We start from the raw sequence: 219555 nt of genomic DNA, 5'->3' as shown, positions 1-219555 counted from the left end.
TTATTGTTATATACTGCTATAAAGCACTAAATATTAAGGTAGATTTCTTGTGGTGTCATTAATTGCCCAACTATGAAAAAAATTTAGACATAATTCCCATATGATTTTAGTGGGCACATAAGTGCCTCCATAATCCTGGCCGGAAAGATTGCTGAAGAAAGAGCTTTTAACTGTGAATGGTCTTACCTTAGGTAATGGAAAGCAGTCAGCAGCAAAGACAACTTCATTGATATCATTGCAGTACTCCATCCATATTCAGTACAGTACACTGCCAACAAAACTGTATCCTGCATTCAGCCTAATAAGTACTAACAAGCACACATCTGTTGTATAGGCACAGTACCTCCCTAAGCTGCACATTACCAGACTCAGAGGGAGAGAGCAGAGGAATAAATGGGCTCCTTCCAACATGACTGCAGCCAAAGCAGTGACTATTTGGGGTGATTTTTTTCCCCTGGCAGCCACAGTCAACAAACCCTGCAGAGCCACTGGCTGTCAGAGGACGAGCTGCTTCTGTGCACAGCTGATCAAGAAACACTGCCAGACCGACAGCGCTTTGCACAGCCGGCCCGCTGCCCCTTCAGAGCAGCCCAGGGCTGAGTCTGCTCACATCCACACCAACCACTGGCTTCACGAAGAAAGGCTACAGAAACTGCAGTGGAGGAGGGTGTAAGAGATTTCCGTTTTCTATATTGGCTATTTCTACATGGGCAAATGAAGGAATGGGGGAACCAAAACATAAAGAGGGAGACAGATGTGTCCAGCACAACACTCATACTGACAGAAATGTGGGTTGAATGCATGTGTGGGGACTTCTGAAATTCCTTAAGTTACCTCTGTGTCTTCAGGTGCTGCTGTGTCTGAAAACTGTGGCCTTTATTGTTTCCAATTCAGGTGTTTGTTTTTTCTTTGCAATTCAGCTTGGATAATTTGTGCTATAACATTTTAGGGTGATAAACAACTGTGCTGCATATATCTTCCCCGTTTTCCTTAAAAGAGTAAATAAATCTTAAAATGTTTTAAGATGAGTTTTATCCAAAAGAAGAAAAAAAAAAAAAGCATTGGCTGCATAAAATCAGATAGCGTAGATAATAGGTCACTGAGCTGAATACATTTTTCTGAGGCCCCTGATGCTATGACGAGCATGAATGTGCAATTTCTGCTGTACATGTTACAGATAATGGATTTTCAGCAGTCACTCAGAGGAATATCCTTTCAGATGCTGCATTTCATTTACAACAATAAATACCTTTAAATCTTTCATTAGAATACAGTTTGTGGCAATGTTTTAGTAGGTTTATTCTGTAAATGCTTTCCAAGCTTTACCAGAAAGGTGGCTAGATGGTAGCAATGAAAAATACGGTGGTACCATTGAGTTTTATAATGGTGGTGTTTTATCCATACTGCTGTTTCACAGCAAGAACCATAGGAAGTGTTATATTCAGCATTCATTGAAACTGCAAGAAATGCAGCTTCTTAACTAATCTAGGCCTGAAGTCCAGGGCAGATTATAAAAACATCTATTTGGGATTTTTTTTTGTGGTGCTCTAAGTTTCTATTATTGCGCAGCTCTCCCTTTTACCAGCATTTGCCAGAGAAGGAGAAAAAGTTGCTTCAAGGCATTGGGTGTTGCAGTGACAGTAGGGACCAGCAGCTGAAAAGCTTTGTGTGAGTCCTTGAAGTTCTCAGCCTGAGCTCACTTCATGAGACCACGTCTAGTTATTGTGGTCAGCTCTCATTTCTGCACCAGTTATGTGTCCAGCCTAGTCCACATATTGAATTTTTTCTCTTTTGGGGTTTCATGGATGAAATGGGTACAGAGAAGGATTGAAAAGACAGGTATCCTGACCAAAAACTCAAAATGTGCATTAAAGCCTCTGGTCCCTCATAGCATGATCCAAGGTGCACAGTGTCTCAGAGGACATTTGCAGACAACCTGCAGCTAATACACCAGAGATGGATCTTAACTCTTTAATACCATTTCTGTGGCCAGGACTGAAGTTTGCTTTGGTAAGGCAGGAGTTGACCAGATTAGCTTCCTGCAAAAGTAACTGTCTGTATGCAACCACTTTTAAAAGCTTCTGCTCTCAGCAAAGGGTGATAGAACCATAAAGAAAATGTCCTCACAAGAATACAACAAAGGCTTAGCTATTCCACGGATAGTTTTAGTTGTCTGTATTTTCCCTAGAAAATTGGTAGGAAGGTCTTTTAAAGACTCCTTTTCAGCTGTAAGAAGCTGCAAAGTTTGGATTTTGTGCAATGTCTTTGCACTGTTGTTGTATTCTTTCTATACACAAAATAATAATTGGGTAAGCATCATGCACACTTAACACACAGTCCAACATCTGCCAGAGTTCAAATGCAGATTAACTTGCATGTGTTTTATTGCATTTCTGCCTCCTGGAAAAGGAACACACAAAGTCAGTGCTTCATATTCCCAGATTTTTCTTGACTAAAATTTAAGTGCAAGATGGCCTGTTATTCCATATGTAAACACAAAGCTGTAATTAATACATAATGAATTTCAAACCTTGGACACAAGCTCAGTTTCCAGCAGGCAGGCAGAGCATATGAATTTATGTGTCAGATTTGTAACATGAATATTCCCGCAACACAGTCCTCTAGAGAAAAGTGCATGCTTGTTTTCACTCCTGTAAAATTTAAGCACGTCCAAAGTGATGTTTAGCGTGGAAACAACTCTGCAGTGTGCAGTGCTGCTGTGTAATTATGAAGCATTTTAGAAAGTAGTTAAAATAGCTATTTTCCAGATATAAATATCCATTCCCTCTCACAGCAGCAAAAGTAATTATTCTTCTTTTGAGTAATAAGTGCTTGCTAACTTCCCCATCACCCCTAGATAGAAGTTTTGGTTTAAGAACACAACAGGAGTGACATTGCTTGGCATTCTTTAATTTATTTCTAGGAAAAGATTTATAGCAATTTTTTATATTTCTCAAAAGGATATTCAAATGTTGGCTTCAGTGATAAATTAAACACCTTTAATGAGAGACATATTACTAGGCATGTGCATGTCTTACAAAATCTTACAAATATACTTAAGTATATGCATTGTACAGTAATTTCAATAAACTTCCTGTCCATTGTCAATACAAGTCTTCTTTTAAACAATTCAAGTCTTTGGAGATGTATAGATGTATGACCTTGAATAAGATATTGCTATCAGCCCACCCTCACATTGAAAAAAGGGGCAGATATAACACCAGGCAGCGAAGCTGAAAACTAGATTTGATAAATAATTTTCCCCAAAATGATTAAACTGAAGGCTAACTGCTTATTTTTCAAGGCTAGACTCTCTCATTTTTTTCTGAATTTATTTTCTGTGATTTAATTTTGTAATAACAACTCTGTGCTAAACATTCTAATTACTGTTTCTATATACAAAAGCATACTTTTAAGGAAAACTATTGTTTAAAGATAGTGGCCGTACGCTTAGGACTTTTGGATTATATCTCTACTAAAATTTGAGGCAGTAATAAATTAGTACAATAGCACACACAACTTACTGATTATCATCTTACTGATTCATACTGTTACCTTGAAAATAACCAGTGCTCTGACTTCGATGAATGAAATTCAAACATATTCATATTAATGAATTATACAAAAAATGATCTTATGTCTTGCAGTTATTCATAAATTGAAGTAAGAAATTATCTTCTGACCAAAATCTGTATTACTATAAAAGAGCAAACAAAGTCCAAGGCACTGAATGGAGTATCTGTCATCCTGGTGAGGGAGTTCAGCCACACCTTTGTGTACATCAGGTTTCTTTTACATCAATTTATCAATCTTCTTATTGACAATCAGTTGGAATGAAGCCTGACTTTAAATGGCTAGAGTTTATGCTGGCTTTAATCTCAACAGTTTAAAAAAAAAAAAAAAAAAAAAAAAAGCAATGACGACAGAAAAGAACCTGCTTAAAAAAATAAACCAACCATCTTAAAAACAAACAAACAAAAATGAATTTCAAGGTCACTGAGCAATTTTAGATAACTCTGGCATCTCAATTTAACCACCATTTTTTTAAGCTTATTGCATATACAGCTTTGATTTTAAACAGTAAATTGCAAGAGTTTATCTTGCTCCCTTGTTTCATAAAAAATCTGGACTTAAGGCTTCTGTCTCTAAATGTAAGATGGATATTCTGGTAGCACAAGTCTGGCAGTAGACCATGGGTAATGTTATGCATAGTGTAGTGTGGGCGGAAGATAGCTGCTAGGGGTAGCTATAGCCTGTTCTAGTCACCTGGACCAAATGAAGCCTGTAATGTGCCCAGCAATGTTACACTGGCATTCAAGCTGGCTGCAGAGGGGAAGTTAAAGGATGATGTTGACTTCTTAGTGCTGAAGCCATGGGCTAGCAGCTTTCTGGGAAAGACCAAAACCAATGCTGATCTTGTAAGTCCAGAGGGGTTTACTGCTGTCATCACTAGGGTAAGGCTGTGATGTCCTGTACCATACTAGCATCTAGTCATCTTTTACCTGCTATCCAGCTTGTCTAGCAATAGTATTTGATCTGAAATATGAAATCACCATGGAAACTAGTTAGTGTGTAAAGTATAGAGGTAATGTGTGTATTACAACTTTCTAGTTCATGCAGTTACAGAACAGGTTTCTGAATATGCAGAGTACCTCAGTTCTGTCATTTAGCAAAGTTATGTTTGATCAGCAAAGGATGTTATTTACTGAAGGTGACTTTTCATATGATACAGTGGTTAGTCAAGTGTGAGATGTGTTACCTTGGATCTCAGATAAGAAAGTGATGTATTAATCAAACTCAGAACATTGTCAAGTTTGGTCCTAGTCCCAACATGCTGAAGCAGGAAAAAATGATACAAACATGAATAAATTTAGAACAGAAATTAGGAGAAAATGTTTCTAAGTCTCATACTAGAGAGATTCTGGAAGAGCTTTCCACTAATACTAGGACTGTTTCAAATGTGGAACTCTGTTTCCGTAGGGCATTTATTTACAGTAAAGTTTATAGCTGGCCTTGATTAACTGAGAATTTCCTTTCAGTATTTCTGAGGCTGCAAACATGCAGGTGGACATGTAATTTCTCTCATCTGCACTACAACAATAATTCAGTGGGAACATTCACAGTACTGTTGTTAGCATGGTTAAAGCATTGGGAGGATCAGGGCTTTGGCTTTCCATAATTTAGTAAAAAGATTTTATGATTCTTAAATGATAAGTACTAGAAAAATAAAAACACAAAACAAAACAAAAACAAACAAACAAAACAGCTTGAAAAGTCTGCTGTTGTACATGCAGAGGTGGTTGTGGTCCTGCAATACAAATCAGAAATCTCAAGATTTCTTAGAGTGTATCTCAATACACTCTAAGTAATCTTAGAGTGTATTGGGCTTCTCTTATTTGTTTCATCTCCCAAAGGAATGAGTGATCTTGTGAGTCACAAAGTTAGGTGCACTTAGGATTACGTATTTCATTTGTGCACTTTCCATGTGATTGCTTGTATCCAGGAACACAGTGCATACCTAGTAAGTGTCTTCAGTCAAACTCAGATTTCACAAAGATGATTTAAAAGTACACCTCTAACTATAAACATGCATTACTTTATATTAACACAAGTTTTAAGTCTGAGTAGATTTTATAGTATAAAACAGCAGCTTCTTTATCTCTATATGAGTCAAGTGAATAATTCACCATGAATAATTTATAAGATGAATTGAGGTTCCTCTTTCATGTACCACCTACGTGAACTAATTTCATTTATTTTACTCTTTGCTTTTTTCATCTTTTTTATATATTATTATTTCCTTTAATTGCAAGGTAGCATGTACATCTGAAAGCTGAGCTTCCTTACCTATTGGTGCTTGGTCAAGTAAGAGCCATGTTTTTTTATTCTGAATGGATGAGCAGAATATAAATATGTTGTGGAAGCAAATGTTTTAATTACAGATCTAAAATCTGCTTATGACAAATGCTGCTTAATATGAAACATGCTCTGAGAAGTTATTACCAGGAGTAATGTGAATGGGATAAGATGATTACATAAATCAAATACATCAAGGCGATCAGAATAATCTCTCAGTTTGTGTGTATCTGCAGGTATTTTTATGGTGATTCCTCTGTTGGAATAGATATATAGGAGGTACGTTGCCTGTTTTAAAGGATCCACATTACCCCCGAGGAATACGACAGTAAGTGCAGGCAGAGAGCATGCTTTCTGGCTCTGTGGTGCCTTTTAGGAAGATCTCATTATATGACATTGGTACATCAAAGACTGTCTCCAGTATACAGGTTAGGGCAGTCTCAGTCCTTTTTTGATTTATGCCAACAGCTAAACCTATTCCAAACTGTCTCAAAATAAAGAAAGTAGGAGATGCCTCCCTTCTGTGTCTGTACTAAGCTCGCACCATCTCAGGATGAATCAGGCCTATGATATCTACTTTATAAAGAGTTTCAGACTCTTAATCCTATTTAAATTTTAATATGAAGGCTTGTTATAGTTTCTGTAATTTGAGGCATTAAAAGCAGATGAAGCATCTTTAATCATAAAAGCTTCATTGCTCTAATTTATGATACCTGCATTTTAAGCCTTACCATAAAGTGGATTGTGTTTGGGGGATGATAGTTCACAGTAAGGAAATGTGATCCATCAGGAAACCTGTTTACATTAAAACACTTTGACAGCGGCAGTAATTAAACCTGTTTCCCAGGTGCAGAGCAATATTTTAAATGCCCCTCTGGCTACAATACCATTCAGGTTTGTCTGTCTTTCTCTCTTACCATCTATTGCAAAAACAAGATAATGAGAAGAGGGCAAAATACAAGGAGGGCTGGACTAGCAATTAATAATCTAAGTATATAATCAGAACATTAAAATCTCATTTTTGATGTTTTGTGTACTACTTTGTATAACACAGAAACATTCTTTTGTGCCTTTCCACACACCTGAGAAACAGTAAATGGGAATTCATGGCACCAGTGCTTGCTGTTATGACAAGTTATAGCCTAACATGATCATTTCTGACTTTGAAACGTGAGTTGGCTTTAGAACACTGCTACACAAACCTTTTTATGCAGCATGTGATTTTCCTGTGAACCTTTCTTTAAGTAACACTGCATAAGGACTGGCAAATCCTAAAAACTTGATGAACTCATGAAAGCATAATTTGGACAAGTACATGCTTGTGCCACAAAGCCAAGGGTAAGATCTATTTAATTTACAGCACAGATCAAACGCTGCTCAGTGTCATCCTACTAAAACTCTTTTAAGACCCCACCCCCAGGCTAACTTGCTTCCGATCAGCCTCCTCCTTAAAATCCCCAAACTGACAGGTGAATGTGTACTTAACCACCCACTCATCGATACCCTTTGGGAGTAACCAGTCTGTCCTGCCACCACGACAGCTGGCCACAGTACTTGTTACCAAACCATCTGCCTGAAACCTCTGGAAGAAATCTTTGCCAGCAGGGTCCCAGGCATGGGTGAACTCTTGGTACAACAGCCAGCACACAATTTTCCTCTTTGGAAGGCTTGGCCCTGGGACACCTAGCTGTTTGACTCTTGCCTGCTTTGCACCACATAGTCGAGGTCACTGTATCAAAAGTGGACAGCTCAGTCTTGTAAATGTGGCTATGTTTGAAGGGAGGTGGTGATTCTGATGGCAGGAATAGCAGTCCGTCTGTGGGAAGTTTTGAGAGGCAGCAGGACAGTCACAGCAAGTCTGAGGAAGAAAGGCTTTAGTACCGCTGTATTTCATAGCCAAGACTGTCTGCCCTTTCTATTGCAATATCTTCTACAGCAGATGAATGGAGAATTATCACCATTTCTAAATGCCTGAGAGTCTACACACCATGTGTTTAACTGAGGTATTTATCATTTAAGAACAGCTTTAAAGATATCAGAAAGCCATAACTACTGAAATACTGAATGTAATTATTATTGTTCCTACACAGCTTATATATGAATACATGCCGCTCCCCAGAGCTTGAATTCACAGGAAATGAAATGGAACAGCTTTTTTCCTCTTTCATGTACTCTTTTCCATATTGCGAAATAAGGTATTGCACAAAACTGGCATGTCACTTGTACAATCTGTAGTAATCACAATAAAGCCTTCATTGCTGAATCAAACCCTGGGAACACCTTCGTATCCAGTGCTAATCCCGTGCTTTGCTGGGCTGCTCACCAGCTCTGCCTGCCCCGTGGCCAGGAAGCTCTGTAGAAATCTTAGTAGCATGGGGCTGTGCCTACTGCAAATGAGACCCACTTCGCAGTAAAAGGTTTTTTTGAGTGTTTATTGCTTTCCATAAATATATAAGAATATACAAATATTTGTTGAAAAAAAGCCACTGTTTGCCACCCATTGTATTGATAATGGAAGTGATCTGGTTTAGCATAGCTATAAAGATCATGCTTTTACATGTGTAGTCCAGAAACTACTCATTTAAAAACCACAACAAAGTATCTTAACAGAGATGTTAACCATAAAAAAGAAAATACAGTCATTATTCATATAGTTATCATCAGAGGGCATAAATGAGCATAGTGAGTAAAATTGTATTGCTCTCCTGGTCCTAATGCCTCTACATGCTGCTCTGTTGAAGCACTGCACACTTGCGTCTGCCTAGGTTTCTGGGGTGCCTGTAGCACCTGAGGGCTGGCCAGGACTGTCGGCTAAGAAGCCTAAGAGATACCTGTTACGAGTTGCTGTGAAACATGTGCAACAGGAAAGATCGTGGTTTGCAACAGTAAGTTGTTTAAGTCTTACAAAACATCAGCTCTGTGCCTCACTGTGTGCTGGTGCTGTGTCTGTTTAGTGTTTATATACCTACAGTCAAAGGACTTCTGTAACCACAGGACTGGGTGATGTCTTGTCTTGTTCATTGTGGAATTAATTGTACTTGTTTTAGAGTTAGCTGTTAAAGAGATTAGGAAGGTGAAGCATAGCAGGATAGCTGTGGTTGCATGGCAACTGAAAAGAACAGTAACATCTGGTAGTCTTAATTTTTTTCAAACCTACAGATCTTTGTGCCATCGTGTGACTATTATTATTCCTACCACCGTGCCTCGCTTTTCCTATTTCTTAGTCAATAGGTAATATCCTCCATGTTACCAGCTAACCCAAGGGCAAAATTAAATATAACGTCGGACGCTGTCATGCTAGTCAGTTTCCTAAGTCTCAGGTTTTGCTAGCCCCAGAGGATACTCTCAAGAAGCTGCATAAATGAAAAGGTCTATCCTTCATACAAAAGACCTGCTTTGAGGTTATTCGGCCAGTGCTGTTAGCTGCTTGTAAGTATGGTGTCTCTCCTGTCTGCTCAGACAAGTAGATCTATTTGAAATTTTGTTTATTTTCCTCCCCCAGGGCCATTTCCTTCCTGTTAGAAGAGCAGGAAGACCAGGCCATCTGTCACAAGAACAGGATCTATAAGAAAAGCTGTAGTAGTTGCACTTTAACTCATCTTCCTTGATAATTTCCCCAGTTGTGTCTCCTATTGCTTCGTGTTTTATTTCTGACAAACAAAAGAGCCTTATTAAAGCAGGGGTTTGCTTCGTTCAGCTTTGAGATAAAAACTCAGTAAGTGATGGGGTGTCAGGAACAGGCCAGGCTGATTTGTTCATCTGCCTTGAAGCACTGGTCATCACTCACCCTCCCCATGGTTTTCTTCACTGGTTATAATAAACGGAAACAAACAGGAGAGGAGTGCCCACGGAGCTTCCCCCTGGGGAGTGGTGGCTGTCGGGCAGGCTCGGCTGGTAGGGGGCTTTGGGCAGCCTCCCCAGCCACGCTGCTCAGAGACAGGAGCTGCTGTGACCTCGCCTCGCCTCTGCATGGTGGCTGTACTTGTAGGCGCCCGAACCATCCTGGGTCTAGAGCGAAGCTACTGATCCGAGACCAAAAGGCAGCGGGGCTTTGGAGCTGTGAGGGAGTGTGGACATGCTGCCCTTGCCTCTGAGCACCCTAGATCTCCTGACTCCTGATCTGCCTATTGCTGCACAGGGTGCCAAAGCACTTGGTGCAGTCTGAACACCTTGCTGGGATGATCAAGCAGGGACCTGAAGTTTATGAACATACTCAGGAATCATTTTCCTTTATTGATGATCTGCAGTGAACCCTGTGTATGCATTTGCTTGGCTCGTACAATTCTTACTGTCTCCCAAGCTGCTGATGAGAGCATTTTGAAATAGCTTAGCTCAACTGGTAGAGACAATTGTATAAATGTGGAAAATTAATTTCTTATATTTTAAAATCTTGAGTATGCTCGCAGACTGTATAGCCAACACATACATTTTTTCCTCTGCCTATTCTGCCTGTAAGACCTCCTTTTGTACAACCACCTTTGTAAATCCTCTTTTGCTACTTCCTATTCATCCTTTTGTTCAGATCTTTTTGAGAGTTAGCCCAGATTAAAATTCACCATCTCTAAAAAAAAAAAAAATGAGATGCTAAAGGTATTCTTTTTTCTGTGTGCATCTCCAGCCTTTCTTGACAGGCTGTCAAGAAATAATGTCTCTAAAGAGCCAGGTTAGATCTTCAGAGACAACCAGCGATGCAGTTCTTCATAATGTGCTAAAACCCAGTCAGAGTGCACCTTATTGTTGCTGCATGCAGTGATGTGACATCTGAGTTATTTGTTTGCTCTGCCATAAGATAGTATTAGTGGATATAATGTGAACAGATCACTCATTTGTGGGAATATTTATGGTGCTGCTTTCGAGAGATCATTCAATTCGGTAGCAGATGGCAAAGCATGGATATTCATGGACTACTTTAAAAGCTATCTTTGGTAAAAAAATGTTTCCATACAGAGCAGCTAATGCATGTAACAATCTGATATTCTAGAACACTTATTACTTAATATTTACATGTATTTACAGTAAATCTTCATGAATGCTGCTCAAGCAAGAATTTGCTAGTTCCAGTTTTTATTATGGTTTATCCCATGAGTTCTTTATAGCTCAAGCCTCTGATCCTGCAAATACCTATGAATGAGTTAAACAGCACTCACTTGTGTGGGCCTGAGTTCTGTGAGACTGAGCGCTTGCAGCACAGAAAACTCCAGCAACATATGCTGTGTGTGTCAAGGTTTTCAATTACCTGGGGATTTGGGGCCTCCAGTTTACAACAGCTAAAATAAATCCAGTAGTTTAGAAGTGAGGGGTTTGTCTGCTCAGAACCGCAGGACCCTTATGATATGTTACATTGGGAAGCTAGAAAATGAACCTTTTCTAAAGGTGATGTCTGCCCCGTCCTTTTGGGATCACTTGCATGCTCCTTTCATCCGGCGGTATTAAAGACCTGTATGTGTTCCTGCAGCAACATCCCATGTGTCCTATTATCCAGCCCACACACTTAAGTTTGATACAAAAGGAAAAAAAAAAAAAACACAAAAAAACCACCGCAGAATTGTTTTTAAAAACTACTTCCTCAGTAAAATTCACAATACAAGTATACAAGTCTACTTGGGGTTTTGATCTGCCTAGTTTGGCTCATGCTCACTTGCTGTTTTCTTACTCTTAGTTACCTGATGTTTAAGATTCATCCACATAACACTGATACACTTCTGCTGTCACTTACTGTGTCTGCCTTGTGTGGGGCTTGGGTGTGGGCTCCCAGCTGGAGCTGTCTGAGGTGTCCTTGCCTTTCAGCTGTTTGCTATGAGTGCTTGATATGGGAGAGGGATAGCTCAGGCTGGGTTTTTGCCTGTGGCTGCTGCTGTAGGCTAGACTGCAAGACAGGAGCTGTGGGGAGCGTAGGGGTTTTTGTCAGCTTTGCACAGACCCCTTTCTGCAGGAACTGGAGGTAAGTCTCAGAGGTTTTGTGTCGATGTGGCTGCCAGCGTCGGGAGGATGAGTAATTTCTGAGAGAAGGTAGGGAGTAAAGTGTGCTAAGCTACCACAACTGTCTCCCAAGCAAGTATTTTCAAGTGCTTCGTATTAAATTTGCTGATTCAATTTCTTGGAGCTGTATGAACACGAACAGCTCAGTGGGGGTTCAAGCTTTTAGCTGTAGTCTGTTCTGTTTCTGGAAGGCTGTTGGTTCTGGGAATTATCTAGTTTGAAGTCCACTGAGTTGAACGTACTGGGCCCTGTGCTGCAGGTCTATATTTAGATATCAAGGAGAGGGGTTCTTAGTGTTTGTGTATTGTTTCTTTAGTCTTGTTGTTAATTCTCATAGTGATAAAAGCAGCTATTAAGTGTCCTGCTGATTTTCTTTCCTTTATCCCCCCTGTCTGGAGTGCTGTTACTTCATGTTAAAATTTAAATAAAATCTGTGGCTGGATGGGACCTCTGCACCCACTGTGGGCTGTATTCATATACTGGTAATGCCCCTTGGAAGGGGACATCATGCAGATTTCCATCCATCCAACTCACTGTTTTATTTTTTCCATCTCAGTTTCTCTAAAGCCTCGCAACCTTGTTCTGTGTGCTCAGATGAGTCAGGGAGTCTCTCAGCTAGCAGTAAATGCGCTTGGTGGCATAGCAGGAACAGTAAATGCTCTGAGAAACATGTGAACAGCTTGAAGTCTGATGCAAGAGTATGTGTTTTTATGCATACGTACGTAGTGTTTATTAAAATGTATTTGAACAAGCATTAATAATGGCTACAATGCTAATGTTTACTACGAGCTTTCAAGTCATGGGGGAAGCTGAGTACAAAGTGTAACTTGAAATCAGTCCTGGTAAGAAACAGCTAGATTATAAGTACTGTGTTGTGCTTGCCTTCTAGGAAACCACTCAGTGAAATCTGATTAATGGCACAAACTGTCTGAAGAAGATATTCTTAATAGGTAAACTATTGCATCCAACCCTATTAGCAGCATAGCAGAGACTGAAGCTCTTCTTTCTGCTTCAGATACAAATAGCTCTGCTCTCTCTGTTTGTGGAGAAAGGTCAGGTTGGAGCAGACCTGGAATTCTCTGCCTTGAGTTGCGTTGACTTGATGCTGCTGAGTTTTGCAGAGCAATTTGGAGACCTGGATTCAGAGAGTTGGTGGTTGTTTTTTTTTTGGTTGAAGTCTAGTGCTGGTGGTTAAGGTGGTGTGCAGAGTTTGTGTGTATTAGGGTTAAATTATTTATGTCTAGTTTTCATCAAGTTAGTGTCGTTACCCTTGTGTAGTGGTTCACATTGTGAAAGCCTGAGAAGTATTGCAGCATGACTCTTTCAAATTCCTCATCTTGCCTGGAAGAAGGAATAATAAAGGGTAAAAACTAAACAAATGGGATTCGGCAAAACTTACTGACTCTGCACAATGTTCAGGCATGCAGTCTGTGGTTGACTTGAAATGAAACAAGAACACAGGGGACTACATTTAATTTAAACACCACTCATCCCAAAATAACTTAACCTGTGGAATGATTGCTGTGCAGACACTGTAATAATATAGCATAGCTGTCATTTCAGGCAGTATTTAATAGTCTCTGGCCAATTTCATTAACACTTGAAACACTTCTTGAAAAGCGATAAAAATACAGATACATAACCTTTACTGAACTCTGTGAGATCCCATGGAAGACGTTTGTAGCTACTGCCAGCTTCTTACTTTGATTGTGGAGTGGGCCACAGCAGATTCTTAATCTTTTTTTTTTTTTCCCTTCAGAAAAAAGTAGATACTTTTTTGTCAATAAGTAGATGAAATGGGCTTCTGACAGTTTTTGCTTTCATGTGTTCTGTGTGGAAGCCCAGTAAGAGGAGCAGTGTTTCCTCCTCCTAAAATAAATAAATAAATAAATAAAAGGTTGTAGAATAAGTATTAGTGGTCATGTTGTTAAATTTCTGGCTTTATTGCCATGTATTCCATGTTCTCACCATAACATGCAGGTCTTGATGATTGTGGAAAGACATGAAATTGCCACAATTCTTTTATTTTTTTGCGTGTATATAGATACTGCAGTTATGTGCATGTATAAGAGAGGATCACAAAACTCAGGCATGTTCCTCTGGCTTTACGAGGCTCTACAAATCCATGTGCTGCATGTGAGCAGCCCAAGCACCCAGCCTTACCCTGGGCTGTGTTTGCTTGCTGCTCCAAGTGGCAGTGGTTGGGTTGATGCTTAAAGGTGGCAACAGCTAGTGTGGGGCTTGCCCAAGGGTTTGTTCACTTGTCTGAAGGAGCTGAAATGGGCTCTCTTGAAGGCCTATGTATGGTTTTTGCTCCTGCTACAAGCTAGAGCAACAAGTCAACTTTCCCATGTTGAACTACAGCAGCTGGGAGGTTTGCATGCTTGTTGCATGTTTCCATTATTGACTGGAAATGCAGATGAAGTAGCCTTCATTCATTTCCCATGTTTCTGGGCTGCCTTGCTCAAGGTATAAAATAAAACTTGTGCAGGGTTGTTCATGCTAAGAAAGGGTTATGGGATCAGCACTTTACTGCATTAGCAGTATGTGCAACCTTGCTCTTGTGGCTCTCACTGAGGCAGAAGGAAAGTCTTGGTGCTCCAGAGCAGCAGAGGTGGGCCGGGTGCTGCATGTAGCAGAGGTTGGCTGGGAGCCTGGGGTGGGACGATGGTGGGGGCTGATGCCTGCTCTGCCCAGAGCGAGAGGCTGGCTTGTGCTGGGGCCTGCTGCTGGTATCACAATAACTAAAATGGCAAGCTGAATGGTATGTGGTATTGTGAAAGATGAGCTGTGCTAGGAAGGAAATGGCTGTCTGCTGTGGCAGAAGTAGCTTGGGAATTGCTCAGGGAAAATTTTTTCAAGGGTAGTGCATAGCTGTGGTCCATGCAGGTACGTCTGTTCCTTCTTGCTGGCATCAGGCTCTTCTGTACTCTGATGTCCATGCTAATGGTTGCAGCATCATTGGGCAAAAGCCTGGTATTAGAGGTTTGTTCCAGGGTAATAATAAGCCAAAACCTGAAACGGTTGGAAGAGCAGAGTCATGTAGAAAACCGTGAGTTTGCTGCAGAGTGGAAATATTGACCCTCTACTACTGTGACCAGTTCCAGGTTACTAAACAAAACTGAAATACTGCTTTCTAATAAACTGGATCCTTTCATCTTCCACTTGCTAGTATCTTTGCTCAGACCTGGAGCTGGTTAAAGTTGATAACTTGCCACATTAGAAGCTGGAACATCTTGTTAGGTTTTCCTTCTGTATTCAAACAAAAATATATATATTAGAATGTTTCCTGAAATTAAGCATTTTAGAAGGCATTTGAAGCTTCAAATTGACTTACAGACCTCTGTAATTTTAAAATGTACTGTGTTTATATATGGTTATTATATATACTTTTTGTATTATTTCTGGTTAGGTACTGAGTTATTGTAGTCCCTGACAGGCCCCATAGTCAAAAGGGGCTGTTTTATTTTAATACTTGAAGCTCAAAGATATTGAAAGCAGCTGCTCTTCTGTTTAGAAAATAGCTTAATACTTTGATCTGGAAAATAATGATGTGTCTCATTACAGGGGAAAAAAGGACATATTTTGATCTAGAAGATAATATAAGAAATTTCAAGTAGCAGCAGCCATCCTTTAAGATTCTAAAAATAGAATATTTCAGCTGTGCCTTAATCTGATGTGTCATGATGGAGCTAATAAAGCTGGTGGCATGACTTGGTACAATGATGTGTTATATTAAATGTTATCATGACCCGTGTCATGAAATAATGCATGGATAATAAATGTATTTTTCAGCATGAGATAGAACCTAAAAATACCATCCTGTTTCTGGAAAATGTGCAAATTTGTGTGAGTCTTGAGTGATGTAGGACACTGAATCTAAATGTATGTTCTAAATGAACATCTACATGTTCCTGCAGCCTGCAAATATCAGTGTGGTGGTGGAACTGAGTCAAAGGCTGTTTGCATTTCATAGCAGAGCGACGGGTGAGACATCCCAACAGGGGTCAGTGGTGCATTTCCCACTGAAGCCAGTGGGGCCAGCATCTTGGATAAAGCTTCAATAAGAGTTTCATTGCCCTCATGGAAGTGGGAATGTGGGAGTCACCAGAAAACCCTGTTGTGCCTTCCCTCTCTTCCTTCTGCAGCTCTCATCTTGATAAACAATCCATCTTGCTACTTAACATCGTCACAAGTGTGCTGCAGTGTGTATATCCAGTATTAGAATGCTTGACTTTATTTCTTGTCAGAAATACCTTTAATGAAAATGTCTTTCTGAATATTTGAGGCATAAATGCAGACCTTTGAAAGGGAGAGCAAGTTCTATGATTCTGTAAGTTAATGTCAGGGCCAGGAGTTAGCAGCCTCATTTTCCATTTAGCTTTCTCAGATCAAAGCACTGGGTTACTAGACCCTAATAAGGGCTTGATTATTGGCAAGTCTTTATTTGATCTCCTTCAAGGTATTAAACAGCTGCCTGTTAAATTGATTTTCCTTTTCCTGGTGGTAAAACAGTAGCAGGTTATCTATATATCTTGGGGTGTGTGAGGGGAGGTGGGGACAGACCAGGGGCAATATAATTATGACTGTTTTTAATTTGGGTATGGTATCATGACAGGCTTCTCTGTCTTGCATACTTGTTGCTGGTTCTGTTTAATGCTTGACTGCCTTAGAGTCAGTGGGTCTTTAAAATGCTTCTGTATAGTTATCCCTATTTTTGAAGAGGAGAAGCTGAGATTCAGACAAAGTGATGTGTCCATGGTCAAACAGGAAAACTAGGGGAAAGCAAACAGTCGTGTGTCCTTCTGTTGGCTTTGCATACTCAGTGCAAGCCTGCATTGCTTCAGGGAAAAGCCACAGCTCATCTTTTCTCAGACGTCTATTGCAGTGAGACAGGGTTTTTTGAACACACCTCATAGCAGCAGTCTGGATGGGCCTGGGCATCACTGCATGGACGGGTATTTTGCTGGTGGCCTTAACTGGTGCAGTTTATCACAAGGCTGTTTGCAAGGGTTGTTGCGATGACTTATCTTCCAGCATTGTTTGTTGTTTCCTTAACAAGCAGGGAGAAATAAACTTGATTATCACTGTTAAGTAGAGAAAGTGTCCCAGGTTTCAGGATAGATGTTAAAATAGCTGTGGATCAGCATCTTGCAGACTCTGTTAGGATATTTATTGTTTAAGAAGGATAATTAGTGTCAGTACGAGGTACAACAGTTGTCCTGTGTGATGTACACATCTTTGTCCGTGCTATGCTTGTGCCCAGACAGTCCTGCTGAGAAATCAAACCAGCTGTAATGCTAAGACTGGATATTTTCACTGGGGTCTCTCTCCCTCTGGATTAAGTATTCAGAGGGGCCAGTGGTACTTAAAGATACAGTTCTGGAATGATGTGCTTTTATCCATGGCCACAGCTGTTGCTTCAGAGTGTTTGCAACCATTTCCAAGGGCTCAGCCTTATTCTGCTCTGCAGGCCTGCTTGTTTCCTCAGGACAGGAGGGTGAAGATCAAATTTAATACCCTGTTCTGGTGAACAAATAGTTCATGCATGCAGTGACGTCTGAGTGTTCAGCAGCCTGAATTTATTGCATATCACATATTTTACTAGTTTCCATTGTATGTTTTATATGAGCAGGTAACAGTTGGATGATGATGCTTTCTGTTAATCTGTTTATCCACACTGCACACTAGTATGCCATGTGCTTGTGATGCATCTGCTAAATGCCATATCTAGACCTTCTTGTTTTCCTCCATGAGATGCTACAGGTGTCCTGTATTCTTCCATTAATACGTAAAATATCTGTAGTATCTTAAAAGATTAGTCTGTTATCTGACTGCTCTGTCTTGCTCAAGTTCTGAACATGTCCTGTTACAGCAATTGGGCTATATTCTTATCAGGTTAGTGTAGCGTTGTATTAGGGTAGCTATTGTTCTGAGCCTAAATAACATTTTCTCAGAAGAGTTGAGGATTGCTCTATGTGAAATGCAGTGGTGGTCTTACCTGACAAAGTTATAACAGTGCCGCACACTGCAAAACTTAATGGGTTACACCTAAAATAGTAGGAAAAAAGCAACCATCTGTATAGATGAAAAGTTTAAAGTGGGAGGGTGTTCAATGTGGATACCTTTGCCTTTATGTCAAGCTATAGAATTTCTTGTCTTGTTGAGAAGTGTGGACAATCTGCTACTATCAGGAGAAAAAGGGAAGCAAAGATCAATTTGATTGCCTGTGGTGAAGAGTGATACAGTCAAGTGCAAGGTAAAAGTAGCTATTGAAATAGGTCAGTGCAGTCAGAATTTTTCTGAGGACTCAGGGTGGAAAAGTCAGGCCAAGTAAAAAGCAAATGATCTGTATTGGCTCTTCCATATCTTAAATGCCTTTCAGTTTGAATTGGATTTTTCAGTTTCAGTCCCCACAGTGGTTCCTGGTGCTGCATGGCAAAATGAGAAACGTGTAGCCTGGCTGCCTTCTACATGATAAGTACAGAAGTAAGGAGGAGGCCACTTGAGCATCACCATCTCTGTTATTTGTAAGGTTGTCTACTGGTGGAAGCAGGGAGAAGCCATGGAAAGATGAAAGCTGAGAAAGGAAACTGCAAAAATGTCAGTGGGAAGGCTGTTTCTTTTCTGTCTAGAAATATTTTTACTAGTGTTGAACTGAATGCCATTGAGGGAGTAGGATATCACATTAAAGAAGTAAGGTAAAATAATTATTGGAGTGCTTAATGTTATAATAGGTGTAATAAGAGCAATAGAGAATTGCCATTACCGCCCTGCAAGGTAGCACATGAGGTGCCAGGTATCTTATCTGCCTTGCTGGGTGTTCTGCTTGCAGGGGGGAATATGTTTCCCTCTGGAAACAGAAAAAAAGGGGATGGTGGGAAGCTGCCATCCAGAAATCTGACACTAAGAAATTGCCTGCTCTGCTTCCTAACAATACAGTCAAAAGCAATTGATATGCAACAGCATAAATACTCCAAAGTATTTGTATAGCTTCAATGGTTTTGGTAAGCAGTCAATACTCATTTAGACACCTGAGATGTGGTAAGTCTAAAATGCCCAGCCCACTGTACTGAAGATCTCACTTATGGTGTGGTTGAATGAGCAAATGATGCAACCCAGAAACAGCTGTACTGAACTCTGCTTGGCATAGGGGATTAGGCAGAATGCCCATCTGTACTGATGAGTACAGCAATGGAAGCATTAATGTACATCTATGGTCTGACAGTGAGAATTAATCTGTACAGAGGCCTTCACATTCCCTGTATGTGCTCTGACCCTGACTCTGGGCTGCATCCTTTCTGCTCCTTCTGTTTTGCATGCTACTTTCCTTTTGGGGAGGAAGAATGTTTCTGTTTTGACACTGGCAGTACATGACAGCTGGTATACAGAAAGGAATGTAGTCAACCACTATGATGCATTTAGGTGTAATAATGGCTGACTTTAATTTTACTGATGTAGTAAAACAAAGTCTGTAGACAACAAAGTCTGGTCCAATGCTATCTGTAGCAAAAATCAGCTGTACTTATTTTGGGAGTATTATATCATTTAAGAAGAGGGTTGGTTAAGCCAGAGCTTAAGCTTTCTTCATTTAAATACTGGTTTTGATTCAACTGTTAAAGGATTTAATATTTTTCTTGAATTTGAATTTTGCAACTAACTGTTCCTTCAAAAATTGGAGCCCTCCATTAAAAGGGTTATTTTGTGTTATTGCTCTGTATGAGTTTCTCTCTTACAATGACTGATTTGTTTGCTCCTGAGTATTATATTCACTTTGTATGGTAGAATTAAATCTGATCCTTTCTGGCAGAAAAGTTTACTTAAATCTTGAAATAAGACCTAACAAATACTTCTTACTATTGGCAAAATTTTTTAATCAAATGAGTATACCAAGTGCATTTAATTTTTGAAGTTGAACTAACTTTCATGTTTAAAGGTTCAGGAAAATCTAAAGAATAGAAAAACTAATATTACCTTATTCTGAAGCTGTGTGTTGAAAAGTTACTGGATAAAGCAATTGGCTGCAGGAACAGAAAATAAAGGCATCTGTTTGTTTACTAACAGTTGTGGTATTTGCTTTACATAAAATTAAACAAACTGAAAATCTTCAGAAAATATCTTCAGAAAATGCTACAGGAAATTCAAAACCAATGTAATTTCTCCTTTCTATTTGCTTTGCAAAAATACTAGCAATATCTTCTGAATCAAAACTTGCATTCTCATGTTTAGCCTCTGCCTCTTTGAGCGGAGGCGTAGTGAAGTTCTTGCTCTGAGGCAGCCACCACAGGTCCCCAGTCTGGTTTTAAGCTGGATCCCCGCAGGAGCCTTTCAGCATATTCTGCAGTAGATATGTTAGCTGAATTGTACATAATGCATGGAGTGCGTTATTCTCCACCTCTTTTAAATAAAATCGAAGAACTATTCAGTGTGTGTTGGTTTTATAGATGACTCTAGTTTTTGGTCACTAGTGTCCTATTTGTAGACCATGAAAGACTTTTCAACTCCTGTAACTATATATTTATCAAGTGAGGTAGAGAGGAAGTCGAAGCTGTCCTCTGAAAAGCTATTAGTGCACCATATTGCTTTCAGTCCTTGCCCTACAGAGATGCTGCTTCTGTACTATTCAATCTAGTAATGGGGATATTTTCAGAGACCAAGATCCTTCTTTGACGAGTAGATCCAGTGCAAGACTGACCAATTTCAAGTAGGATGGGGAGCTCTTAAGCAGCTCCAGAGGAAAAAGGGAAACCATGGGACAGACCTTTTAAGCACAAAGCTCAGACCCAAATTTCTTTTTTTTTTGTTTTTGAAGTAAAAAAACCCCACCATCTACTTCTGCTAAGCTTCTGTTGTTAGGGATCATTTGGTACATGTACTAAACGTGATCGGATTGCATTATTTCTTTTCTTCTCTGTTTTAAGCAATACTCTGCTATTGTAGGTGTTTTCACAATATGCTTACCAAAACTGTCATAAAGCTAATTGGTTTCAAATTGTGCTCATTCACTATACTATGCATTATTGCTATTAGATTTTTCTCTGAGGCTGTGTTTTGTCTCTGCACAGGCTTCCCTAAGTAGCTGTTCTACAGTTTCAGGTTACACAACTAGGAGACTGACTCTTTTGCTAAATGTTACAGGTTACTTGAATCTTTCAGGCAAAGAAAACCCTTTGCATGGACAGGAGGGCTGTTCAGAAGTAGCAGAGCATGTAAAGTTAGTTGTTAAGCGTGCAATGAGGGTAACTTGAGTGCTCTTTTGTTATGTTTCCTTGTAATCTGCAAAGCTCCTTGGAGAAGCGCTCAGCAATGTTGAAATGGTGCTAACCAGGAAGCTAATTTATGAAATGGGGCGCAGTATGAATGCTTTGCTTTTGATGTATTTCCACACCTGGCTTTCAGAACTACAGACTGAGGGGTTTATAATTTTGAAGTGTGTCTTTTGTTAAAAGAATGCTAAAGCTGATGCTAAAGAAGTTCTTAGAAATCCTGTCAAGGCTGAAGACTCAAGGTCTGCCTGGAGAAAAATGTACGCTTAGCCCAGACTGGCTTTAACATACCCAGTTATCATGACTTCTGTGGATAAACTGAGGCAACTGAGACGGTCCAGTGCTTCTCAGAAACAATTTGTCTCAGTATCACCAAACTTAAGTAACACTTACTTTAAAACTGTATTAGGCTATTTGTACCACTTGAGTTTACTGCCGTTTTCACTGGAAAGAGGATATTGTCCCACTTCTGTGAATTTGTATAGGGTGTGGTTTAATGCATACTGTTTTTTTTTTTTCTTGCAGATATGGACTGTTCTGTATGTGACTGCTTATCCTGCAAGGGATCTCTAATACCCTGATGAGATCACTTCTTTGTCTTCCTCATTCAGAAAGCATGGGAGTAGAGCCAGTTTTGATCTGGGCTATATCCTCATCTGAAGTCAAGGGGATAGCTAGGTTTCAAATGAGGCCTTCAAATTTGGCCTGAGCTGTGTGTGTACTTTGGAGCAGAGGAAACCAAGAAGCGATCTCATAAGACGTAAAACTTATAAAACACTTGCAGAGTTCTTGAAAGCTGCCTTTGAAGAAAAGTATATAACTTAACCTTATGACCCTAGGATTTTATAGGTAGAGTCTGAGTAAGGTAATTAATAGGCTTTCATAGGGAGTATAGCTTAATATTTGTTTTTGGGTGGACTCTGAAAGAACTTGGGGATGTTGAGGCCTTTTATTTGTCACTGATTGGCACAGAAAACTCAGTAAGAGTGGAGATCAGAAATAATTTTATTTTGGCCTCTTCCTAGAGAGAGACAATGGTCCAGGTATGAAAGTGAAAAGTCTGAGTGCTAAAATCACAAGTATATCAACAAGTTCTTGATGCCTCCCCCTCTTTCACTTTCTTGACTAGAAAGAAAGAAACCATTGCTCTAGTACTGCTTTACCCCAGGATGCTCTGTCACTCAATACTGTCTAGACTGAAAGATTTCTTTCCTGAGCAAGCTAGTCGTCGTCTACCTTTTCGTACCTCAAAAAAGTCTGTTTCCACCCTCCAACAAAATCCATCTTGTTCCAGAAAGCATTTCATTGGACAAAGTGTGTGCTTAAAAAAAGTTCAACTGCTTTATTGTGTTGAGCATCAGTCTTTCTTCTATGAAGTCAAATAGGAGCATTGACAGAATTCTCCTAGGTTCTGCTGTTTCTGTCCTGGGACAGCAAAAGAAGCTGTATTTTGAGGTGATAGAGCTATACACTACTTATGTTTATAAGGCTCTCCACTTGAGTGTTTTGGTTTGGGGTTTTTGCCTTTCTGATTAACTTTTTTAAAAGTCATGCTGGCTTTGGCTGCTTTAAATGATGTGCTCATGGAAGCAATGCAACACTGATAACAAAATGAAGTGTTGAAATGTAACTCTGATGTCAAGTAGAGCTATTGCAGGGTTGGGTAAACCAGCATGTAAAACTGTTCCAGCGCAGCTCTCAGCTGGAACCAGTGGCTGTGAAGAGGACAGGACTGTGCCCCATCTGTGCATCAGCCAGCCACAGTGCTGGCAGCACACCAGTCCCTGCTCCCCCCTCCTTTCCCTGCCAGATAAGGAGAGCAATGGTAAATAGTGCCAGATGTGGAGACATCGTGCTGTGTGGTGGTGTCCAGGACCAGTGATCAGGCAGCCTCTTTGGACCCTTCTCAAACAACTAACTGCAGAGAAACTTGCCAAGCTGTGACAGACACAGCTTAGATAGTCCTGCAGACTCAGCCTAGGCTTTTTGGCTGCTTGGTGGAGGGTGGTTTCACACAGTGATTTTGTAATTTTAGCATGTGTTTTCAAACTTTCTAGACCCCAAACTTAGTGATTGGTGTAGTCTGTAGCTCAGGTTAGGAAGGGTGCTGCAGACAATAGCTATTCTGAGTGAAGAACTAATTTAATTCTCCCGTTCGCATTTTCCAACACCTGGAAGCTGCCACCAACACCCCAAATGTCAGGAGCAATTTGCAGAAATTTGAGCATCTTCCTAAAACACCAAGCCATCTCCCTTTCCAGCTTGTTTCTGGAGTGCTGGGCAGCACAAGGAAAAGAAATGAAAGATAAGAATGGGATTGCTCCTGCCTGGAGAAGCAAAGGGTATGGGGTGAGCACCCTAAGCACTCCTCTGGCTGTTCTTAGTTTGAGATTTCTCCTCCAGAAAGTGTTTTTCTTCACAAAATCTTATAACTTAGTCCAACATGCTGCTCCTGGCTTAAATGATGGTGAAATATCTTGCCTGGAGAACTGAAATTCCTGAGTTTCTGATGTATTTCTCATGCTGTAGGCTACCTTCCAGACCTTGAGGTATGTGGGAGTTTCACCATTAGACAATGCAATTTTTTTTCTTTCTTGGTGTCTTTGTTGCTGTCCTAAAAACAAATCTGTAACCGTACAGATGATTGGGTGTAACTTCCGTTGCCTGGCATTTTATGACCTTGAAGGTACCAAGCAATACTTGATATAATATGGCAATAAGCTTTAAAGCATCATAAAAGTATAAAAGATATAGGACTTGCCAAGATCCATCTAACTCTAGCATGTCCAGGATATGAAGATGCAAAAAAAACCCTATTTTTGTGAAGGTTGGGTGTTCCCGGGGAGTTTAACAATAATACTCTTGATAGAAAAAGCCTCGTTTCTCTCGCTAAAGTCTTTTTTTCCTGCAAGGCTGGTATTAGGTAGTTCCTTGAGCTTGGTGTCTCTTTCTGCTTGCCTGTGCCCCGTCTGAGCGCTCCTTTGAATGACATGTTGCTTGTATCCAGCTTGGTGAGTGTTGTTGCTCATTACAGCGCAGTGCCTGTCCACAGTTCTGTGAGTGCACTTCAGTAATTTCTGCTTCGTATCTTGGGTCAGAGTGTTCTTGTTAGAGGAGCAGTATTAAATTACATTCCCCCCTTGGCTTTCCAAGGTTTCTGTTTCTGGCAAGCAGCTGGTCTGTGCAGCCACCTTGGGGCTCATAGCCTTCAGCCTCCCAGAAAACAGCTTAGAGTGTAATCTCAGCACGGCTCTGCACAAGGCAGAGCAACCTAAATGCTGAACACTATCAGTGATTATGGCGAAGAGCAAAGCAAAGCCCCCAACAGCAAGGCAACCTTACTGCCTTCTTGTGATCTGCTTTGAGTTCCTCAAAACCTCACCAGAAGCGCTCTGGAGTGCTGCAAAATGAGGTAGCACAGTTGAAGCTTGCTGCGTGTTTTTGCAAGCCAGCAAGGTGAAGATACTGTCACAGTCCTCCTGTGCTGCAGCTGGGTCTCAGGGCAGCTGTCAGCCTGTGAGAGGGCAACCCTGTGCCCTGGTGCAGGGGTGCCTCTGTCCCCGGCAGTGTTAGCTTCTCTGTGAAAATGCATCTGGTAAGCAGCAGAGCAGGACAGCTGGCTGGCTGCCGTGGCCAGGGAGGAGGACCTCTGCTGATTGGGCAGAAGGTAACTGGCAGCCTCCTGATAGAAAGCTGCTTTGCCATTGCCAATCTGTATTTCTTTACCAGTCCTCTGTGTATTCTAGTCCCTGAATTGGGAAGTAAGGCCTGTGCAGTAAAAAGAAGTTGGGTGGAGTGGAATATGATTTTATGTGATACTTTATAGATCTTATGCCATATTAATTCAGGATATATTTTTTTTCCTGTGATTATTTTTAAATTGATTAGCATTTGATGTTTATCAATTTAACAAGATCGATGGCTAAAGCTGTTAAGACCAAATAAACCTGCCTCTGAAACACCAGATTGGCCTTTGTGATACATGCATTCCAACTCTGAATAGACAGGCAATGGATTTAGATATTAGATGATCTATTTTAACACAAATTGTTCTCTAATCTTGAGTTTACATTTCTAGAAGCAAAAATCCTTTCTGTTAGTATTGCCCTTGATTATAACAATTAACTCTTAGGGCCCTCTCTCTGCCTCTTGATCCTCATTTTAGTTGCATGTTTCAGCTTTGTTTGTAGTGTAAGACTGTGTTAAGTTAAAACTGTCTGTGTTAAGCAAAATCTACCTGCCTAGCAGTACTTTCTATCTTGAACTTTCTTTAGGCTGTGTGATTGGAGAGCGATGCCACTAATGGGAGCCTACTTGTACTTTGTCCAAAGGAAAGAGGTATGCTCAGTCTGTTTTGAAAGCCCTTTTTAATTTTGAGGCGCTTCACACTTCCCTTAGCTTTCTTTCGTATCCCTTCACCCTTGTCTTTGCCACCTATTAATGTGCAATTAAAATTAGGGGCAAAAATTTGTGTCAGAATTCATCCCCAGGCCAAGGCAAGACATTTTTTCCTTCTGAGGAGGAGGGCCGTGTTGGATTCTGTGCCATAAATATGCTTTCTATGAATTTTACTATCTAAGCAATGCATACAGAGAAGTGCTTTTTTTGATTAGTCATCTTTGTTTCAGATTGACTGTTTCACTAAACAAGAAGTGCTCACATCAGAGGTCTGCAGTTCAGCTCCTTTGCAGAGAGGATATTAATCCGAGTTGGAGTAGGTAGCTCTGACCCATCAGTCATCACATGGCACTAATAATTGAATCTTAGTCAAATGGCCTCTTCTGAATCTCACAGCTGCTTCCATTTAAGCTAGTGTTATGGCTGCTAGTAGCTATGCAGAGCCCACAGTTTGAAAGAAGGCAGCACATGATTTAACTCATCTGTGGGCAAGGGGGAGACCACTTCAGAGATAGGTGGACAAATAAACTGATACTGTACTATTTTTTTAGGGTTTTTGTTTCATTTTAGAACCATCCGGACTCATCTAAGAATGATGACATAGGTAACCAAATCTTAGCAGTTAGCTGATTTTCTTGTGTATTTAGGCAAAATATTTTCTCCTTACGTTTTACTCACCGATGCAGGTATATGTCACTTTCTGCCTTTGATTTTACTTGTCTTAATATCAGGTCTATCAGGAGTCTTTTTGTTTCACTTCCTACTTTTCCATCCTGGGGCTGTATTAATTCTACACTGATTTACTTTTCTTTTTGAAAACAAAAAAACAAACAAAAAAAAACCAACTAGGTTAAACTCCTCATGCTGTTGTAACCCATCTTTTTCTGGTGGTGAATAGTCATGCAGTCTTGATTAAACATAACTAATGGTTAACTGAATGCTCATGGGAGAAAAGTTTTACTCAAATATTTACCAACATCAAAGAAGAAACACTAGCCTAGTTAGAGCAATAAGTCATAGAAAAGAGAATAGATGGCAACAATAGAAATTCCTTCTTTTTTTCCCATGATTTGTGTGGCACTGCGTATTATGCATCTTTTTTAGTGGTGATTCATAACCAAGAATGTGCAAACAACTTATGTACAAATAGGTAGGTTTCTGGAATGTCCAAAACTTGCCTAGACTGTACATAGATCTTTTTCATTCTCTGAGGATCAAATATGAGTGCACAGAGGAAGTGTATATTGCTGCTCTCCCCACATTGTTATTTTTAGCCATGTAAGCCTGCCTATTTAAAAAAAAAAAAAAATGTTGCTGACTGTTGATGGCAGTGCATGTAGTGCTTAAGAAAGACAATCTTATTTTCAAAAATTGTGTAAGCATACTGTCCTCTGTATTGGTTGCATTGGAAGGGTGGGAAGAGAAGATCTGGTTGTAAAGTTACAAGTCTGGTGGTTAGAAAACTGCACCTCAATCACTCATTCTGTGATTTATTTCTAAATTGAGAAAACTAGAGAGGGAGTTGCTATAACGAATACTCAATGAACTACCATTTCTCTGGACCTGCTTTTTCAAGCAGAACTGTTTTGCACTCTTATATATAAAATCTTACAGGCCTGAAACTTTTTTGTTAATTTTGGTCTATGGTAAATAAAGTGGTATGTTCTCCCCATGCCAGAAATTGCACAGTATGAAACTTGATCACTATCTTAATAGAGGATAATGTTATTTAAATAAGTGGCACTTAAAAGCTATATGTAAGATGGTCTGTTGTCCATAACACCAAGGCAATTTCTATATTACTAACAACTGAAGGTCTTATAACTAAATATATTTCCTGCATTGGAGAAAGAACTGACATACAAAAAGGCTTTACATTTCTCTGACATGCAGAACAAATCATTGGAGTACAAAAAACCCACCTGTCTCAGTGTAGTATTGTTCTGCTGAGAAGCATATATTGTTTGCTGCTCCCTTTTGCAGCTGGTATTGCATCAGTAGATTTAACAGAGCGCTCCTACTGCTGTTCTAATGCTTATTGCAGGCAATGTTGCATTCTGTTTGAAGCTGATTCACAACAGTGTCTGTGTGTGTCTTGGCAGAGGGAGCCCAGCACTTGCAGATGGGCAGGACCTGGTAAAAATAACGAGGTAGGGGAAGGGTCTTAGAGACAGGATCCTCTGCTCCTGCAGCTCCAAATCGGGGGGGTGTCCTGGACACCACTGTTGGGGAAGGTCTCGCTAGCACCTGTGTTCTCAGGCCTGGGACTGACATGGGAAATGAAATAGAAGTTGATGCCAAGTCTGTGAAGGCTGATGCGCCATCCACAGGATGATCTTCAGCTTTTGTATAGCTCTGGGCCATGCAATTATTGTATAAATAATAATAATAAAAATAGTTTGCTGCTTTTCTCATTAAAATTGCTTATTGTTTCTCACCTTGTCAGCATCGTTCTTACTGAGATCACTTTGTGTATGGGAAACAAGCTTTCATGAGGATATTCTTGCCTCTGTCCTGAAGAAATACTGGCAGATTGTTCTAGTATGGAAATATGTAAGCTATGTATGCTAAGTGACAAATTATATGCTTCAAATACAAGGGCTGCTGTGAGCTCATTTCCAGACCTCTGTGCATGGAGATTTGGGGGGGGGGGGGGGGGGCGGGGGGACATGACACGGATGAACCAGATTAACATCACTTTTTTTTTTTTCTCTAATGGCTGTAGATTTGCATGGCAGGTTTCTTTCCAACAAACTCCATTATCTCTATTCTTTCTCAGCTCCTGGCTCTTCTCTCCCAAGCTGTATGCGCCCTTCTGGAACAAAACCCTGATCCTGTCCCTGCAAAATGCTGCACTACGCCTTTATTTTACAGCTCCATCAGGCACTGGGTAGAGGTTCATTAGTTAAGAGCTGGTGAATCCTCACTGGGGAGAGGGGCATCAGCTGAATCCACATCTCACCCAAGTGAAATTTAGCTTATGTTCAGCTGGGGTATGTGCATATCAGAAGAAACACACTGTCTGAAGTGATTTTTTTCCTTGCTGCAAGTGTGTAAGTATTCTGCATACAGCCTGTCCTTGAAATTGTCTCTGTGGGTGTAGTTTTGACAGCTTATTTCTATTTGCTCACTCGTTGTTTGGTAGAAACAATGTTTGTATTTGCAGATATGAACAATTAATCATTTTTGTTGGCTTTATTTTTATTTATTTTTTTTACTGATATCCCAATTTGAACTTAAAAATTTCTCTCAGCCTCTGGCTGTCCTACCACAAATACTGTTTGCTGAAGCTACTCTGTACATCAGGGCCTTGCACCTATGCATCCCGATGTCTGTCTTTTCTAGCAAGTTGCATGTGCCGCTTCAGTACAAGGAGACAGCACGTGTCTTCTCTACATCTGGTCTGCACACATGAATATTATTCATGTACTAGGAAAACTTTATCTTGCAATAGTGTACTTGGGCATTCTCTTTTTTCCAAAACAGCAGCTACTCTTTTGTGTTTGAACTTCTGGCTGGTTCTAGAGATGTGGACAAAAGGTTTTTTTCACTTCAGTAATGTTGTTTATGAGACCTTGCATGTATTGACCAAACAGAAAACCTGTTTGTTAGCTCATCTCACCTGACACCTCTTGCATCAGATGCAGTCACTGCAGTATATTGCCAAAGGATACATAAAAATTGAGACCCTGCTCAGTGATGGACTTTTTCTCCTACCCTGTGGGATTTGCAAACAAACTTTTCCTTCCTTAGTTATACAGGTCCTGAAGTGCACTCCATCTGTATTTTGTCAGATTAAGAGGTCAAGACAGATTTATTTGGCTTTCCTCCTTTTTAATAAGACGTGTGATCAAATTGCAAGTGCATACATATGAAAAGGAGAAATAAGCAAGTTTACTTACTTGTCCACAGAATCTTAACTCTGGGTAACTCTGGTTCCTGGGACTGCCCCAGTACATCTGCAAAATGTAGGTTTTTAACTTTTAAACTGCACAGAACTTCCCTCTAATTAAGTCCTTTATCCCATCACTAGAAGTAACACCACATCTGCTGAACTCTGTAAATCTTGTTCTTCTTTGCATCTTTGTCCGTCTCGTGTTCTCTGCTGCAAAATGCTGTGCTCTTACCTGTCATTAATCCTGGACATTGCATCCATCAGCCACTTGAGTTCTGGCAGTCTCTCTGATTTAAAACAAACAAACAAACAAAAACCCTTTCTGCAGTCTGTGACAGATATAGTTTATGCAATACAGTATTGCAATGAGATGTATATAGATTTCTGAAAATGTTAAAAAAAAAAAAATAATTTCTAATCATACACAGAGGGTTTTTCCCCTTCCTGTCTCTTCCCCATGAGATCGCTGTTCCACTGATGATACTTCACAGCACTGCTAAGCTTCCTCGTGTAATCGCCCTGCTGTTCTGCAGCTACATCTCTCCCCAGGAGTGCAGCTGAACTGTTTGTTTGTGGATAGTTACTTCTGGCTGTTACCCGCTTCAGTGTGGGTGCAGAGGGCTGCCCTGGGATGCTGTGTGCATCTTTACTCTGCATTTCCACACTTTCTGTCCAAGTTTCTCTGCATGTCTCTTCTGTAAGGAGAAGATATAGTTTCTTGAAAGTGTTGGTTTCTCTCCCTGTTGGAGCAACAACATATAGCAGTAAGAAAGCTTGACTACTATGTGTAGAGCAGTTCTATAGTTTGGTAAATAGTTCCTAACCCATTGGCTTAATTGAATGGGTAGCAGATGAAAATAACACTTTAAAGCCATCAGGGAGGAGGATTTCATAGATGAGACTAACAAGAACTAACCGTGCTCAATGGATTGGCTGAGTGAGTTACTCCTCACCTGTAAGAGATGTAAAAGGTTTTTAGTTTGGCTTGATATACTGAAGACATTGGCCTAAGCTGGCATTGTGCAGTGAAGGTAATGTCCAGAGTGAACCTGGCAACTCTGCATTGTTCCTTGTGTGGGTTGATGCTGCTGGGGTATGGCTGACGGGCTGCAAGAACAAGGTGTAATGTTACAGATATAATGCATCCGTAGCAGTCTTAGTAAATGTCTTACGAAAACCTTTCCAAAGCAGGGTGAGGGTGGCAAGAATTCTACTGAAATAATATAAGCACATGAATCTGGTCTGACTGCAAATTTCCCATCATAGTCCATTAACCCATTAATACATTCATTAACAAATATGCACACTAAATCCTTCACAATGTTTCTAACAGAAATAGATGTTGTTCAGAATATTCTTAAAATGGGAGATTAACCATTATTGCTCTCTAGGAGAATGTTGAAAACATTCAATCATAAAAAGTATAAATAGTAGATTCCCCTTTCCTGTCCCTCCCACAGCTGTCTGGGGTTGCCTCTTAAGTTATAGTTATTTTTGAGTCTCCTGTTCCCTTGTAATTTTTTAGGTTATGCTTCCTGGAGCAAAAATATTGTCTCACCTTGTTACTTTATAATACTCTATATTTTACTTTGCTTTGTTTCTCTAAATACAAAGTTTGATGGTGTCTGCTCAGGATGAAATATTATCAGCTAGGGAGACCTGGGTAAGCAGAACTCAAGAAAAAAGGCTTTTTGATGTATAAGTCACTGCCTTAAATTTTCAGACTAAAATTTTCATTTTTTTTTCTTTGAATGCCAGGAAATGGTATTGTACAAGACCTGAGAGAAAGACCTGACATACTATGGGTTCTTATTTTTGCTTTTCTTTTTAAACAGCTAATATTTACTCAATTCCTAAATGCTTTTCTCACCTTTGACTGAATCCAAACAATTTCTTACTGGAAAATATAAGCCTGTCATCAAATAGACTTAGACAATATTAAGCCACTGTCATTTCTATCTACTTTGCCTCTGTTTTTAATGGGTAACACAAAAATAGCATTACTCCACAGAAATATTTCATGCACTAGAAAAATGAGAATTATGGATTTATTATTAGTAATTGCCAAGTTTGAAATGCGTACTTTCAAATCTCAGGGAGAACTAGCACTTGGTCTAATTTTAATTACTTTAAGTTGTAACTCCATCAGGGGTGTTCATTCTGTTTATGAACTAAAGGAGTTCTGTTAGAAGTTACTGCAATAAGTGTTAAAAACAAACAGAAACTTGTGTTCAGGATTAGTGTTGTAACAAACCAAAACTAAACATGCATGAACTAATAATAGAAGTCCTAGAACCAGAAGCAGAATGATGTAGATTCGGCATTCCATGCAACAAAAACCTAGAGTCAAATTGGGCATCCAAAATGGTGTAAAACCACTGACTTCATAGACCTAAAACTGTGGTTCAGTTTGGGAGTGTTGCTGTGTATGTGCACATGAATTAAAAAGATGCCTGTCGGTGTGCTCCTTCTATAAAAACTATCTGCTCAGAATGATGTATTAAAATGTATAAAGCCTTTGTGACTTGAAGCATGCAATGGTGCAAAACTCCATACCAGAATGGAAGCTTTTCAGCTGCTCTGGGCAACTCTAGTTCACTACAGAGAAGAAACATACAGCTTTGAAGTAAACCTCCTCGGGTGTCCTGCTTGTGATTTGCTGTAGGTGATGGGACCCCACTGGATGTTGTGCTGCAGCTTGCTGGGCACTGCCTCAAGCCGCAGGCGGTGCTGCCACAGGCCGTGCAGGCATGCAGCTGCCCAGGTTGTGAGGGGCTGAGCCAGCCCTGGCAGTCAGTCGAGTGGGACCATGGGAAGGTCTGTGCAGTCTTTCTTGGAAACGGAAGGTTTCCTTTTTTGCAGTTTGTGACAAATGCATGCAGAGGAGATGCTTTATCAACCCTCAAATAAATTCAACAGGGAAACTGAAATGCCCTTAAAATCTCAGAGCATGATGGAATAATTGTTAATATTTCAGAAATGTATGTCTTATTAGTTCATACAAACTCAGACACTGTGTAATCATCCTATATGATAGAGAAAGCCAGGGCTTTCATCTGGATTTATTAATATGAACTACTTATGGAAGAATTCAAAAATCTGTCTCAATGTTTAAACATTTGAGCATAGAACTGAGGACAGACACCTAACAATTCGCAGCCTACTATAATCATCCTTGCACATCATAAAACATAAAACAGAATCATTTCTTTTAAAGTGGTTAAGTCTACATCAAAGGTAGAGGATTGTGCAGCATGCCCAGTTTAGGAAAATGTCACTCAAGAGGTTAATGTAAAACTGCAAACACTAACACTAAAGCTCAGTCTTATCTACCATCTTTCTACTATGTAGAAACATCTGTGAGTGCTTAGAGCCAGCCATGCCAAACTTGATTGAGCTCTGATGAAGGAAGAATAAAGGAACCCTTAAACTGCTTTTTGTGTTTTAAAGTGACTGCCCAGAGGTGGTACTGCTTTATTCTGCATTTCTGATCACTCTTGCATCACTCTGAACAGTCAAGTGTTACGTACACCTGTCAGCTCTGTGAATCTGACCCAGGTATTGAAGTGTGTACTGTCTTGGGGCCCAGGTGTCAACTGTGAAAGATGATCAGGTTTTAGTGAAGGCCAGCTGTCTGGTATTCTCTTCAAATCCTCACTGGTTCTGTGCTTCCTGTGGCTCCTGACCACAGGATTGAAAGGTGCATAAATGTGATATGACTTCATGTGCTTTTTTATTGATGTTTATGAAGATTTTTGCAGGTCAGAACCAGTTTGAATTTCAAGTTCCTTGGAGTTTGAAAGAGCAGTTAATAGAGCTGCTTTCCTGCTCCTGGAGCAATTTTGATGGCACTACTGAAATGTGGAGATCATGGAATGTAGCTTTGCCCTTTAAACAAAGTCACTCTTCACAGTACAAGTATATTAGGAGAAATTCCTTCTCTTCAGTTCTTTGATTCTCTGTAGTTCTGTACTACTTCAAGATTTATGGTGCCTTCTGTAATGAGAGGCAATCTTATATAATATATGCAGCCTTTGTACTTTATAGACTAGAGACCAATCCAGCTTTTAGTCCTTTGAAAAATGACTTCATGTCTGCATCTTTCAGATCTCGGGCTTTCAAAGCATGAAGACCTATATTCTAATAGTCTTTGGCTGTATTCTTTCTTGATGGAGATCCAGTAAAGTTTGATTTAATTGTGAATCAGATCCAGGCAGAAGACCTCGTGGGCTGAGTATATAAGTATACATTTTAAAAAAAAAAAAAAATTTAAATGATGGTATGGAAACTATGTAGGCAATCTATTAATACAGGACTGCATGAATAATACCTTTTAAGTTAGGGGTTATGACTGATTAGTACTACTGTCTGTGATGATTCATTATTATAAAGCCTAATCATTACAAGCTACTGTAGTGTCTCAGGCAACTTGGCATAATTACTGTGTTTTCTTCAAGAGAACATAAAGCTTGCCTTTGTCTGGCAATTGCCAAGTAATTGCTGAATAGCTACATGTTTGTGATATGAAATAGAAATGAAACCATAATGTTTTCTTTTCTGACTGCCCTCCCCAGTGATCAGTTTTTTTGTTTGTTTTTTCTGATTCACATGTGAAATGAGTCTCCTTTCACTGGTGCTTTATCGTACAATACTTAGTGCTGATGCTGTTAGTTTGCAGCCCCATATGGTTTAGCAATTAAGACCTAGACCTGAAACATGAAGTGCTTTTCTTCAGGATTCAGTGGCTACCCAGTTAACAGTGCATTGGGTTTAGATGTTATCAAGACTGGTGCTCACAGGACTGAAAACTTGAACCATTTCTGAAAGAAATCTTCATCTTTGTACTTAGATGTTTTCCTCACGAAACATCTGACAGTACGTGGTTGTGGTGTATGTTTTTGGAATTGGGGAAGACAGGAGATTGTTCTTGAGTGGGCGTAGAGATATTAATCCTAATCCCTAGGAAGCTTGGGAGCAGATGAGGCTTCTCCATATCTCAGTATCTTCTCAAATATATATGTTTTTTGTTGCTTTTCAGTTGCAGGAATGTCTTTGATGGAATGGGGTTCACTATTGTCTTGCATACATTTAAGTTATAAACCTATATTGAAATAAAACATTATAGAGCAGAAAAGGGTGGTATATTAAAATCCAATTGAAGCCACATGTTTTTCTTTCATACTTGCATAGTGTACTACATTAAAAAAAAAAGTAAAATATGGTGATATGTGCTCATTAGGAGGAATAGAAACTAAAGACAAGATTCAGAGTGCATCTGTGAGACTTCGTGAGGTATTGTGCAGACCAAGACACAACTCAAACGGGGGTTATGAGGAGACTGAACAGAGCACAGAAGCTGAAGTTGTAGCCACAGTATCAGGTGGGAGATAAATGCCCCTGAAAAGATGACTTAAGTATCTTGTCTCTCTGAGAGAGTATCCTCTTGTTCTGCTTCAGTTAACCTCCAAATTGGGAGAGCCATATGGCATGTTGCCTTAGAAGCTGATGATCCCTGCTATACGCAGCAGACTTTGGAAAATGATTTTCACTGTGAGAAACTAAGAAGACGAAATGGAGCAGTTCTTATTCCTGATACATCCAGCACTTAGAGAAATACATTGAGGCAGACAAACATCACTCAAACACAGTTTAGTGCTTACACAGTACCTTAATACCACCATCTGGTGAACTGAAATCATGTTACAGCTTATTTTATGTTCTTTCCTATAACTTAATGTGCTTGTCTGACAAGATGCAGTGTTTTGACGAGGGAGCTGAACCTCCTAAAATAGGATTGTGGTGTAATTGCTGAAATGCTGAGCACTTACCTTGTTTCCTGGTCCTAGGTAGGTGCGATACAAGGGCAATGTGAATGCTCTCTTCACAGATAGGATTTTGGTACCCAGTTTGGTCCATTGCATGTTGCTGAACTGCTGAAAGAAAAACACGTGGCTTCAATTGGATTTTAATAAACCTATTGCTGAATGACTTGTCATAAATCTGACTCATGAAGTACTTGAGGTCTAATTATGCCTAAAACGTCAGTCTCAGGATTCTTATCTAATCTGAACTTTCAAACCTTCTCAGACTCACCTTGCTAACCCATACTGTTCCTCTTCAGACCTGTGTATTTAAGGCCATGCCATCTACCATACCTTGATAAATGTCATTGTAATGTACACTTATGCAATGAGCGCTCATTGCACTTCATTCTAACCATTTCACACAGTGCCACAAATCCCTTTAAGTGTTTCTTCATCAGTTATTGATGAATAGGGTTCTTAAACTGTGAAATAGCTCTCTCCCAGACTGTCATTCTGGTTCTGTTCCAGCTCAAACATATTTTTGGTTTGGAATAAAATATGATGATCCAACATCTTTAAAACGAAATTGGACCTGACCTAAGCCTGGCATTAGTTGCTTTTTCTCCAGTCACGTTGAATTGCATCCAATTCAAAACCAAGAAACTATGGAGAACACTGGCAAATGCAGAAAAATAAATAAAAAAAAAATTAAAATCAAACAATTCAATGTTATGCTCAGTTTTTCCTAATTATAATGTTTCAAAATCCCGTAGTATAAGCTCTCAGACTAATGAGTAATTGTTCATAATTAGTAAACAGCCCAGTGGAAAAATGTTTCTTTTGCACTAACAGAATAAAGGGAAGAAAACCAACATTCCTGATCCTTATCCTGTGGGAAAGATTGTCTTTATGAACCAATTTATATAACATTTTATTAACAAAGACAAGTGTAACAGCAAGGATGAATGTTGATAGCCTTAGCCTGTATGTTTACTGTTTAGTAATTACATAATATTCTTTTGATAAATCCTCCTATGAACAGTAGTGACCATGTCCTTGTAGCAAGAAAGGCTTTGTAGCTAGGAGAAAATGGCAGTGTATCCTTGTACTGGGACTGGAGATAAAAGGCTAGTCTTAAACATCCATTCTCTAAAGGTGTTTATTACCTTACCTACCAGGGAAGAAAAGAAAAAAGAGTAGTGGAAAGGAAGATGACTCTTCTACCACCGACTGGAACATCTTTTTAGTGTTTATAGAACATAATGTGATAATTTCAAATTAAAGCGGAATTCATTTTTTATTAGGCATTGAGATGCACGAAAAAATTGAAGCTGCATTCAGCTCTGTCCAGCAAGTTACTTTTTGAACCTGCTCATTCACTATTCAGTCAAAATGAATAATAATCCCATTAATTTAAATGCATTGGAACAGCTGAGTTTATAGACACCTTATTCAATGGACTTGCAAAAGAGATTAGCTTCCTGATTTGTTTTTGTTTTAATATTAGCCTTATAGAAAGGGAGGGCTTTAGCTTAGCATTAAGCCACAGTCCAGTTGTAACGTGTGCATCCCTGTTCAGATATTTCTCCTTTTTTAAACCTTTTTCTTTGTCTTCGATTTGATAGTTTTCTAATTCATTTTCCTAAAACTTGTTTTCATATTTTTCTATTTGGACAAATGGGACTTGTAATTGCCAGGCTAACCATGTTTTCCGAGCTTTTCCTTTGCATTGCCCTTCCGAAATCCTTCCTAAATTACCATGAATTTGCAAATGTGTGTACGTTAACTAACTTCTACAGTAAACCATGTGTAATTGCTAGACAGTTACTTGGCTTTCATCGTTCTTTCTAACTTTGTGAATTGCACAACTGTCTGTTTCCTTCCAGTAAAAGGTGCTTTATTAAAAGATTGTTGAGTGCTTTCAGCTGAGGGATGTTCTTTGTTAACTTTCTCTTTGGTAATGTTGATCTGCACTTTTATGCTAAATGTAGTCTGAAGTGAAGTTATGTGACTACAGGGAAGTACTTCTCACTGGCGTATGACTCAATATGGCTGGTTGCAAGGGCCAAAGACTCTGTTCCATTTGTCCTTTTTTTTCTCTACTGATGTTGTAGGGAAGTGTCACGAGGTGTGGAGGCAATTTCAGTGGCACATGACACTTCCCATGACAAACGTAAATGTTTTTGTGGAAATAAAAGGGTCATTTCAGACATGGTGATATAAACATATGGTCTCTTTCCCCTGAGCATGGGCTTTCTGTTGCTGACATGGAACAAATACTTACTTTATTGAGGTGGATGTACTGTCATTCTGTTCATGTTCTTGCTGTCACTTGTCCTGTGAATCATTCAAGCCTATTGACATCTACTCCTGTATAGCAGGAACGAGGGTAGTGGGGTAGGGTAAGCACCTGACCTTGTTGCAGTAAGTCTTACTTCTGTTTCCAGTGGGACCAAGGTTTAAGCCAAGATATGTTTTCACTGCCCCTGTTATTTAGCATGGCTAAGATGAGCACCCATATTTTCCTTCCCTGGATAGTAGTAATAAATGGCTAAAGGCAGCTGAAAGCATAAGAAGGTCCCTGTTAGAGCTGGCACATCTACTGATATTATCCATAATACAGCCCATGACAGTGGCATAAGAAAAAATTCCTATAGGAAGAGTATATGACAGAGCTCAGGCTTCTGCCAGCCCTCCAGTATTTATCAAGCTTGATCAAATAATTAAGCTGTGACAGTGGGATTTATTCAACAGTGGGAGTTATTTAGTGTGTACTTTTTTTGGTGAGTTTGTACTCTTAAGTTTTAACTCTAATTTTACAGAAGGAACTATGCAGCTATGTGAACCAATACATGGAAAAACAGCTATAAAACAAGGATACCTCCCCCCCCTCAAATAAATAAAAAATAAATGTGGCACTTAAAAGCACTGAACATGCAAGTGTGAAAAAATCAACTTGTATAATGCAGTGACTATAAATTATTTAAGACATTTCATGTGCTAGAGTGAATATATCTAACTGATATAGCTGTATATAATTCTTTCAGGTTTGAACACCTGGTTTCAACCTTTAAGGGTTTTATGTACTGAATTTATGGAATACCAGAGGTATGTGTAGGCTCATTTACTCTGCGCAGTAAAAATATAAGCTGAACTTCCTCAATAGTTTAATGTTTTTAATAAGAGAAGCATTTTACAGGATCATTTCATATGCTGCATTTACTGTTAAATGGAAGTTAAATAAAAGCAATGCACAAGAATTGTGTGGTTTAGTTTCAGTCTGTTTTGGTGATATTTGTGAGGACTGACAGTACTAGCACAGCTCATCACTGTATTATGGTTGCTGGTAAATATAATAAGCAGTGCTTTGCCAGATTTTGAGTATTCAAACATAAAGATATACATCCAATCTATTTGATTGTATTGTATTTTTGTAGTGTCAATGATAAATGATAAATTTCAGGTTCCTCCTATTTGATAATAAAATACAACACTGCTTTGAAAAAGGCAAAATGAATACTATAAACAGCTGTTATGCAGTTACTTTTTAAAACTCTCAAAGACTTGCTGAAAACAAGTCAATAGAACAATCATGCATTTAATTGCTAATCTATTTTATGTATTATTAAATGCTCAGTGTTATTTTCCTAATTCCATTACGTGGTAATGGGTAATCAAGTAATGATCAGTGGCTTATAATCTAAAAATAGCTATGTAGAGAACCTTGAAAGTTGAACAGGATCTATCATCTGGATGGACAGAATATGAACTTCTTTTTAAGAAACCGCTATTACAGTGTTCATAGTTGTTTGGTGTAGTGTTATGCCAGACAATTTTTTCAGTCTGCTGTTCTCAGCACTTCTGAAAATTGACCCTGACAATTTCTGGGCTTGAACTCTATTTTAAAGATTTTTTTTTTCTTTGTATTATTCCTGTGGGTGTAAAACTTCATATGGGAGTATACTCCATGTGATTTCCAACTGTTTAGGAACTAAATGGTTATCTGAGCATGGATCCTGGGCATGGCCATGCTCTAGGCTTTGTTCACAAAAGTACATGGAGTGTCTCTCAGTAGTGGTGCAAAGGCACCATGGCTCATCTAAAAGGTCAGCATGGACTGGAGGAAATGGGATAAGACAGTAGTGAAAAGCAGTATGTGCTTGATGTAGCAACAGGAGTGGAAGACTACAGTGTTGGGTCTGTGCTAAAGTCTTTAAGTACAAGTTAACTCTTACAAGCATTGGGAAGCAGAGTTTTATTTCTGAATACGTGAATCTTCTATGTGCTGCTCTTAACAGGTGAGTTGAACCAGATGTATGTGACCACCTGATGGTATTTGGGTGGAGATGTTAAATATAAGTCAATATTTAGCAATAAAAAAGAACATGCACTGAAATAGCCCAGAGAATGGGTTAGTTTGTGAAGGCACTTGGGATAAAATCCAAGCTTTAAGAGTTAAAATTCCAGAATAATTTCCGCCTGATCTGCCAACAATGAGTGCTGAATGCTTTAAATGAGCAGCCTACAATCCATTTGCCTGGAAAAAGTTGAATGGGGAGTCTTCTGAAAACTGAAAAATTCAACAAGGTGTTATTTTATAGTTTACCAACTCCTCAGGTAGCTATTTATGTGAGCCAGTAAAGGAGATAATACACTGTAAATCAAAGCACAAATTTCACCTCTGGTCAGTCTAATTGTTTTATATTTTGCCTAAGATCAGAGCTCATCTACCTAGCTGGAAGCACTTGTATCCAAAGGTTCACCCTACATACCAAAATTTTAGCTCGCTTTGATAAGGATATTATTTCACAGTAGCATTGAAATACTTCATCACACAAAGGCATTGAGGACAGCTAAATACATCAGAGGTGTGGACTGACAATGTGCAGAAGCTTCTAAATGTCTGTGATGAAAAGCAGGCCCCTGGATGGTTGAATATGAAGATGTCACACTGTATTCAATCAACTAAAAAGAAAGTATATGCAGGTGTTTTTTTTTCTCCTCTGGGCATGTAGCATAGCCACTGCTGCAATGGCTAGAAACATAAAGGAAACTGGCTGCATAGCAGGTTGCTGGTAGCTGGGTTTTGGTGTGGGTGGCTGACTGCAGAAACAAGCAAAAGCGACCCAGTAAATTTTAGCACCTATCTATGGTTTTGAGTGATACATTTCATTTAAGGAGGCTTCAAAAGGCAGTGCTTCTCTCAGGTTGCTCTACAGCACTAGACATTGTGGAGCCAATGAAAGATCTCTAGAAATTACAGGGGATGAAACAGCAGTACGGATGAAGCCCTTAGCTTCAACTGAAACCTGCTGAAGTCCTTCAGCAGGCCTCACCTGCCTTGATTGTAAGGTGTTCAGAGACCCCTTTCTGTTCTCAGTAAAGGGCTTCAAATAATATTTGGGGAGCATAGATTTTTAAGTATGATGGCAACAGGTGCTTCTGGAGGTTATATTTAATACCAGAAATTGTCTTCAATGTCCAGGTGCTACCGCTTCCATCTTGGTGTAATAGGAGGAAAGAGCTATTTAACTTTCAAGTTCATCCTCTAGGGAAAAATAGTTCTCTGATAATTCAGAGGTACATAGAAGAAACCAGAAAATTAGTGATTATGACAGGAATGAGCTAGAGATATTTTCAGCTTCCTAAAGAATTTGTGCCTACATACTCTAAATACAAGGATTATAATACACAGACACTAAAATGCATTTTAAAAAGAAAATAAATGATTATAGTGAAGAAGGCAAAAAATCTTAAGCAGGCCACTGAAGGGGGAGGAGAGGAAGAGGGAGGGAGGATATCAAAATATGCTAGTGGCGTTAACAAATTCACAGAGTAATCTATCTTCTTTCCAGAGTTCAAGACCTTACTACAGAAGATGACAAAACACATTTAGCATGAAACCAAATGCAAACTGTAAAAGTCAGGGTACTCATTAGTCTGTGACCAAGTAACTCTATTCCTCCCAGCTGTAATACTAAATCATCTTTTACTTCACAATTAAGTAATCAACTCTGCTGAAGTCTCAGGTGCAGTGGAATATAGACAAACACAGAAGGGGTTATACAAGCTAGCAGCAGTTGATTTAAGTATGCGATATCTGGAAACAAATACGTGAGATTAGGTGGAATTGAATATTATTCAGTTTAGACACAACTTGGAGGTGGGGGTAGCAAAAACGTAGCTCTGGTACAAATGAGTGCATTTAAGGCAGTGAAAATTACAAAGGTGTATTCTAAAACTTTGAAATATGAATATTTTTTTTTTTAGATCAGATACGAGCAAAGGGTTTGGAGAGCATGCCTTCAAAAGCAATTTGAATCTACTGTCACTCAGAGGACTGCCCTTTGTGCTGTGCCCAAACATGTTCTTCACTAACCTGCCCTTGTTTTGAGCAGCAAGTGAAGATGGCCTTTCCCCTTTTCACGAGTCCACCCTGCTGATGAAACTCAGATCCAGTTCCCATGGTGCTTTCCTGGGGTATCTCTGTTTCAAATAGTTGCAGGTAGCTGGCATACCTATGCTTTACAGAATGGGGCACAAGGCTTCGGTGAACCTGGAAAGCCTTTGTTCAAGGGGTAAGCCTTAAGCTTCCTTTTTACGTGCATCTCTTAACTGATGTAGCTGTGGTTGTCCCATCAGATGCAGGAGCATAATCACAGGATAGGGCACCTTAGTGGAGCATTTGCAGTTGTGGCTGGTGCTGAAGAAAGCTGCTTAGGCATGAGGTGGGGGGAGAAGAGTTCAGAATGTGATGAGTAACAAAGTGCTTTTATAGGACAGTTTCCAGTAAACTGACTAAAACGCAGAGTGTGGCTTACACTGGAATTTTGGTTACTCTGGAAGGTTGGCTAAAACTAAAGCAAGTCTTTTATTGCTCTAACTAACGATGGAGTATATAAAAAAAAAGGGGGATATTATTCCACAATCAAGTTATTGATTCTGTGGAAGATGATAGAAACAGTTGAAAATTTGTCATGTCTTAATGTATCAACAAAGGATTAAGCTTCTGAAGCTTCCCTACTGCCTTGTTGCCTATTTTACTAAAATACAAGACTAATACTATTACATTTTCATGCAAGTATATAGTCTTATTCAGACTTGAACGAATAACAGTAATTCTACTATTGCTTGTGCTGTGGCTGGCAGTTAGGTGGAGTTTAAAGGGTTTGTGTGGCAGGGGATCATTGTTGTTCGCAACATGCCACAAAAGGCATTCATTTTGGTTTGTGGTACCTACAAACAGGTCTGACTATCTCTTGCTTTAAAAGATTTTGTGCTCTTTATTTTGCTGGAGTTGACTGCTCTTTTCAGTCTTGCAGGCTAAGGGAAAGTAAATGAAGAGTTCTGTATTTGAGCTGTCATTGTGGCTTAGGTTTGTTTTCTTTTAACCTACACCTTCAAAGGAAGGAAATACCAGAAGCCTTGCAATATAATATGCACAGCTGACCTTTTGTGTTCCGGATTGCATCAGGAAGGAGGATAAATACTTCAAGGTACATAAGCGGAAGGTTAAAACAAGGTTTAGTAATTCTTGCACTTTGACTCACTGGAAATAGAAATATTGCAGAGATAACTGTGCAGTGCTGCAAGCCAAGGTGGAATAAAAGCGCATATATACTGAACCATCAACATATGTTCAGCATCGCTTTTTTTCATTTGTATGAAATTCTGAAGCTGAGTGCACAGAAGTAAATATGAACAGTCACAAACTACATAAAACAAGGGAGGGAAATTAATACCAAATGGTGTGATTTAAAGCTATTAAATGGGAATCAAACAAAGCTACAGCATTCATTGTGTCTATTTCACTGCATGAACTAATTCTGATAAGCAATTTGGCAGCATCTCCCCTGTGCTGGACACGACAGAGTGATTAAAAAAATATCTTGTGGGTGTGATAGTGATTTGGAAGTTGTATGTAAAAAAAAAAAAAAAAAAAGGCAGGAATTGTCATCTGTCTCTTTTTTTTATCAGTAAGAATGAAATCCTGATTTTTCCAAAGTTTGTGACAAAACTCCAACTGATGATAGCTTCACTACTGTGCTAATATAGTAATGCCTCAGGATCCAGCAAGCTGGGGCTTATGCTGCCAGTACAAAACATAGAGGCAGATGCTACCCTGGGGAACTTGCAACTTAAATAGATTATGAAATAGTGTGCTAAAGAGATTTTGTGTAAATGGGGTCTTTATGGTGAGGCCTTCTAGGACTCAAGAATCCCAGGAAGTAGAAGGGGAGAGGCAGCAAGAGACTCCAGAACTTCACTGCAATGTGCCCGAGCATTGGGAGCATTAACAATGGGTTGGGAGCTGATGGCGTCTGGTTGGGTTAGAGACAGCTGCTTCCCTGCATCAGTAAGCCGTGTGACAAAATAAATGGGAATGCCAGTAATGGAGTCCAGAGGGGCCTGCTTGGCCAAATACTGAGTTTCATGGGGTGCATCCAGTGAGTCAGAATTATAAATTTTTGTGTCACTTGCTGGGTTCGCAGCACTGTCACTTCGTGAAACAGAAATTCCATTGTTTGTTATGCATAAGGGAAATACCATGCTCACTCACTAAGTTTTTACTTTTTGTGTTCTTGTTCTATAATTTTTTATCAAAAAACAAACTTGCTTAGGTGGAAAATATTATTATAAAAATGTTACACAATACTAAGTTCACTAGTCACTGTTAATAGTATTTTAACAGCACTTTGTCTTACTGCAAAACATGCTTCTGGTAGTGTGCGTATTACCTGTATCCACAGCTGTTGAGGTTCCAGTTACCTCCAGATGCTGTTGCAAACAGCACTCAATGAAATTTCCATACTTTGTGATGCTTACAGGTGCACTAATACTGCACTAAAGTGAGAGCTTGTAGCATGCTGGTAACATGCAGGCTAGCAAGCCATGAACTTTGCCCCATGTATTCCTGTAAGATACTGTACTGCTACAGGCATGCTTGAGGAAAACTAAAACTTGAGTATTTGGGATATCTCTATGGTGTTTTTATGCAACTTTGTTCTTAAGCTGAAAAATCACTCTGTCAGTGACAGCCTCCTTGTTATCGCCAGTCATACTTGCACGAGCAGTTTCCTTTCCCACGTTTTTCTGCAACTAAGATAGTGTCTTCTGAGTGCCTTTTTTTTTGTTTGTTTGTTTTGTTTTGTTTGGCTGCAAAGGCACTTGTTCCTAGAATTTGGAAATGCATGCGAAGTTGCCTGCAGTTAGACATACATCATGGATGATATAAGCTGTCTTGGTGCTGGTGGAGGTGGAAGCGTGGGCTGATGTGCTGCAGCAACCACAACAGTGCTGTGGGAACCCCCAACCAGTGCAAATCTGAGGATCCCACTCAAGCACCTCTACAGCAACACAAAATTGCTGTAAATGCTCTGTCCAGAGCTTCAGCTCCTATATCCTTTCTTTGGTATGTCCACATATATATCCTTAGTTTAGTTTAATGGTTCCTCGTTGATTTCTTCCCCCAGATGAACAGGCAGCAGCTGCCTGCAGATGGTCTGTTTGAAGAGTGAGCTGTGGCAGGTGGTTAACTGCTTATCTGAAATCTTTGTTTCTCTGATTGGAGAAATGTCAATAACTGCAGAGTTAGTGCTGAAACTTGTTATTACTGAAAACTAGCTGCTGCCTGCAGCATGTAATGCAATGTTAAATATTTTTTCTGCCCCCCTGCTAAAGGTCTGTTGAAGAATGCAATGTTTTTTAGTAGATGAAGAAGCACTTTTCTGTCTTTTTGGCTGCTCTCAGACAAAAATGAAAGCATGGTTCAGTGCCTAGCACTTAATGACCCCTGGGGAGAGGAGTCTTCATTTTAGCACAGCTGGAAGAACTGTATTAACTCGTGCTGTAGGACCCCCTTTGCTTCCTATCTTCCACACTGGGAATGTCTGCCAACAACTCCTTAGTCTGTGGTGAAAATGAATGATGTCTCAATGATCAAGTTACCAATACACTCAAAAAAGTTTTATGCTGCTTTTATGCTTTTTTTTTAAAAAAAAAAAAAAAGAAAAAGTGGAAGATGCAAAAAAAGACTAGCTGTGGATCTCATGCTGCTGTTGGTGGTTGACCATGACAGTTGAACTGAAAGTCTGAAAGTGTCTTAATATCTAGTATATTGAGCTGGACTAGGATAGCTGACTTTAGTTCACTAGTTTAACAGTTGTCACTTAGTCTTAAAACAGTGAATTTTATTCTTTAATAAATAAAACTATCTAGGGTAGAAGAAATTCTTGTGGTTGAAACTTTCAGGACCCTAAATCTGCACATGCTAGAAGAGAGGAGATTATGTAGAAAATGAGATCTTGCACTCAGTGAACTGCACAACAAATATGTTTGCAAAAATACAGGGTTTGTATGCTCAGACTTTCTAGCCTGGACTCTGGAGATGGTCCTCATCCAAGGACTGTAAAATTAATCATAACTTTGTATTTCTTAGCTCAGTTTAGATAAACTTGATGTTGCAGAGTATGCATTGTACCGTAAGGCTGGAGCTTGCTGTCATTGAGATGAAATACTGTTCTTCTGTTCCTTCCAAGTAATATATTATTTAAAATGCTTGGCAAATGCTTGTCTTTTTCCCCTTCAGGTATTCTTGATACTAACTGCAGAAAACTTCTGCATTAACAGTTGATCACTGAAATTTGTGTTACTGATTTAAGATATTGCCCCCAAATGTTTGCTGCCTACCTTTACTGAAGATGGTTGTCTCATTGAAGCTTGCAGATGTAATATACCCCGTGCTGTAGTCAACCCACCACAGAACCTGGCATTATAATTGGAAGATCTGTTCTCCAGCAATTATAGGGGCAGGACTGATGGCTTGGGCAGTGAATCTGAAATTACTGTAGGCAGTTTGCGAGGACTTTGCCTGTCCAGGTAAAGCAGTTAACTTCTCTTCATCAGACAAGTTTTTTGGTTCAGTAGGGGTGACTTAAAGATTTCCTTTCTACAGGGTTAGGAGCAGCTGGAAATGACTTCATTAAAGCCTGCTAGATTCTGTATCCAAGGGGGGAAAAAAATGATGGTTCAAAAAACTTGGGAGCTAAGATACTAGGATCAGAGGGTTACATTTCTGTCCATTCTTGACTAGTAATATCCCTGTTTCCCTCTGGTTAAAAGAGCAGTAAGAAGTTGAACTTGTGGAGGGGAGTGAGGCCAGGTGGGGGTGAGAAGTCATCTTACACAAAGTTGAGCTGGATGCTGTGGTGTTGCTCTGGATGTGTAATGGCTGTTTCATTTGTCAGCCTGTGTGTACTCCTGAGCAGTACGAACTGTACAAGTGTTGGTAGCAGAAATAAAGTATTTTGTGTAGCTTAAAGAAATTACTTTTGTCACCAAACAGTGCTTACTACAGAATATTAGTTCTGTTCACTGCATCAATATAATTAGTTCAGTCTGTTAACCAGTGTATTTCATCTAATACTTCTGTCTGCGTTTGCTGACAATACAATTAGAAAAAATTACAAACCAACTGAAAGAACAATGCAAATACATTTGTCTGTTTGCTGTTTCTTCTACAGTGGCAGTTTGCCAGAGATGACATGCTTCACTAAATGTCACTAAATATTATGTGCTTAGGACTTAATTACGCCTTTAAGGCATTGGCCCTTTCAGAGAAGAGAGTGGATAAAATTGCTTCCTTGAGAGCTCTGAGCCATGCTCAGCCTGAGAAAATGTGACTGCTGGCAGCATGGTGGGAAACCAAAAGGCAAGCTGATGATCTATTTGAGAGGACAGCGTATGTGCTTGCACAACACCTTCTCAGCTCTGCTGATGGGCGAGCTATCTCACTGCTCTAGGCATTAAATAAACCTCTGTTAAAGTTATGACTACATCTTGCAGCCTAAAATGTTCTTCATGTCCCATTGTCTGAGGTCTAGAATAGGAAAGTAATTCTCGGGCTACAAAGCCATAAATAATTATAGATTTTTCTGCACCAAAACGTAATATGAAGGGTTAATTTAAAAAAGAAAATCCACTTCACAGGCTTTGTCCAACAACATCCATGAGCTGAGAGGACTGAAAAAAAGAGTCTAGACTGACTGAGGACTCACCGACTTCACTAAAGAGGAGGGCAGGCCCAGGATATGAACTGAGCAGAGGAGACGGACAACTTTGTCTTAACAATAAAGTAAACAGCACATAAGATGCATCTAGCTCTTGCCTTTCATTTTGTCCTTCCTTTCAATGCTCAGGGCTTCATGTCCCCTCATACTTCTGGTCAGCCCACGCTTTCAGCTGGGGTGCTCACTGTGGCACCACAGGCAGTGGGCCATATACCATAATCATGCAACCCTTCTTCGAAGCAGGAAGGGCGTGTTGAGAGGATGAGTGAACAAGAAGTGGGGAGGAGAAATGGGGATGAGGGAAGGTGAGAGGAACAGTCACAGTAGTGGGCTCTCTGGCCAAAGGATCATACTTGATCCTTGTGCCAGACTTTGGCACTTAAGTAGCATGCTTTCTCTTGTCTATTTTCATTCACACTTTTGATTTTAAAAATGGAAACAAATCTTCAACTTTGGAAGAAAAGCAGTAATCCAGTTATCATGATGCATAAGGGCTGAAGGCATAAAGGTACAGTGTATGTTCACAGATGCTCAGCGTGTGATTAGACCTGCACCAGTGCGGAAAAATGCTTATGAATTTTTCTGATGCTTGCCAGGTATGAAAATGATAAATGCTAACTCTTAATAATAGTGATTAAGATGTGATTTTCTTCAGTGGAAATTGCTGGCAGCTTCCAATTCTTGAAAAGAATGCATTTCAAAGCATATCTATAAATTTCAGAATATATACATTTGGAGGTAACCCATGGGAACACAACTAAACACAGATTATATTGTGCTGTGGAAATATGTGGGATATAGCTGTTAAATAATTTCATGCTGCTTTTTTCTTCTGTCAATTTACTATTTTATAGTAGCCATTATCCATTTAGTCCATTTTTAAAGGTTCCCTTTTTTACAAAGATCTTCCTAAAGTCAAACCATCACAGGTGTGAGTCAGTAAGTGCTGTTAGTACTGGATTTCTCAACATCTGTATCATGTCAAGTGACTTTGTTTAGACTTTTGGCTCTTTGCAGATTATGAAATTCAAATACTGTATATAATATCCAGGTTACAAGTGCAACTGCCTAGGCTGGACAACTTCTTCAGTATCAAAATTTCCTCTTCCAGTGCTTCCTATCAGTTCACAAAATCCCTGTGCTAAGTAATGGTTTATAAGTTCAGGAACCAGTCCTGGCAGTCACCTTTCCTCTGCCAGCTCTAATGTCAGCTTTCTCCAGCTCACCTCTCCTGTAGGTCTTCACTCAACTTCTAGTCATGGTCTGAAGCTTTGAAGAAATGAAAATTACATTTGTCCTTAACAGTGGTTGGTTTGTGGCCCCAGTCAATGATTTGGCCTCCTCACTGATTTGAGACACTTCTGAGTTTGAGAATTTAACTCTGCTATCCATATGTGTATAAAACAGAGATTGCAGCAAATCCTTTCATCTCCTTTGCTATGTGTTTTCTCAAGTGCATCTAGGCTAAAATGCTATAGCATAGAAGACATGCTCAAGTCACAAGCACTGTCTTGCAAACAAAAAACAGCAGAGTGAGTTCTAATAAGTGGGACATTGAGATTTGCTGTTTGTGGTTTTCTTTGACTTTACTTTTGACTTCCGTAAAGCCATAAAGGAAATGTCCTAGAACAGTAATGTACCTTGCTGTAATATATACAAAACACAAATGCATTCGAACTCGCTGTTGTCAGTGATATTCATAAAAAAACACTAGGCTTACAATGATGCTTAATTTTTGTATTGAAACAAAACTTAAACCATATTAAAATATTTTAAAATTCACTTAAAATATTAGAGTGAATAATATTTTAGTTCAGTTTTCTTATTTGATTGGAAATGTCTTTTAGCATGCTCCCTGCTTACAGCTGGAATACTGAATGGTTCCATTCTGGGGGTTACCTGTGGAGTACCAGAAATGGATTTTCTGTCAGTACGAAGACATTTTATGAACTTGCTACGGCATTGGTATACACTGCTTCCTTTTTTTCTTGCAGAGTAAGTAGCATCTAAGGTTTAAAGGTTTTACAGAAGCTTATGTTGAAACTAGAAGAATACTGTGGGAAGATGTCAAGTGATCTCTTTGCCAAAGATGTTAGTTTTAATGATGATTAGTATTTATCCTTCACTAAATAAGACCTTCAAATGTGTACCTTATGCTTATGGCCTTTTTTTCATTGTTCTTGTTCTTGGGATAGAGAAAGAAGTCTGTTTTCAAGTTTATTGGTATGAAACAGTGCAGTGGAATTAGTAGTAGAGAACAGAATATTTATGGTATAATGGTCCTTGTGAAAAATATTGAAAATGTGACAATTGTAGCAGGATATATTCTCCCAGTACTTCTGTGAAATACAAGATAATACTCATGCTAAGAGATTTTCAATTTCCTAGTAGTATTTTTTTCTTTGTAGTTTACAGAATATATTAAACGCTACACAGCATCTTAAAACCAAGTTACTAAAAATCCCACTTAAAATACTGAGACTCCAAAGTGGAATATACAAAAACAAAGATTCCAGAGTTCAAGTCTGATACCTTAACTTGGTGTCCTAGTGTGTCATGTGATAGTTGCTTTCTTTCCTCCTTTTTCTACTTTCCCAATTTCTGCATTATTTCATATTTTCCATGGAAGATACTACTTTTCTTTGTATTTCAGTGTGCAGTCACATGCATTAACTACAACCGTAAAATAAAAACTAATGTACACCTTGGTTTCTGTATGGTACTGTCATCAGTTGTAGTACTGTGACAAGTATTAATGAATTTATCCTTAAATCTATTAGAGGATACAGTTTGTGGAAGAGAAATGTGTGATTAGATGCAGGTACTATCTCCATTTTGTATGAGAGGATCTAAGATAAAACATTAATAGTAAACGTAAACATTGAGGGCTCAGTTTGGAAGAGACCTCGCTCTTAAAGTGCTTCATATGTTAGGAGAATCCTTTTTAATTATAAGGTGAGTATATGACTACTTGTCACTTGCAAGTCAGTCTGTAGGTATCAGTGGAGTGTCTGTAGGTAGTCAGAATATGAAGAGCTGTTACAGGAAGTTAAAGATGGCTGTGTACTCTGGGGTCTGCTCCTGATGAGTTAATGCAGCGCGCAGGTATCAAGCTAGGACCCAGTAAACACTTTCAGAGGCAGTGCAGTGCTGTGCCCTGGCATACACACGCACACAGGCTGGGATGGAGATGCTCAGTGGTAAGGGCACAGTAACAATTGCACAAGCAACGTTATTCTGGCTGCTTTTAGCTTTCTCTGTGTGCTAGATTTATACACTCTTGGATTTAGCTTCTGAAGCTAGAAACACTTTTAAAGGATTTCCACCTGTGAATGAATCATTTCCTAAAAGTTACCAGGAATAAGTCAAATATTAAGACTTTCAGTGCAGAACAGTACAATTTGAAGTGATCGAACAACCTGATAATGGTAGTAAACTGATTATGATGAAACACTTTTGCCATTGATTTTGTGACAGGAATAATGAAAGTCAGGGCTACTGTTTTAATTCAAGATTGTGTTAGTACTGCAGGCTGCCATTGTAACTTTCTCTGCTTACATCTACTCTTGGTCCTCCAGCTTCCAGTGTGTCCTTTTTTTAGGACTGTTTCTCCTGTGCCTTTTGCCAAAACATCTGTATTTTCCATGGTGCCTGTCCTTTTCCCCAGACTTACTTCTCTGCCAAAGTGCTCTGGACATCTTTCCTCACTCACTATTTCTTGTTTGCCTTTCTGCTTTCCTCTTCCTTCTCTGCACTGCTCTGGAGTCAAGAGAGGAATCCAAGTATGCTGACTTTTCTCATCACTGTTGAGGCATTGGATCTGTTTCAAAATAAATTTCAGAAGGAAAATCAGACTCCACAGACAGTGGCATGGGCAATTTAATTCAATGTTAAGTCTGGAAGGGTCAGGCAAACAAAAGCAGACTATTAGAACAAAGTTTGGAGCAGGTTTAGTGGTAGACCTCATCTTTTCCTTTAGGATGTTTCCATCTTAAAGCAACATTTCCATCTTGAATTGTATGCCCGTAGTTAAAAATGGCTGGTTCTGTTTCTCTTATGCTTCCAGGCACTTTAAGAAGGCCTAGGCTTATATTGCTTCAGGAAAGGGAATGCACACTAAGCTGTTATTTCATACTCAGACTGTTTTTAAACAATTGTCATGACAGTATGACATATGACTTGTGCTAAGGATGCCCTAAATGAAATATAGGGTGAAATCCAATGCATTTCAATGTTAGACTTCTAGCTATAGTAACATATAGTGGGGTCAATCAGTTCCATCCATTCCTCCCTCACTTTCTCTGAACCTCATATTTAGACTTTTCACTGATCCTGTAATCTGTACCATCAGTTTTAGTAATGGCAATGTACAGAACTGAATTGCAAAATGACCTTTTGCTTTACTGAAATGGTTTATATTTGAATTTGTCTGCTGCTGATGGTGGCTGTTGACTTAAAACATTTTATTTTTTTGAGAATCTCCCCTTTTAATTCTTAAATTAAGTGGTGGAGACTGTCACTTCAATTTCTCTTCATCATTAACATTTATTATTATGACATTAATCTCACAACATATAATTTACAAAAATGTCATGATGGTCCACTAACATACAACATACTGGAATATAGTTCTCATTGAAGTTGTCAACTGAGCAATAAATTTTAATTTAACAAACTGACAAAAACTAGCTATTCAGAGCCACCATGAGATGCAGTATTAGTCTACACTGTCTCAATTTGTGCTAGCTGTAAATCTAGTTTTCGGTAGGAATATGCTAGAGATAAAGGTGGTGCATTGTGTCAGGTAGTGGAAAATGGAAGCTATTATCTTGTAGAAGCGATGGTGACAAAATCTGATAGCAAAAAGGAGCCCCAACAACATGATTAATAACATAAAAGGCCAGAAGAATCTGTTGTTAACATATACAAGCCAAAAAACTTCAGATAAATCCTAGTTTGAACTAAACCGCATTTTAATTTAAGAACTGGCAGTAATGCAAAATCTACCACGATTAATAGATCTGCCTAACAGTGCTCACATAAAACAGAGAACTGGAAATCATGCACAAGATTTGGAACCACGGCTAATTTGTTGGTGCTGAAGTGTAAGGTTTTTGTTACTATTCTTTATTCAGCTTTGTAGAATTAAGTTTTCTTCTACCATTCATGAAGATTTTGACAAAATATTGGTAGAACCTCTTGTGACTGAAATGGCTCTGCGCTGTGGTCAGATTACCTGCAGCTCCGTGCCTTGCAGCCTGACACGTGCAGTCTGACATTTCAAGTGGAGATAGCAACTTTTTTTTTTCAAGCAGAAATTGCTCTATTCACTGGAAGGTAATTAGGATTCAGAAGTAATTATTCAAAATACTTATTCTATAAATGGTCACCACTGAAACCTGCACTGATATGAGTTTTAAATACTTATACACAAGCACTGGTCAGCAAAAACTGAACACCTATAACTGCAAATAAGGCAAAGTATCTGCTGTTATATTGTAGTGTAACAGTTTCCAAAGTAAGGACAAGCCTGTAGAATGCATTGGAGGGATAGGGTCAGAGCAATAAGGAGGCTCTCTTCAGGGTTTTGAAAGCAAGAGGGATTTTATTAATTTATTGGGGGTGGGCAGGGGGGCAGCAGGGGGTGGCAGTGGCTGACTTTTTGAGGAAAGCATTTTTCCTTCACCTTCTTAAAACAGCATTTTTGTGCTAACGTATCAAACTGGCTTTTGACATTGGATGTCTTCTGTCATAAGACACGTATAAAGATCTGCATGTTAGAGGAAACAACTCGATTTTACTGAAACAGTGTTTTGAGCTGAAATGTGTTCCGGAAGCCTGTGGGATAGGAAATGGTAACCCCATGTGGTAATGGTTCTTGGAGCAGTGCTTGACTGAGGAAAAAAATATGCTTGGTGGCTGCTGCATTCATCCAGCAGGGATATGCTTTGGTCAGGAGGAAGGGGGGGGGGGGTTGCTTGTGCAGCTGGGGAGCAGGACAGTGTGGTATGAAATTTGCCTAATGAGTGCAGGTTCATTACCCCGGGCAGAGGCAGCTTTTCTGCCTCCTGAAGGCACTGATAGATGATTGGAGCAGGACTTCTTCTCTTGGCAGAACCAGTTCAGCACTGATCAGGGCAGGTTGTCTCTGTCACCGATACCTGCTAGACCACAGCTGATTGATTCAAGATGAGTTTTCAGCATTTCTACTCCAGCGTTGTGTTTTAGCAGTGTCTGTACAATGCTCAGCATTCTGGCTTAATACTGGCTGCACCCCCAGCCACTCACAAGGAAATGAAGAAGCTAAAATGATCCTACCTGTTTTAAAATAATGCAGAGTAGTGTAAAATGCAAAATCAAACATTCTGTTTCTGTCATGTTCTGTTAACTCAACCAAAATATGGGTAAGATGGAGTTTTTCCTCCCCCTTCTTTCATGCTATCTACCACCTTTGGCTTCTGATGTGCAGAACAATAACTTGTTGCTCTGTCACTTCCATGTCTTAGATGTGGCTGTGTCCTCACCCCATCTGATCTCTTGCAGAGCGCTTGAGATCTGGGCTCTCCTTCATGCCTATACCATTTCACATTTCTGTTGCTTAAACATCTTTGTCCATGACACCTGTGGAATTGTTCCTGATCATATCTATCATCAATTCTGATAAAAATAATTTTGAGCTTGCTGCATTGCCTAGTTTCCATTCACCTTCATTTTTCTGGCTCCCTTTCAACATTGCAACCATCATAACCCAATCCTCTCCTATATTTTTCACTACACATTCATTAAAGCTTGCCTCCCATCCTGATTTGCTTGACTTTGAGATGTGACAGTAGTGCAAATACTAAAGAGTAATATGCGGAGTGTGGATGGAACAAACCTGAGAGTGCAGCAGACCACTGTGAAGGATGGAAGAGGATCGAAGAGGCTATTTAGTCAGGGAGTGTTCTGGAAACCATGGAACTAAGGATCAAGGAATGGAGGATCAGGATCTACTTTCATGCTTGACTTAAACAAATCTAAGCTAATGCTGCTGTAAAAAGATGGTCATGTTTGCCTCCAAAGACTCTCCCACCTTTCCTGCATTGGCAGCATCTTTCACCTGGTCTGTGAATTGTCAGCTTGCTGATTCAGTAGTGAGTGGGCAGGGCAGGCATGAGGAAGGGATTATACTATTTCCTAGTACCTTGGTCTTAAATTGGTTTAAAACAGCCATAAAAGCATGCGTTCATAAAGGTGAGTTTAGGCTTCTTTGGAAAGTAGAGGAAGAAGAGTGCCTGGAGGAGGGCAACTCTTTGTATAGGAGGGAGCTGGGTCTTAATAGCTCTGGAAACATACTAAAGTAGGTGGGAAGGAGTAAATACTGTATCCTTTCTTCCCCTCCCCAAAACACTGGGGAAAGGGAATAATTGTGTTGGGTAGGCTATTCAATAAAGTAGTCAGGGAGTCTGAACCACTTGTCAGCCACAATCTGGCATATGACTTCAATCGAAGTCAGAAACAGTTTTAATGCTACTTTGATTACCGTTCTTCTCTGCTGTCTCTTGCCTCACGTCATCCATCTGTTGTGCCCTTTCATTCCTGAAGATCTCTTTCTGCTCTTAATAGTAGTGAACCTTTAGTGTATGATTACGAAATGCTGAATATAAGAGGACCTTCATCTTTGCCTGGGGCTTCTGCCTTCCTGCACTGACATTTTCAGTGAGACGCAGTCTGTCTAGGCAAAGATAATCTCTGCAAGGGGTGCGCAGTTAATGAAAGATATGAAAATAAACTACTTTCACTAAGGACCTACCTTAAGCTGAGCCAAGGCCGCTTCCAAACGAAAGCATACAGCCATATGGCTAATATGAACTCTTCTGAGTGTCCCCATTAGTTAAATAACAGGTTTGCTCTGCTTCAAGTAATAGGGCTTGATATATAAAATGATAGAAGAGAGAGGAAATCTAGTAGAAAGCATCAGAAAAAGTCTCCGTTTACATTTACATATAAAAAGTAAAGCCTTATCAGCAATGACATTTTAGAGTATATTTCAAGTTGAAAACTAATAGGTCTACACCAAATAAGAGTGTGTGTAAGTGATATCACATTCTGTAAAATGTGATATTAAAAAACATGGTGGAAAAAACGCTAGCTAGCAGATCGCTGAGGCAAGGCTTTCTTAACTCTGAACTTTAGAGTCCAGATCCAGTTCATGTCTTATATAGTAGGGTTATGTAGCAACTGATCTTTGTGTGTGTGTGTATCTTTAGCTTGTTATTTTACTTTGAATTCTAATTCTCTCATAATTAAATTTTCAGTCTTTCTCTCCACCCCAATAACTGTAATAGAGAACCTTTAAAACAATGACTAGATCTTACTGGCAAATGTCATATCTGGATCACTTAACTGAAATTCCCTGATGTCCTGTCTTAATTGACACTTGAACTGTGCTGTCAGCTGAGCTGATTTCCATAACCCAGTGTAGTTCCATGTGAGGGTTCAACTCTGACAGTGCTGAAGCCTTTTATACCTTGTATAGTTCTGGCTTGTAGCAGACTGGGTTGGTTTCTGTTCAAAAAGTCTTTTGTAATAAATCAAGACAGGTTGGTCATTGGAAGCAATGCTGGAAATCATGCTGGAAATCGTAACTCACCTTCAAGAGCAGGCTAGAGCCCTGGAAAAAACAAACAAACAAAAAAAACAGCATGACACTGATCCCCAGCTGTGGATCTGCTTTGTGCTGGGAGGTGGCATTGTCCTTGGCCAGCTGAAAGGGAGGGAGAATGCTCCTCCTCTTCCTAGCAGAGTCCCATTATTCACCCAGTGTGATTGTGGCTTCTGGATTTGGGGATAAAGCAGCACATTTACCTATGCGCATTTCCTCTAACAGATATCAGCAATCAAATAATTGCTATTTTTTCTTTATTTTTGACTTTTGAAAAACTTGAGGTTTCTGAGGAAGGACTGATTTCCTCAGAAATCTGAGGATTTCGCATATCCAGGAGAATTTGGGGGTAACAAATTAACCAGTTGCTGTTTTGTGCTACCAACAAATTGAAGCACGTCTCAGCATAATTCTGTTAGATGCTACAGATTATTTCTGTGGTGTGTGCTCATGACATTTGTTAGAGCTCTGGGCAGGTTTGGCCCCAATATGTCTGCATTTTTCTCTTGTCTGTTTGCTCATTGAAGTTAGGAGCAGAAGATGGTTTCTGTAGTTGTAATTGTCTTAGAAAAGACTCTTATCTAGTCAAATATGTTCACATAGTGGTGTGAGGGTAGGCTCAGCACACCGGTATGGTCCTGGCCTTCACTGTCCTGCTGGGTTTGCTCATGCAGTGCTGTGTAACAGCACAGTTCTTCCTTTTGTTGAATACCTTAAAATAGATCATCTATACATCACAGGTTGTCATGATTCAGTGTTTAAGTGTTTAATCTCCTTAAACATCATTCAAGGACTGTAAAATAACTTTAATAAACATATGATTTCATTAGGTAGCAATCTTGCAGAGAACATTCTTATTAAATTATGGCCAGCTATACATTCAGCTGCACCTTCTGTGTTCTGAGCTCCCGAATGGACCAGTGAACTGAATGGCAGTGGTACAGAAAAGACCTTGCTTGTAGTGGAGGGGAGAGCTCCATACGTGCTCTGTATTGGCATTGCGCTAATGAATATATGCTCAAAGCTGCATATTGCAAAGAGAAAAAAGTAGAGCTGGTTACTACAAAAAGGGAATTAGAAGTGTAGAAACATGATGATGATTTCTTACAAGTGAAAGTCAAATGAAGCTATGAATCTGCTGAGCAGGATGCATTCATTTCCCTCAGCCCTCTTTTGCATTCTTGATGCAACATTTGCAGTATGTTCTATAGCCTTCCTATGCAAAGATGTTTTAATTCTTTGTTTCTCTTGAAAGAGAGAAATATGATCAATTGGCAGAATGAAAAGCTAAACAACTGTCTCCTAAAGTGATTTTAATGCAGCAAGGAATCAAGCACGGTGGTATTTTAATGGTACTAAAATGTCTTGTTGGTATTACGTCTTGAAGTACAAAACTACACTGCTTGTGCCACGGTGTCCTTTGTTTTGGAACTGGGAGCTGGCAGTTCGAGACGATTTTGTCGTAAAAGTAATTATAAATAAAAATTGGGGTCCTTTTTTTCAAAAAAAAAAAAAAAAAAAGCCTGTCATGTCATGTACTTATCTGCTTGACAGGGTAAGGAAGTTGAGATTAATAATATCAATAAAATTCTTCAGGATGCATGTTACCTCTTCAAGCAGGTTTTGGTCCTGCAAGGGTAATAAAATTTTGAAGGAAAAACACATGATCTCTTTTATGGACTTATCTTTAATTGTCTGTTCTAAATGCAATCATTAAAAAGGTTGTAAATAAAACTACCATCCCAGAATGCAAAGTTTTAAGAAATTCTTTGACAAAACCACATCACCTAAACAATTATTTTTCAACAGAAAATTAAAGAATATTTCTAGAGGAAAACTAGAGAGAATACTAAATCCAACAGTTAATGGTCGTTCAGCGTGTTAACACAAACATACTGTCAGGTGAACCCAGGTACTGTGCAAGGTATTCCCTTCACATGTCATCAGCAAATGCGTGTCTCCCTTCACTGGGAAACAGAGGCACATGACCTTTATTCTTAACACACAAATTTGCTGCAGTAAACTGTAATTCTGTTGTGACTCTGTTTGGACCAGAAAAATAAGTATTAATAGCGTCTTATTGCACTGGGGAAAGTAGACACATAAAATTTGCATACTTCTTTCCATTTTTAATGTTGTTTCACAGGTAATTTTGTCTGTTTTCTGAGGACTTTACTGCAACTTCAGAGAATCTCAAGGCATCAGAAAAATACTTTTTTTGTGTGTGATCTTTTGTTTATTTATAAAAGATTACTTAATGGAATTCATTCTTTCCAACTTGCACAGTTATTTAAAAGTCGAAATCTAGCTGCCAAGCAAAATAAACACAGCAGGGTAAGCTGCTGTGGAAAAGCAAGGCATCAATATGTAATTTCATTGAGCTGACAAAGTGAAATCATAACATTAACCTAATAATAGCTTTGTGGAAAGCCAATCATAACAACATTATTTAAATATTGTAATAGATTTTGAATCACAATAAGCCTTATAAGATAAATTCCTTTCTTTACCACAGAGATGCATGTTTTCTTCACTTACAGACTTGTGATTTATAAATCAAACAGCCTGTAGTAAAGCAGGTACGGCAATTGGCTTTGTCCTAAATATTCTGTAGCATCCTTGGCTGCCTGGTGTGGTTGGATCAGATGGCAGTCTCAGATGCCTTGCTTGGGAGGTGCTGTTCTGCGGCTGTCCCTGGGTATGTTCCTCCTGGTCTCCAGGAGTCCCTCAATAGCTGTAGTCACAAATGGGGGTACTTTGATCTATCTGCACAAACGGTTTTATTCTTACAATGTTGTACCTGTAGGAGCACCATCAGCATTTCATACTGATCTCAATGCTGTTTTGGAAGTAAACCTGCCGTGGGGAGGTAGTCCAGCAAGATAAAACTCTGCGCTGCTGTGGACATAGCACTCCAACAAACCACTCTGAACATGGAAATAGCAAAACTTATTTTGCTAATTTAATTATTAGATGTTATTTCTTCTCCTTCTGATTCAATTTATAATGGCAAAAATGTTACAAGTTGATCTATCAAAACCTGGCAAATAAAAGTCCTGAGAAAGGAGTTTGATGCTTGAACTGGGAAGCTAATTAACAGTTCTTCCAATGTATGATGAATTAAGATGGTCTTCAGCAAAAGTAAATAGGATATGAAACCTTTACTCTCTTTTGGGAAGCCTGAGGAGTACTCACTTATGTTTTCATAAAGAAAGCAAAGTGTTTTTGCGTAATTAATCTCTTTCCTGTACACCAAAGGTGAGTGCTGGTCAATGAAACTTTATTGCTTCCCTCTCTGAAATATAACTGTATGTATTCTTCTCCAACATAAGAGTGGAGAAGCCACTTGTGTCTTCACATATACTTTCTGGGATTTACAGAACCTTAAGCAGCAGCAACTGCTGTGTCTGTAGCACAGATAAAACTTGGCTGTGTGCTGGGAGCTTTAACATGGGGCATGGAAACGTTTGGGTTAAAAGAATGACTAGAAACTGATACTTAAGAGGTTGTGCAGGTTCTTCTGCTAATCAAAGCACTAATGTCTTTCATATTATGCAAATCCTATTGTATTACATATGTATAAACTCTACAAATATTGTAATTCCCTAAATAATAGAAATGTGATTTAACAGGGAATAGGTCTTAAAATGATAAGGCAACTTATGTTTGAAATAACTTGTAGTGTAGTGGTTGACAACGAGGAGTAAAACTAGAACCCACTCTTTTATGATTTTTTTTTTTGATTCTGGAATAATAAAAATCTGCATTCTTTTTTCTGCCCTATCTTAATAATGTGCTGCTCCCTGAGATCTTCAGCTGCTGTGTGCTGTCAACCCTTTGTAAAGCCATGACACAACACAGCAGAAAAATTGAGCTTGCATACCTCAATGTTTCTTCATAGTTTTTTTCATAGTGGTGTAAGAAAGGTTGATGGAATCAAGCCTGTAGGCTTTATAGCAGCAGACACAATTTGCAGTTGAAACCACTCCCTTATTTTCATGAACTTTGAACTATGCCAGTGGAAAAAACATTATTTTTCTGTAACTCAATTTATTTATAAGTGACTCAAAATACATGTTTATTCATACTGCCTTTCAAATTACTGGTACCAGAGGAAGAACAGAATTTCTTATTGGAAAAATAGATGAGTTGTGAAACTAAAAAACGACTGAGTTATTCAAATATGAATACATGTTTGTCTCCTGCAGCTACTGTCTGAGCTCTTCACAAAGGGTTGGCAGTGCAAAATGTTCAGTAGAGATATCTCCCTTTCTCTCCCTGATCCCTCCTTACATGTCAGCTCCTCAGGGTTCAGACACTGGCATGCAGCAACACCAATAAACAGCTGTTTATGAGGCAGGAGGTAAGGCAGGTTACACCACAGGCACCAAATACGAAGTGCAGACTGTCGGGTGAATGACCTAGTGTCCAGGCACGTTTTATTTCCAACTATAGAAAATGGTGGGATTTTTTTGATCTTTCTTCCAGAATATGAAACAAGATATGAACAAAAAATGGCTCACAGTAATCTGTAGTCCTACTCCAGGACCTCAAAACTCTGCTCTCAAATGTATTTTTTTAAAATCTGTTAGCAGAACTGGATTATCCTGTGGGTCACACAGTGAAGAAGCACACTCACATGTGCTTGGTGATGAGTTTGGTCTCTGGTCTCCCTTCAGGTGAATTAGTGCTCTAGTTCTAGATGCAGTGATATTAGAAATAGTTAAAACTTGACTGTTATAAGAATATTATAACACCTTTGTTTTCAGTAGGGACAGGAAAAGAGACTCTTTGGACTGAATTTCTATCTTTTGTAGAAGTAAATTAAGATCACAGCAAATCACCTTTGCTAATGTACGTAGGCTGAGGAAGCCTATAAACCCTTATAATAGGGTCACTCTGTTAAGGAAGGAAAAGTTATTTTCCAATGAGAACAATTAAATCTTTTCTTCATATCCTGCTATATACCAAAGCAAGAAAGTCATCTATGCAAGAAGTAGCTAATTTGATTTTTAAAATTATTGCAGTTCACAAAACCCTTTTACTTTAAAATCACGAATTGCATGTGAGTTAAATTATCAAGTGTAATAAATCGGGAAAAAAGAAGCCTCAATAATTTTGTTGCTTTAGAGCCTGCGTCGTCTTCAAATTGACTCTTTCCAAAGACTTTCAGGGCAGTCACCAGCAATAGCACTGGCCGTTTCGCAACCTTAGTCCTTCATATCAAATTTACAACAAATGTTGAGTGTGTTTAGGCAGTTTACTCAGTAAACTAAAGCCATAAACTCCTTTCTTTCTCTGTCCCACTAGCCAGAGGAAGCATGCGACAATTCAATTTACTGTTGAAGTGTAAAGCAACTTGCCTCTGGAAATGACTAAAGTCTTTCCAGTTGTTTTCTTCTCGGCAGTGTCGTAGTTAGTTGCTCAGCATGTGTTAACTCGTGCAACTCAGGTTTCAGCCTTTGGCAGGAGAAATTTTACAAGCACTTGGCTGAAGCCTTGGAAAGGTTTTAAGGGAGATCTATGTGGAATATAAAGCTAAACAGCAGTAAATTGAAATTGTCCACTGCAAGCAAAATGCCATTTTGAGTTTCAGCAGCAAGTGTTACCTGCTCCTGTGTGGTCTGGCAACTGGCTTCTGTAGAGGGGTGAGGGAGAAGCAGGGAGTATTTACTAGCTAGCAACTCAGTTATAAACAATAAAATGGACAATTGAAATAGCATTTGGGTTTATGATGTTTAATATGCTAAGAAATTATAAGCTAATGTAAGGAAAAATGCAGCAGTGATTGCTGTGCCTGGGTAAACCATTAACGGCAGATAAGTTGTTCAAATTAGTTGCTACTACAGTGATACAGATCCTTATTTTATCTGAAGTGGCTCATTTTGGCAGCCCAAAAGGAGTGGGGAGTTACTTTTACACCCCCTTAAAAAGAGAAAAAATATGCAAGACTCCTTTATAGCTTTTACTATCAAACCGTCAAAAAGCTTTCTCTGTGAAGGAAAATTATTTCTTTAGGTTGCAATTATTTCAGTTTATCCTTTTTAAACAATTACCACCAAAAAGTCATGTACTGTCTCACAAATGATGTTAAATTTTGGGGTAGGTCAGTGAGTGTACTGGTCAGTTGCAGTCCGAGCAGATGTTTCCTGTGGGCCAGAAACTAGATGATATATATTTTTATTTTTTAGCTTAAACCTTTGCAGGTTTAATGATTTCAGTGTGAAATGTGGAGTACTGGGGACCCCACTTAAGTGTGATAGGCAAGGGAGGAACTTTGTGTTACCTAAACTTGGACTACTAAAGTTCCTTTCTAGTCAGTCAGCAGAAATTCAGAACAGGGCTCTAACTTAGGGCTTCTTGATCATTCCCTGGAGGAGACTGCTGTCATGGGCTGGAAGGAGTCAGGAGGCAAGAGCCACCTAGTTTACTGGCTTACTTTTCTGTTGTGAATTTTTCCAACTCCTGACTTTTTTCAGAGGGTATTAAAATGCATCTGAGGAGGTGCTAGGGTTTAGTCACCTGAGGGAAAACTATTGCTAACTGTAGTACTGGGTGAAAAGGAAAATGCAATCACATTAAAAACATGAAGACGAGTGGTAAATGGCCAGTCTTATGATATAAGCATGCTACAGTTTGTATTCCTTGCACATGTGCTGATTAGTAGCTGGATTTGTCTTGTCTACATCCTAAACATGAATTGTCTACTTGGGCAGCAGCGCGCTGCAAGTACATCGGGTGTTTATAGATTATAGAAATGATTATCCTGCCAGTCTTGGTTAGCCCTACCACTCCTAACTTTTCAACATAGTGACAGTTCGAAGTATAACAGCTTACTAGCAGCTTTGCTTTGTGCTAGGGTGGAGTTCAGTGGGGAAAGAAATGCAAGTCTTCATAAAAGCGAGACCTGGAGGAGAAGCTCCAATTTGTATTCAGAATATGTCCTTGATTTCTGTACCACACAGGGTAGCCCCAACTGATGTTTAAGACCGTAATGGACCTGTGTATTTAACCAGCTAAAAGAACTTCACTTTTCCAGGAGAGATATTGTGCTTTTTCATTACTTTTTAACCATTTCTGTCAATCTCTTGATTTAGGACTGTTAGAAAAAGATATGCCTATTGCCTTGGATTTGTGACTTATCTGCTATATTTATTTTGCAGCTTAAAACTGGCTTATTAGAAAATTAATAACTTAATAGTGACTTAATAGTAATTCTGTAACATTTACTCCTGGATTGATAGAAACAGTAGTTCAAGCTTAAGAGGTGGATATCTTGAATGTGGACATCTGTTCTATTATTGCTTGTGAGAAGTGACTCAAGGAAAACCAATAAATATTAACCCAGCTCTGTAAAAGCTGGGGGCTGGTGATACCCTTCTGGACACCCCATGATACAATATCATGCACCCTTGCATGTAGGAGAACACCAGCTCTGGTGCAAGCAATGCTGTGGCTTCTCTTCCTCAGCCCCTGGAGGTTTTTGCAAACGCTCCTTTCCTGGTTCTCAGCAGATGTGAGCTTGGTTTACTCAAAGTTTTGGTCCCTGTGCAAGGTCTTCAGTCAAACCATGCCCACTCTTAAATAAAGGAATTAATCAAGCTTGGGTTTCAAGGCATTCTTGGTTGCTAATATGTGAACATCTTTAAAGCAGATTTAGTGTTTTGCATGGTGTAGAGACTTTGGTGTTGCTGCTAGGTTTCTCACTTGGCTCTGAAGGGTGCTGCCCTGTGGGGTCTGCTGTCTTCTGCTCCACACCTTGCACATTTGTTAGGTACTTACCTAGGTACAAGTTGTACTCATCATTTGTAGATTAATTTACTGATGTGTAAGAGCAACAAAACCATCAAAGAAATTGATGTCCTGCATTCAGTGTCCTCAAAGTCAATTTCCACCAAATTCTTCAGTTCCCAGATGTGAAAATCCCATCTTGCTGAAGACTGAGGCTCTTGCTATTGACATTGTGTAGTCAGGATGGGATTTCCTTTCGAATGCTTTGCAGCTGATTCAAACAGGGTAGTGCTTATTGATTGCATCTCTGCAATACAGGCATTTGCATTTCCTCTTCCCGTTTTTCCTCTAGGAGAGTTTTATGTTTCATATATGAAAAGATCAACAGGAGTAAAAAGGAAGTATGAGACAGGGAATTCCTGTGGAAGATTAAAGTTTATTTATGCAGTTTAAATTAGACTTGTAATAAATTTGTACAGGAAATGAATTAGGATGGCTAGCTTTTATGGAAAAGGGATTGATTTTCATAGTGCTTTTTCATATTAATTTCACTCAGTTTTTTTCCTTTTTTTTTTTTTTAAACCCACATAGATTGATTAGTGATTTCTAATCTGTGGTCTCTCCTTCCCCTCTATCTGGAGCCTCACTAGCTGGTTTTAATTTGGGGGTGTAATTACTCAGAGGCAGTAGTATAAGCAATATTAAAATGTTTCTTTGCGGCTTCTCCAACTGTGCTTTCAAAATATCTCCTTGGGCTTTTGTTCATTCATTGCTGAAAAATGCTTCCCCTCTACCAGCACCAGGTAAATGCTTATACTATTGCTCTTGGTGGCAAAGCCCTTATTTATGGGTGTATGATACTGTTGTTAGATGGAGCACTGAATTACTTTGAGGAAGCAGCTTTATCAATTGCTCAAGGAGAAGGGCATCAATCACATTGAAACTACAGAACAATTGCCTTAGGACTGTAATAAGAGGGGCTGCCCAGAAAGGCTTTCTTGATGTTATTCCCTAATATTGCTGCCAAGCTGGTCCCAGTCATGCATGCAATGCCAGCACTGAGTGCTGCAAACCCTACAAGCCCCTTACCTGTTTGAGGCACTGCTGCTTGCACTGTTGCTCACTGCTTGCTTAGGTTCCCACCCTGCATGCTGTGGTGGGAGTGCAGACTGACCTCCTCCAATTCCAACTCCTGTCTCCTGAAGCTTTCTACCCAAGATCTTACCGAATTGCTTTAATTTAAGTAGCTGAACTTGACCACTATCTGTCATGAAAATGCTCTTATGTGGCTGAATGCAGAGTATTGTGTTGCTTTGTCCAAGATGTATTCAAAAGGTCAAATGTTTTTGGACAATTTCTGAACTACTTATCCTGTATGTATATGGCTATTGCCTGGCTTTCCAGTCAACCCAGAGACAGTGTGAGCATGAGTCTGCTGGAAGGAGAGGACAACCTAGAATAATCAGCCATCCTTCTGGATGACAATGCCCAGTGCCCTTTAATGTTCATTTTCTGTTTGTTATAGGACAACTTTGATACCTCAAGGAGCGGTTACATAATGTCTGTTTAACTCTGTTATTCCACATTATAGTTAATGTGCAACAGTGTGCGGTCTGGCTTATTCATCAGTCTTCGTTAAAAACAGTTTAAAAGAATATGCAGCTTACTGGCATTGTTTCAGCTACCACCAACCATGCCCCAGTATCTAACTTGAAATTACTGTGATCACTAAGTTTAGGTGCCTGCATAGTTTATAGCCAGCACGCCTGCGTGTAGCATAGCAACATGGAGTTGAATTTGGGCTCATCTACTAAATGGATTGGACAGAATATAATTCTGTGACAACACCATCAGCCAGGTCATCTAGGAAAAAATGACTAAGCAATGTATAATATTATGTATAATTATATATTATAATGTATAATAATGGCATGTATTTTTTCTCTAATTCTTTTCTTCCATGAACTCCCTTTTTAAAAAAAAAAAAACCTATTTGCGGCATCTTAGGATTCTTAATAGATTTTATATATATATATATATATGCTCACACATATACAGATTTGTTTTGAAACACAAAGAAAAGAAATGTAGAGCAGCTTTTGTAGAAGCAAAATATTGCAAATGTAATGCTAAGGGTTAATTTTTTCCTCTTTGAACACATGGCAAATCTCTTCAAAGTTATCCTGCTCTCTGTGAGTACGGCACCCCTATTGACATCAATTGGAGTTTAATACAAGCAGATATTGTAGAACAGACTTCAAGGGAACCTGTGTGATGATCAGAGGAGAGAATTTAACTCTTATTACATAGCAACTGAGAAAATAAATTATATATTGGAAACTCCACTTGTATTCACAGCTGGCAAAAGAGCAGTATGTAATAGAGGGTGAGAGGTACTCTATGGCCTGATTCTGCGTCCAGCAGAAAGAAGAGATGCAGCATTGAGCACAGACTATCACAATTTTAAATGGGGGCTCATAATATCAAAACTGCCCCAGTAAATGGCAGGAGTACAGAGGCTGGTTTGGCTATAGAGATGTGTAAAACAGATGTTTCAAGGTTATCCTGTAGGAAGAGGATCTAATTACCTCTTCTGGACAGGAGGAAGCACCGAAGTCTACATGTCTGCCCTTTTATTTGGTGCTTTAAAAGCCAGAAGGGGCCATATTACCTCAATATTATTTTTTAGCAGTCACTTTATCCCATCAGACCATATAGTAGTTGTGATATCATTTATCTGAGCTACTTAAACTTTATAAATGGTATATCATTAGTGGAAAGCCTGCAGAAATGAGTGCACGCCATGCCTAGTTGGGTAGAACTATATTGGTATTTCTACACCTGAATGGTACAGGTCAAATTGGTACCTCACTAGTGCTCTACAGCTATGCATTATTTGGGAACTAGTCACATGCTTTTTCCTGCAGATCAGTAGTGGAGGAAACAACATCATGGAAATTCATGCAAAACTTTAACTGCGTGCGCAAGTTTTTTGAAAGGTTAAACTTGCAGATGGCCCTATGCTGAAAATGTTAAATCAGGCAGGGTGTTACTTGACTACCAAGTTCATACAGCCTGCATATGTTGCTTAGGTAACTTTGGAAACTGCAATTTTGCATTGAAACCCTGTGGCTGCTGAGCTGCAGCAATCCTGCTGGGGTAGAGACATGCTTGTTCTCAATTCAGTAAGTGCTTTTAGTGATGGTGTTTGAAACGTGTGTTGCTCGTGTATTGCAAGTATGAAAATGGTAATTGCCCTGCAAGTGAATCATGGAAAATCATAGTGTGAGGGATATATATGATAGGTCTCAAGAGCTGACAGCTGGGCTAATTAGTGCTGATGAGGGGATTTGCCTTATCCCCTGCAAACTACAGGCTTGTGATTCTTATATTGGGTTGACAGTGGAAGGCAGGGGGGAAAAAAAAGCTACAAAACTTTTCAGGAATATAATCTTGGGAAATCCCAAAGGTTTTTTATCACTTGCTCTCAATGAGACTGACCCCACGTGCTGTCTACCTCCTGCTGTTGGCTGCCACTGCACTAAATGAAAAGGTGGTTGTATGTCTTTTTAACACTTCTTTAGCACTTAAATAATGAACAATAATGCAAGTTTCCTCTCAAAATAAGAGGGAAAACAGTGTCTCAGCTGTTGCTGGAGGTTATAGCCAAAACATTATTTCCTCTATCATTTGGAAGAAACAAAGCTGGCAAAATATTGATATGCAAGTTACTTTATATCTTTGACGCTATTCATAGCCACCTCTACTCATAGTGATAAATTTCGCCAACTGTCATCTGTCACTATCCTGTGGTTACAAAAATAAAAAATTAGAAATTAGTCACAAGATTATGTACAGCATCTGTGGGTTCAGTAGCTGGGATAAAACCATCCTTGCTATTAATTTTGATGGCAAAACTCCACAATGGGTAAAGAAAAACCATCTTCCCATCATGTAATGCTGGATAAATGGATGTGTGACAGCTGCGTATAAAATGCATGTCAATGTATATGGGTATTTAAGACCTGCTTTATCCTGGCAGCTTTTTGTGCTTCATCAGTACAGAGTAAAATGCAATAGGCTTTCATTAAGGCTGCAATTCAATGTCAAACTGACAAATTGACTTCCTGTAAGAAAAACTTAAGGATACCATGGGTTCATTGGCATTTTTAAAAGTGTGCCAAATGTAAGCTGAGTTAATTTTTGTATATTCATTTTTAAAATTCAAAGAGAAAATGGTTTGTTTAAATTGTTTCTTTTGCTGCTTATTTTAGTAGTATCTCACCTAGCTGGTTCAATAGTTCCTTTAAGACAGGGAGAAAAGACTTGAGACAAAAAATTCTTGATCAGAAAAAAACTCTGACAAAGCACATAGGATCCTTTAGTGCAGATCTTTACTTGCGCAAAAGGATCTGGCATGGAAACATAGCAGTTAAAGTACCATCTCTGACAATGCATGAATGCAAGCATGACTTGAGATTAGATTCAAATGATTTAAGTTATCAGTCAAATAGGGCAGATGCTTCTGAAGTGTAAATGTATCCTATGCTTCTCTAAGAAAAAAGATGTTGGGAATCTTCAGTGAAGAAGATAGTGTTTATAGATTTATTTCAGGCTTCTTGTAGTGGTCGATCTCATTAATAAATTTCAACTTGACGAAAATACTTTATCAAATGTCTTAGTTTAAAAATATTTTGAATTTGGAATGTTGCTGTTGGCTTTAAAAGCTTGTCTCTTTGGTTTCTGGTTGACTTGTGCTGTGTATGAAATAGGTGGCCATGCATAAAGGTATGCAAGCCTAACATTTTTGAATGTGGTTATAACCTGAAGTGCAACTACTGTTGCTCTAATAAAGCCTGTGATACAGAGTTCAGAATTAGTTGATATAAGAGTCAAGGCCATAAACATCACTGACGCTTTTATTACCTGATGGATCAAATCAAAAGACATAACTCGGAGCTCCTCTCGTTTTCAACTACGTTTTGTGGCTAAAGCCAACTGCTGTAACAAATGGCACTTTTTTCCCCTTAAATCATCTCAGGTTACTGGAAGAGATTTCCTGTATTGTGCAGAAACAACTTTCTACATTTGTAGTATGCATTTCTCCCATGAAATGTACAAAAATCAGGATAATTCCAGAATAGTTAGCATTGAATCTGGGGAAAAATCATGCGCTACTTACATGTTTAAGCATCTAAAAGTAACATAATAGTAGATGTGGGTAAACTCCAGCAAACATTAAGGTAGCTTTCTTTTGCAGGTCAGGAAGACGTTTTTAAAATGTAAAAGGTAAATTTAAATGAGTTCTGAAAAAGGTCAGTGTCCTTCAAATTGTGTTTCTTAGTCATAAAGCAACTTAGTCATAGTTTTAAACCTTCAATGTAGTCAATAGTGTGTGTCAAACTAAATATTTTAAAAAAACAACTATTAATTCTGCTTAATGGGATTTTAGTTCCAAGTGGTTTTTTGTTTTTTTTTTTTAAAGAAAAACTAGCTTTGGGGTAGCTCACTTGTTTATCCAACTCATGACTTCAGAAGAAATAGTGCTGCAGGTGCACTGATAGATCATTGTAGGTACACTCGTCTCTAATAGTTAAGCCCAAACCAAGCTTTCTAGGGAGAAACTGTTGGTGAGGACATTGCATCTGTAGGTGTCTCCACAACCAGGGTAATTCCAGCTTCAGCAGGTTGGAGTTGAGACATGTGATGGTATTTTGGGCTCCAGGGATATAGATTTCTACCTCTAGCCAGGAGAGGCTGACTAAATGAGTGGCTGGTGAATGTGTGGATGTCCACAGGAGAGGAGCTTTCATGGGAAGTAATGAACCACAGAGGGATCTGGGACTCCAGTTGGTTCAGTGATGTCAAACAGGCACAATAATGAGGTCAGACCTGGGCATGGAGGTACCTTTGTGTTTGCTGTTTGGAGCCCTTACTGGGCTGATGTTGGGGTGTGATGAAAAATGCTACTACTGTTGACTGTGGTCTCTTTTTTTTTTTCCCCCTTTTACTCTGAAGCCTCTTTAATTTCATCATTGTCCTTTGCCATCAGCTCAAATTTCTAAATTAGGTTCTCTGTGCTCTCTTGTTTGGGGATTGTGGTGGTGTGTGTGTTTTATTTTTTTTCCCACTGCATTATTATATGAAATAGGAAGGAATTTTCTCAGACCATCTTTACTTATGTAACTGAAATGCAGACTTGGTGAACAGAGGGAGTATGGGGTACTGAAAGGAGTGGAAAAAGACCAGAAACACGAACTTTCTTTAGAGCTAGAGACAAACTACTCTGAAGAGGGGAGAGATGAAAGCATCCTTCATTGTTATTAGGAACCTACAGAGACCTGACATCTCACAAGTAGCGGAAATGTTTATACAGTGTATTTGGGACAGTGCGAGCTTGCTCTGACCCTTGATCTAAGAAAGAAAAGAAAAACCTAAAAGAAAGGTTTTGATTCATCGAGTATCGTTTACCGAATTTTACTTATTCACAAAGGATAAAAAGACAATCATTTAAAATATCTGATTTCTTGAGCATGGTATGAATCAACAACAGGAGGCTGTTCCCTTGCTAACCATTTCACGGCCTCTTGAGAGGTTAGCAAGTAAGTACAAATCTTTTTTTCGTTAAAAAGCTACCAAGACTACTGTGTGGGTTTGTTTTTTGGTTTTGCCTTCTTTTGGTAGTGGAGGGGATGTGTGGAGAGGGATTTAAGTTAATTTTTAGGGGGTGGGATGAGTTGGTTTGGTTAATCTTGTTTGGTTATCTTCTGTGTATTTCATTTCTATCTTTTTATAAGCATGCTGTTCCCTTACACAATTTCACCAGTTGATGCTCCAGCAGTGTGCAAACCTTGACTGCTATACCAGGCTCCAGGAAAATACTGCCTTTTATAATCCTCTGCTTGCTACCTCTTACTGTTCCAGGAGGAAACTTAGTTTTTCTTTTTTTTCTATTTCTTTTTCTTTTGGCAGAGATTCCAAGCTAGGCACGTACACCACTAAGATAAGGAATCATACTGATGGAGGGGATCCACCAGTGCTCTGACTCTTATGAATGGAGTTGTATCTTACAACATGCAGGCCTTTGGATTTGTAGCGCCCTGTGCTGAGAAATGCTTAGAGTCCCTCATCTGGTGTCACATCTTAAGTTTATCTGCCTTGCTTCAAGTGCTGTTGTGTGAACAATGATCCCAGAGAGCCATGGGAGAAGTATGAACAGCTTTGTACTCAACATCTGTGGAGAGAAAAAAAAAACACAAACAACCTGACAGACTCTGAGAAATGGCTATTAACTTTTCAGCTATAAGCAGCATTTATTTTGACAAAAAGGGAGGGAGATGAAATTAGAAGTTCTTACTATTAGTGTAGAAATTTCACCATACACTAAGTTAAAAGGCTAGGAATATTGTACCTATTATGCTGTAAGGAAAATGTCACTGTGCTTCTTTAAAGAGCAAAACATAAATGCTATAGAAGTGCTACAGTACGGGTTAACAAGTGTTGCAGTTAATTTAAAAAGGAGAACAAGAGCAGTGGAAATAGCCCTCTACACTACAGAGGAGTACTGCTTTGACGTTCATGAGTAGTGTTTCTGCTATTACGTGTTGGGCCAGACTCCTGACCACATCTCAGGTAGTGCAGTTAATCGCATTAGAAATCCATTAGGGCTGAAGGAGGAGGAGGTTCTGCAGCCTCTTCGTCCTGTGGAGAGGTGTCAAGGAGGGGGAGAAGAAAGCGCGAGCAAGAGGCAAACTGGGAGGTCCTCTGTGGTTTTGACTCATCAGTCTGATCAAGTACGAGGCTAGCTCAAGTCTATGGAGAAAGTCCTATCTCCTGGAACAGCTTGGCCCCTGTAGCACTGGACTCCTCAGGGTGTTGTTGTCTTACTATGTGCTATGTAGTTTTTTTCCTCAGCTTTTGTCATTTAAATCAGACATAAAAATATAAAATAGCAGTTGGAAACGCTGCTTGTTGCCTGAAGGGCTGCACATCCATGCAGCATTGGATGGATTGTATCGAGGTATCACCACAGAGTTTCCATCTGCAATAGCTGTATTCACATTGCTCAGGATACACAAAATATCCATAGAGCCCCTCTGAACTGACATAGTGTTTTGTATAAATTGCCTCACTTCTCCATTTAGTAGGAAATTTTTACAGTTTTTAAAAACTACACAGCAGCAAATGCTTCCCGGTGCAAATTGCCTCAACACATGGACTTGGGCGACAGTATTCCCCCACCCTATACATCTGTGACACACCCTATGACTGTGACATACCCTGTGATACCTATATGGTGTCACAGGTACCTTGGACAGACAAAGCCTGTTTGTACGGGTCAGCACTGGGGTGCAGACTAATGCAGCTCTGTTGCAGCAGGTGGATGCAGCACGGTCTGGGACTGCTGTTTCTCGGTGACTGGTTCCATGCTTTGGGGGCAGTGAGTTATTGAGAGGGACAGAAAATGACCCTCTAACCTGATGGGTAGAGGACTTGCTTGTGAAAGTCTAATTTAAGAAGGGAAGAAAAATATAAATACTGAAATATTCATTGGATCAGAGTGGAGCAGCAGGGTGTCCCGGTGCTGATGGCCATGGCCTCTTCTGCAAAGTGAGGAGGTGTGCTTAGCTCCTGAAGAATGGGAACTTATATTTCAGTTTGTAAAGACAAAAATGAAAACTCATCATTTTAGTTCCATCTAAAAAGCTTCATTTTTCAAATCAAGCTCTGTGCTACCATTTTGATTACTGGCACACCCCTATTTGGATTACTTTAATTCACTGTTTATTCATTTTCAAAAACCTTGATAACTTCTAGTAACTTATTAGATCAATTAATGAAATTACTATGTATCTATATTGCTATGGTGGTGTTATTTTTATTTTTTAAGCAAACCTGTAAATGTGTGTGTGTTTTTTCCTGTAAAACTGTAAGGTGGATACATTCAATAGACTTATGTGGTCTGGGAATCTGAGTCCTAGAAGCTGATCCTTCCTCACTAGTTCTTTCACTTTCACTTGTCAACAAAGCTGAATCTTAGCATTAGTTTTCCTCCATGCATTTCTTGTCTTGTAAAGCTAGTAAAAAATAAAAACCAGCACTTACCTTCTGTGGTACATGCACAGAAGTGTCATCACACCTGTCTGTGCCAAGGGTTTGTTTCCACTGGATGACAACTGTGTGAAGAGCTCGCTGTTAATTAAAACTAGACTTACTGCCTTTAGAGTTTTTAATCAAACTCGGAACAAAAACATTGACTTTTTACATGGCAATCTCACTGTCAATAACTAGGAGGCAGAGGTGGGATCTCTGGGAAGGGAGCGGGTAGGGAAGCAGTTTTCTGCTGTCACTTACAATTAATGGAACAGTTCAAGGTCTCATTTTCACAAAGCACGTACTTGGTTATCCTCCCCTGCCCACATTGAGGAGCAGCAAGAAGTACAGATGGCATTTAACACTTTCACTCTGCACTGATTGTGTTTTCTCAAAAGAGACTCGCAGAAGGTCTGGCTGCATGCACACACAGAGCCTTCTGTGTTTTTGCAAGAAATTGTTTAGTGTTTGTCTGTCCTGTAATAGTAAATTTGAATCCTCTTGTTAGTAAGCATAGCTGCTCTATTCAGTATAGAAGTTCTTTAAAGGGTTTAACTTTGCTCCATATAGTGTAGAAAATCAGTTTTTGCCTCCTGATAATAGGTAACTGTATCAGAACATAAATTATGATGTTCGTGGCTTTTGAGTGGCACTGCATACAGATTAGCAGCTGCTCCTGCCGTGTATGGAAAACTAAAGAAAATATGAGCATTTCTGGTCAATCTACTGCCTTTTGCTTCATTTGTTATATTCATTTCTTCTGCTTTTAAGACTCTATATGGTTTTGCAAAAATTAAGGTTGGCTACAAAAAAAAGCTACACTGGTTCTGAGAGTAAAACTTCATCTTGATGAAGTTTTGCAGCATATAACATAGGGCTGGATTTGGGGAGAAAACAAGGTATTTATGTAGGAATTTGACCTTCTGAAAATTCTTAGGTTCGTTGAGGTTGGTAGAAGGAACAAGAGATCTGAAATTTTGCAGGTCCTTGCTGCTGCCCTGGGGCTTGTGCTTAGGGGTAGCAGTAAGGCCAGCACAGCAATAACTTAGTATTAGCTGGAGTAAACAGAAATTGAAGAAACTCATAAATCAGTCATTTGTGCTGTATATGCTAGTATATATTCAAGAAGGCACCATGTTAAAACACGCAGCTGATCATGTCTATTTACATTATTTCTATCTGCTAGCAGAATTGGAAAAAAAATCCTATTCCAATATAATTTAAAATATTTGCATTTCTGAAAGTGAAAGGCACTTCAGTAGTTAAAAACTGCAGTGACAATGAAGAACAATGGCTTTTCTGTGTCTAATGGGACAGGGATTGAACAACTCCTACCAGGACCTCCATCAGCTGGTGGCACAGGCAAAGCCCTGGTAGCAAACCAGCTCCTTCTGGAATGGGTGACTCTTACGGTGACCTCAGCTTCAGCAAGGATGAGATGTGAAATGTCTTGCAAAAATGCTTATTTTCAGAAGCATTATAAGGATGGTTGTAAGGATGCATCTCACAATGAGGGATTCTCCTTTCAAACAAGTTGGATTTTATGGTCGCATTTGAGTTCTGTCGATCTACATGTACGTGTGCTCACAGAGTTGCTTTTTCCTGGGAGTTTAGAGCACACTAAATTTACGAGAAAAACTGTCTGATTCTGACTTGAATAATTCTAGCATAAAAGTAATGCAGCTGTGTTTGAAAATAAGGCAGAAGAAGAGAGACTTTTCCCCCTCCCCCCCCCCTTTCCCCCCTTTTATTTTTTCCTTCCCAGTGCCTCTCCTAAGGCAGAACAGGTGACAGACCTCACTTGCAGTGGGCAACTTTGTGGTCTGAGGTCCTGTGGCATCAGGCTCTCCTTGCACCATGAGAAATCTTCATAATGTGTGATGGTATTAAAGAGGGGATCTTTGTTACAATCACTGTATTATATAGAGGGAAGCAGGCTTAGTAAATTTAGGAAAATTTAAAGAACTTTAAAAGTACTGATAAGACTTCACATGATTAATAGCAACAAAATAAATGTTTCACTGCTCAAAAAATTACTGCTTCAACTTCATATTTGACTGCCTTTGCACAAACCTAAAATCAGCTGTAAAACTTTTTAGTTAACAGTTCTAAGTGATTTAAGAGTAATTATTGACTATAGTAATAATTCATAACTACATAAAAGTACCCATTTTAAAATTAAAGATTACTGTTTCTGTGAAAAATCAATTATCTTTCTTATCTTTAAAACTTAAATTTAACACCTTTTAGGTTTTTTACTTTGTCTGATTTTGTAATTTAAACCAGCAGTGTGGGGCTTTAATGCTGGTTTGCTTTCAATGCCAGGTATATTTGTGAATTTAGGACCAAATGTAAATCAGAAATGTGATAGGGTGAATTGTCATGCAAGGGACAGATCTTGTAGTCTGTGAATGTGAGCACAACTGTGAAATGCAGGGACTGTTTTAGAATGTTTTATTTTTATTTGCAAAGAGTAGAAGCTGACACAGATCTGAGATGCTTTAGCAAGCATGCTATCTCTCGAGTGATTTCACTCCAGGAATAGCCCTGTTGCTTTCTTTTCCAAGCAAACCCACTCACATATGGGAGTGAAATCTATGTAACTACTACAATCGGTTTTGCTGGATCTCTCTCAAGACTGACATTTTCTCTCACCTTTTATTGTTTTAGACTGTTTTTTTTGTGTGTGTGTGTGTGTGTGTGTTTTAGAGCAGCATGTATTGAAGCAGCGTTGAATGCACTTCACATGCTCCTTCCAAACCTCACCTAGACGAGTGTGCAGGGAGCTGAGCTCTGTCACATGGAACAACCTGGCTCAGTTGGGTTGGTCTGTCTCCTCTGGAGCAGATGGAAATGTGTGTTCCCTGTTGGCATGAGTGTTATCCTGGGCTGCAGGAAAATGTATTGATTTCTGAGTTTTCCTAATGTTTGCTTCGATTCTTGTTATATTTCAACGTATGGCAAAGCCAGTTAACGTTTGTAATTGCTGATGTACTTTACAGCTTTGAACGTGGCTTGCATTCAGCGCATGCAGGCTCTGAGCTTGAGAGCAGGACAAGGCCCATTACTTTTAATGGTCCTCATCATGCCGGATGCTGGGAGGATGGCTCTGTGGGGAAGAGTTCCCTGTTTGGCAATGTAAAGGGCGTAAAGCAAGAATGGGATGCATTTCAGAGAGGCATTCTGCCTAATGTTTATTTGAAACCCACAGAGTGACTTAATCAAAGATGTAAGAGACATTGCAAAGAAGGAGAAGTGAATTGAATAGGTTCAGTGCACTTGGAGTAAGTAATTAACTATTGGTTTTCTGACAAGATCACACTTGATGGCCAAAGCCTTTAAATAGGAGCAGAAAAGAGAAACTGGCTTGATTAATCTGATTAAACCTCAGAATTGCCTTCCTCATCACCGTTGCTGTCAGGGCTTTGGGAATCAAGATGGTCTACACAAAGTGGGTTGGGTTGCTGTCCTGCTCCTCAAAGAGTAGGGACTTCATTTGAGGAGGCATTGAGTGCCCTCACTCCTAAAGAAGAAACGGACCTATGCAGAATGTTTTTCTGTGATGACTCTTCTGATGTTCAGTCATATTTTGTATTGAATAAAGCTGATAAATTGCACTGTAATTTGAAATAACACCAGGGCTTCGATGGCAGCCTGGGGCAGTAAGGGTTTGAGGCCAGGGTGCCTGGGCCAATGCATGGGGCTGAGGTGGCCACACTCTCCAAGGATACCCACCTGGCCTGTTCCTCAAACACCCACACAAACTCATGGTCTTATCTTGTTACACATGCTTCTCCCTTGTTTCCTCTGAAAGGACTATGCGAGAGAAGTGGTGTTTTACGTGTTATTTCAGACACATATTACTGGTGCTATGTAAAGGTAACTACATTTAGAAAAATAGGAATAAAGCATGCTGCATGCAGCCAAGTTAATGTTGCAATAGAATTTGAATACAATCTTGTTTTTTCTAATGCTTGAGCTGAAAATGTGATATCAAATTATTTATCTTTGTACTTAAAGTGTGTCTAAAAATTAAAAGCCACTGCTCTATAGAAGCAAATATCAGTCCACTTTATCTTCCTGATGTACTGTAAATTGCACGCACAGAGGAGGTTAGTGGCTGAATGGGGGATGATTATGAAGATGAATGGGTGGCCGGGAGACAGAGTCAGTTTAATGAGCTGAGCAGTAAGGAGGCTGTAATTTTTATAGATTAGCGCTGAACTTGTCACTTACCGTCTGATACGACAACTTAGTTTTGGAATTACAGTATGTCAGAAACAAGCTCAACAAGCTTAAAACCAGAGGCAATCTGATTATCTCCCACATCATCCAAATTATAAGTGTAGTTCTACTAGAAGTACATTGCCTCTTTGCAATGTTTTATGTCACAAGTAACGAGCAGAACCCAGAAAAGTGTCTGATTAGTCTTCTGTTGTGTTTTTTTTTTTTTAGTTACATTTTTCCTGCATTTTGCTGAGTTGGTGTTACCTCCCATCCCCAGGCTGTCTTGCTGGGTGCATCAGGACAAGCCTGCCCCAGAGGAAGAAGGCCAATATGGGGAAGGACACAGTGAATTTCCAGGACCACCAATTTTGTAGCGCAGTGGTTGAAGACAAAGTACTTCCTCTCGCTATCGTGGCTTTGTTCTTGTGTTAATCCCTAGCTACTTCCTGACGCATTTGCTCACCTCGTTTGTCACCTGGCCTCATGGGCTTCCCATGCTCAGTGATGGTTCCCAACCCAGCAGGACCCAGAGGCTGGAGGTGTGGCTTCCTCCAGCACGCTGGAGGCAGAGGAATGTTATCAACAACATCTTGTCACCAAGAAACCCATCTCCCAAGCACCAAATAACACCTTACCAGCCACACAGTTGACCTCAGGGATAGGCACTGCTCCCAGTGCAGGGCCAGGGTGTGCTGGGAGCCTGGTTTCTGTTAGGGAAAGCAGCAGAAGAACAAATGCCTAGACTGATTTTTATTTTTTCATTTTTTTTGCAAACTGAGTGAAAGCCATGAGCCCCCAGTCTGGCACTGTTCCCAGAAGTATTATTTTACAGGCATGATGCTTTTGATAATGGCATCGCTTCTGGAGTAGCATACAAGGGATAATTATTGTTCCACAAGCAGATGACAGTGTTGATTTCTCCCCCTCATAATTCACTCAGGCTGCAGGTTGACTTGTTGAAAGGAGACTTGGTTTCAGACAGCTCTGGGACTGGAAGGGTTAAGGCCAGATTTGTTTTTATTGAGACAATGAATATGTGTAATTCTTGAGATGGCTCTTGCAGCCAGCAGTAGGCTTTGCTGTGGCTTTGTCTGATTTGGGAGACCTGAGTTTAACTTTGAGCCAAATCCTGGGCAAGAAATGATGCTCTAGCCTTCTGTTCTGGCAGCATTTCCTTCAGAGAGTGCCTTATAAAAGGATGTATGTTAGCAGTGTGGGGTTTTTCATATACCATGGTAAGTTTTTGCTGCTAGTGTCTACTCAAACCCTTCTGCTGGTAGTTTACCTTTCCAGTGAGAACACACTTTGTTCCGAAAGCTTGGTTTTCTCCTGATGTTTACAGTGCACAACCTCAGCAAAGGTGCTAAAATTGAGATAATGTGCATCAGCTTTCCTTTCCTTAGCCGCTCAGTTGCCATTTCATTCTGGAAACTTTTACCCTCTGTCTCTTTCTCCACATGTAAAATAAGAATAGCAAAGTTGTCTACTTTCACTCAGCACTTGGAGTTTTCAGCTGCCACAGGGTATTAAATAGGCACTATTATTATGCATGTTATAAGCAAATAATTTCAGTTGTAGCAAGTAGCAGTAACTCAGCAAGGGCACTTTAAAAACAGGATTATTTACCCCCATATATGCTATATGAGCTTCTTGAACATGCAGTTTTGCCAGCAATTGCCAGTGAAAGCAGATCAGTGTCCTGCTGCACCTCATCCTGTACCGGCACAGCCTCTTCATCCCACCTGCTTGTGGTGATGCTCTCGGGAGCAGTGGGTCCCTGAACATGCTGATGTGACCATGTGGCTCTTGATAACTTCTGCCAGCACATGAAGGCAAAGCTTTTAAAAAATAATTTTCCCATGTGCTTTCTGAGCTTTAGTTAAATACAAATGTTACTCTGTCAAAACATGAACAGATGAGTCAGTGATTTTTGTTATGTGTAATCTTGTCTTTTTAAATGTGCCTATTTTTTAAATGACCCATTTAAAAAAAAAAACCAAACCAAAAAAAAAAAAATTTGACCTTTTAAAACCACTGTATGCCAGACCTTCTTAAGAGATTTGGCACTGACATTTTTGTCATAATGGAAGATTCATTAAGGTCAGTGATAAATTTGCTGCAATAAATACAGAAGAATTAAGAGCTCATCAGCATTACCACAGCGTAATGCTCAGTGGATTGAATTATGTACTTAGAAAGATGAATCTGTGGCAATTGGCAGGCTTCAAGAGGAAAGCTCTCTGTGTTCATGGACATGTGCATGCACGTGTGTGAGAAAAGGCAGGGGAAATGAAGAGAAGAAAAAAGAAATCGAAACATTTTTCACTCATATTTTCTAGTCAGTAATATTTAGAGTAGGCAGTACAAATCATCATGTGATTGTTCTCTCATTCGTTGCCCTGTAAATGACATTTCTTGTGGTAAGCGCTGCGGTATGGCTGGGTATCTGTCCTGCTCTCCTCCTCTCGCAGAGCACACGTAGTCTTTCAAGACATCCTTAGCGCAAACAAGGGTATTGATCATGATTGATGAAGCAACGTTAGAGGGTCAGCCCTTTACCTGCCCCCTGGAGTAATTGGGCTGCAGTTTGTTAAAGGGTAACAGAAGAGATATTAAAAATGAAGAAATGTACTAAGTGGCTGTGAGCTATGCTCCCAGCTGTTCAGAACATCTATTCTGTAATGTGGCGCATCAATCTCATTCTTTGCTCAGGTTAGGAGCGTGGCAAGTCAAAAGCCTCCAATAGGCAGTCCTCACCGGCAAGATACAACGTTCAATTTAAAGAAAGATTGAAGAACATCAGTCTTCTCTTAAAACAATTTGTACAGAATAAATTTGGCACTTGCCAGCTATTCCCACAGAGGAGAACTGATAATAGGAGAGAAAAAATCATGTAACGTGATTTAGGATTCCCAGAATGGGATTACTGTTGGTAATAAAATAGGAGGGAGGAGGGAGAGAGGAAGAGCTGACAGTAAGCCTGATGTTAATTCAGAACGGTCCCAAAGCCCTGAATATTTGTCAGGGCTGTGGGTACTAGGTACCTCTCAGCATCAGATCCTATCTGAATGAGTGTTCAGCATGCTGTCATGCTGGTTCCGACTGCCTCAGCTGGAGCGGCTCTGAAACACTGGCCCCCGGGGCCTGTGCATCCTACAGAACAATCCCCTGTTGAAAACTGGTGTCAGCTGCTGAACCAGTGTCTCACAGGGCTGGCTTTTGTTTTTCCTTTTGGTAAAATCATTGGCAGAACCAGTTCAGCTACATCCATCCTGACATCCTATATTGATAGTAACAAAAAATAAATCAGTGAAGCAGGTCACCCAGGTCAGCCCCTACGTACCACCTGGAGCAGCCCAGGATTCTCTTCTAAGGACGTCTCTACTGCTTATGCTGGATTGCACTTCATTTTGTTTATTTGCTTTGTAGCTAAAGGCAGAAATCACCCTATTCGATGCTGCTTGCTCCATGTTCTGAAAGTGCAAAACAAAGGAGAAAAAAAGTAACATGCTAAATGCATAAATTCAGCTCAGGATGTAGGTTGTCCTTATGCAATTAGTGGTATACAATGGAGTATATAATCCGTGTGCCCAAGTCTTTTTCTGGCATCTGAGTTTTATTGCGGTATAAATTGGAAGGATGCAGCCAATGGGGCTGGAAGGCATTTCACCCATAGAAAGCAGAACTTGTGCTCTAGCAAAACCTGGCATACAGTGGTTAGAGAACAGAGAGGGAAGTAGAAAGTACAGTCAACCCGAAGGTTCATGCTTACATTTAGATGATCTTGGTGGTATGTGCCTGCAGCCAAGCCTGAAGTCCTGCAGGGCAGGAGGTCAAACCCTTGCTTCTCTACCCTCCTCTTTCTCCTTGCAAAGTTGTATGTCATTACCAGGCATCTCTTAACCATGGCACTGAAAAAGAAAAGATGAAATTTGGTTTCCTCACCATAAAATCATTAGTGTCCACTTGATTCTAAGTCTCTGCTCACAAAGCAGAAGCTGTGCTCTATGCAGCTGAGGACCTGAGTCGTACTGTGCCTTATGATAACAAACCTTGACATATAGTTTTTAAAAGTCCTATTGTAACTAAAATCTTTGCTTCTAATTTTAGTATGGTTTTAATGAGTAAAACTGGAAATTTCCAAAAGCAGATCATCTCACCAAAATTGTTGTGCATATGCTGTCATTTATATGTCTGACAAACCTTACAATCTGTTGAGTACTATTAGAAGAGTAAACTTATTTAATTTTAAGTTGTCATGAAATTTGTTACAGTACCTGTATGTACATAAGTTGTACAAAACAAAACGTAACACTGTACAGAAGTGTTCTTAATCTGCAAGAACTTTCCCTATACGACCCCCAGTCATGCTTCCTCCTGTCCCAGCTGCTGACTGGGTGCCCCTGTGTCTCCTGTCACACACTGTCACTTGCTCATAACCTGTGCGTGATCTTGGTGTCTGCAAACTCTTTATGGAAGGAGCTGTCCTGTTTATTCGGCTCTTATCTGCTAGCCTTTGTGGTCGACTTTGTTAGGTCACTTGCACGAGGTGACTTCGAGTGTGCACAGGTGGCAGATCCTTGTGCTTAAAACCAGTAAGCTACTAGCAAAGGCTACTGGGATTCCCTAATGTTGCTGTTTAAGGCTGCTTGAAAAAGGACATCTGGAGTCCTGAAGCTGAGAAGAGGAAGCAGAGCATATGTGTTGTGATCATTTGTATTTATAGGCAGAACTTTCCTCACTGGTGCTGGAATGCAGGCTCTCCTTTGAGGCATGCTCATCCCAGGGCACCTGAACTACTAAGAGCGAGGGGTCTGGTCAGAATTAACACAACTTAGCCTTAAACCCAGGCATCAATCTAAGATCAGAGCCTGAAAAAGTAGTGAGGGGATGTGTTCAAGTTCAGTGTTTTAGTTCATTCTTCACCAGCTTTAAAACTCCAGCTTTGAATTAATGTGGTGGTTTTCAACGTGCAGTCCACAAATGCAGAAGGATCCCTGGACAGCTTCCGTGGGTCCAGGAAAGAAAATAAAGACTCTGTATGCCGTGCAATACATAAAGCTTATTCATATTCTGTGCAGCAGTCTGCAAGTGTGACATCTTCAGTGAATGCTTTTTAGGGGCCCTGTTGATCAAAAGAGCATGAAAGCAACAAAAAATAGTTCACTTAATAATAATGAACAAATGTGCTAGGTTTTAAGGAACAAATGATACACCTAAAGATCTCCTTTAGCTTTTTAGCAATATCTCTATTTTATAAATAAGGTACATTTTTAATACCTTCAGAAAAGAGATTTAGAGGGATAGCTGTTTGTCAAGCGCCACTTACTATTTGTCCTTGTGTTTTACAGTGCAAAGAAATATATACTTATATTTTTATGCTTTTTTTATTTCCTTTTTCCTAATATACTGAGATGAACTAGGCAGAAACAAAATTAGGGTCTTCCATTTAGTTGCATTAGTCACATAGTAAAACAATCAGCTAGTTAGAAATGACATCGTAAACTTGCTTCAGTGAAGCACATTTGCTTTTTCTTTTTTCCCAGCAGCCACCCTGTTGGAGTAAATGTTGGAGTCATGAGGGGAGTGGTGATACGCAGGATTTTAAATATTTAGGGTTTTTTAAATATTATGTAATTACTGCCTGGCTCAGATTACCTAGACAATGGTGATAGCAGGAGTATAGCTAAGGAAGAAAAAGTCTGAGGTAAACAAAACCAGACCATTCTCTACTGCCGAAAACAGTCAGGTGGGCTCCATTCCTGAGCGTGAATGACATGATGCTTTGCAGGAGGTGGTCACTTCGAGCAATGCCAGATGAGAGAAGCAAGGCAACCTGAGTTCCTTTGCTGAAGTCCTTCCAGTGTTGAGGTGCAGACAGGATGCCTGGTGCTGCCCAGAGGTGCCCGGCAGCTCAGTCCCAGTGCTGGGGACGTTCCCGTCACCTCCCTTGGGGAGGTGGCGGTGGCAGGCAGGGTGGAGCTGGCATCGGTGTGGGAGCTCTGCCAGTGACTTTGGGAAGTGTGGGAAGTGGGACAAGGTGCTGCTGCCCAGCAGGGGAAGGGACGGTCCTGTGCTTGAGACCTGTGCAAAAGACCCTAGCTATTTCTAATGAATGAGATGAGATTTTACATGGGCCTTTCAGCTGGTAATCAGCAGGAGGGTGGGTTATGAAACGTGGGTAAAAATTGCTAAGGCTAGCTCTGATGTCCGGAAAGGTTTTAAGTACAAGAATCATGAGCTTAGTGTGCTTTAAGATCACTGGGCAACTAAAAACCTAGTGTAGGTAGTGGTTAATTGCCCTCAATGGAATATAGAATTGAGCCAATGATAATGAACAAGCTGGCAAACCTTGCTACTAGGCAGAGAAAATGATGATAACTGTTCATATGAAGACTTACGTTTAATCTCTTGCTAATTTCCCACCTGCCTTCTCAAGCAGTTGGAGGCTTCTTGCCCAGTTAATTTATACTGAACTAGTCTTAAGTTTTTAATTTTATATTTTAACTATTTTCCTGTGGCTTCTTTTGATGACAAAGGGGCTGTGAATTATAGTAGTTACTTTGTAGTTGAGCACAAAATATTTTGAAGTACCTGTCCTATTTGTAATAAGTATGTGTCCGTAAGTTATGTGGCACTTTTCCATACTTTGATTTATTTGAGATGTGAAGTTCTGGATTTCAACGGTACTTGTTTGATACTTTCAAAGGTCTTCTGGGAATGTGCCTTTAGCAACTTTATTTCTGCAAGTGTCTTTAGACATATAAAAGGGGTTGGTAACTGTACCAATAACAGCTGATGTTTTTACCTCTCAGCAAGTGCCTGATAAACAAGAAGAGTAGAGGAGAAAGTTTGAACAGCCAGGAAGAAAAATGCAGTGAAAGGATTACGAGCAGTAAATGACATGAGTGAGAAATGCAAATGTTCTCCCCAGTTTCCACACGAGGTGGCTCAGGCTGCAGTTCTATGGCAGTTTGACATCCCCCTGACTGTGGATGGTACACACAACAAGTAGGTACCTACGACAGGTAGGGGAGTACAAAAAGGCGAATCAGACTTTCAGAAGAAAACGTCATCTAGTGTGCACATTCAACTCCTGACATGAGTACTGATGTTTTAACTTAATAGCAGTCTAGGCAAAATTTGTCTCATCCAGATAGGTTCATTTGTTGACCTGGTAAGTAATTATTGGCAAACGAAATTGTGTGTTTTGTACCCTACAAATCCATTTGTGCCTATATTAGGCAATGGGAGCTGTACAGTAAACAAGAGTAGAAGCAAACTTGTCCTGTTCTGAAAGAGCTGCAGGTTTCTAAATGTCCTCCATGGTTTTTTTTTTTTTTGCTCAGAACATGTTTCTTCTGACATAGAGGGCTACTTGCTGGGTAAAATATTATGGATATTGCACATGTCATGCAGAGGAATTACAAAACTTGGTAGAAAACAAGTAATAGCATGAGATTTTTTCTTAAGTAGAAGAAGATATGGTTTTATTAGAGGCAAAACAGGAAATAAGTTTTTCCCCCTACCAGAATAGAGGCCCCGTGGAGGTAAATCTGTATAGCTGACAATAAATGCAGTTCCCAATAACTAAGTTTCCTGGTATACAAACTTCCCTCAACTATCATTTGCTCTGCAATCAAAAGCATTTTGTAAAACGCTGAAGTGAGGAGCAACAAAATGACTTGGGAGAAGAGGAAGCTGTGGATGTGAAAGCATGGAAGTGCAGTCTCTGGCTGCGCATCTCTCTGTAGCAGGAAATCGTTTGTCTGCACTGGCAGCGTGTGCTGCAAACTGAGTCGGGAGCTTGGCTGCTCACATCCCCTCACCAGGCAGCAAAGCCAGAAGGCAGAGGTGCTCACCCAGAAATCCAGCACAGTCTGCCCTGGCTGTGTTACACAATCTTTCTCTTTTCAGTGAGCAATTCAGTCAAGTTATGTAGTTTTGGAAAATATTGATTACTCTATTACAGATTTTTTCATCAAGCTTATCTAAGTCTTTCAGATAGCGTAAGAATGATAAAAGACCTGAGCTTTGAAATTGGATACTTCTGCACCGAAAAGAAAAAGATAGATCTATCCTAAGAGGATTGTAACTTACGGGGATGAAGTTGTCCTTGTTATATCCTATTCTTTACACAAGCAGAGCTCCAGAGTTGAGGATAACATTTGAAAAATGCTGAAGTGACTTAGGACTCATGTTTGATTCTTGAAAGTGACTTGAACTACTAATGTCCTTATATGCTTCAGCCTTGCACCTAGAATTAAGTCTGGAAGTAGTAAGCAGTGGAAATAAAAGCTCTAAGGGTAGTGATTTACACCCCTGCCCCCCTCCCGCCCCCCCCCCCCCCCCCCCCCCCCCCCAGAAAAAAAAGTTGTTTCATTTCCACTGTTTTCTGCTTCTGGATTTGTTATCAGATGAATTCTCCAATGACATTTAAAACTGATTGCAAGTGTCTGGTGGCTTGCTTGTTTTTAAAATCAAGAATACAGTTTTTAATAGATTTTTTTTTTCTTACTGTTCTTAGAAAAAAACACCTAAATTTTAATTTAAAAAGCCAGGCATCCCTGGGCATTGTGTTATTTGAAATTTGGAAATGTAGATCCACAGTCTGTCTTGTAGCAGCATTTCATGTACAAGTAAGGAATTCTGTAACAGCAGTCCAAGGTATGATAAACGAATGTGTGCTGATGGCACCAAGAAAAATACACCTGCTGTCAAGGAACAGAAAGTAAAATTAAATTTGAGTTGTCCATTAGTCAAGTTAGTGGAATAGCTGAAAACTTCATCACAAATTCCAAAAGGAAAGGAGCTGTGTCCTGCAGCCTATGACATGCCAGGGTCAGGCGCTTTTTGTGGGAACTGATGAGTAAATATTGCTTAATTGGGTGACTTTCTGGACAATACAGGGATTGTTCATTTAATAGATGCTGTTTTTTAGGTGTGTGTTTTGATTTCTCATGCGTTAGGCAGACTTTTTTTTTTTTTAAGGCACTACAAATGCTTTCCTGGTTTTGGTCTTACAAAAAAGATGTAATCATAGGCAAAACTAGTAGGCAGGCTGTATACCTATTGCATGAGTGTACCAGGAACAACCTCGATGTCTACCTACTTACCTACTGGTCAGTGGCGTTAGTTTCTTTACTCTTTGCTCCCTTTTGTATCTGACTATTGCCTGCCAGCAACCATGCTGTTTTGTGCCATGTTCCCCTTTGCATAGCAGCAGGGTACAGCCACATCTCCCCTGGCCCTCTTCAGTGTGATTGTTTAGGAGAGAAGTGCCCAGCACACCTGAAAGCTGTGCTGTTCCCGTTCTGGGGCTCTCTCTTCTCCCAGCCCATGGAGTCTTCCTCCTGCCCATCTCCTAGCTGTCTCTGCCACCACAACTAAAGCTCTTTTTGTCCTTTCTAAGTCCTGGCATCACTAATGCTGTGGTAGATCTGCTAGAAGTGGCCATGCAGGGTACCTTTCTTTCCCTTCCTCCTCAGAGTGGAGGACAGATACCATCCCTTCATACCCAGGTGCCCACCTCTTTGGTCCAGGCAGAAGGGCAGGTACAACCTGATTTGGCTCCCACTGCTCTGAAGCTCTTATTGTTCAAATAAACTCATAAAATGCTTGTAAGCCCCTCCTTTAGCTTTAATAGGAGAAAAACACATTGAAGATGACAGCAGGATTATAGGGCTGCTGTTCCATAGGGACCGAGCTCAGCCTCGTCTCCAGTGGCTGCTCCTTTTGCACATGGTTTTCTATGTGGAGAGAAAGGGGCAGAGACCTACCCCAGGCCAAGAAGTTATGCTGAAGGTTTCTAATGCTGATGAAAGGACCACCCCAAGGGCCCAATTCAGAAAGGGACCACCTGCCAAAGCAAAGCTCCTGCCATTTAGTGTGTGAAATGGTTTGTCAAAAAACTTTTTTGCTAGAGCTGTAACAAGGCAATTTAATAAAATAAACATTGATTCATTTCAAATGCTATTATCCAGGAGAGACATTAAATCTCCCCAGGATCCTCTTGGACAAAGATCTAGCACATTTGCTATTACCTCATAGTGGTGTTGCCTGAAGCTCCTGTTTTCTCTGTGAAGATCCCCGTTTTATCATCTCTGAGACAGCTACCATGCAGCCTCCATCCGCTGTGTAATGTTGTTTAAACTACACAGACATTCCCAAAAGACTGAGGCTTGAGCTTTTACAGAGATTTGAATTCAAAGCAAACACAGGGGTAGTAATCTCTAAGCCATGACTTGATGCTGTTAAGTATGGTATAAAATGCAAAAATGTCATCTCTGTGCCTCTCCTTCCATTTAGAAGTACCAAAACACTTTTCTTTCAGCAATAAATGCCATTTAAAGAATTATTAAGGTTTTATATGTTCTGTTTGGCAAAGAGGATTAATTATTCTTCCTGCTTAGTTTCTACTCAGGCAATAAATCAAATGACATTAAGCTAGTTCTGCTCTTCCCTGTTTAGTTTAAAAGAAAAGAGAGAGAGATCTGTTTGTTTTTCACATACAATGCCCGGATGATTCATGTTAAAACAATTTGAAGTGATGTCAAATTAAGTATTTCAGTAGTTTGTTGTTCCATTAAAACCTGGCTTCTGTTCCTTTAATACCTGGCTTTTGCAAACCAATGCTTTTTTGATATCTCCCACTGTGCTTTATTTAACAAAAAGATGCTCTCAAAGTATTTCTAGAAGTACATGCACTTTCTTAAAAAATGATTACATTGTTGGTGCTGGGTCACAGCTGATGGTCAAAGTGCTCTCAGGGTGTTCACTAATACTGCAGGTCCAGCTGGCAGTGAGTCCAAAGTCTGAATTAATTCCCAATATCTGTGCCCACGAATGCTCTCCAGGCTGAGGGTGCTGGGGAGGGCAGCACACAGGAATGTGCCTTTGTACTGATGCCCTGTTGTTGTAGGGCTGTGGAAGGTGCAGGGGAGAACAAGAAAACATTGCAAGCTACTTCACCAGGGCCAGGAGAGCCCGACTTCATGCAAATTAAAGACAGTGGGAGAGTGAGCTATTTATGCCGTTATTTTGGGGGTTGCATTTGCTCAGGGGCTTTGCTGAGAAGCCACCCTACGGAGACAGAATCTAATACCCTGCTAGCTAAGCTCCAAGGGCCCATTAGATCTCCACAAGGGGCTCTCCTGAGAGGTCCCTGTTTCCAAACCCATTGATGAGCAAAGCAAGGTAGGTCACTGCTTGTCAATACCTTCCCTAAACATGTGGGGCAGCCCCGCATGCCGTACGCAGCTGGGGACCTGCTGTGCATGCTGCCTGCCGGGCTCGGTGCCCCCACAGCTCCCTTCCCAGGATGGGTGCCCTGTGGAGAAGAAGGTTCACAGCCAACCGTCTTACAGGGACTGCGCTCTGGGAGTTTTCTCTTGTTGTTTTTTCTTGTCTAAGCAAACATCATTCAGAATGAAGGGCCTGTTTGTCTCTTAGTATAGAAAAACAGGACAGACAGAGGTTATTTTGGCTCACCCATACATGTGAAATTTAGTGCCTTTATCAGGTTTTGATAGTTTAATCTGCTTCTTATCCCACTGGTCTTCCAAATAGAAAGACGCTAACAATATATCTTGCTTGAGCCTTTCAAGTGATCCTTGTGAAACACTTTCATTTGCAGTGTAATGAGAACTATCAGGTATTATTGTTAAGGGCTGCTTCAGTCCTAGCTGGATACCAATTCACCTCTCTGGGCTAGAAGAATAGTTTATTTCAATCCACATCATTTGTTCATATACGAAGAACAGACTTTGAAATACTCCTTTTCTCATCTCCTTTTTTGTTTAGCTGGAAGGATTGGCACTAGAAAAGCTCATTTCATGAAATAAGTAGTTCTTGAAGTGATGGGGGGACAAAGGATATGCTTTAAAAAGAACAGCAACACAATTCTCTAGTTATCCAGACCATGATGTTAGGTCTATTGGCAGAGTGCTAGAACTGCTGGAGTCAAACTCCCATGCAATCTCTTGCAGGCAGGCTGTGCTGACTCCAGTGTTCTCACCAAATAATTGTTAGGTAATTTGCAAGGAAAATATATATCGTTTAACCTCTCTATTTCTCGCTTTCTGCCTTCCGAAGTCAGGGAAATGATCTTTATCACAGTAAAATACCAATGTATGCTGGTCATTATGCATTTATAGTTGTACATAGGGCACAGTATCACCTCCGTCCTGTATGTTAGGAGGCTGTCTGGGGTCATGTTTCTTGCCGGGAAGGCATAATAGGGTGAGCAAGGATAGTTCACAGGGTAGCTGATACTGGCCAAAACATTAATTATGGTACTAATTTGAATGAGCAAGTTCTCAAGTTGTCCTAATCTCAATTACTTCATCTTCTGTTTTTTTTTTTTAAGTGCACAATAAACAGCACATCTGTTGATAACTTCTATGCTCAGTTTCTAGCTTTGCAAGCAGGTTTTGCACTCACCCAAAGAAGAATTGTAGCACCAGAAGTCAGCGTTGCTGCCCCATTACCCTCCTCTAGCTAGTGGTGCCATAGAAAGCAAGTGATGAGAGCCAGGTTGGGCAAGCTGTCATGGTGAAAAGGGGACAAAAATTAAAGCCGCCCTCCCCTGGCACTACCCCAACTGGAATGCAGCATTGCAAACACCATCTGCTTTCTCCTGCAAATAAGCCCTTGCAGGGTGCAGCGGGCCTGATTGGTAGCGGAGGAGAGAAATTCTGCCCACGTGCTCCCCAGCCGCTGCGGGTCTGGGTTCAGCGTTTGATAGCGACTGCAAACTGTTATCAACTCTAAGTCATGTAACCAAGTCTAGAACCTTGAGCCCAGTCAGTTTCTCTCTTGATTTGAGACGATAACATGATGTTAAAAAATATCTTTGCTTCTTTGCAAGTTTTTCAGTTTTATTTTTCAGCCATATGCCACTCAGATATTCACTGGGCGTTTTCAAACAAAAATACTCCATCCAAAATTGTATAGTCAGGGTTTCAACAAGATAAAAAAATTATTGCTGAACTTCTGTGAGCGTATAAGAAAGCATCTTTGGTGTCCCTGAAAGCTCCTCAATTCTCTGAGAAAGATTTTCATTACAGAAACATCCAAATCTTGGAATGTCTGCAAGGGACCACCAGAGCTTCCTGTTTTCATACTCATAAAGAAAAATAAATTCAAGGGTTAAAGTAAGCTTGACACTGGTGCTTTCTAAAGTATCGTGCAAGCCCAGCATTAGTATACATGTTGCCTAACTGAATGCTAAATGTAGTAAAGTGTGAACTAGCCCTGAGACTGTGCCACTGCTTCAAGGTGTAATGCATGTGGGCAACAGCTGCAGTGTGCGATTTCTTTCCATGTAATGAATTGGTGGCAATTGATAGTAATATGCTTGTTAGAAAACATGGTGTTAATGGCTTCTTGAAATTCATGTAGGGAATTGATGAAGCTGATCCTGTGCCATTTCAGTAAAGCATCTGAAATTGGTACAGCAGAAGCTGCTATAACCTTGAGGCTTGTATTTTAAGGCTTCTCCATGCAGGGTCCTGTCATACACGAGCTCAGTCCTGGAGGGATGCTGTATTTTGTGACTAGTTTCTTTTACATTTCTTCTCTGACCATCACTGAAATAACTGTGTGTTTTGGTTAACAAATCATACCTTTAGTTTCAATATCCACTCAAGCCTTTTTTCTTTCTAATTATGTATTGAAGAAACAACATCTTCCTAAGTAATTTAGTCAGTGACTAGGGATTCTCAAGCCCTTCTCTGATTTCCAAAAATCATATTAAGCTCTGTCTCTTGTGTAATGAATAAGTGCTTATCTCTCCTGCCTCATATTCTTCCAAACCTGAGAACAGGCTCTGCTCTTTTGTCCCTTCTAATCTCAGGCTATCAGGAGAGCTTCTATTACTTGAAGGCTGATATCACTTGAAGTACCTTGGCTTAATCCCATTTCCCTAAAGATTTAAAGGATTTTTTCTTCTTGGATCTGAAAAATATCATTATTTAAAAATTGGCATTAAAGCCCAGCTAAAAACTCTGCTCCATTTCTCTTCTTTAAAGCTAATGGATAAGAAGGGCTCACTTGGAGGAAAAAAAAGGTAGGAAAAAAAAAGTCCTAAACTGCAATTTCATTACATTTATATTTTGTTATGATTGTTATTAAAATTTAAAGGTCAGAAGATTTATCAAAACTAAAACAAAACAAAAAAACAACAGCTATATCTAGGCTTTTAATGTTTTTGGGTGGTGGAGGTAGAAATTAAAGATGTGAATGAAAAAGCTATTGGCATCAACAAAATTCCAAAAATAAAATAGGTCAATTCTAATAGATAATCAGAGATGGTACGTATTAGCTATTGTTATTAACTATTATGTTAGTAACTGAAAGGTAATTTGACATCTTTGTGGAATTCACAGTACATCTACATACTCATTTATCTAGCTCTTGTTTCTCAAGTTCAGTCACCTTTGTACTTTCAGTTCAAGACTTTTCTTAAAGTACTTCCACCTGTTCTCATTATTTTTCCTGGTTCAAGGAAATTCCTTTTTAAAATTTCACATGTTCATCTGAATCAGGTTCCATTATTCTTCAGAGTTGTATAATTTAACAAATGTTATTTTTAATCAAGATTTTTTATCATATTATGTTTTATAATGTACTTGAACAACCTTTTCTGTGGTATAATTGCCTATTCTACATGACAACTGAAAACTACTGCATGGTGTAAACTGTTCTGTGTAGGTTTCTTTATATGCTCCATCTTTCCCTTTATTCTTAAAGCACATGTGTCCTAGGTGCATGTACTTCTTCCACGCTGAAATTTAACAAAAGCCTGGTTCTTCTGAAGTGCTGCCATGTGCTTCATAGCCCCAGCCAAAGTTAATGGGAGCCGAATGAACTCTGTGCTTCTGATTCAGACCACAGACTTTGATACCCTGCTAAAAATAAATGGCACATGCACGGCACTTCTTAGCAAGCCAGTGGACACAATGCTGTGCCTCCAAAGAGCTGTACATCAGCAAAGCAGGAGATGGATACAGAAAAAGGTGGGCACGTCCATCATCCCACAAATGCTCACTCTTATCGTGATGAGCTTTACTCACCTGAGTGGTTTCATTGAAGCCCCCATGAGATTACTCACAAGTTAATGTTTAAACACAATCATATTTTTAGACAGGTGACTGACTTGAATTTCAAGATTGCCAAGGGTAACATAATGGGGAAAAAAGCTGCTATGAAGTCATGATGAAACTGTTGTGAAAGTTTCTTTTACTCTGCTTTCTTGGCCTTTAAAAATGGATGTTAGGAGAAAGTGCAGAACAGTCCCTTCTGAAGTAGAGGGCTGTTCTTAAAGATACTTCTCTATTTTAAAAATAACGGAAATGAAAAAATATGATGACGAAACTTCTAATAAGAAAAAAATCATTGTGGCAAGCTGAAATTTTGAAGTAAAAAGTTTTCTCTGATCTATATAGAGTCTACTACTCCAGAATTTTGATATGCCCTAGAAAAAGCAGAATTACTACTTATGTATGTTACTACTTCCAATTTAAACAATAATCATTTTACAGCTTGTATCTGAATGTTTAGTTTTGGTTTTATTTTTTTTACAGACCTGATATATACCAAAATACCTGTGAGAAAATACATATTTCCACGTGCTGAAACTTTTTTTAAATCAACAAGATTACTCATGACATCTGCTACTTATCACTTTGTAAATAACTGTTTCCAATATGTGGTAACTACATGGTTACATCCATCATTCTTAGGTCTTTTTGATCATACACAGCATTAGTCTTTTAAGGTTCTGGGTCAGTTCTCTGTGATTACTATATACATCCCGATTATTTTGTAAATGCATTTTGTCTGTCCAGCAGGTCCTTGCCATCAGCACAGTCACCGACGTGTAAATTATTCTAGCTAAAAACAGCCTTTGTGAAAGCTGCCTGCAGCTCGCTGAATGCCATTACCCTGATATTTAAGTCCTGCCTTGGAATGCTGCTTCCACTTCCCGTGGTAGATGGCATCTGTTACAGCCTTTTTTGTAGGTCTAGAGGAGAGCCACAGTTGGTGTTGAAAACGCATGGGAGATTTTATTTTTGCCTTTTTTTTTTTTTTGTTACTCTGGGTTTTCAGGCAGTAGTGTGAACCAGTTATCTTCTGAAGGAACCTCTTGGCATTTGAGTGTAATGTTCAGGAGAATGTATGTTTTCTATACATTTCTCAGCTGTATCAAAATGCTGCTAAGAGCACCACCAGCTGGCACTCGTGGCCAAGCACAGGGCACAGCAGAGCTTCCCCAGCCACAGCTCTGTGCCTGCTTCTGACCAACTCACGCAGAGCCTGCTGTCACTATGTTGCTTTATTCCCCATATTCAGATATGGACACTTCTCATTTCAGCACCTGAGTAGAAAAGGCTTCTGATATCCCATTTCTGTCTAATGGGGTGCAGTGCTCTTCAGCTGGTGGCTCAGCCCCATGGGTACATTTCTCTCACAAGCTCCATTAGGTTTCATTGCCTCCGTTTTGTCCCCACCAGTTCCCCACCAGTCTTTCCTTGTACAAGCTGCCTTTGAACACATGAAATGCTTTCCCCCCAGTTACATAGATTTCCATCCCTGAAAAGTTCCTGGTTTTCCCAGGCACCTGCTCTAAATCAGTCTGCCTTGGTGGCAATCAGAAGTGTTCATGAACAATATATTTGGCAGGAAAGTTCAAGCAGGTGCCCTATAGCATGAAGAAGGACAAGTTCCTGCTCTCTTGTAGTCCTTTGCATGGAAATAAATCAATGCTCTGTGAACCATAAAGTAGACATCAGACCCATATTGTGGATCAGTAATGCGTAGATGTTCGGGAGGTATTGGCAAGGCTAGATGGCAAGTTTGGAAAATAACAAGAAATAGTGTTTTATAGGTCTGTCAGGAAAGCCTGCGTTTCCTCACCTAGAGCCAGAAAAAAGCCCCAGGGAATCTGAACAAACCAATTTTCCTGTATGTGGCAGGGCAGTGCTGTGTGAAACTCAGAACTGGCTCCCCTGCCTTATTACAAGGCAATGATCCTCTTTCAGGGCTGAGTCCATGCAGAGATTCTGGCTCTGGTTATTGTATTGGCAACAGGGTTGCTCACAAGTGATGAGTGGCTCCATGAAAATAGCAGGAAGGCCCCCAAATGTATGAATTAGTGATCCAAATGGGGCATAATGCAGGCTGTGTGAGCATCTGACAGTCAAGGCAGGAGATAATGATTCATATCTTGGAGGTACTCCTAGAATTATTGCAGGGAAGCTTAACAGCGTAGTCTTGTGACTCTCAAAGCTCTGGAAAGGTGTGAAAACAAAGATCAGGAAATTTCTTGGAAAGGGGAAAAATAATGTTACTTTCACTGGAAAGCACCCGTGAAAACAGGCAGGACTTGAAAGGAAGGTCTATCCCTCTTAATACTTCTGTTTTGTCACCATCTTAAAAAAGATATTTAGTACCCTGACCTTAAACCAGGCACATGTTTTGTCAAGAGCTGATCCTGAGATCTCAGGAACAGGAATATCCCTGTGCAACCTCACTATATAGGATAAGACAGAGGAAACGTTTGTTGAGCATCAGAATATGTATTTACAAAGGAAAACACCACAGGGTTGCCCAATAAATATATTTATGGAAAAGTTAAAACAAGACTATGATTAACTCTTGTTTATATGCTATATTCACAATCTCTAGTCAATAGAAATAGTTATATTTCCTCTCTGGCTGGTGTTTCAGCACTGGCATGTGAGCAGCACCTCCTGCAGAAGCAGTGCTGCTTGCAGCGTTTTACAGGCTGGCCACCAATGTGTTACTGCTGGGCACCTGGCATTGCTCCCTCCTGACAGGTGGAGTTAACTTCCCTGGCCATGAGATCACGTACTCCATCTGTATCAAGTACTTGGGAGAAGATTCTCATCCGGGGTCATCCTAACTGTGGTCCATGATGAGTTTCTGCTGGTCCCTTTAGGAGATTGTGCCATCGCTAATCTGGTCCTACACTGGATTCATTTTCAAAAAAAAGTGGGAGTTTTCAGTCAGGTTTCTAATCTGAGAGCAGCATGCTGGCCAAAGAGCTGTTGCAACTGAATCGGGACCCAGGGACAGAAATGCTGCAGTTGGTGGGAGAGGAATTCCTTCCTCGGGGTGCTCGGGGCATTGCCCCTGCTTGCTGGCCCCAGCTCTGCAGGGGGAAATTAAGAAAGTCACCTCAGCAAATACCAGGGAGAATAAATACCAAGGAGAATAGGAGCTAGAAATCAGATTTGGCAGAGAAAGAATAAAGAGCTACAGACAAGTTCATAATTACTTGTTACTTTAATTTAGGCTTCTTTTTGGAAAAAGATATGTTGGGAGTCATTCTCAAGACTGTAGAAAAATGTGCAAAGTTTATTAATTGACAAAAATCAATATGGTCACAAGTATGGCAATTGGAGAATAGAGTGGCTCACATGATTTGCTTAAACCGTATTGTAAAACATAAATGATACTGCCAGAATACCAACTAACCATATGGTATTTATGATTTAAAAAAAAAAAAGCCTTAACACAGGAACTGAACTTGTTTGAGAAAGGGATGGGGGAAAAAAAAGGTTTATTCAATTTTTTTAAGCACTGTTTGTTTTTGTTTTTGCTAACAGTGTTTGCTATTTCATTTTTATTTGCCATTAAGACTTCATACAGACCTTATGGACATTGGGAGTTCTGCTGCTGACCACTAGTGGTGGAGATTTGGCTATTAGTAGCTTAACTGTCAGCAATGAACAGCAATGAACAAAATGAACAGCTGACCTTGGCATGTGATATTCTATGGGTCACAGAATAGAAGTGGAGTTGCACTGTTTTGTTTGTTTGTTTTTGTGGTTTTTTTTTTGAAGGAACCTGGACGTTTCCTCAAAATGTATTTTGTCAACAGCTTACAAATGTTTCATGAGAACTGGGCTACATAATGCACAGACTGTCAACTTATAAAACATTCACAGCACTTCTGTTGCACTCCCACCTGTGACACGATCATCAGAATTTGTTTAATTTTTAGACAAATAAAGCTGTTCTGGATGCACAAGGAAACCCCAGTTTCATGCAAAATTTGTGCTGAAATCAAAGCTGATATCTTCAATTCCAGCTGGCCTTCTGCTTCTAAGGCACAGGCTGCAGTGTTGTCTTCAGCTGTGTGCCCAAGTGCGTTGTTCCAAGGACCAACTGATTCTCATGTCTTTGTAGTATTTCTGCTTATTCAGCTTATTCTTTGTGCAATTTCTAGCCCATCAGGAAATAACAAAAACATCTTCTAGTATTCGTTTGCTGGAAGACTTACAGCCCCATTTTTTCAGTTTGATAGCTCAGTCCTACAGGAGCAACAACCACTGTTTTTTCCAATGTTTTTGTCTATAGTACAAGACCATTTCTGGGACTGCTTAAGCCCTCTGAACTTCTGAGCCTTCCCAGGTTTGCTCATTTGTAACATGGAAGAGTGTCTTGCTTAGTGAGATTCTAGGTCATTTGAGGGAGTTACAGCTAATGGAAATCTAATGCAGACTTCTAGTTATCACTGCCATATGTGCATAATTCGTAGTAAAACTGAAAAGAGTTAAAGATTTAAATGGCTGAAGGAATTTGGAGTGGGATTAGCTACCACATCTCTCTTTTTTCTTGGATGCAGAGGAGAGAGGTATATTATCTTCTGTCCTAAATCCTCAATCAGTTGAAAGTCACTAGAAAAACACAGTTTAGTATTGCTTTCACTGTGTATGCTTATGGTCTGATGGCATTGCATGCATTCATGTATAATTTAAAGGCAGAAAGAAATACATGTCCACCTCTGAAAATGTGTAAAGCCAAATCTGAGTTCTGCTAATACATGACATAATTTTTACATATTTGCCTGTAGAGCTTCACCTTTAAAAAAAAAAAGTTTGACATCGCTATGCTTCCATTTCTTAGACTGAGTGAGTTGTGTGTTTTGCTGGGGGTATTTGTTTCCCTCATTGGTTTAGCCCAGTTGAGTCTCAGACCCACCTTTTTTAATAAAGAATCAAAAGATAAATATTCCCTTGCAAACTGTGAATTTTGAAACTTTGATCCCCAAACTGGCACATTCCTCAAGTTGAAAACATAACCCAGAGGTTTTTTTGAGAGGAATTTTGATCATCCTCAACTGCAAGTCTGCATTATGATCTTACTTTGACATAAATGGGTATTGCAGGAGTTCTTTCATGAAATAATACAGCATTTCTCTCCAGAAATGAGATTAGAATCTCAGCCAGTCTGTCAAAGTAACAGTTATCTTAGTGCATGGTACTTAGCAGATACAACTTGATTTCTCAGTCATAGCTGCTGCTGTGCTACCTTCTGAGTATGGAAAAATAGCGCTGCACCTCAGATACTTGCTAAGCACAAATTATTGGAAAATACTGACTCTGCCTTCTCTTGACTGAAAGAAATGGAAAACATCTGTGCCCTATGTTAAAGCATACCCATAATATAATTATCTGTTCTCCTGTGAGTTTTTTTCAAGTGGAGGTTTGGCCATCGTCAGTCAATAATGTCATTTCTCCAGAAAGTCCAGTCTCGTATGAGCTCTGGCCTGTTGTAGCTCTACTCTGTTAAAGGCAGTCTTTGTGAATTTTATGCTTTTTAAAGATAGACAACTATGAACCCTTCTGGTGTCTTACAAAGCAAAATAACTGTTGGTTTGCAAACTCCCTTAGAAAGCTGCTATTTCTGCTCAAAAGGCAAAGATATCCAAGCCACTGGCAGGGCACAGTTCAGACACTATTTTCTTAGCCCAGGGACCACACTTGCAAATACCAGCTAGTTTCTGTCTCAGGAGCAGGGACTTAAGGAACCACGCTGGGCAGGACCCAGGCAGTCCCAGGTACAAGCTGCAGAGGGTGTGGACAGAGGCGATGTCTAACATACATTTGTGATGCCAAAGGGGATTTTACTGAACTGAACTGTTCCATCTATGTTGCATCCCTATCCGTTGACCATAAAGCCACCAACATTATTGCCAAATAGTTTTATGAATTTCTAAAATTTATGTGTATCAACCCTGAGGCTGATGTTCCAAATTGTGAGAATTTAGATGCTAACCAATTTCTAGTGATTTTTTTTTCTTTGAAGGAGACGGAATGATATGAACTATCAAGAAATGCTGAAGTATTGATGTTGAAATTAAAATGTTAAGAAATGTACTTAATTGAATTTCCAAAAGCCACGTTTTGTCATCCTTTGTGCTCTATGGAATATTTTTATCACAAATGGATTGTTTAGATGGTTATTTAATAAAATATAAATAAGAAAATACTTATTGGTATGTAACTTGAACAAAACCAGAAAAGATTATAAGAATATTAATATTGCTATTGCATTAATTTCTCTGATATTTAAATTTGATTTAATGTTAATTCAAAGTTGTCTTTCATTTCATTAGAAAAGCTGAGGTTTTGTGAGGAAGGAAATTTCTGTACACATGAAAGTGTGTGTGTGTGCTTCAGAGCACAATGTGTCCTTGAAATGTTCCTGATGCATTTTGCTGATCCAGTAATTTTGCACTGTATCTGGCTAATTGGGATAAGGTCTCATTATCAATACTTTCCACCCAATTACACAGATTCCTACACTGGACACAGGACACAGTCATCTTGCTGTTGCTAAATGTAATCACTAATAGGAAAGAACAGTCAGTATGAGAAATAAAACCTGTTTTGCGATGTTAGCTAATAGCATCTTCTTAAAATATGTTAGAGATGTTGTGGAGATTGTTTGGTGGGTTTAATTCTCATTTTTGTGGTCCTTTAAGAACATTTTATAAGATTTTTAGTTTGTCTCCTGGAACATGGAATACTTTGGTAGCTCATACACTGTCTTCCCCTTTTGCCATCTGGCTGCACCTTGATCAAACGACCTCAGGAAGTAACTATAGCTTTGGCTTCAATCCTTCAAGTCCAATCAGTAGTTTCTGCATTTGAAAGTGGTGGCAAAAATCTTAAGTGCTAAATTAAAGCAAATATACAGGAAAGTATATTTACAGAGACTGCTTCAAAAAAAGTTAATTCAGAGCTGGTATGAAATCCTCTGTTTCTGTAATAAAGAGGACTCTTAAAATTATTTAAGTAACATTACCCTTGGGGGTGGGGGGTGGGTGGGTTGGAGGAGTTTTGTGTTTTAATAGTGTTTTAATGCAATCTTAGTGCAAGGTGTTTTGGAAATACTGAATAAAAATAAAAAAAACAAGAGATTGGCAGATTAATTGGAGACTGCACTTACCATTTCCAAAAACACGCATGTTTTATGGCATCTCAATCAGTTGTCAGGAATCATGTCCAGAGGTGATAAGAGATGAGATTCCATTTTATTTAAAAAGAATATGGGCCCACATCTCTTACTGTCAGTATGTCCTTTATAATTACATCCATCCTACAAAATTAGTATCTTTGAGAGGCACCTGACTGTGCTGGAGTCTGTGTTTTGTTGTTGTTGTTTAATGCTTTTGTATTAATGCTTAAGTATATTTATTTATATGCATGTGAAATTAGCATGGAAGGCACAAAAATAACTGGTGGTGGCTTCTGATCATAGAATGAAGAAACTGCTTGATTAAAAAACATTGCAAACGGACTATTTCATCAAATATTTTTTTTTCTGATCTAAATTCCTAGGGGTGACTGTTCTCAATCTTGTTACACTATCTAATTATCTTTCAAATTCAAAAATCATTAAGCCAATATACAGTAAAGGTTTTATCAGCACTACTGCAGTCTGTCAAGACAGCACTAATGCCCTCAGAGCAGTAACAGTGCCTGTTAAAAGTTCATGGGAAATTTTCAGAAGGAACACAATTTTCCTGAGGAAATAGAAAAATGCATCTGTGCCTATAGAATACATGTAGTTAGTAGGAAAATGTCTTATATAAGGAAGCATATTTACAAGTTGTAGAAACACTGTAATGATACCACGACTACTTCAATATATTCTCTACATCCATACAGTCTAATCAGAGTTGTCATTAAAAAAAAAATAAATGAAAACTCTCTTCTGCTGAGACCAGATAAGTGATTTGCAGTACAAACTAATTCAAAAGACTTGTAGCCAAGTGAGAAAATCTTCAAAGAAATGGGATCAAAACATCTTTTGCGGCCATACAGAATGCTTGTGGTCTTTAGTGGTAAAAGTAAGCCATATTAAAAAAGCATATGTCATTTATTATTCATGTATTTTTAATTTATTTTCTTTAGTGAAGGAAATGCAGGAAGGGGAAGTCTTAAATTTTTTTTCATCACAAATTTGCTAGTTAGAATTTATTTCCTTTAAAGCATTTTATCACATATTCTTTCAAACAAACATAACCCATCTTTGCTTATGTGAGCCCTTTTGTGTGATGCTGTTGAGAGGCTAAGACAACATACTTTGTGAAAACTAGGAGAGCTTGTGAGGTCTCCTTTATGGGACAGCTGACGCCAGTGCCTTCTGAATTTACTATTAGGTATATTACTTTCTGGTCCTTGTGGCATTTTTTTTTTTTGCCTGACGTATTACATCTCACACCTCAGTAAGTAACTAATCCTATGCCTAGATGGACAAATGCTGAATTATAGAGAGTCTTTGCAGGGTAGGTGCCACTGTCATACTTCAGGACTGAGGAACAGAAAATAGTTGCTTTCTTTTTTAGACCATGTTTTTGAAGATTAAAGACATCTCTTCAATAGCGGTGGTCAAAATGGTAACTGGTGGCACAAAAGCAAAATGAGGAGAGACAGAGAAAATGTAAGAATAGACCTTTGCTTAGGTGTGGGGATGATGTCCTCTGCCTGGATCTGGATGGCAGGAATGGAACCTACAGCGCAGAGAATTATCGCTGTATTCTGATCTTAACTCTTTCCAGGGTCAAAAATCTGTATGTCTTCAAATTTGTCTCTGACTCATATTTGCAAAAAGACCGGGGGGGGTAAAAAAAAAAATAAAAAATAAAAAAATAAAATAGAAAAACACCAGTGAGGACAACAGATGTTATCCTTTTCCTTTGCAGCTTAACAGGTTGCTTTTAATGGAAGTAAGGGTGCAGTGGAGCTTCCTCTAGTGACAGATTTGGCTGCCACATGCATTATGTTATGCTTTCCATTGTATGCTAGGAGGCCAGTTAAAGTTCCCAAGATCACACTTTAATCTTCCAACTACATTTTCAATTGCGAGTTAAGCAAATTAATATAATACCATTTCATGAATATTTATTGGCTCTTGGGAGACACAGAAGAAAGATATCTATAAACCTAGAGCAATGTATGTTTTAGTTGATTTAAAAAAAATAAATAAAAACAACTTAGTACTTTGCTTGTATTGCTCCTTGTCAAGAGATCCAGGTCTATTCTCTCTTTTTTTTTTTTTTTTTTTCCCTTATGGAAATGAGATCTCTCAAAAGACAAGGTACAGTAGATTCAAAGTTCTGAATATTCAGGAATTACATTTTTCTCTTAAATCTAGTTTGCATTGTACTTGTCTGATCAACATTATATACATAACAAATAATACAAATAGGATGACATTTAATGTATTTGGGTTTTGTTTCATTTTATTTACAGATTTTTATTCTAAAATATATCTAATAACTATATTATTATAGCTAATAAAGAATTTGGATCTTTAGGTGATGAACAACAAAGAAGCTGCTCCTAAGTCCATAAAACTGGTATTGAGAATACTCTTGGGCCACTCCTCTTGTTTGTTTTCCCCTTTCGGGTGCGTAGGAGTTTTTATGAAGCTGGAGATGCACATACAACTGTGATAGTGGAGTAAACGCACACAAAGAAAGATAGTGACTAGCTCATCAGTTAGACTCTCGAGTGAAAATTTTCGGGGGGGGTTGGATTGTCAGTCAATTTAAGCCACAAAAGTGTGGATTTATTTAAAGAAAAGCAGGGATTAAAAAATGGATTTAAAAAAAATATCTTAGATGAATAGAAATGTTTTCACCACCAGAAAGTTTGCTGCACTTACCTTTGGTTATAGGTTTAAACAGTGTTCTGGAGTGCCATCTCAGTGGCACTATGTTAGTTGAAAAGGAGCAAAAAATAAGGAAAAAAAAATATTGAAATCTAAGATGAAGCAGAAAAGTGTAGTCTGTGTTCAAAATTCAAACTGAGTGAGGTGCAACAAGGAAATGCTGAAAATACAGGAGTACAAAACTCCTGCTGTTTCTCCTTGACAGTATCACTTTAATATACATGAAAATTATCTCAGTTCTTGACTGAGTAGTTTCTAAAATGCATCACTCATCGCAGCGACAAATTCTAATGAATTCAAGTATAAGCAAAGAACTGCAGAGTCTACCGCAGAGAAGTTATGGATGGTGTGTTTTTCTGTTACTAATTCCTTACTCTTAATGTTTCCTTACTGATTCTGCTAGAGGTATTTGAGTTGTTACCATCAAGGAAAACCCATATTTATACCTTTGAGAACCTGTATTTACAGGCAGGTGTGCAAGATCTCTTTGCCCCTTTTCCTTGCTCAAGGTTGAATATTTGTACATGTCATAATATCATAAATGTTATAATGTCAGAAATGTGATAACTCAGGTGTAAGTTTCACAATGCACTAGGACACATTTTAGTTCATACAACCACTAAGGAAATTATTATATGGAATAAATCTGTGTGACACGTGGACATAAGGACAAAACAGGTTTAAATCGAGTCATTTCATTTTAAGTTTTTTTCTGAGCAACGTGCTTTTTATCCAGTGGATAATAGGTCTTCAAAAAACAAACAAAAATACACCCATACCCTAACTGTCCCCTGAACCATGGGCATACTGTTGGCCTCTGTTACATTCTGAGCAATCCCATTGTCCTCAGATATCAAGAGGAGAAATTAGGTCAGTCTTTCCCTAACTGAACTGAAATGATACAGTGTTAGCAGTCTCAGAGCTTGTGGAAGGAAGTCTAGATATGCTGTGTAGAGAGGCAATAAGGAATGTAAAAGATCTGTTCTTCGTTTTTTCTTCCTTCAGTTTTTCTTCTACTTCCATTTTAAAATCTGGCACTGCACATGGATCTATTTGTTCGTCGCCTCAGTGAGTCAGGATGAAGTTGGGGGTTAGATGTGGTGACAGCCTTGTAGCACGGTCAGTGCAGACAGGTTAGTGGGGAGCACTGGTCACTTCTGTGAGGGACACAGCCTTAATTGGCAAGAAAAAAAAAAAGCTTCATTTTCAATAAGCAGGGCAAATTTCCATGTTTCTAGGAACTGAACTTTATGAGTGTCTGGCTGAATGTATTAACGAAGACATTTGGCAATTTTACTGGAATTATAAACTATGTATAAAACATTGATAACACTAATTGTTACTTGAGGGATTTATTAGCCAAAGTAGTTACTCTTCTCGGGTATCCCAAATTCGAAACTTACTGACAAATCTTGCTTGCACATAAACCTCAGGGGTTATGAAATCTTATTAATTGGGAAACTGTATGACACAGTTAAACCATGAACATAACGAAGATGTTTCTAGTAAGACACTCTTGGGATACAGATCTGTGCATCTCAATGAGCTGAAAACTTTCTCTAGCAAGTCCTTTCTGTGAGAATTACTATTTAATTCATACCATTGATTTTCCTCAATCAACAAATACAAGTGTGATGAGATCATGGGACAAATGAGTATATTAAAGATCAAGAGAAGATGCATAATTTTTCAAATGACTTTGAATTTGAGGGACATGGTGGAAAAGCTATTCCATATGTCAAGACTCAAGGCACGCACCGTTTTTTCAGCAGCTTAATGATTTAACTTTAGAAGTTTTCCAACATTCAAGTGAACACCTGTCAACGTGCAGGTGTGATATTCTGCTATTTTGTAGTATAAACTGTGAATCCCAGGTATAGCAATGCTGGCAGCCCTATCATCATTTAAATGCAATTGTGTGCTCTTCTCTGCTTGTGACCGATGAAGTCTGTGGTCACACCGAGATGCTGCACATCTTGGCAGGTCTGCTGCTGGCTTTCTTCACACTGGGATTATTGTAGATTGGCTGCAATGAATGTGTTATTTTCCATTTGTTAACACATGGGGACTTGTAGCTTTGACAACTGAGAAAAATACACTCATTTATATGATGATTACTCTTGTTTTCTCAGATGTGATCCAAAAACACTCTTATCCTTACCTTCTTCTGTGTGAATGCGTGGTCCTAAAATCAGCAACAATCACATTACTAATTATGTGATGCTTTCTTTGGCAACAAGCAAACCAAGTCACTAGAATTTTTATTACAGTAAATTCCAGATGTGAAAACTAAAATAATCCATACCCTTGTAGTAACAAAGAAGAAGAGCAGAATTATAGTGAAATATACTTTTTTTTTTCTTACTTTGATCAGAAAAGTCACCATTTCATAGCTGTTTGTGGCAATTATTACAATTGAACCCCGCTGGGATGGAGTTCATGAGTGTAATGATACATTGAGCTTCTCTAGAGAGCTGGTGCAGTGCCAACTGAACTACTCAACCAAAAGTGAGTTTTATACGTGTTGATCTGTCCCAGTACTTAAACCTTATGAGTAAGAACAATAAACGTCTGATAACAATTAATTGTTTATTGGATATGGCACAACAGAGGGGATGCTACTGATTTAATAAATTAAAATTAAGTTATAAAAAATGAACCCACATCTAAATCAATATCACCTCTTTGATTTCACAGTGCAATAATTCTGTTTAATATCCCTAAAGGCCCCTTTATAGTGAGGTCATTAATAAACCTTTTCTAAATAGCTCCTCCCAGGACTTTCCATCAGTTTGTTTTGCTAGGTGTCGGTCTATTACACCTGCCTTCACCACCCTGAGGTTTGACTGGTGCAGGGAGAGATCCAGCCCTGACCTCAGTGGAGAAGTGGCTGGCCACAGGACAGTAACAGAGTTCATGTGTTGCACTAGACAAGTGTTAATTGGAAAAATGAGGGTTGCAGTTCCACTAGCTCCATAATAGATTTGTTCTTGTCCTTCACTGTGCTTTTTTAAGCAAACACTTTCAATCTGAATTTTCTGTTCTTGCAAGATGGGCTGGGTCAATTATAAGGCACATTTCAGTGATGCCATTGAATTTCTGGATGGAATTGAAATTGCTTTTTTTTGAGCTTCTAATGACTAAGTGGCTTGGGCTATGATTTCACTACAAAAGCTTTCCTTTCTACATGGCACCATAACAATTATAATCACTGTAGATATTCAGGCTAGTTCCTCTGATAAGAAGGGGGAGGAGGGGTGTGAGGCTTAATGCAAGTCCCAGAGTAGAGGTTTGCTTGATTTTCCTTTGGTCTGTGAGAGCTTTAATTTGCTGACTCTTATCTTGTGCTGAAAGATTTCTCTTTTCAGCAGGCTCTGGGGGCAGAGGAGGATGACAGTTCTGAGGGAGTTGCCTGCAGGCATCATTTCTTAGAAGTTTCTGTGGTTGCAGTTTTACCTGTTGTTTTGGTGCCTATAACCAGGAGTTGAAAGAAACCCATGCCCCTTTGAAAGTGGAAAAAGTCTTCTCATGCCTCTCGCAGGTTTTATTTTGCTTCTGTATTCAATGTGCCAAACAGAAGTCTGTGTGAGTCCCTGAGCACAATTCCCTGCCTGGTTAACTCTTGCAGATTTTCTTGTTGATGACTTGCATTGTAAAAGCAAGATCCTGTGCAACCTCCAGTGCAGTTGCTCTGCCACTGTGGCAAGATCAGCTGTCTCTACTGCTTTCAGTATGTCTGCTGTTTTTCACATTTTTATGATCTTTTTGAGGATCACTTTGTGCTGTGTTGTGGTACGGTTTATGCCTTTCAACAGAATCAGGATGAAGTCACCAAACCAGAGTGTGAGAACTGAGCACAAGTAGTGGAGAACCAATGAAATTTTCTCATATGCCTTCTGTGTTTTTAATTGAATTCCCTGTAAATCACACATCCTCAATCCTTTTCTAGTAAGCCTTCTGCTATGCAGCAGCCTTCCAACGGCTAGCATCTCTCTTTGGCTCATGTTGAATGTGCTGGGTTACTTACATTAGCCCTTGAGCCAGAATCGCTAGGCCTAGGAAAAGTTAATTTTACTTGTGAAAGAAAGAAATTCAGTTCTCTGCCTGCAACACTGCTCAGGGAAAGGATTCCTGTGGCTGTTTCTAAAAGGGTCGTAGGGGTATTTACTGTCCAGAAAATGACAAACTTAGCAGTTAGACCTGTCCCAGCTTGCCATCTCAGGGTCAGGGAAAGTAGAATGATTTTTGTAGCTCACTCCTGTGGCATGTCATAATTCTCCTTTCTTAGCATCTGTGGGGCTTCCTTTTTGTTATAAATTGTATCCTTTCCCAGGATTTCAATTTATTCATACTTGGTATCTGTACTTCACTTAATGTCTCCAGAGCACCATGAAACTGTTGAAAAACACTGGAGCAGGCTTCCTAGTGAGGTGGTTGATGCCCCAAGCCTGTCAGGGTTAAAGAGGCATTTGGATAGTGCCTTCATTAAGATGCTTTAACGTTTGGTTAGCCCTAAAGTGGTTGCGCGGTTGGACTTGATCTTTGTAGGTCTATTCCAACTGAGTTATTCTATTCTAATTTGCCATGAAGGCTTTTACTGTCATTTTTCAGAATAGCTAGTGACAGACCTGGGGTATAGCATAAGAACTCTGATATGCTATGTTGCTCTCTAAGATAAATATGTGCATCATAAACTAACTGGTTTGGAGGAGTTGATGAGAAAATTAAGTCTTTACTCAGGTGCCTATGAGAAATGTTGCAAAAAGCTGTTTGATATTATGGTTCCCTTGCAATGTGCTCTTCTTCGTTCACTCTCTGTTAACAAAACTCATCTACTCTTGGTTTGCTTATGTCTCTGCATCAAACTGTTACATTTAATAAGGGTCCACGTCTCACAATGAACTTGACTGTTGATTCCAGGGTTTCGATTGGTTCTTTTCCTTGGAATGGCTTAGTTTTCCCGATGGTTTAAAAACAATGATTTTTTGTTACTGTTCATTTTCCATCACAAGCTAAACTTACCCATGCAACCCATCCCGTTGTTCAAAGTCTACTCAACATACTGATACCATATTTGTTCTCAGTACACCTAGTATTAGAGATTGTCCTCAGACATCATCCCAGTGCATCGCTCCCTTTACCTTGACAGTTTTTTTCCCAAGGGCTAACCTGAATCATTCATGTTTGATCACTTCTGATTCTAGGCACCATGCACATTAAGACTCGATCATTTCCTGCTCTGCAACTAGCTCTCATGTGTCTACTGACAGTTACTACCTCCCTTTCTAGCCCTAGCAGATATGCTTTTCCATTGCATTGTTTTTTCAGAGTTCGAGCAGTTGACTGTAACTAATTTTTCAGTCTGTGCTATTACTTTACAGCATTAAAAGTACACCCATTTATTTTCTAAGTAATTTTCTGTGGGTATATTAGAAGAAACAAAGCATTCTGTTCATAAGCACTGTTAACCAGCTGTGGAGGGAAAATCACTAGTGTACATGGGGAAAGAGAAACTCTGAGACTATGAGGTCGAACACCTGCTTCTTTCAAATGCAAGTGTGGTCAGCAGCTCGGGTAACCCTGGAATAGAAAGTCGCTTTTTGTACTCCCCCCTCCCCCTTTAACCAATGTAACACAATCTGTACCCAGCACACTCTGAAAGCAGGCACTGAACCCATAAAGAGGATCTTTGCAGCGGTGTTCGACTAGCTAATTTAAGTGGAAGATAACAAGCACCGCCGATGCAATTCAGTTGCTTCATATGTCCGCATCTCTGCTTCTGCAAGACTGGAATGCATGACTTCTTGGGCTTTATAGCTTCTCATATTTCCTCACCTTGTCATCTGGATTTGACTTCATTCATGTTTATTTCTCTGATATAAACTCCTGGTAATTTTGCATTTTGCAAGTTACAACAGCCACATCTTTAATTGTGCTCCAGAGCTTTCGCAAATAAATTTAGCCATCTGTGGTTGTAGACCAAATACATGCCTTTTCTACGGATGTTATCATCAATATTAATATGACTAATCTGTAGTGCGGGTTCATGCATAATTCTGAGTAAACAAAATAAAAGTAGTTGTAGCTTGTAGCTATCAAAATCCTTTGGTCAACTATGTAATAAGTCTTATGTCCTTGCTGGGCGGTAGTGTGGAGATAGGAGCACTGGAAGCCCCCCATGAACTCATATGTTATACAGATCTCTACTGTAATCTGTTACAAAATTCACCCAGGCATTTAATAACAGCTTTCATTTCCATGGCAGAACAAGAGATATATTTTTAATAAACTGATTGTTAAATGATGTAGTCTAAACTTATGCTTACATTCATCCATTGAGATCAGGGAAAATTGTACTTTTCAGCTATGTTGGAAGAATGTATTGGATGTGGTAAAATGGAACAGAGTTGATAATTGTTTATGGTTGATGATGTTTGTTGATTCAGCTAGGACATTGCTATAAGCAAATTCATCTTAATTGGTATTCAGTTAGGCAAGAGCTCTTAAAGCATTTTAATTTGCTGAAGGTACTTCTGGGCTTATTCTTATATTTAAAATGTTTACCTATCTCGGAGGCTAAATCATTTTTTACAGACTCTCAAACCCAGATATTTATTTATGGCCACAAATACAAAGCAGAATATAAGTAAGGCATTACGTGAAGATAAAGACACTGTGATTATAAAGATTTACATTCTTTATAGCTTGTAAGACCAAAGATAACATGTTCATAATGAAATTACTTCAAATCTAAAAATTAGGGTAATGACACAAAATGGTGTTTTTATTGTCCATCTGAGCAAAAATACATTCTCATGCATGAGATCCATTGTAGAAATATATTAAGACTTAGATAAATATCATCTAACAAACAAAGCAAGCTTAGAATAATCTTACTTTTAGAATATTAATTTGCCCGTAGACACATAGATCAGATGGAAAAATGCAAACTCCTGCTTGAGAGATGCCTTCTGTTTGAGACTTTATCAGAGATTAACATGTCATATTTTGGTCTGAGTGCAGAAACAGAAAGATTTTTGACTTCATCTGCCTTGAATATAATTTCATCCCAAATGTGAATTCATCTTTGCTGAGGTGGGCAATAAAAATATTGCAGAGGCAGCCACAGGCAGCACTGGTAATGGCAGGAGGAGCTCAGGGTGTGAGGGAGGAGGAGACCTTCATGGGAGTAGATCCCTCTTGGCAGTGTATCTGTGGGATCTCCTTCCCCAACAGCTGGTGGAGAAAGGAACAGTCAAAGGAGGTACCAGCCTGCATATCTGACCTCTTAAGGCTTTGTGCAGTTGCTGAAATGTGCAGATTCCCCCCAAGAAGAGCTTCCTCACAACCCAGTCACTCCTTCCTGCCTATCTCATCTGCCCAGGTTCCAGTCAGTTTAGCTCTCTTCAAAACCCATTAAATTGTCTCATTCTCTTTGATCTATTCTCAATCCTCCAGAGCTCCTTCTGACCCTTCTGTGGTTTCTCAAAAAAGCTAGCCAAGGCTCCTTCAGGCTTCTCACCAACACCCCAGGAATGCTACTTACCATTGCTGTCAAGTTGTTTCAGCTGTGTGCTAGAAAGAGGCCTCGAACTAACTCTGGAGGAGTATGGCAAGTTGTAGTCTTACCTGGGCTGCCTGCTTGCATGTTATCACATCAAACAAGCTCTTGTCCAGAGCTCTGGTGGACAAACAAGTGAAAGCTACAGGCTGATGACTTCAAGTGTGATGGACTTCTGTAGAGGAGAGTTTTAATGACCATTCTTTATAAACACAGATTAGTTAAAATGTGTTCAGGGCATTCTTACTGGCCAAGTAGTTGAGAGAAAATGAATGCGCTGATTCAAAGAGACCAAACACAGAGGAATAAAATAGAGGCAGGACAATCATATTCAGTATGTTTGTGTCAAGAAAGAAGAAATGCTATGTACATATGATGTACCTGACCTTCAAGATCAGGAAGACTTGATGTGGACTCTCATTTTTGAACAGTTTTCATAAAAAGCAAGGGAATTGGTGTGTAGAGGTGTTTTATGATGACACATCACAGTGCCACCATATCTTACAGTCACGGCTCTAATGGGGAAAGACAGAGAGGTGGTTTTCCTGTAGAAATCTGCATGTGTTTGCAGCCCAAGAGCAGGAACGTGTTAGGAGGTTGTTCCTTTGTCTCCCTTTCAGGCATTCACTGTATTTCTGTCACCTTGCCCTTCTGTAAACTGTGAGCAAAGACTTGTCTTTAATTTCAGCTAGGCTGCAACTGTATTATCTGAGGATGCCAGTAACTGACCCTCTAGTGAGAATCTGACGTCTTTTTCCTGGCAACGGTAAATGGGAGAGACTGGGCGAGTTAAGGGTGAAGGAGACAGCAGCCTCAGCTCCAGAGCCTGACAGCAAGCGTGGTACACCTTCCCAGCTTAGAAAGCATCTTGGGTAGCAACTTCTCACATAACTGGTAACCTCTGTAGTAATTCCAGGTCTGGTGGTGTGCATCAATAGCTTTTGGCTATCTTAGAGGATTCGTGTATGAGGATGTTGTATTGATGTACCAAATGGAAAGTCCCATAGACAAGCAGATGATATAACAGGGAAAATTAAGACTAATCAAGTACCAACTGTTTCTTAGTATACAATGTAATTTAAAAGGGAACAAAACTAGCTATCTCCCATAAGATACACTGTGAAACTTTTTAAATACAGATTGCATGCTTTTCCAAGGGCGAAGTACGACCTTCAGACTGTGTGAGAGTGGGAGCAATTTGATTTCCATCCAAGGGAATAGCAGGCATATCTAATGGCTTTAAACAGTGTTTGGATGCAAGAAGCAATATCTGGGTCTTTTCTGAATTAAGTTTGTATGTATTGACTGACATTCAAGATTTGATGTCTGACAAGCTGATGGCTCTGAAGCTGCTCTCTGCATGTCAGCTGAAATGAGAGCAGGAATTGGAGTTTCATTCCAATAGCCTGCAAAAAGGGGCACTGAATACTGTTACCTACTGTCACCACACTGATACTAAGTGTAATAATAAAGGTAGAGCTTTGGATCAAAGCCTCTTGTGCAGATATTGTGTCACAGGTGGTGTTGTCTAGCATGAAATGAGCTTTTGAGAAATACACTTGAAATGAGCTAAGTATCTTTTGCTTTGTCATTTAACACTGAGAATCCAGTAGTTACCCTCTCCAGCACTAAGATAAGTTAAAAGCTGACCTGATGTTATGATGGCTGCAAAATTCCCAGCACTTGGATGAGCCCAGGTCTGCAATACACAACTGTATCCTCCCTATACCAAAGTACTAGAGTGCATTCCCTCTACACATGCTGCTTTTACATGGAGTGTCCAGACACAGCACCTGAAGCAGGAGCTTCATTGATTAGTTTGGCCAGTTCTTATTTTAAGTAGTTGAAAGTGTTCTTGTTGTTGGTGGTGGTTGGTTGGTTTTGTTTTGTTTGTTTTAAAACTGATGAAGATCTAAATGAATCTGAACCTGAGAGAGTTGCTCTCAGTGTGATCCCGGTAGGGTTGTATCAGTAAGAACGTCTTCAGATGGTGAGATGGAGTTGTGAGAAGAGTGTAAACCCCGGAACATTTTTCTTCTAAGGAATTAGCTACTTTCTTTGTCAGTGCTAAGTACAATGACCTGCTAGCATTCAGATTCACAACTTTTCTTTTGTTCTGCATTAAAGGATATGAGAGATTTCATTTTCTCAGAGTTGGACTTAGTGTTGTTGTTTTACTGCCAAATGCTGAAGTCTGTATTTTTAGCGGATACGTTAAAGTGCATATCCTTTGGAATAGATTTGGATTGGAATTTGATGAACTGATCACTGTAATGCTTTTTTATTTTTAACATCTGGATTAATACTAAGTGTGCAATTCAGTTTCTAAATATGAAACCTGCTTTAGAGGGCTGCTGAAAACCTACAACTCCTGCTCATCTCAGTCTTTTGCATTTAATCAGTTTCCTAAAATTTGACCTCTTTCATTTGGGAACCTGACACTTGGCTCTCAACTTTCCAATGCCAGTCTGTGTTTCATTAGCATGTCAAAAAAAGCTTCTTATCAGTTCTTCCACTGAGATGTAATACTTTTTCCAAAACTCATAAGCAGATTTTTGAACTAATATTTTAAATCTGGGCATGTTTATAGTTGCTGACTACTTTTTATCTATTTAGAAGCTAATGTATATCAATATTTCCTAAATATTCTCACCTGGTGACACTGGATCTTTAAGCAGTGTAATAGTCATTGTAGACTACTGATTTTCTCACAACAACAACAAAAAACAACAGTAACTTGATGAGCACCATGCAGCATTAGGAAATAATATATCTGGATGTATGATAAGCTTTTTGTTCTTTCTTTGTGGCATGAACAATACATTTTTCCAGTATGCAACAACTCAGAACACTTCCTGTTACCTGTCATCTTTCTTCTGAAAGACGTATAACTCCACACTGTGCAACAGCAATTCTCCTGCTGAGGATGGAGTTTAGATACCTTTCCCTTTTCCCTTATGGTGAGAACATGAAGCGCATTTCAAGTTGTTGTTTCAAGTAGTATGCTTTCAGCACAGCAGACCCGAGTCTGCACAGACAGGGGTGCATGATGGACAAGGTGTCGTGTAGTGACCTTACCCATATATTGCTTCAGAGCCATCATTTTTGGAAAATTTGTCTCTTCCCTTTCCTTGGCTTTGTGTTCACTCGGACCTTCCCCATGTAGATCTGTTATTCGCTTCACCACTATGAAAAGGTTCTGCAAAATATTCTCTTTTCCTTAATGACTGGAAAAGGATTTGCAGTCTCCTCTTCATTGAGGACTGTATGTGCTGATTTAAATCATACTTTGATAGATCTCTGAATGGAATGAGTAATTAAGTGCTTCTGCACAAGCTTTGTAATAACCAGTAACATCAAAGGATAGTAATAAACCAGAAAATAAACTAATAATTAAACCAATAAATCATTTAAACATCAGTGGATTAGAAACTCCTTTGAAAATAAGCATGTGCACTAGCCAACATCTAAATGATGGACTTTGTCCAAGAAACTCATATGATGCTGAACAGAAGATGCACAAATGTCCATTGCACAAAGAGATTAGTCTTGGTGGTTTATGTGATAAGAAATGCATACCCAGGAAGGCAATAACACTACTGAGCCTGCTCTTAGAGGTTTCTTGATCAAACCCTTCCAGCAGCTGCTCTGTGCATTGCTGGTTTCTCCTTTGAAGTCATCTTTGCTTACAGGCAGCAACGCGGTGGGCACAGTGAGGGTGGGGTGCTGCAGGCTGGTTTGTGTGCTATCCTGTTTCAAACTGCTGCCTTTGGTCAATCACCAGAAGCTGACCTGAATTATGCTGTCCAATGGATTTGAGGTTGATGACAACATAGTTGAGTCTGGATATAAGACAGCATAGTGAAATATTTCACAGATCTATTCTCTAGAATGATTGTCACGGTGAATTTTACTGCCATTTGATATGATAAAACTGAAAGCCTAACAGGGGTTACCATATAGTGTTCAGCAAAAATCTTAAGCAACATATCAGGAATTTAATTTGGTATGCTTGATTTTCACAGTGAAAACTTCTTCTTTTAAAAAAGAATATTATGGTGTTGGTATTCCAAAGTTGACATCGTATCTACAAGTAAAAGCTGTATGTTATGCAAGACTCCAGTAACAGGATAAATATTGCTAAGTACTGCTTAGAGAATGAAATGCAGAACTGCAGTACACCCACACACAAATAAAAATACTATCTGCTGAGAGCTCTTTATTGTGTATAGCAGAGACTTATAAATGCACATTTAAATAAGTGATTTGTATCACCACTTTATCTTATGTTTAGATCTCTGAATGTAGAGAAATCAGAGCCTCATGAGCTCAGTTCATTTCGAGATATCCAAATAATTTTCACACTGTGCTGCGCAGGAAATGAAATTGAAAATCTTTCAACTTTCTTAGGATAATTTATCAAGATTATGTATTTTGGGGTTCACGAATGATCCCAGATATGATTTCAAAATTAAAAAATAAAAATAAAAAATAAAGCAGTGCCAGGTTAACAAGTAATGCAACATAAGGTATATGGTGGCAGCCAGAGGTGATATTTTGGTATATTTTGTTGAAACAGATACGGTTAAATTCAGGACAAAATTTTCCTGATAAATGAGCTGTTCCAAGATACATATTTAGCATGTAGCCTGGCTGGCTTGTTCTTGTGAGTCACTTACTATAGACCTACTCAAAGAGATTCTTTGGTTTCTTTATAAGCTAAATGTGCTTTCCAGTCTCTTCTACAGTAACTCTAGAGCTTGTAGGCTTTGAGACACAATTTTAGGATGGTCATAAGGACTCTGTAAATAAATTTGTCTGAAAACAATAAATAGAGATGTTCAGTTATGTTTTCTGCTGTTTGTTTTTTGCTCCATCAGTGAAAAACTGTAAGCACTTCCCATGGCTGCATTGTCTACAAGTCATTTTGCAGTTTGGTGCTTGCTTCTTTTCTTTGTGACTTCTCCATTTGATATATATATGCACCTTTTCTAAAAGTCTGTGAGTGGGATTTCAATGTCAAACACAATGAAGCAGCTATTTAAACTGTAGATTTTTCTCTCTCTTTTTTTTTTTTTTTTTTAAGAAAAAAGGAAAAGAAAAAAGAAAAAAAAAGGCCAAAAGTTCAAGATGAGTTTGCAGTTCTAGTTTCTATTCCTTCAGGTCAATGTCTACATTTCTTTAAAATGTATGTGTTTACTCTGGCATTCGTCTTACAAAATTTGTCTTTAATCAGCTAGTGCTAATATATAGAGTATAACATAAGTGAGTGTAATTTTATTTAGCAACTAAAAATGGTAGTCTAGGAAAGCAAAAAGGAGGATTTATTCTCTGTAAAATATATATATATATACTTATACTGTATTCTGTACTTCATAAAGTAGGAATATCTGAAGAACAACGAATGAACAAAGATGTTCATAACTGCTCGAAAGAAAATAGCAAATCAACCCGTATAACCTCTCAAAGAAAAATGTCCTAGTACAAAACTGTTCTTTTTTAGCTGTATCCACAGATGTGTGTGGTTTTGTGGCAGAAGGCTCAATTATTGTGCCCCTTTTTGGTGATCAAGTCCATGCAGGGTGAGGATAATGGGTAACAAAGATGATGACTAGAGCAAATATATATGTGCATATTGAGTTATTAGAAACTATTAAGAAACAGATACTTTAAAAAATATGAAATCATGAGTGTGTCACAAATTAATATATTTCAAAGTAAAATTCTTAAAAACCTTTCAGATAAGAAAAAGGGTAAATTCATTCTTAATCTTTACTTTGAAAATTTCAACTTCCTGAAAACTATAAAATGTATGACTTAGATTATGAAAAGAAAAAAAAGAAGGGTATCCTCTTAAAGAACTTTTCAGGTAAAATGCCTACAGAAATCTGTACGACTGATTGGAAGCCACGATAGGAAAATAGTTTATGGACAAAATGTCCATAATGTGAAAAAATAGGTGATGAGCAGAAGGTTAGACCCCAAGTTCAGAGGAGCAGGAGCTCTCCTCTGGCAGTGTGATGGTAAGAAAAGGATGGCTTCATTCTCATGGGTGCGAAGCAGAAACCTTCAGCAAGTGCTTAGAAAAGTTTTTTGGTAGTCCTGTCCTGTACTAGAAGGCACTGGGGATGATGAGGAGAAAAAATGTTCCCTGGGAAGCAAGAGGAGAGAGTGGCCGGTGCCCTCAGGAAAATGGATGGAGGCAGGGCATAGGCTCTCCTGTGTGTCTGACGCAGGGATATTTGTGCTGTGGCTATGAATGTAGCTTTGCTGCACAGTGATAGTGCTCTGTTACACATCTAACTTGGGAAAGGTGCAGGCTTACTTGTATATTTTCTAGGATATGCAGGTGAACAGATACGCATCAGATATGTCACCTAATCTTCTAAACAGAAACAGGAAAACCATACATAAAGCATGGCTTGTGAGAACAAAGCTCCCTTTCCCTACTGGAGAGGAATTATCTTTGGTGTAGCAGCAGGGCAAAACATGCCCCAGGCTGCACTGCATGGTGGTAGGCCCTGAATACAACTGGAAGTGCCTGCAGTGGTTACAGGTGGCCCTGTCAGCCAAGGAGACCGCGGGGCTCCCCAGGGTGCCTGCCAACAGCTGAGCACCCACAGAGCTTTCCTCTCTTGGGTGTGTGGTGCTGCCAAAAACTGGCAGGCCTTTGCGTTGGATTACCTGACTCTTCTGGTTCCTGAATTGCTAGCCTATGCCTCCGGCATGGTGGCTTTCTAGAAGGATGGTCAAGCTGGCACGTGAGCAAAGGGTAACGTGCTCTGTGAAAAGAATTGAATCCTTGCCAGGGGACGGGTTTAAGTTGACATGACAATTTGGGGATTAAGCAGCTGTCTGCTAACACTTTCGGTGGTTTAAAATGCATCTTCTACCCTTAATTTTTCATGTCCTGGGTCCTTCAGTACTGCTATTAAGAAAAAGTTAAATTTAGCTTTGTTTTGGTCCATTATAAAAGTTGCTGTTTCCTTGATGTTTGTGTTCTTCCAAATGAGATCAGCCCTGTGAGATCTTCTAAATGAGATCAGCCCTGCTGTACAACTGGGATTACACCAAAAGAAAGAGGGAAGAAAAAGGATGAGATGTCCCCTGCGTGTCTCCTGAGGCGTACAAGCCCTTCCTCCTCCTCCTCCTCCTCCTCTGAGAGAGGCAGTGGATGAGGGGGTTGCGCACTGCTGGGGTGGGAGCTGCCTGCAAGGGGCTGGGCTGTGCCTGGGCCCGCTGCTCCCGCAGATGCCTCGTGTCTGACGCAGAATTAGCAGGGAAGCCAGGCACCCATCAACTGGCAACACCTGATGTCTGCTGCTTGAATGCTTTTGTATATTTGTTGCAGAGCTAGATCTTTCTCCTTGCTGGATGCTGGTTTGCGTGCCAGATTTTGAGCTCTCTTTTCCTCTTTATTTCAATATTAGAGATGTCATAAAGAAGGTTAGTCTAAAATAAAGTGGTTTATTTCTCTTCTTTTGCTTAGGAATGGGTAAGGATGTATGATCAGATTTTTTTTTCTTTTTTCTTTAGCTTTTATTTAGCATTTTTATTTCTTTTACTTGTGCATTAATGTCTGTTTCAAATTACAAATATCTAAACATAGCTGATGTTGCGTTTCCCATTGACAAATAAAAAACCTGCAAGGAAACAGTATGGCATGATATCTTGTGCAATAGTCATGTACCAGAGCAGCTCTATCAACAGCTGCCTCAGTTTCTGTCACTATTAAATGAAACAAAGCCTTCACTCTTATAAAAGTTTGAAAACCCTAAAGTGCTAGAGTCAACAGCTGTAGTAATGGCAGATTGTATGTGGTTTGTCAACACAAATAACTATCAGATACTGAAGGCTGTATTGCAAGTGTTGCCCTGGAAACCTACGTACAGCATAATGGGTTTTTAAAACCCACCATGCAGTCAGTTATAGCATCTTACATCAGGAAAAATGAAAAATCAGAGATTTCATCACAGCTTTCAGCCAAAGTAAGCAGAGGGCAGCAGGGCGCGTTGTCCAGTGACAGAGCCCCAACGCGAGCTCTGTGTATTTGGCGTGCATCTTGAACTGCGGACAGACTGTTAAATCCTTTTTATTACAGTCAATCACGTATGGATTTTTTTCTTCATGAATACTCAATGCAGCATATGATTAGATAGGGCAAGTGAGTGCCAAGTCCGGAATTAAGACACGAGCTTTCCTGGCACTGACTGTGAAGCTCGTGCGACCGGCCCCCTGGGAAGGGTTGCAGGGCTCATGGTGTGGGCAGGTGGGTGTCCAGCCTTCAGCCGGGGGCAGCTCTGGGGCAGACCGGTGCTCAGTGCCTGTGCCAGGCTTGAGATTCACCTTGCTGTGTCACTGCTTGCCAGGGCAAGGCGTTGGTGGTGGACTGTTGAAACCGTGGTCATAAGTTTAATGCTTCCTCCATTGTATTTATTTGTTTATTTATCGGCTCCGTCTATCAACCAAGCTATCTGGCACTGTAGGGAGTTCATGTGAAATAAAACGTCTGGTTCTGCAATGAAATCAATGACAGACCAGGAAGAGTTGCCCTTTGTTGGCTCTTCTGCGCTTGTAAGTGGTTTGTTTGCTAGCCAGTGAGGAGAAGACCCACTCGTGGCAAGTTGCTGCATTTGTCAGTATACACACTGCTGTGTGTATACTTTCAGGTGTCTCGCACCTCAGGGTGTCCACAGTTTTGCCTCAGATCCCTCAGAAAAAATCTTCTGAGGAAAACAGTAAAAATCTTCGAACAGGAAAGATTGGAATGGGATTGTCCCCTGTGGGATGATGCTAATACATGCATTTTTCCAGTTTTCTTCTCTTTAAATACACAAAGATGTCACAAGTATCATTAGAAAAACACAGAAATATACCCATTATATAAAAATCAACTTTTCCTAACCAAAACTGTTTAAACAGACTCAAAACATTAAGCTCTATTTTTGTATTTCCATTGCTGTAACTAGGGCTTGACTTCACCCAGTGAAGCCCAGTCCATGGAGAGCTATGTCTCTGATTGCACAGTGCCGACTGGGGTTTCCTTCTGGAAGACTACTGTGTGGTTGCTCATCCACATGACTGAATTGTCATGGGATAAGAGATGGTTTAGTAGTATATAAATGTGTAAAAACTTGTATTTGAAATGGAGTTTGTAGGATGGAAGATTCTTCTGGAAAACTGAATGGTATCGATTAGTGGCCTTAAAATATTTTGAACAGAGTATTTCAGTATTTTGTAACAAAATATTTTATTATAACTACTTTCAAAGCTGTAACAACGGTATTTCTGACTGATTTTGTTTGGCTTGTGAGCTGTAATCTATTGTTAGCAGTACCTTCAGTGGGATATGCACTCCAATGTGAGTCCTTAGCTGTTGAATATATTAGAACTGGAGAAAGACAAAAATATGTTCTTACAAATTACAGCTCCCTAAAAGTAGTGCTTCACTATGAAAAAACACTTGTTAAATTTCAGCTGACTCAGAGTAGCCAGTTTCTGGTCACAGCAATATATCATCAGTGTTTCAGGAGTGCTGAAATTTATTATTTAAGAAATGAAAATGATAATGTTATAACGTTTCAGAGTACTCAAAATGTCATATTCTGCATTCAGTTGTGCTTGGAAATACTTTCTCCAAGCGGGACCTGTCACAGCAAGGAAATTTCCAAGCTAGTTTATCTCTAAATTTGAGCTGTTCTTCAAACACAGAATGTCCTGGAAAGTTAATCAGATTTATTAGCTCTACAAAACGCTGTATTTGCAAAGTGGCTCTTCTGCAGTTGCTTCCTCTCTAATGGAACAGCACATTTTCACATCGCTTTGTTACTGTGACAGTTTTGTTCTAATTATAACTGATCAGATTCGGACACCTTAATAGCTTCGCAACTACTAATTTTAATCAGATCTCTGCGCATGCTGGGAGCATGTCACAGACAAGGTAGTCAGCCCTGCTTATACACACTGCTGCTCAGAGGAAATAAGGAATGTTTAAGACAGGGGAATTACCCAAAAGGCTAATTTGATCCACTGTTTTTATAGACAAAGAGAAACACAAACTCAAGGGGGTAAATGCAGAGGTATACAGGCTGGTATCTGTCATAGTTTGGGAGCCACAGCTGTTTAAAATTGCAGGTTTTCAATGGTAAGCTTCAGCTGACATCACAACAACTGTTATTTTACGAAGCCTAATCCTAGGCAGTATTTCAGGCTGACAAAAGTCTTCTAACTTTGTTTATTCATTGCACCTGTACAGCACCCTCCACACCTGCTGAGTTAAAGTCCTGTTTCTCCCTGCTTTAAAATCTGCTCCAACAGGAAGCAGAAGTTGAGAGAAAGGCAAACGCCTTGCTCAGGAAAGCAGCACATCTTCAGATCCAAGTAAAAGTGAAGCCACCAGATAAACTCTTTTTTTCTTGCACTCAACATTAAAAAAAAAAAATCATAATATGTCTGAGTCAGCCACGGAGAAAAATCATGCAAGTGAATGACAATATAACTCACTACTGACTAGCACTTTTAAGACACCCAGTGTGCCTCCTAATTTTAAGGCATTTCAGGTGAAGAGCTTAAAACATTCATGTCCCTAGTGAAGGACTGAAGCTCTAAGTAATGTCATTGGGCTGGTATATTTGTTCTCCATCACAACGCATCTCCCCCAAATGTTTTAAATTTGACTCTAGTGCAAATAATGTAATAAAGGGCTGACAGTCTTTGTCTAATCAGTTTGCACAACCAGGGATTGTATTTAGTTTTATAGAAATATCAGTTGGCATCCTAATTTTCAGGAGCAGTAACATGCAAGTGTGAAAATCACACCCTCTTCCCTGCCCCAGTCACATAAGCTCCTTTCCAAAGCTTGCTACCTTTGGATAAAGGTCTCCTTAAAATTTTTAAGAGATTTTCCTTATTAAATAATGAAAGAAGAAGGAGGTTTAAGTTACATCTTTTTCCCTTGTATCTGACTGCAATGATGTTTTTATATGCAAGATGTTAATATGAAATTTTTACACAGAAATGCTTCCGAGCTCATGCAGTTGTCATTCAGTGGAGATGGTGAGTAAAATCTGAGTGGTTGAGATTTACGGGGGTTATTTTGAAGCTGGAGAAAGAATTATGCTGTACAAATTTGGCTCACCAACAAATGATTTGATCTGATTACAAATGCTTGGTGTGAAACAGCCAGTCAGACTGGCCAATAAGCTATACTGGAAGAAATTGTTGACGTAGTGAAATATATCATCAGTCACTCCTGAGCAAATAGAGCTCACGCTAAGGAGAGCGGCTGCTAATCCCAAAACTTCCACCATCTTTCAAAGTTTCCCTGCAGAGGGACCAGTGCAATGCAGGAATCTTGCCTAGCAAGAGATGCAGACAAACAATAAAAAGTTTGGTTTTGCCTTGTTCAGTTACAGAATCAGATGCAGGAAGGATTCCTAGGTCATCTTGCCCTTTCTTTTTCTGATATGGAACAATCTCTCTCTTTTAAGAGACATTTACTGGTCTCTGGCTCTTCTTTTAAGTACATTGTATTTAAACGACTTCCTATAAATAAAGGAATTGCAGGCATTGATTACTTTCAAGCTGCAGAGGCACTGTGAGCTGTGACGCTGACGTTTTGCTGTGACAGAGCAGTGTGCCATACTCCAGTGGTGCCGACAGAGGCCCGTCTGGTCCCCGCAGGGGCCGGGTACCACTGCCATGTGCAGGGCACATGGCGGGGATGTGGCGCTGGGTTTATAGAGCAGGTCTTTTCAGGACACGTGGGCTTGCTAAAAAGTAGACCTCCTTTAGGCTGACCCTTTTGTAATAGCTTCCAGGAGATGGCTGTGAGTCAGAAGGAAATCCAGAAAGGCCCATGTAGCAGGGTGCCTTTTCATGCTGGAAAGCATGAAGTCATGGGTGACTTCATGGCCATGGAAAAAGTCAGTATCCCTGCAAGTAGGAGGTGATGCCTCTGCTTTGCTCCTGAAGGTCTCTTCTTTCATCAGCATATCCTTCAGTAACACTCAAAGTTATTTTTACATTGTAATTTGTAGTTCTGTTGGTTGGATTTGTTTGGGTTTTGTTTGTTTTGTTGTTTATTTTTCTTCCAGATAATTCTCTAAATTTGAGTGCTGGCCAGAATCACAATCCTTAAAAGAATTTTGTCCATGTATAGGAAAAAGCTGCTTCTCCTTCTTTTCCAGATTTCTAATGGAATTAATTCATTGCTAGAGGGATTTATTAGCCCATTAACTAGCTTCTTACAAGTATCATGGCTCATTTACATTTCTGATTATGACACTTCCCTGTGTGCCTTTTGAACTTTTGTGATTCTGTAACTGCTTGGCTAAATAGTTCAGACTGGGAGCTCCACCACACATTCATTGTGCATCTAAATTTCTCTTTCTACTAATTATGAGACATAAGCATGTCAAGGATATAGGGCAAGCCTGTATATGGAAGATCTTGCTTCCAAATACACCAAGGGTAAATGTTCCAGTAAGGAGAAGTAATACTCTAGAGTGCTGCAAGTCTGTATTTATTAAAAATAAATAAAAGAGAGAAAATGAATAAGAGGAAATATGACCATAGCCAATAAAGAAACTGCTCTGCAAAGATGTCTGAAATAACAAATCTGAGAACACAACCCTGGAAACTTAGCAGGCACTAAAACAGAAACAAGTTGTCAGACTGATTCAATGTTTAGTGGTGATTCTTAACACAGAACAATTAGATCCAAATTCTTCTCGCAAATAATTAAACACTTGCATGTCACATAGTAGTGAAACTAACTTGTAAGATCCAACAAGAAAAGTGTAGTTATGCTGAACTTTGAGTACAGTTCTCTTATCTTCAGTCTTCCATCATACCCTTTGCTGCTTTATTAAAAAGGTGCTGAAAGGACTATTGTCGGAAAATAAATAAACAAACAGTCCTGCACTATATGCAGAAGCATACAATGCAGAAATTCAAAACAAATGTTCCAATCCAACATATCCATTTGGATCTTATGGCATATGCTGTCACCAATGGCAGTCAGGGTTTTGACACCATTAAAATGTCAAGTAAATCTTATCTGTCTTCTATGTTAGGGAAAAGTGGGGAAAAAAACGTTAGCTTTTTTTTTCCATCATACTGGACCTCCTTTATATTTTACACATACTTGCCTTGGACAGGTCCTTATACAAATGCAGTGGGTATTCACTTCTAGATTTAAACTGCTAACTTGTATTTTTGCAGTTGTTAATTTTTGTATCATTTAGTCAGAATACTGATTTGGTTTTCCCACCATGGTTTGAAGTCATTCCTTCTCCCAGTTTCCAAATACTTAGCTTTTTTAGGAAGGCATTCGAACACCTTCTTCAGAAGTTGCACTTAGAGTCAATAACTATCTTAGTCATTATTTGGTTGGTGTGGTTAGCAAAATTAGTGTCATGAATAATAGCAGTCTTACAACTGATAGAAATACTCTGGAAAGCATTTCATGTTTTTATGTATTCAGTGTAATTTAGTGTAAATACAGTACTTCATAATATATTAATGAAAGACTTTCATGATTTCTATTAAGAAAAATAAGTTGGCTGTACCTTGGGGAAAAAAAAATGTATTACTGTACTGTGTGGCTTTTTTCTAAGTGTAGCTTACTTAAGACAGCAGAACGAGATGAAACTGCACTATAAGAAAAAAAATAAGACAAATGAAGTATAACCTCTTTTTTTGTTGTTGTTAATTATCCATGTCTTTGTTAGTGTCCTTGAGTGAATGAGTGCGTATGCACAGAAATCGTTTTCAGTCGCATATAAGCACTCATTCTGTAAAGCCATACCAGAGTGATAACCAAACAACTGTACCTGTATCAGTGCTTCGTGGATGGGGTGCTAGGGCCCCTGAGTGACTGCACCCTGCGTAGTGCTGCTCCCTCATGAATGCTGTCATGCAGATGTACACAGAGACTCGTGGTGTCATGTCACTTCTAACAAATCTTTCACATTTGTGTTGGGAGGAGGATGTAGTACTGTAGTGATTATTGGTTTAGCTTTTAGTAGCAGGAAACGAACAGTATGTATCTTTATCTTAGGGATATGAATGTGAGCATTGATTGGCTCAGATAAGCTGTTTCCTTTCTTTAGGTCTAACTATAACACATTAGATCAATCCAAGATTTCTTGCCTAGTTCTTAGTGGTATTCTTCATGGTTCTAATGGAGAGATGTTGCATCCTTGATATTCGTGCTTCAATCACTGATATTTATTCTTTGTAGGGCATTATTGACCTGATATAAGTTAGGCTGTGTATCACCTGTAATTATGATTTATTCAGTAGTAAAGTGTCTTATTTTTGACATTTTTCTGTTTGAATATTGCTGTACATCGAGTTTTAAGTATTTTATTTTCTTTTAATAGATTTATATTGAACTGTCTCCACCAAACTTCCGCTATCAATTCTGTTTTTAATATGAACCACCTATACATTGTACTGCTCAGTTGGTGCTGGTGGTAGCTTTTGGGTCTTTCAAAGATTGGTAACGATACTTCTATTCTGTTAAGCGTCTTAAAGGTTTGATTAAATGGGTACTGATAACCAGAACAAGACAAGTGCAGCATAGCCTGCCAGTAATTCAACAAGACCATTAGGTTATTTGAAGAAATCAATACCTCAATTTATATGACTGAACATGTTAAGAAAAAGGCTAGGTGCTGCTGAGTACTTGTACAACTGAATAGCAATAAAAATGTTAAAAGAAAATCAAGATATAGGTTTACCAAGTAAGCCATCTATACCCAGGAACGTTAATAGCACGTCTGAATGTCACAGCTTGGTCTGCTGATATCAGCTGCTTTATGGATGTATTTAGTATTACAATGTTTAGAGAATGTTGTGTGGCAGCATGCAATATACTTGTAATATTGCACATGACCAGAGTAATTTGCAGTACTTGTTTAGAAAGCAGGGAGGGAAAGAGAGAGTTTATTAAGATGTGGAAGAGAGTTTTAATTCTTTCCTGAGATTTCCAAAAAAATATTATCCTGAATTCAAAACCACTATAATGCTATGTGACCAGCCCTCACCTCACAGTTTTGCCACTCTGACACAAACATAATACTAAAAGGCCATAATTTTCAGACCAGCTGCAACTCTTGCTGAAGTCAATGGAGGCTGCAGTGGTTTGGCACCGCTCAGATTCATAACCATTCGTGGCATTGAGATAATAACTATCAGTGGAAAAATTGTAAATTAGAAAATCTCCAGGTTGTTGCTATTAATGGAGTTAATGATCTCTCCGACAAAGTACAGTGCAGTAAATACAGAATTGCTCTGTGACTGAGATAAGAGATGAGGATTAAATAAATGTTACTGTGGCCAAGAGACTGAATTCAATGCGACTAATATCCAGTGATTTGTTAAATGTAGATTCAAATGCATTCCTTTTTATACAAAAGACCAGTGTATGCTTTCAACAGTCTTCAAATATGGTTTTTAAGCTTTCTTCTTGGGAAATCAATTCAGAGGCTTGCAGTTCAAATTTACACGAAGAAAAAAGGGCCAAATAGTGCTGTCATATATAGGTACAAATTTCTTTGATCCAATTTACTTTGCTCTGAGTGGATTTCTTTGACTAAACAAGTAGTACTGAGAAAAAGAAAGGATTTTATAAATCTAATTACCAATTCTATTACTGTCATTTTCCTTCCACGTGGTGTTAGCCAGGAAATGCGACAACTGTCTCTCTGGTTGGCACCCTGCAAGTAGTGTCCTGCTTTCCTCAGCCATGCTGCTCACTGAGGTGTGTTGTATCAGGCTAGAATTCAAACCTTGGCGCTTTCATGAGCTCCTGCACATATTCATCATTAATACAGAGAAGCCAGTGATGTTGGGAGGGTTTATCCCCATGTCAAGTGTTTTCTGTCAGCTGGCTGGAGGCCTACAGGAAGCGCTGGTGAAAGGGCTGTTTCGGTTTGAAGATGCTGAACCTGGTGCTGAGGGACTGGTTTGATGCATGCCCTGTTTCAGACCTGAGCTCAAATGCAGCCCTTTGTGTGGCTTTAAAAATGCAGTTGTATTCTCCCCAGTCCCTGTGATTGTCCTTCATTTTATTTTGTTAGCTTCAGCCCAGACTTGAGAAAAACCTTTTCAGGGAAAGCTTCCAACTCTGCATGCATAATCTTCTGCATTTATGTTCATCTGAGCTATGCTTATACTATATTTCATCACAGAAGAGCGGGCAATTAAAAACACAATTAATTTCTTGTTAATTGAATATTTTCTGAATACTTCACAAACCTGGATGATTACCAAAAGCAGGCAAATATTTCGAACTGTTAGCCAGCAACTAAAAGCACCAGAAATAATCATCTGCACAATTTCTTGTCTGTCTGTGTAACACAAGACAGACCCCTGTCTCCAGTTGGGGAGGGTATGAAGGCCTGGGCCTTTGGATGGATTGTGTTGCATATTTACGGGATGTTTTCTGGGCCTTCCTCCATTTACTTCTGGAGTGCGGTGGAATTCTGCTCCAAATCTGCTTTTGAGGAGCTGCACGTGACACCCAGCAGCTCAGCAGAGCCCTCCCTGCACTGTTGCCAGTGGGAGGCAAAGGAGGGAGTGCAGAAACACCTCCATCTTCCTGCTGGGAGGGCATCTGAGGGGCTCGGAAAAGACGAAGCGAGGTGTGGGTGCTGGTGGATGCTCACCATCTGGAGATCACACACCAGACTTGAAGAAGGGCCTATATTCCTCAGGTTGTTTTGTTGTTCTATTTTATTATTATTTATTTATGGTTCAGGTAGACCTGAATCAAGAGGAGCAGTGTCAGAAATGTGGGAGAGCTGGCAATCAACTGCTGAGTCCAGAAGGAGCTAGCCAAGAGCTGTCAGAAAGTAGGGAAAGCCTGCCTGGACTGTCTCCAAAGAGACTTGAGACTAAAAGCAGCAAAGCTATCTCAGTACATCGCTGGAATGAACTTGCAGCATGGCAGTATGCCCAGGTTAAAGATGGCATCAGGACTCTGTTGTGATCCATCTGCAGTAAATTGAATGTGTACTCTGATGCAAAAGCATGGTGTGTCCTTCTCCAGAAGGAATCACTGTCCTTCGCCCAGAGATCTGCGTTGTGCAGTGGATGCTGTAAAATGACCTTGTATGAAATATTCCCAAGTGTGTGTTTCCCATGTGGCAGTAGAGGCAAATGCCATAAACCTGGCCTTATTTATGTCTTTTCTGTTAGAGAGACATTGGTATAAGATAGCAGATGTTTTTATGTGTCCTGTCTGCTCTGAAACCAAGATAAATGTTGTGTATTGGCTAGTGATTTTTGTAGACAAAGTTTTTTTTGTTATCTCTACATCTCAATTAGCCCAGAAGAACAAGGTTTGGCTTAGTCCCTTGCCAAGAGCAAGAAAGAAGAAAATACTTCTTTGCCTCCCCAGCTTTTCTCATCTCAATCGCTTAAGGCCTTGTCTTCCTGACAGGCAGCTGTTGCCTGCTCTAGTACCCCTATCAGTCTCACAGGCTGTAGATGATAGCAGAGCCTTCTGGAAGCCAGCAAGCGAAGCTTTGGCCATTGCTCAAATAGAAAATCATCCACCTATGTGCCTGTGTTGGGTCTTGCCAGTGTATAGTCAAGGAACAAGTAGCTTATTTCAAAATCCTATCTTATTTTGTGTATAGTAAACATTTAAACAATCTAAAGAGCATGTGATTTTAGGAAATGATCCTCTGCTGCATGCTAGCTTCAAATAAATCTCCAGTAGCACTGATAAAATAAGGAAATCTTTTTTTTTTTTTTTTTGCTTAAATTGTTTCAAAGCAAGTTAGTAGATTTTATTTTATCCTATAGGTAACATGAAATTTCAATCATACCGCAGTGCTTGGAATCTAATATTCAGCTCTTTCACATCACTCGTTACCTCCGTGAGCCTCACAGAATGATTTTTGAAAAGCTTTGTTTTTAAACCTTCAAAGGACAAATATGTCTTTAGTAGCATTTAATGAATTCAAAATATCCTAGAGAGAAAACGCTTGCTGTACTGCTGGCTCTAGTAACTGTGTTGCTTCCTCTGGGACGTTAAAAAACAGCACCTCACAGTGGGTGGGATGGGAAAGGCTTTCAGAGATTCTCCTCACTGTAAATATGACTTGTTCTGTCTCTTCCCTTTTGTTTTTGTTCATTGAGTGACTGCAGCCTTTGTTACCCAAGTACTGTGCAGGGATTTGGGGTTGTTTTGAGATTTGACCAGGAGGACTTAGTAGATAATTAGCCTGAGGGACAATTCCTAATTGCTCAATGTCACTGTAAAAGCAGGAACGGGGCGGGGAATGCAAATCCCTGGTGTTGACACATTCAACTATTATGTCCTGCCCATACCTACCTGCCCAGCTTCCAAGCCTCTCATCCTCCTTTTCATTCTTCTCTTTTCCCTAATCTCTACTCCCATAAGGATATTTCATGTATATTTTTTTAAACATTTGCACACAAACTACCAGGAATCTTTAAGCTGTGTTTCTCAAAGGATCAAAAATCACAGAACTGTACCTAGCACTAATTGCACTGAGCATGCAGAGTAGCTAGCTTTGCTGGCTGGAGGACCCCAGCTGTTGGTGGGGTTGGAGCTGTTACACGTGTGGCTCGGCCACAAGTTGCTGCTGCTGCAGCCCAAACTTATCCATACCTGCTCAAATGAGCAGTGTTCTCCCATTAATACATCAACGTTGTGGAAAATTATCACCGCCAACAGAAGTGGTCAGCCCAGATGTAAACCAGGCTTTCTATAAATGCTGGTCAGTCTTATTTATTTTCCCCTCACCAAGACGGGGGTTTGACCCAGCATTATCTGGATCTGGCTCAAGTTAAATAACTGAACTGGGATCAGATGGGCTACCTAGAAAGAAACTCTCTAATTAGTCTTCACAGCAATGCATGTCCAGATGTATCTTAATTTTCCGGAGGATAAATATCTTTATATGTTGCCATTTGCCAGATGATTGAAGTCAGTATTTTGTTGTAAAAATGCATAGAAGATTCAGTGTGGCCTTTATGGGTTTTGTTTTGTTTTGGGTGGAGGGAGGTGTATTTTTTTTCTTACTTTGTCACCTCTTTAAACTCTACTGCTAGGAAAACATCGGTGCTCCAAACTATAATGTTGTTGTGGTTTTTTTTTCTTCTGTATTGATTAAAATGTTTTTCAGCAGTAGACAATAATTTTTTGCCTTTTCAGAGAGAGAAACAGAGGTACAGTCATCTGAAAACAGTGTTAACCAAAATGACCTCCTGGGAGGCAAAATACTATACAGAACATTGCTGCCCTGTTCCTCAGTTGAGATAGCTATGCAAGACCTTTGAAATCCTTAGTGTCAAAAGAGCAAATGACATTCAAATAGTTTGTTCAACAGCATTCAGTTTAAATTTAACCTTGTAAATGGCGTACTGAAATCACTAGCTTGGAATTTGACTCACCTAATTTTATACTCTAAAATGCTTGTCTCTCATCTAGTGCTGGGAATAGCTTTGCTTACAGGACCATAGCTGTCATGTCTCCAACAGCTTTTATTGGCTAATATTCAAATTTTATTTCTTTAGTTAAATATTCTGGTTAAACATTATGTATGGGCACACCTCATTCAACCAGATATAGCCATACAGATTAGCTACTTTATGGTTAAGCAGCCTACTCCTATCAAAGAAGAAATGGAATTCACTGAATTAATACAAATTCCTTGAGGCAGTGGATGTGTCTGAACAATAAGAAGGGGAACCAATCCTGTTATATTATGATAGTTCGGAGACCTACAAGTGTTGCCCTTTTCTGTATGGTAAAATCCACATATGCATTTTAAGGTAAATGGAACTTCTTTTTGTGATGGATAGATGATGGGAATTATTGATGTGTCTGTCTAATGTGCTATTCTCTTGGCAGACAGCCTAGCCTTTAGAGGATGACTGAGAGCTCTCATATGTTGTTAGTGTTTTTTGCAAGTGTTCTCAAATCGCATACAAACAGACTGACTCTTGCCCTGCAAGATGCATGTAACAGCATTGATCTCAGTGGATGATGCTCACTTCCAGCCAGGAGAACACTGGGCCCAAATCCTTTAAACCCACTGCATGGTTAAGTAAGCTTTGGTCCTAAGAGGCATATTTCACCTGCAGTCTTGCAGGAGTGGCTGCTGTAGAAGGCATGTTTCACTCATGGTATGCCGTAGGTTTCTGTGCCTATTCCTAAAATACTAAATAAGCATTCTTATATCCATGTCAAACAGTGCATCTAAAGTTGCAGCTAGGTGAAGCAGGTGGGACTGCATAGCCCTTGTACTTGTAAAGCACATTATACCATTATTCAATGCTCACCAGCCAAGCAAATGCTTTGGACTCCTCTCCTCGCATCTCTTGTGACAGGATGTACCAGGATAAAAAATATATTAGTAGAACACCAACAGCTAACTTTTCGTGTAGATGTGGTCCTTGAATACACCCTAAATGAGCAAGCCTACTTCAAAATACACCTTTACTGAACAAAAACTACACGTAGAAATAAAGAGCAAACTTCCAGACATCCTTACCAGCACTCAGGGTATCAAAGCATGTATTATTTTCCTCCCTCACATCTTCATCTAACTAGGCCTAAAATGAAACAGCACTGAATTTAACGGAAAACTTGAGGAAATACAGTGACTGACTTAACCACTTGCAATATTATAAGCACAGCCATGGGCACGATGACTCCAGGAAGACTGGTGGCAAAACTACTGTAAATTACACACTCATAATTTCCTCAACCAAAAGCTGTCTGTTTTAATGTTCTGGCCACTCATGACTTCTTGAGATGGTATGATTGGCACTTCTCTCTGGGAATTCTTACACCTCTGACAGATTCTCTACCCTAGTATCCGTTTCTTCTGTCTCATTAATCATACCGCTCTTCAATTTAATCTAATGGGCCCACAATGCATTTGGGAATCCCTGCCAATACTTTTCTTTCTCTTTTTGAGAAGCATGATTTGTGTAACCTTCAAGAGTACTCTTGACATTACTGAAAGCTCAGTTTTATACTTGGAATTTATGGGTGGGGATGTGCTGAGGCTTTCTTTTTCCTCTGTTACTAATGGTTGCTATTGCCATGTGTGGCAATATCCCTCTTGCACTTTATATCTTCAGATTTTTCCCATGGGTGTAGATAAAGTCATCAAGCTATCTCTGACACGTGCAGGTCTACTGCTTGTTCCTATCAGGCTGTGTGACAGAGGTGGAGCACATGCTCTAGAAAGGGCACCTTACTGGTGCTGAGTAGAGCTATGTCTGCGACACAGGAATCATTCATATCTCTGCAATGTTTCTATGATCCTTCTTTTCCCAACTCCTTTTCAAAGTGTTTTCTGTGGGATTGTTCATGATTTTTAGCTTTTTATAGTCTTGAAGTGGTGATATGCCAAACCTAATGCATCCCTTTCAATGTCTTCATTTTTCTCTAGCTACAGCAGTTCTTGACTAAGTCACTGCTTGTTCATATTGAATCTGACAAAGCTAGAGTGAGCTGTGAATTCTTCCTCTAAGGACTAGATTTCATGAACCACTCCAATTGGCTTGCTGAAAAGCTGAAGCTTCTGCAGGCAACACTAGTATGGGTGTTACCTTTTTTAATGGGGTCAGCATTTCTAGGAACCAGCACAGTACTCTTGAAATAGTATTTTATCCTTATGCCTTAGGGCATAGGAATACTTATAACTACCTTTTACTTATGGAAATAAAAATAAACTTAAAAACAATTGATTTACACTGAAATACAGGCTTGAAGATGCATGAGCAAGCTTGACTGTCATCAGTCTACTGCAGTCCTTGAAATTTTGCTGCTAAATATAAATGCCATTATAGGAATGTGACTTTTTCTCACTGGCGTGGGATCATCCCTGTTCCTGTCATGGAGATAATAGGAAAAGAACTGCTACTGCTTTTGCTTTCTAAAGCACTTCACAGCTATTACCTACAAACAACTCTGAGATGCTTAAGCTCATGTTATATGTGAGGGAAAGCTAGATGAGGAACAGATGTTAATCAGTTTACATGGGGACACACCATGGAACAGACCAAACAAAAATCATTGAGTTACATTCCTGTCCTGGAGACACCTGTCCTCCTTCTGGAAAACAGTGATTTGAAATGCCACAGCTTGTGGAGAATAGCGGAGTCAAGCTTCCTGCTTCATCTAACCATGAATTTCTGTTATAAATAGGAGGGAACATAGCTCCTCCTCAGCTTATAAAAAGAGAAAGAATGATTCCTGCTCTGTTTCTAAGAACAACTATTTGAGCTCCATGGCCCCAAACCTCCTCCTAGACTGCTAAAGGAGACTCCTTTCAGCTAGGTCAGTCTAGATCCTTTATTGAAAATAAACTATAAAATAAACTATAGTTTAAGAGCAGCCCTACTTGGCAGGGGGGCAGGGAAAAGACTAATTTTCGCAGGCTTTCACTATTTCTCTGAGCTTTGTCTGTAAACTGAAAGATTAACACTGGAACCTCCAGTTTGGAGCTTTGAATTTTATTTTAACAATTCGCTTCCCTCTAAAATGACATGTGGGTGATCAGGCTCCCCGCCTCTGAAGGGAAACAAACAGCAGGATGTTGATTGCTGACAGCTCCATGAAAACAGCAATTTCTCTGAAAGGGACAGGGGAGGAGGCATGTCCATATAGTACAGGGCACTTATAGCTGAAATACTGTCCATTCAGCTACATATTATGAGAGGTTACTATTTGGTATCAGAAGTACTTGAGAGGTGCACAGATTTTATATGAAGGCCAAAAGTAGATAAGAGAACAAGCCAGGCAAGGAAGGACTGTGGCAAGTTTTTTTTTTTTTTTTTTCTCCCTGGTATAAATCAGTGTTCCCTGACAGATTTTTGCCTTTCAGTGTTATCCTTCTCCTTTAATATTTTGGGGCTTATGAGGCTTTGATGCAGCTCAAGAGAACAGGTTGAGCACAAGAGCCCAAGAGCTCCCAAGAGCACAGCCTTGGGAGCTGCTGAGATTTTTGCTCGTTGTCCCTCACTGTGCCTGTAAGAAAAGTGGCAACGCCTTCAGCAGTGGACAACACAGATAATTTGGTGCAGTGAGCACCAAAGGTGAAATGTTGGAGAGCTTTAGACTTTAAGCCTTAGTTCAGTAATCCTCCAGGGTAGTGGTGGGCCTTTGGGTGTTGTAGTTTTTAACTTTTCCTTTTTTTTTTTTTTGGTCATTAACTGAAGAGACAACATGTATCCTGTCCCGATCAAATTGCTCCATGCTGTGCTGCTTGAAAGCTGTATTCCTCTCATACTTGCATATATTTTTTACATTGTTGCCTCTTTTTTATGTTCATTCCATGACAAAAAAAAAAAAAATCTTGTCCATTTATATTTTATGAAGCTTTTTTATTGGCCTCTCAATATTCTTGCTTCTCATCTGCTTGGCCCTTTCTCTCCTTCACAGACAATGAAATTTCCACCTCAATTTCTGATTAACCAGTTCATTACCTAGGTGTAGTGGCCTGTTGGTTTAGACTGTGTGCTATCAGCTTTCATGCCAACTAATTCCACTAGGAGCTTCAATCTCATGTGTGGGTTTAATGAGAGATGTTTTGAGAGTTTTTTAAAGTTGTTTGGGGAACTCAGTGCATCATTTCGTACGCAGCCTCCAGCATTGTTTCTGAGATGAGCAAGGTACGTGAATGTGAGCAGCGCCCCATTTTCTTCTGTGGGAGAAAGCTCAAAAACTCCTTATTCTGCAATTATTGTTAATGTTCTAGTATAAAAGTTAAGTAAAGCCATAGCTAATAAGAATCTCTCATGTACATATTAAGTTTTAAGGGGTATATTTGCCATTCATTTCATGTGTGATTACTCCTCTTTGATATTAATTGGGATTCTGTGTAAAGGCCGAAGAGAGACTGTAAGTGGTAACAGAAATTGAAATAAATCTGTTATGATACATCTTTTAAAGAAACAGGCATTCAAGCAACGCTGCTGCAGCATCCAGCTATCCTGTGTCATTAAGGACTAAAGGATCCTCCGGACAGTTATAATTATGTAGTAGGGTAGTATCATTTTCCATTGCTACACAAAGATATCAAATAAATATTATCAGCTAAAAAATTTATGTAGCAAATATTTGAAATTGGCTACATAAGATGGCCTGCGCTCAGTAACAAACTCGCAACCCACAACAGTGAACTCAGAAAAGACAGCTTGAATGGAGCTTGCAGCGCCTATGAAAAATAATTGGAAATTCATAAGAAAGATGTGCTAGCTCCTGTCTCATACCTCTTAGTGAGCTGTGCTGGAGACAAATTGTGAGAACAGCCAGGTCTGACTGCTTCCTTACGCAACAGGGAAAAAAATGCCTCTTTCTGTTGACAGACAGCTCAGTGCTCTGTCACTGCAGCGCAGCTGGAGCAGGCAGGGACGGGGATGCCAAAGCACAGCTCGCTCCTCCTTGCTGCCACCGTGCTCAGGCAACACACACCAGGGAGCCCTTGCTGGGACCTCCTGTCTGTGCGTCTGCATGGCCGTGGGATGACCTGAACCCTCCCTCCAGGTAAGGCTTTCCAGGATCTATCTTTAGCGATCATTTATACTGTATTTTACTCTCTCCACCCAATTTCTGCATTTACGAGTGCAGCTGTAGGGTTTGTAGTTGTTATTTATAAGTATTTTTCCTAACTGGGCTCAGTGCCCTCATTTTCCTTGCCATGCAGCCACAGCCGTGGTGGTTTAGCACCAATGAGAAGATGGGAGAAGGGAACCAGGGTTGGAAGAAGGGAACCAGGGTTGTTCAAGCTAGCTTCAATGCGGAGATAAATACTCACTGATCTCAGCTCCACTTAAGCTGCCCTCCCTGAAAGACCTGCTTCAGAAGCTGCTGCTTCTGCAGGGCCTCATGGGCCAGCATTCCTCCATTGGAAGGGTGCTTAAACAGCAGAAAACCAGTAACACCCACCCTCAGAAGGAGAAACACAGCAACTGTTGCTTCTGACGGGCCCTTCTGCTCTGTCCCAGGTCAGTTTTCGGGTGACTCTGCTCTCCTCCTGTCTCATGAAGCGCTCTTGCAGAAGTTAACTCCAGTTTCTTAAGCACACACAGACCAGGATTTGCTTAGACTAAACTTTTTTTTTCCTTTTAAATAGAGTTAATTGCCAATTAGCTTGATCTAATTAATATAGTAATGAATGCAAACTTGCACCTTCCCTAACAACTAATTTCAGAAAACAAATACTTGTTTGTAGTCTTTGCTCATTCTAAGGTAAGCCAGGGTAAGGTGCAAGTATTTGTGGCTTGAAGTGAATGATTGCAAAGGGGATAGTTTTGCATTTGTCATCATGTGTTAACTATTTCATGTTAAATGGCAACCAATTAAATAAACATAAAGGAGTACTGAAACATCTGGCTTTCACTGAAAGCTGGGAGAGGTGTGTTTGAAGGAGAATATTTCTACATGTTGGAAAGCATCAGACAAATGCAAGCATGAGAAGCTGGGGGAGGCAGGGAAGAAGGACTGTGGTATGCTGTACTTTGAAATGTTTACAGCAGTCAGATTATGATTTATTTTAACTATTAAAAGGTTTGTCTGGCTACATAAAAGTGAGATATTGAGTATCATCAAACTTTATTAAAAAAAAAAAACAGCAAAAAAAAAAAGTGAACTTATTCCTGCAGTTAGAATATAGTGTGGTCTCTGAGGTCTTTGCAATACAGTTTGTGTGCTCTGGTTATTATCAGATTATTGCAGAATTTAGTACCTCAGTTTGTAGTATGGATGTGGTAAATAGCTGTCCTCTAATCTAGTATAATTACACCTTGTATTTTCAGTCATTGTGGAAAGGCTTTAGGAAGCAGAAACAGAGGGAGAAGAATGTTCCCACTACTTTACAGGAAAGAGTAACTGATAAATCCACAAAAGTAGAAATCAAAATTATTTTTATTTTTAATGCAAATTATTTCTGACAGGACAAGTTAAGTCTGTTAACTGTATGAAAACCTGGGGAGGAGAAGGGACGTGAAAGGATACTTTGCACAGCAGGACTGTGCAGGGTAGCTACGGTAGTGCTGTTGTGAGGATCAAAGGAAATAAACCTTGGGCAAGTAAAGAGATTCCTTGGTGAAAAACAAACAAAAAACGAAAGGGATTGGAAGAGAAGCATTCCGTATTGCTCTACAGGCTCTGAAGATGAGGGCAAATTAAGGAGGAAATAGGAACAATATTGTCCTGGTTTTGTCTGGCTTGTGAGGAGAGCAGCTATGACTCTAGATGCTTTTTCCTCTCCTTTGAATTCTCCCATCCCTTTCCTGCTCCCAAAATGGCATCTCATTTCAACCCTGTTTTCCCCTTTGTTGCACTTCAAAAGTGCTGTGGATAGCCTCGTATCATAAATTATGTCACTGAACCGATTGCAACTACCACACTGACTCCACAGTAATATTTCAGTTCACGTTACTCTGAGAATAAGCATGGAAACCTTTCCGAAGGTCAATGCATGCATCCTGCATGGTAAATCACAGAGCTGGAGTGCACGAGTGCTGGGTGCTGGGAACGGTGCCTTTCAGCATGGAGCATCCCAGGACGAGGGGCAGAGAGTGCCCGCTGCCTGCATTCGTGCCAGCACCTGCGAGAGAAAGCCCCAGCACCACAGTGAATGCCAGCCACAGCATAAACAGCTTTCATCCACTGAGGCAGATTTTTGGAAGGTCTTACACTGAAAACCTCTGAGCCCGTGGCTCTGGGAACAATTCCCAGAGTCACCAATGTTTTTTATCACAAAAGGCAAGCGTAGTATAAATACATTGCCTGAAGTGTAGTATCTTGACCTCTTTCAGTAAAGCAAATTTATATTATCTTACACAAATGTGGTAATTTATACACTGCTTAAAAAACTTAGCGTAGTGAATAACTCTTCGAATGAAGGATGAACTTTTTCACCCATTGTACTAGAACTAGCCTCTCTCTGGGAATGCTATTTTATAAAAGCATATTTATTTTTAAAATACTTTACACTAAAAAAAAAACAAAACACTTTGACATACCTATTTTTATCATTCACTGTGTAACTGCTAGCATGTGTCTTACTGAGGGTTCTTATGCAATGTATATATAGCAATGCATTACTATTTTGTCAGTGCCTTAATACGTATGCAAAACGCTAACTACTGGAAGCTGCAGTGAGTCAAAATATGTGTTTGGAATACTTTCCAAAACCCAGATCTTGTTTTCTTCCTTTCTGCAGCATTATCCATTTCTGATTATCATTCCTGCTGGTTTTAGCTGTCACCTTGGCATTTTAAGCTCAGAAGCAATGATGCGGTGTTGTGCATTGTTTCTTTTTTAGCTGGTAAAAAGAATCAGGCAAATCCAAAAGTTCTTAAAGAACTTATCGTGATTTTTTCTGAGTTTGTCCATGGCAGTTTTGGACTGCACATCAGCTCAGGTTAGGCAGGCTTTGCAGGTGGAATTTAGCTGTATCTGAATGCAGAATTCCCTGAGCTTGGTAGATCATATTCTCGTAACATGATTTAGTAAGGGTGCTCTGGGGTATGCATGCTCTGAGCGTGTATATTTGCCTTCCTCCACTGCTATTTGTACAGCTTCTTTTACATTTTTTTGCCAGGATGACAGTGTTTGCATTTGGCCTACTTTGGTTATTATTAGATTCTTTCTGTGCCCTGTAATTGACTCTTTTCTGAGATGCCATGTAAGAAGCCTGGAGTCTTTTACATGTGTTATTTAAATATTTGATTTCTTCCCTCGATTTGTCTGCAAGCCTTGTTTCTCTCTTCAGCAGCTTTCAGGAATAAACTCAAATGTTTTCAAGCCCTGTAACATTCCTACTGACACAGACCAGTAGGGTCTAGAGAAGAGCTGACTGGGAAATGTTGATGAGCTGTAATGGTGCTAAAGTTCAATAAATAAATAAATAAATAGTATCTTGGATAGGCTTAAGACCTCTCTGCTGTGTGGTAACCTGGCAGAAAGGGAGGAGACGATGCCTGTGGCCATGCCATCAACTGGAGGAAATGACGACGGATCAACCATTTGAGCAGAGTTGTCAGCTGTGTGTTTGCATCTTATGCCAGCTACAATCACTGGTCATCACATGAGAACCAGTACCAATTATAATAAATAAAAAAGCTTTTCTCATGAAATGAGGTGACCCGTATCAAGTCTGACTCCAAAGGTGCAAGCCAGAGTGCCTTATTCACCTATAACTTCAATATCAGACCGGGTTTGGTTTGTTTGTTCTTGGGGGGGGGGGGGGGGGGGGGGGGGGGAGGTTGTTTGTTTTTCTTCTATTTCCTCATGTATCTGCCTGTATTGTGAGTTGTCCTCCAATTCTGGTCTCTCTAACTTACCACCTTCTTAAACTTGCTGTCAGCTGTATTCACAAGAACTTAAATACAGAAGAAATATTTATCTTCTGTTGAAACTTAGTTCTGGAATAATGTCAGTGTCCTCCACTGCTCATGACATCTTCTACTCCTTGCTGCCCCCTGCCTGTGTTGTCAGTCCCTCCCACCTGCATTTCAATCACCTTTCTTGTGCTGTTTCAGACAGCAGCCGTAATAAAATTTAGTTAGAGCAACATTCTTTCTTTTTTTTTTCTTCATGAAGCTATGTGTGTAAGACCAAATCTGTAAATATCTTTTAAACAGTAACATTAAGGAATTTTCCTACTTCATTAGTTATTTTCTTCCTAAAAAATATCAGCCAAATTCTGTCATAACCTTGCCCTCTTTTAATGTTTCTTTTGAATATTATTTCTGTAATATTTAATAAATTTATTCCTCAATCACCAGTCAGAGCCTGGGACCAAAGTAGAATGTGTGAAGTTGTACAAGTATCAGAAAAATGCTTGAGCTGCAAAACTGTGTTGGGAATCCAACATCAGCATTATTTGAATGCGGAGATACTTTTGGAATTTGGAGGAAGGAGGGTGATGGAGAAGAGAGGAGGAATCCAGGGTAATAGATTTCCTAATTACAAGTAGGGCATGTCAGACACTACAATCAATAAGCTGCTCACTCACATTTCTGCATGACTGGAGCACACTGTGAGTTATCATGGTGTATATTTTTATTTAAACAGCTGTGCAGATGACCTTACATCAGGGTCAAAGCTGGTGAGTCAAATCATGTTGCAAGTAAAATTTCAAAGGGATATCTGGCTAGCTAGTGAAATTATAGTTTCACGTGACTAAGCAATTTAAGATAAGTACTGTAGCTGAGAATCAAAATGGAATATTTTTCCCCCAAGTGATTAAGCACAAGTTCTTCACACTGTAAAAATATTTCTCTGAGTTCATTCAAGCATCTAATCATCTCACTGGATCATAGCCAGAAGCTAACTGAACAAACTTGTGCATGTGCAAGCTGGAAGCAATGAAAAAACTATTGCTGGAATGTGTATTTTTGAGTAACTATCAAATTCAGTTACTTCTTTAGCACAGATTATTGGAGTCTCTCTCTTTAAATTTATAAAATAAACTCTCAGAAAAGCATTCAACAACTGGATAAAAAAGCAGAAATATCCAACAAATACTCTACAAAGCATTTTATGGAGAAAAAGGAAAAAAAAATCTAGTTAGCAGGCTCATGTGCGTTTATTAGGTTATGAAAAGACTGAAATATGGCAATGAACCTCGGACTCTTCTTTATTTGAATACCAAATATACATTGTTTTTACGGGGGGGCTGAAACTCTCCTAACTTGAGTGTACCAGTCAGGTACCAGGCATTTCTGTGCTTGAGAACCCAAACTTTCATTTTGGGGTGGACTTTATTTTTATTTATTTATTTATTGACTGCCAATTAAAATCTTTGAGAACGTGAATGGGATGGACAGTAATAGTTCTGTGGAACAGGAATTGTCTCATTGATCTGAAAAACTGAAGCTAATGCAGTGATGCAATGTGTGAGTTGCTGTTTTCCAGTTTACTGGAGGTGTCCTACTCAGGAATGGTCCATGTGGTGATGCGTAGATTTAGTCTCAGCGACAAGAATTAAATCCTACTGCAGTTCAGATACTATTTGCATTAAAATGTTGCTGTGCCTCGGCTAGTAAATCCTGCTTCATAGGGCTTTTCTGATGAGGGGAAGCATTTAAGCCTATTCTGTTCATTAAGACTTCAATATATTGAACTCTTCAAAACACAGCAGTGCTGAGTTCTCTTTTCAGCCCAAAATTATGCTCAACAAAAATAATTGACTCTGCAATAATTCTTCAGGTTTTAGTTTAAACATTTTTCTACAGGAAAATGTACGTTGTGCTTGGAAACTTTAATATAGAATAACTTCAACACTCCTTGGGAGGAAAAAATGAAAATAAAAATTGTGCATATAGCTACTCTTATGGAGAAGCCCTAATGTGGATAAGGGATCTTTAGAGAAAATCAGAATTTCCCAAAGGAAGCTGTGAACATTTAGAAAAGAGGAGAATAAAAATTAAAAGGATCCCCAGGAAAGGGATGGGAATGCAGGACGTGTATGTTGTTTCAAAGACCAAGCCTGCGCTCTAGGAGGGTGCCCGTGACTCTAGTGAGAATAGAGCTGGTTCCAGAATAGTGGAAGCTGACAGCCGGCATGGAACTGAAGCACATCTGCCTCATTCACGGAGGAGAGTTGCTCAGGAAATTAATATTGCTGTGTACTGTATTTTAGGAATTAAGTACCTGTGATGGAGAAAACACGGATATAAGAAGACAGTTGTAAAGCAGAGAGGTTGTAAGCTAAAAGGAAACAGGCTTGCTGGAACAAGTAGTCTTTATCATTGCTGTTCGTTCTTTATGGCCTGATTTGCATTCTCTGACTGTTGGAGTTACTGTGCTCACTGGTTATATTGCTTGCAAATTTAGGAAAACAGAATTTAGTTCTTCAAGGCACCAATAACCATAGTTTAAACAAAAGATTTACAGCCCTGCTTAATGTGAAATAATGTGCTAAATACTCTGTTGAATTGGATCCAGAGTGTTCAATATCTCACGGGACTTGGCTCCTGACAAGTACCTCCTTTGCTGCATCTGTCTGGAGGCTAGCTCTAGCTAGTCCATGCATGAGAACCTTATTGCTGCCCAAAGGCTTGTAACGACCAAAAGGGCCGCACTAAGAAGTAAGGCCTAGTGATATAGGGAAAAATTAAAGCCCTGTTTCCATTCCCTTGAATACTGTTATATAGATTATGGCAGATTATGATGCTTTGTGATGTGCAGAATTTGAGGGACTTGGTCAATGTTTAGTTTGTTTAAATTTCAGGTGTTTGACCTCAGCTATCACCAATTGTTGTGATCACCACACCATTCACATTTGAGGTTTATGTATTTGTAAAAGGATTATACTGTTGTTTTGTTGGGTGGTGGTTTTTTTTTTTGGTTGTCTTTTTTTTTCTTTTTTTGGGGGGGGGGTTCTTTTGTTTTTATTTGGTTGGTTGGTGGGTTGTTTGTTTTCTTTGTTGTTGTTGTTTGTTTGTTTTTAGAAACAGAAAATCAGGAGATTTTAAGATTAGTAGAGCTTCTGAACTGTATAGGAAGGAAGAAAACAAAGAATCAAATATGTGCTGCAAACTTGTTTACCTAACTACTCAGCTATTTATTTTAACATCTGAAAATGTTATTTGTAACTTTATGCTTCTTGCCTTCAGCTAAACCTCTAGCATATGAAGAAAAGCTAGGAAGTAAGAGGAGAAAAATTAATATTGTAGCTCTGGGAAATAGATCAAATGATATTTAGAAACACAACAGCAGCGTATATCAGGAACTCCTAAGCTTCCTTTGCTCTGCTGTGCTAACTAAAAGGTTATCTTCCAATTCAAGGTCTGAGTCTAAGATAACATCTTAAAATTAACTTTGTAACTTTGTTATTTACAGGCTGTTTTGTTTAAAACAGATTTTTTTTTTTTAACTGTTTTAGCAATCTGAAATATGTGATACAAAGAGTGGAGAAAAAGTGAAGCGCTCATAAAAGTTATCTAAAAAAAATATGGATGAAAAATGGGTGGAAAAATATGTTAGCTAAAGCAGTGAATAGATACTGGAAATTCTGATGGCAAGGAGGTGAGGATGGCAGGGGAGGACAGCCTGGTGAACACTGGTGCCTGCTGCCTGGGCAATGTGGTCTGGCACTGGCAGCGGAGGTGACTCAGTCCTGAGGAAAGATGGCTACTGATCACTGCTCTTCATTTTCGTGGAGCATCTCTAGTTAATAAAGATTGTGTTACGAATCAAGTGCTATCTCATCAAATATCTCATCAAAGACCAAAATGATTTTCTCAGGATTGTAAAATTGTTGTGGTTATTTAACCTGGAGAAGTGCCAGTGGAACAGCGTTGCACCATGTTGTCATTTCCCAAAGATTTTGTAGGAGGGAAGCTGAAGCCCTTAATGGTTACAATAGTGGTCTGACAGCCTAAGCTATCCGTAGGAATTTTAAATGACAATATTTGAAGTATTTGTATCAATTGAATAATGTTATGAAAATATTGCTCTTATGTAAAGATTTTTGGTGCTGACATCCTGAAAAGTGTCAGTGAATGTATTGCTGTATGGTGATCACCGATTGGCACCCCTTTCATATACCAACCCAGCATGAGCAGTGATCTGATCTCCATTTTTGTAGTTTTTGTTTTGTAATTCTGAGGGAAATTGTGCTCTGATGTTGCTGATTTGGAAGATGTTCAGCTGTCTGAAGCTGGAGATAGACATCTGCTGTGTGGAAAACCTGAGCACAGAGATTTGCTAGGCAAGGCAGTTCAGACTGGGCCAGAGTCTCGGTCTCGCTAACGGTCTGCTCATACTCACAGCTGGCACTGAAGTGGTCATAAAGCCACCCTAAAGAAATCGTGGAGAACGTGCTGTCTGGATTAGCTGGCTTGAGGCCATCTTCCCTTCTTGTTACGGTCTTCCCTTCTTCCTGCATTTCCTTTTATCTGGCTAATGGCTTATGGTGAGAAGTCAGAGAGGGTGGGCCCTGAGCCAGGCGACTGTCCCTGTGTGCCAAAGCAAAACCCAGTCTGTGAAGCGAGCCTCAGGAACCAGTGTTGCAAGTATAAATTGTGGAGCCTTATCTATGAGCATGGCCGAGTGGAGCAGTATAAAGGCTTTGTGAGCTTCAGCTGAACTTATCCTGTCCATCTTGCCCAGATACATCAGTGCACTTACCAAACAAGGCCCGATGTTGGAGATTCTTTTGTGCTCTCAGTTCTTTTAGTAGTGGATATTTTTTGGTTTGGGGCTGGGTTGTTTTGTGTTTTTTGTTGTTGTTGTTTTGTCAAACAGTGGTCAAGGAAATGCTCACTATTTTCTTCTTGTAAAGTTATTTCTCTCCCACTTTTCCATCTAGGCATAGCTGTAATTTAAATCTACCATGCTTCTGAATCCTAGAGTGTCTATTTTAAAAATGCTGAATACACTCTTCAGCCAAGGTTCCATAGATCCAAAATTCTTTAAATAACTTTTGTTTAAAAAGCAAACAAACAAAAACTTTTCCTAAAAGGTTATCTAATTGTTTTTCTACTTACTGTCTATTGATTATACTACTATATTTCAAGTCATTCTTCATCTCATTATCTCTAAGCACTACAATTATGGCCAATTATCATAATACATATGTTGTATAATTTCATTATATCCACTGGTGACTCAAAATCTAAACTGATATAACTGGAGGCAGACTCTGGACGATTATATTTTGCTCTACTGCTGTGGGAGTCTGATGTAAGGCAGTCTCCCTACAGTCATGTGAAAGAAAGTGTGCTTTTATAGATCTGTTTTTCTCATTGGAGGTGAAAGGTGCAACAGGTAATAAAGTAGCCAGGGCACCAGAGCAGACTTGAAAATATACCGTGCTATAGTCACAAAAATAAGCAAATGAATAAAGTTTTTTGTTGTTTGATAATTAAGAATCATATTAGGTTATGTCACCTTGAGATCTCATCCCTCAGTTAAAGCCTTCCAGAAAGTGACTGAGAAGAGCTTAACTTGGGCGCTTTCAGGTGGGAATTCAGAAGACCTGCCTCCACTGACAGGAAGAGGATCTATGGCTTTGCTAACTAGATCTCCTGGCAAAACTAGATAACTAAATTTGGATGGGAGTAACGCTCCTTTTCTCATAAGGGTTCAATAAGAAAGAGAATTTTCCCCACACAGAACTTCTCAGGACTGAGGAAAAATAGTTGCTTCAGAAATCATATATAATCCTGTGATTTATGTTTCTTTCCCCTAAGATTTTACATAAATAAGGTAGAATATATTTCTATTTGTTAGTGTGCACGCATGACATTCTCTTATGTTATTAGGTATCTGGACAAATCTATAACTAACATGCTTATGTCAAGGTATGTCCATCACAGAAAAAAAAAAAAAAAGTGGACTAAACTTTTAAATCAGTAGAAAATATTTGTCCAGCTACCCAGTGACTGGGGAGGATTAATGCTGTAATGCTACATCCTGTGTAGAAACAACTCACGTACCAATAAACAGGCACTCAATGTCATTTTAGGTGTCTGGGCTTATTCCATCTAGCTTCTGTTTCCTGCCTCAGAGCAAGCTGGGTCTCTTTGTGCTGCATCCCCCTGCCAGTCCTGCATGGATGTTGCTGATACCCTAGGACATTTCAAAAGTCACTGGACAAACACATTTGACCACCTGAATTTCACCTTCTCCATCTGGAATATAAAGACTTAATTTTAGCAATACAAATTGCTGTGAGCTACTGTCACTCGCATGTTATATCCTTAACAAAAGTAACTTCGAAGCCATTGCAAAGTCTGATGGAAACCTATAAGCAAATCTTCTAGATGGTGCTTTTTTGCAACCCAGAATTGAAAAATTGAATCCTTAGCAAATTTGGTCATCATTCCAGGAAGTGAAGTAGTAATATTGTTACAAAACAATAAAGCTTCTAATGCAAAACAACTTTTTTTTTTTGAAATAAATAAATAAAATCAAAAGCAGTTACTTAGAAACCAAGATAATTTTGGTACATTATAATATGCTATATTATGCATCAGAGAATTTTGATATCATTGATTAAAATTGAGCTGGAGCCTATTGAACTGTGACAGCTTACAACAAATCGGCTTTTGACCTGTAATAGATGATCTCCATTAGAATATTTGGCAGTTTATAAAACTATCATATTCGTGACTCCAATAACAAATGAAAATCTTTACGTAAAATATCTTGAACTGAAAAGCTGTGGTCTTCAAGGTTAGTTAACACAGTAAACTGAGTTTAAATATGCATAAAGAGTAAGTTTAAATTTTTTTTTAAAGTTGATGTTTACTGCTGAAGAGTAAGTAGCACACAGCATGTGTATTTACACCTATACCATCCATTTACTGTTGTTTCAGTGGCAGAAAACAAACTCAGACAGCATCTGACTGGAAAACAAAATGTTGAGAAGCTATGAAGTCATGTCATTGATTTTGTACAGTAGTAAAGAGCAAGGGACTTCAATGGACTTCAGCCGTTAATTCTCATGTTGGGTTCTATTCTCCTTTATATATATATATATATATAAAATTAAACAAAACTGCACAGGATACTACCTGTGTAATGCACAATTCAGGTGGATGTTATCTGAAATACCAAAGCTCATTAGAGGTTTAGCTTTGATAGAATATTTTTAAATGTTGACCTAGGATTGCCTAGAGAATGAAGTTGGAGTGGAAAAGTGAGGTTTCATGAAAGAAAAAATATTTTTTTTTAAATACAGTTTTTAAAAATAAATATTTCATAAGCTGAAATCTTTTGAAGAAAAGACTTATCTTCTGTAGATATGTTTGATTAATGAATTATAATTCTTCCCTGGAAAAAGCCTTTCAATGGAAAGTTTGCAGTGATTTCTGTCTATGATGCTTTGTTGGTTTAGCGTCTGTTACATTGCTCTGCTAACTCCAGCAACACTTAGTTCTGCTGCCATAAGGTATAATAAAGCATATTTCGAAAGGTATCTGTAAAGCAAATGTTCTTCCCAAGTAAAAAGTTGAATATCTAGGGTTTAGCTGGCAGTGGATATGTGTTTCTCATTACATACTGCATCTGTAATGTAAACTGTAGGTTTCTTCAAAAGGAGCTCACGGTGAAAGCCCTTTCACCTTCGTACTCTAACCTTTCGGAAATATGCTCTCCAGAGAAGTGTTTATTAAAAAAAAAAATGGGGGGGGGGGGGGCAGGGGGGCTGTTAGAACTTTTTGTGTTACAATTTAATCACCAAAAATAAAATAGGCCCCTATTTAAGGTAACAAGAGTATTGCCACTACTCTCTATGAAGCCAGAGCTAAGATGCTGGGCTGAACTTAGCTGCCTTCTACAAAGTGAGATCTGGAGTTTCTTGCAGGTTTTTCAGAATCAACTCCAAGGCAAAATCTCTGATCTGCTGTGTGCTACTGACAGGAAAGAAGTACCAAACTTGAAGCAATAATAAAAAGATTTCATTCCCTCATTTACATCAAAATAAGTATGTCAACAAGACCACAATAAACATTTTCTCTTTGAAATTCAAAATTATATTTCATATCACTTAGCACAGTGTTTCTGGACCTAACAAGTGAAAGCTCTTATAAGTTTAAATATATCTACCAAAATCTTACAGTCTGCTCTGAAGCTTTCTGCCTTTGGCATAAATTTTTAAATGCATACAGAAAAACGTAGGCACATCAAATGTTCTTGCAATGGCTTTAAATACTTTTGGCCTAACCCAAAGGTTATTTTGTCATTATAAATGTCTGCTGCTGATGTCAGGGGCCCTGAACCAGGCTCTGTTTTTCTAACCTGGCAAAGCAGTAAAGCAAGTGGTTAACTTAAAGTATAGAAATAGATGACTGGCATCAAAAGGCTAACCTTGTGTGTAAATGATTTTTAGGTTATCTACCAGCTCCTTAGAGGAAAGAAATTATCTTCAAAATATGTTTAGGCTTCTATAGCTTCAAGGGCAGAAGTCATACAAATCAATAAGATTCAGTGCTCAGTAAAAGGGAGGCCAAAATTTCAGATAAAGAAAGTTGCAGTTTTGGAACACAAAAGGTATTGCAACGGTGGACCTTGTAGGATATTATCAACAAAGCAAATGCTGCTGAATATATTGCAAATGTCAGGTGCAATTGCAAGCCACTAAATTCAGGAGGTAGTTGATATTTTTATTTCAGTTTAGATGTAGAATATTTTTGTCCTCGTAAGTTACAGAGTATTTTTCTGAGTTTATCATTTGACTAAGCTGACGAGGCCAAAGTCAGCTATGAGAGAATTGTGTAAAATGTCCTGACTAAAAACTGCTTAGATTCTGGATTTTAGAACATGGAGAGACAGGCTAAGCAAAGCCAAACGCAACCAGGGAAGAAACTGGGGAGTTGATGAGGTGTGCTGTGTTGACTATAGTGAATACAATGGGTAAAAGAAATATGTTTATACTGGGCAGCAGCTCGTTGGTAAAAGTTGCTTTGAGAGCTAATGTTAGCCTTCAGAGATAGGTGGAAAAAGTGTGGGAGCTGGGAAGATCTGTGCCTAGAAGGTCCTGAAACAAGAGACGACAGAATGCTAATGGAAATGGACAGGTCTGATTCTTCTTTAGGTCATCTGCATCCTCAGCAATTCCGGTCACTTCCATTTTCCTTCACTAGGATTTAGCATCATCTTTCAGCAGCCTGAGTTAGCTCTCATTCCAGCATTTGCATCCTTGCAGAGCTTTAGCTGGATCTTGAATGTCCCCATTCTATTCACTATAGTTCAGCAAAAAAAATATGTATTTTTTTTATTGTAGTGAGTGAGCACATGCACATATGTATTTTTTTCTAGATATGCTAAGAATATTTTTATCATTGCCAAAAATATATATCTGTCAGATTTTACCTGTTTCTTTGGCTTATCCTTCTACTGAACTCAAACTCCATTGTAAAAGGATGGTAAATTTCTAATACAGTCAGAGTTTGCTTGGAAATATCAATGTTGAAGAATGACAGCAAAGATAGTCATATAAGTAGTATGACTTTACCATGTGCTCAAGTATTTTTGGAGCCCAGACAGTACATTAAGAAGTGACAGATTCATGTAGTTTATCTGGTGATTTATAAAGTTTGCTAGCTGATTTAATAGAGTGCTAGAAAGCGTTGTTGTTCGACCAAGTAAAGAGAATCATAAAATGGTAATGAATGTTATGAAAGTTCATGAATATTTCATTTGGGGTCTCTCTCAGATGCCTGTTAGTTTATCTGAAGATCTGGGAGCATATTGCATATAAATCTGATGGAGGGTAGAACTGTACAGTACTCTGAGAGACAGGGAGTAGAGCGGCATGGTGAGAGCAACATGTGTTGGAACAAGTGTCTCCAAAGCTCTGTATCTCAGGTAAGTTCTCTGCTGAGCGGTCACAGATTGTAAACTACCTTGAGTAGCAAGCAGCAGTCTGGCATTTCTTCTTTGCTATTTGCACGTTTAGAAACAGCAGGTAGTGTCTCTCCACTTCTCATCTTTACCAGTGATTGCTGAGAGTACTGGTTTACTGTAGCCCTGTAAGTAAGCTGTATTTGAAAAGCCCAAGTGGATTCCCAGCTCATCAAGTATTTCTTGTATGTGCTGACTACAGCAATATACAATGTAGACAGACATTCATAGTAAAGTAAATCTTGAACAGACTTCATATTTTTCACCTTCTCATGCTGCTTTAAATCTTGAGTGGGTATATTTATCCTCTAAAAAATACGTATTCTATTGTTTCTAGTAGATCTTCAATACTTCAGAGTAAAATTGGTTGGGTTTGTCCATACAAGCAGCATTTCACTGTCTTTTGATCCAGAGCAGCAAAATGGACCTGTCTTTTCACAGGAGTGCTGTCCTCCATCAGGAGGACATTCTTCTGTTTCCATTTTGTTGGCTGTTTGTTAGCAGTAAAACCATTTAGAACAATGGGCTTATAACTTTATGGAGCCCGAAGGCTTGAGTGACTCTAAGTAATGATATAACAGCATCTGAGAGTGGATTAGCAATAGTACCATTTGGCAGAAGTTCTGTTTGAAATTACACAGAAAAGCTGAAAACAATGCATGAAGGACTTGAAGGGGCTTACATAGGTGGTTCATAGGTTTTCTGACAGTGCTTGCATGTGATATGAGATTGAATCCCATCCCACAGTCTGAAGGCTGTATGAGACCTCCTGAAGAGACTTGTTTTAGCTAATAAATCCTTCTGATATTAGCCCTTGGGATCCAAGATCCAGCTTTATTTTTAGGTCTGTGGGCAAGATGAGTTTGTAATTGAGGACCGAAATGGCCTATTTCCACCAAATTAGGAGGAAGCCATTAGGACAGATTCTCTGCTGCTAACTCTATCACAGCACAACTTGCGCCATCTGAGAGAAAAGAACGTGGGAATGGCATTTCACGAAAACTGCAGGGCCTTGTAGTTTGTCACAATGATTGAATCACCACTTGTGAAGGCAGTCAATTTAGTATTAAAAGCTCTGTAGCATAAATTATCATTTATTTTCAAAAAAAAAAAAAGAGAAGTCCATAAACTAGTCTACTTTTACCAAATTAATTGCTTGTTCTATACAAAGGAAAATGTGTGACTTCGCTCCAAAGTTTATCATATTAAATGATAATCAGCATAGATAACTGTGGTACAGTTCTTGTAGAGGTAAGCCCAAAGACTGTTTTTTTGTTTCTTTTGTTTGTTTGTTTGTTTTTGATCACATCTTGGGCAGTAGCACTTTGAGAAAATAGTGTACAAAAATTTTATGGCGACTTCTTCAGAGCTAGCTTGATCTATGTTTGCAAGGCAGACAAGGAAGTCAGAAAATATTTGTGAAGAATTCCTTGTTCAGTACGGGTTTGTGTCAAGATTTGTTGTTTAAACTGGAGGAAGAGAGATGCTGTCCTAGCAGATTTGACTTATGTTTACAGTAATTTGTTCGGCCAATGCTTATTACTTAATAATCAATCTTTATTATTACATTAATTTTAATTGGGATATGTGAAACATGTAGTGCACTGACCACATGACATCAGTTTACTTGCTGAATAATTTAAGCTATTTCCTTCTAATACCTTAGGCTGCAATATCATTACTTTCAGGCTGTCCTAATCTTCTAGTTATATTGATGTTATTTCACTTGTTATTACCTTCTTGACATGAAATTGTTTTTCAAATATGGAAATCTTGCTCAACTATTTCTAGATGACAGAATCCTGCATTAATCTATAACATATCATAATAACAAAACAGCACAAAATAAAGCAAATTATTTATTTTCTAACCTGTGCTAGCCTTCACAGTAAGGAGTCAAAAGATGCCAGAAGGAGAATTTGGGTCTGTATATTTCTTATGTATTCTTACTCGTTTTGCCAGAATGCAGGGAATAATCTTGCTGATAATACAGAGGCAGCAAATGCACAACCATTAAATGGACAGTGTGATTTATCCCACTTCACACTGCTTTATAAGCAGTATGTATCACTCTTGTGAGTTTTCTTCTGCTTAAAGAATTGTAAGAAATATGTCTTGCTATTACTTTTATTGATAAAACAGACCAAACCACCTTAATTCATTCTTCATCCAGAGTCTTTTATCACAGCATGGTTGTGATTAGGATTCTGATCACCCTGTGTGCCACTCTGAGATTGAGAGGCTCTATCTACTCATCTATTATTCTTCATGAAGCAAAGCTCTAGTGTACCATCTGTTTTCTTACTGAATCTTGCATGTAGCTGCAAAGAGCTGGCCACCAGAGATTGAGTCTGGCAAGCAAGCTCTTGGTTCACTTGGAGATAGCCAAGCATTCACTGCTATTGGCCTGTTTAAGTTCCAGGTGAAAATATAGTGCTGTTCTCTGGTGTATTTTAATTTACATAGTTGATCTGGTTGGTTTTTTGTTTGTATCTTTGGTGGTTGTTTTTGTTGTTGTTGTTTGGTTTTGTTTCTGCCTTTTTTTTTTTTTTTTTTTACCCAACCAGAAATCAAATGGGAAAAGATCCCAAAGCCATAAATAAGCATGCTGTAGAGCTTTGTTTGGGGGCAGGTTGGTCTTGTATTTTATAACTTGAATTAAATAAGGTTGTTTTATGCTGATGATGCCTTCCCATTTTGACACAAAAAACAGAGATGGTTCCTGGTGTGACTGTGCTCAGATAAACCATAATTATCCCAGGGCAGCAGCAAACAACTGAATATAGCTTAATATCATTATCACGTGATTGCTCTTATTTACCCAGGCCTTTATAATATATAATCACCTTTATTTTTAGAAGACTGTAGGATTGGAAGGGGACGGCTAAATTATCCAGGCTGCATGTTGTTGTTGCAAGGTTGCAGCACGTTGTGCCAGTCTGAGGGGCAGGGTGCTGAACACTGCATCACAAGGACGTGGCCATCTCTGGGATGTCCCACCATCCCTGCCGACGTCCCTCTGCCTCCTGCTGCACAGAGGTACAGCTCTACTCAGCTCGCTGCCACTGAGCTTTTCCTGCCTTCCTTGAGGCTTTTTTTTCCCCTTTTAACTACATGATGCTATTGGAGCTTCACAACCTGCAGTATTTTATAATAGTCTGCGGTATTCCCCAAAGAGCAATAAAAAGTAGCTTTTGAGGCTCCTCTTTTTGATCCATTATTTAAAGCCTGATTTGTGCTGTCTGCAATCCCCACATCAGTGCCAGTGGTCCTGCAGTTCTGCAAATTCCCTTCAGGACTAGACTAAAATCATAAATCTTTTTTTAGGAGGTATTTAGATATCATCATAGTACAATTTTTTACAATCTGCTCCTTATACCATGGATTTCATTTTCGTAGGGAGAAGGACTGTCTAAGGAAACAACTCTATTTCTTACTGACTCTCAGTTTCCAGATTAAATTTTTACTTGGCAACAAAACTTCCTTTCCCAAGATGATGTTTAGACTGTATTGGTCCCGGACTCAGCTCGAGCAAACGTTTGTGTTGTACAAAACCTGGCTATTTTCCCCATATGCTCAGTAGGACTCTGGGAACAGAGCCATACAGGGTCAGCAAGACCTGAAGTCATTAGCTCTGTGCAAATTCTGCATCAAGCAATGCAGGTTATTAGACTATGTCAGTAGTAGCAAGGGAGTTTATTTTCACTTCATTCCTGTAAATGACAACTTTATAATACATGCACACTAGGGCAATCAATCTTTTTTTCCTTTTTTTTCTTTTTTTTTCTTTTTTTTTTTCTCATTTTACAGCTAGACTGGAAAACGTCCTTTTTTTCTTAAATATGCCAAGGCACTTTTTCACTTCCACTTAATTTGTTTGGTGATAGAAAACGTTTTGCCTGACACGGTAGCTCAGTGATGTCACATGGCAATCTGATACTGCAATATAATTCATTCATAATGCCACTGCTACACACATGAATTGACACACCTGGTTGACGACAGGGTCTTTAGCCTGACCAACTTGCAGTCCAAGTGCTAATTATGCCGTGTGGTGCAAATCCACAGAGTCATGGCTGTGCTGCTGGAGATACCTGTGCAGAGAGGTTTTGCACACTTTGTCTTTGCATCCCCAAGGAGTTTTGTTTGGGCTTTAAAACATCCTAGAAGGCAAATCTGAGTGAGAGTGAGAATGCACATGGAGCACGTAAGTTACATAAGGAGCAGCTTAAGTTCTCTTCCTGCTAGGAGTAGGGTGCATGGCGAGTCAAGAGGGAGCACAGGGCTTCAGTCCCTACTTCAAAGACTAGAGGCATCTTATGTTAAAAGTGCTCCTTGAAACACAGTTCACCCAGCATGTTGCTCAGAGGAATGCCTCGGGGATATAAGATATAACTGTACATTACCTTCTTTCCCCTCATAGTCCCTCTCTCAAATCCAAAGGGTCTTTTTTTTTTTTTTTTCCCTCCTCATGACTTTTGCTGCTGAGTGGCTCAACGGAAGAGAAATCTTTGTCTTCTCCCAAAATAACCTTAGGCCAGTGCTGAAAATACTTCTGGAAGGTAGGTCTAGGTAGAGAGGGCATGAACACAAGTTTTCTGGATGGATGCTAACTTTCCGTGAAAGAGGGGAGTGGCAGCACTGCCTTGCCTTGCCTTGCCTTTTCTTGCCTTGCCTCTCCAGCCGCCAGTGCAGCTGCAATGCAGTAAGGAGCTTCGTTTTCCCCCTGTGCTGGCATCTTGTGAGCAGACCTGTGAGGCAGCCTGAGAGTGCACTGATGGCATACCTCTGCCTAATTTCCAGTTCCCAATTAGCTAAGGGGTATTTAGGCCCATGTCTGCTCAGACTGCAGCAATTTGGGGCCCCAAAAGCAAAAGAGTGAAAGGCAGTCTGGGTTCACATACTTCTAGAGTCAGGTTGCGGAGGAGGGGATGTTTTTACATGTGGGTGCTTTACTTCTTCCGAAATCCTTCCTAACGAGGGCAAAGTCTCTCATCATTAGCAAAAACCTTAAAATTTCATAGCAGCAGTTCCATCAGTTTATTTTGCTGATCACAGCATGTAGCTAGCTAAAAGTAAGATGTTTTAGGGCCAGATTCAGAGAAGAGGAAAGTGTGTGCAGGCTCACTTGGGGATTTGGGTGCAAGCAGCTTCAGGGATGGGAAACCCCAGCTTTCACAGGACTCCCAAAAGCCCTAGTCTCTTCAGGCAGGAGCTAGGAATCTGGCTGTGCACAACATACACACAGTGATGTGCAACGAAACCCTAAAGAGGGCAAAGTCAGAAGCCTGGAGACTATAAATGGTATGACAGAAATTAGTCAACAAAAAAGTGAGATTTATTCAGGTATTATATCAGCCAGCTTCCTGGGGACTAAATAATTTGTCAGTGCTAAAGGGGCAGATGGAGCACTGGAAACATTTTCTGTCACCGTGGCTGTTCCATCCAGCTGCCTCCTGTGCTCATCAGTGCACAGGGGCCTTGCTGGAGTGGGGAGATGTGTACTGAAGGAAACCAAATTGCCCCTTTTACTGTTGTCTCTGACTCTTGCCCATGCTGCTGTGAACCTGTGTTCAAAGAAAACTATTTCAGCTTAAGATGAGAAGTTGTTTTCTGCCTCTCAGAGGGGCTAATAAGATGAAAGGAAATGCCCGCTTGTTCTGTCCTAAGGTCTGTAAGTAAGCAAAAGGTCTCAGAGATGTGAACTGCTGCTTCTGCCTTTGCTGCTCTGCTGCTCTCTGCTTGTGGTTGTTTCATTTTGTCACCTCTCCAGAAGAGCTGTTATCTTCAACACCATCTTAAAAAATAAATAATAAAAACAAATCTCGATCTTATGCAGTGGTCTAAAATGATTGCTAGCAGTGGTTGTTTGCCATGGAGATAGGAGGAAACTGGTGTCTCCTCGCTCTGAACCTCAAACCTTGTTTAACTGACTCATATCATATGATATGATGACAGGGCCATGCTAGCACTTTGACCATCTGAACCCATTTATGCCACTGAAATTATCCACATTGCACTGTAGTAATTGAGTAATGCTTTCTGCTGTAGCTCTGGAAGTGCTCTGAAAACCCTCAGGCTGCAAGAGGCAGTAGGCAAGAAGGAAGGTTATCTGAATTTCTGCAAAGCTCTCCTCAATCCCCCTACACACCAGGTCTGGCTCTTACCTACGTTTTTATTTATTTATTTATTCTGTGTGTGTGTGTTTAAATTACCATTATTCGGTTATCAAAAGTGTTGTTGCTTTTGATAAGTAGCAACGTATATTATCTAACCTGATATAACATGTCTGAAATAGTACAGGAAAAATCTATTTAAGTGGATACCCGCTGCTTTCAATTTAGATACCAAAACTCACGCGTGACATAATACCACTGGTCAGAAGAAACAGACTGAGCTGCTAATGGTCATGTTATCTGTGAAATACAGCTACTGCCTTTCTACAGATTGCTTGGGGGAAAAGTACAAAGCAGTGAATTCTCACATTTCAGACTCCCTCTTGACAAAAATAAATGTTTGATTATTCAAATATATGCTGATTGAAAAACAAGTTCTAAAGCAGATATTAATAAAAAAAAAAAAAGGAAACGTCATCATGCTTAGGGCCCAGAGCATGAAATGTTCAGATTCGTGATCATTTTTGCACTAAAGACTCTGTCCATGATGCTGGATAATTCTGTCAGGTCAAATCCTAAAAGTGGCCAAACAGCATTTCAATCAGCTTGCTGGTATGAAGATCTTTAAACAGCTCTTCAGGGTCTGGATTTGGTATCTGTGGGTCAGTTCTTCACCTCTAAAACAGCAAAAAGTAGTTTTCTATTTCAAGCCACATATTGTGCGTACACTGTAATCGCAGTACTTCTGTGATGGAGCCCATAGTAGAACAGAATCAGCATCGTTGTGGATGTTGCAGTTACAGTTCTAACTTTGCTGTGCTCTGTATATCTCTGTCTGTCTTCTCTGTATCTCTATAATTGAAAAGTTAACATAAAACAATAGAAATAGCATACAAGAAGTAGACTAATTCAAAAAGTCAAAAAATTTCATATTCTAAAAAAATGCTGTCATATAAGGAGATTTGAAATTGCTTATAACTGTTTAATAGCACAGGTAATGCAAACACACTGACTTTATGCATGCATCTTGCCTCATTTGAGCAACTGTCACGCTCAGAGTGACAGCAGTTCGAAGCTGTCTTTCCTTTAGGAGTGAAACAGTAAGTTAGGAAAGCAAAGTTTTCCCTGGCTGCAACTTCACTTTCTGTGGTGATCACAAATCCGTGTCTCTTAACATCCAGCTTTTATCATGAAATGTGTATGAGAGGGATGAACGAGTTTAAAGAAAATAAGGCACTGGGTACATACTCCATTTTATTTATTTAATATCTTAAATTATTAAAAAGACAAGTGCTGCTTGGCAGATAGCTCCCATTGTTGTATGAACTATCAACCAGCAAAAGGAGCAATGTGTTGACAGATATCTTGACCATGAATTACAATTACAGGGACTGAGCCACGAAGGATAGAAAAGAGTGAATCACGTTGTATTTATAGCTAGAGTGAGCAGAAGCCTACAGACACATGATAGCATTTTAAACTAGCATTAATTATTTTAGAATTAATTCCTTTTTAAACAATAAATGCAGAAGATCATGAATTAGAGGACCTCTTTGCTAAATGACACTTAACATTAGGGCAAATTACCCTGGTAAACTGGTAATAGGCTACAGTGCTTTTAATCCATAGGTCATTGACTTGAATCTGTCTCAAAACGCTAGTGATGAGTGGAGGGCCAAGGATCTCTTCACACATCTAGACACATGTTCAAAAAATGACAAGAGCAGTACAAGAGAAGAGTGAAAGACGAAAGAGGGAAGAAAAAGAAAATGCAGAGTTTTTTTATCTTTTAATGCTATAGTAGGGGTATAAGCAAGATACCTACAAAATCTTCCTTGAGCGCGTGAACTGTCTTTCCTTATGATGATGCCTTCATAAGAAATGATACATAGTTTTATATTTACTCTTCAGAGAATGTATGATATATGAATACATCAAAAATATGCATGATATTGCAATGTTTGTCCCGAATTTGTCCCGAGAAAAAGAGCATGAAAAGAGCATTTTATCATTTATCTTAGATGATTTAGGAACTTTAATTCAAATATTTTCATCTAATGATGTTGTTATTTTTGTACATGATGTTGTTGTCGATTTTTTTTCCTGGGCATGGACTACTGAGCTAGAGCTAACTAAGTTTTGATTAAACAGCCTCTCTCCTAAACCCCAAGTTTGACTCAGAATAGAATCAATTCTAGCACAATTGCTTTGTGCAGATTTCCACAGATGAAGGAAAGCAATCTTATTTCCTGCCGCTTCCTATTGTGCTCCGCTTTCAAGTATGGACATGAGGAGATGTTCATGTGGGGATTTATGTGTGCTGTAAATTTCCACCATGTATTTCTCTGTACAGCATACTCATGTAAATATTCCTATGGTACCAGCCCTTGAAATTTATCTACTAGCAGGCTACTGTTGCAGTCCCCGTGGTATCTCCTCGTTGGATAGTCACTGTTCTGCCATCAGTAGATTTTACATTCTTCCAACTTTCAGCAGAGAATCGAGGCCAGTCACAACCCTATCTGCAACTCTAGAGTAGAGGTTCCTCATCTAAAGAGATGAGAACAGTCTGAGAAAATGACTACTATTTCGCTTGTTATTTGATTCAGCCTCTCACTAGCACTGCCATTGCCCTGGCTGCACTTTGAAAGCCCCACCATGCTCATCAGACTCCTTTCAGAGCTACATCAGAGTGTTTGCTTCGCAGTTGCCTTTGCAGGAACACCCAACCTGGTTCTGCGCAGAGCTTATCTGCCTTGAACTGCCTGCAGTGGGCCACCAGAGCAGAGCTCCCACATGGGAGCCGCTTCTTCAGAGCACACAGATGTGTGCCAGCTCTGCCTGGCATCAGGGACATCTCTCTGTGACTGTACTGAGGCTCCCCCTCATGTCACCCGCTCCTCAGAGGTCCCTTCTCTAGCACTGCTTTAGTCTTTTATGGTTAAAATTTTGGAGGTTTCTAACACATCAGGTAAAGAGCAAATTTTGAACTAGATTTTTTTTTAACATGTAGTTTTCTGTTAGGTAGCATGTGAAATTCTTATAATTAATAAAGTCTGTGAACGTAGATCCCTAAAATAATTCTATCAAAGACATTGGCTTTTCTTGATGTCTCAGAAAAAAAGAAAAAAGAAAAAACACTGCTGCTCCTACTTTCTCCTCACATGCCTGCAGCTCTCTATCACACTAAGGTTATCATTTTTCATGGAAGAAAAAGATGACGTTTTTGTTTTAATTCTTCTGTCTTTACAATATCTTCTTTTTCCCTGACCTCTCTGTTTCTGACACAGAATGACTAAGAGTCAGTGGCTTTACTTTTCTGCAGCCCCATTTCCCAACACGTTGTTGGACCTGGTTCAGCTTTCTCGTTGCCAGTCCACTTTTGTTATGGAGTAGAACTTGCGATCCATAGTGGAGACTGAAGACATAATAACAGACAAATTGACATCCAGACTCTGTCTACACTGCCACAATTATGCTGTTATATGTTCTTCTGGCAGTTAGATAACCTGCATAATGCGTTATTTTTCATCTTGTTAATAATGTTTTATGACATATTGACTCCTGTGCAGCATGGTAGATTTGTGTATTGTCAAGAGTGAAATTCCTGCTGTAACTCTTGACTATTTCCTAAAATAAAATTCTCTTTAACAAGTTAAACAGCAAATATGAGTGTGGAAAGAGTCAAAGGTTTTCATTTAAACAATATTTATTGATCTACCTGTGCTCCAGCAAGGGAATCCAGCTGCACATAACATACAAAAATCACATCTGCCTCTTTCTGCTGAGGTTTATAAGCACACTCTGTTTCTTTGATCTTCATAGAACCACTAATGGCTGTGTACTCAGAGACACACTCTTGACTGACTGATCTTAACTTTCTCAAGTAGTTGTAAATGCAGAAGTTTTTGTTAATTAAGCTCCTGGACAGATGCTTGTATTCAGTGAGGGGTTTCAAGATGCTGTCCTGTGCAGCTCCTGCAGCTCCTGGGACAACTAGATTATTATTGTTTAGGAGAACATTGCCGGACCATTCTGCTTTACGCTTCATCACCATTATCTACCATTAAGATGTTAGCCTGCACAGAGAACAAGGAGGGTTTTCTCTTCCTCATTATTTTCCAAACCACTACTTTCCTGGCAAGAATATTTGCAAATCCAAGTTGTTCATTACAACTACTAGATAAAAATGTGGCACTGAAACTAGTGCCACATAAAACAAAGAAATATATTCAGATGTAACCGTCATGGTTATAGAACATTAGATTATAGAACTCTGTTATCAGAAGTGGTGAGAAATAGTTTGGCAAGCCACACAATGAAAGGAATGAGAATCTACGGCAACTCTGTACTTCTCATTTTTAAAAAAAAAAAGCTCAATAACAGGCTAGAAATCTCTTTGGAGTGTATATTCTATTTTTAAAATATGTGATATAGTGTGAATGTTAAAAGACTGTTTAAAAGACTGTTAAAAGACTAAATAAGGTATATGTAACTTTTCACGTTGCTATTCTGTTGAATAATTGTATTGATAAAACCTTTCCCTGTGTATGGTAGGAACAGGCATGAAATGCTGTATTCTACATCACATTGCACCTCAGTAGTTTGTGCTTGTAAAAGGAAAACTGAACACAGGCAAACAGACTCAAAAGAAGAAATTCAGTCCTCTTCTCTGAAGCACTTAGTGGAGGCTGGCTGGGTCAATTTGTCGCAATACAAATGTCCACATCGAGACTGAAGAGGCTAGTCTGCACCTTCTACTGACCCAAACTAGCTGAAACATTGACAGCTACAAATTACTAAATGACTTGGAGTGCTTCTCTCCTAGTCCAGACCCTTACCACTCTATTACTGTCTTAGGGTAAATAATCAAAAACGTCAACAAAATCGAGAAGACTGTACTGCATGTAGGTACATTGAAGCCTGCACAGACCATTGGTGTCAACTCCTCCCAGCTGCCAGCCGAACCATGAGTGTCTGGGTTAGGTGGAAGGCAGGTCCATAACGTCCGTGCCATTTGCTCTGTCCTCCCTGCTGCCCATTCTCAACCTTTGCACCCCGGAGCACAGCTCAGGAGGCATCTGTGCCCCCCGTGCAGCCTCTGCGCACTGCTTCCCCCCCGCAGGAGGGATGTGCCACCCCATGCTTCCTGCAGCCGTGCAGCAGGATTGTAAGGATTAGCCTGAGGGAACCTGGGGAGCATGTTCCAAAAATAAAGGCAGTTAGAGTAATCTGCTGTGGCAAGCATGCGTGTGTATGATACGCATGTACCGTACTGCAAGCCTAGTGATTTAATAGGATTAAATTCTGATCAGCAGAGAGAAGATTGATCATAGTAATGAGAAGATGGGTAGGGTACGTCTGGCTCAATGGCAAACCAGCTTGAGGAAGAAAGTGATACAGTTCAGTATACATTATGAAAGAATCATGTTGGACCTCAGGCTTATTTGCTATATTAAGTGAGCAATACTGTAAGAAAATTGGATAGGCTAGCATCCCCTTTTTAGGTAAGCATCTAATGCTTTACTGTGATACTTTATTCCTTTCTCAGTACTAGGCATGAAATGAAGTGTTCAAAATAATATGGTCATAAAAGCAGATTTACAAATGGAGAGAAGAATCCCCAGCCCAGTAGCAAATGCAGTACCATGTAATGCAGCATTTGGTAAAGATTATCACGAAGCAATTTTCATGGCTGGATTCAAAACGTATGCTGTCAGTAGTTCTGTTTTCAGCAGCAGTGAACCTGACAGGGAAATCATCTGAGAAAGAATAGACTCCCAATGTTGTCAAGCTACAAGGCAACTCTCCAAAAGGGACAGCTTGCAGCATACGGATGAAGTAAAGGAAACTACAGGGGGTTAGACTCCTTTAAAGCAGAGTATAGGTACTTGCTACTTAGAAGTAAAGCAAGTGGAGAAAGTAAGTTCAAACAGAGGGCTCCAGGGAATTACCAGGAAGAATAATTAAAAATTTGGAGGAATGCTAATGTGCTGAACTAAGAGAAAGAAAAAATTAGAGATTAGGAATCAAATTAGGTCAAGGGAGTAGAAAAGGCAGTGAAACCTGACGGCTACAAATGTGCTTTCCTGCCCTCCCAGCAGCCTTAGATTGATAAGGAGAGATTGGTAGAGAGCAGGCAGTGCAACTAGCATGTCCAAGTGCAACTCACGCTTACTCTTAATGAAAACAGTAATTGGAAAATGGCCTTTTCAGAAATATTTTGACAGATTTTTTTCCTTTTTCTTTCCCTTTCCCTTTTCCCTTCCCTGTCTCATTTACTTTTTATTTTCCTCTTTCCCTTTCCTTTTTCTTTCCATTTTTTCCCTGTGCTGCTTTGTGTTTCTGGACCTTAATTGTATTTTTTTGCCGGCTTTTTGTTGTTGTTGGGTTTTATTTCAGTTTGGTCATTCTGTTTTCTTTGCATTACTGCATTTCATTTTTGATTGGCTGCTTTGACTATATAATACAACTTTTTTTTTTTTTTTAAGAAGTTTATCATACAAAGAACATGTGATTTTTAAACTTAGGGAAAAATCTCATCAAGAAGTGTATGTGTGTCTTCAGGAAGTCTGAAAAGCCATTTATTTAACAAAAGGAAAGTTAAGATGTTTTTCAAGACTTGCAAATTTCTTATCTCGTATTTTATTTTTACTATGTTTAATAATAAGCCTCTCCACACAGTCCATCTTTTTTTAGATCAGGTTTTGAAACAGAAACAGTAAATAACAACTTCCCTAATGTTCATTATCTGATTAAAGAAATTGAGGCATATAACAGTACAGAGGTTAAAAGATAGGGAGGATTAAAGGATGAGTGTAGCTAATTCAGGAACCAGCCCTGCAAGCAATTACATACATGGTTAACTTCAGCAGTAATAGGACTATTCACATGCTTAAGTTAAGCACATGTATTTATGAACTGGAGCCTAAAGACCACATCCTGTTGAGAACATGCTGTACATTGAAGGCAACCGGGTTGCCCTGGTTCCACTGGGAGCTGAGGATGTTGTGCACTTTCCTGTACCAGACTCTGGGACAGGGTAGCACAAGTTAGCTGGGAAGAGGTTGCTGAAGGTGATGAAGATGCATTTCACAGCAACACTTCCTAGGTAGATAATCAACAGCATTTCTTACTGGAAACATTCAGAAGCAAGCATTTGTTGATGAGAGTCTGTTTTTAATAAGCTCTGCAAGATCCATACTGAAATTAAGAACAGTTTTTTGTTTGTTTTCTTTGTTTTAATTTTTATTTTATGCTATCACACAGTGATATAGCTAGAGAAACTACAAATGTGTGCTGAGAGCCATTGGTGTGGATCTGCAATACAGGGATTGCCTGTAGCCACAGCACAAGTATTTTGACAGCTTGGTAATTCATACCCCTGTGTATCTCACTAAACAAAAATAAATAAAATAATAATAATAATAGAAAATAATACTCTCAGACTTAATTCAGGAATAAAACTCCCACAGTTAGCTTTTGTTCCTGTGCCCTAACAATAAGGCCAATTGGGGATTTCTGTTTTAAATATATATATATATATATATATACACACACAGATAAACCCTTAAGCTGAAAGGGATGCATTCCACTGGGGTAGGCTGGTACAAGGTATACCAACTTGTAACAAGAAACAAACAAGAACTGGGTTGCAAGATGCGGTTTTACTTTCTAAGCTGCATTTTATGCAGCGCCACAAATTGAGTCACCTCACTCATACATTTAGCTTCATGTCAAGATCACAGTACAGCCCCATCCAACCACAACCTCCTAATCAAAGGACATACAGGAAATGAATCATTCTGTGTATAAATGTGATTCAGACATCATTGCTTAAGTTATTGAATTTGTGAATTTCTGAGAGCTGTTAAAATCTTAAAAACACCAACAACTGCTTATCAAATAAAAGTACGCTGATGAACATTTTACATTTTTACATTTGCATGTAAAAATTATGGCATGCTCTATGTTATTCCTACTTGTAAAGGTAAATCTAATCTGATTTCAGATTCAAGTTAGTAACCCTTGTCTCTCCTGTAGTGATGATCTATCTTGATTCAGGAAAAGTGCAAAATCATTCATCCAGTAGAATTTCTTCAGTTTGCCAGTTTAATTTAAAAGCACTTCTATCCATAATTTAAACCAGCAAAGGGATCAAATGTAATTTGGTCACATCTTCTGACAGTCATAACTGCCTACGCTAGCTGGGAAAATGTTTCTTACATCGTGCTTGGTTTGCTGGTTCCTACAAAGGAGTGGCTGTGGAGATATTTTTTCTCCTTTTTTTTTTTTCCTTTTATTTTTTTTTCTTTCTCTTCCTGGTGTGCCAAAGGAAAGGGCTTCTTTGGCATCGTGCTCTACATCATTTATGGTCTTTCTGTATGTTGACACTGATTTAGAAATTAGGATTAAACTGTCAGCATCATAACTGCCAACCAGTTGAACAGACAGTAAAATGATGGAAAGTGAGAAGACAGCCTTATCTTAGGCAGAGTATATCTATATCTCAGTGTTGTATAGTTTCTTCAGCTGGAATCCATTAAAATGATAGATTGTTTTGGGGGTCTGTTTTTTTTTTTTTAATCTAAAAGAGCTGACCTTTTTTAAACTGGACACCATAAAAACTTCAGTAGTGATGTTTTCTCAGCTGTTGTCTTCACCAGTGCTGCTTCATTAGCAGTGACAATTGTGATAATTTTTAAGAGGGGTGAGAAAAATCATGGAGGAGAGGAGGGGTTGTATTGATTTATTGGGCCATCAGAGAAAATATTCTCTGACACTGGAACTCCTGGTTACTGTTGACCTGACTGTCTGAGGTGATCTCTGAAGACACTCAGTAGGAGCTACAAGGACGGCCCCTTCTCTCGTATTGCTCGGTGTTCTGCTTTGGGGTGAGAATTCTGGAGCAGACCAACTGGGAGAATTGAGATGCCAGCAGCAGTACGTGGCTGCTTGGTATAAATTCCTATGTACAGCAAAGGTCTATCTTTTCATAGAGAAACTGTTCTCCTCACATGCAGTAAGCTTTCCATACCGTGGCATGAATAAATAGTCTCAGCCAATCCCAGAAGAACTTAAGGTGCCTTCCTTCTTAGCTCTCCCATTAGCAAGGTAATAATAGCCCATGCTGGAAATGACTATTTTTCTTCCATTTTTGAGAGAGTGTCCATAAGTGAGTCTCAGTTCTCCCCATCATGTTCTTTTGTCCTGCTCATACACTCCTACACAAGTTTTGAAATAAAAATTTTCTTAAAAAGTAGAAATTATATATCTTTTTTTTTCTTCTTCTTCTTTTCAGCAGCACCTTTTGTGCATTTATAAGCCTTATGCTGCTAGTGTGGATGTCTATATTGGTATGAAGAGGGCCAGCCTACACCCTCCTTATCTTCAGTCATCTTGTCATGGCTCTTTCCTCTCCTCCTAGTAACATACCAGTGCACCATGTGTTCTGCAATTTTGAGTGAAATTTGAAAAATAAAAGAGTTAAATTTGAAAGAAAGTTCAAAAGCACAAGTCTAGTGTTCCTGAAAACAGGAAAGGATAATTTTTGTATCCTAAATAGAAGATTGGCAAAACTGATAATTCTGAGTATCAGTTTCTGTATCTTAGTCTCATATTATTTACCCTTAAACTAGACACTGAACACTTCCATCTGGCATGCAGACTCTGTGAAAAGGTTAGCAGTAGTACTTCAAAGATGGTTCCCATTCTCCTGAGAGGCCATGGCTGGTTCCTTTATATTTGTTTTTCACTTTGTTTAGATATCTGAGGGCAGGTGAGTCCCAGAAGCTGTGAGCATCCATGCGGTAATCCATCATGCTCCCGAGGATCAGTCTCTACCTAAGCAAGTTGCTTGGGCTGGGGACCATAAAGGATAATCTGGCCCTTCCCCTGCCCTGGAGTCACCCCTCCAAATTTCCAATGATAGATTCTTCTGAAGGCCCTAATTCTTCTTAAACGTCATGTAATTCAACATCAAAGTTCATATCCAGCTGTGCTCACTGTTGCTTTTTTCCCCCTTCAGATCCAAATCTGTCGCTAACTGCATTTTCAACTTTTTCAAGTTCCTGGTGCTTTTGAAGTGTCACTGTGCCTGTGTTCCCTATAGCCTATTCCCTAACCTGCTTTGCACTGTTATCAGGGAATGAGAGAGCCTTTGTCCCAAATCCTCAAAGGAATATGTCAGTTCTTTCTTTATCCATTTCTGAGACAGCTCTGTCCCTTGGCCTGTGCACTTCTTAATTTACTCTTAACATTCAATGCATTTTTCTATGGGCACTTAAAATTCACTCTTAACTTTCTTCATTTTAATCAACATTCACACAGGGACACTTGCATGTGTCTGGAATTGTCATTTTATTAAAACCCTTTGCTCCTTTACCATTTCAATTACCATTTTGTATAATATCATTTGCATTTGCATGGTACCTTCACCCATAAAAGACAAAAGTTTTTATTCTCTTTTTATAGATGGGTAAAATAGAATCAGAGAGATTAGAAAGATATCTTTACAGCTCAATACAACAATATGGTGTCCAATTCTTCAGCTTAATTGCATTGGGGAAAATACTGTAAGCACCATGGATTGACATGTAAATCAAAGTGATATAAATCAGATCTGAATCATGGAACCTTGATTTGAATAACAACACAGTGTATAAGCTAGGCAAACACCTAATTCACCCCATGATTCCCGTAAAATCCTGGTTGTGGCCTGCAGGCCTGACCCATGCTCGTGCTAGGCCTGGGCATGGCCTGCCATGCTGCTCCTGCCTACAGCAGGCCGGAGCCAGGGCCCGAGGCACAGTATGGAGTCAGTCAGCATTACCTTTGTGCTCTTAGCAAGGGGCTGGGGGAAATGCTGGCAGTGCAGGTGATCTCCCATGAGCACAACAGTTTGTTGTTGAGTATTGGTCACTGGAAGCATGTTAATCAAAGCTGTATGGGTTATTTATTTGCCCAACGTCATGAGTTTTACCAGACTTCCTACAAACATCCTTTTATGTACAAAAAGGTCGCACTTTTGAAATATTTCTCTTTTTTGGCTGTCTGGAGTTCTGTATTTTTTTAAAAGTATGTTTAAGATACGTGTTGTTTCTCCCAACCAAATGAAGGGTTGCAGGTTGTTGTAGCACCAGCCTGTCTTTAGGAAAATCAAAGTGTGTTTTCACCTTCCTATGGGTGAAGACAAAGCACGTCTTCATCCCTAGGGCCGCTCATTAGAGACCGTATGACATGGCAAAGCGGAGCTCAGCCTCCTGCCTTCAGGCACAGCTGCCTCCACAGAGCCTTGCTTCCAAAGAAGTTGTTTTATCATTAGGAGGGATGTGTCAAAAGCCCCATTTAACCTTTCATAGTGTAGAGAACAGAAAATGCTTCCCATTGAAGAATATTTTTGCCATGTAAAAATGGTTATGTAATGTACAAAGAAAAGTAGATGTTTCAGCTTGACATGCTAAGAATTATTATTTCTATCCTAACTGGTAATTTTAAATAATTTGCATTTTATTTTAAAGAATGAAGTTTTAAGAGCTTTAAAATAGAAATGTTTCATTTTTGAATCAAAGGAAATGTTTCATTATGTTCTTATGTCCTTCCCCCCCCCCCCGCTTTCTACTTTCTTCTAGTTGCAGTTTGCTGCAAATGTCAACACTTGTTTTGTTCCAGGTTAATCCAATACAACTTTTCATTTTGACAGATCTTCAGGCAAATCACAGTATCCATTATTTATACACCTCCGTCTGTTAAAGCAGTAAGTGATATTCACTGCTCACCACTTTAAGGACAAATTGAGGCCCTAATCCTTTAAAGACCTACCTATTTTTATGGGTAGAACTGCTTACTGAGCATAAATTTAATCATGTTAAGCTTGTAAAGCACTAGAGATCCTTGAATGGAAAACATTAGAGATGTGCAAAGTAGTATTTTGACTTTCAAACACTTCTTTTCTCTGCCTATTCCTTCTGACGGATGGGGGAACTCATTCAAAATGAATTTTAAAAAAATTGAGTTAGAATCTCAGCTATGCTTTTTTTTTCTTTCATTTTGTGCAGAGACGGTACCACAGCATGTTCTTGATATTAGTGGTATTTCAGTTCACAATAATGTTTGTCTGCTCAATTCAATTCCACTTCAAATATTTTATTTTAATCCTTAGTTTTAAAATACCGTATGCACAGAATGAAGAGCTGTGCAAACATGTAGAAAATTATTGCTTACTTTAATTCAAAAGATGCTTTGAGTAATGCTTGTTTTACATTTGTGATAATTCCCTATTTGCCCTCCTATCTGTTCTGTTCAGAACACAGCTCTAAGAGTTACCGAACAAACCTAAAGACACTATGCTCTTTGCTAACCCTTTTCTTCACACCCTCTCCCACCTGAAGTGATTAAGAATATGCCTCTGCTGTAGACTTCACTCAACTTCATAGCTTAGGCGATGCTTTTCACTCGCTTCATGTATGGAGAAAAAAAATCATACATCAGTTTGAGAGTTCTTTTAATTTAAACTAGTGAGACAGAATGAGGCTTTAAGGTTAGTCTCAGTTTTGACTCAACCAGATCTTGAAATGTGCCTTTCTCAAAATATATTTTAAATAAGCATGGGAGATGTCAGTCTGGGCATCCACAATTCCACCTGGGGCATACTCTTCCCACCTAACTCCTTCCTCTTTGGCTCTATTTTTTGTTCTCATTTGTCTGCTGTATTTGGGCTCACCATGTATTTCTCACGATGCAATTAGGGATGGACTCAGACACACACCCCCAGCATACTGCTGCTTTGCTGGGAGCTGACGTGAGGCCTAAGGTGGCATCATACTTGTTGGTAGAGGAGTAGAACAGTTGTTAACAAAATGTATTATTCCCATGCTGGACAAGACAGAAACAGAAATTAAGAGAAAAAGCATTCATCCAACTGGCAAGTCTGAGAACCATTGAAAGCTGTAAGCCAGGTGTAAATTCATACCATCATGCTGCAAAAGCAGCTGGCACGGACAGTACCAGGCAAGTTCTGCAACCCCAGTGTCTCATTTGTGCAAAGCAGGGAAGCTTCAGCACACATCAGGACCTTTGCTTTTGTTCGTAGGACAGGACTTCAAGCTTAAGCTTATGTTGGAGCTGCTGATCATTAATAGGGCATTCAAAGGTTAAATTGTGCTCTGGCAACTTAGGTCCTCAGCATGGCTCTAAAGGCTCATCTTTATTGCATCTGCAGTTACGCCAGACTAGCCTGACTGGCAGAGGCCCTAGTACACATTCAAGACATGCTGACAGAAAGAATTTTTTGGCTGGTATAGCTGAACAACATTCCTGAATCACATAAGCAAAGACAGCATTTTTCTGCTGACATAGCTGAACACATAGAAGAGCTCTGCCAGCATAGCTAAGAGAACTAGAATCGTGAATTTATTCTTAAATTTAAAAAATAATTATTGTCATAATTTTTCTAGAAATCTTGAAAATCAGAAGCCAAGAGGATCTAGAATTATAAAATAAATTTTAAAATTAAATATTATAATTTTAAAATCTCATTATTTGCAATAATGGGGAAGCACAGGTCATGATTTATGATTTCTTGCAAATAACAATGTTGCTGTTTGATTCATGTGAGACCTTCCCTTGTGTCCTGGACCCAATGAAGTCCATGTGGTTGTATGTGGATATAAGTGTCAATCCTTTGGTGGAATCAGGGTGTGAACGGCATATAATAATTACTTACAGGTCCAAACAACATTTTTTTTTTCTGGTACATTTCAGGAAACAAAGAGTGTTGGTACATCATTTCTTAAATACACTTAGGATTGTTTTATTAAGCAATGAGATTTTTTAAATTAAAACTAAATGGTATAAAAATAGTTAGCATATCACTGACAAGCAAACACAGAAAAGAACATTTTTGTGTAAGTCCACCAAACATACCACTAGCCACAATCCCAGTAAAAATTATCTCCTGCCAGAAGGTTAAGAGATTTTTTTTGGCAAGTAAATATTGAAGCAAAAAAGAAATTCAGACATTCAGCTTAGGTATTCATATAAATATATTCTTTGATTTATTAATGAAGATAAGAATCCTGTTGAATTGCTCATTAAACAGAACTTCAATATCTTTTGTATGTGTAAGTGCCTATATTTTAAAGAGTTAGAAAGTCAATACATGAAAGATGAAAATGACATTACTCGCTAGTCTGTCACAGCAGGGTGACCAAATCTGCTCCCATTAAATTGTCATTGCCATGTTATCTGATAAAAGTACATTGAGAGGCTGATATAAATGTATACATGAAATACTTTACCATTATGGAAAAATGACAATAAAAGTATCAATTAATAAACACATGCATCAGTGTTCTGCTGCAAACCTCAGTCTTCTAATTTAGCGCACATTTCAAACTTGCTGTTTATGGATTTGAAAGAATTTGTTGCTGACAGTTTTGCCAGTGATGTAAACTCAGGGTATCTTCAAGTTAGTTAACACTGTTATGTATTGTGTACCCACTTTTAGATTCAAGTTAGAAACACTTTTTTCCCACATAGATTGAATGACATGCTATGTTGCTGATAAGGCACTCAGAGGCAACTATGTGTTAGAATACATAAAACATTTTTAAGCCCAGCTTCACTTGCTCAGAATAGTAAATTCAAATTTTGGCAAAGAGTTGTTTTTTGTTTGGAGTTTCTTGTAGGTTGGGTTGGTTTTTTGTTTGGCTGTTTTTGTGTGTGGGTTTGTTTGTTTGTTTGTTTTTGTTTTTGCAAATTGTGTGTCAGCAATAAGCATTTCAACCACTTTAAATGAGGAAAGATTTAAATGTTTCTGTTATTTTATTTAAATAGTTAACACAAAATACAAACAATTACAGCGTGGAAGTAATTACACACAATCGACATTGCAACCATGAAATTCTCCAAGGCAGTTCTGCATTCATAACTTTGTCTTACATCTTTTATAACAAAATGTTGTACATGGAAGACACTTTACAAGGAAGTCATTGTCATGATAATAATTCCTGTATAGTACTTCACAATATTTTACGTAAAGATATCTGTGTGTGAACTGTCAGGTGAATATATAGATATCCAATAGAGCATATCTGTGTATTCCAGTTTGTGCATATGTGTAAGCAGTGTGTGTGATTGCATATAATACATGGTATATTTTAATACCTAGGTAGATATTCAAATTATTACATCTTAAAAATAAAAGAAAAGGAAGAAGAAGAAGAAGAAAAAAAAAAAGTAGCATGTCCAAAGAGAAAAGAGAAGCAGCAGAAGAGGCCCAAGCAGAATGCAGTTTTCCCCAAGTTTTGCTGGCTGATAGCTTTCAAAAAGTACCATCCATGTTTCCCTGTGATATAATGGAAAGTCTGCTGCTAGCATTATAATACATTGGGACCAAAATAATACAAGTGACCAAAGCCATTAATATTTTACTTAAATAATGTGCTACAGCTAAAGACATACTAGGGGAAATGTCTAGCCAACAGATTTCAAAAATTTTGAATAGAAGAATGACTGGTTTTTGAATTTTACATAGAATGCTATGTCACCATATCATCAATATTTATGAACACATAAAAGCTGTAAATTAATGAACATATGTGTTCAAGTAGTTCAAGCATAAATTTATGAACATATTGAAGTGTACTTAGAGCACCATCTACTGGGAAGTCTGAATTAATGTAGTTTTCCTATTTCTTAGGACAAAAGCGTACTTTTGTTTTGTGAAAAGCAAAATACTGTAGCAAGATAGCTAATAAGTGACAAACAAAGCTTCATTCAAAATTAAGTGTTTTGCTGTTATCAAATGTAAAATAGAAATGAGTATCACAGTGAAACTAAAATTGTGAAGACTTTTAGAACATTATTATCCACAAATCAATAAATAATGCAAATTTGCATAATGTGTAAGAAACCTTTACAAATACAGTTTTAAAGTGTTGTTAGCAATGCCATGGTAGTCCCACATTGGAAAAACTGTTATTCCCTGAGTGAAGGTCAAAACTTTATTTTTGATTGATCTTTCTACTATATACAGTGAAATAATAACCGAAAGATTATGAGTTAAGAAATATTTTGGGGGGGAAGACTGAGAGCTAGAATATGGCTTGGTATAAGGAAACCTTCAGAAAGGGAATTCAGTATAAGTCAGAAGATGGCAACATTCAGCAAGGGTAAAATAAAATACTTTGAAACTGTAATACTATAATTCACAAAGCATAATTATAAGGAGCTTACATGCTAACTAGTTTGCTGCTTGCACCCCCCTCCTTTTTTTCTGATTCTTATCCTGCCATTCTTATTTAAGCAAAACTCAGTGAAAATCTGAGTGTAGTTTGTTTAACTGAAGATTGCAATCTGACTTTTTCTGAAGGGGTTATTTTAACACTTCTGATTTAGTAAAAGGGAAATGTTATAATTCTTTATTGCTACTGTTACCTGTAACTGATTGTCCACTTCCCAAGCCTTTAACAAGAATATTCCTTGTAAAAGTTGACATTTAAGCAAATAAAGAGCCTGATTTATATACAAGCTCCTAAATTGAACAGTCCTATTTTTTGACAGATAAAGAGCAGGTGCAAGTCACTGCAAACTGCAAATACATTTGATGGCAGTACCAGTATGAAATAAATATGGATTTAAGCAGACAAAGTTTAAGTTGCAAATTGTGGATTTTGTATTTCTTAACTTGTGTTGTAATTAAAAGTTTTGAAGGTGACAGTGTTTTTAAAATAATCTCCAGATATTAAATGTAGTATCTGTCTTAATTATCCTGATGTGCTCTGACACATCACAGATTCCTACTGTGAAGCAGCGGCGCAGAATTCAGGAGATGCCTACTGCCAACAATGTGATCAGCAAATGCTGCCATGCCTTACGCTCACTGTCAAACATTACCACCCTCATCCTTCCTGCATCCATCTAACTAAAATCAGTAAGCCTCTGACACAGACAAAAGCAAGAGCATTTAATAAACTGAAAAGCATTGACTTTATAGGCTCTGTAGCCAAGGGCTTTTACAGACTCTCTCCCTCTATGGATCAAGCACACAGGTCAGTGCGTAACACATTTACTGGTGGTTTGCACAAAAGCAGTTGATCACTATGATGACATTGAAGGAGGGGACACCAGAGTAATGGTTCAGACAGTTACAGGAAGAGAAGGGACAGGTTAAACTGGCAAGATCCAAAGTCCTGTGATGTCCATGGAAATGTTTCTTTTGACCTCTGTGGGCTTTGGAGTAGGCTCATCAGGTCAGCTTGGTTCTAAACTGAAATACAATTAGATAGGTACTTGGAATAGTACCTACAAAATACCTAAACGTTGTGGGGTGAATTTACTACCTATACGCCAAAGACATCAGCAAGCCAGACAAGAAGAGCTGGTGAGTTCTGGAGCCCTGTACAGAAAGAAATGTAGAGTACGGTGAAAGTTTATAGTAAAAGAGTAGCAAAACACTTTTTTGAAGACTATGTGCATCTATCAGTTTTCTCTGGATGCTTGACCATAGCTATAGTACATCTCCCACAGTTTATTTCAGAATTAACTTTTATATCTTCCCGCTACAGATCACCTCAGACAGCATAGACCTTTTGTGCTCAAGGAATCCCCTTTTCATCCTAATATATCATGTGATATGTGTAATAATTGTCTACCAGGCCATGAAGGAATTGTGTTCTTGAGAAGACAGTGCCTCCTTTAGTAGGCATATTAGGCACGGGCACCACTTAAGTGCAATCCTAGAGGAGTAACTCATAGCACATCATAGCACACCAGGTGGAGAAATGTATTTTTTGTGTTCTGGATACTGTACGTATGACCTGAACATACTTCAGGCTGCAGCTAAAGACATAAGTGGGGCCACACAGTGGGGCCCACAATTTGTGGGTCTAGGTCAGAGAAAGTGGCAGGAGTTTAATTGCAGTGAGCATTTGATCAATTTATGCTCAGCTTATGGAAGTTATTTATTATGACAATGATAACAACAGAAACCTAAGATGGAGAGGGAGAAAGAAATTACCTTGTGTGACCACTGAAAAATGCTATATTATATGATAACAAAAGGAAAGAGACAGACAAAGAAAATAGAGGTTATTTCATTTCATAGTTACTGGGTTACCTGTATACCTACTGCCCTTTCTTACTGTTTCCTGCAAGATTATGCCTGGGCATTATTTTTTCTCTGACATGGGGAATAACGCAGGTCGACTTTTAGTTGATTTTAGTCAACGCTAAAATCAGCTTTCATGGCTCAGCAGTGGTTATCCACTAGATCTTGCTGTCTTTCAATAGCTGTGGCTGTTCCCTTTAGTAATTTCTGACTTGCTTTAAAGCCCTAAAATTAAATAGCCTACTTAAAGGGGTATTGCTTGATTTAAACAGTTACAATACAGCAGAGTTAAGAGAGCTGCTTTCCTATAATTCTGCTGCTGTTTTCAACACTGATGCTACCTCAGACATGTTGAGGTACAGTTCTTTATATCATTAATTTATAAAGGATAAAATCCTCAGTTGTTGAGTATACATAAAAATTTGTTCCTACTTCTTTATTTTTTCCTCTAAAAAGAAAACTGAAAGTTCTTACGGGTAAAAGTGGATGAATTGATTCAGATAAAGGAAGTCACCTGAAACATTTGATAAAATTTAAAAGGGATTAAAATACCTGCTGGGAAATTTGGAATAGTCTGAGTCATTTGGGGTTTGTTGTTTATTTTTTCCTGTTTATAATCCCACTCATTTGGGGTTATTTTTATTTTTGTTTCTTTCATAAAAACGAACTTCTTATATTGGTCCTTTGAGACATAATTATCCAAATTTTTATAGAAAATTCTGTCTTTGAGTTAAGTCTGACCAGACAGAATTTGGGGGGTTCGGGATATCTGACCTGGAAATATGTCCTTGCAAGCTTACATCGTGTTTGCAGATTAACATTCTATGCAGACTTCCTCATGCTCATCTATACCAAAGATCTGAAGTCTGTTCATCACTGGTTTCTTTATGGGATTGGGAGGAGGTTCAGCTGAATTTGAGACTGGACTGAAAAATCCAACACCAAGGACATTGAGTGGACTGATACTGCCAGCACACTTTGGGACACAGAAATCAATGGCTTCTTTAGCTGGAGGACCATATAAAGGGAAAACTGTTTTACTGTATCTAAAAATAAAAGGTATAGAAAGACATCAGAAAGGGAAGAGTTAGCAAGAGATTCAGAAACACAAAGGGAAAGTCTGATAAATAGAAAATGTCATGAAAATGAATAGATAGACAGTGGGAGAGGAAAAAAAATGAATCTCTACAATGGGAGAAAACAGGGACTGAGAAAAGTTCAAAGAAAACACTAGCTTAACCTCAGTAACCCACTCACACTGGAAGGGCAAAGAATCTCATTTAACATTTCTTAGGTTTCAGAATTCATTGTACTTTGAAAGAATACTCGATAAATTATTTAGACAGTTTCAACTGAGATTGGAAAAATCCCAGCCTGTCAGAAGCTAGGTTAAAAAAGGTTGGTGCTGTATAAATAATTTACTTCTTTGGGGAGGAAAAAACATACAAACGCTAGCGTCTAGAGTAGAGAGGCACTAAACCTGCTGAAGCTCGCTAGCCAGACAGTGAATTTAAGCCAGCACTACAAACTGAGTGTTCTCATTTAAAAGCAGGGGCTATGCCAAAGCTGAAGTTATCAAAAGAAGGTCAACATTAAAGAGTCTACAACAATTCACTGCTTTTATACATTTACACTTTTAGCACAGTGAGCATACCCCATATCAAAAAAAATCTAGTGAAAGCTTTTTTTTCCCTGTGATTTCTCATGGCAACTAACTAAAGTAAAGCACGCTTATCATATCAGTGTTGGGTGTTATTTAATTCATTGGTTTTATTTCTATAAAGCAGGCACCCTCCAGCTTTGTCACTGCTCTCAGCAGATACTTCCTATTCCAGTCAGAATTGCCTGTTTTCAAGTGAACTAGAGCAAGAGGTTTGGTTTTTTTAATTATTTTTTTATTTTTTTTAAATATGGAATAATTATTATTCATTGTTTTTATTATAGTACTTTCTAAGCCTAAGCACCATAGTAAGAGGACAGTAATATATATGTGTCCTATTACAGCTTTTATTTCTGTAAGTACAAGCGCAGAATTTGGCAACAACAATGCCCTTCTGCTCCAACACACCAACACTATACAATATTCTAAGTAATTTCACTTGAGTAATATCAGATATATAATGAGCATCAAAGTGGTCCCCACTGCCAGCTCAGCTTTGCTGGCTGTCGTGAGACAACATTCCTCCCCAAAGGCACTGTTCCATGAAGGGCTTCTGGCCCCATTCCTTACAGAAATCTGCAGAAAGTGAGCTGACTGAGCAGCCTGGGAGAGATAAGAGCGTAAATGCAGTCTTTGTTTTATTACTTCTAGCCACTACAAGAGCCCTCAGTTAAATAACTGATCTGCCTATCACTTGATAGTGGGTGATAGTATCTTTGCTGGAGCTAGCCAGGTCAGGTCTAGAAGACACAGACAGTATGTGGAAAGTCCAAAATGTGAACATTCCCTTAATTTTGTGTACAGTCAATACAGTCAGCTCAAAAGGATGATTTACAATATTCTAAGAAGTTTGACTGACATGTACCAGGCCCATCTCAGATTTGTGCCTAGCAAGAGAAAATAAATGCTATATATCTGGTAGGTGATGGACGGAGTAAAGTTCTGTGGAAAGGAGGTTAGTTAGATCAAAGTACCCCAAAAATTACTTAGCGTGTACCCATATATAAAACTGGAATTCCACTTGTATGCCTCTTACGCAGTCTGATTAGCTCACTAGTCACAGCTAATGCTATTTTGAGAAGGATGTTTTCTGCAGTTTTCAGACATTTTTCACTCATTGTGCTCTGATTTGTGGAAACTGCTAGGATATTTGTATCTCAAAGCTGCTATGTAAACTCTGCCTTGATATATGTTGATAGTTATTATGTGGCCCCGTTAGAAAAATATGTATTTAGACTTGATTTTCAAAGTATCACCACCGTGAGAGAGCATGCTGGGGCAGCACACTCCATGATTTGGCTGACCTGTGGGGGTGTATGGGGGGGGAACAGAGTCAGGGCTTTATTAATTCCTGATAAACTTGAAAGCATATGGCCCACAGTGTGACAACAACCCCTGAGGGCATGGCTGTGATGCAGCCTTTTGTACACCATCACTAGAAGTATAATGGTTTCTAACTACCTTCAGTGTCCTCAGTATGTTTTTCATTAATTCATGTAATTTCAGTCTGTAATATTGATGTGAAGAAATTCCCTTCATTTTGACCTATTAGCCCCAGCCACTCTTCAGAGGCTCCAGTAATGATCTTCCTTCTTACATCTGGGTTTTTTGCTAGGTACAGGTGCTAATCCCTCTTCAGACATTACCTAGTGACTCCTCTGAATATTTCAGGGAATCTGGGCTAGAGCAAAGGCAATCGTTTGTTATCCTGTTTGTTATTCTTGCCAGCTGTGGGGTATTCATCAAAGATTCATAATTCTAACCAAAACTGGGTGTGCGTGAAACATTGGCTTTAATTCGGTACCTTTATACTTTATATTAAATCTATTAACTGGAAGAGCTTAATGAAGAGGTGATAATAAAGAAATTGGCAGCTTTCTCTTTAACATTTAGGTTTAGTATTTTTACATAACTAGTAGGCAGAACATGTGTAACAGATATATGCTCAAGCTGACTAGAAGCTTTATGGATGAAGAAAATGACCACCCTCGGTTTGTAGCAGCAGCATGTTGATATGGCAGGCATGAAAACAGCTTGTAATGTCATATGGCATTTGTAGTAGGGAGTTGAATGAGGAATAGGAAAGTGGTCCTACTTGAGAGATTTTTCCAAAAAAAGTGTCAAGTGCAGTGAAGAAAATACTGTCCATGATGGAATTCCCCCTTCTCCAATGAATGAGCTAAATTGCTTCCAATATACAGCAAAGTTGAGTTGGTATTTTGAACATTTGAATAAATAAATAATAATTAAAAAAAAAGAAGCATACCTCAAAAAATTAACCAATTCTTAATATTTATTGTTGATCCATCCAAACAAGGCTTTATTCTCTGCTTCTCATAGATCAATGAGTTTATCTTGGTTTTATGTATTTATTTTTTTCAGAGATTTGCCAACTGTAGCACAGTAAGTGGAGAAATAGTTGTAAAAAAACACTGAGCAAAAAGAAATGGAGGAATAGTTGGCTTGTTAAATTTGATGTCATTCTTTGCCTTCAGAATTAGCCATCTAATCAATACTTCTGCTCTTTACATTTACTTACATCAGCTACTGGAGAGGAAAAATCACTAGCAGAGCACCAAGGATAAAAATCTATTTCAGTGCCATTTTGTCTTAAATAGAGTAGTAGTCATTATCTGGAATAATATTGATATGGCAAAAGAGACAAGACTCGTAAGAAGCTATGCCTTTTATTAAAGCCGGTTGCTCACTGTGCTGTTCAGCTAACAGGGTACCCTTATGAGAACGATTGAGACTTGGCCACTAATAGGAAGTATGGGAAACTTTGGGTTAAATTATCTGTGTAAAAAGTGATGTAATAACACACACAAGGTGGGAGGTGTAATTTTTACACTGCTTCAGTATATTACTTTTGTTCTTAATTTCCTGTTGGCAGTTGGAGGTAAGACAGAGGAAGAAGACAGAAAGGGGGCTGCAGTGTGTGTCCATAGCCTGCCCCGACAAGGTGGCTGTGCCAGGGTGGGTGCCCGGAAGCATCAGTTTATCCGAACTGACGTGGCCCTTCCCTAACCTGGCATAGCACTGCCTTCTAGGCATCCCACTGGGTCAGCTTCGGTGCCAGTGCCCGCAGATGCCAGAGACTGAAACGGAACAAAAGGGCTCAACAGCCATTCCAGAAATACGAAAGATACAAAAAGTATCATATTGATTATTGAAGGGACTTGGCAATACTTGAGAGCACCCCTGCCAGACTCGGAGATTACCCCAACAGGGTGCCAGCTGCCCATGTGGTTATCAGAGGCATATGATGGAGGCTGGAAGAGGTGTATTCAAGCTTCATTTTCTTTCAATTCTTGCAGGGCTGCATAACAATACGGACATCTGCCGAACGCCCCGGCCATGTAGCAACACGTGGCGTAGTACCCAGCACACCCTGGCCTTGTTGCACACCCGTTCTGCACAGCCATGCCAAGGAGAACCGCGTGCACCAGGCGCCTCCAAGATGGCCGGCCAACAACGGAGGTCCCCCATGACTGCCTTTTGCATGTCAGTGGCAAGACCGGGCCTATGGGCTGGCCTCCATCGCACTTGCACCAGAGTAATGATTGAATTCAGGCCCAAGTAAGCCCATTGACCTCAGCTGAGTTTCTCCAGTTCATGCTGATGCAGCCAAGATCGGGTGCGACCTCTGTGTGAGATGAAACATTACTGGTTGAGCGTTCCTCCCTTGTGTTCATCCAGAGCCAAAGGGCCATGATGGACAGTCCTATGCTAATGAGGTAAGGGAAAGAAGGATAACTGAGGAAGGAAGAAATGGTTGTGAGCACAAATCTTCTATAATTCTAAAAAAAAAAGTGGACAGTATTTAGACAGAGATGGATCTGACAGACATACTATATATAGACCTAGACATTTATACCCATGATTTCAATTTTTTTTCATTGAGTTCAAATAGTCATTTTTCTCTCTCGTTGAACTTTGTTTTCATAAGAATGTGCTCACCTTCTTTCACAGCAATGATTTGCTTTTTTAATTTGAAAAAATTAATTAATTAATTAATTCTGAAATATTGTATAACCTTGAAAATGAAATGCAACATTTTGAGAATTTGATTTGTCGTTCTATTTCCTATTGTGAAAATGTCTCAAGTATTTGAAATTTGAGATAAAAACTAAATTATATAATTTCTTTGTGAAAGAAATTGCAGATTCCACATGGGGATCAAGCTTTATCCCTTTGTGACAACCTCTTACATAGATGATGGCAAAAAACAAACATGGCTAGTAAATGCAATGTGAAACATTTGCAGATCATTTATGCATAGCTGCTTAACGAGCATCTAGGAAGACTGAAATATAATTCAGATAGCACTTGAGAAGAACTGACTTTCTGAAATCTCCATCATCCCTCCAGAGCTGCTTTGGTGCAGTTTTAAATATTTCTGGTGTTGTTCAGTTTTAAGATGCTACTCAATGCATCTTCTTTTACAACTCCCAGAAAAAAAGAAATGCTGCAAGTGTACAAATCATTACTGTTTGAAGAGAATGTAATGTAACATTATCTCTACGTCCTTTTTATACTATAAAAGTGCTGATAGTACTTTGATGTGGAAAGGATGAGACACAGCAATCTGAGGGACTGTATAAAAGGAACAACACTCTTTAAGCGGGAACTATGCAGAGAAACACACACAGCAATGACAGCTTCACACAACATCTAATTTGATTCCTTCTTTGCACCACAGTGGAATCATTGAACTACAGCCATCTCTTAATGAGGAGGCAGTCTTCTAAGCAGAGGTCATCTTTCTCCCATATTTTGTAATATTCATTCCACAACAGTCATAAACCCAGCCATTATCTCCTTTTCTTCCACAGCATTTTGTCTTTGGCAAGTTTACTGTCACATAGAAATCAAATCAAGAGGGCGAAAAAGTAGTGTCTGCTTTTTGCAATTGACCAGGAGAAATTGCTTCTAGAGACAGGGAAATTACTTATAATTATTCCTAACAGAAGGAAAAAGAAAAGGTAAAAAGACCTCTTCCCCCCAAATAAAAAATAAAAAACCGGAATACTTTAGTTTCAAGAAGGAGTAATACTAGAGAGATGATTGCAAATTTTTGCAGCAAGTAACTTGCTGTGTGGGATCACATTTTGGTGAAACCAACTCAAGATGGTAAATGCTGACTACTATTGTCAAGGGCAAGAAATTTAAAGATGAGCACAACTATTTGCTCTATCAGGAACCCAGATAGTATACTTATTAATACACTTGGTCAAGTTTCGTGTTTAAAGGGGTTAGTGCTAAAAGGAACAAATTTCCAGATCACACCATGCTGCAAAGCCCATGTTAGTGACTGTGGTACAGAGGACTGGTGGGGAGACTGTCTGCAATGGCAGGGAGCTCTTCCTTTCCATTTTGTGGATTTAATTTGTCACTGCCGCATAAGGGAGCTGCTGTGCAAGGCAGATGCTGTTACCCCTTGTTTGAAATTATTTTGAGTTACTTGTCATGGGCATGGAGTTCATTGATAGGAATATATTTTTTGCTTTTTTTTTCATGTGTTTATATGCATTTGAAGTGATCTTCCGAGGACAACCAGTCAACATGTGTGGAACTGGAGGATTGTTGCCATTAGGGACATAAATTTAGCTGTTGATGTCAGTCAAGTTGTTCTTTAGTAGTGTTCAATTTATTGAGAAATCCTCATTTTCTGCAGCACAACAAAACGAATAGTGGGAAGTTTCTCCGCTCTGAAGACTCAACTTTCCTTTCACTCAAAAAATTGTAGCATAACTATCATGTAGCACCTTTTAATGAACCATAACAATTGTTACTTTTCCTTAGATAATACAATATATTATCCAGCCATCAGATTGGACTGAGTATCATCTTTTCCAGGAAGATCTGCAGTTCAAATTGTCCTGGCAGTATGTGGTAGGTAATCCGCGGGCAGCTTTTGATTGTAATTAAATACACTTACAAAACTAGCTTGCAGACTGAAACCAGTGATTAAATTTCCACAACCCCCCTAAAACTAGTGCTAAATATGGAGCACTGTATTGCAATATAAATGTAAAACGATATCTTTGGACAAATGCATGCAACTACTTCTTTCTCCATCAAGAAGCTGACCATCCAGTCTCCATCAAGAAGGAAAATAAATCCTTAGATTTCCCATCAATATGCATCGCAGTTTCCGTTTTTGCTTGGCTTTGCTGATTCCTGCATTTTGTATGTAGCTAGCCATGGTGATTTCTCCATCCTTTTATTTTCTTTCCTTTTTACTCATGACTGCTTGTTCTCTGTAGTACTAATAATACCTTAAATTAAATACTACACTGAATATGAAGGTTAGTCAAAGGATTTTTTTTCCAAGTGGCATCCTTTTCTGTTCTCATGCCTTCTCTGTCTGAACCTTCCCCTCTCCCTCATGTTCTCTGTGAATTTAAAGGCTCATTGACAAACTATCATTTTTTAATTTCAAAACTCTGCTTTTAAAAAGCCACCCTTGAGGATGACAAATTTATTAGATGATATGATGATGATTCCTCAGTTTTTCAGCAGTTGTGGTGCTGCTCACCAACTTTTGTGTATTACTTCTAAAAAGTTGTGATGACTCTTCATACTTAAAAAAAACTAAAGTATTACATCACTTCAGGTTATTAATTCTGCCTCCGTGAGATTTAGAGACTATTCATGATTATTTGCATGTGTGCTTATGTATTTTAGGAAAAATGGCTAATAGGCTTGTTACATGTATTTTTATGGCTAAGCTGTTCCTTGATTACTCTCTCTTTGTTCTTTATCACTTCATGCCATCTTTCTTCTCTGCTTATCCACAAACAAACAACCATTGCTTCCTGCTGTCTCCTGGACTGCCACCAGCTGTCCTGATGTCAACTGGCAAATGACAAAACCAGCCCGGCAATGAAGAAGCTCATAAAGAAACGTTCTGCAGCTCCAGCAGACGGCGCGTCCTTCGTACCTTCAAGATGCCAGCAAAGCCGTTTGCTTCAGCAGAGGTCCCTATATGGGAAATACTGGAAGAATTCAGTCATTTAGCTAACTTTTTATTAGTGGGCATAAAATAAGGAAACAAAATAAACTGTCTTTCACCTGTCCTTCAAACCAACATCTCTAGTAGCAATGCTGAGAAGACTTTTTTTTAGAGATTAATATAACAGTGAAAAGCTAATTGACTTAATTGTCTTGAACTGCCCCTCCCTAAATAGGAGCTCTTGGAGGCACTGTTTCCTCAAAAAAAGAAGAGAGAAAAGCCAAGAAAAGCAAGAGACTTCTGTTCTCAGAATTTAGTTTCCAACAGCGATACACAGTGATACTGTAGAGAATGACACAGAACTGATAGAAGCGTTATCAGCATGTTTTTTAGCTATGAAAACTCCTCAGTTTCAAAACTGAAACATTAAAGGTAATTCATAAGTGAAGCTGGGATGCAGTGGAACAATGTATTAGGGAACTTATGAAAGGATTTTTACAAGTAACAGCTTATTATAGCTGTAGATAGAAAGTAGGAAAGAAAAATCCATATTGCTAACAAGTGGTGTGGTAGGAAATAGGAACGTTTCTTGTTTAGGGAACAGTAGGAAAAAATAGGAATACATTTCATTTCCTAGAATATCTGTGCCTGAAAGAAGAAATTCTAAAAACAACTGAATAACAAGACATTATTTAACCTATTAATTATTATACAAGCAAATTAACAATGATCAAATGTTTTTAAAAAAAACAACAACAAAAACAAACAAAAACTAACAAAACCAGACCACCTTCAGAAAGGTTCAAAATGTTCAAAACCAGACCACCTTCAAATTTTAAGATCATATCAAATAAGATTTTTTAAAAAGACATCTGCAAAGTAAACTCAGTTTAAAGCTGAGTCACAGTAGATGTTTGCAGAACTCCTTCTCCAGGTCAGAATTAAGGAAAATGTGTTTGTAGAGCGGAATAATTTTATTCTTTTGACCTATGCTCTTTTTTTTTTAGAACTACTGAATCTTAGGTGCATTGAATGGGGTGAGTATTTGTGCTTATTTTCAGTTACACTAATTGAGGAGGCTGTCTGTCCTTGCTTTAACCTACTTTCTCTGCTGAAGTCATTTTGCCTCTTAAACCCCATGGAGATTTGAGACACAAAGCCAGTTTATTTCTACAGTGGCCCCTCTTTGTTCAGAAATATTGCCAAAGGCTTATTTGGAAACCTTTTTCATAGGAGATATGAACATTTGTACTTTGCAAAGATTGTAAGGACTCAACTCAAAATAGAAAGTACAGCTAATAACCGTAAGATGAGTTTTCTGCCTCCCTTCAAATTTAACATGTTAGGAGAAATCATTTATATATATATATATATATATATATCAGGTATTAAAGCATAGCATGACTCTAGGTATTGGTATAATTATTGCTTAATTGCTTGTTAGCTGTTCTACGTGACATTTTCTGGTATGGACCTGACCACATATTCTGCAGCAAAATGTTACAGAAGCTACCATTTTTGCATATGCTTTAGTGCCTCATTTTATGCCTGAAAATGTAGAAGTCTTTTCACCATGATAAGAAAGGATGGGACCTTCACAACTGCACGTTTTGAAAAAACACAAACAAAATCTCATTTTTCTGTTTTTACATATTTGTAAAATAAATAAATAAATAAATCAAGTATGTTCCCATGTGCTGGAATGCCTCCTACTAATTGGGGAGTAGAACTGACTGAGCTCCGCATGCATCCAGACAGGGGTTTTGTAAGCACTCTGTGGTTGTCTTGTCCTTTTGAAGGAAAGCAGTGCCATTATGTTATGTGATACTTCCCATAGGCAAGGATGAAATCTGTCTGTACAAAAGGACCCTGAGAAGGACTCTTGTGAAGCAGTTTTTTGCCAATGTTTAGCAGCAGTTATGGAATCCCCAGAAGTTTCATAAAGTAGGTACTTTAGCCATAAAAGGTCAGCAAAGAAGTATACCTTAGCAGCAGGTGAGCAGCTGAATTTCCTGCCATGAGCAGCTGAGAGAAACTGTGTACAACCACAGTGTAGAGTGAAGGTAATGGGGAGGCAGAAGGGGTTGGGGTTAGAATTTAATCATGCAGGGGAAAATCAGAAGTGTCTCCCTTGAGTGCTCAGGGATTCTGCCCTTCTGAAGATCCTGCCCATGTCATCATACAGTCTTTATGTATTTAGGCCATACAGCAAATCTATTCTGGTATTCCTATTAAAAAAAAAATTCAATTTGTTATTTGTGAAGGGCCTTCATGAAAAGAACAGTGCATTCAGATTTGCATTATTCCCTGTTCTGCATATTTGTCCTGGCTCTCACAGATCTTCTAATTTGCAGGCCATAATGAAACTAAATCATCAAATAACAACAAAGTATTCTAGATCCTAAAGCAGCTATATCACAGCCCTTTGGAGAAACAGAGCCATATGCCATAGGAAAACCAGTGCCCATTTTTAGCGTAAGCAATGCTGAGATACAAATCACATCACACAGAGTCAGAGTTAATTAAGTCAGGCACCTACTGCTTGCCTATAGTTGGCAATAGCTATTAATTTGAAGGTCTGCTGTAGTGCCAAGGAAAGGTAATTAAAAAATATAACATTTTGTGACATGATGAACATACTTCTAAAGGGGCTTGTTATGATGTCTTCTTTTGGATAACACTGTTCTAAGTAAAAATTTAGACAATATATCATAGTAATTTAAAGGGAAAAATGTTAACAGATCTTATATCTTTCTTTAGGTAAGGACAAGAGCTCTTGCTATGGAATACGCAGTGTGCAAAAACACTACAACTGCTAAAACTATCAAAGGAGCATCAACATTTTGGCATTTGTTTTCATTATTTTGAACACAATTTTGCCAATTACTGTGAAATTGTTTTTAAATAATATATATTTTTAACCATGCCAAGTCCGCTAAATTTTATTTAAAATCATACTGAGTTACATACATACTGTCACTGCCATTCCAAAGTCATTGTTTTTATTTATTTACGGCAACTCTATTTACTGACTGAAATATCTTCTTTTCTAGATTAAAGTGCTGTCTGTTCATTACATACCACCTGAAGAAGTTTTGATATAGGAAGAAAAAAGTCATCTGGGTGGTATTAAGGAACTGTTGATATGATATGAACTAAGATTAAAAATATGTAAATGAAAATTTGAGAAGAGGATTCAAAAGTTTCTGAAAGAATACTCCCTGAAATGTTTTGTGAATCCTTTTGAGAGAGGAGGCTATTTATATTGGGAAAGAGAAAACTACTTTGGAGACTGCCTTTCCAGTACAAACTAATTAACTAGAAATGACCACTAACTCTCACTTTAGATGAAGTTATATATTTGGAAAAGATTTTTCAAAGTGTCCAGGGATTACCTTGTCTATATTTCTCAGTTCTGCCCCAGAGACAGCCCGAAGGCTCTGCAAGGATTTGGACCAGCAAGAATCACAAGTCAGAGAAGATGGTTATATTTCTAGATGTGTTGCAAGCTGCTTTACTCTTTTCAATACAATTTTTCTCTCAAAAAACTTTGATTGCAATTAAATTAGTATTTGGTTAAAGAAGGCAGCTCACAATTCAACCATATTAAATTTATAGGTGATTTTCAATGGTAATGAGATGCCTGCTAAATATTTTAATTTAGCGGAAAACTTATAGCACCTATCTGGAAAATGTTCATTAATGTTTTGAAGTGGGCCACATATTCTGATACTAAGAATACCCACAAATGCATTGTCCATAAAGTTGCCACTTTCCAGTGAAGTCAGTTCTCGCTATACTTGCTGCCTAACTGTTAAAGCCTTTCTGACTGTCTTCATTCAAGGTCTGTGTTTTGCTGTAATGTCTGCTTGTTTGTTGGATTTGGCGGTTTGACTTTGGGCTTTGTTGTTATTTTTTGTTTGGTTGGTTTTGTTTCTGTTTTTGCCATCCTCCTTTATTTTGGTCTCCCTTGGATCACTGCCACCCTGAAAACAAATGTTGATTTCACATAGTGAAGAGATGCTCTTTATTATAAATAAAGTCTAAAAGAACATTTGTATCACATTTTGCACAAATCCTAATACTTAGCACCAGTTAGCTTTTACAAAGGAATTAAATATTTTAATACAAAGATGCCTAAGTTTAGAATTTCATTGCTACTTTTCTTTTTACTATAATCTTTTATTATCATTATTATTATTTTTTATTAGATAACTGTTCTGCTTATAATAAGGTTCTCTGTGAAATTCTGCAGGGGTTCTTCCCAGCATTGTTACTGTGTTTAAACTCAGAAGATAACATATTTTCAAACAACCTTCTACATTTTTTAATCTCCGTTGAGATGAATTCCCATAGCTGAATAAGCCCCAAGATCCCTGAGCTCCAAGGGGTGCTCAGTATCCTGCCAAGCACTGGATGTTCTGTGATGGCATTAGAGCCAAAAGATTTATCAAGACAATGAAGAAATTCGGAAGAATTAATTAATACATGTTTTTAATGTTTCAGGTCCATTAACCATAAGGTAAACTGTATATGGCCAGGTCCTTCCCAGTACATTACGATGACACCATCTGCACTGAAGTATTTATGCTTCAGTCTCACATGAGATTCTTTGCAAGCACTCAGACAGGATCTCTCCCTCTCCATTGCTGAGGGGGTGAAAGATGAATGCAACACCCAAATGCCAATTCAGCAGCTGAGAAGCTGTTGTGCTAACTTGTCCTTTAGTTAAAGGCTTGTGTGCCTGCTTCTGCTTCATGAAATAATCAGATAAAGTACAACAGGAAAGCGAAAGAAAGAAGAGGGGATATATATATATATATATTTTTTTTTCCTTTTCTTTTAGGTTAACTATTGAGAAAGATAAACTATGGGGAAAAGCTTGAAAAAGCACAGTTGAATGGCCTGTCCACCTAGCCACATTTTTAGAAGCATACAACAATTAACACATTGGTCCTTAACACAGGATAAAATGTAGGTGGAATTTACGATATGAATAGAGTATTTTTGTTTCTGATATCTTTGCAGTCACATTCTATTCAAAGAGTAAAACTTGAGCAGAAGTATATATCAAGAGTTAAGTAGGAAAATCTTTGGATGCTTATCAAAGAACGCAGACGGAGCCCCCCAGCCACCACCCAGCCCACCCCACAACATGGTTGCCTGTTCGAGGCAGGCAGGGCAGAAGAAACGCGCGCTCCTCACACCCTGCTGCAGTTTCTGGGCACAAAGGCACCACCTGGCACCGCGCATGGTCGCCCCACCGAGGTGCTCTGCTGCCACAGCTCTGGAGAGCTGCGGAGATGTATTTTTTTTTTCTTACAGGAGATAGAAAAATACTTCATAAAGGTTTAAAAAACATCAGCACAATGGAATAAAAACATAATTGAAAGGGTTTTAGTTGCTAAAAATGGATTTTAGTTGCTAAATAAGCTAAAGCTGCCAAATGATTGCACAGTTGAATTGATGGTAGAGCCTCAACATTTCATGCAGATTTATTCTAGCTTCAAGGGTTGGCTGTAGTGTGCCACCTTGGTTTGGTGAACTCCCATCACTGCAGAAAAGCCCCAGTGTTCCTCTGAGGTACGTAGATATGAGGTGAAATAAGGACATGAAGACACCAGGTGACATGGGGCAGGGTGAGCTGTGCCTACAGTACTATCTCTGCCTTCAGTCCCCACCACTTAGTAGGAATGACTTTAAAAAACAAGCAAACAGACGAACATTAGCAACACAAATGACCAAAAAAAAAAAAAAGGCAAATTTGCATTTCCTTCTTGTCCATTTTCTGAATATGTTTGTGTATATATTAATTTAAGAGTAGGAGGTGCCTGAAGGGATAGGAATTGTTTACAGTCCCAAAAATCTGTTACAAGACATCATCGTCACAAAATTAAAAGAAAAGAAATCCTAGTGTACAGACTAGGACCCTGCTTTAAACAGGAGCTGGGTACATTTTTTACTACTGTGAGAAACAGCTGAGAGACCGACATTAAAAATAATAGAAAATATGTGTGATGTGTTTTTCACACAGTGGAAAACTGTGTGGAAGTTCTCAGTCTGCTCATCCCTGCCCACTGAGCCCCTGGGGATAGCTCTGCTTGATGAGTCTTCAAAACAAGCTGGGAGTCTGCTGGTGCCTTCATGGACAAAATAAAATTTGTGGTGGAGCCTTGTGAATGTCACTCATTTGTGGTACTAAAATGAGGTATATTATTCAGTTACTATAATAAATTCCTGAACTTCTAGCACTTACTAAAAAGTAATGGTGACAGGACTTCAGAGCATTAGTTAGATCTCTCTGAAACAGATTTGTATACGTGATGTTAGAGCTTCTTCCTTTCTCTCTCTATCCCACCTGTTGATTCTTAACGTCCTGTAGCAGGCATTGCTGCTGCCACAAAGAATAATGACAAAAAGTTGGTAGCAGAAGGTATTGCATGGCCATATCCTGCTCTACTTGAGAACAAATCCAGGTTTGTTGTCTCAGACCTCCTTGGCTGGCTAGGCCCAGCTAACTTATCTGACCTTGTACTGAAAGCTCCGAGGATGCGATTTCTTGTGTCACTGAGGTGTGGAGTAACATCCTACAGCTGGTGCACTGTGGCAGCTGCCTGGAATTGCCATCTGAGCCTTGCACAAAATTGTAATTCTACAGCATGCTAAAAGGTCACACTGATTAGCTTTAATGGGAACTACTTGTGTGTAGATGTCTTATTCCAAATTAAGCAGGTAGGGAAACCAGTCTCCAATTCATCATTCAGTGATTAATTAATGAAGCAGTGTTAACTGCAAATGGTGTTTGTACTAAGAATCAGCTACTGGGGCTGCTACATTTGCTTTTCCAGTAGTATTGGGTCCTTTCCAGTGAGCATCTACATGCAAACCTCTATTGTTTGCTTTTAAAAAAAAAAAAAAAAAAAAAAAGGAGCTGATGGAGCTGTGACTGCTCACACTAGGTGAGGAGCCAGTCCAGGGAATGCAGCATGCAGATGATTTTTAACTTGTATTATTTCAATCACAGTAACAAAAACTGCTAAGGGAAAACAACGTGACTATTTTTCCTGTGGCTTACTAATGGTGTATTCATGCACAACATTAAGCTGCTGAATATGAATGTGTTGGGCACATTATCCTTTCTCCCTTTGTGCAAGTTTCAAAGATATAATTATGTTTGGCTTAATTGCTATTAGTCTCAGTTGAATTGTCACTGGTTTCTGTATTTTCAGTATGTAGAAATCTATATTTTAAATTTGCCTTATCTGAAGGTACAACTTCTCAAGTTGATTTAATTTTGTATGAATTGAGTGTTATTTTCTTCTAAGGTCTAAGATATCATTTGGGGCATATAAAAAAAAAATAGAAGCATTCTATGTTGATATACGTACAGCTAATTGACATGAGTTAATTTGTTAATTCAGATAGCAGAAGCAATGTGATCATGTTAGCCAATCTATAGTGCTGTGTTAACCTGATGAAACAAGGTATAACAGAGCAGATTTCCCCTTAGAGTGGCTGTATGCTTTCTGGTACCAGACCTAGTTCATTTAGAGTTACCTTTAGCTTGCACATCTGCACTGCACTTGCACTGTGCAGTAGACATGAGGTATCTCAGAAATGCATACAAACACATATGGTAAGTCTCCAAAGAGCTCTAGATAAAGCATGCTCATGCAGTTTCTTCCAGTATATGTTTACACAGTAATGTTCACGAGTTTCTCTTGAGTGTTTTGGGTGTTTTTCTATTTTGTTTTGTTTTAAGGTATATAATGTCACTAGGTTATGAGTTCTTGTTTGTTTGTTTGATTAAATTGGCAGACTTTCCATAACCATGCTCCATTCCAATTGCAAGGATTGCAATTTGATTTAGATTGAGATAGAGATAAGAGATCCTATCTACCTTGTGCACTTACAGACTAGCTGCTTGGCTCCAGCAGGGCAATGAGGGTTGCTACAGTTAGGTACATGGCTTCATCCACCACCACCACCACAGAAAACTGAATGCTTTCCAAGCAATTGAGGAGGCCCACATGCTGAGCAAGAACCTGTGAAAGACACCAAGCAAAAGGAGATACCTGAACTCCTACTCCTTTCTAGAAGTCAGAAACCAAGGCCTTGACTCTACCTCAAGCTCCGTATATTTGGGATCTTGAGTGCAGGAGCTTTGAAAAAGCTGGTCTGTGGTATTCAACCTGTGTTGCTGTCTGCTCTTTCAAGCCTTAATTGGGGAAGTGCAGGCTTGGGAGATGCATGTCGTTTCACCTTCCTAGAATTGAAACCTACGTCTCCTAAAGCATGTCCCCAAACCGAAAGACGAGACCCGCTATAAAACCGAAGGTGTTCTCCACTCATCCTGATGAAGAATTCAAGGGTGTCACACTACAGAAAAGGGACTGCAAGATGAGAAGGCCAGAAAAGCAATGAGCAGAGGGTGGCTTCATTCTGTAATCTGATAGTAAGAGCATCAGCATGGGAAAGGAAAAAGGGAAACCTCACTTCATTGCAGCTATTCAGTATTAACCTGTCCTTTCCCTTTCTTGTTCAATGAATTCCACCCTTCTGGCCCCTGCTCTGCTTTCCACATTTAAGCAGAGAAACTGAGTAGTATAAATTCATGGGAGAATGCAGTCTCCCCATGTCATTCAGCTGCTTCCAAAACATAAGCTCATTTCTCAGGGGTAATTATTTGTCTCCCAGCGGTTGCACCTCAAAGCAGACGGTTTATTTCCTGATCTTGTCCTCAGACTCCCTCTGACAGGGATGCTCAGGTCTCACTGTTTGCACTCTCTCAGCACATTCAGAGGGACAGCCTGAGTGATGGCACATGTGCCATCAGCCACAGGAAGTCCTTCTTGCGAGATGGTGCTGTCACGTTGATGCCATATGCCTTTTTATTTGATGGCACCTGTTTACACAGTGTGAGTCAGGAAAAAAGATTCCTTTCCCAGTAGAATGGGAAATCACAGAGAGCTCACGGGTACTAGTCCCTGCCAGCAGGTGATGTTGTATTTGCAGTGAGTTCATGGTATATCTAGTGAAAGTGTTTAACAATTCATATTGTCAGAGTCTGTATAACCACCCAGATAACACTGTGTTCTCACGCTACTGTGTAGGCACCACATTTGCGAATCAATTTAAAAGCCAAAGAAATCAAGTTCTTTGATTAATAGTTAGCTGTAAGCAGAAAAACACACATGTACTTTTCCAGTTATTATTATTTTTAAAATATCTTATCCCTGTGTTTGTTTTTATTAGGGTTTTCTTACTTTATTAATTCTTCTTAGAATTACAAAGTAAATGAGAGAGTTGACTTTTATGACAGTAAGTAAAAGCAGCTATTCCCTCTGCAGTGCAGAATGCTTATACCTGGTATGATGCATAGTTTAAAGATACTAGCCTTTGGGAAAAAAAAAATGCAAACAGGTTTGCATTCACTTTGTAAACACTTCATAGAATCACAGAATTGTAGGGGTTGGAAGGGACCTCAAGAGATCATCGGGTCCAACCCCCCTGCCAAAGCAGGTTCCCTGGAGCAGGCTGCCCAGGTAGGCATCCAGACTGGCCTTGAATATCTCCAGAAAAGGAGACTCCACAACCTCCCTGGGCAGCCTGTTCCAGTGCTCCGTCACCCTCACCGTGAAGAAGTTCTTTTGCATGTTGGTGCGGAACTTCCTGTGATCCATTTTTTGGCCATTGCCCCTTGTCCTGTCCCCACAAACCACTGAAAAGAGGTTGGCCAAATCCCTCTGTCTCCCACACTTAAGATATTTGTAAACATTGGTAAGATCCCCTCTCAGTCTTCTCTTCTCAAGGCTGAACAGACCCAGGTCTCTCAGCCCTTCCTCATAGGGAAGATGCTCCAGGCCCCATATCATCTTTGTGGCCCTCTGTTGGACTCTTTCCAGAAGATCCCTGTCTTTTTTGTACTGGGGAGCCCAGAACTGGACACAGTACTCCAGGTGAGGCCTGACCAGGGCAGAGTAGAGGGGGAGGATCACCTCCCTTGACCTGCTGGCCACTGTCTTTTTTATGCATGCCAGGATCCCCTTGGACTTCTTGGTCACCAGGGCATACTGCTGGCTCATGGCCAACCTGTCATCCACCAGGACCCCCAGGTCCTTCTCCTCAGAGCTCTTCTCCAGCAGGTCATCCCCCAGCCGGTACTGATACATGCAGTTGTTCCTTCCCAGGTGCAGGACTCTACACTTGCTCTTGTTAAACTTCATTTGGTTTCTTCCTGCCCGTCTCTCCAGCCAGTCCAGGTCTCGCTGAATGGCAGCACAGCCTTCTGGCTTGTTGGCCACTCCTCCCAGCTTTGTATCATCAGCGTACTTGCTGAGGGTGGTCACTATTTCCTCATCAAGGTCATCGATGAAAATGTTGAACAAGACCGGACCCAGCACTGACCCCTGGGGGAACACCGCTAGTCACAGGTCTCCAGCCGGACTCTGTGTCGCCGATCACCACCCTCTGAGCTCGGCCAGTCAGCCAGTTCTCAACCCACCTTACTGTCCACTCCTCTATCTCACACTTTCTCAGCTTTGCTAGCAGGATGTCATGAGAGACAGTATCAAAAGCCTTGCTAAAGTCAAGGTAGATGACATTCACTGCTCTCCCCGCATCTACCCAGCTGGCGATGCCATCATAGAAGGCAACGAGGTTGGTAGAACATGATTTCCCCTTGGTGAATCCATGCTGACTACTCCTCATAACCTTCTTCTCTTCCAATTGCTTGGAGATGGCATCCAGAACAAGCTGTTCCAACACCTTTCCAGGGACAGAGGTGAGACTGACTGGCGTGTAGTTTCCCGGATCCTCCTTCTTGCCCTTCTTGAAGACCGGAGTGACATTGGCTATCCTCCAGTCTTCAGGCACCTCTCCTGTTCTCCAAGACCTTTCAAAGATGATAGAGAGTGGTTCGGCGATCACCTCTGCCAGCTCCCTCAGTACATATCAATGCATCCCATCGGGGCCCATGGACTTGTGTGCATTAAAGCGTTCAAGTGTTCTTCAAGTGCATTAAAGTGTTCAAGTTCTTCAAGTGTTTGAGAGCAAAGACTCTGTTTAAATTAAAGTGGTTCAAGTTAAAATGCTGTATACATGCTGAGCCATCTCGGGCATGGCCTAATGTTCCCTTTCCCTGACCCTTCTGTGGGATAGTAGTCTTTGGCAGGACAGACAGCTTACACTTTGGTGGCTAAGTCTTAAACTGCTGCAGTAAATTAACTAGACTTTGACCAGTCTAAGTATTATTTAATGAGCGTCCCCCCACTCACTACGTCATGATTTTGTGTGTTGAATGCTGCGGTCTTAAGCCTGTAATACCTGTTAAAATGAAAGCAGAATATCAGGTGTTCCATATCATATACTTTACCTGTATGAATCAGATGTTTGATAAGCTCCTCAATACTGGTCATAAAGTTTATAAATCTGGCCCAACAGGTGCCTCACTGGTATAGGTAGATTTTATGACTGAAATTATACCTGGCAATTCATTATCTGATCAGTTTTCTTTCCTGAGTTACTTCACAATTTTGATAATTAAGAAATGGGAATTATCAGCTCTATGTGTATGATGATATAGCATTTGCTACAGATTCATGTTTTCATCAAAACGTCTTGGAATCTGTCTTTGAAATGAGCCTAGGGCCTAGTCATGAATGCGTCTTTCCTGCTTTCAGCTGTAATTGCATATTATAGCTGTATTAGCAGACATTTTTAAAATTGGACTTGAATAAGGACTTAGGTAATTTCTGAGGGATGGCTGCTGGTAAAGCAGACTTCTTCTAGCAATACTGTGAGATATGGTACGCCACACTGCTGGTTTCAGATAATTAAGTTGCAGTTAATTACGTCTAAAATTGAAATTCTCATTTCCTTAACGTAATACCTATTTAAAAAGTAGCCTTCATTCCTGCTATTGGCCTTTTACTTGTCTTTTAAATATAGGGTGCAACTATATGAAAGTTGGCATGACTAAAACATTTTCCTATATTTGAATCATATTTTTTAATTGAGTGTGTGTTATGTTTGTATACTCAATGTGACCATAAATACCAGGCATGAATGGTTCTTCCAAATTACAGCATTTCAGAACATTTGTTTATGTGATATGTCCTAATATCAGTGGTAATCATCTGACATGACAGAACCTGGTAGTAGAATCAAACCTTATTTAAAGTGAATCATAATTATGGTCACATTTGCTAGTTATATAACTAAACATATTATTTATTTTTTAGAAAATACGCACGACAAATGTAAAAAAAAAAAACAAAAAACATGCAATTAAGCAATAAGGCTCCAGTCAAAGTTGTCATGCGAAGCCCATGCTGTTCACAAATTCGCAACTATTAGGCCCCAGCTCTGCAAACTCACCAGCTCCACACCATACTTCAAGCAGGAGAACACTCCTGTTGGATGCAGAGCATGTTGCAGTCCTGATTTTGCAAAGCAATCCTCAGGGCACAATGAGGAAGTTGCTTTCAGCACTGGGATTTAAAAAGCATTTTGTTTTAGTACAAATAGCTTTGTCTCAAGAGAATTCTCACAAAATAAATACTGTATTTCCATATTAATGAGAATGAATAAAATGTGAAGTGTTAAATATGTAAGCACAATTAATTTTTAATACTCTTATCCAGTGGTCTGTATGCATGTATTTAAGCAATGACAAATATAACAGAGCATGCACAAATGAAGTATGCTTTATTATTAAGAGCAACAAATGTCCCCATCTTTTCAGTAACTATCTTTCCTTAATCAACGTCCCATTCTTGAAAAGCGGATGCCTTGCACCATTCCCACAAGACAAGTACTGAATTACACGTGTATACATCAAGTGTAAACAGAAGAATATGGCTGCTGAATAATGAAAGAAGCAAATGAATGTCCTGAAAGGTCATTTAAAAAAAATGAAAAAAAAAAAGAAAGGAAAAAAAGAAAAAGTTAGCTATTCCAGCAATCAGACGTAAGCATGATCCCTCGTGAACATGAAAAAATTATGAGATTCCTGAGGGTAAGTTATTTTTAGAAACCAGCAAAAAGATAAAAAGAAGTATGCTTTCCAGAAAAAGTAGGAAGCTTTGAATTTGTTACCTAAACTATAAAAATTATGATGTCAAACTTCCAATAACTATCTATTAAAGGGAATTTTTTTTTTTTTATGAAACCTTCATTTCTCTTTAGTCCACTTTGATTTGTTGTTTTGAATCCATTTGTTGTGTTGAATCCATTTTGATTTCAGTGTTTATTTGGTACTTTGGAGCACTTTGAATTAACTGGCTTTCTGCACCATTTCAATAACATTTTCCAAATGTTTCAGGAAATAATGCATCTCTACTTTCTTTCCCCATGCATGCTGTTTACCCATACTGTCGCTGTCTGGTGCGTAAGACTTTCCAGCATCACGTAACAAAGTGGAAATGAAGCCCTGAGCTGCCCCTGAGTGTTTGGGACAGAACAAGGACCCTACAGCACAGGGGAGGACACATTCTTAACAACTACACAAGAGAGTGAAGCATCCCTTGTCTTGCAGCCTCAACTACAGTGTGTGACCATGGGCACAATTCTAACAGGAGGAAAGGGGGAATGTGAATAAGACATGTAAAATGACATGCTTCCCCCAGCACATCACAGGGATATTGCATGCAATTATCTGCAGCTCTTGTAGACTGGTCTACGGATATCATGGTCAAACAAATTTCAGATGGAGCAATGCGCTAGCAGACAGTACCATCACTATTCTTGGCTGTAACCATGAGGCCAAAGTACACAAATGATTACCAGAATTACTCTGTTGTTATGTTTCTTCATTTTGTTTGAAAGAGGAAATCATGTGCTTTCCCAACATGACTCTCACCTCATTGCCACCGTCTCCACCTTACAAAATACTGCACCCCATCAGGTGTGCACACAGAGGGGCACACACACCAGAACCGGCAGGCTGCAGGTAGGTAGCGCTGCCGCAGAGCTCCTGCCCTGCTGGCTCCCGGCACGCTGCTCACTTCCAGATGTCCCTGCAGAAACCATCTGGCTCTGCTGAATTAATGCCTTTCTGACCCTGATCTGCTGTGTCCTCTAAGAGTTTGTTTTCGTTATCTCACAAGAGCTGAAAATGAACTGTAAGCATTTTAAGACCTTACATAGCATTTTCCTATTTTTCACCCCTATACCTTTAATTACTTTTTCAGTCCAAACAAACTTGGGCCTATAATGAGCCAGACTCCCCGTTAATCAGTGATGGTCTGCTACCTCAAACTTTCAGCAGCCAAAAAAAACCTCTAATGAACAGCACTCAAAAGCACTCAAAATGGTATAATGTATTACGTAGTGCATGTCCTTGACATATTTCAGGTGATGTTTCAGCCGCAGCTCCTATTGAAGTGACAGACATGCATGCTGCAGATACAGGTTTTGCTGAAAGGATGTATGTATCACACTGTCACACATTTTACAGTGATGCTGGAACACTTTGGACCAATTCTCTTCCCCTTAGGGGAAGTTTTTTTTTTTTTGGATTAAATTTTATTTTATTTTATTTATTTATTTTATTTGTACTTTATTTGTTCAGACAGGAACCTTGTCAATTTGTTTGACCCTTGTTCCCTAGGCATCAGTATTGGAGCCTATCCTTTTTAATATCTTTATTGATGATTTGGATGAGGGAATTGAATGAACCCTCAGGAAGTTTGCAGACAACACCAAGTTGAGGGGAAGTGTTGATCTGCCAGAGGGTAGGAAGGCCCTGCAGAGGGACCTGGACAGGTTGGATCAATGGGCAGAGGCCAATGGGATGAGGTTCAACATGGCCAAGGGCTGGGTCCTGCACTTTGGCCACAACAACCCCTGGCAATGCTACAGGCTTGGGGCAGAGTGACTGGAAGCTGTGCAGAGGAAAAGGATCTGGGGGTTGTTATAAATGACTGAGTCCCAAATAGGATTACAATCAGAGTTTACAATTTATTAAACGAATAGAGGCAAGCAAACAGCGCTGGGTGCGCCGGGAGTCTCTGCTCCACCGGGACGCACACCTGTTAAGTAAGGCGGCTGGTTTTTATGCTCCTAGGCTAATACATATTCATTACTACTTCTAGAAGAGGCAGGGTTATTATAATTGGTTTCCCGAATCCGAAGTCCTCCCAGGTGCGCCTGCTTATCAGTCTCTGTTAGTTTCTCGGGGGCCGCTCGGACAGGGAGGCTCATATTCTTCCTCCTTATCTAGTGGTCTCTTGGCCGGCTGTCAGAAGTTACTGCACATTCGTGCAAAGTCAGCAGTTTTTCTCCGAAGAAATCCCTTTGTTCTCTTCTCGCCTAAACCCAGGCCTCAATGTTAACCCTTCAAAACCCCTTAGTGGCACGAATTGCTGGACCATTTCTTACAGGGTGTTGGTTGATGCTCGCCTGAACATGAGCCAGCTGTGTGCCCAGGTGGCCAAGAAAGCCAACAGCATCCTGGCTTGTATCAGGAATAGTGTGGCCAGCAGCAGGACCAGGGAGGTGATCATCCCCTTGCACTCAGCTCTGGTGAGGCCGCACCTTGGGTACTGTTTTCAGCTTTGGGCCCCTCGGTACATGAAGGACATCAAGGCTCTGGAGCATATCAAGAGAAGGGCTGCGAAGCTGGTGAAGGGCCTGGAACACAAGTCCTGTGAGGAGCGGCTGAGGGAACTGGGGTTGTTTAGTCTGGAGAAGAGGAGGCTCAGGGGAGACCTTACTGCTGTCCACAGCTACCTGAAAGGAAGGTGTGTGGAGCTGGGGGTTGGTCTCTTCTCACAGATAACTAGCGACAGGACTAGAGGGAATGGCCTCCATTTGCGCCAGGGGAGGTTCAGCTTGGTAATTAGGAGACATTTCTTCTCAGAAAGAGCAGTCAGGCATTGGAACAGGTTGCCCAGGAGGTGCCCAGGAGGTGGTGGAGTCACCGTCCCTGGGGTTGTTCAAGGAAAGGTTGGACGTGGTGCTTACACTAAACATGGTTTGGTGGGTGACATTGGTAGTAGGGTGATAGTTGGACAAGATGATGTTGGAGGTCTTACCAACCTTAATGATTCTATGATTTTTTTTTTTTTTTGTCCTGTGACACATTCACATCAGCATTGCCGAGTACCAGCTGGGCTGACAGGAGCAACAGGCCTACTACGGATGAATGAACTCAGGAAGTGCTGTATCAGTTTACTTCCGATTTTGTTATTGCTTTTTTTTTTTTTTTCCCTGCAACAGTCCCTACAACCATTTTTTATTCAAAATAACAGCCTGAACAACAAGAGCACGGACGAAGACGGCGCTAATTCCCTCGGACACCCTCTGCCCCGCTCGCAGCCAGTCCGGCGGCCCTGCCCTCAAGATGGCGGCCGCGCCACATGGCCGCAGAACTACCGTTCCCGTCGCGCAGCGCTGCCCGGAACATGGCGCCGGCTGAGCGGGGCGGTGCCGAGCCCGGCGCCCTCATTGTGCGTCGCGTTCCGGCGGAACTGCCGCGGCGGCGGGCGGTAGGTGTGGGTCGGGGCGCTGCGGGCGGTTTGGGGGTACTGGGGGGGGACCGGGGAGGCCCTGCCCCGCACACAGCCGCAGGAGCGGGGCAGCCCCCGCCGGGTCTCCCGGCCGCTGGGGTGGGGTGGTCGCGGCCTCCGTCCCAGGCCGCGGGCGGTGGCGCAGCGCCGAGACGGCTCGGGGCCGTGTGGCCGGGCCCGGGCTGGCTGTGGCGGGGCGCTGGCGAAGTCCAGCTGCCGTTGTGTGCCCTGCACGTCCTTGTGCCTGTGCTGTGCAGCCCTGGGAGGGGGTTGGTGTGCACCTGTGGTGGGGCTGTTTGTTTGGGTTTAATATTCGAGCGTATGAAAACAACAAATTAAAAACTCAGGTTCCTCTGTCTTACGCGGTAGAAAAAATGTGAGTGTTTTTTGTGTGTTGTAGATGAAATGTTTTTGATGCACTGATCCACTTTGCTGCGTGTTCAGAGCTTCATAAAATAGAAGTCAAGATGAAGAGCCGGGTGACACAAATAAATGTAAGTGCTCTTAGGCCTAAATTAGGGGGTTGGTTATTCTGTTACTGGTGGTTAGAACCCTGCATAGGCTTCCTTGCTCTTAGGTTTGTCCTGACCTTTCTGACTGATGTGGCTTTTGATAGGGATGCTTGAGGGGTAGGTTGATATCTTTTTGTATCTTTCCAGTCATGTGATTATAGTAGTGTGCCCTCATCTTTCAAATAAGCCAGTTAGGCGAGGCATGTTGTTTGGAAATTGACTAGGAAGGAGGCTGCTGGCTGTGGCAGGAAGCCTGGCCAAGAGCTGCGGGTGACTTCAGCAAACATACCTGGCTTTTGCAAGGAGACATGAGAACTCCCAGTTCCAGCAGCATCCATAGCATTGTTTTACTCCTGTGAACGTTCACTTGTCTGTTAGGGCAAAGGCAAATATTGTAGAACTTATGAGAATGGATAGTCCAAAAAAGACCTGACTCTTCCCATGTGTTAAATATATATTATATACATTACTTGTGAAGTTGGGAATGATTTAGTAAGAAAACAAATTATGGTTAGAGAAAAGGAGGAGGTTAACAAAAAATATGTAATAAAGAGGACCCTCAGAAGAGGGAAAAGCCACCAAAAAAGTGGCAGAATTCTGTTAGTATTGGATATGATTCGACAAATTGTACAGTGATGCATGGACGAAGAAAGCAGTAAAGGAACAAAGGGAGACTGAAGGTCAGTCTACCCTAGTCTCTAGTCTGAACAGCAGATGCCTTGGAGGAGTACTTTCATGGCTGCCTTGCTTCTAAACTCTTCACAAGTGCACTCCCAGTCTCCACATATTTGCAGTTTCCTGAGCCAGGTAGTTTCTTTGGTAACCTATGTGATTTTTTTTCTTCTGTGTTTAGTTTGAGAGCCATGAACCCATGTCCAAACTTAAAATCTGGGTCATCCTGTAGCAGGGAGTTCTGCTGCTTAAGTAGGCATTATTTAGAACTAGCTCTCCTTGTCATGAGCCTGACTGCTGTAAGCTTTATTTTATGACCTTCGCTTCTTGTAAGAAAGTAGGAGACTAAAGCCATGGTATGCCTTCATGTCAAAATACACATTGATTATATTATATTATAACATCGGGGCTTGAATTTTTTCCTGTTTTCTTTAAAGCATGGTTCCAGTCACGAGAGGAAAGAGGAATACGCTTCACGCCACAGAAGTCTGTCTCCAGAGGACAGGTAGAAATGACTGATTTATATAACCTATTTTTTCATTTGTATACCTTCCGTAAAGAGAAGTCCAAAAACAAACAAAAAAACCTCTGTGCTTTTTATCTTTTTTTTTATTACCATAGCTGATCAGTGAAAAATAACTGCAGGTTTAATAAAATACTTGCATGCCAAGAAAACAGTAATTAAATTGACTTGTTATTATAACTAATTACTTAAAAGTTCTTTACTCATTTAGTTAAAATCTCAAGGGTCTAAAAAATGGAAATTAGATGCCAGCTTCTTTTTTGGACTCATTGCTGATACTACAACTGTTGCTTTAGAGCAAGATTATGAAGGCCAGCAGGAGATGGAGAAATATCATTTGAAGCGCAGTCTACTGAGGCAGGAGATGAACTACTAGCAATTTACTTTAATTTCATGTTTTAATTGGTATAAAACATCTTGTACCAAACAGAATGTCATTTTTAATAGTGTCTTTTCTGTTTCACGCAACACCAGTAAAAGTAGGTGAAATGAATGCATACATCTTAAGAAATACCGCATGCAGCATTTGCCTTTGGTATTTGATGCTATTACCATTTGGCACATACTTTTAAGTTGTAGGAGGTGCTTCCTTTTACAGTGCTTCTCTTGATTAAAAAAAATATATATAAATATGTGAAATGTATAAAATTATTTGCTGCCTGTCAACATGTTATTATAAAGGGAGCATCTTCTATTTGAGTGATGCATGTATTAAGACCCAGAGTGCAGAGGTGGACTTGTTGGCATATATGTAACAGATTGTTTTCAAGTAGATATTAATAGCACAGCCTTTTACTGAGAATTTTGTTTCTTGGGTTGTGAATAGGCATATAGAACGTGACAGGTCTCCATCTCCCAGAAGAAGAAGAAGATACTCTGATGACAGCAGATATGATCAGGAATATTCAAGAAGGGACTACTATGATGACAGAACTTCAGAAGGAAGGTGAATACCAAGCCCTGTTTTTTAATCAGTATGGAAGTACTGATTTTATAGAATAAAAGGTGAAAAATTCTCACAAACCTTTTCATTACCTCTTATTTTGTCTCCTTAGAAGGACAGAAAGAGGGAGAGACAGACATTATGAGAAGTGGGAGGAAAGAGAATCTGATCGAAGGAAGCAGAGAAGACTCTCTTCCCCTGATCGCAGAAGTCCAGAGAGATCAGCAGTTCAGAGCTCGCTTGCTCAAGATGAGACCACTTCAAAGAAGAAGAAAGAAGAAGTGGATCCAATCCTTACTCGCACAGGTGGTGCATATATTCCACCTGCCAAGCTCAGGATGATGCAAGAACAAATCACTGATAAAAATAGGTGAGTTGATGGTAATGTATTAGGATTCTTTCTAAAAGCAAAATGGTAAAGGATTTTAGGAAATGTTGGTGAAAATGGGATGCCTTATGTAGGCTGTAATGATTCTTTTGAAGGTACAGTTTTCTCACAAAAGCAGATGAGAGCTGTCTGCTTGTAGTCTTCGTCCTTCTTTTCTCTTGGGAAAACTGAATATAATGCCAACCAGTCAAACAAGCCAAAAAAAAAAGCAAACATAACAAAAAAAAACCCACCTCAGATTATGACTGTATCCATTTCTGCTGTAAATGGAAGAGTGGGATACAGAGTATAAACAGGGATTTTTTTGTAATACCTTAGAAAACCAAACATACTGTGTTAACACCGCATCTGTGGAGAATTACATTTTGGTATATCATGTTGGTTTTGTAGGTTCCTGATAGTTAAATGTTTAACTGTGAATTGTTTTTCACATTTATGCAGTGAATGTTTTCTATGTTATTTAATACAGCTTACCTTCATGCTTTTATATAATACATACAACAATGCTGCCTCAAACTTACACATTAATCATTTGTGATACCTTTGTAATAGCTTGGCATATCAGAGGATGAGTTGGGAAGCCTTGAAGAAGTCAATCAATGGTCTTGTCAATAAAGTGAACGTTTCTAATATAGAAAATATCATTCATGAGCTCCTTCAGGAAAATATTGTTCGGGGAAGGTAAGCGATAAAATATTTTAAAACATCTCTTTTGCTTTTCTATTAATAGGTATATCGTTCACTTGTGTATCGCTCTGTGTGTTTAGTAAATGGATACTAGTCTGATGTTAAAATTCACCTTAGTCTGTATTGTCCAATGTAGAGGAGTTCCCTGCTTGGGAAATGGGAGTGGGGGAGGTGGAGGAAGCACCGTATGCTTGGAGGAATAAGAGAGTACAACACATGATAGGTTTCCTTTTCATAGTAGTTTTACCTGCTCATATATCGTGAATGGTTTGAAACTTACAGGTGACTGTGTCTATTTACTTCAGTATTCCTAGGTTTTTATCTGGAGCTAAGTATTGTCTGAAAATACACTTTATTACAGCTGTCTGACTAGATTGTTTTCCACCTTTATCTTTGCCATTGTAGCGTGGAGAAATGATTATTGTGCTCTTTGAGATCAGTACTAAGTCATGGCAACTGTATAAGTAAAAGCGGTCTGAACTAGACTAGTTTCACTGGCATCTGAGAGCATCTAAGTTTCAAAACAAAATATTATGTTCCTGTACACCAGTATGAAGTGATTCTTTTCAACTGATGACCTCTGATTTAAGTAGGAATAAGCTGATGCAGTTTGGCTTTAGATCCATGTAGGGTTTCTTTTGAAAGACACAGATTTCAATTGGCCGTAGACAAGACAGTTGTTTTTCAAGTATGTACTTTAAAGATTCGTGTTTGGAGATTTTTTTTTCTTGTCTCCCTTTTGTAATGAACTAATGCAACAACATTGAAATTCTATGTACTACAGCACTAGAAAAAGTAAATCTGAGAGGTCTCAGAAGATTCTTTTCAGACTTCACTATTGATATATATTTAGGATGATGTAGTAACTTATGAGCCCTCTGCTTCTATTCATTTAGGTTCTAAAAAGATGGTCTTATTTCAGTTGTGTTCCAAAACATAGTTACAATGTTGAAGAATGCAGGTTCATCTGAGAAAAGCATTGAAAAGTATTACTTAGCCTATTCTGGCTTTACTAAGCATTCAATTTTATTATTCCTAGGTGGATCTTTCAAGGATCTTTTATGAAAATATAATTTTGATTTCCTAGCTAGTTTTGCCTGTTTAGGTTATTCAGTATTTTGGATCATAATTCTTCTTTGTAAATAGTTGCAGAGCAGATGTTTTTTTCTGTCACAAAGAGATTTTTGCTATTTCCACTGAGGGGGCTGGGGAAGAAACAGCACAGTCATACAAATTTAAAAGCTTAAGAAGAGCCTGCAGTGTGGTTAAAAATAGGATAATTGCAGGTTACAAGATAGAGACTTTTTAAGTGCTTACCACTTTGAAAAATAGCTCTAATAGGCATAATATTTGAAAGATACGGTGCTAGTTTAAGAGTTTCTGAGTTCAGTCATGTTTGGGCAACTTGATTTTGCAAAACTCCATTTGTTGCACAATAAACAACTGATAGAAAGATACCAGACTGTCATTTTCAAACTGTTGTAACAATGCAATCCTATTTTATGATATGTACTGCATTAAAAACATTAAGATTTTTCTTGTAATAAAACATTTATGTATTTTTACAGGGGGTTGCTGTCTAGATCGATTTTGCAAGCTCAGGGTGCCTCTCCAATTTTTACCCATGTTTATGCAGCTCTTGTGGCAATTATCAATTCCAAGTTTCCAAATATTGGTGAATTGATTCTCAAGAGGTTGATACTAAATTTTCGCAAAGGATATCGCAGAAATGATAAGGTATGTAAAATGTCAAGAAGCAGCATACTGAAACATGTAGTTCTGCTGTGCTGAACTTGTACCGTGTACATTCAAATGATGTGCTTGAAACGAACACAGCCGAGACCTGTGGATTGGGACCCATCATTATATTTGACTTAACATGAGTACATTAAGTATATTAGTATTAGAGTATCACGAAAGCTTGACAACCTATTTTAAGTTGGAACTGTGGTGTATTTTTATTTGAAAGTATATGGTCCTAATTGTAGAACATACCAAAATAGTTATTTTCATGACTTAATTTGACTGATATGCACAAATCTTTAGTAAGAGTGTCTGAGTTCTAAGTTTTTCTTCTGTATAAGACGCATTGTAACTTCCTGCTTTATTTCTTTTGCAGCAACTCTGTCTAACATCTTCAAAGTTTGTTGCACATCTGATGAATCAGAATGTGGTATGTTACTATTTGATCCATACTTTATGTGGCTATTTTTGTATTTATTTTTCTAGCTTCAAGACTATGGTAGCCCAAGTGAAGATGCTTTCTCTATTCTAAAGGTTACAGTGTTTGCTGTAAGTGTTTAGGACCTTTTTAGAAAAGACGTTCTATATGGTAATTTGGCTATGAAGTTTTCACTTGCCATTGCACTTATACTTCAGAGCTTCCCAAAACTTCATGTATGTGTTCAGGCTAGTATTTCGATAGTTTGCTTTTTATCAAAGGCTGAGTCTGGGGCTCTGTCCCAGAGATCTTAAACAGAGTTTTCTCACAACACTGTAATCTCATACAGACTTAAGCATCTTTGTAGGCAGAATTAGACTCAGATGCATTTCAATCAAATTTGAATCTATCTGTATGCCACTATCTTCTGTGTTTTAAATCCCAGGATTTCTACCCCAGTTAAATGGGATACCCCAGTTTGAAACATTAGTTTCTTCCTTAATAAAATGATGTATATTCCCAATGGTTTTTTGAAAGACTGAAAGAAACAATCTCATATATGCCATTTGCTTATATACGTGACCCTGGACGACTGGTTTGATTATAGACACCATTCATTCCAAAGCTAGTATTTTACATTCAGGTGGTTTTAGTAATGTGTTATTTTATTTGCTTGTTGGAAATGCCTTCTGTTTTATCTTAGGGGCAAAATATTTTTCATCGCTTGCTCACCAGAGTGTAGCCACATTTTGGTAGCATAGTCACATTGACTATGAAGATGGTGTATATACAGGTAGTAAAATTGTATTTGAAATGTTGACTACATCTTAATTAGCTTTGTCCTGTGTGTTGCCTTGTGTATGCATGATTGAACGAGAGTTGTGTGACATCCTCAAAGGCTAGACTTCTCAGACAAGTAAATCACTCTACTAATAATGGAACATTGTAAATTCATGTTCTTTACTGATATTCTTTTTAAAGGCTCATGAGGTTTTGTGTTTGGAAATGCTCACCTTGCTTCTTGAAAGGCCTACTGATGACAGTATTGAAGTAGCAATTGGGTTTCTTAAGGAGAGTGGGCTCAAATTAACCGAAGTTTCTCCTAGAGGTATTAATGGTAAGTAGAATTAGCCATAACGTTAGGGTTTGTTTTTGTTTGTATTAAAAAGTCCTTTTTCATATTAACGTTTCTGTCTATTTTGAAAGCGATCTTTGACCGTCTTCGACACATCCTGCATGAGTCTAAAATTGACATGCGTGTTCAGTACATGATAGAAGTCATGTTTGCTGTACGGAAAGATGGCTTCAAGGATCATCCGATCATTCCAGAGGGATTAGATCTAGTGGAAGAGGAGGATCAGTTTACTCACATGTTGCCATTAGAGGATGAATACAACCCAGAGGATATTCTTAGTAAGTTAGAAATGGGAAATACTTCTGTGTTTGTATTCTTGGGGAATACAAACTGAAGATTTAATATGCAGTGTTGTTCTTCATTGATGTACTTTAAAGATTCTCTTTTATTTTAAAGATGTTTTCAAGATGGATCCAAACTTTATTGAGAATGAAGAGAAATACAAAATGCTCAAGAAAGGTAGGTGTGTATACGCATTTTATATATAACAGATGTATTATGTATTTTACATGTATAATGTGTGCATATTTATGTCTATATATATTTATGTGTGTTTATATGGCATTTAATTATTCAACTGTTACCAATTTTATTATTTAACAGCAGGTGGTATTTGTGTCCCAAATAACTGCCTTTTAGTTCATGATACACCTTTCCAGTGTATTCCTGCAATCTTCTTCAGTGTTGTTTCTGCAGCTATGTATCATTCAGTTGTGACATACCTTCTCCACCTGAGACACTCCTTCACTCTTAGGTGTTGGATCAGGTGTTCTTTGATGAAACTACTGTGATTCTACATTCCTTTAATCTGGGATACTGTTCTTTCAGAAATTCTTGATGAAGGTGACAGTGAATCTGAACCAGATCAAGAAGCTGGAAGTAGTGAGGAAGAAGAAGAGGAAGATGAAGAGGAGGATGAAGATGGTAAGTGCGTGACTGGAAACTTAGAGACCTATTGTTGTGGTTTTTTGTAGATGAAACAGGAAACGAGACCTTAACTTCTGTTACACGCTTTCCAAAATTAAGAATGTTGCAATATTGAGGAAGGTTTTAATCCAAACTTATTCCTACATCTAAGTATTTAATACTAGCAAGTAGTATTCTATTCCATCCGGTATTTCTTCCATTTAAAAGGAAGCATTCAGCATAGACAAAATGAGAGAGATCTTTGCTTGATTTTTCTTGACCTTATCAATTTCATTCAAGAAGACCCTTGCAGACCTAAAATGTTAAAAATAACTTACATGAAAATGCTAACTTAACAACTAAAAAAAAAAAAACAAACCCTTATGGTCATATCTTGTGTTATATCTTATTAACTTTTGAAATCAGACTGGGTTTTCTTAAAACTGTATTTACATCTTTGTTTATATCTCAGTTCTGTTCAGACCCCTTGATCTGCACCAGAAGTACTCTATTCATGTGTTTTCAGATAATGTTGTATATACTACAACGTAACTGAAATGTTAGTGCAGAGTCTGTAACTGAAAAGCAAGCAAAGTGCTGTTCTTGCAGAATACTGAGAATGAATTTCCTCACCACTTTAGCAGAGTATTTTACAGCAGAGCAGAACTTCCACGAAACTTCTGGTTGACTGGAGGGGTCAAGGAAGGGAAGAGTATGAGAATTCACAGGATGTTTATTCTATTGCTAAACTTTAAAGACTGAAGGAATAGTGAATGAAGGTGTTTCTGGAATGGTTGTGGTTTGGAATAATAGATATTTCTGCTCTTGATTCAGGAGAAAATACAACTTTGCAGAATGCGTTCTACACATAGTGGAAATAAAAAATTCTCTTGTTAAATACAGGAGGATCTATATAAAGCATTGTATAGTTACGTTATTCAGAAAATACCTTGTTAATAACGTAAGCAAAGAATGTTAAACCCAGTGGTGCAATTGCTAAATCAGGTTTTAGGATTTCAAAGGAATTAAACTCTTAAAATTGTATCTCTAAATATTTACCTGTTAGTCAATAATCAGACAAACACTGTTTTTTTATTTTTCCCCCTGTAAAAGAAATATATATATACACACACGAAGTTGCGAATTAATCTTAAATATTTGTATAAGAAGTATTGCATAGCGTGTTACAGACCTAATAAAAACAGATGTGTTATAAGAGATTGCTTATACCTGCCTTGATGTTTTGCTATTTCAAACTGCTTTTCTTTCCCAGGCCAGAAAGTTACAGTCCATGACAAAACAGAAATTAACCTGGTCTCCTTCCGTCGTACAATTTATCTTGCTATTCAGTCAAGGTAAATATTATATAATTTATACAGGAGTGCGTTTCTTTTGACATGGTTGAAGTTGAATATTCTTTTTTCTTTAAATTGTATGCTAAAACAGGATTTAAGTTCAATATAGAGCCTGATCTAATAGTGTAAAGCAGACTATTGTTTGACAAATGGGTAGATGAATTATCATCCTAAGATAAATTCATTTTGTTTTAAGTGTTTATGAAATTAGTGCACTGGGACTTTTCTATGAATATTGCTGTAATCAGAATTGTTTGAGTGAACAAAAGTCATGGTTTTTAGTGTACTTATATTGCACGGATAAGGAGAAATGGTTTTTTTTTTTGTCTTATTATAGCTTAGACTTTGAAGAATGTGCTCACAAATTGCTGAAGATGGACTTTCCCGAAAGTCAAACTGTAAGCCTTGCTTTTTATTCTTTTTTGTTATTAACATGATTATTAAGTAGTTCTGTGGTAGTATATAGAATCCTTCCTTGTCCAGGGACCTAGTCGCTAAAGAGAGTGGATGAATGGGTAGTCTCCTTACAGTTGCTTCTCATAATGTCTTTAAACCTTTAGAGCAAATAGGCTGATACTTGTTTCTTAAAATGCTTTTTTACACAGTTTCTACTTTCTGTCAAGCAGGTCAAATGTTTAAGGCCTATTTGAAAATGTTTGTTAGTTGGACTGTTGGAAGAGTTAACCTCTAACAAAAGTGCTGTAGCATGGCAGATACTCTCAGCATTCTGTCCCTGAAAGAGAATGGAGTTGGAGATAATACTTGAAGGCAGCTGTGAACTTTGTCAGTGGGGCTAGAAATACAGGCTAGTACTAAAAGAATGAATTGTGGTTTTGCTTCCATAGTCTTTTGAATAATAGTGCGTATTGATTTAAAACAACTTGGGTACGGATGATTTATTGCAATCTTCTCAGACAGAAATTGTTTGCAGACACTGTTTAAGATCAATTGGTATGTTTTCAAGTAAAGGAAATTGTTCATCAGTCAGTAAATAATTTACATGAAAGCAAATTAAGAATTCAGGTGACTGCTGTGTATTTTCTTACCTGATTCTTTAATTCTGTGCATGGAGTACTTCAAGACTACCTAAATGCAATACTAAGCATGCATAGGATTATGGCTTCCCATGAAGCCATAACCTGAAGGATTCTAAGTAGAGGAAAGAAATCCTGTTTTGCAGCAAATCAGTTCAGCTACAGAGCGAACAATCTAGAATATACAAACTACATCATATAATGAAGATGTAAATTGAGTAACACTGCTTATTGAGTAATTGCTTAGCAAAATACTTCTCAAATGTTGGTGTTTAAAATACCACTGCAGTCTATCAACTACCAACTATTCTGTGATCAAGATCTACAAAGTAAATGTATTTAAAAGGAAAACAACAACAAAAACAACAAACAAAAAACCAACACCACAACATAAGTCAGGATCTTAGGTACGTAAAACAGTCTTTTTTTTTTCACCACTTAATTTGGGAAAACTAGGTGTTTTTGAGACTTGACTTAATATTTGCTGCCAGCATACTTGTTTTTACTTTATGTGAATGCCTTACTTGCTGAAAAAATAATATCCCAAGATGCACAAATGCAATTAAGGTGTTACTTTCCGTGTAGGACTAATATATAGGGTACTAATTTACTGAATGTGAATCTTTTTATATTACGTAATTGTATGAAGTGCTTTATAGAAATAAAGACAGAAGTTTGAGCTTTGAGAAACTTGGTATTTCCCCTGCTAATCAAAATTTAAAATACAAGAACAGAATACTCCTTGGCACTGCAGTGTACTACAGGATACTGATGAGAATGTCAGCAATTTTTTTTTGTTTTTATTTAGTAAGCTGTTTTTCTCTGACTTGAGATGGAGACACTTTTCATTTTTGCTATGAACTGAAATGCTGCTTTTTCAGAAATAAATGATACTGTTAAACAGAAACATCAGTCTTCTATTTCCTGTCTGATATGCATGCAGTTAATTCTTAGTCTTCAGCTTTATATTCTCCTTCCTCAGACTACTCACCTGAACCTCATCTTTTTTTTATGCTCCTTTTTTGGATGCAAAGTTTCTATGCCTCAGTGTCTATTATTCTTTATCTAAAACACCTTTCTACAATTTTGTATTGCAAATTTACAGGCAGTTTTTCTTTTTTTTGGTCTTTAACAGAGGGTTTTAGTTTTTTTTGTTGTTGATTTTGATGCATTTTGGTATGTTCTGCTCCTCACCATTTAGCAGTAACACTGAAGTATTTAGCATGTCAAATATTCAGAATTTTTTTTTTGTTTGCCTTGTAAGGAAAAAAACACATTGAAACTGATATTCTTTACAGTAAATTTAATAAGAGGCTTGCTTTTCTTAAGTGCTAAAGGACCAACTGACGCCTGCAGATCAGAAGTTGAAGAGCTTTGTTCTTGTAGTCTCTTCTAGAGCCTGTGACAAGCTGTTCTAAACAAGCCTTTCAATTACTTCTTAAGCATATGTTTGGTCTTGGCACAGAGTGCTACTTCTGTTCTTAAAAAGTACTGTTATTATCTGTGTTAAAACTGCATTAATGTAATGCACTGCCAAAGAAGAAAATTTAAATAAATTAAAACTAGTAGAGGAATATGATATTACCAGTTTTCTGGCTTCTGAACTACAACGGAAGCAAAAACCAAGCCTGTTTAAAATGTCAGAAATAGGCTTTTCAGTTTGCTTTCCCTTAACAGATTTTTGTTGCCTCTGCTCTTGGAGGAGTATGTTTCAGTTTCTGGTGGTTTTAGTTGAAAGGATTTGAGAATCTTCATGGTAGTACAGATCTAGACAGAAAAAAAGAAGTACTTAACTAGAGAATCATTCCTTCTTTAGTGTATGAGGAATGCAGATCTTTTTCTGAAAGATCTTACTGCATACAGAATACTTAATTTCGAAAGGATTTAAGCATTGTTCAAGCTGAGAGTATAAAGTGTTCTTCCCTTGTTGCTCAGCCCACAGGGGCGGGGAAAAAAAAACACCACCTTGTTCTTGCTCTTTAGAAGTTTGGCTGAAATAGGTTTGGTTTTTGTTTGTTCTTTTCATTGGTTGTGATGTGAACTACATTGGTGTACAGCAAAGTTTGGAACTTCACTAAATTAAATTAGCTTCATCTGTAAGATTATCTTATCTTCAATACAGCTATCTCAAAAATAATGTGTCACAAGATTTTTATTTATTCACTTATTTTTTTACTTGAAAGGAGAAAGCTTGTTCTAGGCACAGCCTTCTTGAAAGAATTATGCATGCTTTTGACACGTTTCCATTTTTATGGAATGGTGTCACACTTCCTCAAATCAGTCCCACTTTGGAGTGGAGGGGGTTGTGAGTGTCTCTGTGCTATTTCTGCATTTAGCGTTTGAAGATAACAGGAGTACTAATTTTGACTTGACGTCCACTGAAAATGTAGTCCAGGAAGCTGGTATGGAGTGGGATGGTCTAAAGCTGATAACTGTCTTCTGGTCAAGTAGATGATTTCTTAGATGCATTGGTTTCCTTTCTCACTACAAGGCGTTGCAACAGGTAGGTTTGGCAACTGCACCGTGATTACTTCACAGACTTGCTACTATCTGTAAAACATGATCATCCTCAAGTGGTTCTTCTGTCTTTTGTAGGAAGATTTTTTTTGTGAGCCCTAGATGCTGAATCAATGCAAATTTTCAGAACTTGTGTTTAAAAATAGTACATACCCAAACAGTAAATGAGATTGAGTTTTGTATGTTTAATTGGAGTTCTGTTAATGCATAAGTGCAGTATAACATGGTATTTCTCTGCTTCTTTTGTTGTTAATATCAGTGTTGTTAATAGACTTACACTTCCATACATGAATATACCTAATTGTATGAACCATATACTATATCAGCTTGGACTCGATCATATCATTTAGTTCAGGCTTCTAATGAAATTTAACTAATTCTTTTTAAATACATTGCCTTAAGTCTGCAAGTTTCATCAAAATCAAAGCAATCTTATTCTTGAACCACTCATCTAGGCATCTGCCTGGCTCAAGGCATTAGTAGCTCTCTTAGTTTCAAGGTATTGTAGTAGGATGAAGAACAGTAAAACTAAAAAAAAAAACCAAAAAACTTTAATTACTTTTTATATTAAAAAAAATCAGAAATCAGAAGGGTAATGTTAGGTTAATCTGACCATTTTATGCTAACTGAAGTTCTTATAAACTGCATAGTATTTTAATCCATTTTTTACATGCATAGGAGCCTCACAAGACTATAACAGGAAAAAAAAAACAGCTTCTAAACATTATAGTTGGAACATAAAATCTTAATAGGCAAGGTCTTGCGCATTCAGTGGCTTTAATGTGTGTAGCATACAGTACTGTTGGCATCAATATAATCCCTGAAGATAAACTGCAGAATCTGGATCTTGAGTTAAAAATTGGAAAGCCCCTTCTTAGTGGAACCAGTTCACTTTCTTTCTTTCCAGTTAATCATATAAGTTACATATTTAGAAACGAAAACAGTTTCTAAACAGAGTTTAGTAGGTGTGAATAAACTAGATACTTTGTCTGACCTGATATTTTTTATGATCTGAATAGGGGTTATTCTTACTAGGCTTTTGGATCACCCAAAGGAGCTGAGATTTTGCGGGAGAAATTGTCTAGTTATGTAGATGGATTATTGAAAATACCACTTGGAAATAACTAGCAACAGATTTGAGATACTTTTTAAACCGTACCTGTATGGGATGAAGTCCCAGAAATTCAACTTAAAGTTTAAAATATACCTTTTGGAATACATGAAATCTATTAGAAGATGAGATTATTTTAAGGTCTATAACTCTCAATAAGTTTAAATGTTTCAGCTCTTACTGATCTTTTCAACCAGAAAATAGATTTAAAAAAAAATAAAGACTAATTTTCAACTATCTCTTAATTGTGATTTTTTGGATATAGGCTGTATGCACTTCATAAATGTGGTAGGTGATACTTCTGATAAAATATTTCTAATAAACAAAGTTTTCTATAATTGCATATCTCTGGCAATAATAGAAATGCTAATGATGTAAGAATAGCCAGTTTCATTATGTACCTGAGAAGCTCATTGCTCTTTGTATGCATAGTAGTGTATGTTGGTGTCTACAAAGTGAGCGTATAGAAGACAAAAGGAATTGATATTTTTGTATGTTGCTTATAACAGGCGTTAGCTAGAACTCTGACTAGACATGGATCTTTCAGACATGTATGCATGCATTTAACCTAAGGAGATGGAATTGCTCAGATTTACTCAGTGGCATCACTTAAGTTTTGCATGTGTACCTCTCCCTGTGTGGCTTTAATGTATTTCACCCTTTGTGTGTGTTGCAAATTTGTAGCAGGAAACATATTTAGAGTAACACAGTTAAATATACATATACCCTTAAATCCAGTTAGTGATTCATACATAAAATCTTGTGGGTCTAATTTGTTGCAAGGCTTCTGATAACTGTATTCGGCTTTAATCATAGACTGCCCTAAATATGAAGCAAGCTGAGGTAAAAAGTGGTAGATAAAGGGACAATAAAACTTGAGAAAGACTATCAGCTGACCAAACACAGGACAGACCTGGAGGCCATATAGTAGCTGCCAAAAGCACTGTGTTGTTTGCCAAGAAACCACCTGCTACTGAAACACCTTCCATTGCTTTGCTACTCTTGCCTCTAAGCAGCTAGTCTAATTCTGAGAAATGAAAGAGATGCTGGGGAGAAAGTAAGCGTATGTAAGTTACATATACTAAAATATGCAACGGTAGAGAAAGCTTTGAAGGTAGGAAGCAGAAGTCAAGTAAACTTCAGCTGAAATTAAAATAGGAAAAGAGAAACAGCATCTGTGAAAGCAGTGCAAGTATGTGTAAAATGCAAGGCATGAATTTCACATACTTCCAGTTTCACAGTGATGTAAACCAGCCTATATCCTTTACTAGGTTTGTTTACAGCGATTCTGTAAGTTCCTTGTGTGATCATAGGCTCTATTTGCAGTGAATGTAGCCTTTGTGATACTGGTTGAATGTAGAGTTGGGCAGGTTATTCTTGTTCTGTAAAATGGTAAAACTGAAAACAAGTCTGATTTTTGTCTTTTCCGAGTTTACACTTTAGCATCTTTAAATTTATTATGATACTTTCCCTGCTAGGTTGCACCAAGGTCCATCCAACCCATAATCCAGTTTGGGTAAGAACTAGGAGTTCTTTAGGGAGAACTGAAAGAAATGCCATGTATTTAGAGGGATCTTTCTCCTTATCTTCTGTCTCAGCAGTTTTGGGAAGTGCTATTTTTCCATGGTATAATATTGAATTAAAGATATTTACAAAAGATCATTCACTTCATCTGTATGGAACATCAGATATTTTTGAAGTATTTATTTATTTTGTGATTGGATAGCTCTGCTTTCAGAGCTAAGCTTGATAGTCATTTGTTCAGCATTGTATGCAAGTCTTTAAACAGCACAATATCTAAATTAAAACTGAGAAACAAGTTCATTGTATTCTCTAAAGCAAATGATGGGCTAAGACCCACAGACTCTCCTTGCCATAAAGGTCATCAGAAGTGTTATCAGTGGAAGCTAAGAAATGAGTTAACTAACCTTTTAAAGCTATAAATGAAGCTAGAATTGCTATGTGAACTTCTCACATCTCTCAAAAAACAATTAAATCATTTTAAAGTTTATTAATTTTTAATCTGGAAGATGGTTACTCTAGACCTAACCTCGAGTTGTTTTGATAACACTAGCAAGAATATCTGTGGGCAGGTCTATTTTCATGCATGTGGTTATTCGAGATACCCTCCTAGAAATCATTGTAATATTTAATTAAAATGTTAAAATATTTAATTACTGTAAACCACAGGGGATACCAATGTTGTAATTGCATTTAAGATGAGGAAGAGAAGTAATTTATTTTTTCAAGTCTTGCTGACTTTATTAGCAATGGCATCAGCACTTTACCCCTGTTTATTGTTTAAAAACTGATTAACTGCAGCATTACTGTAAAACAGAATAATATAAAAAGTTAATATGCATTTTAATATACCAAGCTAACGCAATGCGACAGTGTTGATAGGAATGCCTTTAAACACACTTGCAAGCTTCTATTTGATACATTACTGCCTCAGTATTTAGAAAGGATTATTTCTTGTTAAACATAGTTGGCTTTTTGTTTGTTCTGAGTACAGTGTGTGATGGGCAAAATGTTTCTTTTCAGCATGCGTGCCTGGAAGAATGGCACAAGTGGGAGAATATCGAGTCTGGTAGATGTTACACTAAACTGCTTTCAGATATAAAAAGAATAAATAACATGATTGAAATTATGATAGCTCAGGCAAAACTTCATTTTATTTTTTCCTCAGTTAAGTAATATTTTTATGGGAGTGTTAGTTGAAAGAAATTTATCTGAACTAATAATGAAAAATAAATGACTGATAGCCTAAAACCTGTTTGGGAATGCCATAAACTAGTTCATAGTATGAAGTAGGTCATATGAGAAAATACTAAAATAAAGTTTTAATGGGGGAGATACTGCAGTCCTTTTTTGTGCCATATATTTCATGGCTCTTAATTTATATAAAAATGTTTGCTTCAGTTGTCTTAATTACCGTTTCAAATTGTGCCCTGAGCCAGTTCATAGCTGTATCACAATCTGCTCAGTTCACATAGCCAGGAAAATAAGTTTTATACATATATATATATATGTGTGTGTGTGTGTATATATATATACACATATATAAATAAATAAATAAAATCCTGTATGTTTATTGCCTAGGCCACTGGTTCTCAGCTGGTGAAGTGCTCTGATCCTGGAGGTGACAATCACATTTCCCTCTGGGTTTTGATCCAGATTCCCTACTGGTGTTGGTGCACACAAAAGAACATGAGGTGGTAGCTCCCAGGGGGTGCCAAGATAATGATCTTGGGGTGGTGATATTGGGTAAAGAGGAGAAAGGTAGTCAGGCAACCTTTCTTCCAAAAAGGCAGCCCTTTTTTTTGGGAGAGGAGAGTGGGGTCAGAGCTGGTTGTTTTAGATGGTAACAGTGGAAGGAGAGCATCTTCTGCGGGATTGCTGTAATTGATACTTAGATCCACGTGCCCTCAGACAGGAGGGAAATGGAAGGTAGACTGTTAGTGATGGAATGTATGTAAAAGCTTTGAGAGGCTAATCTCTCTCTGCTTCCCCTGCTCCTTCCTAGCCATGAATAGGAGATGCTTGTCTAGAGGGTGATTCCAACCAGGAGCCTAAAGCAGTTTCCTTTAGAAGAGTTTCTCTCCATTCCTTCCGTATAAAGGAGGAAGTCTAGGCAAATCAGCCTCATAAGGCTTAAATTTAGGCTTCCTGAATTTCTAATGTACCTGAAATAGCCCAAAGCTTATTTAAAAATAAATAAAAATCCAGAATGGTAAAAGCACTCTTGTTGGATTTATTTTTTTTTCGTTTGTCTGTTCCTCCCACCCCTCACAGAATTACAGCTTTTTTCTCATTCTTGCCAGCAGTAGGATTTAAAAACCTGACTTTTGCTTGAACTACCAGATGGTTACTTTGTGATTAAAAATATATATATATGAATAATTATACCAATTACATACAGAAATGTTATGGTTTAAAATTGAAATAGTTGTTTTAAGATGTGTATAAATGTATATATGCTTAACGCTCCTCCCATTCATGAGCTGCCAGTTCCTACTCATAAAAGATGAGTGTATACATGCAACTTTCTAGTTTCAAAGCCTAGAGTTCTGAAATTAAGATAACAAATATGTACTAACCATACTTAGGTATTATTTTTTCTGGGGTTTCCTGTGATACACTTCAGTATGGATTTTCTTACCTTCATTTTCTATAGATACAGGGGACTGGTGCTATTTATAAAAAAAGTTTTTGTGATAACTCCTTTTCCTCACTGTGGTAAAGGCAGTTTGTAAATTAGATTTGACTTTGTTATTGCATTGTACAGTGTGTTAGCTCAAAAATTTAGCTTAAGCAGAAGAGGAAATATGAATGGCAAATAGCTCATGTTTAGGCCCCCAATAACCTCAGAAACAAGAAATTCAGAGAACTGCTGACGTTTCCAATGAGTTTTATGTAGATAGTCTTGTTTTAAAGCTGGCATCCATGTATGGATTTCTTCAATATTTTGATACTTTGTAATGATATTTTTACTGCTACAGTGAATTTATCTAGTGAAAATTTTATTTTATTTTAAATCAGAAAGAACTCTGCAATATGATACTTGACTGCTGCGCTCAGCAAAGAACGTATGAGAAGTTCTTTGGGTTACTGGCCGGGGTGAGTTCTAATTTCAGATTTTATACTGTATGCTTTACTCTAGTTCTTGTGTCAAACTTAAATTTTAATAGATAAGTAAAACTAAGTCTTTATTCTGAAAATGGTTATGCTAATTGATTGAATTAACATTTTGATTGTAATAAGCATAGTGAATGCAGAATAAGAACTCATTCTCTCCTTAGGTTATTGCTTTTTTGCCTGCCTGTTTTCATTACTGTAGAAAGGTAAATTGTAGGCCAAGGCATGGTACTAAAAGTTAAAGGTACTATGAGTTACTAGAAAAATCCTTTTCATGGTGCTAAAGATTGACTTTGGAGACTCCTCTTTTCCAGATGCTTCAGATTGTCTTTAGAGGACAAAACAGTAATTTCAGTCCTGTTTTTTAGTTTTTGTTTTTCAGTAAACTGCTAGTTCCTTGCTGGCTTTTTTTTGTGTGTGTGTGTGTGTAAGTAATTAATAGTTGCAGTTATTTCTTAGTTTAAGCTTTCCCTGTCTTGTGTTGACAGAGCTGACTAGTTAAGTTCAAATAGTTGTCCTAAGGGAGCAAGCAGTTATGCTGAAAGGGATTGTTTTTTTCCATTTCTACTTTTTTATCCAATATTTCTGCTGACATTGTTACGGAGCATTAACCATATGAATCTGCATATTCAAAAGCAGTCGAATATAATTGTCAATTTCCATCTTTCTTGAAATGTTTATGTCCAAAATGTCTTACCTCTGGCTGTGTTCCCTGCTGCCTCTCTAATTTTGAATACCCATTCAATGATGTCATGAAAAAGTTATATTTGAGGGGTTACATCCAGTGAGAATACTGGATGTATGGAAGTAAAATAAATTGCTGGATAATTTGCTGCAGGTCAAAATCAATTATTACTACTTCTGCAATGCAGATGAATTTCTTGCTCTGACAAACTGCCAAAAGCAATAAAATATATCAATTTGAAGGTATTTTCTTCTCCTTTAAGTATTAGTTTAAAGGAAAACCTTGCAGTAAATATTAGCACCATTACATTTACATTGCACAGGTAATTTATATGTAGGGTATTTGCATGTTTAATATTTTGTTTAATCTGTTTAAATTGTAAAATACTGTTTCAGCGTTTCTGCATGTTAAAAAAAGAATATATGGAATCCTTTGAAGCTATTTTCAAAGAACAGTATGATACTATTCATCGTTTGGAAACAAACAAGTTGAGGAATGTTGCCAAGATGTTTGCTCATCTACTGTACACTGATTCAATTCCCTGGAGTGTAAGTAGAACAGTCTATTGTCATATCCTTTTTATTTAATTATTAATGCCTAGTATTTTGAAATGGTAGGTAAAACATCAGTTTTACTATTTTTCTGCACTTTGGAGCTATTGCTATTTAAAAAAATATAATTAAATATATTCTTAGGCATACTGTTGAACAATTGTGTTGATCATCTCTTCTTCCTAACCTATCCCTGTCCCCTGCAGTTCTTAACTAGTTGATTCGCACTATTATTTTACAGAGCTCAGCTGGAATTGGTTGATTAAAATGTACTTTTTTTAGCTAATCAGAGGTGTAAATAGTAGAACTGTCTCTTGAAAATAAGTCTAAAAAAATAAAAATTATCCTTATAATTATATAAAGTTTTTCATTTTAATGTATAATAAATTTTAAAATGCTGCATTTTTGTTATTTAAGATTTCTTTTAGAAAGAATAAAGGCAATCTTACATTCTGCTATATAACAATACAACATTAAAAAAATAATTACAGGGTAACTTCTCTTTTCATGCACTTTTATTCTTGTTACACAACCTAATCTAATTGTCATTCACAAGTCAGTTGTGAGTTGTCGCACACAAGTCAGTTCAAATATTTCATCTGTTTAGAACTGAAGTTTCAAATCTTTAAATTTCCAGAAGTTCACACATCTGACTTTTTTTAATCCATGGAATTTTCTTAAAATAAATCCTAAAACTAGTAAACTAAACATAGTAAATTTTACTATGCTAGTAAAATTACTAGCATAAAAGTGATCAGAAACTTTCTGCAGGTTGTAGAACAGAATTCTCAAGGATGAAAAAGTCTTGACCAAGATTTAGCATTTATATTTGTGAACAAAAATAAATAAATAAAAATCAGACTGTTAGTTATTTCAGGAGGTCAGTGGGTTTTAAGAGAAATGAAAGAAAGAATGTATGTTTTAGTGTGTTTTTTTTTTCCCTCTGAACATTTTCAGGTCCTTGAATGTATAATACTGAGCGAAGAAACCACCACATCCTCCAGTAGGATTTTTGTCAAAATATTCTTTCAGGAACTTAGTGAATATATGGGACTTCCAAATCTAAATGCAAGATTAAAAGATGAGTAAGTTGAAATCTATTTCAAAACTGTACGTTGAATTAATTAATCTGAAAAAGTAAAAATAAGAACCCTATTTTCAAATTCAAACAAGACCGTAGTTTTGTAGCTGTAGTACTCAAGAGTAAATACATGTATAACTTCATTCATTTCAAGAGTCCTGTTAAATTGAGTGCTACCTACCATTGACTTGGGTTCAAGTATGTGCGTTTATACATACTGCCATATAGCTGGCTATGTAATAAAAGTTGCTGTGACTTCTCTTTCTGGCAAAACTTAGAAAAAAGCACCTAATCCTAGTTTTTCTAGGATTAATTGCTTGTCCTTCAATATGATATAAATAACACATTATTTTAAGTATGTATGTTTTTAATACACTGTATTCTGGCAACGCTAATCTTTGTTACTAGAAGAAACCCCAACTTACAGGAAGTACCTCTATGTATTAACAGAATTTAGTAGATGGTTTATACTTAGGGCCCTGTTTGATGGAACTTTGTCATAGGTACCTAGATCTTTGACCTTCTTGGTCATCAAGTAATATCCATTGCTATCACAAGCTAGATCTCAGAGGTCTCTTCAGGGCTTCACAAAATTAGGCTCTTGATGTTGTCAAAATCTGACAGTATTTTTTTTATTAGACCAATAGAAGAATTTTGTTAATATATGCCACAGATATAATGAAAGTGCTGAAAAATGCACGAAGAGAAAACTTATGCCGTGCTATGAAGTTGTGTGCAGTTCCTTTTTCAGTTTATTAATGTCAATGAGAATTAGTGCTAAACTGGCATAGCGCTTGATTTAGATGTTTGTTTTCAACAGAACATTGCAGCCTTTCTTTGAAGGATTACTGCCTCGGGATAACCCAAGAAATACTCGCTTTGCTATCAACTTCTTCACTTCTATTGGCCTTGGAGGACTAACGTGAGGAACATTTTTTTGTTTCTATTTGATTCTTGATTTCTTTCCCTGTGCCTCCCCCTGAGAAGGGGGAAGAAGTTAATTTTTTTCTTTTGTAAATTAGGGATGAATTACGAGAACATCTGAAAAATGCACCAAAGATGATAATGACACAAAAACAAGATGTTGAGTCATCAGATTCCTCTTCATCTTCAGAAACAGACTCTTCTTCAGATTCTGATTCTGACAGCAGTAGCAGTAGCTCAGAGTCATCCAGCAGCAGTGACTCCTCATCTAGCAGTAGCAACAGTAGTGACTCAGGTATTTAAACACTAACTATTCATTTCCCTTTTATTTGTTGCCATACTTCTATTTACTGCTCTTGCTACATATGCTTGTTTTGATAAACTAGCTATAGAAGGTGTCACTGTGTTTTGTTTAAAACGTATACAGGAATAAAAATAAATATATGTAAAATTTCTTTAACTTATGTGTTTCAAAATACTACCTTTTGCTCATGG

The 219555-nt window shown here is 38.9% G+C and overlaps 1 protein-coding gene and 1 long non-coding RNA gene across 4 annotated transcripts in view; both read left to right on the top strand.

The window, feature by feature from the left end:
* The first annotated feature begins 11372 nt into the window (after window positions 1-11372).
* Window positions 11373-187592, top strand: LOC310901596. 2 transcript variants are annotated; one of them, XR_014585927.1, is made up of 9 exons: window positions 11373-11797; window positions 12725-12785; window positions 25376-25439; window positions 133885-134062; window positions 177086-177505; window positions 179574-179663; window positions 180615-181158; window positions 181734-181763; window positions 183780-187592. It is a non-coding gene; the product is annotated as an uncharacterized lncRNA (long non-coding RNA). The 2 variants fall into 2 exon arrangements; XR_014585928.1 differs by lacking the exon at window positions 183780-187592 and having other exon boundaries at window positions 180615-182426.
* Window positions 187593-197053: 9461 nt separating this feature from the next.
* Window positions 197054-219555, top strand: part of CWC22 (CWC22 spliceosome associated protein homolog) — a 24525-nt gene continuing 2023 nt past the window's right edge. The window contains exons 1-19 of one of the 2 annotated variants that reach the window (XM_083841461.1): window positions 197054-197216; window positions 197638-197731; window positions 198859-198926; window positions 199771-199890; window positions 200000-200257; window positions 200828-200956; window positions 202531-202699; window positions 203082-203135; window positions 204105-204240; window positions 204330-204536; window positions 204655-204717; window positions 205087-205182; window positions 206438-206519; window positions 206857-206917; window positions 215724-215801; window positions 216900-217052; window positions 218013-218140; window positions 218957-219058; window positions 219159-219555. The exon at window positions 219159-219555 is cut by the window's right edge and continues 2021 nt beyond it. In XM_083841461.1, the coding sequence (XP_083697587.1) occupies window positions 197705-197731; window positions 198859-198926; window positions 199771-199890; window positions 200000-200257; window positions 200828-200956; window positions 202531-202699; window positions 203082-203135; window positions 204105-204240; window positions 204330-204536; window positions 204655-204717; window positions 205087-205182; window positions 206438-206519; window positions 206857-206917; window positions 215724-215801; window positions 216900-217052; window positions 218013-218140; window positions 218957-219058; window positions 219159-219363 (2136 nt within the window). In that variant the 5' untranslated portion in view covers window positions 197054-197216; window positions 197638-197704 and the 3' untranslated portion in view covers window positions 219364-219555. Of the gene's footprint in view, window positions 197217-197515; window positions 197732-198858; window positions 198927-199770; window positions 199891-199999; window positions 200258-200827; window positions 200957-202530; window positions 202700-203081; window positions 203136-204104; window positions 204241-204329; window positions 204537-204654; window positions 204718-205086; window positions 205183-206437; window positions 206520-206856; window positions 206918-215723; window positions 215802-216899; window positions 217053-218012; window positions 218141-218956; window positions 219059-219158 lie in introns of those variants that run through there. The other variant, XM_083841462.1, reaches the window with a different exon arrangement.

Source organism: Anser anser (genome assembly GCF_964211835.1).
Source record: "Anser anser genome assembly, chromosome: 6".
Taxonomy (NCBI): Eukaryota; Metazoa; Chordata; class Aves; order Anseriformes; family Anatidae; genus Anser; species Anser anser.
The sequence above is the reverse complement of the archived record's forward strand: the minus strand, read 5'-3'. Positions and strand labels throughout refer to the sequence as shown.